The sequence below is a fragment of the Strigops habroptila genome, chromosome 8, assembly GCF_004027225.2.
Source record: "Strigops habroptila isolate Jane chromosome 8, bStrHab1.2.pri, whole genome shotgun sequence".
NCBI classification, from domain to species: Eukaryota; Metazoa; Chordata; class Aves; order Psittaciformes; family Psittacidae; genus Strigops; species Strigops habroptila.
Window position 1 is genome coordinate 41,532,578 of NC_044284.2, and position 281,953 is coordinate 41,814,530.

General features: G+C 48.4%; 5 protein-coding genes and 1 long non-coding RNA gene across 14 annotated transcripts in view; 5 read left to right on the forward strand and 1 right to left on the reverse strand.

The window, feature by feature from the left end:
- The first annotated feature begins 8,353 nt into the window (after positions 1-8,353).
- Positions 8,354-118,685, forward strand: XPR1 (xenotropic and polytropic retrovirus receptor 1). Its single transcript, XM_030495455.1, has 15 exons — positions 8,354-8,690; positions 15,971-16,022; positions 77,591-77,692; positions 83,328-83,551; positions 87,384-87,533; positions 87,944-88,027; positions 88,293-88,374; positions 91,909-92,096; positions 92,330-92,509; positions 96,377-96,542; positions 98,250-98,441; positions 110,204-110,370; positions 110,652-110,791; positions 111,595-111,816; positions 113,039-118,685. Exons 1-15 carry the CDS (start codon positions 8,622-8,624, stop codon positions 113,097-113,099), a joined length of 2,079 nt encoding a protein of 692 aa, XP_030351315.1. The 5' UTR covers positions 8,354-8,621; the 3' UTR covers positions 113,100-118,685.
- Positions 118,686-120,810: 2,125 nt separating this feature from the next.
- Positions 120,811-129,117, forward strand: KIAA1614 (KIAA1614 ortholog). 2 transcript variants are annotated; one of them, XM_030495457.1, is made up of 10 exons: positions 120,811-120,861; positions 121,544-122,173; positions 122,789-122,855; positions 124,079-124,228; positions 124,838-126,087; positions 126,162-126,288; positions 127,017-127,221; positions 127,706-127,818; positions 127,932-128,116; positions 128,474-129,117. In XM_030495457.1, exons 2-10 carry the CDS (start codon positions 121,549-121,551, stop codon positions 128,665-128,667), a joined length of 2,916 nt encoding a protein of 971 aa, XP_030351317.1. In that variant the 5' UTR covers positions 120,811-120,861; positions 121,544-121,548; the 3' UTR covers positions 128,668-129,117. The 2 variants fall into 2 exon arrangements, with proteins under 2 accessions (XP_030351317.1, XP_030351316.1); XM_030495456.1 differs by lacking the exon at positions 120,811-120,861 and adding an exon at positions 121,079-121,155 and having other exon boundaries at positions 126,981-127,221.
- Positions 129,118-130,079: 962 nt separating this feature from the next.
- STX6 (syntaxin 6) lies at positions 130,080-144,487 on the reverse strand. The gene is made up of 8 exons (XM_030495467.1): positions 144,391-144,487; positions 141,961-142,130; positions 141,266-141,360; positions 139,462-139,524; positions 137,180-137,302; positions 135,764-135,870; positions 134,037-134,131; positions 130,080-132,441 (listed from the first exon to the last, which is right to left on the reverse strand). The coding sequence occupies exons 1-8, from the start codon at positions 144,423-144,425 to the stop codon at positions 132,365-132,367; spliced, it is 765 nt and encodes a 254-aa protein (XP_030351327.1). The 5' UTR covers positions 144,426-144,487; the 3' UTR covers positions 130,080-132,364.
- A 9,794-nt stretch (positions 144,488-154,281) lies between these two features.
- Positions 154,282-155,825, forward strand: IER5 (immediate early response 5). The gene has a single exon (XM_030495468.1). The coding sequence runs from the start codon at positions 154,389-154,391 to the stop codon at positions 155,139-155,141; it is 753 nt and encodes a 250-aa protein (XP_030351328.1). The 5' UTR covers positions 154,282-154,388; the 3' UTR covers positions 155,142-155,825.
- A 572-nt stretch (positions 155,826-156,397) lies between these two features.
- On the forward strand, positions 156,398-158,454 carry LOC115611868. The gene is made up of 3 exons (XR_003992723.1): positions 156,398-157,325; positions 157,701-157,817; positions 158,284-158,454. It is a non-coding gene; the product is annotated as an uncharacterized LOC115611868 (long non-coding RNA).
- A 26,193-nt stretch (positions 158,455-184,647) lies between these two features.
- The window catches only part of CACNA1E (calcium voltage-gated channel subunit alpha1 E), a 141,546-nt gene continuing 44,240 nt past the window's right edge, over positions 184,648-281,953 (forward strand). For 5 of the 8 annotated variants that reach the window (XM_030495458.1, XM_030495463.1, XM_030495460.1 and 2 more), the window contains exons 1-19: positions 184,648-184,885; positions 209,307-209,757; positions 226,463-226,729; positions 235,013-235,118; positions 235,561-235,700; positions 246,263-246,366; positions 247,113-247,265; positions 247,558-247,739; positions 261,923-262,026; positions 276,546-276,661; positions 277,286-277,339; positions 277,714-277,848; positions 278,151-278,360; positions 279,631-279,743; positions 279,985-280,097; positions 280,220-280,351; positions 280,687-280,759; positions 281,126-281,243; positions 281,569-281,636. In XM_030495458.1, the coding sequence (XP_030351318.1) occupies positions 209,339-209,757; positions 226,463-226,729; positions 235,013-235,118; positions 235,561-235,700; positions 246,263-246,366; positions 247,113-247,265; positions 247,558-247,739; positions 261,923-262,026; positions 276,546-276,661; positions 277,286-277,339; positions 277,714-277,848; positions 278,151-278,360; positions 279,631-279,743; positions 279,985-280,097; positions 280,220-280,351; positions 280,687-280,759; positions 281,126-281,243; positions 281,569-281,636 (2,607 nt within the window). In that variant the 5' untranslated portion in view covers positions 184,648-184,885; positions 209,307-209,338. Of the gene's footprint in view, positions 184,886-185,132; positions 185,246-209,306; positions 209,758-225,668; positions 225,967-226,462; positions 226,730-235,012; positions 235,119-235,560; positions 235,701-246,262; positions 246,367-247,112; positions 247,266-247,557; positions 247,740-261,922; positions 262,027-276,545; positions 276,662-277,285; positions 277,340-277,713; positions 277,849-278,150; positions 278,361-279,630; positions 279,744-279,984; positions 280,098-280,219; positions 280,352-280,686; positions 280,760-281,125; positions 281,244-281,568; positions 281,637-281,953 lie in introns of those variants that run through there. The other 3 variants (XM_030495461.1, XM_030495459.1, XM_030495464.1) reach the window with 3 other exon arrangements.

Sequence of the window (281,953 nt, forward strand, 5' to 3'; positions counted from 1 at the left end):
TGTGATGGAAAAGAAATGCATAACCTCGCACGGAAGTGCATAAATCTCCCCTCTCCGCAGCATATCATTAAACCACTTAAGCACTGAGGGGAAAACTCCTCTTCCAGGTGCTGAATGCTGCTCCCCAAGCACGCCTGAAGCCTTGCTGGACTGATGTTAGCAACAGCATGGTTGCAACACAGCAGCTGGCCAGGGGTTCTAAGGTTTCAGCCAGAGCTGCGCAAATAGTGGCTCCATCCATGGACAGAGATAATTCACCACGAAGTCTTTATGGTTTGGGGCAGTCAGATGAAATTTTACATGGTATCTTCTTTAATAAATTCAAATGAAAACCAAGGAGATATTTCAATTTGGTTGACCTGGAGTGTTTTGCTTGGTGTGAAACAAACACAAAAAGCTTCATTTTTGTTTCATTTTACTCAGCCTCCTGCTTTATCCATCCTTTCCCACCTTTTTTCATGCATGTGCAAAAACCACAGAAGAGCCCTTACGTTTGAAACAAAACCTTAGGTGTTATTCCTTGACAACAGCAAAATAAAAAGTCGCTTCTTATTTCCCCCCCCCCCCCCCACCTAAGATAATTACAAAATTTAGCTCGCTTTTGGACGTTTCAGTTGCCCTGAAGCTGTGTAGAGAAGGCAGAGCCAAGGTGTTCAGCAGGAAAGCCTGGCTGAGGTTTGGCTGCTGCAGGGCTGCCACCTCCACCTCCACACTTTCCTGCCTTTTGCCAGCTCCCCCTTATCTCACATCTCTACATGGCAGCAGACAGTTCCATTCGTCACAGCCCTGTCACTGCAAGGCCACAGATGTACCTCATTTTTTTCTCCATCTCCCCCAGGCAAGGTCCTCTGCATCCCTCTGTTACCCAGCTCCCAAATTCCCCCGCAGCTCCCTGGCCACTGTGCCTAACGGCACCCTGGTGCCTACAAGCCTGGCATGCACCAAACATCTCACAGGCAGGAGATGTAGACTGTGGTGTTGGAAACAAGTGCCTGGCAGTGACCTGCCTGGGATGCTGCCCCCACCTGCAGCCCACCTTAGGGTTATCTGGGGCCACCAGCAGCATTTCTCCCCAGTGAGCACTTGGACCTGCTGTCTGTCCTTGCACAGCCCTGGCGCAATCCCCTGTCCTGCCCACAGAGGTGAGAACAGGCTGATGAGTTCAATGAGTTCTTACTGGGGAGCATCCTGCATCTCTTCCCAAATCCTCCTTACTGGGGGCCACTCCCCATCTTCCATTCCTCCCTGAAGCCCTCCCTGAGCACTGTCCATGGGTGACAAGATCCAGTGAAGAGGGGGTGCAGCTCCAGAAAAGCTGCCTCCGACCCTTTGCCTGCTCTGGCGCTGGCTCTGCTCTCCCCCGGCGAGGAGCAATCGAAGGGAGTGCCTGTAATTGCAGCTGTCAGCAGTAACAATCACGGCACTGCCGTTATAAATGGCTCCAGCCTGACTTTTACTTACAGATTTCCCTCATGTGATGCTACGAGTTGTGCAAGGAAAAAAGTGCACTGCAGAAAAGCAATTGCACCTTCCAGCTCTGTGGAAGGAAATTTATGGCTTGTTTTGGCCATAAAATAGAATAGGCAGGGCTCAGGCTGCAGGTCAGTGTGTCCTGACCAGGCAGGCTGGGGTGGTTTGGAAGAAAGGAACACCTGGCATCCCCTCCACATCGCCCCTCTGGTTCTGAGCCTGGGTGTCAGAGCCTCTCCCCTGCCTGCTCAGTGGTCCCTGTTAGCAAGGGAAGGGGTTTAGTCTAATTCCTGCCAGACATATAAAATTGCAACAACATCTGGAGCCAGAGAGGAACTGCAGGAGACAAGGATCTCAGGCTGTAGAGGGGACCCTTACGGAATCTGCTGGCATTGAACAGAGGCACTGAGAGATGCTGGGGTATCTCTGCTGCACGTGTGGTTTGCAGCACCGAAGCTAATTTCTATGATGAGGACAAGGCCAGGCTGTGACCGGTCCGTGGCTGCCATCATGGACCAGAGCCGCTGCTTTCCGAGCAGCTGTCCGGGAGCAGCCAGCACGAACCCAGCCGAGCCACTCCCCAGCCCACTGCCGGGCCAGGAACACAGCTGCTGTGCAGCCTCTTGCACTCTGCCTTGGTGGCACAAGCACCTTCAGGACACATTCCTACTTGCTTTAAGTGATTCTTTCCCATCTGACATCTGTCCTGAGGCTGCAGGGCCTGGAGCTGTGCGTTACGGCACCTAGAGACAGTCCACACTCAGCCCTGATGCGTGAGGGTATGACCTGGAGATGCATGATTCCTTCCAAGCCAAGCAAGACCCTCCATGGAGAAACAGCCTAACCTAGTACTGTCCCAGGAGATCACCAAATGGACTTGCTGTGGACAGGGTCTGCCCCCTGCAACGCACTGGGGTATCAGTAGGTGTTGACCACGAGGATGCTCGTGATGCAGGGCTCAAGTCAGGCAGGGTCAAACCAGGTTTGGCAGGAGCAGCTGTTGTTTTCCTAATGCGGCCCTCGCAAATAGGAAGCCTGTGGCCTTTTGTGCACTTTGATAAGGTTCAGAGGTTGTTAAAGAAAACACAAAGCTATGGCAGGATTTCCAAAAATTCCCAGAAAGTCCAGCTAGCTTTGAGATTTCTGCCATTACTATTACCACACACCTCAATCTCGCCCGCACTTAGCTTTTTGTTGACATGCTGGAAAAGGGACACAGGTTTAGGGCAGAGAGTCAGAAAGACACGTCCTCCAGCATGTGGTTACGCCAATGCATCGTGTCACACACGGTTATGGTCTACTCTTCCCAGTGGGGACTACTTGCCAAACATAAAGCATCTTCATATCAGCATTAAGGCACAACCCCAGCAATTGTCTATCTGCAGCCCATCGACCATGGGGGTGGCACAGAAAAAAGTGGTTCCTCCAGCCCTACCCCACAGCTCCGAATCCATCTGCCTCTGGAGCAGAGGGAGGGAAAGAGCAGCTTGCTGCAAGCTGCTGCCTGGGCAGCGGGAGGGAGGGACCTGGTCAAGTCATGCAAAGGGCATGGTGCCACTGCCAGTGCCACCCCACCGCTTTATTGTTCATGTGGCAGCTTGGTGCTTGCAGCATCGATACACCGAGATGTGCCCATACCTTGTGTTTAACTCTGCAACCTACCACGACTTCGGCATGATGGTGGCATTGGCTGTGCGAGCTGGCAGCAGGAACTCCAGGGGCACTTGTTTCTTGTCCCAGATCACCTCCCTTCCCACTGTTTAGCAGGGTGCTGCGCCCCTTCCTTCACTCCCCTCGCATGGTATATCCTTCTGGGAAGGGGCCAGCAGTCAGGATGGCAAATGGGGAGGTGAGAGTGTGTTTGAGGGAAGCGAGGTTGGGGTAGACAGGATGGGGACAGTCCCAAGGCCACCTGGCACTTTACCAGCCCCTGTCCACTGGAAAACATCCCAAAGGGATAAGGGTCCATCCTGACCCAGGTCATGGTGGGGCAATGCTACAGACATGCAGAGGTGCTGAGGGGATGGAAACTGCACGCCCCCAAGAGTGAGGCAGTCCTGGTGCCAGAGCAGGGGGGTCAGAGGCTCTTTCCAGGGTTCTCCTGGAAGCAGCCCAGGCAGCTCTGGGGCTTGGAGGAATCAGCTCTTGTTTCTTCTCTAATTTTAGACCTTTTCAGGGTGTTCAGTTTTCTTAACCACTGGTCAGCTGCTGTCTTCTCACACAAAGCAAGCGTGCATAAATTAAACCAGACACATATATATGTATTGGAAACAATCCAGGAGCAATCACTTACACGCCAGTGAAGGGCGTGAAACCCCCCATCTGCTCTTGGTTGTAAGACAGCGCAGCGAGTCCCGCCCGAGCCACCGCCAGAACTCTCCCCAGCACTCGTCCCTCTACTGTGCTGGGGAACACTGCACCCCTCACAGCGCAGGAGTGTGGCTGGAAGCAACCTGGCACAGGCATCTTGGCCTAAACTGTCTGGGCAGATGTGTTTTTCCTTGTTCCCCAGCCGGGTTTCCAGGAAGAACACCGCTGCAATCTCAAGCAAAGCAGAGGGGACGTGTGCAAGCAGCGAGGAGCTGCTGTCTGCTCGCAGCCATGCATACATCGGTCGTGAGTCAGCCTGGGAAAGGTCAGCCTGCTCAGGGGCACTGGGTGATGAGCAGAGGCATCCCTCCTACCCCCACGGGGCAGGCTCCCAGCAAAGGGGAGCTGCTGCTGCTTTGGCTTTTTGTTCTGTGTTTCTGCATCTCTTACGGCCAGGGGTACATTGTTGCACAACCTTGGGATTTTTAACATCAGGCACTGAGCAATGTATGGGCCAAATCCTGCCCCAAAAAGTGTACGGGAGGTGATACATAAGCCCAGTGGGGCATGGTTACTGCCCATAGACCAACATGCCCATGAGCTGGTGGATGGGGACAAGGCTGCCCCATTGCTGGGGCTGGCTGTTAGAGATGTTGAGTCCTAAATCCAGCTCTGTGACAGGCTCAAGTCCCAATGGATCAGATTCAGCCAGTGGGTAAACTGACCCATGTGCAGCCAAGGTGCTGGGAGGCACGTCCCCTCCTGGCAGGTCTAATCCTGGCTCCCACCAAAACGGGGATGAAAGCATCATCTTATCCCGCTTGGAAGAGCTGCGGGAAGTTGTGGCTGCTGGGACAGCTCTTGGAAGAGGCCGGATCAGTACGAACATCCCTGCTGCTGGAATCAGGCCCACCCAATGCATTATTATTGTCTGGAAACCACTGCTCCTCATGGCTTAAAAATCTGCTGCAGGCATCTTGCCTGGATGTATAGATGCCCTGACAATTCCCAGTAGATTGGGCTGTGCTACTCCTGGTCTGACCCTGTGCACTCACTGCCTCTGCCCTGGGGACTGAGACCCCCCCGGCTCCTGATGCTCATAATCACACCCTTGTCCTCCGCCAGTAGCGGGCGGGGAGGGAGAATATGTGAAAAATCAATAGCTCTAGCTCAGGCTGCCGGAGGATTTGTGCATTTTGCTCTGCTGTCTCTGGGAAATCTAATATATTGATTGCATTTCTCAAGACCGGTATTGATGAAGCAGATAATGGGAGGGTTCGGGGCTGGCCAGCAGATGCCCAGGGTGTCCAAAGCCCAGGGCTTGTGCTTTATTGATCCTGGCAGGCAGGGCAGCGTGTCTTATTGTGATTTACTAAATCCCCTCCTCATTTCACGTCAAGCTTGCCCCTGACCTGCTTTTACTTCTGTATTTATTTATTCTCTGCCTTCCTTTCCAAGTGGTGGCAGTGAAGCCCTTGGTCTTCCCTTGGGAGCAGGAATCACTGCCTGGGCAGAGCAGGGCAGGGCAGGGCAGGGCAGCGGAGGATGCAAAGAGCAGCCATTTCTCCGCACGGTGCTCCTGCCACCTCTGTGGAGCAGCTCTGGCTGGTGGCAGAGAGCAGCTTTGGTGTGCTGAGGTCCTGGGCACGCCTGGGCTCAGCATTATTTCTTCCGTTTTCAATGGGGAGGAGATGCATTCATCTTCCCAGCTTTCTCTGATGTTGACCCACGCAGTGGTCCAGGCTCAGCACATCCTGCTTTGCTCGTAGAGGGTTGTGCTGCTGAAGCATCCCCTGCCATGACAAACCGAGCCCCTACATATCCAGGCGTCTTAAAAGTCAGCTGCCTGGAGAGGAGGTGGGAGGAAAGGTGTAGGAATGGTTGTCTGTGGGTGTCCTGCATTGTCTCCTGCTATGGAAAACCCTCCTCTTCGTGATTTTATGAATGCCATTAAAGAAAATTTTCCCTCTGCAAGACTCTTTTTCTAAAGCCTCTTTTGAAGACTCCCTCTCCCCAGAAATGCAGGATCTTTAAAGTATAATTATATTAAAAAAACCCAAACCACCATGCTATTTATAAATTATTCTATACACTCTCAACAAAGCAAGTGCCAGACTTCACTGGCGGAAAGCCCACTCCTGACTTCTCCTTGCTCGGTTTAAAAATGCAAATAACACTGCTTCTTTTATTTATTCCTAGCTACAACAGCATGGGGGGAAATCACAATGCAAACTCTTTCCTGGAAAAGAGCGAGAGAGGAGAACGTGGCAGCCTGGTGCAAGCAAGGTATGGGGACTGGGATGCAGACCTGCAGCGCAGGGACCGGGATCCAGATCTGAAACCAGAATCAATTGGGGTCGGCATTCCTCTTCTGCTAGCATGTGTTGCATGCATTCCCCCTGTCTGCCCTCCAGCCTGGCCATGGGCAGATTGCAGCAGAGGCAGTGGTGGCCCTTTCTCTTTCATTTAAAGCTTCTCCTGCCCTCTCGTTCTTCCTCCCCCAGCCCCTGGATGTGCAGAGCTGAGAGTTTTGAAAGGTTTCAAGGGGTCAGAAAGCCCCAAGTCCCAGCAGAGCAGTGAAACACTGTCATGGTGCTAAGTGTGGTGTGAAAGCACGTCTGATAATGGGAGGCAGAGTTTTGTCAATCAGATATTTAAATGGAGCTCTTGCTAGAGAACATGGCAATGGTGAGTAAGAAGTCCAGCCTCTGCTCTGCCTCCCCTGCTATCATCTGTCTTTGTTTAATACCAGTAAATAGCATTTATTGGTATTAAATAAGTAAGTAGCATTTATTGGTGGGTAAAAAAATCTCTGAGACACAAAGGGAAGGGGGATCACTAGTTATTTTCAGTCCCTGAATTTGCAAGCTGTCATATCAGATGATACTCTCCTATCATGGTACATATTCCATGCAATGTATCCACCAAATAATAAAGACAATATTTATTTCTTAATCCGTTCTTCTCCCACATGCTGCACGTTATCTCTGGAAGCCTGACAACATTCAAAGCATTGAAGCTGCAAAGACCCTCCTCACGGCTGCTCCCGCTGAAGTCAGTGCCACTGATCGTGGCGGGAGCAGGCTCAGACCCTGAGCGATTTTATCTGGTACAAGCCTGTAAAGGTAATGCATTAAAAAGCTGGTGACCTGCTAAATGTAAGTCAAGCTGTGACATAGTGGTTGGCTCGTGCTGAGGTCAGTGTCGGGCAGGTTGCTGAGTGTGAAGTTTCAGATGAAGGGCACTAAAGCTCTATTCATTAAATGGTTTTCTGCAAACATAATTAAGAGATGGTATCAGTGAGCATCACTGCTGCATGTGCCGCTGTTGCTGCTGGGTAAATCTCAGCACAGGTAAGAGCCCTCACAAATCAGAAGACCCCGGGCCTGCGACAGGACCTTGATAAATCACCACAGCAAACGAGCTCTGCTCCTGCAGATGTCAGTAGGAGCAATGCTCCAGCGGTTGCGTGCAGTGGCGGGGAGTAATATTGCTGTTCCAAGGGGCTGGCAGCTGGAGCAAGATTTGCCCCGGTGTCGGTACAAGCAAAAGCTGAAAACTATCATGTGAAGTTGTGCTGGAGGTTGGGAGGCTTGAAGGAAAACCAAAATTAATCCCAAATGTAGCAAATGCACAAAGTCTGGGAATTGTGGAGGAGCAAGATTATGGACACTGGGATACCGGGCTGCAGCCCCACTCTGAGTGGCTCCAACCTGGTCTCTCATGCTATAACGCAGCGGATACTGAACCCTCCAGCCCCTGGGGTGTCTATATTTGAGGGCTGCTGTGCCCCCACATGGGTGGGCTTGCTCTTAGAGCTGCCCTGGCTTTCCCTGCTGTCCCTCGTCCAGCTGCGGCATTCATGGCACCCTATTGGTGAGTGTGATAGTGGTGAAGGGCAAAGGCTTTTGCAATCATGCAACTTTTGGAGAATCTTTTTTTCATTTCTCTTCCCCTCCTCCTTTTCCTTTGCACTGTCTTCTCTTTCTTCTCCTTTCCCCCAGCTTTCTGTGGCCTGCCAGCGCAATTTCTCTCCTGCCTCAATTCATATTCACCTTTCTTGCGTTTTCTCCTGCTCTTCTGCTCCATCTCCATCCTTGCTCTCTCCTTGGCTGATACCTCCCCATCTCTTCACCTCTTCCCCCCACGCACACCGTGCTACACTTCTCCCCACCTACATCTCCATAACTATCTCCATCCCTATCCCTATCCCCATCCCCATCCCCATCCCAGCCAGCCCCAAACAGTTCAGGATTCAAGCTGGGGCTGTCCCAGAGCTGCCATCACTTACGGAGGGGCTGGCCTGGAGATCTAGAGGGACGAAGGTGACACGTTCGGGACCAAACCGACCCCAAAACAGAGCAGAAACATTACACCGAAGCGGGGCGCCCTCCGCCGGGGGAGCCCCGGCGCCACCGCACCCCCCCATCCCTGGCGAGCAGGGGCGGAGCTAAGGCTCGGCCCCGCCCCCCCGCCGGGCCGCGCCCCGCCCCGCGCGGCGGTGGGCGGTGGCGGCGGTTGCCGTGGCGATGGCGCCTTGCCGGCGGTCGGTTGGCTGCTGGGCCGGCTGACGGCTGGGAGGTGGCGGCGGGGCGGCGGGACGGGGAAGATGGCGGCGGCGGCGGAGGAGGCGGCGGCGGTGGCGGCGGGGCGGCGCTGAGGAGGCCCGAGGCGGGCTGAGGAGTGGCGGGGCGGGCGGGCGGGGGCCCATGTGTGGCGGCGGCCCCCCCCCGCCCCCCACTACCGGCGGCGGCGGCGGCGGCGGCCCCTTCGGAGCCAGGCGCCGCTGAGGCGGCTCCGCGGGCACAGAGCGAGCGCGGCCCCTGCCCGGCGGCGGCAGGATGAAGTTCGCCGAGCACCTCGCAGCGCACATCACCCCTGAGTGGCGGAAGCAGTACATCCAGTATGAGGTAGGGCCGCGCCGCCGCCACCGCCTCGGCCCGCTCCCCTGTGCCGCTCGGCGGGGAGCGGCGCCGGCGGGGTGTGGATGTCCCCCGTGCCTCCTCGGAGCAGAGCGGTCGGTGCCCGGGAAGTGCCGCCCGAGCGGCATGGGTGTCCTCCAGCGCATAGCGGCTGCCGGCCGTGCGGCGGGGGTGCGAGGCAGCTCCCCTGCCCGGCAGCGGTGCCGGGCGGCCAGCAGCTTCCCGCCCGTGTGGTCGGCGGGAGGACGGTGCAGACACAACGTGTTTGTCCTCCGCGAGGAGAGGTTCCGGCTCTTGCCACCCCCAGAGCTCGGGACCGCTCGTAGGAAAAGCGCTGGGTGGCCGCTTAGTGAATTAATTGGTGCCGGTAACCTTTCGGTGTGGGGCGAAGGTCAGAAGGGATGGGGAGCCTCTGAGACCGCGGTCCGGGGCTGCGCAGCGCACGGGTCCCGGGCGTCTCCGACGGGCCCGGCCGCAGCCCTCGGCGCAGCCCCGCTGCCGGCAGCGCCGTTTTTCAGCACCACCGCCAGTTCTCCGCACCGGCAGGCAGAGGAGGGGTGACTTTGAGAGGCGGCCCAGCCTCCAACTGCGGTTCCAAGGGCGAGACCCAGGGGCGAGCTGGTGGGGCAGCACCCACCGCCTCTTAGCCGGAGGCCAAGCCTTCCTTTCCTCCAGGCGTTGCCCTGCGAAGGGCCACAGTCTAGTTTGGTAATGCCAACAGCTTACCTGAGGGACTCAAAACACGGCCGTAAACCTGGCATCGATTGCCTTATTGTTTTTAAAATAAGGCTAGTGAGGCTTTGCATCTTGCTATTTCAGGTACTTGATTTCAGGTGAACCGCGCGAATCGGGACATTTATGAACACTGTTTACACAAAGTTCTGCTGCATTAAGCATGAATTATTTGCAGAATTCAGCTTTTCAGTTTTTATTACGCCAACTTTCTAAAGGTCACACTGTTTCAGATTTATCATAATGGTGCTGGACTTCAGTTTAACTAGATGAAACTGAAGGTGATTATTTGCAGCAAAGCCATTTCCTATTTCAGCGTTAGCAGTAAAAGTGTTTGGTGCCAGTGATGTTGGTGTATTCCACAAGTAATAATTAAACCTAGACAACACAAAGCTGGTTATAGCAGAGCCATGATCAGCGGAACTTCTTGACTAATTGAGTCAGTCAAAACCGTGCAACATTTTTTATGATTTGAAGGCCTGTGTTTTCTCTCTAGGACTATAATAGCAATTGATTTCTGATATCCCTATTAATCTCTCTATGTTTGCAAGGAAAATCACATATATTTTATATGGCTTTGTTGTAATGCTGAACTTGAAAAGTTTATATCTGCTCTTTTGACTGGTTTTGTTTTCCTTTGTTTTCGTTTACCTGACTGCAAAGGAACGGATGTTTAATTTAAAACTGCAGCTGGATTTGACTTTAGAACAAAATTGCAATCTCTTTGAATTATGTGGAGAACTAGGTGACCAAATAATGCATCAGTCTTTGAGAGGGAGGAAAACCATTGTCTTGATAAAGTACCAGTTTAGCTCTGCATCATGTCTCCTATGCATTATCCGTGCAATAGTTGTTTTCTGTTCCTGGAAATGGAAAACTTGCCTATCTATCTAAGAGAAGGTTTGGTGGTGGGTTGGAGGTGAAGGAAAGGAGGAAATAGATGGGCAAAAGATTGGCTGCATGCTGACCAGGCAGGTGTAGAGGGGAGGGTAAAGGAAACCCAGTGAATTATGACACACTGATTAATGTGCAAAGAACTCGGCTGCTTATCGGTTACTGTTTTCATTTTAGGAGGTTAATTTTCAGATGTTTTAACTAGGGCAGTATCATGATGTCATTCTCCCTTCCCCCATCCCAATACAAAATAAAGGTAGATTTCAGTAAAAACTTCCTTCAAGTTGTTACTCTTTCTAGACTTCAGGTAATCTTCTTGAATAGATAGCTTAATGTAGAGTGAATTAAAATTTAAAACTCACCCTCCTTTTTAGTAATAAGTTTCAAAACTCTTTGTTTCCCTTGCTGCAGCTGACTGAATGTGAGTCAACCTCCTGCTCATGCATATTACAGTGATGGAATCGCTTGGCATTTATTATTCAGTAACTGGTGGTCGTGAGGGTGTGGTGTGTAGAAGGCCAGCGCTACCCTGGTTTACTTGTTGATTATGCTTGAGGCAAAAAGCGTACAGCCCTCCTTTGTCAAGAAAAATTCAGAGTTTTTGATTAGCAAACATAAAGCCAATAGCTATTTGCGTGCAGTATTGCTTACGGAATGTATCATAGTAAAAAAAAAAAACAAACCAACAGTATATTAAATAGCATTACAGTATTTTTTTTCATCTGGCAGTTTATATCTTTTCCTTCTTAATTAAGACAGTAACCAGGCACTGTTTCAGAGGGGGATCTTGCTGTGCAGGATTTTAACTCTGAAAAGATTATTCCTTTTTCCAGGGTCTTCCTATGTCAAGTTCAAGATGCTGGTGAAAGGACTAGAAGATGGCATAGAAATGGCTTTCTTTAAGTCATTCTGTATCATAAAGCTTATATGTAATCATCTAATTTTGGTGGTTATTTCCACTGGAGAGCAGGTAACTCAGGCAGTCAGGCAGCCCCAAACTGTAGTAAGACCCAGGTAACTTCTGAGATCCTCACCAAACTGCCTTTGGTTTGATGGGATGAGCAGTGTGGCTTCAAGGAGCTTTGCCTCCCGTAAACTGCTATTCTAGGAGTGGGGTGTAATGTGTTGCTGATAATATTGTGTTTTGAATACACAAAAACATAGTTTCACTTTCAGATGGTCTTTAACAATTTACAGTCCTTGAAGTTCTTACCATTAACATCATCTTTCCCTCCAACAATAGTCTAAGTATTATAACTGTGCTAGTAGGAGGTATGGAAGTTGCCTGAGCTCAGGGCAGACACTTGGTCAGTCAAAGTGCTCTAGGGAGAGAGAAACCTACTAATTTTCTTTAAAGTGGCAAAAAGGAGGCATATTTTGATAACTGTGGTTTAGATTCTTCTTTTCTTTCAGCAAAAGCTCAGCAGTGACCATTACTGTATGCCTGCTTTTTGAGAAAGAGCGCTTGGCTTGTGGAAAAGAGGAAAAATGGTGACATGCTATTCCTTTTCATTCAGCTTTTCACAAAGACATTTGCCATGACTGAGTCAATGTTAAGATGGAGCTTTACACAAATTTTGATTGACTTGATTTGACTTTCCATTCCAAATTTCCATTCTAAAGATTGCCTGAAAGCATGCAAATTGTATGTCACATTTACTACACAAACTCCATTCCCAACCAATGGTTTTTGAAACCTAAGTCAGTGCGAGTGATCAGGAGGGTTTTATATGAGGACTAGTGGCAATAACATAACACATGATCCCAATATAAAGGAGCATTTCTGCTGCTGAAGTACTGAGTGTCATTATCAGAGTACTCCCTGGGTGTGATTGAGTTTAAAACAATGTATTGACAAATGCTTAATTTGTGGAAATGCTTCTTAATTATGTTAAACACTAAATATGCCAGTTTTAAACAGCTTTGCTCCTAATTTCAATGGCTGTCATCCAAGAACTTCCTATTTGTTAAAAGTAATGCTTCAACTTTCTGTACTGGCTGCCTTGTCCGTGCAAAGACCGCAGTGGTTTTCGGGGTGCGTGCCAGGCCCGTGGGGTGCTGGCTGCCTCATACATGTACCTGGGCACTTGGCTCCCCCAACTGCTGCGTCTGCAGTGTGGAGTAGGCACGTTCTCACCGTGCAACTGGGCAGTGACGCGTGGATGTGCCCTGGCCTTGGCAGTAGTGAGAAGATTTGCTCACCTTGTTTTAGGGGATCTGGCAGCGTATCTTCTGTAAAGTCAGTAGCCTTTTCCTAGACAAATTATCGCTGCAGCATGCGTTACTTCTATGCACTTCTTGTCTTAAAACCTTAAGTTTAGGACCATTCATTTACTCTTCAGTTACTATGATGTAAAGATAACATACAAAACCAAACGAATTCCCATATTTGTGTGTCAGACAACAGAATTCTCTTTTTCACATAGTCAGTACCAAAAAAATTCAGGTAACTCTCAGATGAATTTCAACGGATGCTTTTTTGCCTAAGATCATGCTTTACTGCATTTAATATGCGTTTTTTTTGAGTTACTAGTCCTCTGTTTATCCACAAGCCATGTGCAGATTTCCTTTGCTCTTGTGTCCATCTCTGGACTGCTTTTCGGAGAAAGAGGAGAGCATTATTCCATCTGCTCAGACTTCTAAATGGAAGCGTACATCTGCACGTCTGGCTGATGGAAACTTGGTGGAGTTTTGCAGTTGCCAGATGGCAATTTTGTTTCAGTTAATCTGGCCTGAATTTACTTCTCTGGATGCAGAAGTCTGATGGTATTTTCAAAGAAAAAGTGCTTAATGCCTTTGAAATTGCATCATCTGGGAAAGACAGAGAATCAGAACACCAGTTATTACAGGTGCGAAGTCCATGGGAGAGATGGGTAAAAGGTATGAGCAGGTGACTTTCCTTCCCTTCTAAGGAGACTCCAGGTTTTAAGTACTTTTGCCTTTGGAGAAGAGAAACAGGTTACTAAGTTTCAGAAATAATTTCTGAGACGCAACCTCCATCAGGGAGTAGGAGGGGAAAATGAAACTGATAGCTGAGGTAGCCTGCTTGCCTTTAGAGTCTCTCTTCCAGAAACAGGCTTTCAGTTTTTGGGAGGTAGCCAGTTCTGCTTGTCAAACCCTGCTTCATGATAGGCAGTTCACACCCAGGCTTGCCACCTCCTGACACAAATCTGTTGTGCTATTTCACTATTTGTCCTTCTGGGTGTTAGCGGACGAGCTTAGAAGAGCACAAGCAGTTTGAAAGCTATTAATTTAAAATGTTTTGTTTGAGTGTTTTAAGGTTTTTGTCCTTAAATTTGTTCACCCTTAAGGTTTGACAGGTGCATTTTTAAGTGTGTTTTCTTTCAGCCTTTTTTTTGTTGTTGTTGTTCTCTGATACACATTTATGCAAGTTTACTGTGAGAGCAAAGTGTATCACAGCACAATTTAAAATAAAGGAATAATTCTTTTTGTCTGGTTTTAGGGCAGAAAGAGTAAATCTTAAACTTTTGAAGTTGACAGTGATGGATAACTTCTGGAAACAATAATTTCTAAAATTCTGTATCTAGAGGAATAAGTACTTTAGGTGTGAAGGAATACTGAACCTTTCAGGTTATTGGTTTACTCTCATAGGTCAGGTAAGCAGTAACAAAATCTGCTGTTCTGCAGCTGCCAGATTGTAATATATCAGTCTGCATGGGGAGAGGTCTGTGGCATGATGGACACCTTCAGCTTTCAAGATTGTTTAGTGCAGAACCCTCAGTGTTGTGATCCTTTTTCATTTATTTATTTTTAATGGCTGATAAAACCAGAGATAGGAATTACAGTGCGAGTTTACCTCTGTGTGGATTAAGGGATGGAGTTCTTAGTACTGTGACTTTCAATTTGCTGTCTCTTCAGGTTTGTTTATCCTATGTTTTGTGGTTGTGGTTCATGGAAAAAGTTACAGGTAGGCAAGGGTGACAAGTGGGATGACAAAGGGGGAAGGATATTTTGACCACTTGGTACATGGAGGCAGATCATGCGCTGCTGACCAGTGAGTCACGAGGGGGGAAAAAGGACTGAAGTGGCTAGTGTTCGAGAGGCAGTTTAGAACAGAACCAAGGGTGGAGGAGAGCAGTGCCACTGGAACGAGGATCATTTACCAGTGACTCAGTTGAGAAAACAATTATGCAAGTGACCTTTGTTGAGACCTCTGTGGACTCAGGAGTCAGACCTTTGAGAGATGTCTGAGCTGCTGGTGTAGCCTGCCACCTAGGATATCTTATGATAAGCAGACATGTCCTTTAGACCTTATATTTGCTTAACAGAATTGTAACCACCATGTTACAACAGTGCTGAGTTTTCAGCTGCTGAGCTTGTGGGGTTTTTTTGCCTTGAGGGTATTAAGGTATTTGCTGTTTAGGCTCTGATCTTTTGACCTGGGGCATGATGACACTGAAGATGGTAAATGCAGAGATGTAGGTTTATAGAAATATAGGGTATGTTGGGAAGCAGGCAGGAGAGAAACAAACTAAAAAGTCCTGAATGACTTCTGTTAGAGTTCTGTGGGCTCAGAAGTGAGGGAATAAAATCTAGTTTTTGCAGCAGCTGCATGTGAAGCACGCTCATGTTCAGTATGTGCATTAAGATGCCTGTCTTTATCAGATGATGCAGGGTGTGTGTAAACAAATAACTTTGCTATAGGAATGGGTCCTTCCTGGTGGCTTCTAATTCCAGAATTATGGTTAAAGTTACTTGTTCAGCCATTGATCTGAATTCAGTTTGATTCTTGTTTGCACTTGTGATGTGTGAGAGATCAAATCTTTAGTTTGTGACTGGAATAATAGCAGCATCTTAATAACTGTCTGAAAAGAGGCCTTCGGAAAAGGAGCTGTGAGTGATAAGGTTTCTGATGTGGTGCCTCACTCCGGGCTCTGGTAACTGGAGTGCTCAGTATTTAGCTGTAGGACCACCTTGCCTCCTACTCCTGCCGCCTGCACTGCTCATCTCTTACAACCAGCAATCTGAGTGTGGGTGAGCGGCTTGTTCTGTGGTCTCTGGGAGGCAGCTTACTGTGCCTCTAGGACCTGAAGACTTAGTTAATAATTCTGGCTGGTGTTAATGTTGTCCTTTAGTTTCCACCTCAAGAGAAGGCCATCACCCCTGGTTCCCTAATCACCTTTGTCATGTTATCTTCAGCTTTTAGAATGTATCTGTATTTCTGTACTTCTATATAACAGTGATAAGAAATCCCTGAGGCTGTTTTTCCTCCATTTGCCTTGACAATCTCCTTTGTGTCACGCAACAGTTTTTTGTTGTTGTTGTGTGTGGGTTTTTTGTGTGTGCGTGTTTTTTTTTAATGTGAAACCTTTAACATCCTATCAGTCAGGAAACGTTTTTCCAAGGGAAGATGTTGATACAGTTACAATAAATTTTATAGGTTAGTAGGGTATCAGGCTTTAGACAAAAGCAGTCAGTAAACGTGAACTTGTCTTTCTTTTCTTAACAAAAGAATGTGCGATAGCACTGGCATCATGTACCATAGCTTTCTGTGTAAGTCTGGCGGATAAAAAGGCTTTAATTGCATTTGTTCTCAAGCAGGCATATCAAAAGAATGTTATTTTTTTATTTGTTATTTTAAATACTAACTGTATTCCTTGTTCTTTGCCTCTCTCTTGCAGGCTTTGAAAGAGATGCTATATGCAGCTGTGGACCAGGCCCCTTCTATAGAAGGTAAGGAAATTGTAACAGAGAATCATGTTTTTCTTGGCATTGGGTGCTGGACACGTAGTCCTGCTACTTTTCTGTCCTCAGTTCTCCTAAACTGGTAAACTTAATATAGTGATGGGCAAATGCCTGGCCTTTCACAGCCTGCATGCTATTTTTATTTGCTAGAACTATTTGTCCTCTGTCATTAGGACAATAAATGTCTTTGTATAGTTCAGGACTTCAACAGCTGGATTCCTCCTGCTTATAAGGGCATTCACTGATGGAAGTACTTTCTTCTTCATTTGAGAATAGAGCTTTGTTTTCCTGTGACAGCTAGCCACTTCAGGAGATAATTGTGCTAGAGAGATACTGGTTCCTGGTTTGTTACTGGTGAATTCAACTGGAAGAGTCTCATCCTTTCATTCTGTGTCCTCCATGAATGCTGTGCTACCTCTTGTACGTAGACATGAGTATATTTTCTTGTATGCATGTGTTTATTGCCACTGAGTTCTCCAGATTGTTTTAGTAGAGCATTTGGTTTTAAGCTCACCACGTTTTGAATAGTTTGGTTAATTAAGTGAAGATCTGTGCAAAATTTCTCAATAGAGCCCTTTATCTTTCTTCTTCCTTTCATTGTCTTTGAAGTACTGAATAGTTTTTGCCTTTATGTTGCTTCACTCCCTACTTTCTTGCCTTTTGTGTGGTTTTCAAACTGTTTTTGTAACCTTCTTTTATTATTTTCACTTTGATAGTAGTGCAATGTTAATATTGGTAACCTCTTTGAATGCGTCTCTGGGCTTCTTTCTCGAATATTTATAGAGCAGAAGAACAACTGCTGCATCTAGTGTAGTCAGTTTGCTAACATCAATAATGATAGTCACTATTAATATTAACTTATTAACTACTTTGTGTTGATTAGAATTGGGAAATGAGGTATGACACTTATAATAATGTGGATTTTTTTTTTCTTAATTTAACTCTACCTGGTCTTTGATTAGAATTTTAAAACGAAAACTGCAGTAGTTAATAAACTAAATTGTGTGCGTGTGATGGATCAGTCTGTCCTTATACTTTCCAGAAGTGCAATCTTAGCTGAAAACTTCATTGAAGCTATGCTCAGATGAGTATAATCTTTAGGTTTAACCTGACACTTAGTTGCTCTCTTGATTCAGCCTGCTAATTTTGTTAAATTTATCAACCTTTTCTCCAAAGTGCAGGTCCTAGAACTAGATTTCTAAAGGTTATGGTCCAAACATAATCTAAAATATATGGGTTATCTTTGGAAATCTGAGGAAAACTTGCCAGAAATAAACTGGCAAAAGAGGAAAATCTTGCTTTATTTTTTGAGTTGCAAAGTTGCTTAAAAACCGCCCACAAACCTCCTTCTACAACAGCACAAACCCAGTTTTCTAGCTAAGAGGAACTAAAGTGTTTTGTGTAGGCCAAACTGACTATTAACAAGACACAAAGACAACTTACTAATTTTGTTGAAAATCCAGCATTAGTTTTCTGTTAGACTGGAGCACTTGCAAGACATTTCCTCCCCCCCCCCCCCCTTCTTTCTTCTATCCATCAGTTTATTATTGACAATGGGAGCAAATGGTGTCTGTGCTAATAAAGTTTTTTAGTCTAATGTCTGAATGTGACTTACTAAATTTTGCTTGTGATACCTAGAATTTCAAGGCAGGTTTTTTGTTGCTAGCCGTAGAATTCTGAAGTGTTATAACACAGCATTTTGATTTCTTTTTTCAGTGCTTGTGGTATACTGATGTTCTGTAATGTGCTGTGATGTCTGTGTGTAAATATATTTGGAAAATGAAGAAAAGGTGAAGAATAAAATGGTACAATATTAAAGTTATGCTCTTTTAAATGTGAAAAGAGTTTGAACTTGTGCTTCTACCTCTTTTGGTGGTTTCAAAACCTCAACAAAAGGAAAGTAATGACTTTACATAAGTAGAAAAATGTTCTATTCATTTTTGCAGGGATTTGGTCGCTTCCTCTGTACAGTAGAAGAATGAAGTAATCCAAATTGCTTTGAACCAATCATATTAAACACTGTCTTCCTTGACCACCTTTAAGTAGAGAGCAGCTATACTGATCCCTTCCCCTTTTGTTCATTAAGAGAATGTGAATATGTGCGTGGCAGTTGAATTATTTTTAGTTTGTTTTCAGTGTGCTGCTTGCCTCTCTTTCTCTCTGCTGAGAGTGAGTTTTGCTTTTCGGTCTCTGGGTCCCTCTCTGAAAATTGTGTGTTGCTTCGGATGGGGCCAGGCTATTTGAGCTGGAGTGGCTGAGCTGTCTATGGGCAGGTCTGAGCTGGTGGATTCTTCTGCCATTGCCTGTAGGAGTGCAGAGGTGACAGAGGGAAGACAGATGGCTTTCCATGAGCTGTAGCTTTAAGGAAGGCTTGTACTGGAAATGGAACAAGACCAGCTATTTCTCCATTGCTGTTGCTTACTTCCTTCTTCTTTAAGCCATTCTGTCCTTCTTCATAGAAACCTTAGGCCAGGGTTAGTGTGTGACTGCACATAAACTGTGCCCAAAACACAGCTCTAGTCCCTATCAGAGGAGATGGAGCAAGTTCCTTGAACTTTGTGGGGGATGCAGTAGCTATTGTCAGGGGTTGGCTGTTGGCCTGCATGTTTTCAGTTTAATATGGATTTTGCAATGGATACTTCTATGTCAATTTAAGCTTAGCATGGAAACTAGAGGAGTGTGCTACTGAAAACCAGTTTATGAGCCTAACGTAATCTCACTTTGGATTGGTCTAACTAACCCTGCTTTCTAGTTGATCACGGACATGCTGTAGACATGCACAGTTGATTTTGATTTACCTTACATGTATTGTAAAGCTGTTAATACATTGGACTGTGAAGAAAAGGGAGCTTTGTATACCAAATCCTAGTTCTTAATCTGCTCGGCTGGATGTTCAATTCAGGACTTGTGAATGAATTTCTTAGATTTCTGTTGCAGGCTACTTATTATGTCAGTTGGTAAAAATTGTATGCATACAGAAATGCTTTGTATTGCTTAGTAGTATGCTGGGAGCATTTTGGCAAGTCTTTAAATCAAAAGAAAATGCTACCCAATCAAGGCATGTTGTAAGTAGTAGGCAAGGCAGGTAGTAGGCGAACCATGCATCATTAATAGCTTTCACTGGATTTGTATTTAGGAATCTTGTTTTGTGGTTGGGATGTGGATAAACAAAGCTAACTTCAGAATGACTCTTAAACTCTGCAACTGATGGTGCTAGTGCTACTTTAGTGGATAAAGTGTTGCTGGGAAGAGGATCTTGGCTCTAAACTGTGCAATTTTTACTCTGCTCATTGTCTAGTTTTATGGTGACCCTTCTCATTGTGCTGCGTTGAATTATACCCATGTCTATCTGCTTTTTCCTGTTTTCAGGTAATAAATGTAGACTGAGATGTTAACCAAAAACCCTGTAGAGATCAATAAACAAAACCTGTCAAGGCTGTATGATAGGAGGAGATTGTTTATAGTTGTCCCCTGACACTGCCGCAAGGTGCTGTTGCTCCCTGTGTTTCATGAGAATTACACCAGACTGTATGCATGTCTGTCTTGGCAGTTGCTAGCTGTACACATAGATTTCTTTAATCTGTTCAAACATACAAAGTAGACAGACGGGGGGGTGGGGGGGTGGGGCAGAGAAGTGTGGAGAAATGTAATGGCGGTTTTTTGTATGCCAGTGTTATTCCTCCAAATGCTCATAATCTTTTTACTAGGCTTTCCTCTGGTGAAACTTGCACCATCTTTCCACCTGAGTAACATCTGTACCAAATTAGTGTTTAGTCTGTTAATTCAGTCCCATACACATCAGTGGAAAAAGTGTCAAATGATGCTTGATTCCCAGCTGTATGATGGGACTTGAATTTCTGAAGAATTCTTTGATGTGTGTTTGCTTTGTTAGCTGTTTGTTACGTGCTGCTTTGTGTGACTGGAGCAATCTGGATGAGCTGATGCTGCCATGATGGTATTCTAAGCTTCTGAGTCTTCATGGCATGGCAGTAAGACCTGCACGCAAGCATGTCAGGTCAGTGTGAGCAGGCGCTGTGCCTTGACCTGCCTTTAGGAAGAATTTGTGACAATTTAAACCCAGCAAGTGCAAGGTAGAATTTGCAGTATTGCAAAAGCATGAAATACTGACCTCACCATAAGCATGTTGATTTTTTCGCATTCCTTGTTGCTTCCTCTGCTTCCTGTCCCATTCGTCACCTAAGTAAAATGGGTTACTGGACCACTGTTGCTTGGAGTCCTCCCGATTATTCCACTTGGTGAGCAGATGTGTCGGTATCTCCCCAAGCTCCTTACGACGCGGCTCTTCTCAGCTACAATGGAGATGAAAGTGTGGCTGTAAATTATTCATTCTGATTATCTGCTTGAATGGGCAGGGTCCACTCTAAATATTATTTCCTAGAATTATTTGTCTTTCATATACTGAAATTTAACCTCCCTTTAATACTTGTGTAAACAAGTGCTGTTTCAATATCAGATGGTAGAAGAGTGTTCTGTTGTATCCTCTTATGATGGAGATTACTTATTCCACTTAACCCCAACCTTGAATTCCAGTGGCATTTTTTGAATGAGGATCACTGCTGGTTGAAGGGCTGTGTGGGGCTGGAATGGTGTGACAGTGTAGGAGTGAGAAGTACTGGTACTTTAAGGTAGAACTCAAGCCCCAAATGAATAGGTGACATTAAAATAACATTCGATTGGTAGGGGACAAGCTTCAGTGGTAATGGAGATCTACTGCTGGTACTTGTGAACGGGTGACCGTGTGGATTACTTGCGCTAGATTAGAAAAGCAAGAGGTGCAGTTTGGGACATAGTGAGAATGCCAGCACTAGTCTTGTGTGGTTATACCCGTGTTTCTGCTTTCATTTGCAATGCACTTACCATGTTAACTGACAGCTACAAATCTTCAGTTTGGATTTATTTCTGTTACTAAACAAATAAAATAGTATTATTTAGGGTGATAAGTAATCTTGGTGAGTAAGCGGGGTGTGGGAAATCACATTCTTTTTTTCCAAAGGAAGTTATGAGGCTGGCAATTTTTGTTTGTTATATGCAGACATGCTTTATAGGGTTGATCAAAGGCTTATGGTTTGTCTATATATATACAGATGTCCTCTTTTATTTCAAAAGAAACATTTATTTCCAATTGTATAAGCTTACTTTGTAGCAGGTTGAGGTTTTGTTTATATGGGAATGTATAAGGCTTAAGGGAGTCTTCAAGAGAACTGCTTCACATCAACTGCTGTGGAGCAGTCACAAGCAGATTAGTGCTTTGTCTTTATTTCTTTATGTTGTTGCACACCCATGAAAGACATGGGGATTATCAGCGTCCTTCTGAAGGGTGCGTGTGACTGGAGGCTGATGTCCTATACTGTAGATGCTGGTCCTTGATTCTGAGCAGATTGTAATTCAGCCTGGAGGCCTCAGTATCTACAACTAATCTGTAAACTTGGAAAAAAAAAAAAAAAATAAAAAAAAATCCCATGACAGTCCTCAGTTGGAGACCTGGTGCCAGGAATAAAGGTCAGGTTAGGTACAGAGCTAAAATGATTGAGAGTAACTTGTTCATAGTGCAGACAACTGGTCAATACAACTTTTGATTTTTATCACTGTTGCATAGACCATAAGTTCTTAAGTTGTGCCATAAGAGTACATTCAGAGCTGTCTTGGCAGCAGGGAGCAGCCCTTGCTACTGGCACTAGGGACTGGTGTGCTCAGGGTCCTGGACCGCATGCAGGTGCTGGTTCCTGTGGGCTGCAAGTTCATTTGTACTTTCGTACCTGGCTGAGAACCCTTTCAGTTCTTAGAAAACACTTGCTCCAGGAAGTCTGTGGGAGAGTGCCCTTGGTGCAGATGGGAGCTTCCCTGGGGCTCTCTGGGCTGGTGTGGGACCACACAGGGTAACAGAGAAAACAGAGAAGGTTGTGGTGGGAAGTAGTTTAGCAGGTTGATCATGTACATTACTATTTCTTTCTGAAGGAAGCTTGTCATTGCAGTTGGTGGAAACACTGGACTTCCTCACATTTGCCATTTGCCCCATGGCCAGATCCTGGACTGATGCATCATTTCATCCATGTGCACAAGCCAGAAAGCTCGTGTTGCTGCTGAGCAAGCCTTTTTTCCTTTTCCTCTGTCTTCTGAAGTGTTCTGGATGACTTCCTCAGCAGGTTAAAGAGCTTTGAGGCATTCACATTGGGTGAAGAACTTGAGTCCTAAGTGTACCAAAGAGTATAGGTTCAAGGCTTATGGATGGTCACTTAATTGTTTTGCAGTTTTGTTCTGTATCCCTTTTTTTTTTTTTTTTTTGTTAAGCATCCTTTGGTATTGTGTACTAAGAGCTGTTAAACCCAGGATAATCAAAGAGCTGTATGTATCTGTGGAGGTAATAGGGAAAGCTGAGTCTGGTAGCCAAGACTGGCCCATATGAAAGGGCTGCACCTAAAGGCAGTTTTCTTTTGCAAGTCTGCAAACTGCATATCAGCCCATCTGCAGAAGGGCTGTAGATGATTCCTTAATGATGTAGGTAGGGTAACAGCAACATCAGAAATGCTCAACTGTGCCTTTTTTCCCTTTTTCCTTCCTGCATTTGCTTTCCAGTAATTGAAAAATGGCAGTCTCTTATCTTTTTAGTGGTTAGAGGAATTAACAGTGCTTGTAATTTAACTGGTGTGTGTCAGGTTTCATGTTAGTGGTCAAAACTTGAGGGTTGAAAAGCAGAAAAAGATTCATAAAGCTGGGAGATTGACAGACAGCCGTGCTTTCAATGAAGCACTCCTGAGACAACAGTGAAACATCAAAAAGCATTTTAGCTGTATACATGAAGAAGCAGTGCACATATATATACAAAAGGCCAGTATTTATTGCTTTGTTTCAAAAAAAGACCACACTAGACATCTCAACAGCAAGATTTAGGGTGCGTGTAGGAGGCAGCCTCTGGGTTTTTAGTTATCCTTTGGAGCTGTATTTGAAATAGGTGATTTGAATTATTAGACAATTAAGATTTTGGATGAGACTATAGCTACTTGGTGAATAATGCAATATGAATTAAATTTGATTGGTTTCTCTCTCTCTTTAAAAATGCATGCTGTGGGCAAAGGAATGAGCAGAATATCCCTGGAAGGAAATCTGGTTCTTCTACATCACAGCTGCTAGCAAGATGCTTTAGAAAAATGGCCAACCTGCCAATACCCCATCCTGACATTCCTGTGTGATGCAATGGAGGAGTAAAGACTGTCCCTGGGCACCCTAGAGTGGTCCTTTCAGTTGTGCTACCTTAATCTGCTGTAAGGCCACACCATGCAGTGGTTGCCACAATAATGGACTCTGAACACGAGAAGATCTGTCTTTCATTCAGGAGTTTTAAAATCAGCAAGGATGTGGTAAGAAGTTAACCCATTTCTGGATGTGTTTCCTTTTCCTGATTACCAAAGTAAAAATGAAGGCTAGTTGTGCATTCACCTGTTGGCTTGGGGTTTTTTTACAGTGTTGCAGCTTGCAGCTTGCAGCTTGACCCCTTTTTAGTAAAAGTAGATAATGAATTAATTTAAAAATGTAATCATACTTTTTGTAAATACATAATCTTTAACGTTAGTTACAGTGTAAAACTGCAGAATTACAGCATCCTAGTTTTCAAAGCCACAGTTAAAAAAGGGGGTTAAAAATATATATTTTATTCCATTTATTATATGGCCATTTAGTTAATATATTTTAGATTGTTTTATACTACTTTTGAGTTTGGTAACCCTTTTCCCCTGAATTAGTACAGCCTAAATGTAAATGTCCAATCCTGTTGTTCTGTTTCCCTGAGAACTGAGAAGTGGTGTAGCTTCAAGAAAATTGCGGAAAGGGGTATATATAAAGGATATTTTACTAATGTGTCATATGACAAGAGTACCTAAAGCTCTTTAGTTGTAAGGCACTAGCACTTTGAGAGTTGTGTATGTTCAGCTAAAAATCACAAAGAAAAATGCAAGAAAGTACATAAATCTAATTTTAAAAATAGTTACTGCTCTGTCCAGGAAGGTGACTGGTATTGCAGCAGGCACAGAGTGCCTCTGGAATGGTGCAAAGCCTGCAGGCCACCACACCCCATTCTGTCTGCTTGTGGGCACTGGCTCTTGCATTGTGCACTCAGCAGCTCAACTTCCCCTCTGCAGAGGGGGGAAGCCTTGTTTATCTCCTAGGAGATGGGAAACCAATTTCTACTTCCTGATGAGAAGCTGACGGGCTATTTGACTTAAGAAGAGAGGCAGGCAGTGTGGTTGGTAAGAGGGGAATTGCATGCCATAACATACCAATATAAATGCAATTTATTTTGCATGTGCTGTATAGCTCCAAGCACATGTTTAGAGTGTGTGAGAATTCTTTGCGTGCTGAAATGTGAGCTCTAAATAGCAAAAAGAGGCAAATTTAGCATCCAGACTGTTTATAATCTTGGTTTTATTTTTACTGTAATTGCTTAGCATGCTTTTATAAATGCTCCTAATGTATTTGTGGGGCAAAGTGCAGAGAAGCTGAAAAGATCAGTGTGAGTGAGCTGTTAATTCAGGATTTGTCTTGTCCCACGGTTGCAGACTTGTCCTGACATGTGGCCAAGGCTGTTATTCTGGTAGTGCCTTTGGTGGTGTCCTCTCCCTGCACAGCTCTCCAGAACATTTCTGCAGAGCTCCTTGCTTCTGCTGAGATGGAGCAGTTCAGTATCATTGGGCCTGTTTAGTGGTCAGTCCTGTAATGCGTTAGCTATAGGGAAAAATGGGCATCATTGGTCTAAACCCCTATTCTTTGTTCTCATTTTTTCCTATTCTAGCTGGTTGATCACTTATAGGAGTTCAGTGTGAATGACTTTGTATTTTTAATGCTGTGTGTCAGGGCATCAGCAGCATTTACAGTGTGGTTGCTAACCTGTGAACCCAGGTATGCTTTTTAAAGGCAGCTCCTTTATGAGCATAGCTGTAGGTGAGAGTCACAGGCAGTGCAGTAAAATGGGGTAATAATGAGCAGGATTGGCTGATGTACTTACTTACAAGGTAAATTCTGTAAATAGGTTAATGGAATTTGGGTTGTACTTAAGTGTTTTGATATGACTTTGTCTTCTCTAATCAGAGGTAGCAATTAGAAAGCAAGGAAATAAATAATCTGAAAGCCTGATTAGGCATTCTGTGTTACTTCATAGTCTTTTGTATATGCCAAATGGTCCTTGAGCTCTGCTCAAGTCAAGTCAGTAAGACTTGTTTATGAAAACTTCATGTTTCACTGGGTAAGTCAGTAAAGTGTGGATTGTGAATGAAATTTTGAGCAGTTTGAGGCAGAAAGGTTAAAGCCAGGATGCTGAGCTTGTAGGGTTTGCCACACTTCATGAGGCCCATCTGCTGCAATGATCCTGACTGTAAGGTAACTGCTGGTTTTGGTGAGCACTTCAGGTCCTGCAAAAACACCCCATATCAGGTGTGAGTTTTAGCAATACATCAGCAATGGGGAGCCTGCCACAGCTTTGATGCTGTTCTCTTCAGCAGATGTCATCTTCATGATGAAGCCTCAGAAAGTGACAGACCAGGAGGGATAGTGAAGGGAAAAGGGAAGAGATTCATCTGTGTGCAACCAATCTGCCAGGAGTGGGTCAGGGCTTGGCCCCAAGCTGTTGGAGGGGCTGCGGTGCGCAGTAGAGCTTGCGAGGCTGCTTTTGGTTCCTGGCTTACGTTTCTGTGTACATGTGGACAATATTATTCCCCAGCTGGTGTCTTTGGCTCTGGTGTTAGCTGCACCCATATCTTCTTACAAAGGAAGATTATTTTGCTACTGCTTAAGTCTCTCAGGCTCTAAAGACACTGTCAGAAAAGCTTTCAAATCTACCCCTCCAGTTTTAAAAATCAAAATGCAGCTCAGCTGGAATTGATCTGTATCAATTTTCCATTCAGCTTCTTCTGCTTTCAGCCAGCTCCTATAGATTCAATTCCAGCTTTTGTTCTCAGCTGATTGGGCTGGGTTGATGTGGCCACATGCTAATGCAGTGTTCTAGATGGAGCAGATGTGCACCCGCTTGCTTTCCGGCTGAGGAGGAATTCGGTGTTGGAAGGTGCATGATCTGGGTTTGGACTTGCCTAAGCACAAATCCAAGTAATAAATTAGTCATCAGACACGGAATTCATTTCCCTGGGGTCACGGAGAAGGAGGCTGGTAAGCCCAGCTGTCAGTCAGGAATTGCTGATGCGGGAACTCTCACTAGCTGAGGAGGTTCTCCCCACCCTTGCTAATACAGTAAGGCTAGGTTGCCAAATCCTTTAGTTTGGTATTTCAGTAGCAACACAAGTGCTTTGCACTGTGTGTTTAAAGTCTTTGGTCTCTTTACCTAACTTAAATAAAAATGTTAACTGGCTGTTTTGAAACCAAAGGCAGCAGACCTTAATTGTAGCAACTCTGCAGTCGTCTACATGTGAGGCAATTTTACTGAATCCTATTTATGTGTTAAGCAGGGTATGCCTGAGGGGTTTGCCTTCTTCCATCCGTTTCAGGAGTGATTTCATGGTTATTGAGGTACATGGGTGATAATGGGATGAGTTTGGGAAGAGATTTTTCTGCTCTGCCACCACCTTATGACCTTGGCCACCATTCTGTTTGTTTTGGTTTTTTGCTCTCTTGTTAGTATTTAGCTGTAGCACATAGCTCAAAGTGGCTGGTCTCATGTATGATGATTATTTTCTGAGATGTTTGGAAACTTTACCTATCAAATAACGAAGATAAATTATGGCACTGTGTGCTGTTTTGTACACAAGTAGCTCAACACCTTGTTTGAGAATTTCACTCATGTGCAGTGTTTTACTCTTTAGAGTAAGTAGAAAAGGCTGGTGTCAGCATTCTTTTTCTGCCTTATGAATTTCCCTATCACAACTTCTACCTATGCTGATCCCTTGGAGAGTTGCTGTTATGGCTCCTAGCCAGCCTGTCAATTTTTTCTGTTACCTTTGCTGGACAAACACCATGGCAGTAGCAGATAAATGAGTGATTCTCTGGTGTAGCGAGGGAAAGTGGCATAAGAACCTCAAGATTATGGTTGATGCTGTGGGCTTTTGAATGATTTATTTATTTAAAAATACTGAATAACAGTGCTAAAGCTTTCCAAATACTAGCTTCTAGTTTGCCTGAACTTTCTGGTATTGGAAGGGCTTGATTTTTATCAACTCCTATACTGAATTGTTCTGGAAGTGCAAAAATTAAAGTATTGCAGGGGGATTTATTATGAATATTGCAAGAAGCTGGGATTAACATGAAACTGCACTTTATACTTGCATTCTTTTCTTTGAATATTTTGCAGTTACTGATAATGTTGCAGTTTGAAAACAGTCTTTTTGTCAAAGTGTAGTCTGGAGAATGGAAGCGTTCAGTTTCTGGTGCTGTAATCTTGTATAATCTCTATACCAATTACAGGAGATCCCACTAGAAATATTCTATATTGAAATAAAAAAGAATCTTCGTGTTAAATACCACAACTTCATTGTGTTCTCTTGCAAATAAATACCCACCAGATCTTACAGTCTTCACATGGTTCTGTTCTTGTGAGATTTTTTAAACAGAGAAGGTAAACCCCAAACCTTTCAGAGTCTTAACTGATGTCAGTACAGGTTTTCATTTTCTGGGAGTAACTTGTAACTGTAACCCAAAACTGTGGTTTGGGTTACCAATTATTTCAATTGGTTTTTTGCAGATGACAATTTTTGGCTGTAGCGGAATGGAGAAAACTGCCACTGCGAGTTCTCTTCCCATTCTTACATTTACTCTTTTTCCTGCCCTTTGGCTAGGCTAACCTGATATGCCTTGGACTGCTTAAGAACTGATGTTTTGTCATTCTCTGTTCTTCAATTTTAAGTTTATTTACACAAATTAACAAAAATGAGGAAGTACTTGAAGTGCTATGCTTATTTGTTTGTATTGTGTTGTTAATGGTCAGAGTTGGCAACTTCTCTGTTTAAAATGTTGGAGTCTTATTTGTGGATTCAGATTTGGTTTATGTTTTCGTTTGGTCACACTATTCTGTTTTTAATCTTTCAAGACCAACATTGATGATATTTTTTTTAATACTAAGTCCTGTTTCTGATCTTTTAAGTTAGAATTCTGTTCTGCTGTGTCGGAAGTGAGTGCAGCTGCTTTGCACTTGCAGCTTCTGGATTACTCAGCGCTTTCTGTTTTGCATAACATTGTGCTGATCTTTGTTGGACTTAATTTATCTAGATCTTCAGTTTTCCATGTTGGAGGGCAAGGAGATTATTTGAACTGAAAACAAAGGCTTATATGGCTATTTGAAACGTAAACAAAGCAGAGAGCATGCCATCAAAGAGTGTGTTTGCTGTTTTTTACCTGGTGCCTCTCTTGTACACCATGCTTGGTGGAATTATTTGTGGATGGAAAGTTCATAGTTCGGTTGCAAAGTCTGTGGCGGCTTCTGAGAAGAGGCGGTAAAGAGGAGACAGTGTTCGCTGTCTGGTTTCATATCTCTGTGGTGCACTGTGTCTTTCCACCAACCTTAAATTAATCTTCTGTGCTTTCCTTCAGTGTGTGGGAGAAAAATTATCTGTTCAGATCCTAATTAAAAGTGTCCAATTTAATAAGCGTTTTGTACATACATTTATTTACAAATATTCTTGATCTTCAAGGAATCCAGCTCGGTTACTTGCTGCTTGGTGCTCACTTTCAGGCTGCAAGATGACTGACTGCAGAATTTGATGGCTCTGTGCATCTGTCTGTTTAAAACAAGCAGTTTTGTAGCTGATCAAAGCAGGAGGATTATGCTGCTGCTGTGGAACTAAACTGGTGAGGTGGGAGAAATGGCAGCTCTGAAGCAGGCCTGCCTGAACTGACGGGCTCTTTGGTGCCAGCAGGATAATGTGAATAATTTGTTGTTGTTTGTTTTTTAGTTTAGGTTTAGTTTTTTTTGTGATGTTGATCATTCTGTTGGAATATTTATTCTTACATTTCAAAGCCTAAGCAACTAGGTTACTTTTAACAGAAAGCTGTACTGCAAATAGTTCCATATGCAGTGTAAAGTTTGTCTTTACCTAGCTGTAAGCAATATAGGGCATCCTCTATAGATGTGGCTTTTCAAACACTATTCTTATATAGAAAATAGGGATTTTGTTTTGCACACATGTATTCATACTCTGAATGTAAAAGCTGGAGAGTTATGTCTGTCTTATTAAACAATATATTTATCCCAGAAATGGAGAAGTATATGGAACTAGTGACATGTTACAGATTACATATACGAATTACAGTTGCCTTCTGTGCTACTGGTAGGCAGTTGGGTTCTGTCTTTTCTTCCCATATGTTTCTGGTTTTATAATTTACCAGATATTCTCATCTAAATGGTGCGTACTTGGGTAACTATATTCAAAGGCAGTCTTTTTCTTCCTCTCTAATAATGCTTTTTATTCATCCAAAGTGCACCTGGATGTGTAGTAAGAATTTGTTATCAGCCAATATAATCTTCTTAATGTAAAAAGAAATAGCTTATAGAGCAAGTAAACTTTTCACATGTTCTGCATTTAAGCATTTTAATTTCTGGTGTGTTTGTTTTACAGTTAATCTATGGATGTAAATTTAAAATTATTTGCAAAACCCTTATTTTCCTAAGTTGAATTGAAACTCACACAAGTCTTGAAGTTTCTGTGACCTGTTAATAATAAAATAAATAAATAATCAGCAAAAACTTTGACCTAGTGGTTTAGGAATTCAGTCTGTAGAAATGCTGGCTGTCTCTGTCCTAAAAGAAACAGTTGAAGAATTAAACCAGCTTCTGTTAGCCATGGCCTCTTCTTTGTGGATGGTGAGGTTCTTCTCTCTTCTCTTCCATTGTTAGTTTATTTCAAGTTAGAAAACCAGTAAAAAGTAGAAGACTTCCCTGTTGAGTCAAGAGTAGGAATACATCATGTCAACTAGAATCTGGTTCCAGTTACTGCTTCTGTTAAATTAGTTACATTCACAATGTACAAGTAGCATTTGTGATATCGGATCATTTTTAAAGGCAGATTCTGTTTAATAGCTTTCTCTTGTAATTGTGTTTTTATTACAGCTTTCTCCTTACTGCATAGCAAAGGATTTTATGACTGAAATAGGAGTTGGTGTCTCATTCTTTTGACAAGCTGATTTTGAGTCTGGCTGTGTCTTGCTTTTATAGACTACGATATTTCTTTTATATTTTTTGGGTAGCTAGTTTAGTGTCTGGTAGATGAAGATACGTGTATATTCCATAAAACTTTAGTGCAAGTGTTTGAACTTGGATTATCTGCAGCTGCTGAGGAGTAGAGAAGGAAGAGGAAGAACAAGAAAATTGTGGTTTGGTTTCTGGGCAAGGAGTGAGTTCCTGCAGAAGGCATGGTGCTTGGCAGGGGAAAAAACCAAGACTGATAGTGTTGAGCTCTTTCACTCCTTGTGTTCATTCAATCTTGTAAAACTGTTGGAATCATCACTCTCTTACAGAGAAAAATAAGATAATGTGAGTAAACTCAGAGCCTTTACTGTTCTCCAGTAAATTGTTTATATATGATATTGTTTTCCTTAGAATTGTTAAAATAGGTCTGCCTCTTAAATAACAGCCAGATTGCATCTCATTCCATGATCCATTGCTGTAGCTTTTTTTGGTGTCAAAATTTTCATATAATGAACATAGTTTTAAGCTTCCCTAGCAGTTGGTGCTGGCAGAGAGCAAGGACATGATAGTCTGCTTACTGCAGATAGCAAGAGGGAGTTTTGTCCTCCTGCTGCTTTGTGATCTGCATTGCAGGTTGCCCGTGGTGCGAGGCCTTTAGGTTTTACATCTCCCATTCTGCCATGGGTCCAATGGAATTTTAGATATTTCACTGTGTATTTGGATTTTAATTTTTTGTATTTAACCTGCTTAAGGTTCTACTTTACATATTTAAAGCACTTCCTCTTGGGGAGGGGTGGTGTTTTTTTGATTTGGACTCCATAGTTAGCTTTAATCAGCAGTGTGGCGTTAAGAACTTTACATGAGCACAAGCTTGAGGATTTAAAAAAATCTTTCTGGCTTCTCTCTGTTCTTGCCGTTTGTGTATGAAGGTCTCTTGGAGCTTGCTCTGATGATGCTGGTGCTTCATTTGAATATCTTGGAAGTGATTTCTTATAATAAGTAAATTTAACCTGTGGAATATAATATATTATAATTAATAATATAGATTTTTTACAATTAATAATATAGATTTTTTTTTTCTTCATTACTTCCTCATACCTAGTTGGAAATTAATGAAATCAGTAGAGGTTCCAAGACCCTTAAGGACTTGCAATGTTAAAATGAGTCATTAACTATTCTAATTATGTGACTTCTAGGGCATGGCTGAGTGCTACAGGGCAAATAGGTATAATGGCAGATACGTAATACCTGGCCTAAATGAAGGCTTCTCTTTAAATGCATCTGGGCAGCTGGTGTGACTGTTAAAAATTTTAGCAAAAAGAAAAAACAAAAGGCACAAAATATGATGATTGGCCAGATGATGATACATGGCCACGATATATGGGTGTTTTTATTTGACAGCTACTTATTTGAAGGGCTGAAAAACTTGCCACAGGGCTTTTTCCCAAGAGTTAATGGAGGATTTGGTTTGTTGATGCTCTGAGTACTCCTTTCTCTTATTAACAGCGACAGAGACAGTTTAAGAAACTTTTTTTTTTTTTTTTTTAATTTACAGCTCCAAAGGCCAAAATATTTTCTCTCTGAAGCAAGCAGATCTGTATTTTCCTGTGATTGATGTAGGCTGATATGGCTGGCTTTTGAAATTCAAACTGCAGGCAGCTTCTGACATATGTATTGCAGGTAGCTTCTCTGAGGTGGACTTGTAGATAAGGCTGTTGTGTAGGCCTCTTGCAACATTTAATGTCAGAAAGCTGAGCTAAGATGCATTAATTTTATTAATGAAAGGAAGTTCAAGCAATGATAAGAGGAGTGGTAATTTGTAAAAGTGTATTTTCAAGAGCAGTAGACCTGAGCCTTTCCATTTTAACTTTAGTTTCTGCACAGGATGGGTAAAATGTCATTAGCTGAAACCAAGAATAACAGAAGTTTAATTTCCTCACAGTAGAAGAGAAGCTCTTAATCTCATGAGACCCATAATGTCAGGAGCAGAGAAACTAGCTTCTTGGTAGAAGTTATATCTGATGGCTTGTCTTGATGGCAATCGTGCAAGAGTTAGGCAGCTCATTGCTATTTCCAAACAGCAGTGGAGTAAACTTCTGTTAGGTTCAGGTGGCAAATGGCTTTCAACTATGTTTTGTCACTGAGTGCTGAAAGGAAGGCGTGCTGGCACTTTAGAGTTTGTTTGGATTTGCTAAAATGGAAGTTTAGTACACATTATTAATTTGTTGTAGGTTCAAGCATGTCTTTTGAAAATGCTTTTGGAAGGTTTCCTTTTCGAGTCTGAGGAGAGAGAAGTTATTGATACATCTGTAAACTGAAAATAAACCTAAAATTGAACCCAAAAGTAACTTTGTTACTGTCTGGAAGTGATCTTTTGGAGCCTTGAATGGTACCTACCGGGAGTTAGAGAACTGGTCCCACTGGAACTAGTATGAAATTAGAGCTTTGCAATGCAAGTAAGATCTGAGGACTAAATGCTGCACCACCACCGCTCCCTCCATGCTAGTGGGTTATTTTTTGTTCCTTTGTTTTCTTTTTGCCACCCTGGAATAGAGAAGTCCCTGGTGACATTTCTCAAAACACAGAGTGCTCTTAAGAAAAATGCTCATGTTGGAGGCTGTAGGATTCTGCAGTATTGTTGCAGTTTAGTAACCACAGGGTACTTGAACAATACAGAGAGGTATGTAGAAGACAACTCACATTCCCCAGTTGTAGGCAAGAACTGTTTTTCTTGCATTTCTTTCAGAGAACCAGTCAGGCTCATTAAGATGATTAATTAATGCAGTTTTCTGCCATTAATCTTTCTGAACACCAATATATGTAGCATGCAGTAAAATCCATTAACATGCCGTGACCCTGTGCTAATTGTTAAACTCTGCTCTTTGAACAGCTTAGAACGGAGGTAGGTGCACATAGATTGCAGTGTGGTAAGAATGACTCCCTCACAAATGAAAAGATTTAACTTGATAAAAACAGGTAATAATGCTAGCTCTCACTCGTCAGTTGTTGAATGACTTGAGTATGTCATTAATGCTATTAAAAGTTATTAAATAGGAGTGAGAAGACATGATGTGGAAAGGGAGAAAATCAGTGCATCATCATCATGTAGAACTTTGGCCCTCTGTCAGGCTGATCCGTAGGAGAACTCATTTAAAACTTATTTAAACTATTCGGCTTACAGTTCACTGACTTGGTAAATGAAGATGAGGCTAAAATGAGCACGGACAAGTTTTCAGATAAACCATGGTTTTCACATGACTGTGATTGGAGTGACTCCAGTACAATGGAAGTAAGTGCCCAACTAGACTTGCTAACTTAAGGCAGTCTTTCAAAAACTAGTCAAAAGCCTAGTTATAACTATATACAAAGAAATTTTACATAACTTCTTTTTTACTGTTTTATGGTAGTAATGTGAATACCTGCTTGAAGTAAAAATATGATGTGCCTAAAAAGATAGACAGTACCTGAACTTCAGGAAGAATAAGACGAAAGGTTAAGATGACTATAGTGACTACAACATTGGGAGGCAATGCTCATCTCCAGAGTAATAGATAAAATCCATGCGGCTATGTTTAGAATACATTTCTGTCATGCTGTACTTGGGTCATGTTGCTGGACATCCATGAAGACAGAGATCTGCTCTTGCCATGGCAGGAAGCCTGACGCTGTGATACAATACTCTGAATCTCTGATGTTCCTTTGGATTCTTTTGGTCTCTAACTTTCAGGAAACTTTTTTGAAACTTCTTCAGACAGCTCCAGCTTCAATGGATATTGAATATTACTTGTCCGATGCAAGCTATCTGTTATCTGTTTTGGCAGACTTCAGTTAGTAGCATTCAAAGGAAAAAAAATGCTTCCCTCAGTGCTACAGTTTTTTGCTTTACCATCTTCAAACAACGTAATTTTGTGGTGTTCATCCACTTGCCCAACTTGCTTATCTGTGCAATCCAGGCTTGAGGATTCACTTGCAGACCTAGTATGTGGGGATTTGGAAGGGAGAGGTTGGGGGGCTGGAAGTAATGTTATCTCAATTATTGGTTACTTTTGCATTTCTTTCATTAATCTTAATTTATACTATAAAACTGTTTAAAACTATATTCAACTGGAAATTCATTTTTGTGCTATCATGAGTGATGGGCATTCTTATACTACTTGAATCTGGTTGGAAGACCGGTACTTGTTATGGTGATGTAGGCTATAAGCAGGTCTAATGGTTCTGTTCTTTGGATCTCTGCAACTGTGACTAGGTTTATTTAATAATAATTTAATAATCACAGTTATTACTGATTAAAAATTGAGTCTGATGGAGAGCAAGCTGATCTTCCCAGTGTTCTACCTGCTCGATACTGGTGAGTGTGTGCCAGCAATGAGGAGTTTCTTGTCTTATGACTGCACTTGCAGCCCAGGTGGGTTATTTGAAACTAATAATAAATGTTACCACTGAGAAGAGGATGTCAGGTCTTGTAACTTATGGTATTTTCATATTTCAGAGGAAACAATTGAGGCTTCTATTAGTGTTGTGGGCAGTTTTTGGCAAAAGCTCTCTGAAATACTTGGGTGGTGCTAAACTTCTGTTGAATGTTTGCAAACAACTTGAACTGCTTACTTGTCTTGTAACTTGAGAGGAAGGGGAAGAGTGGAGTAGATGGCAGCCTGAAAGGTTTTCTTGAAGTTAAAAAAATTATTTGGCTTCTGTAGAAGTGTTATTTGAAGAATGCATAGACTTCCCCAGTCTAGAAAAACGTGGTATTTTTCTCTGCTCTGCACAATTACAACTGAAGGGACTTTGTACTTTGAAACCATGGCTTGTATTAGCAACAGAGCATAGGAATCTCTGTAACTTTCTGAAAGTTTGGATCATGGATCATGTGAGAATTTTCTGTGATGAAACAGTAAAACTGGTAATTTTCTAGTAGCAATTGGACCACTTTTCACTGCAATGAACACCACTTCCAATGGGTTACCTGAAATTTTAGTAACATACTCTTATTGCTAGGTGGTTGTTGTGGTTTTTTGTGTGGGTTTTTTTTCTTTTTGTTTGGTTGGGTTTTTTTTGTTGTTTTTTTAATAGGTTACAGGGCAAAAAGAAATAAGAAAAAAAAATAACTCAAAAGCACTCTACACACTTTTTTGGTATCTTAATTCCAGCATTTAAACTTAGAATTGAGGTTATAGTAAGAACTCAATTTCTTTTTACATGTGGACCACATGTGCTACTGTGTACAAAATGAGTATGAAGCTAATTACCTTCAAATGAAGTACAGCACTGCTTTGGGTAAGGGTTTATTGCCTGCTTTCTTGGCAGTATGAGGTTCATGATTGAACTCTCTCTTCCTCAATTTTTGAGCATATGATCTGGTTTCAGTAGAAGGATGGAAGGCCTTAGTATTACCTAGTTCCTACATCTTTTCTGCAGAAAGAGGCTGTTGAGAGACTGGAGTTGGTTTCTTCATTGCTGATTAGCTGGGCCTGCATGAGAAAGCAGAAGTAATCTGTGGTAGTTCTGGAAGATGAGTTTGGTTTATTACATTGTGGTGCTGGAAGGAGGTTATAGATATCCATCAAGAACCTGCTTCTCTTACTGCTTTTTTTTCCTGTCTATGTAACAGCTTATTTACCACTCAATAATTGCATAAATATGGGGGTAAGATATGTTCTGTTTCCAGTTCCTTTGTGAATTTCTTGGTGGTTATTCACATATCCAGTAAACTTTCTGAACATCAGCAAGCTAATCCTACTGGAGATTAATTATCTCTGTGAAATGCTGTATAGTCAGAGAATGAATTTTTTTCTGAGATATTTGGGCTGCTCAAAGTTGCCAGCCATAAAATCAAAGAGAAATAGTTGGTCATAGGACTGGTGCAGGCAGATCCACAAGCTGTTTGTAGCCTCAGAGTTTGGGACTGATTATTTAGAGTAGTTTCAAACACAAGGAAATTTAAATCTAAATTTGATTCCTACATAAAATTAGATGTCTTTGGAAGTTGGAATGCGTTCTTATGACAACTTTCATCTTATTTTGGAGGAACATCTCATAAGGTCACTCCTCTTTCTGTTTTGAAACTCATACTGCCGCAACATCATAATTAAATGGGATGCATTTTCTAACTTTAACATGTATTATTTGATGGGGTTTTTTTGAGACATCAGGAACTGAAATAGCTTAACTTAGAATAGTAGGAGAAAAACAGATTGCTATTTATTAAAAAATATAAGGAATTAAACCAATACTTACTCCATTTTTATAGCTGGTAATTTGTTTCAAGTCCATGTCTGAACGATCAGCAGTATCTGTCTTACAGTTAAAGAAAGCTGCTGACATGATCTCCAGTTAATCACTGTGATCATTTGAGACTTGATAGCTGCTGAAATAATTAGAACATATGTTCTTTGTTACTACATCTGTAGTGATGAGTTTTTTGTGTGTATTGAATATTGCACAAGATACTAAAATTTCATAACATTTCATTTAATGTTGCTACTTACTACACAAGTCTTAAAAAAACCCCAACCAAAACCCAAAAAACAAACAAACAAACAAAAAACCTATTTCAGGAGCAAGCTGTTTCCTGAACTCTGGAGCTGACATTTCCCCCTCCCCCCAGCTATGTTTTTCAAGTTGCGATTTTGATGTCTGAGATCAGTACAAGCTCAGTTTGAAAGTTTTACTTTAGAAAAGCTTTCATGACAGAAACTGCCCTAAATAAGCTTCCAGCAAGTTTCATTCTCTTCCCTCTACCTACTGTTTCTTCTTATTTGGTGAAGCTGCTGATTGTGTCAGAGGCTTTGGGATGAGGGGTGAGAGAGGTAGCATGGGAAGGCAGATATGTAGAAATAACTCAAATGGTCATGCTTCCTGGGGAAAAAAACCGCCCATCTCATTTAGACTCTTAGACAGTTCTTTGTTCAGTATCCGCATACCAGCTTATCTTCAGATCTGTGTGCCTGCATGCTATGGTACATGTAACTTACTAATTGCCACATTGATTGATTTTTAACAGCTAAGATAGCTGAAACAGCTTGATTAGCAAGGAAATGGGTTGTTGAATTTGAGACTTGCTGAAGCGCTAAGCATTGATATGTCACCACCTGTAGATGCCTACTTTTCTGTAAAGAGATACCATGAGTGATATAAGGTGCATTTTGTGTCGGTGATGATCACCCAATTAGGATTTGCTTTGTCAAAATGACACATTATGTGGAAAAATATGCACAATTAGGATTTCCACCCCCCCCCGAAACATCCTGTTTTATTTCTTTACATAACAGATGATTCTGTAACATTTTTGCAAAGCATTTATTTTTCAGGTCTCACACAAATAACGTTTTAAACAATTGTAAACTTAATGAAATAGAGTTTGGAGCTGTTGATTTTCCTGTAGTAAAGAGGAGGTCTCTGAACTAGAGAATAAAGACATTTTGTGCGAGGCCTGTTGGCATCATCTGAAGTTTTCAGGCTTCCCCATTTATTTCTTCTTCAGGGTTTTCTTTGTTCTTGATTTTTTCATGTTCTAACCTTACAAATGCTCTCACAGAATGAAAAGTACCTGTGTTTTACAAGGCGAATTCTTTCTTTAAAGAGCTGGCACAGATGAGTGAGCATCACCCAGATTTGTCTCCTGCTTTCATGTACTTTCTGATGGGTCACTAGGGCCTGACCTCACTTATGCTGGCCACTTGTGCGTCTAAAAAACTAAATGAAGGCATCTGAGGCAGTAGCATGTTCTCCAGGGAACTTGCATGACTTGGAGGATGAAATAAGATTCAGGTATGAGGTTGTGTCTTTCTTTAAACACCACATCTAGGTGTAAAAGAGTTCTAGCAGTCAGGGTTTAAGAACAATTTACTTAGGAGAAAAGTGAAGAACAAAAAACTTCTAGAGGCCTTATTTAACCAGATTAGTTCAACATTTTGTAGACTTTTTCCCTTCTTTAGATGACTGGCTGTTAATTCTGGCGCAACTCCTTTGTGTAGTAACCCCCCAAGCCGCACCTGTATATTTGAGGCTGGTTGTGAATCTGCCGCAGATTATGGTGAGGAAACATTCCCACTTACTCAGACTTGCATATTCAAGGTAATGGCCATATCTGTTGTGTTTGATGTGCCAGGCAGTACAACATGACATAGAACAATAAAATGTGAGGTTCACTATGATGCAGATCTGTGATGAAAACTCAGATTATTTATTTTATTATTATTAAATTGGGTTGTACTATGCACAGAAACACAATATAAAATGGTTACTATGACAATACAGCATATTAAGAAAATTTATAGCTTTGTTTTTTATTTCCCAATCTTGCAGAGGTTTCTGTGAGACTGGAACACAGCATTTCTGAACCGAAGCTGTGAGACCAGATGCTGTCAGAAAGTTGCTGATGTGGAGCAGCCTTTCCTGGCTTTGTGAAGTTTTTGTTCTTACTGCCTGAGGATGTCTGACTGATGCTGAAAAATTCTATATAGAGTTTTATAATTGTTACCCCTTAAAAGCTGGTGACCTTCTATACATGTGTCAAGATACACACGCACTGCTCTTTTTTCTTATGAGCCCCTAGGGAGTGGGTTATCATGAATAGCAGTAAATGTAATATTCCAAGCAAGAACTGCTTCTTGGTCAGTATTTAGCTATTTGTTCTTGATATTCTCCTCATAATACTACTTTAGAGGTTTCTTAAATAGTGGTGAAATAGAAGTAGAAAAGGAGAACTAATTTTCCTTTAACTTGCAATGATGTTATGTGAGCTGAGCTACTTCAGAAAAATCTGTGTGCTTATTTCTGAGAAGCAGTTGGTAAAATTCCAGGCCAGTGCATTTGTTGCAAAGTTGTTTCTCTGGTGTGGCCTTTAACTTCTGAACATCCCTGGCCCTGTAATGTCATCTTGTCGCTGGTGCCAGCTTCAAAACTGTAACTGCCCAGTTTGTCCACCTAAAGTCTCCCACCTAGTAATTTTACTTCACTTAATTGGTAGAACAGAGTAAAAGTTCTCTATATTTGACTCCTATTTACTTTAATTATAGTAAATTTTGTCAGAAATAAAATACTGCTGTGCTTCATATTATGAAGCTTGCTTCATGTTCTTCTATGGATATAAGTCACTGTTCTCCATATCAGCTGTGAAGTTGAGTGAAGTCTTCTGAAGTCTGCACCTCTGTTAGAGGTTGCCTTGAGAATTGGCAGTGCAGCATGGTTTTCATCCACCAGATGTGACTGATTACATCATGTGTGAAAGCTTTTAGTGAGATTTGGTTATGAACAAATATCTTTTTGAGCCTACATCTATATACTTGAACCAAGCAGTGCTATTCTCGTAGTTTACCTTCTCTGTGTTTATCTTCTTTGTGTCTTAAACCATTGGTGTTTATGACATAGGAATTTCTTTAGCTCTTTAGGGAGTTCTTAACAGTTAAGTCAGCAGTGTTGTAGATATGCTGTGGACATAGGTTGATAGCCTTTGTAAAGGGCAGGGATTGGTCTTAAGTGCAGTTCCTTGAGGTTTCTTTGCTCACAGCTACAATCAGTTTGTTGCTATACTTGAGCGTGCTATGTACTTTTAATGGTTGATTCAGTAATGAATATCTTGTGCATTGTTGTTCTGGGGTAGTTTTGTATCATGCCAGGTCATTTTCAGAAGTACTAGTGTAGCAGACTAGGTAGGCACTTCTCCTCCAGAATACCATTACCCTGAGTTACTCTTTCATGTAGTAACTGGAGGCATAATATTCCCAAGTTCCACCTGTAAAATATGAGTGTGTAGCAGGTATAAGCATGCCTCTTATGATCCCCTAAACGTGACTAGCTCCAAGCAGGCTGTTTGTCTTACAAGCCCTCCAGTTTGACGCAGCTATTACTGCTACTGGCTTTGGCTAGTTATATAATTTTGTAATGCTGTTGTGGCTGGCTGGCTTACCTCCATAACCAAAATGAAGGTAAATTACAGCATTCAGCACAGAAATGGATCACAAGTTAACAGTGCTTGTGTTTATAATGCAGTCTGAAATTTATATTTGAGATGTCATGGTAATAGTGTGTCTTATTGTTCTAGCTTGTTTGTGCTTATCCTGTGATCTAAGGATACTGTAACACTGGTGTTTGGTACTGTACTAGAAGAAAAGTGAGGCAGGAGGCTTTTAAATAGAAAATATTTAATCATTAACTATTGGAGTGGAGGTGGATTGTGGCTCCAGTAGGAACTTGGTTGGTTCTTTTGCACATCATTACAGTGGTCATGGGTACAGCTTCCTTGGGAAGATAGCATTTTTTCATTTTATTTTTTTTTTTCTTTCCATGGTATGGTAGGAATAGCTGTGTCCTTGAAGCATATCATGACTGTGTATGTCTGTGGAAATGATTTCCCTAAAGCTTTTAAACCTTTGATTCAGCAACAAAAAAATGTAACTGTAAAAAAAGGAAGCCCTAGAGTTTGAGACTGGAGGGATGGAGAGGCAGACCAAACTAACGAGCAGGGATTTAGCTATAACAAGGCCCTGGCAGCAGCACACATTTTTCTTGCTGTCCTTCAGCTGTCCTTTGTGGACAGATGAGAGGGGCACAGCTTTTGGGTACGGGTGGAAAAGCAATGTCTCACTTCTTGTTTTCAACTATTTTCCCATGACTATTGAATCAAGTGCTGTTTAGCCTTGAGTCACTGAGCCTTATGCACTGTGGAATTTACTGAGGCAAATAGTTACAATGTGCTGCTGTTATAAATAACATTATCTCATTGTGGGTTATATGAAGCCGCATGGTATGAGGATTTGAAGGATGTGGGTGCAGGGAGACCCTTTAGAGTGTGAAGCATTTCAAAACTTTGTGTTTATTGCTCTAGCATAACAGTATGTGCAGTTACCCTTGCAGACTGCTGCCTGATGTACAGGGCTGATGGGTAGGTGATGAAGAGGTGACTTTGAGGATCTTAAATAATTTTGTCAAGGCTGAGATACTAGTATCTTGAGGTAAAAAGACTGTTTACTCTCTTTAAACCTCAAAATTGGGCAAGAAAGGTAAGGGAATATCCAGAAACTATGTTAAACTGTGACCTTTTGAAATAGACCTTCACCAGGCATTTCTTCATAAATATTTTTCAGTAAATTGTAAGATGAAGGGGGTTTGTGGTATGAAGCTCCTCAGAACTTTCATAGGGCATGAAAGAGGGTCCTCTAAGCTGGCTAATATTTTGTTGTTTGGTTTTGGTGGTGTGTGTGTTGTGGGTATTTATTTTTTTCTTTGAAACCAATTTTGGGGGCGTTATAATGGATGTCCATCATCCAAATATGTTCCCAGAAACACAAGATGAAATGGTACTGGAGAGGGAATCTGGTGCAGGTAAGTATCTGACTTGTCCTGAGAAAAAGCGTGCAGAGTTTTCCTACTTGCATTAAGACTTCTTCTATAATAAGAGCTTCTAGCTTCTCCTACCTCTGCACTGGCTGATATAATTCAAGCCAGAAATGCATATCCACACTTATGTCCAGAACTTCAGGCTCTCCTCTGTTCAGGATGCATCGGATTTGCTGTTTTTTCACAGCATGTGGGCAGAAAAAAAAGTGGCAAGTTCAGTGTTTTTGGGAAGCATCCTACATGTTGGCTCCAACTTCTCTGAGACTGCTGGTTATCCTGGACAAATGCATCTTTGTTCTACTTGGACAGGTTTGCTAGGATAGGGGAGAGAATGTTCTGAGGAACACAGCATGTATCTGTGGTGCTGTTCAAGCATCACAATAGCCTATCTTGGGGACTTTGTTTTTGAAACATCTTCCTGGTGATCTTCTTGGGAGCTGCGTCTCTTCAAACACCCTGAACTTTACACAAGGAGCCATTATTTGAAACTGTCACCTCAGGTCTCCTTTTGACCTGGAAAAGCTGTAAATACGTCGATACAGCTGTTACTGAAACCTTCTGTAAAAGCAGATGTGAAATGGATACCTACAAGATGCCTTCAACTCAGATGCAAATAAAGCTTATTTCTGGATCTCAATCTTTTGAATTGGCTTCAGAATACTGGAAGGGGTTGGGAATGGGGAATTCCCAACTAAGTGAGTAAGTTTCACTGGTAAGAGAAACAGAAAAAATACCTTAAGAAGCCAGCCTGCTGTATGCTAGCAAGCATGACTATTAATTATTTCAATGTGATTGTATTTTCCAAATATTGGCAAAAAAAAAAAAAAAGAAAAAAAAAGAAAAAAATCTGCTGGTGAAGACATAACCTTAGGAGTGGTTTTGAAGATGCTATGAATATTTAACCCGTTGCATTCTCTGGAAGAAAGTATGTGTTTGCATGCATGTATGTACTGATTCTGTATGTGCACTCGCAACTATTTGTATAAGTCATCTGATACTGTCAGAGGGCAGAAGTGTAGTTTGAGGATAAACTTGAAGAACAGGAAGACTGGGATTTGTCAGAAAGAGTTCTTTCTCAGTAAGGCTGCAAATGCAAGATACCTGGCATGAGAATTCAAGGGCCAGGAGAAGCCTTGGACTTGCATTCCTTAATGCTTTGTGGGTTATGCTTACTGGTAACTGGCTGACATTTGCAGAGTAGCTAGAGTAGGAGGTGTTTAAAGGAAATTAAATTGAACTAAACATGTTATTTCTGTCACTTCATAATTTTAATATTTTTCAGTTTAGAAGGTATGAACTCTGCATGCCTGTTCTTGAATCTTCCAGCTAGGTAGTAGGAAGCCAGATAGCGTTTGAGGGCCACAAGTGTTCCTTTTTCTTCTGTTGCTGTTTACAGAAGAGCGTGGCTGTATCTAACTGCTTTAACAACTAGAAACAATTAATGCCGGAAACTGAAGAGACTTGAACTCTGACTTCAGGTATTGTAAAAATTTGCAACTAATAATCTGAGAGAGGGGAAGAGGGAAATAACTTCTGTTTTGTTACGTACTGCGGTGTGAACCCTATGTAAGTGGGGGAGAAAGGACATCTAATAGAAGAGCAGAGAACCATTTATGATACTGGAGATAACTTTGAGAAGGGGGTTGGGGAGAGGTGGGAGTAGTTAATTGTATTGTCCTTTGCAGCCACTAATGTCTTTGAGGGACGCTGTCTTTTCACCTGAATACTTGCAGGAAAGTGATATGTTGGGACAACAATCTTGTTGGAGTTGACATCAAAGCCAGAATCTTTTTACCCTTAGAACATGTGCTAAGTGTTTGCATTTTCTCTTTTGCAGTAAGGAATTGAGTTAATGTCTTGGCTTTCTCACTTTACTTTTGGTTTTGCAAGAGCAATGTGAAAGCATTCACTATACTCTTCTTGTTGTCAATCCTTAAGGAAGAGGCGGTAGAAGTCTTAATGGCAGCTGGATTCCAGGCACAGGTAGATTTTGAGGATGACGTTTGTGTGGGTTGAAGTTGGAGTCTATTTTTCTTTTTTTGATGTGTCTTTTGTTATAGATTTGCTCTCATCTCCCTGGAAACCAAGGAATTAGAACAGCAGTCACAGAAGTAAGAGAGGAGGAGGTTTTAGGAAAAGGAAAAGCTTATTAGGGACTAGGATAGTTACCTGACCGCCTAGCTAATTTTCCTGAAAAGGAATATACTTTATTTACACTAACTACACATTAAATACAGAGCTTGCTGTTGCATTTTTTCATCTCTGAGATCATAATGGTAAAACTTTCTATTTTGAGCTTTACAGCTAGCTGATTGCAGTGTTCTGTGTTGCCTCCCACCTGTGTGAGAGTCTGCCGTGCCCTTGAATTCTCCTTGCTGTCTCAATACACTAGCAACACTTTACTGAAAGATCCAGGCTTATTGCGCTTAAGATGTGAAAACGTGTTTGGTGGAGACATTTAGTGTTGTGCTGTGTTGGTTATCCGAATACATATTTTTTTAATAACTCCTAATGTTGTTCTTCCTATATGCCAGATGAAGCTGTTTCAGAAAAAACAAGACCTCCACTTAGAAGTATAATGGTAGACTTGGGAGGATGCTACAGCTTTGTAAAGCATAAGTGCTTTGTATTGATGTGCTGAATGTTCAAGGTGTGTGTGCATGGGGAGTCTGTGAATAATTAACCAAATCTGTGTGTTTCATTTTCTTTTGATTAACTAAGCATGAGGATTCAAAGTGGGTTCAGCATTCTGTCTGCTTGCTTTATGTTGATTTACCGCTTTGATTATTAATCTTGTTAAGCTGAATTTTATGCAAGTTGTCTCTCGCATCCCCATGAAAGAACAAAATGTTGCTATAATAGCTACCCAACTGTTGAAATTAAGATCAAGAAATGATATCAACTTTCTTGCATATTATTTTCACAGTTTTGGCTGAAAATATGATGATTTATCAAGGACAGGATACTCAAATGACTGAACAAGACCTCTAGAAACTGACAGTACATGAGGAAGATGGATACCAAATAAATCCCTCCCGGTTTATTTATTTATTTATTTTCCTGGCAGCATTTTGGATTGAATGGTTGTGTGTCTCGTCTGTTTTGTCTTTTGTGTTGCATGTAGTGTTGTAGTGAAGTCTGGAAATGCACAGCTGTGGATATACCTGAGCTCTGATTAGGGGCTGGCCTTGATGCACAGTCCTTTACTTTATATCTGAAGCAGACACAGATGGTGGAAGGGCTGGAAAAGTGAAATCATGTGAAATCAAGGCTGCTAAAAAAAGATGGTATTTTTTTTATCAGACCACTTGTGTGCAGTTCTAATGTTGCTGCTCTTCCTCTCTTGCTTTTCTTCAAAAGGCTTTTAGCAAAGCTGGAAAAGGTGCAAAGTAGGACAGCAAAGATATGAATGAAGGTGTAGGATGGCTTCTGTGTGATTGTGTTCATTAGCACTATTCAGTCTTGAATAAGAGATCTGATAGAGGTTTATGTGATTAAAAGGATGAAAGATTTACTCTTTCTTCCAAAACAAGAACTAGGGGACATCAAGTGGAAGTAGCAGGTGCCAGATGCAAAGTGAAAGGAGGAATAACTAATTTCGTGTCACAGGTGTAGACTATGCTAGGAGTTTGTGAGCTCAAAAAAGATTCAACAAATTCCAGAGAAGACAAATATATTTAAGCTCCAAACCAAAGTTGGAAAGCCCCTTAACCACAGATAGCTATATCTGGAGAGGTTATTTAGAGGAAGCTTCATTTACACAGTTGTCTTTGCATTCTTCGCTGGATAGCCACTTTTGGATGGTGCTGGGGATGAGCTACTGAGCTCATCCTACCTTTTTGCCTACCTTGGTATGGCAGTTCTTGTAATATAGCTGGCAAAATGGGCAGAACTTTCATGAGCAAAAGTGCTTTGTTGAAGTTTTTCTTTTCTTACAACGTTATAATAGAATCATGAATGGCTTGGACTGGAAAGGACCTTAGAGATCATCTAGTTCCAATAGTTATAATAGATCTGTAAACATATCCACTCTGGATTTTTCAGTTAGACACACTGTTAAACAGAATTGCCTTGTTGCAGTGGAAAAGCAGAATTTTGTTAACCTTTGAGTTTCTCTCTGAAGCCATAATTTTCTTGGCTTTCTCAAGTCAAAGCATGATAGTTGTAAGAAATCTTTATGAATTACTGCAAAATGATTTATAGCAGTCTTTGTTGAGCCTTTAGTCCAATGTTTTGGTTACTTTGTTAGTGTGCTTATCACTGTATGAGAGCATGTATGAACTGTGAAATTTGCTTGTTATTAGTGTCCTGGCAATGCAAACCTCTGATGTCCCTTTTTGCATGTTAATTTATATGCAGTCTTCCTTTCACCCCTCAAAAAGGAGCTTTAACTGCATCTGTTTGTTCAAAACAAAACAAAAAAACCTGTGTAGTCAGATCACTTTTCAGAGTTACTGGAAGTTATTAATGAGAAGGGTGGTACTGTTACACCCCCTCTGCTTGCTTTAATTAAAGAGGAGCATGGTGGGGCAGGTGTCAGTCTCTGCTTCTGTGAATGGTGTGTTAATTCTACCCTGTCTTTTGGCAAAGCAACCAAATAGCATAAAGGCATAGGATTTGTCTGCAGACAATGAGGTTTACTCTGGGGTGGTTTGTGGTCTGCATTTAGTGTGCCTTCTGCAATCAGAAACAAGAAATCTCATCTTTTAAAAGGCATATGTTAAATACTGTAGAAACTCTCTGATAAAGGTCACCTGACATGGCAAGCTTTTCTACCTTATAGACATCTGAAATATGGCAGTCATTGTGAGATGTGGTGTCTCTGGGTTTTCTTTTTTTCTTCTTTCTTCTAGCCTGAAATGAAATTTCTTCAACAAAAATTTATTTTACGAAGTAATCTTTGTACTGGCAACTAACACAGGCAAAAAGGTTGCTCCAGAGTTAACAGCAGTCCATTTGTGTTTTGCCTCTGAATCCAGCTGTGAATTAGCAGGTGAAAAAGAATTCAGGGCTGGGCTGTCTTGGAAGTAGATGATGGTCAGCTGCAAGAAGTGGTAGTAAACACTGCATATTTAGCACCTTACTCCCTTGGTTTTGGATTGATCCAGATTGCATGTGTAAAGAACAAGGATAGTGTAATAAACCCTTATCCATGCTTTACAACAACTATTTAAGAAGATTATATATCTTTGTGTCATCTGTACAGAAAAAAGTACATCCAAGTGTTTTGTTTTTTCCTGATCTTTGTAAATGTTCAGAAATCAAATGTACCTGTTTCCTCAAATCAAAGTATTTTAGAGGTTGTTTAATAAGTGCTATAGGAAGTTCTCTGCTTCTGTAGAGTGGTGGTTTATTTTACTACAACGTCTGGTAAGTGAGATGTTGTCTATCACTTAAAGTAGCACAGTATACCCAACTGGTTCTCTAGTTCCTTTCCATCCCTGAAGCTAGTCATTCTGTATGTTGTCTTAGTGAAATGTTAAACACTGATGGGCTGCCGATAGTCTTTATCTGGTCTGAAAAGCTGTCTTTTAATACATTGGGCAAAATGTAGGTGACATGGCATGCCTGGCTTTAAATATTCAAAATATGCCCAAGCTTGTCCCTAGCAGCTATTATGGCTCTTTATTTTAATGATGTAAGCCTGGGTGCTTCTGGCTTTTCTAATCAGCTGCTTGTTAAAAAGCTGACTGCCACCAGGGTAGTAGCGGCTGGCTTCAGGGAGCATCTTTCTTGATGCTGACTTATATGAATTAGGTAGTTATAATTCAGTGGCGCCGACACAAAGAAATTAATGCGTGCTCATGTCTCCTGCCCAGCCCTTTGCAGCTGTTTGTCAGGTTGGAAGCTGCACTTGGTGAGGATGGTCTGTAGGGCTGCTGTGCACCTGTGTGTCAATTGGGATGTTGCCTTATCTGTTTAAAAGCTCATTAAAGTTGCATATCCCTTTCTTAATTCTTTCCTTGTCCTCCTCTGGCTAGCTGTCCAGGCTTTTGTGAACAAACAAGAATTGATCATACCAATTAGCTAGGCCCAGGGGAGATTTTGAAATGTATATTTTTCTTTGCTATTAGATAGCTCTTTGCTACTCCTAACAGTTTGTGCTTCCTTGCTTTGATGCATTTGTTCTTCCCTTTAACTGCTCTCAGTAGACTTGTTATTTAGGTAACATAGTTACCTAAATATGTAAACATGGTAGATAACATTGTTACCTAAAATATGTTACCTAAATAACATATGTTCTTTAGGTTACATAGTAGACGTCAATGTTTAGCTTGAAATTTCTAACTTAATATTAAACTGCTGGTATTTCCAGCTGCTGTTGAAGTGCTATTTGCCTTTTCCCCCCTGAATTGTACGCACCTGCATAAAAGATGAATTAAATGTCACTTGCTATGCTTCTGGAAGTTGAATGGTCCAAATAAAGACTTTGTATACCTCCAAGCTATTACAGGTTTTTAAAGGAGACAGGTTGGTTGAGCTGTTTCTTGGTTGTAACTTCCTTATCTTGAAACAAATCCAATAAAAAAGAAAAACATGATTTGGTTAAGAGGCAGTGGGAAACTGTGGTCTGAAATGTAAAGCTACGACTGTTCATGTGTGTCTTACCAAACACAATGCAAATGCATGCTACAGCACGTAGCTTTCCTTTCTTGAAAATATTTGTCTTTTTCCTACAGAAGCAGCATTTGGTGTCCTTTTCTGACCAATTTCCTCTTTCTTGACAAAAGTTCAGTAGTAACCTATGTTCTGAAGAAATGGAAACTTAACAGGAAGTGTGACTTGACAATTGAGAATCTCAACTGTTGTGATGGGTTTGTAGTATTGACTCAATATGGCTGTTCTAATAAAAATAAACACATCTCACCATGTGAACTGGATGCTCGCCTTGGAAAAGAGGATAGAAGAAATCAAAGCTTTGGTGTTTTAGTCTTTGTACTTTAAGTGTTTTGTACAGCACCTAAGCAGTGATCATAGAATCAGCATGGTTTGGGCTTGAAGGGGCTTTAGAGATCATCTACTTCCAAGCTTCTGCCACGGGCAGAGACACCTTCCATTAGACCATGTTGCTCAAAGCCCCATCCAACCTGGCCTTGAACACTGCCAGGGATGGGGTATCCGCAACTTCTCTGGGCAACCTGTGCCAGTGTCACACCACCAGTTTAACAGTAAAGAATTTCTTCCTAATATCTAAATGTACCCTCTTTCAACTTAAAGTCATTCCCGCTTGTCCTATCACTACTTGCTCTTATAAAAAAAGCCCCTCTCCAGCATTCTTGTAGGCCCCTTTTAGGTATTGGAAGGCTGCAATAAGGTCACCCCAGATCATTCTTTTCTCCAGGCTTAACAAGCCCAACTGTCAGCCTGTCTTCGTAGAGGTATTTCAGCCCTCCGACCATCTTCGTGGCCCTCTTCTGGAAGGATGTTATGTTGTTTGTTGTTGTTGTGATGTTGTTATGTATTCAAACAGTTTTCTCTCGTGAGTACCAGAGGTAAGCCTGTCTTTTCTTAGGCTAAGCTGAATTTTTCCTCTTAAGATTATTAAGTATTAAAGATCTTTCCCATATCTGGTGTTGGTAGAAGTCTCTACATGCTGTGTATTTAAGCATGTAGAGACATTTCATAGCAATACCTTTCTTAGATTAGTTTTGTTTTGGAAGAATACCAAACCTCCTTGGTATATTCCCAGTTTATACCTATGCCACCATGGTGTTCTGTTAGCTAGTTTGCAGAAGTATTATGTGTATTTGCAATGTGAGTTTGTGAATATCCAGGGCTTAATCCTTTCTACCTTGATGACTAGACCTTGTTTTACATGGTACATTTTTATAGCAAAATGCGAAGGTAAGGTGTTTCTGCTCTCTCTATGTAGAACTAATTCTGGAATGACCTCTGTATCTACTCATTTGGTGCTCTTTTTTTGGGTTGCATCTTTTTGATGTGAGAGCAGATATTTTAACTGGTGAACTTCTATCATTTAGGTCATGGCTTAGGTAGGTGGCTTGTCTAACTTAAATTTCCAGGGCACCCTGAGTCTTGTACTCTTTGTTTCATCCAAACACACAAATACAAGTGCAGCTGACAGGTTGGCCACGAAAAGACCCTGCCTGTGTTGCCCATGATTCATTCCAGAGTGACGCTGGATTCTGGAGAAAAGGTCTCTCCGTGCATGCAGACTCATGCCTCCTGCACCCTTCTCTGTATTAGGCAGGCTTCTTGCGTGCCAGCCCTAATTTGGAGATTAAAAGAGCAGCAATGCTTAGTAAGACTATCTCAGGTTTGAGTCAATGTGTTAAAGGCCAAACCAATGGTAGGGGAGGAGGTGGTGGTGACCTTGATGTTCCTAGGAGGACCTAACCCTTACCTTGCTCCTTGTAGGTAAGTGTTTTTTATTTTCTCTTTTTCACACTTCCCTCTCTCTTCACTCCAGATTAGTTCTAATTCTTTCTTCTATTTTGACTTCTAGCTGGAGTCATCTACTGTTCAAACATACACACGAATACCAAATTCAGTGTTTGTGTATGGGGTGTAATCTTTGATGTGAATATCACTTCCTGTGTTGCCACAGCATTAGGACTCTAAAAAGTACTCTGAAAGCATCAGAAGCATTCTCTGTAATATATTAAACCCATAATTTCCAGTATGCCTCGAACGCATACATTGTTCCAACACATGACATTGTGATAATAAGATGACAGCTTTAAAACGTAGTGCTTTGGCTAAGCCTTCTCTTTCCCATCTATCTTTTTGGTTGTAGGGGCTCTTGATGTTACAGCCTTCATATGGCACATGAATTCTTGGCAGAATTTCCTCTGCTTTCAGTCCAGACCTTTACTGCTGCTCTTCTCACGCATTAATGTGTTGGGGGGTTTATATTCAGTTTCTGTAGCCTTGTTGTCCCTTGTTAACCACAAGGGATAAATAGTTCTTGTTTTACAAATTCGCAAGACTCTAACATAATTCCTTCATCAATACTGCTTGGTTGTGTATCTTTTCTCCTTCAGTGATCTCTGGAGTTGTCTTCCTCACCATGAGTGAGGCCCTCAACTCTGTGTCTTTCTCCCCTTCTACCTCACCTTCAGGCAAATGGTTTTCCAGTTTTTTCCTGAAAAAGTGAAGTCTTCCTCATTGGCTGAAGACACAAAAATTAACTCCAGAAGAGCCTCAGTTTTGCTAGTAGTAATGTGGAGCATTTTCTCTGCGGTAGAGTGCAGTTGGAGATCACAAGGTGCCTGTGAGATAGAATCATAGAATCAATAAAGTGATAAAAGTGCCTGTCTTCTCTGTTAACTAATTTAATTGGCAGTTAGCTTTTCAGTTGTGATATTGCAGGCACCAGAAGAGTTGGGTGCACCTTCTTCTGCCGCCGAGGCCTCCAGCCCTCAGGATTGGTGCCACGTGCCTTGCTACCCTGCGGGTGGATGTGTGCAGTCTGGAAATGCGTCCATCAGAACTGTTCATTGTGGAAGGGTAACAAATGCATTAAAAAATGCCCAACATAAAGATTGCTTTGGGATTGGTAACTGTCAAGCAACTTGCAGAAGACTAATCAGATTTGGGACCAGTAAGTGTGGAACTGATTACAATGATTACAGTTTTTCTTAAGCTCTGAGGCCCTTTTGGTTTCACCTCTTTCCCCACAGGCTACAGATTTGTCATCAAACACGTTGCTGCTCAAACCTGCTTTTTGCAGGAACAAAAGTGAGATAGAACACTAGGTTTCCTCCCATTGCTGGCTTCCACCAATGACTTTGTAGCCTGTAAAAATCTTTCGTGTCCTCAGTGGTAGTTGGGTGGCCCCAATATAGAGTTGGCAGTGACTTTCCAATGAAATAAGCTTGTAATCCTGCTGAGGAGGCGACTTTGCCTACTGCTAAAATGTGGATTGACTTGCTGCTCTCAATTTTAGTTGGAAGTTGAGGGATTTTTTTTTTTTTTTTTTTTTTGAGATGCCCCTCACTGCTGGGTAGTACCACACTACAGGAGAGATGTACTCCTTTTTCCTCTCGATGGGGCTTGAGCTAGACTTTCAATTAATAAAACAGATTACTCCTAATCAAACTAGTTTTGTAACAGAAAAATGGGTTTGTATGCATTCAGGGATTTGCTCTTAACTGTGCTCCCTGGGCAGAGACAAGGTGTAATTTTAGGCTTTGAGAGGTGAACTTAGCCAGGATTGCCGTAGGTACTGTTTTAAGACTGAGTACTATAAACGTAGGATTAAGGATAATAATGTATTTCATGATCATTCATCTAGAGAATTACTTTAAAATATATGGGAAGGTTATTTCTGTAAATGAAAGCAATTAGATTGTGACTTTCTGCACGGCCTTGCAAATAGGCTGGCGAAGCCTTATCTCAGTACCACATGTGTTATTTCAGTGCCACAGCAAAGTTTTTCTGTCGTGGAGATCCACAAGCGGTTATAATTCAGGCTTGCCGGGAGCATGGTAAAGTACTCTGCCTTCAGCTCTGGCTAACACTGCCCACAAAGTGCCTTAATACTTGTCCCTACAAGAAACTACGCTTCCAGACAAGGGGTTTTTTTATTTGTTTCAAGTGTTGTGCTGGCTTTTTCGGATGTAGGTAAGCATTCTTAATCATTACACTGATTATGACTTAAAACCTTCAGCTTGGATTTCTGAGCTACAAGTTTGATCCTAAATGAACCAATTTTTCCTCCCCTATTTGAGTAAGACGCTTTGAAACTCAAGCGAATGCAGTTTAACTTCAGAAACAACAATGATATATTGTTCATGACTGCAGTGGTACTCCACGTCCTTTTTTGAGAAGCAGAATGGCATTTTTAAAGGTGTTTTGCTGCTTTTCTTTCTGCAGGTTCTACAGTATGTAGAGAAGATTGGGGAGGGCAGATTGGGGAAAAATTACATAGTTTTCCTTTCTGCTTTAATTATCTTTGAGCTTTGAGACTTCTCAAATGATACCTTTTTCCTTTCTTCTTCCATTTCATTACATTGAGAGAAGTCATAGAGATGAGGCATATCCTTTTTGGTTTTGTGTGTTTGTGTTTTTGTTTTTTGGTGTTTTTTTTTTTTAAACCTTGATGTCAAACCAGTTTCTTAACAGAATAAAACTAGAGTATCAAAGCTTATGTTAACAGACCATTGCATCTATAAAGTTTCTTTGGCATAACTAAAAAGCCAGTGAGTAATCTATCCGACCTCCAGGAATGCAGGAATGTTTGTTGTTTTTGTGTTTTGTTGGGTTTGGTATTTTTTTGTTGGGTGTTTTTTTTTTGGGTTTTTTTTTTTTTTTTTAATTTCGCTTTGAGATTTTGCGTGTGACACTTTCCATGATGAAAGATGCTCCTTGCAGCTTCGTAGAATAATGTAGGTGATATCTGTTTGGTCCAAGGCCATACTCAAAGCAGGTCCAATGAGATCACGTAGGCAAGGGCCTTGCCTAATATAGTTTTGATCATCTCCAACTATGGAGATGCCACCACCTCTCTGGACTCCATGGTCAGCACTTCACCATCATTGTGGTGAAAACATTTTCTCTAGTTGGATTTTCCCGTGTTGCAACTGTCCATGACTTCTCATCCTTCTACTGTGCAGCTCCAAGAAGAGTCAGACTGTTTTCTCTGTACCCTCTGATTACCTAGCTGCAGACAGCCATAAGGCTTTGCCATTCTTAATATTGAATAAACCCAGTCTTAGTTTTTCTCAGCTCAGCTATCTTGGATGTTTTTGTAAGAAATGCAGATGATCTAGAGGACTTCTGGCCTTTCAGCTGATTTCTTTCATTTTGAGGTGAAAGGAAATATTCACTGGAATAGTACCAATTGGAGAAAGACTGCTGAGTTGTTCTTGCATGTTCCAGATTACAAGTCTCAGCATCTTTCCTTTGCAGACGTCATATACCTTGTGTCAGACTTATTTGTAAACAAGTCCAACTCAAGAGGAACTCGCTGACCATCCAGACAGATGGTTTGTATCCAAAATGGTTGAGTATTGCCACTTGATTCAGTTGGAAATTTGGCTCTGCTTTAAGAAGAGGGTGTTCTTGGAAGTTCAGACAGATTTTTAAAGTCTTTTTTTAGACTTGTATGTTTTTGACTGTGTACTAATGTGTCTTTCAGAAGTAAAAGGGGGGTGCTGAACACCCAAAAATCTTCCCTTTTTATGTTCTCCTGACAGATGAAGTATGCTTACTTATCCGTTAGGGAAGTGGACAGATGCTGAAGTGACTCCCATTGCCAGTGTGTGCGTCACTGTTCGTGTGAGCTTAAGAAAACCCAAGTACATAAGGATGCATTGTCCAGTCTGATACACTTGCCATCAGAGAGCCCATTTGCATTGTAAGCACTGGAAGATGGAGCCACAGTTTCACCGTACAAAGCAACAGCAACATTGATTTCAGGAAAGGTTTTCCCTCTTTACTCTGCCCGAGTGAGGTTATTCCCACCACTGCGTTTTGGCACAGCAGTCCGTGCAGCTGTGTTGTGCACTGAAGCGAAGGATTGGATATGATTTAAAATATAAAAAAAAGGCAGTAGTTCTGTTTTTTAATTTTTCACTACAGGAGCAGGGGAGGAGGGGAAGGAGGAGTGCAAGAGTCGTCTCTGCCTGCTTGCCTCAAAGTTGCAGTTCCCTGCAAGTGGTAGGGCTGAAGTAACAAGGGCAGATGCTGGACTGCAAGCGGGGAGGGCTGGGGCAAAGACCTGGGGTGTAGAGGCAGGAAGGTCAAACTGGTGGTTTTACCATCTGCTTTGTAATGGTTGCTTTTTCAGAAATAACCAGTTCAGACAGCTGCCTACCTAGAGGTCCTTGCCAGTTGTGTTGTTAATTATATTTGTTTAAAGTTTATAATACAAGTTTGTTTGCAAACTAGGTGTGGGAGTTCTAGTATTTGCTTATGGCATTTTTTTGCAGCTCAGAGCACTGTGCTCTTTTTTTTTATTTTTTTTATATTTTTTTTTTCAGTTGAGCACCTGACCTTAAACAATACTGCTTTAAGAAAACAAAAACAAAACCCCAAGGCAAATCTTGTTAAATTTCATAATTGAATCAATTGAATGCAAGTGTTTCATCATTTTTACATTGAGGTACAACACTGCCATGGAAAAGACCTGCTCTGGCATAAATTCTTTCATAAATAAGTATTTCTGTCCCTGTGTCCATTTTCCTTCATTGTTTAATATTCAAGAAACTGGCATCACTTCCTAGGAGGTCCTGGTTTTCTTCAGACTGTCTTGCAGCATGCTTTGTTCTTGTTGCGAAAGCGTAATAATTGGCTAATCTTGCCATTATACTCCTATATTCTAATGTCCCTGTTTTTTACCATTTAATGTGCTTAGTAATGTCAACTTAGCTTTGAACCTATTAAAAGATTGCATTGCTTTGTTTTTAACCTTTTTTCCCCTCACTGTAATGTCAGTATATGCTCAGTATCCGCAATACTTTCTCATAGTCCTGGTATCTCTCACCTACTCCCTTCCTTTGAGGACTGGTCTAAACTATTCTCGGAGTTTTTATTAAAAAAATAAAAAAGCAAACAAAAAAAGTGTTTGTATGTGTATCTATCTGTAGTAATTTATTCTAAGTGGTCTTTTATTCCTTACACATTTTCTTGATTGGGATGTTAAGAGGATATTGAATGGCATTGAAAAGGTTATTTGGCTTATTTCAAAGTAAAATCTATTTAACTGAAGAAATTCCTGATTCCTATGGAACCCTCACTTTCGTATCTGTAATGACTACAGGTGTCAAAGATAGAGATGACTGGCTTAAGAACTTACCTTGAAACATGGATAACGAGACTGTTGTAGGTTTTTTCACTCAGTGTTCTGGCAGGAAAAAAAAGATCAGCACATAGTTACTGTAGATAAACTAGGCTTTTTAGTCATATCTGTAGATCTGGTTAGTCAATTTGGATAGCCAAACTGAACTGCAGTATCATCAGTCAGCTTCCTTCCCAGGTTTGAGAATGCATTGGATAAATGTTCCTGATAGCAGAGGAGGTTGTTGCTTCCATTTTTGAGGTGGTCTGGTATCCTATGATATGTAGCAAATCATGATTAGGATGTCACAGGGGATTTTTCACCTTTGCAGCCCTTTCCTGATCCCCATTTTCCTTTTCTCCTCTGTCGGTGCTATGCTTCCAGCTCACTGTGAAAGCTAACAGCTTCTCTTTCAGCTTTCTGCAGGAGGCTTAAAATGTGAAATTCAAAATCAAGTGAAGTTCTAGAGTTGGTACTGAGTGTTGTTTCTTTTCTTATTCCTGTAGGTTTAGATTTCTGCCATTAAGTATTTTACAGGATAAACAAACACTGGCCTCATCTGGTGTCCTTGGTTTTGTAAAGCATTTTGTAGAAATGACTCTTTGAAGAAAGAACAATTCTGCAATTAGTAGGATTGTGCTCAGTGTTAGAGGTTGAAAATCTTGCTGGCAAGGAAACTGGGTCTGTGCCAGAACATGCTTTTAAATATCTGTATTCTGGATCCTGTTTCCAAAGGCAATAATAAGAAAGCCCAACCCCTTTACTTGGCTGCTGGGAAGAAAGTGTGTGCTGGAAGGAATCCATCTTATCAGCTTGTGCCATTTTCCTTTGAAGAGGAGCTCTTTGTCCTTTGCCTTTCTGAGAGCCTTGTGCCTCCCTCTTACAAGCGATGTTTCTTGCCTATTGTGTCCTTCTTTGAGCTGCCTTGTTAGTGCACAGCTGAGGTGGCCTTTATGCAGGGGTGAGCCACCACCAATGCCTCCCTCCTCCTCTGGTACATGAGAGCACTTCTGCTCCTGTCTGCTCCCCATCCTCCCTTGTTCAACTTTCAGAGCCTCTGCATGGCTGCCTCATCTGCAGGGCTGGGTCATCTGCCTAATTGTGAACAGGTGTAGAAATTATGTCCCTGATTTTCCTTTGTCAACCCTGATTCTTACCAACGATCTTATGTGTGATCACCAAATAAAGAGCTGTGTCAATTTGTAGCTTCACCCCCATAGATGTTTATGGTACTTGTAAGTATGTCCAGCCATTAATAGTTTCTGAGAAACAGATGGACATAAAATGGCATCATGGGACTAGAATTTTATTAGTTATCATTGTTCTTGTGCTTCGGAAAATGCATTTAATTTGAGATAACTAATGAGAAAGTGGTAGGGGAGCCTTTCCAGTGGCAGCTTTGCTGCCTGACTCCTGCCTGCGGCTGTGCATATGCAATTTGCTAGGCATGTTTGCTTTAATATATCCATTAACATGAACTCCTCTTGGACAGAGCAAGCTGCTGACTGCCAGTCTGCTCTGTCTACTGCTGTCACTTTTTCAGATTTTGAGGAGCGTGAACCTGTGAGCCATTATGTCAGTAATAACCATAGCCCTCTTTTTGACTGCTTGCTCCTGGTGAGCAGCCAGTTTTTCTGCAGACTTGGAGAATAGAAACAACATGGGGGGATTAGCTAGGTTGCTTGCACTTGCAGGAGGCATTTTTTCTTGCCCTCCAGGACAAATGCAAGAATGTGTAGTTTGTACATGCTTATTTTCATCTGTACAGTAGCAATCCTTGCCATGTTTTAAAAACTGAGTCTGAGTTGCTATATATTGCAATATTGATGTCTTTCAGTGAAAGGTGCCGAAGAAAGCTGATCAAAGAAGAGCAAAGAGAATACACAAGCTTGGAGCATTTGAGTTTACTGACCTCACTACCTTGCCTCCAGCACTTAAAATTAAACTGTTCAGATGACAAAATTCCATCTTACTGAGACTGAGAACCAGTTTTGATGAGTGTAGTTTTAGCATGCTACATTTGTCATGTCTGCTACCTTCAGCCTTTACTGCAAAGATCATAATGTCATCTTCACCTAAGCCCTAGTTAAATCTCCAGATAAGTTTGGTTTTAGTGCTATTTACACATCCTGACCAGAAGAGCTCTATTTTTTGTGCCAGTGTCACTATTTCACATGGATTTCTGAGCAGGGAGCAAACAGATCAGCTCGTGTCCTTTCATACCTCTATTTGCCATATGATTTTTTCATTGTTACCAAGGCAACCCTTCTACGCACCCCCCAAGAGGCGAGGTCTCAATACAATGTAAGTTATTGTCTGAAGCAATTATTAGGCTATTATTAAAGCACCATTGAAATACGTCGGTATCCCGTAGGAATTTTAAACAAGTGGGAGCAGAGACAATAGCGAGCATTAGAGGATTGCGAGTTCATCGTGCTGCTGGTAACTTGGGGAGGATGCCTGTAGCCTTCCTAACAATGTCTCACAGAAAGTATGAGCAGCCTTCTCAAACTTGCAGAAGTCAGGACTTCCCAATGTGAAATAACATTGAAAGGTAAAAGAAGGGAAATAGCTAAATCAGTGCTCTTCAGCTGCGTGCTGCTCCTCAGATGGCAGCCGTGCTCACAGAACATCTCTACGTGCATTAAGAGCAGCCCACAGGGATGCACTGTAGCATCTAGAATGAGGTTTTTTTTAATGGAAACAGTAGTAAAATACTCCCAACCTATGTGGATGGGGGAGTGTTCTTTGTTAGAAGGTCTTCTGCATTTGCAATTCCTAATTGTGCATCCTGAGTTTTAGTGAATTAATCATCATCGGTGACAGGATGTGCGAGAACTGGGCAACAAGCAGGTAAAATAAGAGGACAATGACCCTTGAAATTATATATTTGATAGGTTACAGTGTACTGTTTGTTTTCCAAAAGAAAGCTCTTTTCCAGTTTCCCAACTGTGGGAATTGAGGAGATGTAGGACCAGGGCTTGCCTTGCAGTTTCCACTTATAGGATATGTTTCCTGCAGGTGCCACTGGGGTTGTATTCCTGATGCCACCACCACTCATGCAGCCCTAACAGTCCAGCTTTTTCCATACTGTCCTATATCCTGGGACTGAATTCCCTATCGCTTTTTTCTTGTTGATGCAGTCCTTCTGTTCAGCAACAGAAAAGCTGACAGGGTTTTATAGCACTATATCGATTTCATCCAGGAATTTCCTTCCAAGAACCTGCAGTGTTGTCATGGGTCAGACATGTCACCAGAGTGATTTGGCAATTCATTTCTGAAAGTTGCCAGAAGAGGACTGCAGCTTCCTGAGAACATCTTTGTTTTGGGCTGCGTGAATATTAAGATCAATTGTTGAGTGCAAATGGAGAATCCATTAAAAAAGGCAGGAGAGTTTTCAAGAACCTGATTTCTTGCTGTTGGAAAGTGAGAATGTTTCTGGTTCTTTAGAAACTAATTTCTCTAGAAGGATTATTTTAAACTCATGTGAAGATCCACCTCCATGATTTCACCTTCCTGACTCTTATGAAAGGTCTTTTCCTCCATCCCAGACTTATGGCAGAAGCAGAGAGTTTTGCATCATTCCTCAGCACTGTAATGTGTCATGATAAATATTTGGGAATGTGTCTGTATGTCTCTTATTTGTTATTTCTCATAGACTAGAGCACAGCATCATAAGGCTATAATGCTTAGCCTGATACATAACATACTTCTTGGTTCTCATTTATGGCTTTTCTGCTGTTTCCTTCTCACACAGATCTTGTGTTCCACAGATAGCAGCAGTGAGGGATTCCCAGCTAGTAGAGACCAAGTGCATCTGAATTCATCTGCTGCCAGCACCTGGCAGGTAAAGCCTGCAGTGGGGTTCAGGTTTATAGTTCTTGAGTCATTTCAGTGCTTGTCTCTGCCCTGCTTGCTGTTTTCCTGATCTCTGGTGAAATAAGTGATGTGAATTTTGTGAGCTCTCTGGTTATCCATAGGTTTGTGAATAACAGCAAAGAAAACAGATGCAAACACTTCTACTACAGCTGCTCAGAGTTTTCCTGTATTTTAGGGGTGTTGGAGGCAGCTCACTACTGTCTCCTTAATGAACCTTGTGGTGGTGTAGAAGTTGTTTCATTGAGACATTGTTAAAGACTTGTTAAAGGAAGTCAGATTTCCTAGTTGATGGCACTGGATTATCTATCAGCATATGTTTTTGTCAGCATTACAATTTCAGGCTCTGAAAATGATGTAACTATTTTACTATAATAAAATAATTACAATTTTTAGAGAGGAATCTAGGGCAGTAGCTGTGATTCATAAGAAATGCTTGTTTTGGCTAACATTTTACCACTCACAGCAAAAAGCAATTATTTAAAATTATAAAATTTCTTTTTTTCCAGCATTACAAACCTTTTCTTCAGTACTGGCAGCATTCCTAAATATGTATAGCTTGCCTGAATATACCATCACTTCTATGGAACATCGTTTAATTCTTGTCACATTTTTCTATTTGAAACCTTATATTGTGACTATTTTAAATACATGCACGTGGGCTGTTGCTGTTGAATCTTTGCTGTTAGTTTTTGTAAAGGTGACATGTATTTATACTGCATTTTCAGGGAAGGAGTTTATTTTCCATTTTTCAGTACTAATGGAGCTGATCATGAGGAAATACACTTAGTTTGTGGGCATCCAAAGAACAATTCACAGATTGTTTCTTTATGCTAGGTCATACATTAGTGAATCTTTGGGTTTGCTTTTGCATTTGTAAATTCAAATTATAGAAGTCTTTACAATAAGCTGCAAAGATACTTTGTCATAAAATGTCACTAGCTATAAATTTCCTAGATCTGGTCTTCTACAATAAACACAAAAGCAAATATATCCATTAGTTCAGCAGCAGCCACTCAGATAGATCTTTTCAAGCTTGTTCTTAAAAAGCAAGACTCATTTAATGATCAGTGACTTTTTGTATAGAGGCTGCCTGTGTGTAGTTGTATTTTGTGCCTTGTGGGTGTTCTCCTGCCCCTCAAAACAATCCCGTGTAATTGATAGTGTCAGCTGAGCTGTGTGCTCAATGGCTGCAGTGCCAGTGCTGCTCAAATGCTGCCAACAGAGGACTTGGCTTCTGGGTTAGGTTCGGCTTATCTCAATTTAAGGACAGGTAACTCTGCAGCCCTCCAAAAGGGAAAGCTGTTTTTTTCCCCTAATAAATTATTGCAGTTCCTTTTAAATAAAAGTACATTTTATTGTGTACCTTTTGTCTTCACTGCCTTTGATACCTTGTGTTCATGTGTTCTCCTGTAGTTGTGTGATACAAAGCCTGTAGGTCTCACGAATATCTTTGCTTTATGGCTGTTGCATATATTGGCACCAGATGGACCTTTCAGATGATATGGTGATTGTAGCAAATGCTCAGCTTGGTCCTGGCAACAAATTTGAAATGTTATTTAGACCCATTGTCTGTATAAAGACTTCAGTTTCATCCCAGAGAGTTTTTTCAGACTCGCTTCTGCTGTGTCCAGTGTTAAGTATATGTGACAGCCTGTAAGTGCTTCTCAGGTAAGCTCCAAAGTTAGACTCTACCCCCAGAATGGACTGTATGTGCTGCCTAAGTCTATCCATTACAGAAAACACACTGTCTTTGCCTTTGATGCAGGCTATTTCTTTTGTGTCAGCAGTTCCTCTTGTAGTAGTCTCAAAATTCGTGGTGACTTCTTTCTGCATCTGAGAGGTTAAGACACACACACATCAACAGATGCTTGGGTAAGTTTGCATCTCAGACCCAGGACAATCCTTTGGTCTTCAATGCAGTTCTTTTATTCAACTGAATTCGAGATTACAACAGTTGTGGACATTATCGCCCCTGGAGAGCAAAGATATGTCAAAGCTTTTGTTGGTGCAGCTATCAGTGTATTTTTGACAAAGAGTTGTTGGCATCCTTCTGGCAAACCCATCTTGTATTTCTACTGAATTCTTACTGTTTTGTCATCTGCATGCTACCTGCCATGTGGCACATTTCATGTACTTGTTTGGCAAAAGAAAGGAAAATACATCCATGTTCTGATTAAAAATAGTGCAGCCGTCTGTAAGATCACTTGTGTTGCGTTGTAGGATTGCTGTGATAACACTGTCTCTTGAGGCAGATTGATAGCTACAGAATTGCAGTTTCAGGGTGTGTGTGTGAATCAAGCGATAAAACAGAAAAGGAACCTGAAAATTAATTCATATGTTACATGTGAGTAACTATCTTTTGGATCACTTCTTGGTTAAAAGTTACTGTTATTTCAGGGATACGGCAAGAAGCTTCAAGCAAAGCTGAATTGACTCCAGTGAGTCGGAGGGGTGGCTGAGACCTGTCAGTCCTTGGCACGTTTAGCAGGAATAGAGGCCATGTTTCTAATTTGGGGTGATGGAGACCAAACCAGAAGCAAAGAGCTCGTCACTGGTAGGAACGAGTGCAGCATCAGCAGCTTGCCTTTGTATAGCCGCAGAGTGAAGGTGTACAAAGTAGTATTACTGTCACATGTACATTTTTCTGTATAGTCAAAGCCATGGTGTTTTAGTGTTGGCAAACTTTTAGGTTTTTCAGTTTGAGAAATTTCTTTGAGGTTAGTGGTGTACCTCTCTCCTTGAGGAAGGTCTGTGTCCATGGATATTGACATCTTGCTTGTGTGTCTGGCTTAAACTTTCACTTCATTCCATCTCGTCCCTCCAAACCCACACGTCTTTTCTTTCATGACTGTAATGAATTAATGATTTTATGTAAATCTGGTGTTTGATGGACTTAGGAGGTGTGCCTTGGGACTTGTTTAAGCTATCACATAGGAAATGCATCATCTGCTTCATGCTTTCTGCAATTGCAGTCAGTTTTATTTCTTTATTACTTCTCCCTATTTCTTTTTTTTTTTTTTTTCCCTTAAACCAGCTCTTTAAATGTTTAGACCATTTCCTGGGTTTAAGGTATTTTGTTCTTTTTTCCACCCTATCTCTGTGCCCCACCCCCCTTATTTTCCACCTTAAATGGGAAGAAAAAAAGTACCCATCCCTGCATTACATACCTGATTGCTATTCAGTTCCCAAGAGAGAGGCACTGAGAGCTAAATGCAAGGGCTGGAGGTCTAGGCTCTCTGGTTAGATTCACTGAATGTCACTAATTAGAGTAGAGTAGCCACTTACATATTTATTCATGTTTCAGAACAGTTGGTGAATCAATTGAGTGAATGAACTGGGGCAGCTTCAATGCTTGTGTGTGAATATACTTAAAAGAAACCTCCAAACCTATTTATATTGGTTCTCCATGGCTTGCTGATATAGACCAGCATGGCTGTAGCAAAACTTCATTTCCATGTGACTTTTGTGTGATGCTTTTTCCACTCCCTCTATCTTCTGCTGTCGAAGAGAGCTGATTGCAGCCTGTGAAATATTTCCCCCCAATAATATTTCTTTTCTGGTGAGAAGAAAATACTATTACCTTTAAGGCTGTCTTTACTCAAATTGTAGTTAATGGAGGAATTTGCCTAGAGCTTTAATTAAAATCCTTGCAGGAAATAAAATCAGGGCATGAAAAACTTGTGCTGATGCATTGCTGACAGATATAACAGCACAGAATAATCTTGCAGTGCATGGTAGATTTGTTTTAAATGGAGCAGATTGATTCCTCATAAGCACCTTGAAGTGTTGCCTTTCACCAAAATTCTCTCTGAATTTAGCTCCTAATTGATAATAGCTCATTTACGTTTTCGGAGCAGGATGGTGACAGCCTCCTGGTCTCCCCTCGCTGGGAGACTTGCATTCCATCTGCTCTGGCTGTTGATTAGCAGCATGCCAGCTACATGAGCAGTGTTTCTGGACGCTACGGTCATCTGTTGCGTTAAAATTTTTCTGTGAGGAAGCGACCACAAAGCTGAAAGCATGGGTAGGAGAGTCAGAATAATGACTTTGGGATTTGCTGTTGTTAGAAAGGGAGTGCCTCGTGGGCAGTTTGGCTTGAATGTGCATCATTGGGTCCAGATTTCTTGGAGCATAGCTGTCCTGGTTTCAGCTGGGATAGAGTTAATTTTTTTCTTAGTAGCTGGTTCAGTGCTGCGTTTTGGCTTTAGTCTGAGAATAATGTTGATAGCACACCGATGTTTTAGTAGTTGCTAAATAGTGCTTGCTATAAGTCAAGGACTTTTCAGTGAGGAGGTGCCCAAGAAACTGGGAGGGAGCAGAGCCAGGACAGATGACCCGAACTAGCCAAAGGGATATTCCATACCACAGCATGTCATGCTCAGGATAGAAACTGAGGAGAAGTTGTCCAGGAGCCACCGGTCACTGATGGGTTGGGCATCAGTCAGTGAGTGGTGAGCAACTGTATTGTACGTCACTTGTGTTTCTTGAGTTTTATTCCTCTCTCTTTTCCCTATTATTATTATGATAATATTTTACTCAATTTCAGTTATTAAAAAGAAACCCATGGGTTCTTCTCTCAACCCATGGGTTTTACCTTTTTTTACCAGGGCAGAGGGGAGGGCAAGTGAGTCCCTGATATCCTATGTGTAGTTCCCCACTCTCCCCAGTGTCTTTAAAAGCGAGTCCAGCCTTTCATCTAGAACAGCAACACAATAAAATGTTCTAATTTAATTGTTCGGGGGTTTTGTGTGGGATACTAAAGAGTAAAGCTGAGGTTTGTCATCCTAATCCTGTGTTGTAACTTGGCTACTTTGCCTGACTTATAACCTCTGTTGCAGAATGTTTCAGAGTGTGTCGACCTGGTATCACTTGAGAGTGTGCCAATTTGTCGGTAAATCAGGGAAGATATCCGCAGGTGATTTATTCTAGTTTATTGAAAATATTGTTGTTCTGTCCATTTGCAGAGCTGATACTGCAACTGGGACTTACTGCCACTTTTTGCCACTGCACGAATAGGGGTAAAATAGAATTAATTGTGGTGGCTCTGTAATGCATTCTTTGAAATGTAAATAAGAAGTGACTTAGGAAGTTTGGCCATTTGCTTTTTTCCCCTCAGCATACTTAAAATTTGTGTTTGGATGCAAAACCCTTCTGTTGGCAGTTACTTCTGCAGTTTGTGTATTCCCTTCCCACCAGGTTTTGTTCTGAAAGCAATAGAAATTACTGAATGGTTCCTTTTGCCTTTTTATTTACCAAGTGCCAGCAGTGCTGTGCATTGAGCTCGGGGGAAATGTGTGTGTGGGGGGGAAATCACATGCCTCTAAATCTTTCTTCTCATTTAGGGTGTAAAAATCCTTTTCAAAAGGATTCCCATTCCAGTCTGGCAGGGATGCTCCAAGAGGAGATACCCAGCCCTTGTGGTTTCTGGCTAGAGACTTGTGCTGTGCAAAAAGAAAAAGATTAGCTTGGAAGACAGACAAACAAACAAGTGCAATCCTGGTCTCCATTGCATTTTAATTTTAAACTAAAATTACCCCTTGAACACAGTAGCTCTGTTGAAGAGTTGAAGTGGGCATAGACTTTCAAATCAATCCCTTTGAAAGACATCTTCTCTCCCCTTGAAGGAAGGGCATTTGAACTATAGCTTATTCCTTCCATGTATTTAAATGATAGCAAAGCTTCCAATTGCAGAGTGGCATCTGAGAAATGCTACTTTTACTTGAATTGGTTTTAAACAAGCCCTTTAAGCGCACGATTGAGAACAAGGGAAGGCAACGGATGCTACTTGAAGGTGTGTTTAACAGAAAACAGCTCGAGACTTGTGGAGACCTGCACTGGAAAACTGCTTATCTTAAATTTACCACAGTGTCTCCAGGCATGCTTCAATACATATTTTTTAATGAGTAGCAGGGTGAGGCTCAGCTGCGTGGCTGTGCTCATGTGTGAGTGAGGAGGAGTATAATCTTGGGTAGGCTTTGTAATGTTGTGAGGATCTTACAACATCTGTCACTGTAATAATGTAAGAATTAAAACGGAAGAATTGCTGCCTTGAGTAGATAAGCAGCTACCTTAGTGTTCATTTACTGGTGTTTGAACTAGCCTTGTATCATTTAGAAAGAAAAATGTTTTAAATTGTTCAAAACATTTAAGAAGACACATGTAAACACTGATGAGAATTAAAAAGCTCTTATGTTTCCTGAACATGGTCTGACTGTAAAAGTCCCCTGGTAAAATCTTGAGCCCTTGCATCATTTCTCTGATACACCTTGGAAACATGTTTTTCTTCATCGGATAATTGCTCGCTTATTATCTTCTTGCTAACTGTTTGCTCTTACAAGTTGGTAAAATAAAAAAAGGAAAAATGAATTTGAGTAGTGTTCACTCCCTGGGGGAAATTAAGCCATTGATAGCGTGTTTAAAGTAGGCTTGTCTTTGTACTGTGCGTTCGGTGTCCTCCATATGGGGAGCCTGTAGTTGGTTCTGCATCATTTGTTTTGTCTTTCTGGTTGTTCTTACTATTAATTGAAGCCTCTCCCAAGACACAGTTCTGTTAATCTTCCTTTTGTCATTTCCCTCCTTCCCCCACCCCTGATATCCCCAACAAAAACCACCCCTGATAACCCCAACAAAAACGCTCTCCTTTGCCTGAGAAGAGATTTAAAAGTAGCATTGGTTTTTGGGTTTTGGATTAGGTTTTTTTAGTGTTGGTGGTCCATTTATTCACCTGTTTTTTACCACCAGTATTAATGTTTCTCTCTCTTTGCTTAACTTCCGATATTTTGTATGTGCTGTAATTGTTGTAAGGATGCACATAGTTTCCTGGAGTGATGGGTATAGGTCTGTTACCAGCTCCAATTATGCAAAATGTTTCCAATTAGCTGTAATACCCTTTTCTGCCTTCCCCAGACAAATGCAACCAAGCAGGGTCTCTCCTGGGATGCCAGTGTCCTGCACAGGGCAGGCTTTCCCCTTCTACATTCTGTCCTGTCCCAGGAATGTTAGGATCAGAAAGCATGCTCTGCTACCCCTTGTATTTTAAAAAAACTATAGTGCTCTTAGTTACACCATTTCCCTAAAGATTTGCAATATCACTGCTGACAACTTAAAGTAGCTTCATCTTGAGATTCTCACAATCTTATCAGTAGCAATGGAAGCAAATCATTGTCCTGGACTGCAAAGCTCTTTCTTGAGCTTACTGCCTTATTATGTAAAGTCATAAAGTGCTTTGTCCAGTACTAGTAACTGCTGAAGTGGGATGCTTTGTTAGATGGATTGTCAGCTGACTGTAAAATGGCAATTTCTCTGGTGCTGCACAAGGCAGAGAACAGTTGCCAAAAACTCAGCAAAATGTCCCTCTAAGCTTTGGGGTGGTTCTGAATCTGTGGTTACCACCATGTGCGGTGACAGAGGAGAACAAGGAGAAAGCAGACGAGTTTCCTGACAGAAACAGTCGTCGTAAGGAGGCTTTATTGGATAAGTCTGAAGCCCTGTGGATGTGGAATGTGTTTGCTTAGGTAATACAAAGAAGAGGCCTTCTGCCTGCTATGGAGAAGATTCCCCTTTTCAAAACAGTGCTGACTCTGGTTTACCAATATACACACTGAATTATCAGCAGCAGGATGAAATAACTCTGGGTTTAAATAGCTTGGTTCCTCAAAACAAATATTTTGAGGCCCTCTAAACACTACCTCTGTAGTTGGAGCTTGCTCTTTTCCCTGTTCTGCCTTAAACTGATTTTGCTGCTTGGTTGAGGCGTTATCTTGGCCCATTTTTCATGCTTCCACTGCTGTTTTCACAGCTGCCTGACAGAGCCCATCAGGGAACCAAGGAAGGTTGAGAATAACCTTTTCCAGCACATTGTTTTTTGGTTGCGCAGTGGTACCAGCGCAGCTGAGATTACCAGGGCTCTCAAATCAGTGCTTGAGTCCGAAGTGAGGTTTTGTAAAAACTAATTCGATGCCTCTACTTCTGTGTTACTTATCAATTCAGAAGAAGTGATATGGGTCCATTTTCTGCAGCTATTTAAGCACTCTGATAGGCAGGCAGCCTTTTTTTGGAGGCAGGCTGTTGGACTGCTGGGCTTGTTTTCACAGCATGCACACAGAAGCCTGAATGGGGCATGGTTTTAATGCTAAAAGATGGCATTTCCAAAAGCTCCTGCAGTGTGTATCCTGCTGGTGACTACCTGCAATCCTGACAAAGAGCAGAACTGCTTAGGTTATACAGGTCTCAGTTTGGGCAAGTGTGATAAGGGAGCACAGGTGGTCGGCTCGTCAGCTTGCATTTGTAGTGATGGCTTTATCACTGTGACAGTGTTGATAGTTTCTGGGGCTATTATTTCAGCATAAATTTTCTTGTAGGACTTGCTCATGCACAACCTGAAGAAGAAAGGAAAAGAAAGAAAAAAAGAATAAAATATATATATACATTGTAGAAGTTGGTATTTGATGGAGGGAGGGAGAAAGTGAGTGGGGGAGAGAGCACTGAAAGAAGATGACTTAAATTACCTTTCAAGATGATTCTGCCCTGCATTTATCTTGTTCTTCAGATGAGTGGGTGACAGGTTAAGTCTGTGGTTGTATGCGTGTATGAACCTTGTTCAACCGCTTCAGTTCTTTTCTGGGTAGAAGATTTTCTTTCTACTTTGTATATCAGTTGTTGTACCAAATGTTGTCTGCACCATGGGGGCTGTGGACAAAGGCAAATGCCCACAAGGGAACATATGGAAATTTGGACCTGTTGCCTAGCCAGTCATGTGCAGAGCATCTTTGGTACAGATAAGAACTGTGAGCACAGGTATCTTGGGAAGGCTCATTAGACCCAGCAGAAGACATCCCTGTAAAGACACATGTGCAGGGGATAGTGAGCAGCCATCCTGTCCAAGAGTACTTTGATCAAGGTGTTGCCTGTTTCAAAGGTCCCAGTACAGCTCCGTACCAAAATGTTGCTGCAGTCACTTGGTTAACACCACATTGCAGTGAATTTTTATGTTACTTTGTTTTCTTATTCCTTCTTTTAAGCATTTTACATTTTTAAACTAAAATAACTATTTTTGTTCCTATTCAAAATAGTTAAAAGTATTCTAAAATATCTCAAAGAGATTTTAACATTTGCACTGGAGTACACTGAACTAGCCAGTTTGTATCCAAGGTAGGGAAGGCTCTTCGCCGTGAATGCTGCCAGTTTGTAAAGAAGGGAAGACTAGAGGCACACGTGCAACTGGAGCGTTGGCAGGAGGTTAGGTGCTGTTGAGAAAAAGACCAAAGCTTGAACATGTTCAATCTGTTTAACTAATAATCAAGACATTTACTGTGTTCATATCAAGGGTATGGGCATGTGATTTCAACTCGAGTTGTGTTGGCTTTACCAACGTCTCCTTGTCAGCTGAGCTGTGGGGTAATGCTTTTAGTCATCTCTCATCACGAGATAGACATGCATCGAAGGGGGGTGATTTGATATTCCAGTTAAATCAGTCTAACGGGTAATTGCTGCCAGAGGGGTAATCTCCTCCTCACTGCCTCCTCCCTACCTGCAAAGAGCTCTTTCAGAGTACTAAACCACAAGAAACTAGTTTATTGATCAAACAGGTTTTAAATGCTTTTTAGTTCTAATGCTGAGTAGTTCTCTAAATACTGGATTAACTTTCTGAGCTGGTTCACTGTGGACTTGGATGAGCAGCAGTGCCAGAGCAAGGGAAGGGGCATCAGGTGTGTCTCTGAGAGAGGACATAAAGGGCAGCTGGAACTGCAGCTGAAATGCCTCATCTCTCCATCTTCATGTGATTTTTGTGGGAAGAAAAGACTTTATCTAATAGTATAAGGCTTATAAAGTTTTTATCACCACTCCTTTAACTGGCTGTAATTGCTCAGTTTTGTTTTAATTCCTATCTTGTGGTTTAGGTTATGTCAGGTGTTCTGAAGGTTTTTGTACAGTTTTAATGAGAAGGTAATTACTGTTGCTTAGTAAAATTCTGGAAATAAAACTATTAAAACTGGAGGCTCAATAAAAGGAGCATAAACAGTCATTTTATTTGAAGTTTTATCTCCTTACAGAAATCATTTTTTCTTGATTAAAATATTCACAAGGTTGAATGTCTGTCTTGATAAATATGAATTTAGAAGATTGGAAAGTTTCCTCTTATTTCTCTTTCCATGCCATGACGTATGACCTTCATTCAGGAGGTGGGGCAGGGAAAGAGTATTTTCGGGGTTTAGGGTGAGGGATCTCTACTGTATTCAGCACTGGAGCATTTCAGTTTCCTTTAATTGCCTCTTGCTGCTGTGTTTCCAGTCCCCATGGTAATTTCTTCCATCACCTTGGGGCTGGCCCAAATGCCCAGAGCTATATGACTGGGATGATCTTCCCCTCCCTTTCCTGGAGCTTACATATCTATTTGTTTAAATGCACTTGGCTTAAAAGGTCAGGAGTTCTAGCACTTGTACTAATGATCAGCAGAGGATTTTCTTAATTCATAGAATCATAGCATGGTTTAGGTTGGAAGGGACCTTACAGATCATGTAGTTCCAACTCCCCTGCCATGGGCAGGGACTGAGTTTTGCCAGGCTGAAGAGAAGTGTGGAGTGGGTGAATATAAGCAAAAAATGCAATTTAAACTCCAGGCACCTGATCTTAAATCAACAGTTCTGGTCTTGGTTTTCCATGTGTGCTTTTGTGACTTCTTTGGTTTTGAATGTTGACTTGGGTTAAAGACCAAGTTGGGCAGCTTAGGGAAGTATCCTTATTTCCATCCATGTGAATTAGTAGAAGGATTTCCCCCCCCCCCCCCCAAGTTTTTGTACCCACATAAAACATAGCTGTGCTTATTTCCTTGAGGTTCATTCAATGGATCTTAAAAGCATGAACAGATACTGGTAATTTTTTAGTTTGGTGGCCCCGTCATTGAGGAGGAGGAAAAGCTTTCAGATGCAACATTGCTCAGATTAAAGGCTAATGAAGATCTCTGCAGAAGGAATGGATGTCAGTGCTGAACTTGTCTCATGTAGCATCTGTCAGAGGTGTACAGGCTAGTTCAGACCTCTTGTCCATAAGAGGCTGGAGTATCTCAGTGTTACTTAACCTCAAATGTGTAAACTGTGATATAGGGGTTTTTTTGTGCAACCATAATTGCTGCTGTCTTGTCTCCTTTAAATGAAAGCCAGAACTCAAGGCAGAAGATCAGCAGCTTGAGGAATGCACAGGTGTGTTTAGTAACCAGGAATCCTTCCACTGTGATCCTGGTAATTCCACAACACTGCAGTATCTCTGTTTGCATTGCCACCTACTTGCCTAAACTGAGCATACATGACCATTATGTCTGAACAGGTCCTTGTATGCACTGACTGAGTAACTTAACACTGTTATTTGCCATTCTTTATCTTGAAGTCCGGTAATGGTCAATGTGAAATTTCATCTGGAGTCTTAGCTCTGGTTGACCATCTTTTCTTCACCCTTAAGTGCGTGGTAGTTTTTCTGGTCTAGCTTATTGGGAAACTTCTGCAAAAACACGTAGTGAATCTTTACTTTCCTTCTTGAAAGGGGTAAGAATCTAAAGGTTATTCTTAACCAGGGAAGGCAGGTATTTAGAGTGCTGTCACTGTACGATGTCTCCTGGCATCCAGGTCTGTCCTACTGTATTAACAATATTTTTTATGGTAGGTTTTAAAATGTGCATTTGTGCTACTGCTTCCCTTCGCTCGCGCCATCACAAGCTTATGCCTTGCTGTCCCTCAAATCTGAGGTACCACATAGCCTAGATTCTGTAATTCTACTAGGCATGTTGATTTTCCTAATGGTTCAGAAGCGAAACACTGTAAAAACGTTGAAGCATCATGGTCACATACATGGACAGAATGGAGGTATATTCCTAAAGCTGAGACAGCACTGGCAGATTCAGACAAATGGTGGTCAGTTATAGCAGCAGAACTGGGGACAGCTGGGATGTAAGCTTACAGAGCCTTGGGATCATCTCTGCTCCAAAGCTGTGTCAACCTAGTTGGGTTTTTTGCATTCCTTTTGCCTTCGGTCACTCCAGCTACTTGGAAAGTAGTTATTTAGATCCTCTTCCAGGTGCACTAGCCATGCTTTTTCGTGTCTGCTGAAGGGTTAGAATCTTTTTCCTCTGAAATAAGAGAATTTGGAAAAGGTCAGGTTTGAAGCATCGCTGCATAGATGGCATTGTGGAGCTCTTGTCACAGTAAATGCTTGTGTAGCTGCGCTTGTACCAGGAGAATCTGGTGGCATCACCACCACGCTCTCGCATTAGTGACTTCTCTGTAATAGCTGACAAAGTCTGGTGCTGCCACATTTGTGGGATGACTTCTTGGTCTAGGTACTTGCCTAAAGAAGTGAACCTGTAGAACAGCTGTGCAGCTACCCTGCAGACTACAAAACCTGGCACTTCAAGCTACAAAAGCTGATGGCCAGCCAGCTGGGCAACAGCTGTCTTCTCGCATCTGGCTACTGCACTGCCTGGTTTTTCTGTACCTGAAGTTCATACCAGGATGCTGTTATTCCTTTAGAATCTACGTTTATGGAGTCACAAATATAAATATTTTATAGTAGGCACTTGGTTGGATATCTAGCTCGTACACATGTTGTGGAGGTAGCTTTTTCTTTCCAGCTAAACAAACCATCTACAAGAATACTTCGTGAGATTTCAGTGATACAATCTAAAAATAAGGATGCAGATTTTTTACCAACCTGAAGATCATAATTTCTAAATGTATTTTGAAATAGATTCCATTCATTCTGGGTCAGTTGGTAAAAACAACAAAATGGGGAACCAAAACCTGAGAGGGCTTGTGTTGGTGACCTGCAGCAGTTCTTGCCTCCTCCTTCCCCTACCCACACATAAACACTGCATGTACAGGCAATACCAACCTCATTTGCTACCTGAGTGGTCATTTTTTATTACTAGATTTAGGGAAATAATTTAATAACCAAATCTAATCTGGTCTAAAGCAGTCGTTAAATGGAGAACTGACCAGCTCATCTGTGATGGTTTAGAAAAGTAGGTATAGCCTGCTATGAATTTTCTTTTTTTTTTAATATTAACTAGTGCATAAAGCTTCTTTCTTGCTGATCTTATTGTATTTTAATTTGAGGTCCACTTTTTGTTGGTGGAGTAAATTTCAAGAGAGATGCACACCATTACATGTGTATGTACGATTTGCAGCTCAGAAGTTAAGCTGGGAATAACATGAATGCAAATGTTCCTTATTTGCAAGCAGAGTTGGCTTCCTTCCTCTTCCTATAGCAAAAGTATGTCCTAGAAAAAAATTTCGGTATCTGTTCTTTAAGCACTTAAAAGTTTTCTCATACAGAATGTTATTTGCCACAAGATTGGACATGAAAACACGTGGTGAGTAATTAATTTATTGGAAGCTTTCAGTGAGTGATCCAATTTGCAGCTGACCCAAGTGTGGCTTTCTGTTGTGAGGAAGGGAGTTGCCTTGCAGAAGAACCTTTCCTTTGGAAAATACCCCCATAAACATGAGGCTGACACATTAGAGGTGTGAAGAGAATCTTCGTCCTTGCATTTGTGTACTACATAGTTTGATTTCTAGTTGTAAATTTTTTTCACTGTTCTGTGTAAAACATTGGGGAACTGTACAATCTTGGTGCTGTAGAGCTCTCAAGAGTATTAGAAAATTGTGATGGCTGAGTAGACGGACAGCCCATGGGGGTTTAGAGGCAGATACAAGTTTTCATTATAGTGACCTACTTTTTTAGAATTTTGACTGGTAATGAAAGCAGCCTTCCCCCTCACCCCCTGTGCCACTGAGCCTCCAAGTATAAGCAGTTACTGTCTTCATAGACCTGGGAACAAGAAAACTGTTTTTTTAAACCTCATTAATTTTTCAGAGCACAGTTTTAGGCCTATTTGAGTCCTGTGTACAGGGCTTTTAGTTAGCAAGGGGCCAAGGACGGTGTGGAAAATGTTAGAAGTTTAGCATATTCAAAACGGTTCAGATGTTAAACTTAAGATCACCTGTTCAGTATGATTTGATGTGTTTAATGCTAATGTTGAGTTTGACCTTTTTTTTAACTGAATAGATGGCAGAGTCCTGATAAATAAAATTGCCTCCTCTCTAGCTAAAGTGTTGAAATAATCTTATTCAGATAAAACAGAAGGTGATTCAGAGAACTAAACCTGTGCTGATTCGTAACAAAGCTAATTAATACTTTTTAATTAAATGCCCCTTAAAATTCAGCATGATAGACTGAAGGATGTTTTTAAATGAGTACTTTTAGAGGGCACAGCTCTAACAAAAAAACTTACTGTGTGTTTTCTTGCATGGAAGTAAGTAAAGGTGATCAGGATGCTAATCATTTGTTTATACACTAGAGCTGCAGGAAATGAGAAATTAAATGAACAGTTGACACGTGCACTGAGAAATGAGTGCTTGGGACAGTGTTGGAATTTAACTTGAATGTTAATTTTTCAACTTCAGGTTCTATTTAGGGTGTGCCAGTGTCTGAACTCTGCAAACTAGGAAGTGTGGTGACAGGGGAGTACATCCAGATCACTGCTGGTTTACCACTTGGCTTTGCAAGGAAAAGTAAGAGCCTTTCAGGATTACTGTGTTTTTCATTCACAGCTGGCAGTTGCATAGGAAGATGAGGTTGGGGAGCTGCGATTTTGATCAGACTATCTTCTTGTCAACCTTGTTCATGGCAACTTCGTGAAGCTTAGGGTAAATGGAGAATTAGGGCTATAGAGAAAGAACAAAAGGAAGGTTACCGCTGGCCCTTCTTGGCAGCAATAACTGGATGCCTTTTAAAAACAGCTTCTGTTGTCATGGAGCTTCTGAATCCAAGGCCGGTTTCTGGCACTGTGATTTTCTCATGGCAAAAAACGTTGTCCTGTCCTAGCCTTGGGGGGAAAATAAATAAATAAAGGCAGTAGCCTTGGCAGCACTTGTCTATTATTGCAGCTAAATGACTGAACTGCAGTGGGAATGGGACCAAAGGGAAAGCTTTTCTTCACAGAGAATCCTGATTTTTAAAGCTGGTATCCACCATGGTCTGCAAAATCTTTTGTAAGAAGGTATTTGACATTTGGAGAAGGATTTTGAATAGTTTGTGTAGAACTTGTTTTCCTCTGAGTCAGCGATGTTTTGAGGTTGAAATAGAGACCTGAATTCCTGAGCTCAAGGTTTTTGGAAGGTCTTCCAGTAGTGGTTAGTTTGTGTTTTAAAGCCCATTTTCCTTTTCCAAACTTCAGAGATAGCCAAACTGCTTAATACACTTGATTATCATTTCCTGAAGTGGTCAGTAATGTACAAAACGAGATATTTATTAACGTATTTGGCATTGATTATGTTAGTTTAACAGTATCTTAATTTGCTGAGCTTTTTTCTATCTTAAAAGGTGATATTTTGGCTGCATAGAAAATTCATGTTTGACTTTATGGGCAAAAAGTCTACTCCACTTCCTGATGAGATTTTTTTTTTTTTTCCTTTTAATTCTTGGATAGTTCCAGTGTCTGAAGTTTATAAAACCTTCTTGGTTTTACTTTTGCTTTGTAAATTTACTGAAACCTAGAAACAAGTGATGACAGAAGTGGTTTGGTGCTTCTGAAGCAGGAAAACGCTGCGTGCTTTTATTTCTACATGACTTATTTTTAAAGGCACGAAAGGCTGATTACCCCCTGTCAGAAAGCACGTATAGGTAAACTTTTCTGCTAGAAATGTGTAAACTCTTTGGGCTGAAGAATTTGCCCATCAGGTCCTTCCTTAAGTCAGCTCTGTTTTGATACTGCCTGGTCACTGTTACTTGAAAAGCTTCAGGCAGCTAGTGAATAAAATCTCTGCATATTAAGTATTGCATAGTAATTTCTGTTGCTTCACTGCCTGTGTTTTGTCTGCCTGTGCTTGTGGCTGTTGGGTCAAGGATTAGAGCTCTTGCAGGCAAGTTCAGATTGGCCTTTCAGGGTCCCAGGGTGGGATGTTGCAACTGCTGTGACTCTGCTGTTAGAAGTTACCAGCCCCAAAGCAAGAGTCATTTTCTGTCCTTCCGGTGTTCTAGGCTGCCCACAAAGAGGGATCTGTGTGGAAGCATTGGGCCGAGCAGGACCAGTTGAGGCACATGCATGTTCAGTTCTGCAAAGTCTACATCGGGCCAGTGACCTTGAACCAGGGTGCAATGACACCTCGAGGCTGCTCTGGCTTTTCTTCAGCAAAGAAGAGTTGGAGCTCTGTCATTTCAGGGTTTGTTTGCATAAGGGAGGGAGCCCTCGTCCTTGAGAGTAGCTGTGAATCTGCAAGTATAATCGTCAGATAATAAAGGGACCCCAGGAGGCAAAACTTGGAGTTTGGAACAGCCTTTGGAGCCCTTGCAAATTCTTTTCTACAAGCCCTTGGATAGTGGAGTTGTAAACACCCATCATCTGTGCAAGACTGGGATTTTTTTTCCCCTGTTTCATTCTTTAAAGCATAGTCAAACTCCAAAAGACAACCGACTTCTTCCAATGTTGCCCCTGCAGTCTTGTGTTGTATTATTCGCTCTTCTTACACAAACCCTTAAAAATGATACTAAAGTGTATGTAGGTTTATGGTGTTTAATATTGGAGCCACAAACATAAAACCCCAGAAAATTCTGAATACTAAAAGTTTGTATTTAAATATTCTCTTGATTAATACGCCTTTGAGGTGATTTTTACCTAAAAAATTAATGCTAAAAGTTTTCTTGGTTATGACAGTTTAGAGTGTTTATCTGCTAGTAAGTGAAACTTTTCTGTAGACACTCATCTTCTCAATTTAATAACATATATTTAAAAATCTATTTCTTAACATTATTAAAGCTATAATAAAATTTTATTTTTTCCTCTTTGTAATAACACTAACTTTTTCAGACTGTAAGACTGAAATTCAGGAACTGTAACTATGGGGTTATGAAAAGTGCTTTATTTCAGCATTAGGAACATTTGGGATAGAACAGTGCTAAAATTTGTAATTATAGTGTGTCGTCTTTAATTTTTTACTCATTAAACTAATTACTTAATTATTAGAAAATTCATTCTGTCTTTGAAATTCTGCACTTCTGGAGATGCAAAGTGACTGAATTGCTGCTTTAATATCAAATTTTTACTTTAATTATGGAATTGTAAATTGTACGTAGCTTTTCCAAGAGTTAAAACAGTCCCAGAGCAGCAGGGAGGGAGGAGTGTGGGTCTGATCATGATTGCTGTAATTTAGGCCTCTTCCTTTAAATTTTGCTTGTAAGAGAAAGTTTTTCTTCTCTGGGAAGGACGAAGATGCTTTTCACATAGTTTCCCGTATACTTGTCAGGCATATTTTAGTTTGCTGTGATGCTAAGTTTGTATTTGAAGGATTATAGTGATGAGAAGGTGGGAATAGTAGCTGACCAGTGAGTCCTCCTGGGAGGTCAGATGAAGCCTTTAGTTAAAAGCTTTGCACTTTCCTTCTAAGTGCTGTTTGCTAAGTTAGGATGAATACTTTTCATCACCAGCTTTGTTCTTCAAGAGCAAGACCAGTGCCTGTGGTAGGCTCAACTCCTGTATACGAGTCCCAGCACAAAGTACGCTGCAGTGGTGGGAATGCTGGAGAAACTTTGAGGGAAATGGCTGACAAGCTGGAAAGGGAATGACATGAACATGCAGCACTGATGGTACTTGGCTTTCTGCTACAGTACCTCTAGGGGAGGAAAAACAAACCACGTCATAAACCCTAATCTTTGTTAGAGAGGTTTGCTTTCACTGAAGTTAGTATTGGAGAACTTGCCAGTGCCCGAGACTGGAGAGCAAAACAACTTCTGGGTGGGTAAATGTAACTTAACCCTGACATATAGTGGTAACATGTTGAGAGTGGTTATGCTGCTACTTAATCTGCTTTTGTTTTGGTTGGAAGATCTTTCCCTGATTTGGCTCACCCTGTGGTTGGAGAAGCGGTGTGGGAGGGAGGAAGGGGACCACCCCTGCAGTGGCTGTGTAGCTTTGTTCTGGGTTGATGTGGCAGATGAGGGGTGGCTTCAGGATGCTGGAGACAGCAGAAGTGGGCAGGTGGGGATGGGGCATGGTCTTTCCTTTCCGCTGGTGTGCAGCTTTGCAGTGGGCGACTTTGTGGTGGTAGGTGAGATGCCTTTTAAAAAAGTTCCTGTAGATATAAAGAGCAGTCTTGATCCAGGATGGCTCTACAGGTGCAGTTGCACAAGCTGGATTAGGAATTGGAAATGAAGGATGTGAGATTTGCAGTAGCACTTGAAGGATCAAAAAAGGTGATGGGAACTTTGGTCAAGGTGCAGTTACTGCTTATGAGTTTTTACCTCTTAATCTTTGTACAATTCCTTTTACAGGCAAATACGAGTTCCCTCATAGCCCTTAGGGCCTGATTGTTCTCTATACAATGAAGAAGGTGGATTTACTCTGAAGAAATATTTCCATGGCAGCCACTTAGAAAGTTGTTCTTACCTTCTTTTGTTAAAACTTTTGTTTTATAGACACAGATGAGGACACAGTGAAAAGATGTTTTGCCACGTTTGAAGAGAAGTTCTTCCAAACCTGTGAGAAAGAACTTGCCAAAATCAACATTTTCTATTCAGGTAAGGTGCTTATTTCTGTATATTTGTGGAAAATACAGCAACACAAAAAGAGTCCAAAGCTCCCAGACTTTCTGAGTAACCACAGTGGTCATGCAGGTCTACCATCAGATAATTATAAGGCAGGTTTATATGGGAAACTGCTCTGGTTTAATCACAGATGTGAAGCTAAACAATGGTATTTGAATGGAGGGAGAATGAAGGGCAGGTGATTTCATTGGCCTGCAGAAGCATCCTGCTGAACTTCAAGAATGTGCTCCTGAACTCAACTGGTTAGGCATAGGGAACAGTTTCTCAGCTTATCCATGGTGACAGTTTTCTGTGCATGTTTTAGTTGTACTAAGCTCCTTAGCTGATATTACCTGAGCTTGTGCAGGAACAGCTATCATGGACTTGCCAATGTATCGTAACTTGACCATCCTGATGTGTCCAACAAGTTTTTAAATACTTTCACATAAACTCTTGCAACTTTCTGGAGTAGCTCAGCCAAGTAGCAGTTTGTAATTGGCTGTGTATAAATTCCTGTTTAGTAAATTGAGTAAAAATGCAATGGTGGGAAGAGTAGGGATTGCTAGGGGTCATATGTCAGAGTGCTATTGTTTGTTGTTTTCCTGGAGAAAGTTTGCTTTCCCATCCTGTGTTTTCTTTAGAATGGGATAATTGGAAATTCACCCTGTAATATTGCTACAAAAAGCTTAGTGTTAGTGTGATCCAGTTCCACCCACCATTACACTTCAGCTGGTTTTCAGCCTCTTCTGATAAGGTTTAAAATGGGTTTTCAACTAGAAAGCATTTAAATATGAAGACAGTGATGCATTGACTTCTGCTATACTTTCTCTTAACATGTTGATTTACTAACTTGATGCTATAAACAGGCTTTTGCAGCACAATATGGTACCCTTTTCTATTTCTGACTTTAATCTGGTAACAAAGACAGTTGAATTGTGCAAAATATTTTAATAACCATCAGGCGATGACTTTATTGCTAGCTATTTTATTGCTAGCAGAATCTGGGTTGTGAACATGAAAGTAGCTGAAAGCATAATAGATGCAATAACAGTGCATCTGCCAGCTTGCCTCTGTCTAGCTTCCATGTAGGGAAGTAAATCTCTTTTGGGCTGGCTGTGCTTGCTCTTCTGGCTCCCTGGAGCAGTGGTGTTTTGCGATAGCCAGAGTGGGTGTCAGGACAAAGGCAAGGGGTGTTTTGTAGGTGGAAATGATATGTTTTAGTAGGCCAGCTGGCTTTTATACTTTATAGGCATTTTGCTACATGTAATTCATACATACCTAACTCAGAACAATTGTTCTGCTTTGTTTCCCTGTGGGATCTTTTGTTTTTATCCCAGGTCTGAGGTAAGGCGTTTATGCTCAGAAACTTGTCTTTCTTCTCTAGTTATATCAGATCCTGTGTACTACGAGCTACACTCTGTGGAGGAAGTTCTGTCAATTTAGATGCACAATACAGATTATAATTTTCCCTAATGAGGACCTGCTAGCGCACGTGCACCCACAAATACATGTGCACCCATTCCAGCGTTGTTTAAAATTGCATTAATAATATAGGGTAGGGTCTTTTCCATCTTGCTGTCATTTCAAGAAGTTATGGGAGAGAATACATGTAATTTGAAAATCTTTTGTGATAAGATTAAAGTAAGTCTTTTATTTGCAGAAGTGACGTGACTTTAACAGTATGGAAACCCCTTATTAGGGTTATTAACGTTAAGCTACATCAAGAAATGTTCCATCAGTGGTTCCTTTTCTCAATCATGTCAAAAATTTGTCATGTCGGATCCTATTGTAACTCCAGGTCTGTGTTAGCTCGGATTATGACCTGATACATCCTGTTTGTTATAGGTTTATTATATGTTTTATTACACACTTGTCTTTACAACAATAAATATTGCCCATTTTCAAGAAAGCTAAGCTTTCTGTCGATCCTTGCTTAATTTTATTGTCATCTTGTTGATCCCTGCACTGAGGGATCCTCAGTGGAGATTGCCACAGCATGGACAACCCCGTCCTCTGAGGATGGGCTGCTCCTGGACCCCAGCTTCTCCCTGGTGTACTCAGGGTCAGAGTACCTGCTGCATAATTCCACATAATAATGTGCTCAGGTTGTCGGCTCTTGTCAAACATAGTCTTAATTCGCCAGACCATTATTCCAGCGCAGTAGGAAGGAAAACAGCCATTAACTAAATCTGATTTGATAAACAATTTGTGATTATTTGGACTACGCTCAAGAAAATCTATACTCAGTTGAAAGAAAAAAAACAGCAGTAAAATTTGCAGATGTTTCCAGTAGAGGAATGCCTGTTCAAGTGCTGAAGTTTCATTTGTGGCCAGTTTTGGTTTGTGTTTGGGATTTTCTAGAGGGGAGGTTTGTTATATTTTAAATTAGTATCATCAGGCTCTGCTTGGGCTACAGTGTAGCTTGTAATATTTTTGTGGTTCGTTTAGGAGATGGTTTTGTAATTTGTAGGCTTTAACTTGGTAAGCAAAATATCTACATCATATGTACAAGTAGGAAAAGGAAGGAGTGCTAAAAGAGCCTGCCTAGAATGCCCAGACCCCTGAGGTGGGTAGCTGCAAGGAGGTATGGGCTGTTGGGTTACTTCCTCTCCGGTGAAACCGGAGGTTTTGATCACAACCATAGCCATGTGAACTGGAACTTGAGGAGAATTTTTACTAGCTCCTTGGTGTGATAGTTTTTTTTTCATGATCCTTATGTGTGAACTTTTCTTTACATTTGGAAAATGGAGTCAAAACAAGTTGGAATTTGATATAGCTGAGGTGGTAGCTCTTTAGATGGTGGTCTTTTAGTAAGGATCTAGAAGCATTTTCGGGGCAAACCTGCTTCTTTATTGCAAGTACTTTCGTTGAAGTCTGCCTCTGTTGGTTTCAGATTTCTCCTTAGTCTTTGCTGTGAGGTTACATTTGAGCTGAGGACTTGGTGGGCATCATGTCATGTAAAATGCTGCCACACAAGAGTGTTTCCAGTTTCCAAGTGTATGCTGCTTTTTTCTAACTAGTTGGAGTAGCACATTTTTATTTTTTTTTAAAGTCACTTTTGGGAGTGCTAGATTAGTGGTGAATGACTTCTCAATTATTTTGGAGGATGTTGCAAACTGAGAAATTAATTTGTACTCTGTTTTGCTGTTTTCCTAAGCAATTCCATAGGAATTCTTAAAAGAACAGCAGCACACATTTTGTCTTATTTTGCTTCTGCAATGAATCTCCATGATAAAATCATACCTTAACTAGATGAAGTTATTTGTGGACTGTATAACTGGAATCTGTGTGAGAGAGGGCGGGAGGGAGAAGAAGGTGGCAGGACTGCCATTTCTCGGGAGTGAGTCAGTTGCCTTTAAAGCCTCACTCTCAGAGGACTGTGGCCCTCCCCTACAGGTGTGAGAGGGCTTTATAGAAGACAGCACATGACTCTTCAGCAGTGTATAATTAAGAAGAATGTTTGTATTTGGAGATGATGCTTTTTTAATGGACGTTGCTTTGCCAAGAGGAAAATTGCAGCAGCAGTTTTGTAACTATTTCAAAGCATTGTCTTTTCTATAAATATTGTTTTGTTAGGCTTTTAGTTGGGTTTTTTTTTCTGGACATAGGAAAAATGGAGCATACTTTCAATTCAGAGATGTGATTTAAACTCTTGCATATTTAATACTTTGATCCAAAGAAATCTCAGTGTATCACAGACAGTTTAATATGGTGTTTTGAATATAGTGAACTTGTGAGTTTTATTTATATGAAGGCTTTTAATTCTAACAGCTGCTCTAATAGGTATCCATTACTTCTTCCCGAGAGAGTTCCCAAAGTGTGGAAAGATTATTGTTTTTGCAGTCTGACCTTGTGTGTGTTAAATATTATGTAATTGTAGGCTGTGGGCAGACAATTCTCACTGTGGGCTGCATTGCCTCTCTTCAGTGGAGTCCTTGAAGCTGTAGAAGTTACCAGGGAGAAGTTATCCTTTCCTGTCTTTTTAAAACATCTTACTTTATTAAAGCTTATAATCAAGAAAATTAGAGAGTTTCAGGTTCTTCCATACTTGATTTTTGTATATTGATTCCAGTTTTCTGTTTGGAAAGGCATTCTCCTGGAAAATACCTTATGCAGAGCACTGTATAATTATTTACAGATTGGTTTTGCTCTTAAAATTAGACAGAATTGAATAAGACTGAGGAAAAGGTCAGAATTCCTCCCAGAAGAGTAAATGTTACTTTGGGGGAGGGGCGGCAGCAGCTGGAAGTTACTGTTGTTACATAAGATGCTAATGAAAAGGAATTAGATTGACAGCCAGGAGACTGTGGGGCAGAGCTTTGGGTGGTGGAGGGACTGTGGGGCTCCATGGTTTCTGTTGTGGTGGTGTGTCCTGGCAGGTGGAGGTGGCTCCAGCTCCCAGCCTCTGCTCCAACACTGTGAACCTGATTGGTGCCTTCCTGGCCAACGCCAGTACCCATGGTCCACGATGGGGCTTATCAGCAGAGATGCCAAAGCTGTGACTAAAGCCACAGGGGAGGGAAAAAGCCTGGAAGGAACTAGTTTTACAGAACAAAGAGAAAGATAATGGTGTCAGTTATGCTGGTTTTGGCATTAAAAAGATTTTTATTTAGCCAAAAAGAGTATTTTTTTCTGAAAGTACATAAAGCAGCATGTTTAAAGGAACACCTTTTTCATACTTGAGATGAGAGGCTGACTTCTTCTGAATACATATCAAAATGATATTTAAATTCAGGTTGGCTGTTCCTTTAATCAGTAAATAATGAGGCGATGCTTCTAACCTGCATGAGCCTAAACTGAGGAAAAGAGGGGTAAATTATTACAGCAGATCATGTACAGCAGCTAGTAGTGTTGTAACTCCTGATCAAAGCAGAATCTGTGTTTGTCTGTTACTGGGAGCTTGGCAGAAGGGTAGCGTTGCTCTCTGAGCAGTGAAATTCAGCATCGCATTTGAAGTGTGGTTTGTTTTCTTTGGGGTTTTTTTTCTCCTTGGATTTCCTTACTGTCATCTAACAAGATAGTAAACACATAGTTAGTAGTGGGTGCACAGATACGAAAAGTGCTTTGCTTACTAAACTGTCAAGTTTCATAATATTGTCTAACATTTGTTTTTTTCTCATGCTTTTTGTGCATTTGCTTTATTTGAGAAAGGCGAGCAGCTTTGCTTTCTGCGCAAAGTAGACATGCGGTCACTGCTTTGCTATTTGGATGAGACCCTATCTGCCTGGCTGCCTCCAACTGTGGCTCTGCCAGTGTGGGGAGGCCTAACCCTGCATCACTGTGCTGGTTTATAGCCCCTAGATACAGGCAGCAGCTGCACAGGTTGGCCTTCTTCCATACCATACAGGTATGCGTATGGTCCTGGAATGAGCATCCTCTAGAAATCAGATCTTGGGTAGAAGTCGAGAGGTCTGAGTTCATGTCTTTAACTAAAAGGAGCTTCATAGAAGAGAAATACACAGAGTTGTGGAATTTAATGCTTAGCAGAGGAAGGCCATGCTGTAGGTTATTCAATGCAGTGCTTTTTACCTATAGGCACGTTATTTGAGGAAAAGTTATAGTGCTTTTTACGGGCTTGGTAGGCAAGTTGCTATCCTCTCATCTGACTTTTTCCTTTCCTTGCTAACAGAAAAGCTTGCAGAAGCTCAGCGCAGGTTTACTACTCTTCGGACTGAGTTACAATCAACTTTGGATGCACAGAAAGAAGCCAGTGGGGTTTCCACACTGCAGCGGCGCAGAAAGCCAGTCTTCCACCTGTCCCATGAAGAGCGAGTCCAGCATAGGAATATCAAAGATCTGAAATTGGCCTTCAGCGAGCTCTACCTCAGCCTCATCTTACTGCAGAACTATCAGGTACCTGCAAAAAGATGTGGGTTTACAGAGCCCTGTGTGTAAATGACTGTGCTTTGTGTATCCTTCAGTTGCCACGTTCAAACTGTTATTTTAATTTCTTCCTAAATTTTGGGGTCCCTAAACATTTAAGAAAAGACAGATGCCTAGCAGCTAGCAGTGTATGTCTTGTTGCTTTTTGTTGAGCTAGAATTGCTAAGCTGACCGGCAGAAGGACCTTCCTTCATCTTCCTTTTCTGGGCTGGCTGACCCCAAGACCCTTTGCCCAGGCATGGCCAGAACATGAAGTTATATCAGTACCTCCTCCTTCTGTAATGTGTTGTTCTGTTCAGGGCTGGAGCTGGCACACTGGAGAAGAAAAAAGCTTTTATCTAATATTTGTAATGAAACTTGAAATGCTAACATACTGTTTTCTCTTGGCGTTACCATGGTAGTGACTGTGACCTTGCTATATCAGAATTTCTTGTTAAAACATTCATTTAAAAAAAAAATGTTTTCAATTCTGTAGGATACAGGCTCATTTGCCTTGAAGTATGAGAAAACCAAATCTTTACTTGTTCTAGGATTTCTGTCATGAAAGGACATGGTAAATATTGCAGATGTTGATATTGTTCCCAAAATCTTGAAGCAAAAACCTGAAACTGTTATGATCTTTTTTGTGGGGCCAGCTCTTTTGGTGTTAAATACTCTGAAATGCTTTTACATGTCTTACCGTGAGGGTTTTTAGCTTGTTAAATGAGAATGTTTGAGTTTAAATTTAGAACATCTGTATTTAGATCTTAACCAGCATTGTACTGGAGACTTTTACTGAACAAAATTAATTGTTAGGAATACTACTTGTAGTATGGACAAAACTTATTCTTTCAAAATTCTGAGTCTTTGTACTGTTCCTAAAGTGATGTTATGTCTTTGAGTACATGTCTGGAAACTATTTATGAGTTTCTTAATAAAGCCCTCTAACTATTAGAGGTAATTTCTGGTTCGAAATCCTGGGAAAGGCAGAGTATTTGTAGTTTTTCAGGAATGGAGTGAAGCAGTATTACCTGCTGTGATTTCTTCAAATTATTTTTTTTTGGTTAAAAAAAAAGCTCTTACTCTTTGTTACAAAATTCACTTCTGAGGCTTGATGAAGAATTTAAATAGGGGTGACATAGGTAATTAATTTGGAAAATCTTTTCCTACTATTCATCAGTGAAGAAAGGCATGTTGCACACCTATATTTTTGCTACCAAGAGTCCATTGTACATATAGAAAATGTTGATGTAAACCCCATCTGGATTTGATAGCTTTCATAGTTTCCAAAAGGAGCAGAGCTTCTTTCTAAAACGTATCGAGAATGAGAAAAATTAGTTCAAATTGGTCTTGAAGTTTAGGACAGTGAATACAAGTACTAAACCGGATATAAAACCAAATCCCAGAATACTACTCTTAATCACTTTTGAGCTTAGAGTGTAAGAACTAGGAATATTCAAGCTCTTGCAGTTTTGGAGAGTAAAAACAGTAACCTGGTGGGAAGATGACATAGCCGAGGCCTTCATGTAGGTGGTAAAGGGAAGTCAACAGCGGCATTATAAATATCAAGCTATGGCTTTTATGAAATGCTGAAGTCTTGAGATGGGTTACCAGGAACAGAAAACCCACTTGAAGCAAATTTCAGTCTGTTAAACTGAAGCAAGGGCAAAAGCAGCATGCATTCATTTCTAAGGTACACAAACCAAATATCAAGTGGAACCATAACTTGTCTCCAGGGCAGCTGATATTTAACTTACCAATGATTAAACTTCTGATAAAATTGATTTATTAGTAACAGTAATATATCATTCTAGAGTGTGTAGATATATAAATAGATCTATTTATTTGAACTACTATGTTTCAGAATAAACAAATCTTAATTATTAAATACATAGTATTTACTTATACTGTATATAATATAGGACATTAATCAGGCAAATAATGGATGCTGAATCAGTCTTATTAAACTGCTGTGTGTTTGTCATGCTGATGCATTTCCTTATACATTTGTATATGAGCAGAGATTTTTGAGTCCACTGATTCTACTTGATCTTGCATTATATTATTGCATAAGTTGTACTCCTTGGGTTTTTTTTTTTTCATCTTTAATGACATGATATACCATTAGTTGATTCACTTCAATGGATTCAATTAGTATCCAGCAGAAATGGAAGTCAGGCTTGGAAAAAGCCCCTTGCCAAACAAAAGCGTCACGAATAGCAAAACATCTGACTGTGTAAATGATGTTTGACTGTTCCATCACTGTATGTTCCTTGTCGGAATTACCACTGTAACCACTAGTATTTTTATTGCGTGCTTTGGGCTTGCAGAATTTTTGTAGCCAGAGGATGAAGTGCTGCTGGAGAGGTTCTACGATGTCTGGTGTAACCATGCCCGGACCAGCCAAGGCACACTAGAGTTAGGCTGGGATTGCACACATGGCAGATAAAGTGATGTTAGTTGAGGCTACAGAAAAATCTCTGACCAAAATCATCATTTTGTTGCATTTTTTAATTTCAAGATTCTGAAATGGTCATCTCCCTGGGTGGAATGCTGGCTTTTCCAATAGAAAATAATTAGTCTCTTGTCTGCATTAATGCAGATTGTTAATTCATCGGCTTCCTGCTCCTGTCTCCCTAGCCTCATTTCCCCACCTATATGGTAGGGGTCTGGTATTAAATCACTCAGCATAATTAGATTGAAAATATTTCAGTGAGTAGTTGGCGCCTCTCCCTAGGGCATGGGATTTTGCTGTTTTCTCTCTTTTTCTTTCCAAGCTCCTCTCTAAGAAATTTTTTTTTTTTTTTTTAGCAGTGAATCTTGCCATGATCTGTCTGTGTTCCTACCATTTCTTGACTGAAACATTGAGTCTTTTGAGTGGTGTTTTCTGCACAATGAAATGCAGGATTTCGGATACATCTTGTCACAGCAATTGCCTGCAGTGTGATGAGCTTTGCCTATCTTAGTTACTGTGCATTTGAAGAGTATTGGGTTAGGTATCATGCATAACTTGAAAATCAACAATTAATTCTTGTTTTAATGCACTTCTACATGCTAGGGAGTTGCATCTACCACATTTGCAAGTCTAAAATAGTTTTGCAGTCACTGTGCAACATACTCTGTAGAAAAGGATGGTGCTGTGTGGATGTACATGTCTGGATTTAATTTGCAGCATTTACAAATTTTGTACAAGGATTTCCCTTCTATAATGTGGAGAACTGGATTTGAAATCAACATAGAGTTTGAAGAAAATAGAAGTTAGTAGTTTAGCCTTTTCAGAAGGATTGGTAATGACTGTATTATTTGGGACAAACCTGGTCTTTCTGCAGCTTTATATGTTTGTTAAGAGCTCATTACATCCCCTGCTAATCCAGACACCAGCTGCCACGTTGCAGTACCTGGGACATATGCAGTAAGGTATACCCAGAGAGATGGAGCATGTCTTGAAATAACTTTGTGCATGCAATTTTTCAGCAAAGGTTATTTGTCTTCAGGGAGGTTTCACCAGGATTATCATCACTTCCTGCATTAAGGAGGAAAGTGGGAGTAATTTGGCTTTTCAGGAAACATGAGGTTTAGGTAGTTTCCTGCAAATTAGCTATATGTTTTTATGTCCCCGAGTCCCACATTTTTTCTGTTATTTGCAAGGGATATGTGTGACTTCTAACACAGTGATAAATCAGAAACTTCCTGATGATAGATGCAATAATTTGGTGGGTTTTGTTAACTATTCCTTTTTTTCTAGCAGTGGAAATATAACCATTTAACTTTTTTGGGAACTGACTGAGGTTAAAAGTCAGTAACTCTTTTCACTTGTCTGCAGAACCTGAACTTCACCGGCTTCCGCAAGATCTTGAAGAAGCATGACAAGAACTTGGAGACGGCGCGGGGAGCAGAATGGCGGGTGGCTGAGGTGGAGGTGGCACCTTTCTACACTTGCAAGAAGATCAACCAGCTTATCTCCGAAACAGAGGTAAAGATGCTAGTCTGGGCACTGTTCCTCTTTTTAACTAGAAAACAGTGTTTTCTTTTTCACTACTGATTCCTATAATGTTTTGCCCTCTCTATAGCTTGTATTTGCCACCAAGACAGCTATTAATTGATTTTGAAATGCCACTGATTTCTGGCACTGCTTACATAATTTGGGTATGTTCTGTTCAGCTGGTAGCTTTTCACTCTGAAAAGCCAGTGCAGTGTTAGCTTGTATTGTGTAACTTCATGCAGCATGATGAGCTTTTCTTATCTTTGTTAACGTGTACTAGGAGAGTATTGGGCCAGGGCTCAAATGTAACTTGGAAACCAACCATTGTTTTTGGGTTTAATTCAGTACCATGTGCTTATCATTAGAATGAGCTTCTGTGATGTATGTCTTCATCTCCTTAGGAAGTGGTGACCAATGAGTTAGAAGATGGGGACAGACAGAAGGCTATGAAACGTTTGCGTGTTCCACCCTTAGGAGCAGCTCAGGTGAGAGATTGAGCTATTTAACAAAGATGCTTCTCCAACTTGTCAAGGTGCCAAATTAGATTCAACATCTGAACAAAATAGTGAAAATAATTGATGTGAGCATGGTCCGCAAATTGTGAGTAATTGTCACGTAATCTGCTTTAGTTTGGAAGATTTGGAAATAGCTTACTTACTATTCCTAATTTTAAATTTATTCTGCAAATTAATCTGACTTTGCTGATAACCTGTTTACCCCACCTTAATTCCACCATTGCTTTGTTCACAGCCTGTACCAGCCTGGACTACATTCAGGGTTGGATTGTTCTGTGGGTTGTTCGTTGCACTGAACGTCACTGTCATACTTTCAGGTGGGTATCCTCGACTGGACTGCTGCCTGCCATACCTTGGTTTGGACATGTTTTCATCACTTAACAGGAGCCTGGATCTGAACTGGGTTGGTCAGGATGTTCTGGTTTGGATCAGTCTGACTAGGATCACACTGTTGTGAAGTATTAGTTCTGCTCAGTAACAGGTTGTGGTTTTCTCATGTTGTATATGCGGATTTTGGACTTTGAATATATTATGGTTTGTTCTCCTGGTTTCCTCCCTATTCTTGGAATGATGTTCTGGAGGTGGAACATTCATCTACAAAGACAGATTTCTTTTATGGTTGTGTGAACACATAGACCTCACTCACCTTGAGACAGGTGCTCCTAGAACCAAATTTTTTCATGATACTAACTCCCTACAGAGAGTGAGACCAGACATAGAGCCATGTAAGCACCATGCCACTTGGGGCATTTTCATGTAGAAATTTCAGGGATTTCAATGCCTGGTGCCTATTAATGGAATTAATATAATTTTTCTTGTTGGCAGATTTTGGCAAGATTGTTTAACAGCTACAATAAATTATTATGTATCTCAGGCATTGGTTTTATTCTGCTTTGTGCCTTCTGAGTTTGAACTCTGATTAGAGTAAAAGCCATGTTAGTACTGTAGATCCAGACACGGTGTTTAATCACAAGTGGCTTTACTAATTGTGTGTGTGATTTCAGGAGTGTTGTAACTTGCTTAAACAGTACAAAGGAAAAGGCTTAACAAATCAACGTGCGAGCTCTTGCATTAGGGAAAGCCCATGTCTGTGGTTTTGACTTAAAAGAAATTTTTAATCAGATGTTTCTGTGATTGAATCCAATCATCTCTTGGGATAAAATGTCTCTGTTGAGAAGCCGTTTGCAGTGCTTCTCATTTGGTCTTCCAATGGTAGAGGCAGAAGCTTAACCTGTCTGTGTGAAGGGTCTGTTTAATGTGTAGAAGTTGCTCTTCATTCATTGTATCTTTTTTTTCTATTGCTTGCATGTTTGATCTCTGTGTGAGATGCAAATATGGTTGAAGCCAGTTGTGTTTGCTTTATCTCTCAGTAAGTGACACAGTTGTGAGAAGGAATTCATAAAAATGATTATACCTCCAAAGCAGATGTTACTAACTTATTGTGAATAATAGGTTTATTTGTTATCAGCAGACATGATCTGATATCTGTACATTACTTCAGATATTGGGCAAAACCTGCATTCTAACTGCAAAGTGGTTTGTGGTTTTGGTTTGGTTTTTTTATTTGATAATGACTCTGCTAACCTCTCCGCTAAATTTGAAAATTATGATTTGATTGACTAAAATGGGATTTTAGTGTTGTATGCGTAGAATCTGTGAAACAGCATAGAACTTCTACTGGGAAACCACTTCTTTATTACCTGATTTTACAAGTAGAACAGCAACATTTTAGAGAGACGAGTTCATAATACCTTGGGGTCTGTTAGAGGCTGCAAATGTTACACGTGGATCCCAGGAAAGTGTCATCCTAAAGAGTATGAATTTTGAGGCATCCCTGTTTCTGTACTAGCTTTCCTAGGTGCCAAGCCAGTATGTAATTGAAAGTTCATGGAAATGGGCATATGTTTTATTAACCAGAAACCTGGAAGATTTCATGCAAAATCTCAAAGACTCTTGCTGCAGCAGTGCCCTGTCTCTTGTTTGAGAATTAGATTGCTATGCCATTAGTCTTGTAACCAGGGACATCTTCCTCTCTGAACACCTTGTTCAGCTTGCATTTGCTGAAGGAATGAGTTGATCAAGTGTCATGTACCTGCTGTGATTCTAGGAGGAGGTTTCGCTTATCTTTGGTTGAAGTGGATATGTATGGAAAATCTCTCTGTCTTGGGGCTATAGTATGGAGGAGCCCTGGACTGGGTCACACCAGTTTGAGACCACATGCACCTTTGCTGGTCACTTCCCTGCAAGTTGGTCTTTGGGGGTCTTCAGTCAAACTGCTTGGCAGTAGTGAAGAAAATGGTTCAGTTAGGACACATGAAAAGGGAATCAAATCTAGCCATTACACTACGGAAACTAAATTAGATAGGGTCTTAGTATCAGAAGAGAGAATATACAGAAATACTCTTAACTTCTTTATGTTAGTATCTGAACTTCTTTATGTTAGTATCTGAGCTGCTTATATTGTTCAGTATCTGCTTTTTCTCCAGAATCAGCTGCTGTCCAACCTGCAATTATGGTCCTGAGTCTGGAAATAAGATTAGCGGGCATTAGATATGGAAGTCATATGCTATACTGTCATGAACTGTGTTTGCCTCAGGATAAACCTTTGTCTGGGTGTTCTGTCTTGAACAGCACACAGCATATCTGTCCTATTCTGTCTGGTCATGTCTTATTCAATATTTTTGGGGCTACCTTGTCCTGTTTGAAAGCACGTCCTTTGGTTTTCAGATCAAAATTTGAAATGCTGCTTTTGCAATTCCATATTTAAGACTCATTTCTTTCAGCTTCCTCAGGATGTCTGTCATTTCTGTTCAAAATTTGACTCCCTTTTCCCTGAATCCAATAGTCTCTAAGTTATAAATTTAAAGTAACAGGTTTTGAGTCATTGTTCCTTGGACAATTTTCCTTCATAATTTTATCTAGAATAAAGTACAGATGCTGAACACATGAAACTTCTTATGGATATGTTTTATCTGAAGAAAAAGTATGAAAAACTCGGGGTTGTAATTTAGACAGGAACGTTTGTGGAAATAAATTCTCAGCATCAATTCTGCAAAACTGCATTTTTATATATTTTTTTTTTTCCCCCCTCTTAAAAAGCACATGGGTGAGAAACACTCAATGAAACTGAGGATTCAAATAACCATACTTTATTTGTGCTTTTCTCATGAAACCCATATTGGGCAACCAGGAGATAGCATTTTGCAAAGAGGCTTATGCTAGAGAAAGCTCCTGCTATATAAGGCTGCTTGTTGTTTGAAATGAAGTGAATTTGTTTCTAAACCCCTGAAGACTGAACAAAGGAAGCAACAGGCTTTCCACTATTGCTGCCTTATGTTGGGTTTTCTCTTTGGGTGTGGCTGGATATTATATTGCTAGTTATGAATATGTATTACATTACAGTTGTATTGAGTTCAGTGATTAGGCACAGTTTAGCATTGTTTTAAATGCTGTAAATGGTGCTGCTTGGTTTTCTGGGGAGCTGAAGTATTTGTGTATCTGTCTGTTGGGATTTCATCTTCATTAAACCGGAACATTTACGTGCTTATAGTCACGATTTATGCTAGTGATGTCCTACGTGCCTGTAGTATGACACAGGGGACTTACGATGCTGCTAATGACCTGACTACACCAGCTGGAGAGTGAATTTTCCCCAGAACACTCCTAAATGCTCTGATGGGCTGGGTAAAAACTCCTCTTCTTGCTGGAATATGCAGGTGCCTATGAGTGCACCCTGTTTTCATGGGGTACAGCTGAGCATCTGAGGATGAGTATAAAGCAGTAGAGCGCAGCTTTGCGTTGTGACATGACTTGTGCTATTGCTAAGGTCTTTCCATTTTTGTCTTTTCCAGGTGTGGCTTTTATAGATGGACCAAATGTGTGGCCACTGGTGAGAATCTATCGAGGTGGCTTTCTCCTGATAGAATTCCTCTTTCTCCTGGGTATCAACACATATGGCTGGAGACAGGCTGGAGTGAATCATGTCCTCATCTTTGAACTCAATCCCCGCAGCAACTTGTCCCATCAACATCTCTTTGAGGTAAACAGAATAGTTTGTAGGAGTGGTTGAGCTGTGTGGCGTATCAGGAGGATAAATCCTGCATCGTTTCCTGGCAAGGAGTTCTAATGCAATTAGAAGAGGAAGTTGCTGAAGTCTTATTAGATTACAGGATTGAGCACTGCTCTCCCTTTTCTTATAATGAGAATTCATTGAAGGTTTCAAAGCTATATTTTCATAAAGTATCTATGTGGTTTTTTTCTATCTTTCTGTAGATTGCTGGTTTCCTGGGCGTTTTGTGGTGCCTGAGCCTGCTGGCATGTATATATGGTAAATTCACCTACATCCCTATGCAGGTGAATCCACTCATCTTGTATGGCTTCATGTTGCTTTTTCTCATCAACCCTACCAAAACCTTATATTACAAGTCCCGTTTTTGGCTGCTCAAACTATTGGTAAGTCTCAAACCTGAAATAAGCATTTTTTTAAAAATGCTGTAGCTGAGCAGTGGCAGTTCAGTATATACAAATGTTACTAATCTTCAGGAAAGAGGGATGCTTATACCACTGTGTGTTCATAGAGCAGACCTGATAAGGTATTGACTGCACATCACTGTTGAGCATGGGTTTACAGAATCAACTTCGGCTTGTACCAGCCTATCATTATCTTAGTATTGCAGGTAGCTACTTGCTAATCTTCCTGTATACAGCTGTGTGCATACTTTTGCACATATAGAATCACTCTGATATATTGCTTTTTTGTTCCTAAATGTAGTGAAGCAGTTTGATTAAGGTTACAGTGCCGTAAGGCAAGGTTGCATGGATGCTTCCCAGCCCAAAATGGGTGAGTGGCAAGATTGAGAGGATTCACTGATGAGTGGGAATGTTTGCAAAGGTTACTGCTTATAAAATTATGTTCATGGGTGGGCTTTTTTTCAGCAAATCTGTTTGTGGTCTTAAACTATTTTAGACCCAGCTCCCATTTTTCAGGTAAGATAAATCTGGTAAATTGCATGTAAATGTGCGTGCTACTTCAGTGTTCTATTTATAGGTGGGAGCTCCAAAAGAATAGTTTTCAAACTTGTATGGCTCATCAGTTTCTTCCCAAATGGCTGATTCACATGTTCAAGCCCACCCTATATGCCCTTTTAAATTGACTTTAATCAAGTTGGTTCCCTTGATACCTTATTCTTGCTGCAACTGCTCAGAGAGCATTGGTCATAAGAGGGTTTGGCAGGCTGATGTTATTCGTAGAATCATTTTAATGCCAATTAAAACAATTAACTTTATCTGGAACATGACAATGATGAAACATAGAATCATGCTTCAAGCATGTGTGTGCAGGTGTACACACAGCTACTTAACCTCTGTGTGCTTACCTCTGTTATTTGATTTACTAGCTTACTACTATTTCCGTTTTTCTTTTTTGCCTTCCAGCATTCAGCCACCTCTCATAGATGTACCTTTAGTCCCAAGCCTCATTAGTCTTACTGCTGTCCCTTGGTGCTAGGGGAAGCAGTGGAAGTGCTTTAACCATGTGAGCAATATCTGTGCTAATTTACCTTAATATCCTAACAGGGTAAGATTCTCAGTCCTCACAGAGCTCTTAGGCAGTTTCCAGTACCTGCTGTAGCCCAGCTATCTCTAGACCATGCTGCAGTCTGTGATAGAGGCACACCTTTGAGTGTGCAGAGGCCAATTCATCCCAAGGTCTGCTGGGGAAAAATGCTTCATCAAAATGCAAGATCACCTTAATGGTGGAAAATGACACAGTACTTCTGACTGTGTGTTATGCAGAAAGGGAAGAAAGAGGCCAGACAAACCACATAAAGAGTAGCTGTTAGGCTTTTCTAATTTTTATTGTGTGTAATTGGCTGGCTGGGTATATTTTATTGCTCTGTGCAGTTGCCAGCAGCTATCTGGGTGAAAGAAGGTTTAAATAGTGCAATTCCTAGAACTGTGCGGTTCACACAAATTTTGGTTAGCATTTTTGTTCACATCCTTAATATGTTTAATTTCCAGCCATAACGAAATATGACATATCGGGTGTAGCAGAGCATTACTGGCACCTTCACTTTTTCTAGAACCAACCAGGAGCATACGTTAGTGTGTTGTAGCATTTCCTGATGGATCTGGGGGGCTTACTTCATCCACCTGTGATCATCAACAGCTGCTTGTTGGTACTTATGAGTGGGATCTCTTGATAATCCCTGAGGGACTGCAAGTTATATCTGAATTGGTCTTCCTCTGGAAAAAAAAAGTTTAATTCCCACACCAGGCTCTTCTTTCTCGCCTACGTACTTAGGTGAGTGTTCCTTTGCTGCCAGATGAGAAGCCCATGAGTGCGCTTGTGTAGGCTGAGGAGAGCAGCTCACCAGGAAGAATCGGATTCAAGTACAGGGGATGGCACAGCGTCTGTGTGCCCACGCTCTCTGCAGGGAACCAAAATGGCAAAACAACTGCAGGGAGCCTGTCTGAGAGAGGTGAAAATCTAGGAAGTGTTTAGCTCCAGCTCAAATATCTACCGTTTCAGCACTTACTAAAACCACAGCACTGGGAAGTCTGCTCAGACTGTGGAACTGTTGATATATAATTCGAACCGATTACTTGAAACTGAAGTTCAACTCCAGCTTTTTGATGACTTTATTCTTGCGGCCCATCTTCTCTGGAGGATGCTGCAGACACTTCTCAGCTGGGAATTGAGGAGTTGCCTGTGGTATCTGCCAGCAGGCAGTGCCCTCCGCTGCCATCACCCTCTGGTAGCTGGGCTGCAACTCCAGCTGTGCCTGGGCAGCGCATGGCAGCAGCCAGAAAACCCAGTGCCTGATGCGCAGGGTTAGGAGGGTTCAAATGGCAGCTCAGGTTCTTAAGGATAGTTCACTGAGCTGCCAGTGCCTTATCTAGGTCATGGACATATCTGCTGACTCCTTGTCTGCTGTAGCCTTTAGGTGGAAAGCTTGTACTGTCTTAAGTTTTATGCTGTCATCTGGCAGTGCCTAAGTGTGTCTCTGTAAATTAAATAACAACATGGATTTTATTAATTTCTTTGTTTTCTTGTTTCATTTGGTTTAGTCAGTCTTTGTTTATAATAAAAAAAAGGTCAGATGAAACAGGTAAAGATAGTATCAGGGAGTGTTGGTAAAATGGAGGAAGGACCTTTTGAAAAGAAAGGCTGGCGTGGCTTCTCTGACCTCTGCAGAAGCTGTTCTGCAGCTGGACTGCTTTGAGGACAGACATCCCTAGTGGCTGGCCCTCTTTGAGCCTTTGTAATAGGTTCCGTCCTTCAGCACGGTGCTTTCTGGGTCAAGATCCATATCTGCTTTATGCCACTAAGTCTTAATCCCCTATTTGGCTTTGAAATTTAGGACCAGAGCCTTAAATTGGCATTAAAAGCCAATGGGAATGTGTCAGTCCTTTCCCTGTAAGGTTTCTGTAACTGTGTACCCTTTAGGTTAATAAGGAGAGCAATATAAAAGATCAGTGTTAGCCTGTGCTTTCATTAGTTTAAAGGTTCATAAATCTCTGAACTACTGGATGGTTCTGGTGCTGTCTCTTTGAGAAATTGGCCGTTAGTAACTATAACTAACTGGGTAGAGAGAGTTGTAATCAAAGGTAATGGACCATGAAAACTGTCTGGTTTGAAAGTAGCAAAACTGCTGCTAAGGCTTAGAGGGAAAGTGGACTGGGATTGAGGGGGAGTCTAATTGACAGTCAATAGGATTTCCTCTGCCCTTTCTTTAACTCTTTCCCTGCTAGAGGCTTGGGCAGCTCCAGCAGTAACAATCTTTGCTTTTTCAACTTCTAACACCAAAGAACAACTAATGTGTTAAGTAAACCGAAGCATGATCAAAGTAATGCCCATGCTGAAGGCCTATAACTGAAATATTAAGAGTGAGGGAGAAGGTATGTGTGAAAGATGTCAATAGACACTACGTAAATGCCTGAAAGAAAGCACTGATCAAAATGAGAAGCAACAGAAGAAATGGAGATTGGAAGTTTCTGGGAAAGAGCTTGGTTGGAGGAGACTAGGCTCTTCTGCCACTGAGGTGGGGGGGAAAAAAACAACCCCAAAAAAACCCAAACCCAAAACAATAACAACAGACACCAAAAAAAAAAGTGAGTGGGACATGAATGGTTGCATGCAGAGGGAGGTACTAAAAGTGAGGAGAGAGCTGTCTTTTTTTTGTCAGTAGGAGCAAAAGGTCAGCAATAAATCTTCAAGCCTTTCTGCGATTCCCATATTTGTTCAATGCCATGATGTCCTACCACTGCATTTAGATGTATTTGACACTGTTATGAATTATTCCTTTTTCTTCCTGGCAGTTTCGAGTGTTCACTGCTCCCTTCCACAAGGTAGGCTTCGCAGATTTCTGGCTGGCTGATCAGCTCAACAGCCTGGTCGTAATACTCATGGATCTGGAATACATGATCTGCTTCTACAGCTTTGAGGTTCAGTGGGAGGACAATGCTGGACTTCTGGCAAATACAGGTAGAGTAATGCTGATGACCCATGCAAATGCAGTCAAAATGACCTGGAAAACACTGTCAAGGCAGATTCATAATTATCTATCTGTTTGAAGAGGGCTACCAAAGACATAGAGAACTAAAATAATTCATGTTTCTTGTAAACACAACATTGGAGAGATTCTCCCCTTTCTTTCTTCCATCCAGAGAAATTGAATTTCACATCAGTGTTCATTTCCTAATCCAGTCATTTGGCCTCACATGTATATTCATCGAAGAATTTAGATGCAGCACTTCTTGATTGGAAGGAGAAATCCATTTTCCTGGCATTGCTGTTTTCTTACATAGTAGTTTAACCATGTATTTGCTTTTAGCCTGTTCCTGTTGCTCAGTATCAAAATGAGTTGCATGAGCTTATTAACCACAATTTTCTGTCCTGTAGCCTGCTTCTTACAGGCTCCATCAAAGTACCCTAAAGCAAGAGAGGATGGAGAAACTTCCTTGTTATTGTCACCCCTTATTCAATTAGAGTTGATGCTGTGATGCCAGGGTTGTGCATGCTCTGCCTCTTCTTTCTAGCCAGAAGAACCACAGAGTTGGCATATGAATTTTGACTTTGGCCTTCCCAGTGGCAAAATAGTACCTGTCTCCTCCTGGATCAGGCTGTTGTCTTTTCATTTTAAGCAGTGACTGCTGGCAAATTGTGTTGTCTGATGGTTTTGACACTTGCTGAAAGAATTTGCAGTATGCTTCAATAAGCATCAGTGTTCACTTTGTTCTTCAAATCTGCCTGATCTTTCTCTTCCCTTGAAGACAGCGTTGCAAGTAACTAAATATTTATTTATTAAAAATAAATAAATAGGGCAACTGAGTGGATATCAACTTGTCATCTTCCAATCGAAATAGTGGAATGATAGCACAGTGCTTTGGGATAAATATCAGCCAATAACTTGTCTTCATTATTCTGAATAAGAAGCAAATGTTTGTTAGTGGGGTGTTTGGTTTAGATGTGCTGAGCAAGACAGCATAAGAATATTGCATGCTTGGGGTTCCAGGCAAAGCAGGGTTTTTCCTGGTCATTTCCTCAATAAAAGGAAGGCTTTCAAACATCAGGGGTGTAACACAGTGTCACATTGGTGTAGTTGCCTTTCACCTCAGTTGTTGCAATCAGGGCTATGCCCTGGCTTTGCTTGTAAAAAAAAAAAAATAAAAAAAAATGGGGCAGCAAAAACACATATTGGAATATCTTTTGTCCTATTACAATATACAAGAAAAATGGGTCAAGGACATCTGAGGCAAAGTAGCCTTTTTGAGCTGTCCCGCAGAGTTTGGAAATCCTCTCCCATTTATGCACAAAAATTCAGTGTCGAAGGCCTTTTGTAATTCCATTCTTAATTTGATTATTCAAAGTACTGCCAACAGCACAAAATAAACTTAAAAATAAATTATTTCTGATCTTGTTGCATGTTAGTTATACTGGCAGCAGTGAAGGAGTTAGATGATGGTCTGTCTAGATGTGCTTATTGATGTCATGTCATCTGGATACCTCTGAGATAGAATAAGGAGCTTTAGGATGCTTACTGGTGATGAGGAGCTTCTCACTGTTCTGGATGTGCGTGTGTCTAAGTATGAGACATGCTCTCATGTCAAGTGATAACACTCTTACAGAAAGGAAGACAATAGGAGTTCTTAAATTTATTAACTCTTTGTCCCTGAAACTTTTTTCTTGCAGATAATCAGATTTGTTACAGCTACTCCTACGGAGTGAGAGCGGTTGTCCAGTGCATCCCTGCTTGGTTGCGATTCATCCAGTGCCTGCGCCGTTACCGTGATAACAAACGGGCCTTTCATCTGGTTAATGCTGGAAAATATTCCACCACCTTCTTTGTGGTGACATTTGCAGCCCTCTACAGCACTCACAAAGGTATTGGTGATTTTGGAAACTTCTTTGTAAATGATGGCATTTGTGTTTTACATGAGAGAAGCTCAGAATTTGTCATCCCACTGAAGCATGAACTTTTGTCTTTTGGCACCTGTGAAACATCTCAGTGGAAAGGCGAAGGCCTGCCTAGCTTGCAAAGAGTAATTTAAAATCTTCTTTTAGGTATTTTTCACATACCTGGTCTGCTTAGAACTGCATTTCTGGAGTGTGAGAGAATTTTGAGGTTTCTCTCTCAAAAGGAGAAAATGGAAATACCTGTTAGTTTTTGCTGTCAAGAGAGGTTGAATGGGAGATGTATACGGAAAGAGATAACATAGGAAATACTTCTCCCTTAGTATTCATGAATAGCTAACCTGGATCGTGTAAATAAAGCTGGTACATCATTCCTGAATGTCAAGAAATGTACACAGTGCCAGGAAATGCCCTCTCTGGATTTTCCGGTGTGTTTTTATCCATGCTTTTTTCTGCAGCTGTTAGGGAGTTGTTTCCAATCCATTTAACTGCAGATTGAGCTCTGATCCCTGAAGTTCCCCATCTCCCTGGAAACGACAATTACTCAATTCTACTCTTGTTCTGAAGGAAAAAGCTTTTAGTTTCTGCACATAAGGCAGTCACCCTGCCTTTCATTGTTCTGAAGTCCTAAAAGCTGTATTCTTTTATTTGAAAATATATGCCTTCTATATCTCTAGAAATTAGCAGCTGCACACGCTCATGACCAATTACTTATCCTGAACTATGATTGTGGCAGAGCAGGAAAAAGTGTTCAAGGCATGCTGTTTTTTTGATGAGTGGCGGGGTTATTAGAAACCTTCCTGTGGCCAAGAAATGGCTATTTTGACCTAGCTGGGCCTGACAATAACGTTTGTCAAGCCTTGTATTTTAATGGCAGAGAAGTGCATTAGTGCAAGCTGGCTGAAGGCTGGAAGTTGGGTGCTCTGTATCTGGAGGTACACGCAAACCTGGTGTGGGAGCATCAGTTGTGGATGCAGTGCCTAGCCCCTCTGTGCATCTCTTCCCCACTGCTGTGTTCCTGGAGCTTGTTCCCATTTTAACTTGTTTGCTCAGTGACATTCCGCAGCTCTTCAGTTCCAGCCCTGCAGTCCAGTTAGTCACCACTGCCAAACCCCAAGATGAGACAAATACAGATTGCCTGGCTATAGTCACTGCTTATATGTTTTTATATACAGTGCCTGCTTTGGGGAGGCTGACTAATGCTTCTGCTTCCCGGGGGTGGACACTCTGGCAGAGCCTTCTGTGAGAAGGTTAGGGTAGGTTTGGAACCAAGAGGAAAGCCAGCATCTGTCAAAATGTCCTGTTGAGGAGTCTGACCTCTTTCTGCTCCCTATGAGGTTTGCATCTATGCTGGTATCTCTGATCCTTGTTCTCATTGCTGCCATACATAACTGTTGTCTGCTCTTCAAGTCTGGCAGGGAGTGGGTTGTAATGAGGTGTTTATGAGGTAGGCACAGGGCTTGTTCCAGTTGCTGAGAGTTGTTTGTGACTCCCAGCTTTTGCCTGTCTAGTTTTGTTAGTGGGAGTCAATAGCACATAGTTGTTGGTATCATACAAAAGAAAAAAAAAAGGGAAGCTTCATGGCCTTTCGAAGTTACACATTAGCACAGATTTTGTCAATGTCACTGTGCCCGGGCTTGTAGCAATGTTTCAGAGAGCTGCTAAAGACCTTGCTGTGTCCTTTCAGCTCTGCAGGCCTATTCCCATCCTTCCATAAATGTACTTTCTAATACTCTGTACCGCTTAAGAATCCAGTTTAATCTGTGCTCTACGTAGCTCCCCAGTTCTTATTGAACTTGGAATCAGATGGTTTATCATCAAGTTGTTATGATGTTACTGTTGAAAATAGATGCATTGCTCGCCCACACCTTCTCTGTGTCTGCCTAAGGATAGCAGAGAGAAATACCAATCCCTTACCTACAGAACATCTGTTGGGGGCTAGCTGCTTGCTCTCAAGAAAGCAAGCACTTCCCAAAACAAACGTCAGTTGGTAAAGATCCTTGCTCCTTAAACCTGCTCTAAATTGCAGTAAGCAATGAACCCATTGATTGGCTGTGGTAACAAAAGTTTTATTTCAACTGTCTTTAGTGCCTGTGTTTGCAAGCCTGTGACTTATACCTCTGGAATGGCAGCTTTGGCTGCCAGGGCAAGAGGGTAATTGGCAGGCTTTTCTTGGGAGGTCAGGTAATGTACACCAGCGCCTGTTCTCTACTTGGGAGTCCTGGGGACATCTCAGCCCTCTGAAAAGGCTTGTCCTCCTCCCTGGATTTGAACATTGAAAAACTTACATCTGGTCTGTAAGTTTTAGTTTGTGTCTGCCAGCTGTGTGAAAATGAATTATGTGGGTAGGAGGGTTTGTTGGCATCAAAAGCCAGCTAATTCATATAGAGTGCACTTACAGCGTTCTTGTGCTTTGTTTTCGTATGCTTGCTGGAAAACAACCTGAACTAAACAAATGTACAAATGCCACCTTATTATGTTACAGTGATGTATGGTGGTTCTAGCCATATGTGGTACTCCCTTCTCCAAACCTCCTGTAGTGAAGTTTCCCCCCCAGTAACACAGTGTGCTATGGGCTCTTGATGAGTATCTCTGTTTCACCAAAATATCACTGTTTAATAATTCATATTGCTCAGGCAGTGCATAATTCTCATTCTTTCTTCCCTCAGAGAAGGCATTTCTTTACTTTTCTTCCTTTATTTAGATGCAGAATTCAATTTTCTCAGCTAATTGCAGTGGGGATGTTAGACTGGTAAGACATCGAAGTAAATTCTGTTAGGTTTTCACTCCCAAACAGCAATATTGTTGTCCTGGGACTAGACTAGTTTTACAGAGTTAACTCCAAGCTATTATCTCGATACTCAGATATCATTTGAATTAGTGAAGCTGAAGTGAGCGTAGCTACCCCATAACAGAAGACCAGAGCAGGCAGCAGTCGTGTGGACAAGTGTCAACTCCAGCTGCCCACTTCAGCACTGCTCAGAAGCACCACCACGTTTCAGGGATGACAGCAGCAACCCAAGGGCAACTGTTGCTGAGCTCCCAAAGGAAGAATTCTGAGTATTTTTATATTGCTCAAAGGAATGAGAAGCAAAGGCCGTGTTCTGTAAATATAGTCCTGCGGGGGGTGTGTTTGCACAGGCAAATGAGGCATATCTGTAACTCTAAGCTACCTAGCAACTGGAGCGCGTGCTGCCGGTCCCTGCCCGCTCGCAGCACGGCCGAGCATTAGCCTCTGCCTCGGCTCTTTCTTACCCTTGCTTTGCACTAAGGAGTTCAGCGCTGGCATTAACTTCCCTGGCAGTACTGAGTAGCTTTCCCAAGAGCTAGCCAACAGAATATTACATTGCCTTATTTAAGCCCTATGGAAACCTACGTAGTGCTGGGGAAATGGTTACGCCTGAGTCTGCAGCAGAATATTTACCCCAAGTGCAGTGCTATTTTGACACACAACTCCGTTTTTGCAGTGTTTTCACTCTGCCAAAAGCAGATGTGCTTTCTGTGACAAATGCACCAGTATAACTGCTTCCACTTCAGGCCAGCTTATCCTGTCATTCCACAGGGATCCCCTCTTGTATAAAGTGTGCTTGCATTTAAAGTGGTACACTGACATACCTAGAATAGCCAGCCTTGGTTTCGTTCCTCACTCAGATCTGGTTCAGGATTTGTGGGAAAGGATTGTTATATTAGGTGTTCAGCTCTTAAGAGAAACAGTGTAACTGGAGTTGTGTTGTACTACTCTAAGAGTGATGATCACTTTTTAAGCTTTATGCATGATTTATGCTACAACTTTATTCTTTATAAAATGAGACAAATCTTGGTTTTGTTATTGTCTGCCAATTTTCTCTTACCTTGATGCCTTTTGCTCAGTGGTGTCATCAGAAATATCTGGCTCATAGAATACAGATTTGGCTTCTATGCTTGAAGAACTGAGCTTCTTCCACCATTTTCTGGTTTTGTGGGATTTGCTGTTTCAGTGTGAGCATTTGTGTGTTTACCTTGGTTTTTTTTCAGGAATGCATTACTGAGCTAAAGCACAAGTAGTAGATTCAAATTGGCTATGTAGGAGTTTTTAAGTTTTCGTTGTCAGCTTCATTTACACACCTTATTCAATGAAGTACTTGTGGTCTGGGTAGTATCCAGCTATTTATTATCCTCTGAATTATACCAAAGTTTTAATCCACATGGCCTGGAAACTCGAGTGAGCATCAATTCTTCCATGTTGCTCCCATACCCTTTCCAGGTATTCCATGTAAGACTGCTGAACACTGGCTGTCATCAGCTTGGAAGTGCTGTGGAGAGCCTTAGATTTGTCTAAGAGAATGTAACTGCCATGCACTTTCTCATTAAATAGCCCAGGAAATTGATAGTAATTAAAAATACAGAAGTTAACTAAATAGGTCTGTCTCTAAAGAGTAGTGCTTCTGTGTCCTCATCATTGCTTCAGAAACAGGCCTCTCTGATGAAGTGATGTGTAATTTGTTTTGTTTAAAGCCAGTGTAAGAGAAAACTGTGAAACTCCTTGCTTTGCCGCAGAATAGATATGTGAACTAAGATAGGAGTCATCCTTCGATTAATGGGCTTTTGCAGGAAGGTGCTGGACCATCCCTTACTAACAGGAGGTTCGGCCAGGTCTGACCAGATGAGGATGAATGGGAAATGTGCTGCTGCTTGAAAATACAGTGGAAGATTCCCAGGTCTTGTAACTTCTGCCCATTCCTCATTAATCACGATGGCTTCAGTTGTTACCAGTGGTGATACTGGCTGGCATAGCCAACTTCATGCTGGAACAGATCACTGGTTCTCCTGTGTTGAGGAGGGGCATGACTTCCAGATGAAGGATGGTGATGCACAGCAGGAAGGGGGAGAGGATGGTGGTAACAGCAAACTGTAGGTGATTGTACCTTAGCTCTGCTGGCTGAACTACTGGATAGTGGGTTGTGTCACTGAGCCCTTGTTGCTACCATATTAGTAACTGCAGGGTGCAACCCCTGTGAAGTGAATTTGCTGGTAGGTGGAATAATAATTAACTGTGATCCTAAATGGTTACAGCAGGAGAGGAGAACAAGTTGATATGAGAACTGGGACTAAAATGACTTTTATACAAATCGGACATCATTGCAACAGCTTATAGTACCTCAACTGAGAAATATCATTTCATTTCTAGGGAATGGGGTGTGGGGGAAGGCAAAATAACTGGACATACAGAATTCAAGTAGATTTTTTTTTTTTTTAAAGTACAAAATTTAAAAGGAAAACAAAAACTTCATTCGCAAAAGAATGAAGCAAGTAGCATTTCTGAGATCCTGTTCAATAGCTTATCCCTTGTGTGTTGGTACAAGATCTCCCATCTCTCCACCTCTTTCTCGGTGCTGGAAGAGCTGTCAGCACTGTGGCAAGCAACTAATTTGATTTAGGTGTCACAAGAGCTTTATGGAGTGCTCAGATTGACCTTTTGAAGTAAAACAAACTTTGTAATGGGATTAACTGGCTTTTTTCTTAATACTTGCATTTTTTGCACAGCTTGCCTTAGCACAGCGTACTGGCAATTCCATCAGGATGATTATTTGGAGCCAAAACGTGCAGTGTCTGTCACATTGCTGTGAGCTACGATGAATTTTTGCCTGAAACCCTGTCATCCCGTGCCCAGGAGGCCTTCAGTAATGAGTTGTGTTCATTAGCCAGTCTTTCTGATCCTTTCCATCAGAGCAGCAGTAGTGTCATTTAGTGAAGAATTGGAGGCATTGCCATGGGCAAACATCTCCATCCTGGCCTCTGACCTCCTCCCAGCTTTGACATGGGTCTCTGCGGCACCCTGAGCAAGCCCTGCTTCTCCACGCGAGCTTGTTAGCTCCTCTAATTGCTTAGACACCCATCCCAGCGATGGTGCTTCAGGGTGGAGCCAGGAAGGGTGAGGAGCACCCGAGCAGGGCTGCGGCAGGACCACCATGGCGGAGGTCCCGGCAGGAGCTTCCTCGCTGGCAGCCTGGGGTAAGTGAGTGGGGAAGGCGAGAGGAGACGGCAGCCTGTGCTTGGCGGGGAGCCTGGGAAGGGGTGTTAGATTTCGGGAACTGACACCACACCCTGAACGTCAGCACAAATGAGGCATGAAATCCCACCGGGAAATCTTCCCGTGCTTTGTAGTTCTGCAAATGTCAAGCGGGACATTCCTGGTGCCGGCAGCCGCGCCGTGGGGGAGAGGCAACCTCGGCACCCTGCTGCTGCATGATTCATGCGTTTGCTTCTCAAGATTGCAGCTGAGAGATGGATTTTAATAGCTGGGATTTGGAAAGTGGACTAATAGTACTGTTTGTATCGTTTAATACACTTTTGTATTAAAGATGGCTGGAGAAGCAGGAACACTAATGAATAAGGTGTTAAGTAAAAAGGGTAGCACTTAAGAGGGGGAAGCCTGACTTTTTTTTTTTTTTTAATGGAATATTTTTAAAAAAGCAACTGACTGTATCACAAGCAATTTTCCTGTCAAACGTGTGCGGGTCCGGAGTTCTCTGGTGCTGCAGAAATCTAGGAGATGTGATCATCTGACAGTATTTTTAATTTTGCTCTTTTTTTCATTGCTGTTATATTTTGAAGGAATCTGCTTTTGGATCTCAAGCACTATAGATGTCCCAATCCCTAGATTGCCTAAAGAAGGCCCTGGTTACCATGCTGTTTATTTCTGATTGTGAATCCAGATATTCTTATTAGTGAGACTGCTGGCAAATGCTTAGATTGGAAACTCTATCCTTCTCAAGGTAGCAATTAAACATCCCCCAAAGAACACTATAATGCTAGAGAAGCCACCAGAAGAAGATTCATATCAAATCTGTCATGACTGATATGCTTCCTTCTGTTTGCAGTTAAATCACATTCTTTTGTTTGTGAGATACAAGCAATTAGATTGCTGTGATGTCTCGAAATTAGACACAGTTGTATCATCCTATAAACCCAATGCAAACCTGCGGAGTATTTTTAGTCAAAACATGATTTGGGGATTTCCCTGCTCTACAAATGTAAAATCTAACTAGAAGAAGAAATGAGATTTTGCCTCCTGACAGTTCTTCACTCTGCTGAATCTTGATACTCCGCTTTAAATTGTGCCTGGAGGCTAAAGCAGAGGTTTGCAGAATCTAATGGGAAGGTTGTTCATACAAAATGGTTGGTATTTGACAAAACCCATCAGCATGCGATGGCGAGTCTTCCATGTGCTCCTCCAGGTTATTTGCCTTTTTACTGCATCAGGTTCACTGTCATGTCATGGCTCTGCTATTGATCAGTATTAAGTAATGGTATGTGCTGGCTGGGCAGAAAGGCAACGCTGCTGCTATTCCCTCATTAAGATGTATAATTACTGATGGAGTGGTAATACTGCGCTTCAAGCAGCAAGGTGTTAGACAAATGCTTTGGGATGTCATTCTGATGACAGTTCTTATATAGATAAGTCACTTCTGGCTGTCACCCCTCTCCCATTGTGTGCTATGGTGGAGTTAATGGGCACACGTCATCTCCAGGCTAACTGGGTGACAAAGTGTATGCTCAGAACTCTAGTGTCTGTTCTTGGCTAGCCTACTGTAAATATATGTATTCTTGTTTTGGTTCTGTTTAAATCTGTGATTGAAAGGCTGATCATCAAAGGACACTGAATTTGGTGTGCCTTGACCAAGAGGTTTTTAATTGACGCTGGAGGCAGAACTGCTCTGGCTTGATGTGTTTTTTCTGTTGTAGTAGGGCTTACCTGACTGTGTTTCCTGATAACCTCATGCTTCCTACAGCTTTTATCACAGCTTTCACCATCCGCAGAAACCACGCACCAGGACTGCTTATCAAGGGCCATTGTGCTCTTATCCAGATCTTCAATAACACATGGCATTGATTTTTGCTGTGTTGAATACTATATAGTGTTTACATTCCACAGAATAATTCGGCAGGGTGAACAGATAGTATTCTTTGGAAGAAAAGTCAGTATTAACTGCATTCAGGATAGCATTTGCTGTCTGCCGTTGATGGAAAGCAACCTTTCTCTTGCCTGTGTTTAGAAGGGGCTATAATTTCTGTGGAGTAGTATTCTCTCAGAACACTAGTCAGATACTGTGTCCCCTGGGGCTGGTTTTGGGATCCAAGATATTGTCTATCAGCAATTTTTGCAGGCGGTAAATTCTGCTGCTGCAAGTGCCTCTGGCTGTTTTCTGGCACTGTGGCCATTCACAGCTTCAGTTCAGAGGGGAAAGCCTTACATAATTTATCTAGTTGACCTTCTGGAGCAATTTGTAGGTGTATTTGTGCAGTGTATCTAGTGGAATTGCCTTTAATAGGGTAAACTGAGGATGCTAATGGAAATTCTGTGGTGAATTCTGTGGTATGCTGCCTCCCATCAACTTTGCAGCAAGTGGAGATGGCAGGTCACTGTGAGCTTGAATAGCCTCCGACGCAGCTGAACACCTCCAGGTTGCAGACATGGTAATGCGAACATGTACTGAAATCTGCCCATTGGCAGGGAGGGTGAAGCTGCACCCACAGCTTTACATGCAGAGGTTTTGTGCTGGTGGTGTTTTGTCCTGCACATGCTGTTTTGAGTAACTAGCTTAGGAAGTTGCTAGATGGCAGTGCCCTTTGGAGCATCGAGTAGAAAGGTCCTTCATGCACCTCGTGCTAGGTGGACTGGCTGTTATGCTGCTGAAGGATTGCTGCAGTCCCTGGGATGTTGAAGAGTTGATCTTTTTCCCCTCTTGGAGAGGTTGAGATCTATCACATGTCCAGAGTGCTTCCCTCATACTGAGACTATCCCTCTCCAATGATTTTTGGTGGTTTCTAGCACATCATTAAACACGGGATGAAACAATTCCTGCTTAAATAGACCTTGACATTATCAAACATATGCACAGCTATGAATTGCTCCTGAAAAATTGGGAGGTCAGGAGTAGATGGAGCCTCTGGGCAGAATATGAATGCCTTGATTTTCTAGCCCCTTGAGCAGCAGTGAAGAGGGCCACTAGGACCAGCCAGTGGAGACTGAGATATAATTGCTTGCCTAGAGCAGTAACATATTTCTGTACACCAGCTGAATACCAATGAGGACAGAAGGAAGGAAGGTATCAAACAGAATTGCAGGCAGGAGGAACAGGAGGATAAGTGATTAAAGGAAGGGACTCAAAGGCCAAGGCTGAAGACAATAGGCTTGTTCTGATTAGAGCATTTTACCAGGGAGTGATTTGGCTTTTTAATGATCTTTTTTTCAGGAGATGAATGAATTGCAGAACGGTTGGTGAGAAAGCGAGCAGGAGCAAGGGGCAAGCAGCGTGACCCCAGGTGCCACTGAAAAGACTGCTGCAAAGGGGCAGGGAAAGGGAGTTGACACCAGGATAACCTAACTAGAAGCAAGCATGTCCTTCTGAGTTTGATGAGGTTAATGCCGCAGGATTTCTTATTTGGGCCTTTTTCATCCCAGTACTCCTCCTTTCCATAATCGCACACAATAACCTTTAGGGCAGTTTAGGTTGAAGAAGCATGAACCTTTGAAATCACCTTCCTATGTAATTGCCAACTTAGGATACAATTGTGATAGCCTCTTACATAGTTTGAGATGATAGTCAGGGCCAGACAGACCTCTCCGTGACCAGAGAACTCCAAAAGAGTGCCCAGTAATGCCACTTCGCTGTTCTTCAGCCCAGTGCCTGTGGGGCATGGCTCATGCCAGGGATGTGGCCAAAGGCATGGCAGTGGATGGTACTGTCTGCGCTGCCTTCTGCATGTCTGCCCCATGAAGATGTTGAGTAAGACTCAATTTATCTGAATTTGGAAAAAACCCCACCCCAAACAACATGACCTAACCTTAAAGCCTAAGCTTCTGATAGAAAACATGCAGCCTCACAGGGTAGTTAAGTTACAGCTCTTAACCCATTAATAGCCTCTGAATTGTCATTTAGGATCTGGTAGAGGGAACTAAACATGGAGACCTAATGAGCTAGAAATAATGTTGGAAAGAACAGGCTTAGTGTCTCTGAGTCACTGAATGTCAGCATCTGCCTTTTCCTGAAATAATGTGGTGGAGGCTTTGGAGGGGCTGATGGGGGAGAAGGAAATCTTGCAGAGGGAAATCTGATTGCTGAGCCTCTGTCCTGCTTTTTTGTGGGCAGATGCACTTTAAAAATGGATGGGAGAGGTGGTTTCAAAGCAGCAGCATTAAGGTACCTGGGCATCAGAGCCTCATATTCTGCAGAACTTGCATGCCTGCTCCCGGTTGACGTCATGGCTCTGCAGCGGCAGTGGTGGGTGATGCGATGCTAGACCTGTCACTGGGTAAAGCTGAGCCGTGGGGGGATTTGAGGTACTGCTCAGAGGCTTCCGATCCTGCACAAAAGCAGGGAAGCTACTCAATCCTGAGAGCTGCAGCAGATCCTGTGTCCTTTTCCTCTGTGATGTGAAGCTTCAGTGCAGACAGGCTTTGCTGCATAAGTGACTTTAATAGGTTTGCTTTAGGGGGTATGTTTTGAAAGGAGAATGAGCATGTGTATTTGACCTATATCCTGCACATCATGTCCAGAAAGCCTGAAAGGCGTAATGGGAGGAATGTACTCTTTACACGATGCTTCTCATTTTCACCTCCATTAATTTTATTGGATTGCCGCATTACATTTATATTGTAATTGTTAGAAACAAAAAGGGAAGGAGAGGGCAAATTACCTTGTTGTTCCCTCTGTGATCAGCTTCGGGGATTGTGTTGCTATAAAGCCACATATATAGAAAACACTGCTGTCAATTAGTATGGCATCAGGTTTGGACTGAAAATGTTACAGCTTTTTTGTACTAGAAGTGTTATTGGCTTTGTTAGAAAGAATCAGTGAATGAGCAATTGCAGTGGCTGCACAGAAAGGAGAAAAGACTCCTGATAGCAGCGAGATGCAAAGTGTCTCAGCCTTGCAGAGCATTATAATGTGGTTTAATTTTATGAACTTTGACCCATATTTGCTAATTAAAAACAAACGGAATTATCAGATCTGTTTGTTTTTACCCAGCCAGCTGATACAGGGAAATGTAGCTGAATTGAGCAGTGTAGCCTTTTCGGGGGGGAATGGGAGACACCTTAGTTGCAAATACATACCGCAGGTGAGCAGACGTTGGGCCCATAAACCTGGGTTTCACAAAGAGGAGTTCTATATGAGTATTTAAAACTCCATACAGGGATTTCTTCAGGATTTATACGTATACGTTAATATATTGCCACCTTCTTGCTTATTTTCCCCTGCCACCACAACCTCTGAAATGGCTGGTGGGAATTCCTGTACTGCCCATCCTTTTTCAGGCTCTTGGTGCACTAATTCACAGTTGTTTATGCAAACCAAAACATTTTCTTACGAAACCCTCCTAACTGAGCACTGCCTCATTGCTTTTTCCTTTGTACAAGCCCATCCGTTGCGAAATACGGCCCTGAGCTTCCACCTGCTGTTCAGAGTCAGAATGGCAAGTCTGCCACGAGTTTCAAGAAAATGAAAATATTAGGGCAAATTTCAATCCCAAGTGCAAAATGTTGAATGAGATGAAAGTAGAATGTAAGTGGCAATATCAGGCTGGTCCTGGTAAGGCTTTTGGTTTGATTCAGACTAGCTAGCCTGATTTTCCCAGGACTTGAATAAAAAGGGTGTTATTTCCACTGATCAAATCAGTCAATTTGTAGCTGTTTTAAGAAGCAACCTGCTTTAAGTTGTATAGAATTATACTGTTCTTCTCTTTTCCAGCTAAAAACCACAGTGACACCCAAGTGTTCTTCTACCTGTGGATTATCTTCTATTTCATCAGCTCTTGCTATACCCTAATTTGGGACCTGAAGATGGACTGGGGTCTCTTTGACAAAAATGCTGGTGAAAATACCTTTCTTCGAGAAGGAATTGTCTACCCACAAAAAGTACGTATACTGCCTGCTTTTACATTGGGAAAGGCTTTTAATATTTTAATAAAACTTACCAAATGTAGAGCATGTTGCACTTAGCCACTGGTGCTTCTGAATGCTATGAACTGGGGGTTTCTAGCAGTAGAATTCTTTTGTTTCAGGGGAATTGTTTCATACTGTAAACTTTTCTAATTGTTGACCGGCAAGTTCTGTATCTTCCCAAAGGCCTGAAGCGGTCTATCTTGTATGCAGAACATTTACAATGCACTGTCCTGTTTGTCTGTCTTGTTCTTCAGGCATACTACTACTGTGCCATTGTAGAAGACGTGATCCTGCGTTTTGCGTGGACCATCCAGATATCCCTCACTTCCATGCAAATCTTTCCATACGCTGGGGATATCATTTCTACTGTATTTGCCCCACTTGAGGTATTCCGGTAAGGCTGCCTGACTGAATAGTTCATTTCTCTTTTACATTTGTATTATTTGTATAATAACATCAGCATGGTGGAAAATGCCGTGGACATGGAAGGTACTGGTCCTTGAAATGGAAGACTAGGTCTAACAGGAATGTTTAATCCAGAAGAGTGAAGAAAACTATAGGGCTCTGTTGCAATGTGGTGTGGGTCCTTCATACTGCATTTGCAGTTTCTTCTGAACTTAGACCTAACCTTGAAGTTTGTTGGGGTTTTTTTGGTGGTGGGGGTTTTTTTTGCTAGATTTCTGCTTAAAATGACCTGGTTGAAATTTCCAGTTGAAATTTCACTTGATTGTCAAGTTCACAATTTTAAAATCTCTGCTGCTTTTCCAAACATAAATTTGGATTCTGCATCATCGATCTGGATCTTGCAAGGTTCCAGGGCCCTTTACATACTTGTACTCTAGCTGGAATCCCACCCCACAGCTTCCTGACAGGAGCAAGAAAACTTGAAGCTGAATCTCATTTACCTAGTTGGTGGAGGTTGTCTTTAGCTTGTAACACCTGTTGCCTCATGCTGTCCAGACAAGGGCTGTCATCATTAGGACAGTGAATGAGCCTGTCAGATCTGCTGTTCTCTAGAGAGGTGGCAAGATGTTGTAGCAGGTGCTGCTGTTTTGCTGTACTCCCAGTGTGTTCCCAGAAGCACTTTGATCAGTGAGAAGAGTAAGTGGTATCCAGGTGCATGCACCAGTGCTTCACCAAACAAGAGCAATGTAAAAATGGAACCAAATTGGTAATTTTCCCTTTTTCTCCATCCAGGCGGTTTGTGTGGAACTTCTTCCGCCTGGAGAACGAGCACTTGAACAACTGTGGTGAGTTCCGTGCTGTGAGGGACATCTCCGTGGCACCGCTCAATGCCGATGACCTGACACTCTTGGATCAGATGATGGACCAGGAAGATGGTGTACGAAATCGCCGCAAGAACAAACAGTGGAAGCGCAGCCAGAGCGTGTCCTTGCGCAGGCCTCGTCTTGCTTCACAGTATGTTTTGCCTCTCCTCCAGTGCAGCAAACCAAATCATGCGTTGGGGCTGTTGTTAATGCATGGGGGCCATTTATGGACTGGGTAATCATGTGAAGATCTCTGCCAAAATAGTCATTCAAAGGGAGGACAGGTCCAATTAGTAAACAATTGTGCCTCTGCCTGGGGGTTGATCCATCCTTTGCATCATCTTGGAGTTCTGGTAAACCACTGGAAAAGGAAGTTTCCTTTACAACACTTTCCTTCTGCAGAAATAGCCTGTAGCAGTTGCCAGAGGTTATAAATGCAAACCTTGAAGAGAGATTGTCTTCAACTGGCCATTTCCAGGCTTCAGACCATCCCAGAATTTCAGATATCATTAAGGTTTCATATGTGAGATCTCAGACTCCTTTCTCTCTCAAATCTGAACCCATGTATTTTTTTTCTTTCCACCCATCATTCTTGCACCCCAGCCCCTGAACCTGTTGACTGCATACCTTCACTGCAGTGCCTATGTTCTGAGCATCACAGGATGCTCTGGTGTCCAGGTATCACTTCTGCCCCAGCAGCATAGCTGCAGAGGCCTGCCCTTTGGCCAGGGGGCAAACTTGGGCTCCCCAGGAACGCTGAAGCAGGGCTTGTCAGGAGTGTTGTGCAATCCCTGCAGCACATCCCCCTGTTGCATCACTGCGTGGGAGGGGTGGATGGAAGGAAAAGGAGGCCATGGCTGTCACGCAGAGTGCCCTGGCCTGAGCCACAGCCCCTGGGCCATGCTTGTCTTATGTCCATGTTGGCTCAGAGTACATGGATGTGACCAGTACCAACTGCTAGAGACTGAAGAACTTTATGCAGAGGGGATGTGGGCCTGCTGTGACAGTGGTTGTGGCGTTCTGTGGGAGAGGTGGGTGCAATGCCGCAGTGGTTCCAGCTGCCTGTGGGTGCAGCCCAGCAGAGGGCATTGTCTGTGTGCACAAGGCAGCCAGTGGGGTGGTGTGAGCAGTGCCGCGGGAGGAGGATGCTGGGGGGCGAATAGATGGGGCGTATTTATAAGGCTCTGCTATTCCCAGGGAGAGTGGGAGAGTGTGAAACAGTTCCGGTTGTCTGCTTATTCCCTCTCTGTGTAAGAAAGACAACAACAGCCCCCCTATCCCTCCCCAAGTGCACTGTGGTTTTACTGTCTGCATACAGTAATGGGAATTACTTCTTTGCAGTGAGTGTTTTCTGTTTTTCTGTTTTTTTCCAGATCCAAGGCTTCTGACACTAAGGTATTGATAGAGGACCTAGCAAATGAAGTGAACACATGAGATGGCCACGGTCTCTTATTCTGCATCCGTTGTTTTCTCATTCTGTTCCCCTCTTCCCCAAGTAACCCAATCTCTGGTACAGTTCCAACTGAAAATAGGAGAAAACACTGAACATGTTTTCCGAGCTCTTCCAAACCAGATCCTATGGACTCCAACAAGCTCACTGTGTTTCATTTCTTTTCTTCTGGGTTAATTTTAATGTTCTATTTTAAAAAAATAAAATATTTTACTTTGTTTTGCCAATAAAGAGGACAGTTCAGGAAAGAAGGATTGTTTACAGTCTCAACAAGGACATACAAACCTATCTGGATAACGAAGCATCATAGGGACTCCCTCATGGGACAGTGCCGAGAGCACACTCGGTTTCTGCTTGGCCCGGTTTTGACTGGTTGAAACCGGACTTAAGTTTTTAAATCTGATTTTGTTTGTTTGTTTTGGGTTTTTTCCTTCATATCCAGCGCTGAGGCACTGGCTGCACTTGCAGGGAAAGTGCACTTAGAGCAGTATCTTCATTCATGAAGCTACTTTTTAATTTGATGTAACTTTTCTTATAATTTTTTGGAAATATGATGTATCTGTTGCATATAGTTTTCACATTATTTATGAAACTTAACAACCATATGAGAGTGATTTTGAGTCCTGTGCAATGAAGGTTGTAATGGTAAAACAAAGCTGGGAATATAGATGTAGATCTCCAGGGCTGTGGAGTTATGCCCTGCAAATACCCCTCTCGTGAGAAAACTTTCACCTGTGTTTTACCTTTTCTCTCTCTCTTTCTTTTCAATTTTATTTTATTTTAAACCAAAGTTTCTCTTTCTGATTTTTTTTAGTTGCTGCTACCGCTTCTGGGCATGTCTTGTGCATACTCAATGCCAACTTTCCATGCAGCTGTGTGAAAGTAGTGCAGATGATCCTAAGGCCCTTTTGAAAGGAGAGTTGGGTCCTACCAACAGTGCAAAAAAGCTAGGTCAACAAAGGCTTCAGAACTTCATTCTTCAGATCAAAAAGTATTTTTCGAAGCCTTAATAATCCTTAAATGGCACAAGGGCATCCCATACCGAGCAGGGGGCTCTTCTGGTGTTCTCCTGCAGCCCAGGGCACCAAAGCGGGACAAGGCAAGGAGGTGATGGTGGGCTGGGAGAGCTTAGCAGGCTGGGGTTCAGGAGTGCTGGGGTGTTAGAGAGCTGCTGCAGAGCATGGAAAGGACTGTGTTGTGCCCCCCTGATGGGGAAGGTGAAATTGAAAACAGCTCTCCTTGTGGTTTCTGATTTGGCAAAAAGCCTCCATTGGGCGCTAGCCTTGTATGCTGCCCTGTGGCTTGGCTGTTACTTGTGCTCCTTGCCTTGTCTCACTAGAGCCCCACTGTCCTTCCCCTAGCACAATGTGCGCTCCCTGCCCTCTCGCAGCAGTACTCGTGGTGGAGCTGGAGCTGAGCCTCACAGGCAGGACTGCTGGTGCTGGGTTGGGTTGACATGCCTGAGGTCCCCAGGACTGCTGCCCTCCCCTCAGCCTGGCTCACAGCTAGGACCGCAAGGCAGGGGTGAAACTCTTGAATTAGGATCCTCACACTGATATCTGTCTGGTGACTCTAGTCACCCCCCAGTTTGGGCAATGGAATTTTAGGAATCTCTGCTCAGTTGCTGTTTGGTGGTTTGTTTTTTGATTAGCTAACAGCATGGTTTCTCACACGACTGGTACGTTGCATTTTTTCAGTTTGCCTGCTGTGCCTCTTACCCAGAGGAACTGAAGAAGGAAACTTAGCTCTCTTCATTTAATTGGAAATAGATTGTTCGAATTCATTGGTGATGAACCTGTGGCCCATGCCAGGCGAAGGGCAACACTGCAAGCCTGTACCTACCTACACTTCTGTGATGTGCTCTCAGCTTACAGAGAAGCTGTGAGGGACCTGCTGGGAGATGCCAACCACTGCTCTGTCAGTGGTTGGGTGGTGGCATAGCTGGCGTCTGTTGTGGTGCTCCTCCTCGCATCTCCTGCCACGTCGGTCTGCACTGGCAGGAGGGCAGCTGGACTAGCCAGGGTTGTGCTGTTCCACCTTTCTGTGCCCAGGAGCCTGTTTTCCTGTATTTAACTCCCTTAGGTCTGTTGTTCATACTTAAACAGAGGGTTCCTGTTCATATGGAAGTGGAGTCTGAGATATAAGGCCCTTAAAATATTTCCGTTCCCTAGTTTGCATTGCAGCAGTTGTTGCCATGTCCAAACCTTTGATAGGTGTTTCCAGCGAGGGTGGTGGGAGATGAGTGAAGCTGTACCTACCCAGGGGAGTTCTAGAGGAGGGCAGCTGCCCCAGGAGAACAATCCAAAATAAGCCAGTGGCATTACTTAAGCACGTGGTTCTTTGTAAACAGAAACAGTTTTATTGGCAATTCTTCCTTTCAGAGGGAAGGAAAAATACAGAGAGAGATTTTGAAGTGATGCCAATCCGCTGGGAGCACTCTGCCTTCCTCAGCTGGGCTGGGAGGAGCAGGCATGGCTGGGTGGCCTGTGTCCTGCCTGCCTGCTGCTGCATTGTCCCACCGCCTGCTTCCCAACCTGGCAGGGAGGGTCAGGTTGCAAGTAACTAAACTCTTATTCTGTAGCTTACCCAAATCTTTATGGGAAACAAGAATTCTGTCTGCCTGTTCTGTTCCCTGCTCTGCTCCTTCCCTTCCCTTTTTCTCTGTCTTTGCTGGCAGGAGAAATCAGAAAAAAAGGGGAGGTGACATGCTACAGCTAGCAAACATTATGTCCTGAAATAAAACATTGTCCCTTTTGGCAGTGAAGATGTTCTCTCAGGGGAGAGTGGCCTGAATTCCCAGAGGCATGGCTTGTAAAGGCTCCCAGGGCCCTGGCGCTGGATCTGCCTGTTCCCTCCCTCCCAGAGTTTTCTAAGAAATCAGGCGTGCAGATTCCTCCTGAGGGCGAGCGCTAAAGCCAGGATGGCTCCAAGTCTACGAGAACATCTGGCCAATAAAGGGAGACCTAATGAAGCAGAGCAGATGGTGAGAGAAAATAGCCCCATCGATCCTTGTGATCAGCCTGTGCGAGGGCGGCAGGGACAGTCCGGGGTGGCTTCGCTTTGTGATCTGGCTTTGCTAATGGGTGCTTGGAAACACTCCTGGAGGGAGAGCAGCAGGGTGACAATCTAGAATTATGGAGAGCACAGTTCAAAGGAGCTGTTTTGGGGGGTTTTATCCAACCCTTTAGTTGCTGGGATATAGCTGGATGGAAATTGGAAGCTGAGCCAGATCTGTGCTCTGGCCGCTGCGAAGCAATGCTGGCTTTCGGGTGTTGATTTCCCTCTCTTTGTGGATTCAGTGCAAAGGTTGCCAGAGGTAGTGGTTGTGTGTGGCTCTGGCAATGATGTGGAAGCTGCTTTGGTCTGGCTGTGAAACCCTTGCAGATGGTCCCATCTAAAAGGAAGAGATGTCACAGTGTGGCCGCTGACATTTGGAGATTCCCTTTGGACTTAGGTCTCCATGCTCATTCCCTGCTGCTTTCCATTCTTCCTGCTCTTCCAGGGATTTTGGGGTTGCAGGAGGGTAGGATTTTCAGCATCCAGAGTTTATTTGCTGGCTGGAGTTCCCTGCATGGCTTTGGGAGTGTGTCACTAGAAACGCCAGGTCCCCCTGTTTGGGGAAGGCTATGCCGTGTGCTGTGGGTGCACACTCCTGGAGGGGCAGTGGGGCAGGCTTGGGCTTTATGGACCTGGCAAGCAGGAGCAGGAGTTGCTCCATCAGTGGGAACTCATGCTGTCCTACCACATTATAAAAGAAACACATTTGCAGTGCTCATGGCTGCAGCCTGTACGATTCAAATAAGCTCCTACCTCTCAAATTCAGGCGCATTCCCAAAGTCAGCTGTTGCTCATCCTATGCCTTTCCCAGCCCTGCTCCTGGCCCTCCTTGTTCTGTCCGTGTCTTTGCTTTTTGTTTGAAGTCAATGATACGCAGGGTGTGAAGGGGCGACTGCCAGCAGCCTTCAGCATGAACATCTTTGGGGAGGGAAAAGTCTTTTGTGGAGCAGAGTTGGATCTTGCTGCTCTTACTTCCCTAATAATTAACTTGTGCTGCTTGTTCTGCCTCCTCGACGGTGCTCAGCCACTGCGGCCATGAGGGAGGCAGGGAGGGAAAGCACGGGCCTGGCTCAGGAGATAACGATCCCTGGGGATTTTACTGTGGATCTTCCAAGGAGCAAGGGAGATAGTGCAAAGCCTTTGAGTTTTGTCTGTGTTTTGAACAGCCGAGTGAATTTGGCCTCATCCTGCAAGGATGCTGCTGCATGCTGCTTGCCATGACTCAGTGTGTGCCCCAGGCTTTGGGGGGGTTTGTGGCCCTGATGTTGGACCCTGGAATGGGGCATGGCTTGGCTCCCATTGGGAACACAACAGCCACTTTGCTCGCACATTACATCCTGGCCCTATTTCCTCCCTCCTCTCCTCTACTGTTCTGCTTTGCACTCACAGGGGGAAGATGATCATCTGCCTTAAGCATATTTTTTTTAACTTACATTTTTATTCCAGAAGGTGATCTGATTGTTTTGTCTCCTTGGAAAAGAGGGGCTGGGGCTCCTGGGGGAAGAGTGGAAAAATCCCTACAGTAACTCTGCAGCAGTCACAGCTGGGCTCAGTGGCTGTCACCTCATCAAACCTTGCCTCCTTTACATGACACCATCACACCTTGGGACAAGCTGTCAACATGCCACCACTATGGGGTTAAACTGATGTATCAGCATCCCTCGGGGGCCTCAGTCTCTTCTGCAGCATCCTGGCTGCAAGACAAATGCAGGTTTTGCAAGGGAGGAGAGAAAAGGAATGGTAATATTGGGTGCACCCAGATGCTGATGCTCAAGCCCTTTTCTCAGTTGGAGTTGGAGGCTGCTCTGGCCCTGGCACAACTGTGCCACAGTGGGCAAGAAGCGCCAACCCTGACTGGGGAGGTGCCCCATGGCCTGACAGTCCCCCAAGCTCTAGAAACCAAATTGTAAACTCTTTGCTCCAGAGGAGAAATTGGGCAGCCTGGTAGAACTTGTGATGACCTCTCTGTCCCATAGGTCCTCCTGGTGAAGGATCGGCGTTTGGAAGGGGCCTGGGGTGGAAATGGTGAAGTTCCCCCCTGGTCCCGCTGCCACCTTCCTCTCCCCCTCCCCTCTGTGTTGGTCAAAATGATCTTTCTATGAAGCCCTGTAGATGTCAAAAGTAATTATGGAGTGTGATTAGTCCTCTGTGGGTGCTTTCTTTCTTTCCTCCTCCCTTCTCTTTTGCTATCCCCTTCTCCACTCTTCTTTTTTGGCTAAGTGGAAAAGGTGAGGACAAAGAATTGCTGCTTGCTTGGACTCCTGATGTATCTGTGACTGCGCTATTAGCTGTCTCCTCTTTCCTCCCCAAATGGATATAATTTTTGAAGTGTGGAATACCCTTCTTGATAAGTAGGTTTTAAAAAAAAATTAATGCACAATGTGATACTGTTTCATAGTTTCTAGGTGGTTGTATAAAGCAAAGTTACTGTGATTGTGTTTTTCAAAGGAAAAAGTGATTGGTTACGAAATCTGTCCTTTTTTCATTATTACAAGCTCTTTGTTTTCCAATGATCTGGTGGCTTTTTTGTCCCTGGTCTCTGTGTGTTTCTTCTCATGTCCCACGCCTGGTGCTGCATTCACTCACAAAGCGTTTGCTTCCACCACTCTGTAAAGATGCTGCTTTTGCACCCTTGGGAGCTATGGGCTGTTGCTGGTGGCTGGAGGAGGGGGACTTCTGTGTCCTGGGAGGAGGGGAGGTGCCTGGAGGAGGGAGATGTTGGAAGGGGGTTGGAGGTGGGCAGGAAGTGTTCAAAGGAAAGTGCTCAGGGCTCAAACCCAACACATCAGGGGATGATGTTGGAGGAAACCTGCCCAGACTGTGCTGTACCAGCTAAAGGCTCTTGGTCCTCCTGAGAGCCTTCGGTTGCCTCTCTCCAGCTTGCTTCTGGTCTAAGGTGTTGTCCTGCCCGCACAGTGGGTGACCAGAGGCTGAGCAGCCCAACTCCGGGTTGTCTGGGGTCTGTGCTTTCATTTTGCTCTCTTAAATCTCTTCATCATCTCTTGCAATCAATCTTCCTGCAGAAGAGAGCCCAGCTCCTTGAAATCACTCTAAGCCTGTTGCTGCTCATGCCAGCCGCTTCCTGGGGCTTAATCCTGGCCGCAGTCCCCTGCCTGCGCTGCCTGGCTGGTGGCAGGAGCCCGGCTGCCCTTGCTTTGGCACTTCACCGGTGGTTTGTTCCCAGCCTGATGGGGACAACATCTCCCAGGTGTGTTTCACCTCCCCAGCCCAGGCAGGGGAGCTGGGATCCGTCTCTGGCACAGAGGTAAGCATGGGTCCTGGCATTGCAGGGGAGGTTGGGCCTCAGGGTGGGGGTACAGCGTGAGGAGGGTCTCTCTGCTCTGGACTCTTCCACCCAAACCTGCCAGCAGTCCTCTCCTTCCTGGGAGCAGCTGGGGGAAGGTGCTCGGTCTGTCCCCTGTGGAGCAAGGAGTCATCCCTGCTGCTGGTCAGCCCCGGTGCGAGGAAGCATGGCCAGCCCCTGCGGGGAACCCCCTGGGCTCAGTTTTGGCTGTGATGGGGGCCCTGGGACCACTGTGGTGGTGGTGGATGCTTTAAGAAGATAAAAATTATTTCTGGCTGCTCATGCTGGCGGGAGCCAAGTGTGGCCGGAGCCAGGAGGATTAAAACAATTTCATAATCCTTGTGATTTCCTTTTGATCGGGATTATGAAACCAATCACGAATATCAAAAGCCGCAGCTTAAAGCGGCAGCCGATGCGGGGCCAGGACGCCCATGGCCCCCGCAGCACCCCTCCTGCCCCCCCGGTGACGGCAGCCCCAGCACCTCCAGGTAAGTAATGCTCACCCAGGACCCTCATCCTGTGGGATGAGCTCTCTGGGGTCTCGGGGGAGGCAGGCAGGGGGTTTTGGTGCATGGGGAGTGGGTAGCTCTGCAGGGTGCACATTGCACGCTGGGTTTAGGGGTGATGATACGTGGAGGGACCAAGCTTGGCTCTCATCATCCTCCCGCCTGAAGGTACCTGGTTGGCCCTGGCTTGCCGTGGGGTCCAGGCAGGATTTGGCCTCTGGGAAAGCAGGAAAATTTAGCACATCTGCAAATGTGTGTGTGATGCTCACAGGAGGGTGCCTAAAGCACAGCTGGAGGCTGTTAGAGAAATCATCCCCCCCTGCGGGACCTCCCTCCCCACCCTTTTTGCATCTCCAGCACCCCCGGGTGAGGTGCCCCCCCGGCAGGCCCAGGCAGCTGGCCTGGCTTCACTCCCTGCTCGCCTCCCAAACCCGCAGCCCAGACAAAGGACATTCCAGAGCTGGCCAAGGCAGCCGCGCTTCCTCCGTCCCGCCACGGGGCGTTGGGTTCCCCCTCCCGCGGGGTCCGCTCCGTCTCCCCACGCTGCACATCCCACGACGGCGCTGCCCTTCGGGACCACCCGCCGGCGGCGTGGGGACACGCTACGGGCTGAGTGCCCTGGCGTGGGGGCCGCGCTTCGGGGGCGCGCTTCGAGGGAGGAGGAGGCGGCCCGGTCGGGAGGCAGGGCCAGGCGCGGCCCCGCAGCCCAGCCAAGCGGCTGAGCGCGGCTCAGGGAAGGGGCCGCGATTTGCTGGTTTGCCTTTTTTTTTTTCTCCCCCTTTTTTTTTTTCCTTCTTAATTTTTTCCCCTCCCCTGCTTCCTTCCCTTCTTCCGCCTTCTTCTCCCGCTTCCCAGCCCTCTCCCGATGCTGCTCCGGGGGTAAGAACAGCCCTCGCCTCCCACCCGCAGCCCCATCCCACCGCTGCTCTGCCCCGGAGCAGCAGGGGGCTGTGGTGAGCCAGGGGGCAATGGGGCCTGGGTGGGTGTCCTGGGGATACTTCTGCAGCTCCTGCCACGAGGGAGGCTCCTCCAGGGGCACCAGCGGGGACGGGATGCTCCCAGTGGGGCGCAGGGGGACAGCAGCAACTGGGTGCCACCGGGACCATGAGGCCGGTGCAGGATGAGTGATACGTGTGACCCTGGGGGGCTGGTCTCTGTCTGGTGGCACCTTTGGTGAGTTGCAGCCGTGAGGGATTTCTGTTCTGGGGAGGTTTGGGGCCCTGATTTGACTCAGAAAGTGCCAGTTCCCTGCAGGGCATCTTGCTGAGTGCCCCAGGGCACCAAAACAGCCCGGGTAGACACAGGCACTCCCTCTTCAGGGAACCACGGCTCCCCCACTCCCCGGTTCCAGAGCGATGCTGGTACACTGTCAGTGCTTTGGGAGGGCGGGTTTGGCCTATAGTGCTGTGCCACAGTGGCATAGCATACATTTGTCCCCTGGGCACAGGCATCACTATGTCTGCTGTCCCCAGAGCCTCAGACAGGCAGGAGTGATGCCCTTGGGAGGAGGGTTGTGAGGGCTGCGCATGGGCTCACCCCTCCCATGATGTTCTCCCCACAGGACACATGGAGGGGGGCTCTCCTGCTGAGTTGCGGCGGGCGCCGCGGCCTCCCAAACAGCACAGCCAGAGCAGCAGCCGAACCTCTGCCCTGTTGGAGCACCCCGAGGCCTCCCGCAGCCCCTACGCCATCCTGGAGAGCAAGGTGAAGGCGCTGAAGGAGAAGCGGGGGAGTGGCCGGCCAGGGACCCCCACAGCCACCGCTGAGCGCCCCTCACCCAAGAAGCCCCGTCCCCGGCGGGGGAAGCTGGGAGCAGATGTGGCAGCAGTGGAACCACGGGCTCAGCTCCGCACCTACCTGACGGACGGGCTGCTGGACGGCAGGGAGCCTGTGAATGACAGCACCCCGGCACCCCGCACTGGCACGCCGGGGCTCTGGCGGGTGCCAGCACCTTGGGGAGATGTGCTGGGAGGAACTAAGCTCCCCCAGGATGAGAGCAGTGGGGCCCAGGGCTCTGCCTCTCCCCACGAGAGACATCCCCCAGAAGAAGAGGCACGAACCCCACTGCGGGACCGAGAGGGTCCTTCTGTGTCCCCCACCGCGGCCAAGGGCTGGGAGAGGCTGTCGCTGGCCGAGCGTGTGGAGAGGAACCGGCGGCTGCTGCAGGAGGTGCTGGCCCTCGCTGCCCCTGGTCTGTATTCTCTGCAGGTGGCGACTGTCTCGGTAGAGCCAGGGGGAGCAGGAAGGAAAAGCTATGGGGTGAAGCAGAGCCCTTGGTGCTGTCCTCCAGCATCCCATGCTGTGGGCACAGCTCTGCACTGGTTCACACCCCAGAGATGCCACATCCCCTATGGATACTGTGTCCCCCTCACAGGCAGCTGTGGGAGATGCTCACAAACAACATGGCATGCTTCTTCACAGGGATGCTCTGGGTGCTGCTGGTCCCCTTTAGCATCTTGGTGAGGAATTTCACTGCTAAAAGCAACAGCAAGAAATCCACTTTCTGGGGCACTTGAGGTCTGCAGGCAGCATTTTCCCTTTGCAAGCTGCCACCGGCAAAGGGAATTAACTTGTCCTTAGAAAACAGCTGTCCTAATAACACTGGGCACACCCTATGCTGGGTGCTGTCACCCCACATCCTGCTCCTCTGGGGTCTCTCCAGAGCCAAGCAGCCAGGGTAGCCCCCAAAAGGGTGTTTGTTAGGATGGGCTGAGTGGTGGGGCTGGGGATATGGGCATGTTATCGAGGGGGGCCGGGGGGGCTGCAGTCCAGCCAAGCTGATGCCTTTCCCTGTCCTGCATTTCAGAGGTGCCGGCGAATGATGATGGGGACTGGGACTTGGGAGTCTCGCTGCAGGACATCGAGGGCTGCAGGTAGGTCAGTCCCAGTGTGGCAGAGCTGGACATTTCCCTCTTTCCCCCTTGCTAGTCTTCTATTTTAAATGCACCCTGTGAAGTAGCGCTGAGGCTTGGCAGGGCTCTGGGGAAGGGTTGGGGCAGCACCTGGAGTGGCAGCCGGCCGGGGGAGTATGGACAGGCTCCAGCGATGCAAGTGGGGCAGGAGGGTCAGGTTAAGCCGGGTATCTATGTGGTGGCTGGGCACAAGGGTTCCCTGCCAGGACCCCAGGGTGGGAAGGGAGCTGGGGAAGAGAATGGGACAGAAACTTGCTCCAGGTGCTTAAGAGGATCCAGGCGGCAGGCATGTGTAATCTTGTTGGACTAATGATAAACCTTAGAGGTATGGACTAAAAATACATAGCTGGAACAGGCAGGTGAGCTGGGCAGCAGGGTGGGCTGGGGAGCAGCGCTGTGGGCTCAGGGGCTGCATGGAGGAAAGCGAGCAAACGGGGAAGACGCCCCCGTTTTATGGTTACTGGTTCTGCTCCATTCCAGTGGTTGGGGTTGATCGGTGGTGGCCGGGTGCAAGGCAGAGCGGGGGGTGCTGCTCTCCCCGTGAAAAGGGGAACCGTGGGGGGAAGCTTGGCCCCCCATGGTGCTGCACAGGAGGTTTTCCTGGGGGCTGGTGTACTCCCACCCTCCTGCTGCAAAGAGGTTAAGGCCAGGCTCCACGAAGCAACTGCCTGAGCTGATTATTTTCATCAGGGGGATTAGGGCCATGGCCAATGGGGAAGGCAGCACTGGAGCAGGGCTGTATCCTCCCGTAGCTGGTGAATCCCTGGCAGGGCCAGGGGGTGCAAGGGAAACCCCCTGCAAGGAAGGGAAGGCAGCAAAGCATCTGGGTGAGGTCATCCCAAACCTACCTCAGTTCGCATTGCAGGATTTACACCAGCCGGGCTTGGAGGCAGTGCCTGCCTCAGTTTCCCCATCCACATCTGGGATGCTCATGGTGCACAGTGCTGCCTTGGCTGAGCCTCTCTCCAAAGCATCACCGGTGCGGGGTGCGACTCCCTTCCTCCTGCCTGGCACCAGGGGCTACAGGGGCTCCTGCCCGGCTGTCAACCAGCACAGCAGCCAGCCCGCACATGAATGGAGGCCAGGCCCTGCTTTCCTGGTCGGAGCAGCCGCATCATCACTGTTAAACCAGGTCTAATCCCTGTTATTTTTTCCTAATCCCGCTGCCCGCTGCGGGGCCGCAGGGCCTTTGTCCCCGGGCAGGAGCTCGAGCTGAGCCCGCGGCACGAGCAGGCCAAGCAGCTGCTGCAGCGCGCCCGCATGAAGGCTCGGACAAACCCCCTGCGTGCCAGCCACGACATTCTCCTCCTCTCCGCTGCCATCCCACACCACAGGTCAGTGCCAGCCCCGCACCCTGCCCCTCCCGCTGCACCATGGTGCTCATCTGGATTTGATGCACGTGCAGAGCCAGGGTCTGACCTGCTGCATGTGTGTGTGCAGCCTCCTACCCTTGTGTGAACAGCTCTCTGCTCGCAGGAGCATCCTCCTGTAAAGTGTTTGTGGCATAATGTTTGGGGGGTGTTTAACCGTGTGTGTTGATAATGTGGAGGCATTAAGGGTGTGCTGCTGGCTGGCTGGGAGGACCGGTTTCCCAGCTGATGGGGAGCTCAGTGCTGGAAGGCTGTGCCAGAGCCGTGTGTGCCGGGTCATGTGCAGTTCGGTGTTCCTGGACTGATTAACCATGCACTTCAGTGCAGGGGAGAGGTGATAGAGGTCGAGCTATGGCAGCAGCATGTTGCCACAGCCTCTCAGGAATTCAGCTTCAGGCAGCCCGGGCAGAGGGCTGGAGAGGAGCAGGGTTGTACATTGGAAAGGAGCATCAGGTGGATTGTCCTCCTCGCCCCATCTTCTGCCCTGGCTTTTTCCCCTCCTGCCCTACTTCCCCGAAGGAGCTGGGCAGCCCTTGCAGCTCATCTGTGTCCATCTGTCTGTTCCCATGTCAGGGAGCCCAGTGGGAGGCCGAGCGCTGCCCTGCGGGACGGCGGGAGCCTGAGCGACTCGTCGAGCGGGGAGTCGAGCTGCGGGCAGCCACGGCGGCCGCGGGGACCCTCCCCGTCCCGTGTGCGCTTCGAGGACGAGTCGGCCCGTGACGCCGAGGTGCGGTACCTGGAGCGGCTGCAGCTGCGGCACCGGCGGGCGCTGGGCTCGGCGCTCTCCTCAGCAGAGCCGGCTGGCAGCAGGCAGCCAGGAGGCGGGTCCAGACAGCCCAAAGGCTGGAGTGGTGACCTCGCAGCTGGGGGCAAGTGCAACACTTGCAGCTCCTTCATCGGTGCTGCCACCAGCCACGCCACGGACATGCCAACAGCCACTGACAAGGCCGAAAGCAGCACTGCAGCACAAGGAAGCATCCCAGGGGATAGCAGGGGGCCGAACACTGCCCAGCCGGAGCCCAAAACCAGGGCTCTGGGTCCCCGGGGGTCCCCAGTGTGGATCCTCCCTTCCCGGCAGCGCATCCACACAGAGAAGATCAAGGAGACCTATATCGGGGATGTCACTTACATCGATGAGGTGGACTCGGCTCTGGAGAGCACGGACACCTCTGACGGCTGCCGGACGGACAGCGAGGAGGCAGGACCCCGCAGCCCCCACCTGCGGGGGCACCAGGGACCCCAGGCTCACGGGCACAGGGCCCCCTGTGCCACCCCACAGCCGGAGGCGAGGGCTGAGAAGGGGACATGTGCGGCCAGTGGTGGCCCCTGCGCAGGGGATGGTTCTTCAGGTGGTGCCACAAGCCAGACAGGGGCTGTTTGCCCCCTGCTGCTAGGGAGAGCCAGCAGCCAGGAGGATGGGGACCCCCACCGGCATCTGGGGAGCAGCAAGCGGGCAGGAAACACCGGTCATACCCCGCAGCAGCCCAGCGAGCCCCTGGACCCCTCGTCGCACCCAGGGGCCGGCACCCCTGTGCCAGGCACGCACGTCCCCGCTCCCCCTCACACGAAAAAGGCCTGGTCCCAGGTGCCTTGCAGGAAAGCCCTCTTCTCCGGTGGCCTCCGCCGAGCGTTGAGCCAAGGAGCCCGGGGCCCAGAGCCTGATGCTGGGAGCACTGCGCCCTCCCAGCCTGGGAACATGGTGGGGCCAGGGGAGCGTCGGGGTCCCTGCAGCCCCAGGTGGCTCCCGGGGAACCCCCTCCGTGCCTTGTCCACCAACAACTGCAACAACACCCATGGGCAGGACCCCCTGGGGACAAGCAGAGGTAAGAGACCCATGCACGGGGCCTGGGGGGGTCTCTGATGAAGCGGGGATGTGATTGTCTTGCTGTGCTTGCAGGGGCACCGTCACATCCAACTGCCAGCCCCATCACCCCTGTGCCCCAGGAGGCTTCGCATTCCCTTGGGGAAGCAGTCGGGAAGCTTGCAGTGCAGCAACAATGCCCAGGCAGGAGTGCAGCACACGGGTGAGTGAGAGCGAGGGGCTGCTCACAGCCTGCACCGTGCGGTGGGTGCTGCATCCCTGAGCACCCCACCTTGGCACAGCAGGATGCTCCCAGGCCGAGCTCCCAAAGGCTTCCTGGTGGGACTCTACCTCTCAGCACTAAAAACCTCCCAGAAACCACAACATGAGGTGGCAATTTTGCATGTGTGTTCAAATGGGTTTGGGGGAGCTGTGTTTCACCCTGCATCTGGTTCCGCTGGGGGTGTTGCAGCAGATGTGACTTGTGGGTGAATGTGGGCAACCTTGGAGGTGTTTAGCTCAGTGCCAGGTTCTTCCTTTTTGGGGAAAATCGGTTGCTAAACGCTGCCAGCCCCGGGGCTGCCTTGGGGCTCACCAAACACAATCCTGCTGTACTCAGCCTGGCAGTAGGATTTGGAGGTGGCACTGGGTCCTTCAAGCTGCTTGGCAGGATGCTTTTCCTTCAGGCAGAGATCAGGGGAGTTAATGGTGTTAAACCTCTGAACTTACGGGAAAGGTGTTAGGCAGCCCTTCAAGTCTTTTTGGCTTGTGAACCCTTCCCTCGTGCAAGCTGAGTTACTGATGCAGCGAGGTGATAGCACCCCGATCTCACCATGGTGCAGCTCTCAAGGCTGCGATGGTGAGTGCAGGATGTGCCCCCAGCCACAAGGCAGCTGCTGGCCCTGCTCCCCCCAGGTACAGGATGGATGACGGTCATCCCTCTCCATCCAGGGAGCCGGGGCAGCCAGTGAGCCGCAAGGGCAGCAGCGCTTCTGCGTTGGGGCTGAAGAAGCTCCTGTGCAGCCTGAGCCAGAGCACGAAGCAGCGCCTGGGCCGCTTCCGCTGCTACAGCATGGAGCAGCTCCCAGCCCCTGGCGGCACCTCCCTGGATGGGTCCAGCATGAAGAAGTCGCCCTCCCTGCAGTCCCTGCAGCTGGTGAGCTTGAAACATCAGCCCATGCCAGCGGTGTCTGCAGGGAGCCAAGGGTCCCACAGGAGGAGAGGTGCTGGGCTGGGCTGAAGCATTGCTGAGCCATAGCTTTATGGGCCCAGAGGGGCAATGGTGTGTGTGTGTGTCGTGGCATGGTCCATCCCAGACTTGATGGGTTTGAAAAGCCTGGAGTCAAATGGGGAATGGAAGGGGGAAGAAGGGAGCAAGGGGGTTTGAAAAGCAGCTTTAGGAAGGGGAGATGGCGTAATTTGGTTTGGGGTCATGGCAGCAGATGCCTCCTCAAGAAACATCAGAGGGTTGTCCTGGCCTGTGGAGGGGGACTCTGGCTTCTCTCTCCTCACCAGTGGTTGCCAGGGGGGAAGGTGTAAGATGTCCCATTGCCCCCCGCTCCCTTTGCATGTGAGTGCATGATGGGCTGCAGTGCTGCACAGCTTTTGTTGTCCCATCTCAACCGGGTACTTTTCTCCAGGTGTCACCCTTCCATCAGCCCCAAAAAGCTGCCTCTGTCCAGAGCCTGCACCAGCTCCTGGGCAAGGCACCCCGCGCCAGCGCCTACCTCCTGCCCCAGACCACGGCTGACAGGTAGGATGGGACCCGGCACATCCCCTGGGAGGCTGTTTTGGGATGCTCAGCCACGTACAGCAGCTCAGTGCAGCCAGGGGCCCCTGCTCACCTCATCTCCCCTCTCCCTGCAGGAAGGGAGGTTCGGGGCCACGGCGCTCACTGAGTGTGGAGGACATTGGGGCGCCCAGCCGGCTGCATGCGGTGGGGCGTGTGGTGGAGGTCTTCCCTGATGGTACCAGCCAGCTGGAGCTGCAGCGACCCCCCCATGGCGCCTTCGGGTTCTATGTCACCTCTGGGCATGGCCGGCCTGACAAAGGTACGATGGGGTCATCACAAAGCTTCCCTCAAACCTTAAGGGAGGCCCAGCATGGCCCCTCCACAGTGGCTCTTGTCCCTCCACAGGACCAAGCTTGCGGATGGGTAGAAGGGGCTGCTGCATCCCTGCTGAGCCCCAAAGGGGTAATGGTGGATGGGGGGATGCTGCCACATGTGTGGTTTTGGCCACACACAGTCCCACATGTCCATCAGCCCTTGGCTTGGCACACACAGCCTGTCCCAAAGGCCGTTTACAGTGTTTGTTACTGTGCAGCTCCTGGGCACCCCCACGGGACTGAGCTCCAGCCATCGGGTGCAGGGTAGGGGGTCACTCATCCCATCCCATCCCTCTCCACAGGTGTCTATGTGCAGGAGATGGTGGATGCTGGCACAGCCAAGCTGTACGCGGGGCTCCTGGGTGTGGGGGACGAGATCCTGCAGGTCAATGGGGCGGCCGTTTCGGGGCTGGGGCTGGCCCGCATCCGTGAGCTGCTCCTCCAGGCGGACACTCTGTCGCTCCGTGTGCTCAGGCACCGCCCGGCACCACGGTAGCCCCAGCACAGCTCCTGGGAAGCCCGGTGGGATGAGGATGATGTCCCACTGATGTCCTGAGATGCTGCAGGCTGGCACAGTGTGGACCAAGCTGCCCTGCAGCACCAGGACCTGCCCTACTCCGGTGCAACGCTTGGCTCCCCACTGTGGTGGATGCCTCCTCCCCGGGAGACAAAGTGGGACCAAGGACCTCCCAGACAGTGTCCAGCATCTCGAGGAGCTGCCCCAAGAGTGGGGACAGAACACCCCAGCCCCACCACCAAGCCGGGTAGGTCTGTCCTGCTGGGCATCGGGGTGGCCAGAATGGGAATGCCCCATCTCTGTGACCCCAGAAGATGCAGGGCTCCCTGCCAGTGCTGGAAACCTGTGCCCATGGGCTTGGTGGGTTTCTTTTAAATTATTTCACACTGCTAAAAAAAATAAAATATGTACATATATGTACCAATGAAACAGGGTACCCTTGGCTTGCAGGTGGCATGGAGGGGCTGGGGTGATGCTTACTGGTGTGGGCTGGCCAGGGGGGCCAGGACATACCTCAGCGCCAGGATTGTGGGGCTGTTGATGGGTGCAGGAGCCAGAGACAGGTCTGGGTGCTGGGGAGTGTGTGCGTACCTTCACATGAGGCTGACACACACCCACCCCTCCTGGGACCACTGTAACTAAAGTGGGATTTACTGTGTAAACCCAGGGCTCCGAACATGTCCTGGCATGCCACACAGCCCTGGGACAGAGCGAGCTGGGATGCTGTCGTCTAAGGCCAGGAGGAGTGATTGGGCCTACGGGTCCGTGTAGTCTGTGGGGTGGGGAAATGGTGATGGGGTGAGAGGGGCTCCCTGGGTTAATGCTCCCCAGAGACCTGTGCTGGGGGGAGGAGGGGGTTCCCCCCACTGCTACCCCCAGGCACCTTGTGTTTTGGGAGGAGATCTTGTGCCTCCTGACTCTGTGGAGGTGCTGGAGGGCCCTGAGCAGGCAGCCGGGGGGATCAGCCACCTGCAGTGCTCCTTGAAGAGCAGAGCAAAGCCCCTCTTCCCTGCCCTGGTGAGCAGCACTGTAGGCTGGGAGCAGCATGGGGTGACAGGGCTGTTCTCCTTTTCCTGTGCACACTGCTGGGACAGCAGTGGCGACATGCCTGCAAGTATTCATAGCTAACTAGGGGGGTCTGCGCTCCTGCTGCTGGTTTGGGTTTTGTTTTTTCCCAGCCACAGCAGGGAAAACTCGCACTGTGGCACCAGGGTGGCTGCGCAGGGACAGGCCTCTGCAGCAGGCACCAGGGCCAGCAAGTGGAGGAAGCAGCAATGGCTGCCCTCTGCATGCTGACGCCCCACATCTGGGCAGCATCTGCCAGCAGCTACCTGGTGCCATGAGACCCCCCCCCTCCAGCTTGTTCCTGAGCAAGGGCCACCGCAAGAAGGAACAGTCATCTCTGCTGCTGCCCAGTGTGGCACAGCAGCAGCAATGAGTTTATTTAGTGTTAAAGGGAGCAGCACCAACAACAGAAAAAGCCAATGTACACAGAAAAGGGACTGAAGGCTGTTTGGTGGCTCACGGTAATGGCAGTAGCTGGGCCATCCTCCAGTAGTGTGCTAGTTTAAAGAAGGAGCAGTCCTGCATGGAGTGCCATTTGCTCCTGGAGGATGCACAACTATGCTGAAAACAACATGGGAATCAGCAGTGTGCAAAGACCGGCTAACAGCGATCCCCACTCCCTGGTCAGACTCACGCTCCTGGGAACCTGCTCTTGGACAGGTATTAAGCCCAAGGAGCCGTGCAGACACTGTGATAGACAGCCTGGGAAAGGAGCCACTGCATATTTCTTGTGGTGACACCAAAAGAAATGAGGTGCTCTGCAAGGACAAAGAGCAACTGCTGAAACCATTAGTGCGGGCTGGTGCCCAGGGCATGTGTGCGTTGCTGAGGAGAGCACCTGACCAGGTGTGTGCTAGGGCAGCTCCATCTCACATACTCCCTACCCCAGCCTGGTGCCTGGCTGCAGAAGGCACGGTGCTGCTGGCTGTCAGCACCCAGCGCCTGTGGCGGGCAGGATGGTCACACAGCCGCTGGAAGGGAGCCACAAACCTGGTGGGGAGGAGTGTTCAGTCCAGGCTAAGCCTTCTGGTGGTGAGCTTACTGCTACGGGAGGATGATCTTCAGGGGTAGGTTGCAATTTCAGAAGTATTAGCATCAGCACCAATTAGCTTCCTCCCCCAGCCCCATCTGAGAGCCAGATGAGAGGTAAGCCAGCCTGGCCTGAGTCTTTTGGTGTTTGCAACTTAAATATGGGAGCAGACTTTACTAAGAAATCGCTTTTGCTTTTCTGAGGAGTCACCCCATATCCTGCAATTGGCATTAGCAACATGAACCCCCCAGCTGCGTTTCTCCCCTGTGATACTGCCAGGGTGAGCTTTATTCACCACATTTTGGTATCAACCACCTGGCTAATTCTTAATTCACGGTACAAGGGAGACAAGTAGGCTATCCAACACTGCTGAGACAACTCGAGCGACAAACAACTCAAAGGTAACAGGACTGGGAAGTAATACAGAAATGTGACCTAGCTTTGAATCTCCTGCCTTTTAGTTGCTCACAATGGAGGTGTCAAAAAAATAGCAGTTGGGAAAATTAAGACATCATATTTACAAGTTCATATGCACTTAAAGTACATAATTGAGCCTCATTCCTCTGATAATGTGTGTTGTGCACCTGCAGAGACAAGGTGGCTTGAACGGTCATGAAAAAAATCTTTAAAGTTTTTTTTTCCTTAAAAAAAATAAGTTATTTTAGACCTGACAAATCACTTGCCAAAGGGAAGCAGCTGTTAAACAGAAGCAGTTACTCAGTTATACAAGGGCAAAGAAAGCATCAGTCAATGAGCTTCAGAGGCTCGTATAACGAAGGAGGCAATTTTAAAAGCTTTAAGAAACTCACTCTCCGGCTAACTGTTGTTTGCCAGCTTTCAGCGTGCAGCAACCCAAGTTTAAAGCTCTGGGGTTTCTAATCGCGCCCAGCCAGCCGATGGCAGGACAGGACAGGACATGATACCCTACGGCTCACCTGCGTGCAAGCTTCTGCCAAGCAGTGGTGGATGTGAGCTCTGCTGCAGACTCGCTGCGGTACCTCGGCGGTAGGTCGGCAGCACGGAGCCAGCCCACAGGAGGAAGGCAGCGTGGGGCACGGGGAGTTCAGCCGGGGCTCCCCTCCCTCTTCAGGGCTGCATGGACTTCCATGCCACCATTCCTCCCAGTAATGCCTTTGGCTGGCAAGCACCGCAGGCTGGCGATGCAGTTTGTAATGCTCAGTGAATTAATTCCTCCCCCTGTCCTGTCCTCCCCAAGGCTCGCTGCTCTGTGTCTGCATCCGACCACAGGTGGCTCAGGACCAATGCGACCAGCTCCTACCTGCACAGGGTGGAAGCACAGAGGTCAAGTCCCTCTCCAGCCGCCTGGGTCCAGACCTGGAGCTCAGGTGCAGATTGCACTGCACTGGAGGAGGGAGCAGCTCTAGTCCTGCACCCCCTCTCCCCAGAGCCCGGTGAAACACCAGCAGAGCCGAACCGCGGTCCTCAGAGGAGAACGGTGAGAGCCGGGTGTGGGTTTTCTTGCTGGGATCTCTGTGTGTGGACGGAAATGGTGAGAGTTTCATTTCCCTGTGACACCAGGGCGAGGGGGCAGGGACGGGGCATCCGAAGAAGTTTAGTCCATCACACGACGAAAAACAGGATGAGCACCACCAGCAAGATAACGAAGAGGATGATAATTGCACACCACTGCCGTCGATCTGGAAGGAGAAGGACGTGTTAGTCTTCCTGCTTTAACAGGGAAGGAAAACTGGGGGAGAGCTTTTCTTTGCTGTACTGCTAGGAGCCCAGTTTAAGTTTAAAGAAGCCTGAAAAAGCCAAAGCAGCAGCTCCTTTTACCATGGGGCAATGGTGTTTCTCCTCCAGATACGTCCGTGGGAATTTTGAGGCTTCTGCCCAGCCAAGTTCAAACAGATTTGATAAGCTGGTTCAAAAGCAATCAAGAAGAATAAGCAGAGAGCTGCTGTGTGTTGCTGCTCATTCGTGGAATAACTTGTCTGTTGGAGGAACAAGAAGGGGTTCTGCGAAAGCTGCCCAAAAGACCTCTGCCAGGAAGAGCCTATGGCAGTTCCCTGGAGGAGAGTGCCAGGAATGAGGTTTTTCCTTGACATCTTTACACCTTGCTGGCCTTGTGCATGCTCTGCAGAAGCTCAATGCTGCACTGCCTCCAAGAGCTACTCTGTCTGCGGCCACGTCTGCATGGCAGAGAGAAAGCCCCTGTGGTCCAGCAGTGGGGACAGGGCTGCTGGCACGCCCCAACTTCAGGGCACAGCAGGGAGGAGCCCTCCTGGTCAGTCCCAGCATGTATGATGCCAGGGATAGCAGAAATGCTCATTCACAACTCTCAGAAACACTCTGCAATGCCAAAGCATTTTTCCCAGAGGAAAGGGGAGATACGCAAGGTTTGCCAGCGGTCAGGCTGTCACTGGGCTTACTGGTTATCCAAAGTGCACTGTCAGCACTCCAAATGGTCTCTGTAGGGCTGTATTTGCACAGCCTCATAAATCCCCTGTCCAGCCTAATCCTGCAGAGCAGGAACACTTCTCCTCCTGACTCACTGCTGCTCCTCGTGCTACCCCAGCACCCATGGGAGAGGGGTGATGGAGGAGGCGGCCACGGGCGCAGCGCCAGCACTCGGAGCAGTGAGCTGGCGGCAGGGGACTTCCCGGCAGGCACGCCGGGCTTCCTGTTTGCTCTGCCCGCGGCGCACTGCCAGCCCACCGGCTTCAGGCACAGCCTTATAAGGACTTTTCTTGTGGGTTCAGCCTCCCCCGGTGCAGAAGTCGCCTCTTTCCTCCACCAGCTGAGAGATCTATCTGACTGACAACAGGCCTGCAGCCGGCGGGCGCCAGCAGCCTGAGGGCAGGTGGGATTTGGGAAGGGGATTGCTGCAGGCGTTTGGTGCGGGGGAAGCCACACACAGTGGTGAGTGTTTTATGGCACCTTGAAAGCTTTTGTTCCACAGGCAGCCCGGGAAACTGCAGCAGAGCAGGAGGCTGCAGAGCTTCCCCTCCAACCATCTAGAGGGGATTTTCCCACTGCAGCGGTAGCAGCATAAATAGAAAGGCATCTGTAAATAAAACAAAGGCAAAGGACAGGCTGCAGAGCAGTGTCTGGGCAGGAGCAGCTGCAGGGCTTGGAAGTCTTCCCCCTATTGCAAGCAGTGAGAGCTGCTCCCTCCCCTCTGCTCAGCTCTGGGATGGCTGTCAGTGGGTGGGAGCACACAGCATCCCACAAAAGATCTGAGAGCTTGTCTCTCCCTTCCCAGGACTGGATCCCACTTCCCAGGACCTACCACTTGTCATGTGAGACACTTTGGCGAGCTTCTTCATGACGTTATCAAGCCGCGACTGAGTAGTGTCTAACTCGTGGGAGAAGTCATCCAGCATCCTAGGGACAGAGAAGCAGGGCATTCGTCAGCAAGTGGCACATCCCATTGGGATTTCTCAGCGTGCTTATACACTGACCAAAACTCTTGATGTGATCAGTGCACCACGCGTTGGCAGAGAAAATGAACGTGGGCTGGTCTCCTGAAAGTATCCAAAAGGGGGGAAAAAACTTGCTGAAGCAGCCGCGCTGCTGCTGAGTGGGAAGTCATTTGGAACTCTTGTCAGATTGGTCGCCCCTGCATGTTCACATCTGAGCTATATGCACTCCTGCAAGGTGAGGAGCGGGGTTTTCCCTCCTTTTAAGAGGAAAGTCTCATTTATAATCTGTGATTAGCAGAGACCAGTTAGATAGATCTAGGTACAGCTTGGACTTGAAATCTCTTTTCTTGTTCAGGGCTTGTAGTTAAAGCAAAAATCTTGTTCCAGTCGTGTATCAAGCAGGAATGAAATTTGCAATTGCTTTTCAGGTGCTTTCTAAGCTCTGCATGGAAGTTACCCCTCTACTTCTTCCATACAAAGCCTGTAACGAATCTGAAAGCCTTCCTGAAGCTGTGCTTTGTCAATGCCAAGCACCTATTTGAAGAGAAATGAGCACATCCACAATCAAGATACCAATCCAATTGTCTCCAGCCAGCAGGACTGTAAAGCTTAATACATTTAAAAGGACAGCTTCCTTCAATTGGAGTTCTACAGCACTTGTTAATCCTTCATTCAGTGGGGAAAGAGTCGTAAAAAAACTCACTGCAGTAGTTATCTGCCACTGTCTAGCAAGCACTGATGGCTTATGCGGTGATCTGGAAGCACACACACGACACTGATCTGCTTCCTGAGAGCAGAAGACTCTCATGCTGCAAGGCTTCATACAGTAGGTGGGTTTAAAGTTCCTCCTTTCCATCAAACAAGACATCCCTTCACAAGGGGCATAGCCTTCCAGACTGCTATCAGCCAAACAAAGAGGGTTTTCAGGCATGAACCCTTCAAGCCTCTCTGGAAGTGGCAGCTGTTAGCCTGCATAACTGGAAACTTCATGCACTTGTTTGCAAAGGACAGGAACTGGGAAAAAAAAAATCTAATTTATATGTAAATGATGGATGCAAATTACTCTGTGAGTTACCCTTTAACCTTTTTCGTGGGTGAGGGATATTTTTAGCTTTAACTATGAATAGCAGCTCTGTGCTGCATGTTTCAGAGTGGCAAGGCAGAGCTGAAAGCTCCTGGGTCAAGCAGTTACCCAGGGGCAGCAAAAAAAACTGTGGAGTGGTAAAGTGCCCAGTATCCCCATTACACAGCACCTCCCTCCCTCATCTTTTCAGCACTGCTAGCTGCCTAAAGCCAAGAAGCTAACTGTGTGTCTCAGGGGGAGTATGGAGAAAGGAGAGAGAAGGAAAAGTAAACTGGCAGCTAAGCCTGCCCTAGGTGCAGACTTTCAGATGAACAAGGCTGCAGCTGGATCCTTGCAGGCTGCAGTAACAAATGCTTTCCATTGCCTAAAATCAAAGGCCAGCTAGGAGAGGCTGCCTAAGGGACTAGTAAATTCAAGGCCCTAACAGGGGCAGAGATATGTGTGTGAGGACCTCCAGCTGTGTTGCAGCCAGCCTCATACTGGGTTTTTGGTGCTGCATCTAACACTTACACTGCTTGCTCCTCCAGCTCCCCACCAATGCGCTGGGACATGTTCTTCAGCACTCCAATGCTGCCAGAGACCAGCTCCAACTGCTCATCTTGCTGCTCCACAATCAGCTGGGGCCAAAGAGAAAGGAAACAGGCAATTACAGGTCTGCTACGTCCTGCAGTGGGGTCAGAGCCAACTGATCTGCTGCACACTCGCTGCTCAGCCAACATCAGCTGCAGAGCCTGGGTACAGACCTAAGCCACAAGGAATGAGGACCACATTCCTAAGAAATGCTGGAGAAGTGACAGCCACAGGAAAGCCTCCCCGGCATGGCATCCCCATGGCACAGCAGGCTGCAGCCTCCTGACACCCCTGCAAATCCAGCCTCAGCTCACCTATGCCCCCTCCCTTCCCTGCTGCACCCACCACTAAAGAGACTCTTGAAAGCCACAGGGACTCGTCACCAAAACCTCCGCAAGCCCCCCTGCCCCCAAGCCCATGGCAGGTATGGGAAATGCTCATGGCAGGTATGGGAAATGCAGCCTGGAACATGCTGCAGGTAACAAGGGGTTAATGTGAGTAGAAGGCTTTTGCAGCTTCTACAGCTAAAAATAGCAAGCCTGGCTCTGAATGTGCCAAAGGAATAGGTCTGCTGATGTTTTAAGTCACTATCAGGGCACAGTCACACTGAGGATTAGATTTACCCTAGTTACCTATTTCTGAATCTATTTATCTTCCCAGAGTCACTAGGTAAAATTCAACTGAGAGCTGGGGCGGCGGCGTGGCTCAGGAGCTTTAACAGAGTTTGCCACCCCGGAGAAGTGCCTGTTTAAAGGCCTGTATTTGGGTGGGCTGCTGTACACTGCCTGGGCACTTCTCCAGGCAAACTCCCCCGGTGGCGGGAAGTCCCTCACCAGGGGTTCTTGCAAAGCCCTCACACAGGCTTTCTCACGAATCTCATGTTGACAAAGGCAGGAAAAGGAAACAGGCACGTGCTCCTGCTCCCAGCCTGTTCTGATGAAGATGCACACAAACAACAGCAAACATCAGCTCATTTTTTAATCAGGGGAAGTTGCGTAAGAGAAATGGGCTCTTTGCTTTCTGCAGTATTTCTACTGTTCCAAGGATTTCAGCAATCCTTGTAGTGCTAAAGCTTAGTGTGCTACATCTTCCAGATCATGCTGATTGCCTTCTGTACAGAGCAGGAGACCCAAGCCTCAGGGGTTAAAAACTCTGCACCAAGATGCATCCAAAGCTTTTCTGTACAAGAAATGCATGCACATGTATATGCTGCAAGCAAAGAGGAGGGCTGTCAGGCTCCTGGATTCAGACCAGTCAAGGACTTAATTTTTTTGGCTCTCTCAGCCTACACCTCATCCCCCCAGCACCCATTTGGCAAGCAAAGCTATTTAGTCTGTGTGGTGCCAGCTGCCTTACCTGTTGTTGAGCTTGCTGCTCCTCAATGAAGTGTGAATTTGCTAATTGCAGGTCCCGGTCCAGACGGCTGTATTTGTCAGGTCCAGTGCTCCAACTCTGACTCCCACTTTCTCCCAGGAGTGCCTGAACAGATGCAGAGAGCCCTTAGCAACATCTTTGTGTCTGCTCACAGCCTGTCCACAGGGTGTAGTGGGAAGGCAGGCAGGGCAGTATTTCTGTATACATGCATACAGCATCATTTTCCTCCTGCTCTATTGCTACTCAGCTAGAGTGCTATCACAACTAGAACAACACAATGCCAAAATGCCAGCCTGGGAAGTCTCTGCAGCCTGATTACTGCAGATATGCCTCTCCAGCAGCAGGAGAACTGGAACAGGATTGAGAGACAGTGCATGCAGGAGGTTTGCACAGTACAAAGGACTAGCAAAGGTCTGCTCAAGAGACAGCACTGTGTGCTAGGACACGTAAGCTGCGAAGTATCCAGATATATTGTGTTAACAGATGTATAGCTCAAATGAACACTGTGCTACAGTGACAGGGGCATAAGAGGGTCTGGATAAAGTACTTAACCAGTTGAGCTGACAGTAAAATAGTGCAATACATAACCACAGCTGTGTTGTATGCTCATGTTCTTTGATTCAGGCTACCTGTGCCTGGAGGGATGCAGCTTTCCAGCCGAGTCTGGTCCCTGGAAGGGATGTAACATAAGCAGCAGATGCTGGAGAATGAATGTGGCCCACAGGTGAGGTGCTACACCCTGTATCACTACAATGGGTTAGGGAGCTCTGCCCATCAGCATGAAGGCAAGGCCAACTTGTAATGACACAGTCTTACAGCTTCTGGTTGTGGACAGGAAGAGGCGACCAAGTATTTGTGAAGAACAGCAAGACGTGACTAGGCTGCTCTGGCAGGCTAGAAACAAGACTGTCTTGTGGTTCATCTGCCTTACAAGGTTCAAGAGGGGTAAGGAAAGCTGATGGACCAACTCTGCAGGAAGCCAATAGGACATCTGGCTTTGCCCCAAGACACTGAACAAGCTCCTGGTTCTCTCCGGTTCGTGGCAAGCGCAGCTATCACTTATTTAACATGGTGCACCAGTTACTGCAGCTTCAACAGAAGAGCATGTTTGCCATCCTTAGCCTGTGAGGGTCAGGTTGCCAGCAGCCAGTCTCTCAGACACAGAGGCATGCTGAAGAGGGGCTGCAGCGCAGCTCAGCACAGGCTTCGTGGTCTGTAGGGAAGGCAAGGAGCTGGGGAAGGGGGAGGAAGACGGCAAGGGGAAGTCAGTTTTCCTGACCAGATGTCGCCACACGAGCTGGGCCATATGGTCTCCTGCAGCTAGCAGGAACTTTGCGCAAAGGAAGGCAGCCAAATGCAGACACAGCTACAGACTTGTTTGAGCAAGAGTGTAAAGGACTTTGCTTCTTCAAGTGTTTACCAAGCATATCTACTAACCCTGTAACAAGCTCAAGTATCAGCTCTGTCCTTCAGTACCTTGTTGCAGTTTGTAATTATTGCCACAAGATAAGTTACTTGTACGAAGTGTGCACCAGCTTTTACTGAGGCAGCTCTGGAAATCAGTTCTGAGATCTCCTTACAGCCTCCCCGCCAGCCAGGAAGGAGCACAAGCTGCATCTATTTCTATTCCTTAGATTACATGTGCAGACAACCTGAGAATCCTTGAGCTTCTTCCATCTTATTACATGGCTAACTATTACGACAGACAGCTGTGTGAAAGAATATTGCAGCATCTTGGCTCCTAAATACAACAGAGCACAGGATTACATTCGCTGACTGGATTCTGAGTCTGTACCCTAGAGGAGAGAGATTCCCCTTTCCACGGGATGATGCAACATTGGCAGTTGTACACAAACAGATCTGAAGACAGAGACAGATGGTGAGTGCTGACCTTCTGCTTTGAGAGACAGGCTTGGAAGAGGGTGGCAGCAACATGCCTGCAAGACCAACTCACTCAGGTCAGCAAAACAGACATGGTTCAAACACATAGCTTTGCTGCAGCATGCAAACCCCTTCCCAGAACAAACGTTTTTAAGGGGATGAACTACAGACAGGACATATATTGTAATTACAGCTCGTATGCAGTTTTTTTTCAATGCTATACATTCTACCTTACGATGTGGAGCCTCAGAGTAAGTGAAAATGGAAGTTTCACCTAACACATACCTTAAGAGAAAAGCTGCTAGAGCTGATAAATCCTCCTCATTCCTTAAAGTACCAAACAGCCACAGCGTTCATTTAACTTGCCTGTTTCTGGTTCTCACCTGCCTGTTTCTTCTTTCAGCCACTGCTTGCATGGAGGAGTTTGACATCTGATCCTTCATTTCCTGTTGGTTCAACAAAAGATGTAGTATGTGAGCATTGGATTTGAGGTGACAGGCAGTTTCACAGTGGTACAGGGCTGTCTACATCCAGCAAGGCTACTTTATGAGCAGTGAGGGAAGGGAGATTTTCTTTGAAAATGTAAAAATTTGAAGAATCTGGAAGGATACTGCAGAAAGCTTCATTGCAGTTCATCATTTTACTAATACTAGAATCAAGAGCAATGAGATATTTTGAAAATACTCCTTTTTACTACTCTTTTTGCTCCACTACAGCCAGAAACATTTTGATCTGTATAATATTAAACTAATGTTCCCATTGATAGACTGTAAGGAAGAATCATGTTCTTCAAAGTTCTGGAAGCCTGTAACCCCCTGCACTTTATTCCCAGTTGCATCTGGGTTTATATTGCATAGGACAAGAGAGATTTCCTGTCCTGTGGCAATCCTCTCCGACTATGCCTATGTTTTCTCTTCTATCAGTTCAGTTTTGCTGCTGAGTTCCTGGAGAAGATCACTAGCCACAGAAGGCTCCCCATCACAACACTCTAGTTTTTATAGGGTAGATTAGTAAGTAGTCAATATGATCTAGCAGAGGTTGATCCACCAGCAGAATTCTGATGTCACCAGGACATTTAGGTATGTTTTACTGTTCAGAGGTAATACTTCACTTAAGAGCACTGGATCCCACTCAGTTACTTCACCAGCTGCTGTACACCATGAATTCCCCGTGGAAACTGGAAGTCAGCTGCACAATGCCACTAATGAATCTCATTTAACAATAAGAGACACTGCTCCAAAACCCATTAGCAAGCAGTTTTCAGCCAGAAAAAAAAGAGGACCATAGTGTGGGCTTGCCTAATCCTGCCTGTTTGGGAGTGCTCTACTCTGAGGGCAAGGCAGCCAACACATGCCTGCTACATGGGGCGGTGTGGTTTAGGGATCAGTTCCCAGGCAGCAAGCCTTAGGAACCGCATCCAGATCACAGGGCTGCAGGTAGGGTAACAAGCTTTCCACCAGCCACAGCAATGCGTTTTGTGAAATAGGAACATCAGAGTCATGAGGGGCAGCAGAAACTAAGCTATGCTTAGTGTAGCTATTAATAGGAAGAAAACTTCCTAACTAGCAGCTTGTTACCAGGCAGTGATGCTTTTGGGAAGATGTTGCTTCTCTATTTGTTACCGCCAAGTTGTTAAAATCTTCCTTTTGCTTCTGAAGTGTGAACTTAAACTAAAAAACCAGATCTTTCTTGAGTTAAAAATAAATCTAGTGGTTGTTTGGGCTATTTTGTAGAGATAGGAAGTTGAAGTCACCACGTCAGTAATGCTAGGCTTTAACCATCTGTCAGTGTTCAAAGTGGACTCTGTTTTGAAGACTAGTGCTACAAAAGCACAGGACAGTTGCAATTTCCTTCAACTCTGAAGGGAGGCTCCAGCCTCTCCTGCATCACAGCAGGGTCTTTATTCTTCCTCTCCAGTTACTAGAGGTTCCCAGGCTTGCTGTTGTAAGAGAGGTGTGAAGACTTAAAAGAGGCAGCAGCAGCAAAGGAGGGTATGCCCCAAACCCATATGGGCGAGCACAAGGGGAAGAGAAGGAAGCCTGAGAGAGAACAGGTATCAGGTTTATTCTCTGCTCTTCAGTATGAAAATGGCCACAAGCGTGCCTGTATCTAACCACCTAATCACTCCCCCCACCTTCCCCATGCTACCTCCTCCTCATGCTCCCACCCCAAGGCCACGTTCCTTACCCTGACCACCTGCCGCGTGCTCGTAATGAAGGCTTTCCTGATACCCAGCTCCGTGGCATCAAGGTTGAATTTCCGTGGGTTTGCCTCAACAATGCGTAGGCAGCGAGTCAAGGAGTCCCCATTAGCTGTCCTGGGTATGCACACAGACACACAAACCCTGACAGTGGCTCAGTGGAGGGCCTATCAAGCAGCCACTGTGCCGTGCCTTTTCCCAAAATTGTATTTGCAAAGTATGAAACACTGGAGGAAAAAACAGGCATGGCAGGAATGTACTGTGCAGTACATGCACCAGTGTGAGGTTTCTCTCCTACGTTTTTTTGGTTCTCTGATGCTGCACAGTGCTTTCAGGAGTGTATAGATGAACACAAGGGAAAAGGAGTATTTCTGGAAGCCAGCCTAGAGTATGACTGACTACACAGAAATCCAAATTCATACAACACAATAGGCTTTCTAGAACAAAGCCTTAAAATATACCTTGTCAAAAGGAAAATGAAAAGGCAAAAGGAAAATCCTTTTGCTGCAGACGTTTGCCTTAATTTCTCATTTGCAGTTTGAGAAAAACCAACGTAAATGCAAAATTCAAACCCAAACAGTCCTTTCTGCAAAAAGCAACTACTGGCAAGCACTGGCACTCAGCTATTTAGTACAACCCACGAACCACATCCCGCATCTCCAAAGGATCACAGAAAGGATATTAATTGTTTCATCCAAGTCTTCCAGGTCCCACTCGATGCTCCGCAGGTTGTTCCTGAGCTCATTAGTGGTCCAGTCGATTTCTTCTCTTGTAGCGATGGAAGGATCTTGCAAGAGCTCTGTCCACCTCTGGAAAAGCCCCTGGGCAGTGTTCACAGCTTTCTGCACCTCCCTGCAGCCAAGGTGATTAAAGAGAAGCAAAGGGATCACCATCAGTTGCTCTGCAGCAGTCACACCAGGACAGCCCCATGCCCAGCTGTGCAGGGAAGCACAGCTTTCTCCCAAACAATTTTTAGCTTATTTTGTGAAGTAAGGACTTGCCCTACCTACTGGACAATCCCACCTCTTGTTGCAGCACCATCTTACATGTCAGCTACTAATGAAGGGATGCATTTCTTTAGAAGAGGTTTCTGTCGAGTGTCACACAGGCAAGCCAGGACACTGAACAAGGCTGCTCTTTGGCAATTAATTCCTCTCATTCCTCTCAACAGCTTTCCTCTGAAGACTCCTGATTACCTATGTAAGATCCCCTAGGGTACACAAAATTACAGGAACTGTCCCCACAGCACAGCCAGGCAGACTATTGAGTGCAGCACTGTTTATTTTAATTCAGCATTTTAAAAATACGCAGCTCTACTACGCTAGTTTAGGGAACAGAAGTCTTTTCTGCTGCTCTAAGCTTTTTGGAGATGAGTGTGTTCACAGCTTTGCTGACAGCACTGAACGCTGTTTTGACGGTTTGGGGCAAATGGGTCTGTAAAAGTTTGGGTCACGGTCCATCAGTGTGGTTATCTGTATTTACAAACTCTGCAGTCCTGAGCGTGAACTGCTCCCCCATATTGACAGGAAGGGAGACAGACAAGACCAGACTTTGCTGGAGTGAAAAGTGGCCACCACAAGCTCAAGAGCTTACACACAGCATCTACATAAGGTACTGCTGTTTATCCTCAGTGAAGGAAAGCAGGTTATCAGTGGGGGAAGCCCAGGAAAGATGACCTGAGACTGCACCCTGCAGCTCTCTACATTACACCATGGCCTGAAGTACGCAACTTTGCTAAGCTGCAATCTCTTGGCACCTTGATGGTATCCCTTTTCTTCTCGTAGGCCTACAGCTCCAAGTCTGCCACATCTAGTGCCCCAAAGTAAGCAGCCCACACTGAGGATTTGCCAAGCTTTGTTCCCTCCACTACTTGCTAGAAGAAGTTTTGGGGTAATTTTTTTTGTTTGGGTTTGTTTTCTTTCATTTGAGCATACCTGGGGAGGCACCCACAACAGGAATTCAAAGTAGAGCTGGATGTCCTCCGATGGCAGGCGTTAGAAACACCAGGAAAGTAAACTAAATGCAACGCTGGTGGCTCCACCACCACCAGCCCCTTCGACCTGCTGGGTAATAATTAACGCTGGGAGCAGCAGCACACCCCTCTCCCCTCCCAGCCCTTCCCCGCATGGCGCGGGAACCTCTCTGAGAAGTTTGACAGGATGTTTGCTCCCCACCCATGGTGACCTGTATTTTTTCCCCTTTGCACCAGATCAACCTGGCAGAGGGATTCACTTTCCCTGGCTGCACCAGCATCCCTTCCCACACCTCTTATGCTCATGGCTTTCCCCACCACTCCCCTGTGAGCACCTCTGCTGCTCCTGAGCACTGTTTTACTGCGACATGGGGTAGAAGGCCCACCTGCAGCAGAAGCTGAAGGTGGCCCCAAGGCAGCTACAGAGACTAAGGTGGGTTCACCCTATTAATTTCCTCCTGCCTTGACCACCTTTGGTTTGTGTTTGCTTGTGTTCAGGCTCTTCCCTGCTTGCTTTGTCTCACGGCCACTGTCCATCCTGCAGTTTGTTTCACAACTTGGTCCCTGCTCCTCTCCATCCTTCCACCCCGACACCGCAGCCCTGGTCTTTGGGGGATGCCATCCACAACCAGCCCACCTTGCTCTGCCTGCTGCAGGGCAACATTTCCCACGCCTCCGCCACCTCCCTCCGACAGCGGGGACATCCGGGCACGCTGTTCCCAAGCTGGCCCTCCGCGCCGGGACCGCACCTGCAGCCACGGCCGCGCTGCACCTCCCGCTTTACGCCGGGGTGCATCTACAGAGCTCGGGCTTCGCTGGCCGGGAGAGAGGGGAGCGCTTCTCGCGGCGAGGCCCGGGCGCGGCCCGGCACCTGCCCGGCACAGCGCCTCGTTCCGGTGCCTTCCGCGCCCGGCCGTCGACGCCGAGCAACCCAGCGGGGCCGGGGCCGAGCCCGGGGCCGCCCCAGCCGCAAAGGGGGGTGTCGGGAGCGCCATTTTCCCCCGCCCCGGCCGCCGCTCAGCCCCCACTCCCCGGGCCTGCCCCGCTGTGGGGCGGCCGTGCCTAGCCCCGGACGCTCCCGGCGCCCTGCCCGTGCCGGGGTGTCCCCGGGGGGGTGGGGGAGGGGGTGTCTCTGCTCACCCCTTCACCACGAAGAAGGGGTCCTCCATCGACATGGCGCTGCCGCCGCCGCGCGCCCCGGCCGCCGCGACACGCCCCCGCCGTCCCGACACGCCCCTTCGCCGCGGCGCGCCTGCGCGCGGGGCCGGGAGCGGGGCCGGCTCGGGCGGTGACGTCGGCTCGCCGCGTCAGTCGGGCGGCGCTGCGGGGGGAGCGGGGTCTGTGGCGCCGGGGGTGTCACGGCTCCTCTCGAGGGCTCTTAGAGCCCTGCGGTGATTGGGGCACAGCGTCCCTCTCGCCCCTTTGCCGACGCGTCTGCTCCGTGCTGGCTTCTGGGCAATGAGGAGGCACGTCCTGAGCGGGGCTGGGGCGGCCGCCCTGCCCCGGCCGCTGGGCCGTGGTCCTGGCAGGGTGTTTTCCCACCCCCCGAGGGAGGAAGAAGGAGAGCGCGACAGCCAGTCTGCTCTGCTCCGGCTAGCTTTCCTGCCGCGGGAGCCAACCGGCACCACTTCCTTCCTCCTCCCTTCTGCGGGCGAGAACAGCCTTTTGCCTCTTGGCTTTTGTCCATCTCAGGGTGAGGACCTCCTGTTCCCTCGTTCCCCCCTCTTAAATCTCTGGGCTCCCTAGTAGCCTCTCAGCTGCGAGCACAGATAGCCTCGCCTTAGGAAAGCTGGCAGGAGAGGAATGGTGCTTGGGCAGCGTCAGGGGATGTTCCCATATACACACAGCAGAGCTTCCTCTGTGCAGCACTCTGCGTGTGGAATGCCCCGTGTTACTCCTATGGGACAGGCAGGCAAGATGGTCAGTTTTGCAGAGGCTTGGCCAGGAGCAATCACTCGAACCTTTGGCCTCTTGACCAGAGCGCGTGTCCCTGCCTGCGCTCTCTGAATGTGGCTGTGGTCCAGCACCCCTAGCAAAGGCAGTGCCAGTTCACTGAGGGAAAAGGTACAAGAGATGCCTCCTCAGCGTGTGAACTGGATACCTCAATTTTGCAATCACAGCAGCTTTACTCATGAGTGTGGGGTGGGAAGGCTGCAGCACATGTAAAACCAGTTTCTGTAGTTTGTGGGGTGAGAAAGCTGCCTCCTGCTCCGGCCAGCCCCATACCTAGGAAACTGCAGCTTGCCAAGTGTGGTGCAACAGGCAGGAGACAAGCTTTAGGGCTCGTGTTTGCCGGCCCTTCCTTGCTGTGCCTTGGATGGCTTGTTTCCCATGCTGGGGTCCCTGCGAAATGCGCTGTGCTGAGCGTGGAGGGTTCCCTCCAGGAAAAAACAGAGTGCCAAGGAGTCACTGGGACCCAAAGACCTTGTTCTCCCCAAAACCTCCTGGTGATTTCCACTGTGCTTCACACTCTTCAGAGCTCCCACCTTCTCCATGGCTGCTGTTCACGCTATCCTGCAGCCCTGGTCTCCTGCTTCAGCAGCTTTGGGCTTCTTGCTGGGATACAGGAGGAAAGCCAGTGTGTTTGCGAGCAGGGGAAGGAGAGCTTGGGTTGAGTTGGAGCTGTGCAGCAGTTCTGCTTTCCTCCTGCCAACAATATCCCAGCAGAGGCCTGATATTTACCAGGTACTTATGCTGGCTCTGCTTCAGGTGCTGCTCTCCTCTGCAGGGACAGTGTTTTAAGGCTGCGTGGAGACCTCATAGCAGCCTTCCAGTATCTGAAGGGGGCCTACAAGGATGCTGGGGAGGGACTCTTCATTAGGGACTGTAGTGAAGGGACAAAGGAGAATGAGTTCAAACTTAAACAGGGGAAGTTTAGGTTAGATATAAGGAAGAAGTTCTTTACTGTGAGGGTGGTGAGGCACTGGAATGGGTTGCCCAAGGAAGCTGTGAACGCTCCATCCCTGGCAGTGTTCAAGGCCAGGCTGGATGGAGTCTTGGGTGACATGGTTTAGTGCAATGTGTCCCTGCCCACGGCAGGGGGGTTGGAACTAGATGATCTTAAGGTCCTTTCCAACCCTAACTATTCTATGATTCTGTGATTCCTGATGCACTGTGCCTTAACAACTTGCACATTGCAAATGAGCTCAGAAGTGGTGGGTTGTTCCACAAAGCACAGAACACCATAACTCGCCTGTCCCTCAGCGGGGACACCGCTCTGAAGCAGCTCAGCAAATGTTGTAGCTTTGTTTGCATTCAGAGCCTCCATGGAATTTGGTCATAGTAGTTATAGGGTGCTTAGAGATGTGTATTCTGAACAGCCCACCAAAGACTGTGAGGGTTAGGTTTGTTCAAACACTTATGGAAGTCTTTCAGAGGCAATTTGCAGTGCTCCTCTTTTGGTGTGTTGAGACTGCGTAGTTCAGCTTCCTCCTGCCAAGCATCCCCTGAAACCTTTGCTGTGCTGGGAATGAAAAAGGGAAAAGCTCCCATTGTATCTCAGAGTTACTAGCTCGGAATTTCAGAAATCCTTTAATAAATTCTATGAACACTTTGTTCACTTAATTGAAAATGGAGATTTTTATGCATTTGTGAAAAAGCGTGAAGCTTTGCAGACCTGTTGAGGGCTGAAAATAAGGAGGTGCTACTGAAGCATAGAGAAGTTGCAAACTTTCCAGGAATAACACGGACAGCCTTTTCTTTGATGCTGGAAATTAATGTACATGATGCAGTCAATGATTTAGATTCAACCACACTGCTGTGGACTTTTAGAATGGAGGCATTTTGCCATATCTTGTGAGAAGCTCTGATTTTTGTTTTGGAAGTGGTGGGAAGTGTTCTGGTAGCTTTCTGGCATGCTCGGCTAACCGATTCCTCTCTGGGAGAGGAGTGCTCAGTGCATGGCACACAGCTGCAGAACTGGTCAGGAAAGATCTGATTAAACACTTCTGTGCTGAAAAGCGCCAACTCATCAAAATCCCAACTGTCTGCAGGGAAGAACTGAGGCTTTTATCAGGAAAAATTTTGCGGCATGTGTGTACACGCACAGGGGTGTGTGTGTGTGATCCCATACTAGCCCAGTACAAAGAACATGCATCTGGCGGGAAGAGATGGCTTTTCCTGTCGAGGAAAAGCTGGATTGATTTGAATTTGGATTTGTAAAAGTATAGGGGATTTCTTTTTTCCTCCAGAAAAGGTTTTACAGCTAAAGGAAGAAGTAATAAAGCTAATGGGTTTCAGATGCTTCAGTGTTTCTCTTCCTCGTTTGCATTTTTAGTGAAAGTTGCTGAAGATTTTCTATGGTTGTTGTAGGAGGAGAGATAAGGCATTGATAACTTGATAAAAAACACTAGTTTGTGGCTAAATATTCAGTGTTGTGGTGGGCGGTAAGGGTTTCCATCAAATCCTACCCACTTGTGGCCCCTCTGGGTTTGTAAAAAGGTTTCCTGAGCCTCATTTTTACGAATCGGTTGGGACTTCACCATGAAGCACCAAGGGCACAGGCAACACGAGGCCTCAGCCATGTGACAGCATGATGACCTGACAGCGGCAGCTCCGAGGTGTTAAAAGAAAAAGATGCTGAGAGGTGGCTGCTCCTTGCCAAGAAGGTGGCTTGGATGCTGGGTGCTCCTGGTTACTTGCTGGAGCCAATGGAGCAGGTTTCCTTGGACTTGCAGTTGCCTGGGAAGGAGTGAAGCCTGACCAAAGCTTCTCCTGTAGCTGTGGCTTTCCTGCTCTCGCTGTCTGTTGCTGTCTCTTGTGGGCTCTCATTGACTACTGAGAGCTGGTTTCATGCCATAGCCGTAGCCTTGGGTAGGTTCATATCAGTGCAAGGCCTGTGTGCACCAGAGGCTGCAATCCCTGACTGGGCAACCAGCAGAATTGTCAAAGATAGATACAATCAAGTATGGAATAAACGAGCAAATGCAAGGTGATAATTCATGGTAGGATGCGGGATGACTATTCAGAATAGTGGTTTTGTTTTGAAAAAAATTTATTTCTCTCTTTGGAGTGCATGAGCAATCAATTATTTAAAGAAGATGAAAATGGGAAATGAAATTGAGCAAAGGCGGCATTACTTTCAGCGGGGTGAACCTGTGGGACTGCCTGCCACAGGATGCCAGGGGTGCTGAGAGCTCACCTGGATCCAAAAAGAGTTTAAATTACATGAGTAGTGAGGTGCTGAATTGCCAAAGTCCTCGTTACTTTTTTAAGTGGGTGAAATCAGAAGGAACTTTTCTCTGGCAGCCTTTCCCCATAACCTTCTTTGTTATCCCTGTTTCCATGGATGACCCCAGTAGGGCTCCAGGCTCTGTCATGTTGTCAGCCTCACAAACCAGGTGAAGGATGAGGTGTCTAAAGGACAGTCCGTATGAGAGGGAAGGGGCACAGACCAGAGGGAAGTCAACACTTGCTGGTGGCATTTTTTTTTGCAGTTTCCCTTGATGGTGGGAGGAGGGATTTGACACAGAGAGGATCTGCTCTGCCCTTGGTGCCCTCCTCCGTGGTTGTTACTCTTAGGACTCAAGGTTGCCTCCTGGCATGCCTTTGGACTTTGAATAAAGACTGCGTGTGGTGTGGTTTGCTGGCAAGACCCAAGGACCTTGGTCCCCCTTTTCGTTAGCAGGGAGCAGAGTAGGCAGCCTCTCCTAGGATAACAGCTCCATGGCTCCAGAGCATCATTGTGCAGCCTCCCCATCATGCCTAAGCGGAAACAGTTGCACAGAGGACACATCTGCGCTCTGGGATGTGCAGAGGGCTGCAGTTGTCATTTGCCTGCTGGCTAAAAGGAAGGTGACATTGAGATACAGGGAGAGGAAAAAATAATTAGGCTGAGAGTCCTTTGGGCAGGAGATCTACCCCGCAGTTTGCCCAATTGTGACTTTGGTTGGCTCTGTGGAGTTTGCATGATTAATTTGAGATGTTTAACCCCATGCTGGGCTGCAGGTGAACGCCACCAAGGCTGCCTTCTTCTGTAGCAAAGAGTTTGCTGGGGAGCCAATCACTCCAGTGAAAAGCACAGGCTTTGCTGGAGTGTCTGCTGGGCTGCATCCCAGGGCTGTCCTGCTTCTTTTTCCCCTGGACACAAGGCAGCCTCTGTCTTTGGAAATGGCACAGGACCCATTGCAGGCATATCAGAGAAGGGAAAAAAATACAGGAAGGTGGACTACAATAGAAGGGTTGTCTGATAGGAAACCCTGGACAAATAAATGCATTTTTTCCCCAGGAAACCCAAACCGGTTCCATAAAACACTGAAAGATGTGGGGCCACATTTTTCCAGGGGAAATGGCTGCCTGAAGAAGCTGATAGCTAGGAGTGGGATTCCGCCCCGACCCCCTTTGTGTTTGGAAAGGCTGCTGGAGGAGTAGCAGGATTTCTGATGGGCAGGGGTCCAGGTCACGAGTCTCCAGGAGAGGAGGGAAATCCCAAGGCTCAGAGTAAGGGGAGGGAAATTTTAATTCATTTGTGCAGGGGCAACAGGGGGAACCCCAGGTCATCAGTAGAAAAAAACTGCACAAGGGAGCCCTGCCTGCCTGGGCTATCTACGCCATCATTGCTGCTCACGGGAAAGGGGTTTTTAACCCTGGAAAACCCCTTTGCGTTCTAATATGTGGCTATACTTTCAGGGGTGGGTGTCTCGGCCCTCTCAAGAGGAGGGAGAGAGCTGCTTCCTCTGCTTTGGTTTTAGGTTTGTATTGATTTGTTTGTGTTTGTTTCACTTGCACATTGTTTTTGGTTTTCATTTGGCAGTGATTAGTCGTTAGCACTCTTGACTGTTTTGGGATGTTTCCCAGCTCTTCTGACCTTATCGCCGAGCTTGGATAAACCAGAGCAGTTGGGAACTGGGGAATTAGTTACTGATACCGGATTGTGGCAGGTCCAGACCACATCCATGTGAATCATTGATTTTTCTGAGGGGAAAAAAACCCCAAACAACCCCAGAGAAGCCTCCTTCTCATCCTGAGCCCTGTGTAGGTCCGTCACAATTGAGGTGTTTGTTATTCCCATCTAGAAATGAACTTGGACTGCAGATGAATCACGTTTGGAAATGATCCTCCCTGTGCTGTTTTGCTTCGATCAGCAATCTCTTGGGATGTGCCTGGATCTCCCTGGGGCTTTGGCTGTCCTGGAGCTCTGTTCTTCCTGCAAGGCAACTGATGGTGTGAAGGCTTTTTGCCCAGCCCCACTGGTGGAGAGGAAGGTTTGGCTTCTTTGTTCCCATCTTCTTCCTAGGAAGGCTCTAGCTCATGAATCCTGGTCCGAATCAAAGAGAGAGGGGACAGTGCACTGCATTGGTGGTGAGACAGCCAAGAGAAGTGATGGATGACTTCAGTCTGTGCTTTGAGGAGACCCTAACTTCACTTTATGTCCTACCCAGAGGGTTCTCCACCTCTTTGCTGCAGCTGGCTTTTCCCCGGGGCCTGGGCTGCACATTTGGTGACAGCGAGGATCTGGCGGGGGCGTGGGGACGGGGACAGGCGCCGCGGTTGAAACAGGACCTTGCTAACCACATCCTCAGCCGCACCGCCGCAGGTCTTGTGGCTGTGCTGGGTGCCAGATGGCCGTGCTGGTGCGGCCCCAGCCACGACACTGCTGCGTGGGCTGCAGCTGGGGGGCGCGGAAGGACCTGGCCGGGGTTTTGCTGCCATAGCAGGGGATGCAGGCGGGATGCAGGCAGCCGCCACACAGCCCCACGCTGCGCCCAGCCAAGATGCAACCGCGTGAATCCCAGACGAGCTTCCCGGCGCCAGCCTCCTCTGCCCACTGTGGAAGGCGAATTTAAACACCTCCAAAAATCCCGATGGTGTGCGCAGCCCTCTGCAATTATTATTTGTGCCACAAGCTGCTTCCTGCCCCGAGCTGCTTTTATCTTGCATTGTTTTCCTCTCCAGGTGGGGCTGCAGGCTCCCCACTGCTCGGCCTCCGGGGCTGCCTCCGCCACTGGCTCGCGGGCCACACTGCCGGCTGCAGCTTGCTGCCGGAGAGGCCACCTTTGTCTGCCAGCCCGTCCGCCCTCCTCCTCCTGCCAGAGCTATTTCTGGGAGCAGCAGCTGAGCCCGAGGATTGTTAATTGTTCGTCAACCCCCTTCCAGCCCAGTTAGATCACATGCGGAGATTAGAGCACCTCGTCACACCCTTTCCTCCGCCTCCTTCTCCTTCATCCCTCCCTGAACCAAAGGGATGGAGGGCAATGGCCCTTCTGCAGGCAGATGGGAAGACACGAGGCGTGTGCGACCGTCCGGGATGCCAGCCCCACCGAGGTGACGGCTCCCACGCTGTGCCCAGCCGTGGGTATCACGGAGATGCTGAGCCATGAGTGTCACGGAGCTGCCCTGCGCAGGGGACAACCGCAGTAGGGTCACCCAGCAGCAGGGACCGGCTCCGGGCGCAGGCAGGAGCCCAGGGCAGGCAGGCAGACAGACAACAAAGCCACCCCAGGCGCTGACCTCAGGAGCTGCCATGTGACTCTGCCTCAAACTTACTAAAGCATGACATCAGCCTGGGAGGGAAAGGCAGGGCTGCCACCAAAATACTGCTTGGCTTAAACGGGCTGCCTGTGCGCACTGCCTGCACTGCTGCCGGTCCTCCCCTGCTTTCCTCTTGTATGCCACCCCCCACCCCGGGAAAGCAAACTACTGCCCCATCTCTTTGTGAAGGGCATAAAGTGCAGGCAGGGGCAGGGCTTTGGTGTTCCGGGGATAACACATGTCGATGGTTGTGCCTGACAGCAGGCACAGTGTTGGTGGGTGAAACTGGTGGTACTGGGTACTAGCTCTGCCACCTGACCGCATGTGTCTCTATTCCTCCCTGCCACTCTCAAAGGCTGCTGTCTGAGCACGCACAGGGATGAAAGACCACTCGGAACCCATTCCTACTGTGCTTATCCCTAGCCAGGGCAGGGGGGAGGCTGCTGGCCCACCTGCTTCTAGGCAGGTTAGGTAGCCAAAACACAGCAACTGGAGAGGAATAGTGCCTCATGCCATCGGGGTGAGGCGGTGAGAGGCAGAACAGGTCGGTCCGCTCGGATCCAGGCATCTTCACTCAGCAAAGCTCCAGCATTGTGTCTCCTCTGCCTGCATTTGGCTTTTTTCAGCCGGTGGGGTGCTTTGCACCACTGCTCTTCACCCACATCCAAGTCAGGAATATACGCAGCTGAGGTGTATCAAACTCGGCTTTATCCTTCTAAACCGTGGTTATTTCTGCTGAGGATGCAGGTGCCCTGATCCTGCAAGCAGCAGTGCCAGAGCAACACGCCAGGTGATGGACAAGCCGTTTTGCAGGGGCGCAACTGAATGCTGTGCCATGGAGTGAGGGGGGGCACTGGTGGCAGGCAGATATGCTGGCTGAGGGCCAGGAGGTGTGACTGCAGTCCCAAACATCCAAGCCCAGACCTGCCCTGGCTGGTTAGACTGACCTGAGGGCTTAGGCCAGGGTGTTGCCGGCCCTCCGAGGCGCAGGAGCAGGTTCAACGGGTCTAGAAACCCTTGGTTCCCACCACTGGGACTCGCGTCCCTCCAGCCTCCCACGCTGGGTGTGGGGGGGACAGCCCTGCTCCCTGTGTCCGGGAGAGGCTTGCCCTGGTGCTGGCAAGGGACAGCTGAGGCTGCCTGCTTTGGCCAGTGTTTTGACTGTGCAGTTGAGCATGCTTCAGTCTAATTGTTTAGGATAGAGTGTGGCACTTTTGTGCAAGAGGAGGTGGACATTTTGAGATGTCAGCCCCCAGGTAGACATGTGGTCGTGTTCAACATCCAAAGAGTGGCACTTGAGGTTTTCCAGCTGTGCTTGAGCAGAAGGAAAACTTTCGTTTGGTCCAAGTGTGGGGGGATTCTGAGGGAAACACTCTTGCTATCTCAACTATGTCTTGATGTGGCTAAATCTCAACCTGTTTTTTGTTACCACTATGACCAGCCACCCTCTTGTCCTTCCAGCAAGCCAGGACATGGTGGCAGGTCCTGCCAGTAAGACATCATCGCAAGCTGCAGCTCTTCTTCTTGGGGGCCTGTGGCCAAATCTGTTGGAAACAAAGGGATGGAAGCAAGTTGGCATGTGTCAGCTGGGAATGGAAACTGATGCTGTAGGGCAGCACACTGAACGTCCTTAATTTTGGGCCCTTGCACTTCTTGCCTCCTTTCAGATGGTGGTTGCTCCTTCGTGGAAGAAGGAGAGTCCCCACTCCAAGCCCTGAAACACCCCCTGAGCTTTCTTGAAGGCTGCCCTGGTGCATGGAGCTGTGTCTGGGGTGTGGGTTGTCTCCTGCAGCCCACAGCCACCAGCCTGGCCCTGACACTGTGTTTCACAGCTATGACAGAGCAAGGTTTCAGTTCCCAAAGAGCTGCTGCAGACCCCATCACCCCTGGAGATGCTGGTGGCATGTTGTCCTCCTCCATTCTCCCTTGCAGCCCTACCTGATCCCGTTGTGGATCTTCATCTTTTATCCTGGGGTCTCTCTGAGCTTTGCTGCCAGGCCCCTGGGGCAGATCTCTGCCTGGCAGCAGGGCAGGCATGGCTTTCTGCTCCATGTCGGGGCAGATTTTCCTTGAAGTACTCAAAGCTGCACTTCCCCCTCTAGCCAACTCTTTCTCTAACACGACAAGACGTCAGATACCGGTACTGGAATTGAGGGAAACATTCCTAACCTGCACAAACCGAGTTGCTCTTGGTTTGGTTTGTTGTTTCCCCCTCCCCTCCCGAAATGTTTCAATTATTTCGTCCAGAATCTCCACTGCTGCCTGTCGGTGTGATCTCGGCAATGCGGGGTGCAGAGAAGCTGGGGCGCTGCCGAGCGCCGGGTGCTGCCGCAGCGCTGCCCGCTGTCCCTCGGCCTCCGTCGGCGGGAGGGGACCACCACGAGCCGCGTGCCGGCGTTGCCGCTTTAAGAGCCATCTCCGCGGGGCGAGCGTTCGAACCCGCTCCCCTGCGTCGCCATTGGCCGGCGCGGGCGCGCGGGGGCCAGCCGGCGGTTGGAGCGGCCGGCGGGGCGCCCTGATTGGCCGGGGCGAGGGCGGTATAAATGGTGGCCGGGCGCGTGGGCTCTCCTCAGTCGGTGGTGCGAAGGAACGGCGTGCAGACCAGGGCTGTGGACGGTGGCGGAAGGTGAGGCGCGGCTTCTCGGCGGCCCCATCGCCCCCCGTCCGCCATGGAGTTCAAGCTGGAGGCGCACCGCATCGTCAGCATCTCGCTCGGCAAGATCTACAGCGCGCGGGGCCAGCGCGGCGGCCTCAAGCTCCACAAGAACCTCCTGGTGTCGCTGGTACTGCGCAGCGCCCGGCAAGTCTACCTGAGCGAGCCGGGCTGCCCGCCCGAGCCGCCCCCCGCCGCCTGCGGGCCCCCCGAGGACGAGCCGCCGCCCTGCACCACTGCCTGGGCGGCCGGCGAGGCGCCGCCGCCGCAGGACGAAGCGGGTCGGGGCGGACCGCGGCTGCCCGGGGCGGACTGTGAGGGCCCCCGGCCGCGGCGCTGTTGCTGCGGCTGCAGCTGCTGTTGCGCGGCGGCGGGCGGCGAGGCGAACCGCGCGGACTGCGCCGCCGCCGCTGAGGCCGCGGCCCCCCCGCCGCCCCACTGCCCCCGGAAGCGGAGCGCCGGCGAGCGGGGCCAGGCGGGCTCCCCGGTGAAGAAACCCCGCCGCGAGGTGGAGGAGGAGCCGCCGCCGGGCGAGCAGGAGGACATGGAGACGGGCAACGTGGCCAGCCTCATCAGCATCTTCGGCTCCAGCTTCTCAGGACTGCTCAGTAAGGAGCCCAAGGGCCGGCGGCGGGCGCCCCTTGACGGCGGCGAGGCGACGGTGGCCACGACGCCAACCGACGCGGCGGCCGAGCCGGGACAGATCTGCTGCGACGAGCCGGTGCTGCGGACCCTCAACCCCTGGAGCACGGCCATCGTGGCCTTTTGACGCGCGGGCCGCAGAGACTGGCCCTCCGCCGTGGGGAGGGGAACCCTGTTGGACGGACGGGCGGCCGGACCGAGAGGTGACACCCCCCCCGCCCTCCTCCCGCACCCACAGCCTGGCGGAGGAGGGCGGGCAGCGCCGCGGGATTCCGGCGCTGGCGAGTCCCGGCGCCTTGCCCGGGCGCACGGGAAGGACCGCGGGGCAGGGGCGGCAGCAGCAGCACTTCCGCGCCGGCAAGCTGCGTCCCGTCTGCCGGCACCCGCCCTGGAAGCGCCCCCGGCCCTGCCCTCCCGGAATTCCCCTTCCCCGCCGGGCCGCCGCCCTCCCCGGCGCCCGGGGGAGGTTCTGCCGCTGCCGCTGACACTGGGGGCGCTCCCACCGGGGATAGTATTTTAAGCTTGGAAAGTATTAAGTTTATTAAATAAAGTCTCTATTTTGGGAAGGTTTAGGTCAGAACTATTACATGGTGCTTTTTAAAAGTGTTTATTCAGAGAAACGAAGTTTACAGACGCTCTGACGGCAAGTCCTTGAGCCTGTTTGTTAAGCTTGGTAGCTCCTGGTCTTTGTTGTATAAAGGCTTGGGGCTCCCGTAGGGATTTTGTACAGTGTTCTCCTTCAGTGATGTATCTTGTTTTGTATAAAATGTAATTCTACGTGTACAACACGTATTAAATATTTTCAACTGTATAAGCTTGGTCTTCGTGTATGCCCCTGCTCGGCTCGGGGGGAGGAGGCCACCGGGAGCCTGGCAGGCAGCAGCCAGGGTGTGGTTGCTGCATGTCTGTGGCTGGATCCACCCTGCCTCGCCAGAGGCTCGGGGTGGGTTGGAGTCCAGCTCCTTCGGGAGTCCGGGAAGAAAGTGAACTTTTGTCAGGGTGACTGGAGTTCTTCCCAGGATCTTCAACGTGCTCCCCCTGCTTCTCCGGCTGCAGCTTCTTCCCGGGGCTGGGGCTGCCGTGGCATTTGAGCTCTTGCTCAGAAAGTACCTAATGTGCAGAGTCACTCTCTGTGGGTGGAAGGCGGTTGCTAAATCCCGGCAGAGCAGCTGCCTGCAGCCTGGCCTCGCGCTGCGGAGTGGCTGGGGGCTGGACTCCTGCTTTGCGTGCCCGGAGGTCCGCGCTGGGGGCGTGTGAGTGGATCCTCTGGACATGGGCTTCGCTCCCGGCCCCCTCCTGCTCTGCCAGAAGTGTTTTCAGTGCCTCCTCCTCGGTGTTAACTTGTGGAACAGTTAAAGTGATGAGTATCAGAGCTGCCTTTTTTTTTTTTTCTTTATCAGTAAACTGGGTTAAAGTTCTGCTCTTAGGGGTGGGGAGAAAAGGTCGGCCTCTGCTTCACAGTGACTGTGGAGTGCCCCAAGGCCTTTTAATTAGGTCTGAACTGTGGGGGATTTTTTTTTCCTCTGCTTCTTGCTGGGAGATTCACTAGAGGCTTTTCTGCTCCTAATTAACTTTTCAACTGAGGATTGTATCTCTTGTGAGTCAAGGAAGATGTTTGTGTGCTGTGAAATGCAGCCTGGGATATGGCTGAACCTTAGGGAGCTGGCTTGGGCAGGAACAGTGTAGAAGATGAGCGATGACCAATGTGAAGTTCCTTGCTCTCCGCTTTCTCTGGTGTGGCTGACACAGATGTGTCAGGAGGCAACATGGTCCCTATGGGGGGCCCTGGAGTTACGGGCTGGGGGCTTTACATGCTGTGAGAACTGGAGGGGTGAGGCTTGGCCCTCTCAAAGTGCTAGGAAGGCAGCAAGGGGAAGACTTGAGGTTGGGAAGAAGCTGCCTGGTCTGGAGCAACTTAGAGGGATCTCTGTTAGTATTTGTGCAAGTTGGTAGCTCCCTAATCTTACATAAAAGCGAAAGTCCCACCATCTTAATTTTCTTGATAATTGCACTTAATGGTGACAGACAACTTTAGTTTGGTAGACAACACCAAGGAAATTGCATGTGATGAGGCATTTCTTTCCATGTGATGACCTTTGGGAGGTGACAGGAAGAGTCTGTCCCTGTTTCATTTGTGCAGGTGCTCTCCAGGAGAGCCCTGGAGTTCAGCAGCATGGCTGTGGGACAGGAGATGAAGTCACCTCCTGGACCTTTCTGGGAGGAGGAGGAAGTTTGCTACAGAGGACTTTCCCCCCACCTCTCCTGCTCTCTTGCAGGACATCGTGCTGGAGGGCACAGGTTGCTCTTGCAGGTCAGAAGCTGGGCTGGGGGGGTGGAAACGGCCTCCTGCTCCCATATAAACATGACTTCCTTCCCAAGATAGGGGAGGGGGAGCTTCAGTCCCACTCCTTGTTCCCCAACAGCATCTCTGTGGAAGTGAATGGTTTTGCCCAGGGCTTGCAGTCAGCTCCTGAGTGCTGGAATGGGGTGGGGGCAGTCCTGCTTTTGGCTGTCAGGGAGTTGATCGGGAGCATCTTGGCAAACCTCAAGGCTTCCAGAGCATCCATCTGCTTTTCAAGCATCTGGTCTGGTCGGTTCACATAGCTCTGGTGTCCCTGTGCAGACAAGACCCAGCCTCCTCTTTGGCACACATCACCAGCAGTGCTCTATCTGTTTTATCTTCCAGAGAGGAGTTGTGCAACAGCATAATTGCTGTTGGCCTCTGAAAATACAGCAAAGACGACTCAGAGGTGCCAGCGCAGCTCCCTCTGGTTTGTGTGACCTCTCCATGGAGCTATCTGAGGTTAGCAAGTTCTTGCTTACTGGCTGATGACCACAGTGCCATGTCCCTAAAAGGCCTGTTCCAGCTCCATTGGCTGCCGAGCCACCTCTGCTGTGCCAATGCAGAGATGTTGCTTGCTCCCGTGGCTGTGTTTTTCTAACATGTGGGGTTGCCTCCTTGGGATGTGTGTGTCCTCAGTGAGCCACAGGAAAAAATAACCAAGGCACGATAGCTGCCAGTGAGCTTGGGCTTGTCATAGAGGAGTCTGTGCTCCACTGGAGGATGAGTCTCAAATCAAAAAAGACATGTAATGATGATCCTGTGTTACATTTGGTATCAACTTTTCTGCTCTTTGTTTTGTTTCATCCTTCCTCAGTGTCTTGGTTTTTTATTCCTATAATCGCTTTTACCTAAGTGGGATTTTTTTCCTTAATTCACCTGTTCTGTCATGTTGCTTTCATCCCTGGTCTTTTCCTTCTGCCTTTAGATTGCTGCAGAGGTGAAGGTGATGGGATGGGACCAGACAGCTGAGCAAGGAAGGAGGAATGATCTCGAGGAGAGGCTAATGCCCCAAACCTGCTGTGTGGGCCAACACTGACGGAGGGAAGAGAAGTGCATAAATAAACCAGATAAAAATAAAAACTTCCATCACTTGGAAGAGAGGGTGACTCCTATGGAAACTACCTCACGGGGTCGAGGAGGATATGACTTAATGGCAAGATGGCAGCATCCTCACCTTCCTATAATAGCAATGAGCTGTTGGAAGCGCTCGCCCAGGCAGCTGCTCTTCCCCAGCTCAGGTCAGGTCCTCTGAGAGCCTGGCAGAGGAGGGGAGCTGGGAAGATCCCTTAGTGCAGCTGGAGGGTGGGATAGATGCCGGTGGAGGGGCAGAGAGAGCCGGGAGCGCGGTGTCCAGGCTGCCTGGGCAGTGCTCAGGGAGGAGGGTCAGCGGCAGCCTCTCACTTTTCTCCTGCTGTAGTCGGCAAGGAGCGACTGTAGCGTGGATGAGCATCAGCTCTCATCAGGCATACCTTCTGGAGAGAGGGAATGGTTTAAAACCGGCTCTTGCCAATAAGGGAGTGTTAATGGTGTGAATCGCCTCGGCCTTTAAAGGTACGGCCGGCTGTACATGTGGGCGCCAGCCAGCGGAAGCCCGCGGGGCTGGGAGGCGATGGGCAGCGAGGGGTCGGGGCTCGCAGGAGGCTCCGGATTTCACTCCGGATGCTCTTGCTCCCTCCTGGCCTGATGTGACCCAGTGTTACCGCCCGTCTCTCCTCTCCTGGGGCAGGGGAAGGGGAGGAAGGCCCCGCACACTCATTGCTGCAGCATCCTGTGTCAGCGCTCAGGAATCCGGAGAGCTGCTGGGAGGGAGGGAGGGAGGAGGAAAGGAGGGAGGCCAGCGCTGCGGGGCTGCGCCTGCCGGGGCCTCTCCCGCCGGGGAGCTGGGGGCACCGGAGCACCCCTGGGGGCGCATGCTTTGCCAAGGGCTAAACCCCAGAGCAGAGGTTTTCTGGGGGAGGGAGAGGTGCAGAAGCACTGTGTCACAGTACTTCTTGCTTAAATGATGGCTCAGAAGGCTGATGAGGCACGTCTGGATCCCTGCCCGCCCTCACGCTGCTGCAGGGCTTGCATCTGTCTCCAATGTACTGTGCTTGCCACGATGCTCTGCCAATATATATTTAGGGTGGGTGGAGGGAGCCCCTTCCCCGGTCCCCTGCGGGCTGGGGAGCATTTGCAGGGGAGCGAAGGCTTGTCGCCGCTCTCCCTGGGCAGGGTGCTCCCATCGTGGGGGGAGGTGAGCAGGGGCAGAGGGAAGGTGCCGAAGCTTGCTGGCAGGGCTGAGCCTGCTGGCCAGGCTCAAAAAAACCCCCGGGGTTTCTTCCAAGGAGCATCCAAGCACTTTTGCCAGGCTGAAGCAGGGCAGAGAGAGGGGTTAGCACTGAGAGGGGATGGCTGGCGGTGGGAGAAGCTGGCTGGAAGGTGTCTGGAGCTGCGTTGGCACAGAGGGACCCCAATGGCTATTCCAGGCCAGAACAGATCCTGGAGGCAGGGTCAGGGCCAGGCGAGTGCCGGGACATGGTGACAAACACTAACAACTCTGTTCTTCTGGTCTTATGGTTGTGATTTCTGCTCCTGACGTGCAAACCCTGCAGGGCCCCCCCCTCCCCTCCTTCTCCCCAGCTGGGCAAGAGCTGGCCTGGCTGCGGTAATGAAATGCAGAGCTGCTTGGGGGAGCAGGGGGAGAAAAAAGGCTCTGTTTGAGGTTTTGTGCCTCCGGTTTACTCTGGCCCACTCTCCCACTGGAGTGATTTATTGGTGATGGAGCCTGGGGAGAGGGGGAGGGAAGGGTTTAGAGCTGCAGGAAAATAGTCATCATGTATTTCCCGAGCACTCACTCAAGGTAGAGGGGAAAACCAGATGAGGGGAAGGTAAACTGCCTGGGCAGGGGCCATCGAGCATCATTTGCTGGAGCTGAGCTCTCCTGACCTTGTCCTGGGTGCTCAGAGATGGCATTGAGCGTTTTGCCCACCAAAGGACTGGCTTTGTGGTTGATGCACTCTCCTGCCATCCCAGTTTCCCTGCTGGGCAGGCAATAGGGTGCTGAGACCTGTCTGCAGGCAGCTGCTCCATGACTGACCCGCTCTTCTGGCCCAGCTCAGCCTTCAGGGCTTGCTTCTCCGGTGAAGGTGAGGGGTGCGATTCATCTTTTCTCCCTTTCCTGCAATCATGGCCAAGGAAGAAGCCAGCCAGGCCTTTCCCAGGCCGGTGGAGAAGTGGAGGTACCGGCTGCTGCTGATCTGCTTTTGGGTACCTATGTGGAGCTGCTGTGCTGCTGGAGGCACTGCGAGGCTGCAGATGCATTTGCTGCCTGCAGCTACCTCAGCTCAGCCTTTCCCTTAAGCCAAGCTTTAGGCTCTGCTGTGTTGTTCTCACACTGCCAGCAGTGAGCTCCCCTCCTGCGTGGGATCCTCTGGTGTGCTATGGCTTTTGAAGGGTGACCTCCAGCTTGGGAGAAGCAGGCAGGGCTGCTTGTTGTTCATGCTCACTGCTCTGGTTGGGAACATGTGTGGTTTCCTAGGGGGAAGGTCTCTTCCTCCTCCTCCTTGCCTCTGCTGACAGCGTCTGACCTCAGCTGTCATCCCTGGTGGTGCAGGGGATTAATCTGAGCCTCGGGACAGGTTGAGGCATGTCCAAGGCGGAGGAGAGCTTCATGCGTACAGACACAGAGGAAGGAACAAAAACAATTCCCAGGGAAATATTTTCCTGCTGCTTTTCCTGGCAGCAAGCAGAGTGGGAGGAAAAGACCTCGTTATAAATTGTTTGCAGGAGACTGAAGCCCCGGATCTGCTTTCCCTTGGCCTCCAGCACCCCATGAAGCTCAGACCCACATGTGGAAAACCACAGAGTGCTTGCCCCCCAGCCTGCTGCTCAGCATCCCTGGGGTTCTGCTCAGCCAAGGCATCTCCTCCACCACCCGCTGCCTGCCATGCTCCAGGGTCCACGAAGCCAACTCAGAGCATTTACAAAGCCAGGAGAACCTCGCCACCCTGGAGCAGCAAGGCATGGTCTGCTGGTGGACTCTGCCCTTTGCCTGCTCTGGCCTCGGCTGCCCTCCTCCTGCTGCTGTTTGCTTTGGCAAGCCCCGGGCTTCACCCTGCCAGCAGAGCTCTGCAGCCCTGGGTCAGGCGGAGTGGGATGGAAGCCGGAGGTGCGGGGCAGAGAGGGAGCCTGTGGGGAAATGAGAACAGGGAGGGAAATGGAGAAGTAGATGGCTGGCTGGGCGGATGGGGCACGCCGGCCCTGCCGTGAAGGGCAGGAAAGACACAGCTTGCTCGGAAGTCTGGAGGGTGGGCTGGGAAAGGCAGGAAAGGGGAGTGAGGGCTGGAAGGAGGGGTGCAGGGGTGGGAGCCCCAGTACCACACCAGGTTTGGGCTGTGGGAGTCCCATGGGTGCCTGCTCTCCTTGCCCCTAGGCTGGGAGTCTGCATGCTGTGGTGCCCTGCTCCCTTCCTGAAGCAAACAGCTGGATGTGAGCAGCGTGGCCCAGGCAGCAGCAGCCTCCCCTCACACTGTCCCTCGTGGAGCTGGAGTCCCAGCCAGAGCATGGCTGGAGCATCACTAGAAAAGAGGGGGAGAAAAGCAGCTGTTTTGGAAGCAGCAGGCAAAGAAATCCCTGCTGGCCTCATCCCAGTCAGTTTCCAGGTTTACTCCTGCAAACCCAGGCATGGAGCAGCACAGGCAGGTGGGCTTTGCCAGTGCATGTGGTCCTCCATCCCAGCTCCCTCCATCCCTTGCAATGCTGGGGGTGGTAGGAACAAGAGGCGATGGAAGCACCGAGCTGGGAGCCAGGGGAGGAGGCAGGTTTCTGCCGTGGTGCGGTGCTGGGATACCAAGCATCCCTGCCTTGCCGTGGCTGGGCGGAGGGGGCCACTGGAGCAGTGCAGGGTTATGTCTCCATGGCAATGGGGCTGCTATTTTTCAAGGCGGGAGGAATTTATGTGTTTTCTCATGCGATACCAGCCCAGGGCAGCAGCATCAACAAGCAGGCACAGTCCTGCAGGGATGGTGGACATGGAGGGGCAATGGGCCATCCTCACCCGTTTGGGGTGAGGGTGAGATTCCCAGGGCTAAGCACGTTGGCAGCCCTCAGGGCAAGGGTGCAGGGCAGGCAGGGGAGGGCAGAGCCTACTCCAGCAGCTCGCTGTTGCCCATTTACAGCCCTCTTTGCTCCAGGGCGGAATATTTGACCCCTTGGGCCTTTGGCATGGTGCAGAGACTGGGAGGAGTCGCATCCGGAGGAAGGCACAGCTCCTGTGGGAAGGCAGGAGGGACGGCAGGACGGACAGGGAGGGAACTGGGGTTTTTCTTCCCTGTGGCGTGGTGCAGCTGCCTGGGGAACATTGCAAAACACTCACTGGTGTTGTCAAGCTGGGATTTACCCTGTGTGGGGCTGGTGGGGCCATGCTCCCCTTTCCAGCTCTGGTGCTCAGTGAGGGCTCGTGGTAGTGCCCATCGGCAAATAGCCTGTGCCACTTCCTTAATTATTGTGGGTGAGAGTGGCTGTGGCTTTTGTGTTAATGGAAAGCAAATGTCAGAGGGATGTTAACACTGGCTGGCAGGAGGCAGCTGGGTAAAATCCCCGCTGGATATTCACAGCTTTGTTCTTCCATCCTTTCTTGGAGCATCGCTCTGTCTCTAAAGGGTAGTGCTGGTTACCCCTTTGCAGGGTGAATTTCTCTCAATCTTATCCTTCCTGAGATTTTTCCAGGGAGAACTGATGAATTTTGTGTTAAAGAACCACTTTGTAGGGAGGTGGCCAGGGCCACACACGCCTACTGCTTGACCTTGTCCTCCTTCGGCCCGGGCAATGCCCCATGTGCTGGACTCACCGCAGTTCCCTCCCTGGAAAGGGCAATGGAGCAAGCAGTTGCCTTCAGCTCAGGACGGTGTGACGTGATGTCCCTGGTCGGTGGCCAGGCAGGGAGGACCTGGCTGCCCTGCATTTAGAGTGGTGGCACGAGGCTGACTGGTGCTGGGAGAGCACCAGGAGATGTTTTCCTGAGGGGAGTCATGTCTGAGCAGGAGGGAGAGCTGTTAAAAATAAACAGGGTGACAATGGCAGGAGGAAAGAGCCATCCCTCGAGTTCCCACAGTCCTCCCTGGGGAAGGGGGGGTGGCTCTAAGCCGGCATGTGCTGCCTGGTGTGCCGAGCATGGAGCCGGGCTCTGATCCCAACTCTGTGTGGCAGAAAGGTTGGTCCTGTGCCGGGGCACCCCAGTGCCATGCACCCCTGTGTTTTGTCATGCCCCACACTGGGACACAGCCGTTCCCTTCTTCTGGACAGTGTTGGTGGAGAGCACTGGGTAGGCAGAGGATGGACAAATCTGAGTGCAGTCTATCCTGTATAGCAGGCACATGCTGCCAGTGACAAGGTGTCAGGTGGTGGAGAGGTTTGGATGCCCCCTTGCCACCACTACCAGATTGGAGGCTGGTGGCAGGACAGCTCGACTCCCTGGGAGATCTGTGCTGGGAGCCAGCACTGTTTTGTGCCTGTGGCAGCATGATCTTTGGTCACTGGAGATATGGAGGTCCCAGTGCCATGGACAGAGCGAGCTGTCTATCCATAGCTGTCCATCCATAGCTGTCCTACCCTTGCAGAGCTTTCCAGGTGGGGAGAAGCTCCTGAGCACCAGGAGGAGGTGGGGAGTGGGGCTGTGCACTCAGCTGTGGCTCACTCCAGCACTCTTTTTGGAGGAAGCAGCTGGTGCACAAAAGCAGCCGTTGTGTCCCCCTGCGGCTCCTGCCTGCCCGGCTGTGTGTCGCTTCTTGTTAGATCAGGGGCCTAGGAGGCTGGGAGTGACCTTGAGAGATGGTGTGCTGCTCTCGCCCTCAAGTGAGCCTGGAGATCGCCTGGCAAGGGACAGGCCAGGCTTTACCTTCGTGGGGGTCAAACCCCATGAGATTAAGGGGCTGCTGTATCCCAAACCCCACTGCTTTGAGGTCATTGATAGTCAGGGACCTGCTTCTGGGAGGTCTCCAGTTGAGGTGGTGCTACCCAAAACCAGCCACATCAGTGCGTCTGTTCAGACAAGGGGGTTTTGTGTCTGTAAGGGCTGTCGAGAAGACATATTTAGCGCTGGCCAGGTGAGGTGTGGTGTGCTTCTGTCTTTTACCAGAGCTGGTGGCCTGCAACTTGTTCCTACAAGTACCTACACCATGATTCATGTCTCCTGCTAAAGACCAGCATGAGCATGCATGGAAATCAGGGTGAATACTTTTGGTCATGCCAGGGGCAGGAGATTCATCTTCCGCTCTCCTGCTCCTCCTCTGCCATGTGAGTTCCCACGGTGGCAGTCCAAAGGCGCTTATCTCTGGGGATGTGCGCATGGGAACAAGGGCACTGCCCCATCTGTCATCATATGTGCTTCAAAGCCTTGGCTCTGGTGGGAGGAATTACAGGTGGCAGCCCTGTGTCTCCCAAAACGTGGTGGCCAGGTCATTTCACAAGCAGGTGCATTAGTGCTGAAGGCTGCATCCATGCTTTGGGGACAGGTTTGGTGCCAGAATACCCTGGGAAAGTTGGGCTCAGCCCCCTAAGATGCAGCTCACCTGGGAAAGAGAGGCTTCAGGAAGAAAAAAAGGTGGCTGTTTCCAATGCTGTCTCTAACATATGAGTATCGCCTTTGTGTGTAATCCTTGGTGACTGCATCCCACTGCTGCCTGCTAAGCCGTCAATGAGAAGATGTGGGGAAAAGACACGACCTAACTGGAAGCAGGTTGTAAACGGAGCTTCTCTTACTTCGTTTCCTTGTACAGCAAAGCCCTCTTGTGGAGGTCGGCAGTAGCTTGCTAGAGAAAAGCTGGCTACTGCTATGTGCTGCTTCTTCCCAGGGAGATCCAGTCCTCTCCCTGGGACACTGTCCCCTGGAGTTCCACGGGCAGTTATTAACGGGGCTGTCCCACGGCCCCAGCATGAAAGTACATGGGACAGACCTGAATGTACCATCGCACCTTGAAGTTCCTGTCTGCACGTCAGCTTTGCATGTCTGTGTTTTGTCTCGTGGGGATTCTCGGGTTTTTCCAGGGAGCTGCTGAGCCTGCTCTCCTGGCTCTGTAGGAGATGCTTGGCACTTGTTGGAGTGGTCCGGTCCCTCAGTGTGTGCCTCTAGAAAATGGGAATGGTTGTAACTTTGACTTTCTTTATGGGCCACTGCTTTTAAGGACACCACAAGACACCCCCAGTCTGTAGCATCTGTCACTGGGATCTGTAACACTGGGATGCTGGGATGGGACAGCATGTGTTTGCTCGGGGGCTGGTGCTGGCTGGGTCTGCTCCAGACCCCATGCACATTGCTACAGCCTTGGCATGGATAATTCCCTGGGACTGACAGCAGATAGTGTCAATCTCTGCAGGTTGGCTTTTAGCAAGTGCTTTCTTCACGGCTCCCCTTTTGTGAGGGGCCAGGGCAGCAGAAAAGAGCCTGCATAGTCGTGGGGTGGCCTGACAGAAAAAAGATTCGGAGATGAAGCCAAGCAAAGGTATTTCATAAACACTAGCAAAACCCTAACCTTGCTGGTGCAGACGTGCTTGCTGGGAGAAGGGAAGACAGCAGGATGAGTACCTGCTTTGCAGCAACCACCCCTGCCTTCCTACAGGCAGGAATGCCAATGGCAATTACTTTCCTGTGGAGGCGCAAGGCTCTTTAAGAGGGTGGCCACAGTGCAGGGACAGAGGTGACTTTATGTCAGGGCCCCTGTCCTGTCGTCTGGCCCTTATTTACTGAAGTGTATCTTGGTTCACCTGGGAGCATCGCAGTTAACAGTGGCATGTGTCTCCTGGGCTGCCCACAGCAGGTGTGAGCAATGCCCCATCACTCAGCATCTCTGCTCCTTCAGCCAGCCTGGGTCACTGCTTGGAAGAAAGTTGTTTTCCCCAATGCATACACCCTGTTTGGCTCTTTAAATCTAGCAGAGACGAGCCACTGCTTCACCTGCAAAGCTGGCTAGCTGATGTCAGGATCCTACATGGCCTCACTTGGGTTTTCCACCCACACCCTATGCTAAAGGCTGTATTTCAGCTCAACCCAGGGCTCTTAATTCTTTGCTGGGTTGTTCTGGGTGTTGTGAGCTATCCTGCTCATGTGAGGTTTGCCCTTGATCCTGCCTGCAGCCTGGTGCTTGAAGGCAGGGAGCATGGTCAGACCAAAACAGCATCTACTGCCCTGCTTACAGCTGAGGACAAGGAGGTCAGGTAAGGTTTGATCCTGCAAAGCATAGGGTATGGGACTGGTGGGTTTTGTGCTGAGCCCTGAGGGTCTTTTCCCAAGTGCTGTGCTGCTGGAGCTGTGGTCCTGTAGCTGCTGTAGCGTATGGTACTGTAGGTACTGTAGCAGTGTCCTTTGCCTGGCTATATGTAGTATTTAAGAGCCTGGAACAGCAAACAACTAGCTCTAAGGGATTATTTACATTTATTTTGAGGCACTATTTAGTGGTCACCGTGTACATATTGCTCTTTTATGAGCCCCCAAGTCCCAGTTTAATTCCAGTCCCAGTAATTGCATCCTACTGCCATCAAGTGCCCCCCTCTGCCATGGCCCTCCCTTTCCTGTCCTCCAGTTCCCAGTGAAGGGGGTACTTTGTACCCAGGACCCCCTTAGCTGCTGCTGAAAGCAGCTGAGTGCCCTTCCACCCCAGTCCTGGCTCTTGTATGGTGGTGGGTGAGGGTCCCCCTTGTGTTTTGGGGGCACCAGTACCTTGTGACTACTAAACGCCATTGAATCCCCAGAAGCTGTGCTTTTTCTTCGTACTGCCCAAACACTCAATTCTTTTTGCCCTGACTGAGTTTAATTCCCCACGTTGGGTATGTTTAAGTAATTTTCTTGCATGTCTAGTTAAACAAAAATTGTTATGCTGGTTGCATTTAAATTGTACAGTTGCCGCCTCCTTGCCTGGGGGCTGATGGCAGGCTGTGTAAATATTTAGTGTTTCTGCTCAAGTGACATCAGCCTTTTGGTTTCTCCAGCCCACCTTCTCTGCTTGTGCTTTGCATGCCGTGGCCTTGAATGGGGGTGTCAGCAGGGGCTTGTTCCTCAGTCTTAGGGGGCTGACTTGCACCCTGTTAGGGGTGATGGGTAAAACACCACTTGTGCATCTGGATGAAGATTGAGAGTGTATGCCTGTGTGTGAGGAGCAAAGCAATCCGCAGTCTTACTGCAACAGTGATCAAGAGAAGGCAGCTGCTGGGTAAGACTCTGGTGGCCTGGTGAGGCTGATTTCTGGTGGGCTGTGGGGGGCGCAGGGCTGTCCGTGGGCTTGTCTCCATGCAGCATCCCCTGTACCCACTCAGGCGGTTTTGCTGGAAGCCGGGGGGTCCCGTGGCAGCGCTGGCTCCTGGGTGCGCTCTGCCTGGCGGTGGCCCCTCGCCCCGCGGATCTGGGTGTGCATCCTCTGTGGCCAAACCGGCAGATGGGGCTCCTGCCCACGGTGAGCTGCTCGGGAGGCGGCTGGAGAGCTGGGCATCCCCGGGCGGGCAGTGCTGGCGGTGACCCAGGGATGCTTGCTCGCCCCAGTCCCTTGTAAAGGATTTTTGGTCCATTGCACAGGCGTTCATTTTCTTTTCCATCCTAATTATCTCGCAGCAGCTGAACTCAGTGTTTCCTCGAGGCTTTCCTTGCAATGCGCAGCCTGGCCACATGCTTGGTCACTTGAGGTGAAGGAATCCTCGACCTTTGCTCAACTTCATCTCCCATTGCCTGGCCCAAACCCTGCCCCTGAGCTGCTCCTAGCCATGCAGTGGGGAGGATCTGGGGCAAGGGGCCTGGTGGGCCCTTTCCCTCTTTTGGGGGTCCTTGTGGTGGAGTTGCACTGTGTAGGATTTATGCAGTGAACTGTTGGGTCTCAGTACCATTGGGTGGGTGTCTCCAGCCATGGCAGTGTCATTGGCCCTTTCTCCTAGGCTGGAGGCTGAGCTCTGGGGGGGACTAGGTTAGAGGAGAGGCACACTGCTCCGTTAGCTCCCAGGCAGGCTCTGCTCTGCCAGTGCCTGGAGCAAGAGTTTGCTGTCTCTTTGGCATCCTCTCCTTGACCTCTTTAAACTAGAAGTGGTCTGCATCCAAGGCACTTGTGATGGACCAGTGCAAAGTTGCTCCGTGAAGACTTTAGGTTGGGAGGACTCTGTGACTGAATGCTCACACCCATGAAGTCCTCTCTGCAGCTGCTGTGCCTGAGCATCCTTGTGCCGCTTTCCTGCTTGTGGCCATATGGGATGTCCCACCAGCAGCAGCTATATTCTTACCTGCTATAAATGTATCCAAAGCCGTCTCCTGGCACTGTACTCTCAGACCTTTGCAATTCCAGAAGCCTGGTTGATGCAGGGTTTCCCTGCTCCCCTCCCCTGCTGGACCCTGGTACCCTCCCACCCTCGCCAGCTGTCCCTCTGGCTCGCATCTGTGAGCACCCAGACGCAGCATTCATTTTAATTGTTCAGCAACATCTCCTCCTTTGATCGATAAATTACCTTCTGCCATTTCCAAAGTAATAAAATAAAAACCTCGTGGGTGTAGAATGAGTTGATTGAAATTAATGACTTTCTCATTGTCTTGCTCGAGCTGTAAAACAGCCTCTTCCAGCTGCTGTTACTCCTGGCTCCTTGCTGCTCATGTCCTGTTCTGCAGTTCCTTGGGGAGATCTCTGCTCCAAGGGACTCAGTGTCTTGAGGAACAACTTAGGGCATGTGTGTTGGAGGCATGGGAACACCAGAGAGCTGGATGGTGGTAGTTGGCATCATTAGCTGCTGTGCTGTCTGGAGAGAGCTGCTGAGCTCAGTTATCCTCTTGGAGGGGGATCAGGAGTGCTATATGCCCCATCTTAAACACCGCTTGTTGGCAGGTGGAGCATGCTAGGGACAGGTCTCCTTGCCAGGTCCTCTTGCCCCTGGGCCATGCTGCTGGAGCTTTCTCCTGTCATCAGCTTACCTGTTGAGTGCTTTCTGAGGTGGGGAAGAGGAGGTCGGGGGGTAACTGAGGCTCCTTTGCTATAAAATCACCAGTGACCCAGAGAGGGTGTGTGAGAATTACTTGATTTTGGACTCTCAGATCTAAGGGGCTACAGCTGGAAGCAGCAGTGTCCAGATACACAAGCTGTGTGGAGTGGTGGTAAGCAGGGGGACTCCTGGCTGCAGTGTGCTGTGGATGCTTAAAATAAAATAAAACTGAGCTCAATGTGTGGTGAAAAAGTCTGGAAAGAAAAGACCATGGAGGGCTATTTAATAAAAGTGGCCCCCTACCGAACCTGGGAGAACGTTCTGGGGAAGCATCACATGTTTGCCCTGGTCTCATCTACCTCTCTAAGCCAGCTGGCTGTAGCAGGAGGTGAGGTGGTGGCTTAGATTTGGTCCGCACAGCTCAGCTGCCCTTCTGGGTCTGAGGATGTCAGGCCTCCTGCTTTCTGCCCATGCTGCTGGCATTGATTTTGGGCTTGACAGGAGTTTGTTCTCTGCCACAAGGTTTGCAGTCTCTGAGAGCTGAGAGGTCATCAGAGGTGATGGCATCGCCCTGCGTGGAGCTGAGGAGGCTGTGGACTGCCTTGCTGATTCTGCAAGTAAGCAGCAACTCCTCCTTTTCATTAGCTAGATGCAGGTTAAAGGTTCGTGGTGATGACATCGCATGTGATTAGGCATATTAGAGGAGGTTTATGCCTTTCTGAAGCATAGGGGATGGGATGCAGAGAGGGATGGGCTCTTGGGAGGCAGTGGGTCTTTAACCCATCTGGTTTTCCTCCTGAAAAATTCTCCTTACTGGCAGTGATTGCAGTGGATTTGAGCAGTCATTTTCCCCAGCTACCTAGGGATGACAGGCGCTGCTTTGCATGGCAAACTTAAGGACTCTCTCCAAATATACCTGAGGGGATCTGCTTCCCTTATCCTGGCAGTGCTCGGTGTCTGAGCTGCAGCAGGCTGCTTGTGGAGCTCTTCCAGAATGCTGAATTGTGGCAGGTTTGGGGTTTGCCTGGTGATCCCCCTGCAAATAAAGGGTGGCTGAGAGAGGCTGAGCAGATTCACAGACTCCCAAATGTGGGTCTGAGGGAAGAGGACCTGTGCAATACATCTGACTGCTCTTAATCTCCTGTTAATTGTCCTCTGAGGTGGCCAGTGTGGTACTGTATGGTGGGAACATAAACCAGCAGCAGTAGGTTTTAGCCAGGAAAGGCACCCCTCCCCTCTTACCCAGCCCGGTGAAGAAAGCTTGCACTAAGCAGTTTTCCTTCTTCCCTTTGTGCTCCTTGGCCGTAAGTGAGCAGGAAGCAGGTTGCTCCATGAGGGTGATCTCGGGTACTTTTTTTCTGATTATTGCTTTCTTTGAGGCATGGATATTCATAGATCCTGCCCAAGTACTTTCCAGGGCAGCATCCCAGCCCACCAGTCCTCTGGAGAGCAGCCCTGTGCTAGGCATGGTGTCTGGCAGTGAGGGAAACTGCATGTGCACATGCTGGAACATTGGTGTTGGACTGGGAATGCTGTGCACTGGGAGTAGGCTGCTCTCCTGGGAGGCACTGGCTGTTTTAAGATGTAGACCTCCTGCTTGCATGTATGATAAAGTCTACTTGCACTGTGGGGTGGTGAAAATGGCCTCAAAATCAGCATAGTGTAAAGAAAGGTGGAAATAAAGAGCAAAGCTTTCCTTGTCCCAGAGTCGTCTTATATGCTGTCGATGGACATTGCCGGGCTTAGAGGGACCCAGGTCCAAGGCTTGTCCCTCATGTGGTACGTGGGCCATCCCTGCTCTCAGGGTGGCTCATGACATTCGGTGCAGTTACTGGAGCACAGAAGAGTTGCTGCATCTCCTTGGTTTCCCTCTGTTCTGATAAAGCAGCAACCAGCCCATGCTCTTGGCAAGGATGCCTGAGTCCCTGGGCAGCAGCTTGCTGGCAGACACTCCTGTGGAAAGCCATGGGTGAAGACCACCCTAGGGGATGTTTTTGCCATCCCCAGCCAACATGGATGCTCTTCATTATGCATGCCACTCTTTTGTTTGCAGCTCCCTTGCATCCTTGCTCTCAATTAGCTGTGTGGTGATGAGTCCCACAGGTTAATTGCATATTGTATCTAAAAAACAAGAGAGAAGATCTGTCTATTGTTCTAAATTCATTGTGCTTTGGTACGAATTCAGGGCTGTTGTTGTCATTGGCTTTTGTTGCAATGGAGACAGCACAACCACTCTGAGCTCCCTACCTCTCATCTGAGTATTGCTCACTCCTGAGTCCCTGATCTTTTCAGTCTCACCATGGCTGCGAGCTCTGCAGTCTCTTGTCCTGATGCCTTGGTCTGTTGCTCCCTGTCCCTGTGAAGCTGGGACAAGTGCTGTGCCAGTCCTACCTAAAGCTGAGGCTTCCCCAAGCACTAGTTGAGCCGTCCTGGAGCTGATCCCACGCCAGCATCTCCCAGCCAGCAGCTTGCAGAACCCAGCACTGTGCTTTGCTGCATGCTGCTCCAGGGACCTCTGCAGCCCCTTTGGTGATGACACTGAGGCATCCTCCATCTTCTCTCCAAGCAGCTGCAATACATGTAGTGCCCAGCAATGTGTGTGTGTGAATCAGTTACTGCCTTGGCTAGAGGACTTTGGTCCTCTGTCAACAAGAGATGTCACCTGCCCTTACACTGCTCACATGCCTGGTGTGGTCTCTGTGGTCCCAGCTACAGCCTGTTCCTCTGATTCCCTTACAACCACAGCTCTGGGCTCTTGACACCATCAGATGCTAGGCAGGTCCCTTGGTGATGAGTTTTGGGTGTGCTGATTGTCACTTACTCCTATTTTGTATTGGATATCCTCATTAGTTTCTGATGGATGAATTCAGTTTATGGCTTAGGAGGCTGATGATTTCGTTTTCTTAACCTCTTAAGAGAATTTTGGGCTGAAGCATTTGACAAATTCAGATAAATTGCAATGTTCTGTCTCTTTCTTGGAATTCTTTCTATAAACTTACCTGCATCTTGAGGGAACAGTTGAAATGCAGAACACTGTCTGGTATATGTCTTGTGGGTTCTCCTCAGGACTTGTAAAATCCTACTTTTATGATTAAATCTGCTTTTATTGCTGTAATGAAACTGTCTGTTCTGTGGTTACTTGGGCCATTCTTAAAGATGGAGGTGATGCCTGCTATGGCATAATCTTCTGGTACCGTGGTGTGAACCCCCTTTGTAACTGAGAAGTTAGGCTTTTTTTGACATAGCTATCTATGGATCAGGGCAAAAAAATATTTTGCTTGGCACCTGAGGCGCAGGAAGCCTGCAGACTGCCTCATGATGGGCATGGGAGGAGCTGGGGGAGCATGTGTTTAGGGGAGATGGATGGAAATTCAAGTTGCATCAATTTAGTCTTCCTTGAGCTGACAAAACAGTTTTCTCCATTAGGAAATTGCAGCGCTTCAACACTCAGCTGTCGTGGTTGGCAAATAAAAGGTGATTATTCAGTATGGAAACTCTGAGTTGCATTTTGGAGTGCTCCCAGAGTTGAAAACCTTGCATTCAAGGTTTCTCAGATGCATTGAAGTGACCTGAAATGTTGGACCTGAGCAAGCGCAACCCAGAGCTGCATCTTTCCCAGCAGCAGTTGGTGTGAGGGAGGTTTATCTGGTGGTTCAACCCTGATCTCTGCCTGGATGATGCTGTGGCACAGAAATGCAGCTCATTTGCTGTCACAAACCTTTAGTGCCCTTGTAGGTTTGCACTAAAGTCCCCCAAGCAGGTAACAAATAATGGCCCTGGGGGTACCTAAGACAGTATCTGCTATTGAGATGAGGAAGGGTCTGTCTCTCCTGGGCTCCTGCATGCTTGGAGTGGACTTGGTCGCTAATAACCCAAAAGGGCTTTGCAACCTTGGTGCTTCATGTTGCCACCAGAGCCCGGCTTAGGGCTTTTGCAAGCTCTGCCTTGGCAGAAGAGCCAGAAAGGACAGCCCAGGGATTCCAAAGCAGGAGGAAAAGATGGTGTCAAAGCCTTCCCCCAATGTGCTACATCTCTAGTCTGTGGGCAGAGGGTTTTAATGGAATTTTAGGTGGTGATGGCTGCATCCATCTGCATTTCAGCTATAGCAAGATGTGCTATCACTGTCTGTGCCTGCCAGGCTTTCTGTTGCTTCGGGGTGTCCCTCTTGGCTCATTTCTCTGGCAGCATCTCCTTGCAGGGAGTAATTAGCTCTATGCTGGAGCAGTCGATGCTGCAGGCGAGGTAAATGCGGGGGAGCCAGGGCAGGGGACCGTGATGCTGCCATGTGCCATCGGGGTGGGGGGATGAGACCCCTGTGGGAACTGGCTGAGCTAATCCTCTCTGCTGGTCATAATTGCAGGCTGGTCTGGCAGGAGACCCTGCGGGCAGGATTGCTCCTGGGGCAGAGCAGATAGCAGGAAAGCCTCAGCTTTTTCTGCAAATGAGCCTCCTTGGGCTCTAAAGAAGTTGTTCTTTGCAGTGCTGGCAATGCCCTGGTTGCCAGGCTGGGGGTGAGCTCGTGGGGGAAATGGCCTTTTTTGGCATGAAAGATTGTTCTGAAAGCAATGGGCTTTTGGTGCCCTTGGAAGCTCATGGCAGCAGAGTGGCTGTGCCGAGCTGCATACAGGGAGGGCTGCGATGTGCTGAGAGGCCTTGGAGTACCCGTGCACCCATCCTCTGGGAACAGGGCACTCGAAGGCTGCGTATAGAGCAAGGGCTTACATCAAAGAGATGGAGAGAGCCAGCCCCAGGCTGCAGCAGGAGAGGGAGGGTGAGGGCTTGGTCGGGGCTGTAGCTGCCTCATGAGAGCTAGAGGGGCTCTGGCTCCTGCTAAAGCCATCCAGGGGGTTTGCTTTGCCATGTGATGGAGGGATGGTCTCAGGAGCACTGGCACTGCTCTGTGGCTGTCAGGTGAAAATGAGAAGAGAAAATGTACCCCCCTTGGTGTTCATTGCAGAGTGAGGAGGAAAAGGAAATGATTGTTCTCCTTGGGCTTTTTCTGGAGGGATAAGAGAAACAACAGGAGCAGGAAAATCCAGGAGAGGGAGTGATTCATATGTTTAATTCACCCTGCAGTTCCTATTACCACTTTTTATTTGCGCTACATGGCATCATTCAGAGGCTCCAGCTGAGATCAGTGCCGGACATGAGTGGCTGTTGCTTAGCCTGGGGTGGGAGGTGCAGTGAGGAGGGTGATGAGCATCCTTCGTCTGCAGGAAAACCAAATCATGGAGTGGGCAAACACCTCCACTGGCTTCATTGAGCTTTCCTTCCTATTTCTTCCAAGAAATGAATAGTGAAGAGAAGAGGAGAGGCGATTCCCCAGGGCACATGACATAAACTGCATTGGTATAAATTGCTCTCCATGTCTGGATGTTTCTGCTACATTTGGGGCTATCTTCAGCTCTTTCCATCACATCTGTTGGGCCCATGACAAACACGTGGATCATCTGCTGCCCTAAACCTCAAAGGTTTGTATTTCAAAGCTCTAGCAGTTGTAGTGCAGGTCCTTCAGGCTGGCTAGCAGGGAGCTTGCTGGGCAGCTGCACCTCAGCTACATAACTGCAGGCTTCAGAGCAAGAGAATGATATGCTCTTCATAAGGCCAGTATCAGGCACTGGGGGAAAAGCATAGAGCTTAAAAAAACCCAAACAACCTTCAAGGCAATGCCTTGTGGGGCAAGCATTCGTTTAACCATCTGCTGTCTGTGCTGAGCTAGTTTCCCACTGAGCAGAGCTGGCAAGAAATGAAAGGCATTTGTCTCCTGCAGACAGTAAGCTATGCCCTTCTGTGGCAACAGGCTGGAGATGGGTTGTGCTAGGGTTTGAGGGTAGAAATCTTCCCAAGTGGAGCTGAAGCCCTGGGGATGCCCTCGCATGGGGCGGCTCTAATGCTTTGGTTGCAGGGTTGTTTGGGTTTTTTTAGTGTAGAAAACAGTATCTTCTTTTAAAGGAGCTTGTAACTGCCTCCTACATACCCCTTTTGCGCTAAGCCTGGGTTGCTGTGTGTCCCTCTGCAAAGCTGGGGCTAGCCAGCAAAACCCCAGAGTGCTTCAGTGCACACAGGTAACATGCTGTCACTCAAAAGCAAAACTTGTTACAGGCTCTAACACGTCCCCAGAGGCAGGTAGGAGAAATGTGTGCGATTTACAAGGTAACAATTTTGTTTCTGGTCTGTAGAATGAAAAAGAATGGTATTACTGAGATTGCTGGTGGCAATGAGACCTGCTGTCCCTGAAGATAGAGATCTAGTGCTCATTGCTGAGCCCTGCATCTTATGGATCCACCTTGGAGAATAGCCAGAGAGAAGGTGGTCCAGGCTCCTGCATCTCGAGGAGGAGCAAATGCAACCCAGCACCAGTGCGGTTTGAGGGGTGGACCCTCCACATGGACACAGAAAAACCTTCAATGGGATCCAGTGGACCATGATTTATCTTGCTTAGCAGACATTGTTCTAATTAGCATCAGCATTGGATAGCCCATCCTATAACAAGGATCTAATTTGCAACTATCTGGGCTGGGATTAAGTGGATGATCTGCCTTGGATACAGGGACCGATGGGATCACTGGGTGGCTGTTGCTCTCACCAGCCGGTGCTGCTTGCGTACCGTCAGCCCTGTGTGTGTACGTGCTTGTCTAGCCAGGGTTCTTGAACAGTTTCCCAGCAACAGTTTCCTCAGCTCCCTTCTGCCTTCAGCTCAAACTGCCCAAATGTGAGCTGCAAGGGCAGGTATGGGGAGAGAAACAGGCAGCGAAGCAAACTGGCTGAATCTTCTGAAATCCTGGGATTGAAAGCTGAAGCTTCTCACTGCCTTCCTCAGAGCAAAGCCATCAGCTCTTCTTTTTTGTGACAGCTCTCTGAATCTGATAAATGTTTTCTGCTGTTTCCTTGGCTTCTCCCTCCACATCCTCTTGTCACCTATGGGAGTACTGTTTCCATACGAGGTGGTGCAGGCAGCCCTGGACACCTCCCCTAAGGTAGAAACCCAAGGGAAATATGGAAATATGGAGAAGCTTTCTGATGTCCTGCCCTGGTGAGGTGGGTTGGTGTGAGTCCAGCAGATCTTGCACCCCAGGTGCTGAAGAGGCAGAAAGGGAGGCAAGAGCAGAGAGACCCAGCTAGGCTTAGCTCTTGTTCATGGCTCAATCCAGGTCTGAATTTCTACATTTTAGAAGTAGTACAGTAACTCCTGCTCTCCGTCAGCTGGGTAACAGGCTGTGCTCAAAGCTGACACCTGTAGGGACCCATTGTTTCTGGTTTTTTCCCTGCCCTCTTAAAAACCTTCATTCTTCCTGTAGTCTGGAGACTCCAAGGCACATCCAGTTTTAAATCTGGACTTTGTCACACCAGACTTGTCCTAGAGTAGGGTGTATATGTTAGCCCTGCCTGGAGGGGAGTTCTGTGCCCATGCACAAGATTGGCCATAGCCCAGGCCCACCTGTCTGTCCATGGCTGGAAGCAGCATACTCTTCCACTCTGCCATGCCTGTCATTACTTAATGATGTAGGTAATCATTAGGGTTATGTACTTCCACCTAGGTACCTTGTGCCCTGCTGATACCCATGGTGCAGCCTGGGGTTGGAGCAGCAGGCTTTCCACCTCATCTAGGAAGTCACACTTGGCCCTGGGTGGCCTGATAGCACATTCCAGGATCCTGCTGGTCACTGGGAAATGCTTGGGACCTGGCCTGGCATACTGGCCACTAGCTGAGGAAAGCTCTGGTGCCTTTCTATGTGTTGTTACAGCTGCAGGCTGATGCCTTTTCTCAGTGGTTGTCAGCTTTCCCTGGATTTAGCTGAGCAGTCTGGATATGAAGTTCCTCAAAGCCCCCTGGAAATCTCATTTCTACTGACACGCGTACTGAGAGAACTGTATTAAACCTGATAAGAGCTAGCTCAGAGATTCCAGCTTTCATAAATACCGTAGCCGACAGCCGCTTCTGTAATGCTTTAACACCCATTTTAAATAGCTCCCACAAGGAGAAGGATAAGAGCAACATATAATAGCTGTGGTTTAGGATATGTGCTGGTTTAAGGTGAGCAGCTTGGGGTTTAGGTGGAAGCACTGGGAGTAACAGCTATAGCTCTGCAGGCAGTTCTGGGAGTGCTGCCTGCTTAGGCTGCTGCAGATCCTCACCCATCACTCCCCTCCCCGCTCCTATCTGCCTGGTGACCGAACCCACCCCCTGCTCCAGCACCTGGTCCCCTGGGCAGTGCTGTGTGCCTATGACAGAGGCAGCATGCAGGATTTGTGTGTTTATGGAGCCTGAGTCTGGACTGCCTGAAGTTGGGGTCCTTGGGGCTAAAATACGAACTTCCCTCTGCGTAGGTGTGGGAACATAGTGGAGGCTTTGCAAGATACCTATCTTGTAGAGTGTGAGTGTGCATCCACAAAAGCCCTGACTGTCCCACCAGGAATGTAATGGGGAGAGAAAAAGTCTGTTTGGTGTAGAGAAGAGACTGCTCAGTGACTGGAGTTGAGATAAGCTTCATCAAGAGGAGAGAGATGCCAAAAAAGCTACTCACCATTATAAGCCTTTTCCCTGTTGCTCGTACACATCTCTGCCTCCTGCAGCGAGAAGCCCTCCCTGCCTGCCTGCTGGCAGGAGGATCCCATTTGGATCTGTTTAGACATCATTTCACTAATATTGTTGTTTATCATGTGTTGGAGCTGTGCCTAACAGCCTGAGCAGCCCCGGGGGGTGCCAGCTGCCTGGTGTGGTGCATGCCTCTGTGCTCCCTGGGCAGCATCAGCCCTCATGAAAGCATCACTGGGGCTCCCTGGGGAGAGTTGTCACCTGCTCTTGGCTTTGCTCAGAGCATCTTTAGCTTCCTTGGTGTCTTCACATAAAGCTGGGGCAGGCTGGTAATGTGGGTGTTTTCTAAGAACCTGGCACAATGAGTGTGTAGTCACCCCCACTGCAGTGTTAAGGTCACCTTGCAGTAATGTGGCCTCAAATCCATGGGCAGTGATGGGGGCCAGAGCCTGCTGGGTGAGCCATTGTCTCTCAGAAAATCCCTTGGTTAAAGGTTTGGAAAATAAAATCCAGTTTGTTTCTGGATGTCAAAGCAAATGGAAAGGACGCTGCATGCTAAATGTCATCAAAGCAGGTGAATTAGGCTCGAGTAGCAGTATGTGATGAAGAGGACAGGAGACCAAAATGCTGCTGCTGTGTAACCTGGACCCATTTCTGTGCAGTACTCAGGGTGGGGAAGCAGTGGCATGGAGAGGAATAGAGACTGCTTTGGAAAAACCACCAAGCCATGGCTGAAACACACCTGGGTGAGGCCTGGGGCTGGGGAGGAGCAGCAAGCGGGTATTAAGGGACTTTGCTTCTGCTTTTATTTATTCTGGAATAACACGCCCTGTTCTGGTCTGCAATCAGGGGGATGCTGAGAAGTTAGCTTGGAGCAAATTCAAAAGCATGATTAAAGGTTTATTGAGAAAAATGCTGCACAGCTGGAGACCTGGTATATTTGGACCTCCACGGGAGGGTAACTTGATCTCTGGCTCTTAAAAGCTTGTAGCAATCTTAGGGTGAGGATTTGCCCATCCTGCCCAAGCATGAGGAAGATGGTGTGCTTTTTGGAGGAGATGGGAAGATGCCACCCAGATGATGGACCTGTGGGTGATGCTGCTGGGCTGCCCACCCAGGGACTCTGGTTCTGGTCTCTCTCCAAACCCTCCTGATCAGCTGCAGCTTTCAGACACAGAACAGGGGTGGATCTGGGGAGGTACCTCAGCTGGGGTGTTGCTGTAGGCATGAGCTATGGGAACAGGTGAGGAGGTAACTGGGCAGTGCAGCAGGAGCATCCTTGGTCTGGTCCAGCAATGACACCCCAGGGCGCTTGTTTAGGTTGTGTTTCCCCATGTGTGGACCAAAGAGCTTTGCAAACACAGGCTATTGCAAGGAGCTAATTGACTTTCCATCATATTCTCCGGTCTCTTTGTGAGTGAAATGACTAAAACGCAGCCGCAGGCTTCCCAGTAAACAATGAGCAGTTGGTTTCACATGGCTCCCTGTCAAAAATCCCAAACTGGAAAGGCAGGAAAACAAACAATCAGATCAGAAAGAAATGGGTTTTTGGCACCGATTCCCGCCATGTTGACTGGGCTGTGAGACAGTCCCTGTGAAATGGCTTAGATTTTAGTGAAACAGCTCAGACACAAATAAGGGGCTGGGAGAAATGGATTAAAATTGTGTGTTTAAGCCCAGGTGTCTGCAGTTGGAGAGGAGCATGGCAAAGGTATGGGTCCCTGCGTGCTTTCCAGATGGCAGATTTTAAATACAAGAGGCATAGTTATACCCTGGGTACTGAAGCAGAACAAGTGCCAGGAAAATATATACTTCAGCTAAAAGGTGGGAGTTTGGAAATCAAGAGCAGCACTTGTTTTGTAACAGAAATATAAACTATTTGTTTGAGGTGGAGCAGCAGGCAGGGTAAAGGTGTCTCCTCTGTGGGCTCAGCTTTCCCAGTGACAGGTCAGGACTGCCACCTCTCTGGTCATTTAACTCAATTGACAAAAATTGGCCAGAGCATCCAGGGGGAATTTGTTCATACCATTTCCTGCAGTTTGCAATAGCCAATGTTTCTTGATCATCCCATTCAGGCTGCAGCTTCCCTGCAATTCAGCTAGCCAGAAGAGTGGTCCCAAAGGGGAGAGGTCCATACTTTTGTCTGCCTCCCACTCCACTGTGTTATTTTTCTTTTTCTTTTGCAGCACAGTCTTCGAAATTTCTGCTAGTGAAAAGTTTTTTCCGGGGAGGACTGTCTGGTTTTAGAAAGTTCCTACTCTGGGAAAGTTTAGTCTCACTTTACATAAACACCCTAAGATTTAGGCCATTTTTCTTCTTTCAGTCCTTGTTACAGTGCTCACATTATTGCAAGAGAGTACATATCATTAAATATGTTTCAAGTTTCACAGTCTTTCCTGTTGTTGAACAGAAGTGTGTAATTTGGCATATGCAGGTCCTTGGGAACAAACCTTAATGGGGTATCGGTGCAGCATTGGGGAGTGTGTGGCACTTACTGGAATGTACTTTTGTTCCCACCCTGAGGCAGTTTCACGGGTTTCTGAGAGCTTACCAGCCGTGGGAGTCACAGCAAACCTTACCCAGTTTCTCTTCCTCATGGCAATTGCAACTTCTTTTCTCCAGGAGAGCAACACTTGCTCCCCATGAAGGTCCATGGCTTTCTGGTGGGTGTCTCCAGCTCTCACGTCTCAATGGGGCCAGCAGACAATTTGGCAGTTCACATACGTGCACTTCCAGCAGCTGTCCTCTGCTGGGTTGGAGGCTTTGCTAAATGCATGTGGCTCCTTTGTTTCTAAAGATGCTTTCAGGTGGCCTGTGCTTCATGTCCTCTTGTCTCTTTAGCTCTGTTTAAAATACACACATGTCTATTTAGTAGAAAAATACACAAATCAACTTGAAAGCGATGAGCATGAAACTCAAGAAATGAGGCACATGTCCAACAAAACAAGGAGCTGCACTTTCTGACTCACACTAGCCAACTTTACAGATACTGATGACCCAGAGGGAGTGCAGGGTGGATGATGTCCTCATACTGCAGCTCACCTGGGAATGGATGTGGTACTTGCACAGTAGCCCCTGATGTGCTGTGGGTCCTAAGCACAGGAGACGGACAGATGCTGGGCAAAACCTGGATGTTTTTTCACCGCAGCACAGCCCTGAGCCTGTGTCAGGGACAGCAGGCTGAGATGCTCTATTTCCTGCAACACCGTGGACATTGCAGAAGGCAGAGGCAGAATTAACCTGGATTGGGGGCATAGTGCAGGGCTGGGCAAGAGGTGGTCTGCATCACTCACAAAAAAAGTTGCTGCTCCCCTTATGCTTGGCAGAAACCAGTGCTAAAAACCCATGGCAGGAGTATACCTTGCAAGGGATCCTTTCCCTTGTCTCAAAATGGGAGCTGCTTTATCAGCCCACCTCATCAGCGTTGACCTGCTCTCAAATCCCAGCAGCTCCCCAGCATCTATCCTGAAGCTTAAATAATCTTTGCTATTGAGGTTGGTGGCTTTTTTTTTTTTTTCTGTTTTCCCCTAGTGTCTAAACTACAATTTACAACCCATTACTTCTTGTCCTGTTCCCTGGGGGGATGCAGTGCAATTTATTCCTGCACCCTTTGTAGCAACCTTTTACATAATTGAAGACTGCTATCATGTCTCTTCTGCTTTCTGATTTCCAGGCTAGACAAATACAGTTCTTTTGGGGCTTCTTCCCCCCCCCCCCCCCCCCCCGGTTGTGTTTTGCTGCCGTTTGTATGCTTGCTTTACTGCCCTCTGAACTGTCTCCAATTAGTTCACACCCGAAGGGTTTGTGGCTCTACGTGCAGGAAGGAGGGGGAGAAAAGCTAGTTGGGCTTTTGTGCTGCATGGAAAGAAAGCAATATCAAAAAGCTAGAGGTCCTTGGCGTTACTCTTCACAGTGCTGCTATACAGGAATAATTGGTTAGCAAGTGAGCACTGAACATAGATCAAGTCCAGGTAGTGTCTGCAAATGAAACGGTGCTGGATTTGAGCTTAGGTGTCTCTGGGTGCTCTAACAAAGCTTGGGGTTGAGCAAAGTCGGATGCCCCTGAATGTACAAGATGCTTGTTTCTGTCTAGCTGGGCTTTGCAGTTCTGCGTATTTTTGGTTCCCTTTCCAGCCCGTGCTTTGGGTCCCAAACCTGCTCGCCGGGTGCTTGCCTTGCTTTGCCTTTGCACGCTTGCGCGGCTGAGGGAGGCTCCTGCGAGCGGGCGCCGCTGCCCCTGCTGCTCGCTCCCCCGAGATGACAGCAGCTCGGGACTGGGCTGTCGGCACTGCTCCCGATGCCGTCTCTCCATGTTTCATTCCTGTCTAGCTGGGTGGTGGGAGGAGACGCGCGGCTTTGTCTCCGTGCCGATCAGCATTGTCTTTTCTTTTGGGATGAGGAAGCTGATCTGCATTCGTGTCTAATTGTCTGAGGAGCTGCAAAATTATTCACTTAACGAGCTCTCGGGGAGAGCCTTGCTTCTCCTCCCCCTCCGGGGGGAGCTGGGAGCAGCCTTGCCTTGTCACTTGCCTGGGAAGGCAGAAGGGCTGTGCGGAGCCGTGGGGATGGGGAAAGGGAGATGGGCTATGAATGGTGAACCCCCAGAGCTCAATTACCCCCAGCTCTCACCACGAGCAGGTAACCATGGAGACATCTGAATCCAAGGCATTACCAGTCCCCAAGTAACAGCATATATATATTTAAATAAAGTCCCTGGGCTTGTCACAGAGAAAGCCATCTTGGTGTGTTCAGGCTGGCTGCCATGCTGGGAGTTGCAGGGAGGCCTGAGTTGCAGGGAGGCCGTGCAGGACAGGATCTGGGGGTACCATGTATGCGGGGCTGTGTGTGAGAGGGTGTCAAAACCTTTTCTCTGGGAGGCCAGAGGAATGCGTAGGGTGTGTTTACCTATCCCTACCAGTGCCAGCTCCTAGCAACATGGGAGAAATGGTGAGGAATGGGGTTGCTGATGTGTGTGGGCCCTCTGGCAGTGCTTTTTGCCTTCTGCACATGCCAGGATGGCCTTGCTTAGGCTGGATTTGCCAGTTTGGTGTGCAGTGTCCTGGCAGTTGGTTGAGGAATTTCTATGCATCCCAAAGAGAATGGGTATTTGCAGGTTTTTCTCTGTGCCTTTTCCCCAAGGTGCTGGCAGAAGTGTGTTGGGGCAGGAGCATGCTCATCGAGCATGTGAATGAATGGGAGTGCTGGAAGAGACGTTTAAATGAAGCACTCCTCTCCAGGATTTTCTTCCCTTAGCTTCATTCAGATTTAGGGATAAAGGTTTTAAAGAGACAGCACTCATGCTGGGTGGCACAGGCTGGTATCCCTGTGGGGGGGTGGCTGGGTGCCTTGTTCTACTGCTTCCCTAGCCCCTGAGGTGCAGGTGTGCTACTGCAGAGCCATGCAATGCCCTGGTAAAGCAAAAGTAACATAACCTGTCCCAAACATCTGGTGCCCTGGCTCTCTGGGGTGACGTGCACCATGATGCCAGCCATGGCTGCCCCATGCGGGTGAGATGTGTGCTGGGCCAGGAGTTGTATGCCATGTGGCAGCACATGCTGGGGGATTCGGTACAAGCACAAGGACAGGGGCAGCTTCAGGACAGTGTTAGCAACACTACTGGTCCAGCCCTGGAAGCTTCTGAAGTCTGGAATGCTCCTGGGCAATGCCAAGCAGCACTGGTTTGCTGGGATGCTTTGCAGTGTGGTGGAAGGAAAGTGAGGAGCCGGAGGGGCATTGTGGTGTGGGGGCATCCTGCCCACCCAAACAGCTCCCTGGCCAAGGCTCCAGTGAGCTGTCTCTCAGAGAAGGCAGCAATGAAAAGCTTTTGGGGACTCCTGTGCAAACCATCTGGGCTTGTCTGAGCCATGCTATGCTAGGGCTTCTCCCTGCACATGCTAAGGGTGAATATGAAGAGCTGTGTGCTGCCTTAGTCCAGTGATACTGCCAAGGGGCTGCTGTCACTACTGTGACAGTGTCGTAGGTCTCCTTGACTAAAATACAGAGAGTCTGTGTCACCTGTAGCTTTGCTACCCTGCACCTTCAGGTCCAGTTGTCCATGGGTGCTGCCTAGGGTGCCTGGAAAAGCAAAATGGAGCCCAGGCAGAAGCAGTGGGCATGCACCTCTGCAAAATGGGCTGCAAACATGATTTAAGAGTTGAATGTAACTCCTTCCTGTCAGCAGCCCTCAGATGCTGTGGGGTAAATATCTGGCTGATCTGGAGCTCCATATGCCCCCATGTCCCTCACCCCTCCAACTGCCCTTGCTTTTGCTGCTGACTAAGAGGAGGTCTCATACAGAGAAGGGCAGAGAGTGCAGTGTGGTATTTCACTTGGATATGTAGTGGCTGGAAAACTCATGCCGCCTTTGTGTGGGAAGAGCTGTGGAGGTCACTATGCCCTGGACCAAGGTGTGTGGAGAAAGGGGGAGACCTGGGCTGCAAAAGAGGGTTTGGGGAGCACCAACACTGCCTGGTCGGGCAATGTGGGGTCCTTTGACAGCAGTTCATAGTCCCCGCGTGGGTCTGAGCTGGTAAAATCAAACCTGCTGAAGCAGCCGGGGTGCGGGTTTCTGGGTGCTGCTACTGCGCGGGTGCCTGATCCCGGGGTGGCTGAGCTGTGCTGGTGGGCAGAGAGATGGTGGTGGGCCAGCTGTGCTGGTGCACCCGTCCTTATGCCCAGTGCCTGTGCAAGGGGGGGTGTGCCCGGACAGTTCCTGCTCTGTTTTGGTGGAGCTCGGCTGCTTCCTCCTTTGTTATCCTCTGTCTGCCCCCTCTGGTGTATGTGCGAGTTCCCTTTCACCGATTGTCAGAAATTTCTCTTCCACTGTGTGGGCAGGAGACAGATTTTAACTGTCTCTATTTTCTTCCCCTCTTTTTTTTTTTTTTTTTTTAACCCCCCCCCCCCCTTCCCTCCCTGTTCCTCTTGTCTCTCCCTCCCTCCTTTCCTTCCCCTCCCTCCTTTTCTCCCTCCCTCCCCCCGGCTTTTTTTCTCCCTTCCTATAACAAATAATGTCTCTGGAATAATATCCCGACCTCGCCCAGTTCTCCTGCAGGAGCCATGCCTCTATTTCCAGGTAAGCTGTGCCCAGGGCTGGCTGCTGCCGGGGATGGTGGCCCTGGGGAGATCCCGCTCGCCCTCCCAAAGTAGAGCAACGCTGTCGCCGTTGGGGACATCGCGTCTCCCCCGCTCGCTGCTACCTGTTGGAGACAGCCGGGAGACGGCAGTCCCCGCCAGTTGAGACTGTCTCCATCCCCCTCCTTCTCCTCCTCGCTTTGAGCGATTCGGTCTCGGTGGACACCTCCTCCCCTCCCTTCTCGGCGGCTTTTGTCTCACCCCGGCCGCCGGGGATGCGCTGAGCTCCGGGCGCACGTTGCGCCGCCGCGTCGGGGAAGGAGGACGGGAGGAAGGAGCCGGCGGCAGCCAGGGGAGAGAGGTGGGTTGAGGCCCCGGGGGGCTGCGGGGCCGGGGGGCTCTCCTCCTCGCACGGGAGGATGGAGCTGCGCTTTGGGAGGGCATCCCAAGTTTGAAGCTCGACTCCCCGTTTCGCTCCTTCCGGAGGGTTTCTCGGCGGCTGCGGCTCGGCCGTGCCCGGGAAAGCAGCTCTGCGCTCGCAAAGTTTTTATTAAGGTAGCCTCGGAGCGGCGGGTGCCTCGGCGCTCCGCTTAAGGTGGCTCTTCGCCGGCCACGGAAGGGGGCCGGGGGCAGCTGTCGGGGTCCCGGGCGGCAGCGGCCGTGCTGCGGCTCCGGGCCAGGCTCGGCTGGTGGGGCTGGGGGGTCCCGCTGCCCCGGGAAGCAGTGGGGTATGTGTGTGTGTCAGTGGCGGGGGCTGCCCTGCCTCATGCCCCGGGTGGGGTGGGCGAGGCTGAGGTGGAGTGTAAGCCCCTTCTCTTCCCCTGCCTTGGCCACCTGGGAGCTCTGAGCGCCTTGGAGAGCCCTTGCTCGGGGTAGGGGCAGTGGTGGTGGCTGGCCTTGGGCTTGTCCAGCATCAGTCCTCCTCTGCTTGCCCAAGGCCTCCCAGACGTGCAGGATTTCCTCTCTTCCCTGGGAGTGTGCAGGCTGCATGGGTGTCCCCAGCAGCCTCCCCTGCCTGCCCTGGGCATCCAGCGGTTTGTGTGGTTTCTCTGCGCCCAGTCCCCATTTTGTGGGGGTCTGGGTGCCGCTTCTAAGTTTGGTCCCTGCCTGGCTGTTGCTGGTGGCAGTGGTGAATGCATGGTCCCCAAAATCACGCTTGCTTGTGTTGTTCCTGTAGCTCTCCTGCCTGTTCTTGCATTGAAGAGTATGTGTTTTGGTGCTTGTGGTTCCTGCTGGCCTTCTGCATGGTCAGGGTAACTCTCACCCACAATCCTGAACAGACAAGTGCTACTTGTTCCCTGGACCACCCTCGCTTCCTTTATGGGCTGCATTCCCCTGGGTGGGTGATCTCATCCCCCTCTTCATGCTGACATGAGGCCAGGCTCGGTCCATGCTGCAGATGGGGAGGTCTGGGCTCAGTATGCCGTGGGATGTGGTGACACTCTCAGATGGTCCGTATCCATGGCCGAGGCTGTTTGGCAGATGAGACACAACGTTATGGAAGGTGCTGTCAGTGAGATGAGACACACGATTGCAGCCTCGGCTGCTTCTGCTGGCAATTTTGGCAAAGACTGGGACATAGCTACCATCCGTTGAGTAATTCGAGACTGAGTACCATCCAAATGGGAGTGTCTTTTGAAGGGGTTCTCTTCAGCTCCCTCTCCTCAAAGTGTCTGCACAGTATTGCTGGCACATGGAAGCAGCAGGATGCCAGGGAATTGAAAACTGGGGTCCTTCTAGTTAGCAGCCGTGGGGGTCTCTGCAACGCAGCCCTCCATCAGTGTGGCACAGGCAGCATGGCAGAGCCACAGGGCAGGTCTCGGCACTGGTGCTGTCCTGGATGTGTGTCTATAGGTTTGGAAGGTAGAGAAGATGGCTGTGGCAGCAGGCTGTCCCCAGGCACTAAGCTCCCCTCTCATCTCTGCTTCTGCCCGGCTGACTTTCCTTGCTTCTCGTTGGTCCTGGAGTACCTGGAAAGTTTGTTCATGGCAGTTTGGGATGCATTTGCATCCCTTGAGCACCTGGGGGTTTCTTCCTCCTCTGCCGTCACATAGGCAAGAGTATACCTTTCTCCAGTAAAAGGCCAAATGAGAGCATGGCCTGCCCTGTTGCACCTTGGCACCTATTTTGGATGAGTGACAGGTTGATGCTGAGATGTGTTTTCCTCAGGCTCACCCATGCTGCTGCTGATCTAAGCACGCACATGTGATCTCCTAGCTGGTGGTGCCTTTGCCTCCGTGCAAACAGGACTTTCCCATGGCCGTGTGAGGCTGCAGCCCCCTGCGCCCCATCCCTGGTGTGGTTGAGTCAGTGCACCCACCCACTGCACCCAGTGCCTGAGTCAGGCTTTTCATACACTGGTATGAATCACTCACAGCCACACTGATGACTTTAGTGACAGCTGAAAAGAGAAAATGATCCCCTCCCCACTAGTGCTGTCAACTGGTCTCCTTGCCCACAGTGACCCAAGAAAACTTCTCTGAGTGGCACTCTTGTGATGGCAGATAGAGTTTCTGCTAACTTTCTGCATTCTGTGGTTGGGTTGATCCATGGATGCAACCGAGGATGCTCATGGCTGAAATGGGTGAACACTGGGTTGGGATGGCGCAGCCTGGAGGACTGCTCCTCTGCCTTGGTGCTAAGAGGGCTTGCTTGCTAGATTGGAGTGAGTCTAGCAGTGTGCTGAGCCATCCCTTGGCTCTTCCCTTAGGGCAGGGTGCATTTTGGGACAGTTTTCCTAAGGCTGCTCCACTTTCCACCTCAGTCTCTCTGGGGATCACATGTGGAGATCTGGATCCCCAGCCAGGCAGCCTGCTCTTTCCTCTCCCCCAGCCTGCTGGGGTGCAGCGGGACCATCTGAACCCCAGTGTGAGCAGCTGGTGATGAGTAAAAGAACTGTCAGGAAAAAAGCCAGTTCCCCCCCCATGGTTTTGGCTGCTCCTCTCCCTAGTGCTGCTGGCTGGCAGATGGTCTCGACCAGCAGCTCAGCTGGTGGCCGGGATGCTCTTTGCTCCCCTGCCAGAGGCTGGGGCTATGTCTCCACTGGCCCCCCTGGGGCCAGAGGTGACTGTTTTAGCACAGGAAAGATGCTTGTTAATTAACCTTCCCAGGGGTCCCTATCAGTTGCTTTCCTGGCTCTGCTGGAGAGAGCATGAGGCTGGTGGCACTGCCTTCTGCCAGCCTGGGCAGGGGACTGGGGCAATCGCACATCCCTCACCACCACATACAGGCTCACTAGGAATTAGAGGAGCACCCCTGTGTGCCCACTCAAGCAGTGCAACTGCAGAGTGGGGGGCGATACTAAATGAAACCAGTGCCTTGCACCTCTGCAGAGCTTCAGGGAAGGCACAGACGAGAAGCACATCACACAGGCTTCCTGGGTGCCTTCCAGGTCCCAGCCCGCCCCTCGGCCATCTCCCACAAGTTTTAGATGCTGCTCTGCTTTATTGCTGCCTGTTGCTTTTGCAAAAGCTCTTCCTGCACCTCCCTCTCTCCCAGCGCCGGCTCCCCTCCAACATGTCCCCTCCTTCCTTCCTGCTCCCTGCGGCTGAAATGAAGTGCTGGAGTATTTCAGGGATGTCAAAACATACCATTAGTCACAGCCATGAGGCCTCGTGCCCAGGGAGAGGCTGCTGAGCTCTCTGTCAGGCTGAGAACTGAACAGGACGGGAGCTGGGGGGTCAGAAGCAAAGGCTTGGTGCAGCTCAGTGAAGGCTTTGGGATTCCTTCCTTTCTGGTGTCTCTGGCATCATCCTGACTTCTTTCTGAGCAGTGGGTTGGATCAGAGGTTCCCTGGCATCAATCAGTCCACAATTCCCCTGAGACGTTGAGATGTGGCATCTGCAAAACGAGGGGCTAGGTTCCCCCCTCCCCCTACTTTGTTGGGGATTCTCCCCAAAAATACTATGCCAAAGTCAAGGGGATCTTCCAACTGTGTCCAGCTCCTATGTTAATTATTGGCTCACAAGAGATGTTTTCTTCCAGAGAGATGTTACGTTTAGCACTTTCCATGTTGGGTTATGTGCCCTCTACCTCAGAGGCCATCTCTAGTGGATTTAAATCAAACATTGGGTTTCCCAGGCAGTTGTTTAAACAAGGCAACACAGGCACCAAAACACCCGCTCCCTGTGGAGGCGCAGAGTCCTGCTGCACTGCTCACCATCCATAAGCATCTGTGCTTCCCAGTCTGGCTCAGGTTTGCTGTTCTATTTCTTTGGTACCAAAATACTCTTATTTCCTTTCATTTAACAAGCAAGGAATATAGGATCCTGTTAAAAACACATGGAGCATTTGATATAAAGCACCTGTCTGATGGCACAGGCAAGATGCTAGAGATGCCGGAGCCTGATTTCCACTCCCTGCAGCGCTGCTCCCCTGTCCTCTCACTTAGCCAAGCAGCAGAAAGCTCAGCATTGCCAAGCTCTCTGTGGAAGAGGTTGAGTTTCACCTCCTCCTGCAATTCTCTGAATACTGCTGCCTATAAATAAGCACCAAACCAGCCGGAAAGGTGCCTTAGAGCATGGAGGTGTTGGCAGGGCCTGGGTGACGATGAACTTTACCCCTGTGAGCAGATCCCCAGAGAGGGACGATTAAGCTGTGGCTAATATTTTTATGAAGCTTTCTGGTTCAGCAAAGTGTTTGCATTTCCCCTGCCTTTTTTTCCAAGCTGCAGGAAGAAGGTGGGCTTTAAACCCCTGTTACTCTGGGTGCCCTCCAACTGGGACCAGTGTTGAGTGCTTTTAGGAAACTGATCCATGCTGGGCAGCTTGTTTGATGTTGACCCATCCTTGAGGCATCCTGTGTGACTTCTAGGGATGAGTGCTGGAGGATGAAGGCTTTGTGGAACCTGCCACTGTTAGCAAAGAGCTCTGGAGAATGCTTTCTGCAGGCAGTGAGCCTGCTCCCCAAGCCCCTGTGCCACTGCTGTGGGGTGTGAGTCTTCCTGGGAGTGAGGGTTCATGCAGTGGTGGGATCATGTGGGCACAGCTCCAGAGAGAAACCCCGGCTCTGGTCTGCGACTGGGAAACAGATCCAGTCCCAGTGGCCTCTCCAGCCCTGCAGCATGTGCTCTGGAAAGCTGGCATGCATTCACTGAGGCTTTCCAATCACGGCCAGGAAATAAGACCCAGTTTACAATTAATTAAAGTGGGTCCTTCAAGGAAAGGAACACCTCTTCTGCATGTTTCTGTGACCTGGATAAGCCCTGTGGTGGGCCAGGGTGGCTACTTCCAAGTTGGCTGTGTGGTGAGTTTTAATTGACATCTCATGCGCTGACTGTGCCTGAGAAAATCAGGCTGTAGCTAATGGGAGTTGCTCAAGATGGTGGCTAATTAGCATGATTAACTGAGGAACAGTTTGGGTGACTCTTCCTCTTGCTCTGTGCTCTGCCAATCACCCCAGCCCCTGGGGGGTTGCTGCAGCCCTGCAGGATCGCACCCTGCTTACCTGGGGGCTTGGGGAGGAGGGTGGGAGATAGTGCACAGCCCTGTGGCAGTGGCATGGTCTGTCTGGCCATCACTGCTCCTCTGCTTTCTGTATAAATAGGGTTTTTCCTCTCTGGAGGCAGCTGGTGAGGTGGCATTGGTGCTGTGAGCATGGCTGGAGCTGGGACCCCTGTTGCGGGGCAATACAGGGTGAGAAACTCCATCTTAAAAGCATGAATTGAGACATGAGGGACATGCTGGGAAATGGGGTCCAGCTCTTGAGTTTTCTCCATCCCATCCTCCTCTGCAGGATTTTTCCCTCTCGTTGGGTCCCCCCTTCATTTCTGCCACATCAGACAATGGCTTTGGCTGTTTGATCAGCAGCTTACTAAGCAACCTTAAAAAAATCTGTTTACAAAACACATGTCCGCTGATGCTAAGTGAGTCTGGTTCTGTGGGCTGCTGCTTGCCGGCTCTGCTCAAAATGTGTCACTTGCACCGATGGTTATTTTTAGAGCCGAGGTTTGCAAAATGCAAAGGCTGGGCAGGTTTCTCCAGGGTGCCAGATTCCTGGGAGGAGGAAGGGCGGTGATCTCTCGTTCTGTGCCGGTGCGTAGCAGCTGTTGCTTTCACCAGTGTCCTCTTGGCGAGATGATGCTCACGTGGCTTTCCCCATCTACATGGGGATTTATAAATTCTTTGTGTATTTTTCCCGGTCCTCGTTGCTTTGTGCTCAGCAATGTTCTTGCCTCCCTACTCCATCTTCTGTGGCTGGTGCTTCCCTGGAGGCTGTTCCAGGCTCCCAATCTCTCTGCTGTGGCCAGCTGCAGTGCAGCCCTGCCTGTCCTGCCGGCCCCTTTCCTTGCCTGCACCTCTTGTGTTTCTGCTCCAGCAGTGAAGGACCTTTCCTGCTGCTGCGCACTCTGCAGTGGTGTGAGCTCAGGCTGTGCCAGGGTGAATGTTTGGGTGCAAAAAGCCACAGAGGCAGCAGGAAGAGGTTGGAGGAGATGGGGAGCACAGCACAGCTTTTCTGCTCACTCTGGCAGCCAGGCTGTCTCTCCAACGTCAATGTTGGGACGGAAAGGCAGGAGGAATGGGTTGGGTGTCGGCTCTGCTCCCTCCCCAGCCACTCTGGGCTGGATGGCTGCAGTGACCCCATGGTGGTCCCGGCAGGAAAGCATTGCTTTGTCCACGTTCATCTTCATACCTGTCTGTGCATCTCCTCTACCCCCTTCCAACCTGCTTCTGATCCAGGCTGGAAAGCCATTGGTCTTGCACTCTGTAGCCTACCCGCAGCCTACCAATTGGCATTTCCTCAACCCTCTCCTGCTCTCTTTCTTGGCTCATTGCAGCTGAGTATTGAGCTGTGGGGGTCACTTCCCCTTCCAGCCTGTCCTGTCCCACAGTTATCACCCCAGCCTGTCCCAGGTACATCCCCTCCATAGCTCCTGGGGTGGGAGCTGGTGTGGGGAGCAGGGCTAGGCTGAGCACACCCCTAAGCTCCTCTTTGGCATCAGAAGTGCTACTGGGTCTTGAGCACTTCATGATCAGAGGGCAGTGTCATGGGGAATGAGGGATGCTCTTGAACGCCTTCTCATGTGTTGGGGTGGTGCTGAGCAAAGAAAGGAGGAAACCAGCTTCTCATGGTGCAGCTTGGTGGCCTGGGGAGTCCACGCGCATCCTGTGCATTGCAGTGCAGTCTGGCAGCCATGCAACGGTTTTCCCCGTCCTTGGAGACAGCACTTTGATTGGATTTTAAATGCTTCTGTGGAGTGAAGCTAGCTTGCACCAGGCAAATTCATGAGAACAAGAAAAAGGGGTGAGGAGAGGGTAGAGGCTTTGAAAAAACCTGAATTAATGTTGCCTGTTGGAATAGGAAGTTGCAGGTTTGAAGGCTTTGGGTTTGAAAGCCATCTTTTAAATCTGGTGGTGTTTTTCTTCGGGTGGATGTGATATAAAAAGCAAAATTGAAACAAAGTGTGGCGTCTGTGGTGGAGTAGACAGTTTCCACCATCTACAAATGACTTCCCCTCCCTTTCTTCCCCCCCCCCTTTCCTTTCTTTTGGGACTTTTTTCTCCCAGCAACTTCTGTCTGGAGCTGACACTTCCTTTGCTTAGCAGGTGTCTCCTGCCTTGGTTCCCCAACTGCACCCTGGGCTGGCAGCGCTCACATGTCTTACGAAAGGTCTGAGAGGGAGAATTTATTGCTCTGCTGCAGGATTTTACCCTTCTGCCAATGAGATATGGCAATGCACAAATATTAGCTTTAGTCCTTGCTCTTGTATAGGATCTTTAGAGAGGTGCTGCTGCTCTTCCAGCACTGCGTGGCTGGACGTGGAGCCAGGCAGCAGGGATGATGCAGCTTGCTCTGCCTGCTTTCTTTTCTGCTGCCTATTTCCAGCCAACTGCCAAAACTTACTCAGTTGTTCTCATGTCTCACTCAACTTACTTGTGACTGTCGTGACTTTGTTTCAGTCACTTTATCTGTTTTGCTCATGCAGAAAGCTGTTAGTGTTGCTGGGAGAGTTTATTAGTCTTGAAGCTGTCACCTGTTTCCTACTTGTTATTCCTGGTAGTTAATTTTCTTGCTGCTCCTTGAGAGCTGGAGCTTATTTTCCCCATGATACCTTCCAGAGGAATGCGGCTTTCCAGCCTCTGCCCTGGAGAGGGCTGCTGGGGTGATGGAGAGGGCTTTGGTGTGCTTGGGGATGGGGCTGCGGTTCAGAAATGGGCTCAGACCTACTGCTATCCACTGTTGGGATTTTTGGGTGACTTGAGCTTGCTTGGAGCAAAAGCTGCAATCTGAATTAATGTTTTAATTATCTTGGCCTCTTCCCCAAAGGTTGTTCTGCTTATTTTTAATTTTGAAAAGCTTTCATATGTGATCTCATTCCTTTCCCGCTTCCATCGTCTATACAGTTCAGCTTGCCCCAGGAAGCAAGACGAAGGCAAGGATGCTTTCTCTGGCATGAAACATGACCTGCTACTGGGGGCTGTGGAACAGCTTCTGGAAAGCAGGCAGGCGGGCAGCTGGGGCACCGATACTACCAGGGCTCCTGCTGCAGCCTCTGTGTGCCAAACCAGGCGAGTTTCTTGGCCCAGGCTTTCTGAAGAGGCATTGGGTAATGAGATGGGAACTCCTGCATAGTGGATCTCCTAAAGCAGCTTCTCCCAGGGGTGCAGGTGATGGAGAAGAGCATGATGCATTGACTCCAGCATCTTGAAGGTGTCACCAGCTACTTTGGTAAAGGTGGACCTTTGTATGCGCTAGAGCTGTAACTGTAAGGGCTGTGGGTGCTGCTGGGGTGCTCTGTGCCCCAGGGAATGGCATGCAGGATGCAGAGGATGAGGAGAATTCCCAGGGTGGCTGAACACCATCACTTTTGCACTGAAGTGAGGAGTGTGGTCAGTTCTTAGCAGTGCTATGCCCTTCTTTACAGGAGGGCATATGGACAGGTGAGGGGGCTCTGGGTCACTGCTGTTTGTTTCTCCGTGTCTGGAAGCAGTGCCAGCACAGGAGAGCTGGGGTGAGGTGATGATAAGAAAGGGTGAAGCTGCTCTGTTGGATCAAACATGTATTTTGTTAATAAAAGGCTTATGCTGTGATTGAGGTGCCCTGCAGCAGGAGCAGTGTCGAGCCAAAATGAGGATTTAAATGCTTTTAAAAGAAAAAAAAATATCAAGTTAGACAGGTATGAGCAAGCAACTTACAGTTGCTCTTATTCATCAGTTCCCTTAATAATGTGTGCTTTTTTTTTTTTTTTAATATATATATATATATATTAGAAGAGACCAGACATGGAAAATAAGTGAAACATGGAGCTGCAGAGCAAGTACTGAGGCTTGACAGTTCTCTGTTTCAGGTGATATTGGATTCTTGCTATTAGAAAACACGAGTACCCTGCACCAGGAACTGATCACCCCATCTTATCCTCCTGTGGCACATCAATTTTAATGTTGCTTTATGGGGTTGCATTGAGAAATGCTTACATCTGCCCAAGCTGCTATGCTGTGGTGGTCTAACTGCCACTGGGAGTGGGAAGGACCCCTGGTTCAGAAGCACAAATGGAGGTCTTATTCATATGGCGATACTTGGCGTGTAAAATGAGGATCGAGGGAGATCTTTGAGTCTTGACCTTCCCATCTCCTGCCTCAATGCGGGGCTCCTCTAACAGGCTGGACTGGGTGGACATAGTCAACAGAAATAGCTGCTGCCCGTGTGATGCTGGCACCTTCGTGCACGTCCTGCATTGCTGCCGTTAAATCACCCAGGCTGCCGGTGGCTATTGCTGTGCATCACTGGGAGGAGAAGACAAATAACCCTCCTCAGGCTGTGCGTGGTTCCCAGCACAATATATAAAATCTGTCTCGAGGAATGTTTAATGTGTTTCCAAAGGGCTGGGGGTATGGGTGGCTTGAAAAGGTCTCCTTATGTGCTGGTTGTGTTAGATGTGTTTGCTTGGATTTTAGCCCCTCTGCTTTTTGAGGTCTCTAGTTTTGTAGATTCAAGGGTTGAATGCTGCAGGCTCTGGATTGCTGTACCCTGCTGTTTCCTCCAGCCAAGGAGATGCAAACATTGCATTGGGATATGGAAACACGTAAAAATTTTAATTTGTGATCTAAAAAATGAGCTGAAAAACATTAGCACTTCTTGTATTCATGTTTTCAGATCTGTTTCTGTTTTCTGAAGCTTTGGGACCAAAGAGGAACAGGAGGGAGAACTGAATGGGACTTCTGGTCTGATCCTGTTTTGCCTGGGGAGCAGTTTATTCTGGTGGCCTCTCAGTGATGCGTGGTGTGGTTGAGGATGCTCTTGCTTCCATTGCATCTTGATGCCAAACAATTGTACTTCTTCCCATCTTTTCTCCAAACTAATGATTTTTCCACATTGTGCTTGTTTTCTGGACTCCTTTTAGGATATCGGCACCTTCCTTGGAGTGTGGTGTGTATGTTGATTTCCCCCTCACCTCTTGGAGGCCTCAGTGGCTGGGGTTGCTTTGGGGATTGTCAGACACAGCTGCTCATCTAGTGCTGAGCTGAACTTTCCCTCGTATCCTGCCTCTAGGCCCCAGGGTTTTCAGAAATAACCAAAGCATCATTAGATTTGCAGGATCCCTCAGGCACGCTGCAGTAGATTGGCATGGCAGCCTGGGGAGACCTGAGGGCTGAGTTTTGGTTGGAGCATCCTTCCAATGGGGCTGGACTAGCTGGGATGCTGCAGCCTGGGAGGAGCAGGGTGGTGGGTGCACCATGATGCTCTCCCAGCCTGGGATGGTGCATGCTGGCAGGGTGGGTGAGACGCGTGGAGAACCCTGTGAGGAAGAGGGAGTAGAGCTTGTTCCAGCCAAAATGCTGTGGCTTGGCAGCCCACTCGTGCCTGCCTGTGCTGCTGGGGGCTGTCTCCCTCCCTGGTGCAGGACAGGGTGTTAGTCACACACCGCTGGCATTAGTCACGTTGGGAAGTGTGCCGGGGCCATGGTGATGACGCTCGTGCAAGCTGCTAGAGTTGTAGGTAGAACCTATTTTTAACAAGGATTGTTTTGGACCCAGAGGAGGTTATCAGCCGTGGTGTGACAGGGGCTGCAGGGTCCCAGCACACCATGATGGTTGGGTTAACCATGGCAGGTGCTGCAGGAGACATGGGTGGGTGCAGCCCAAGGTGAGCACCCATGAGCTTACCCTTCCTGCTTGGTGTGACAGGGCTGTGCCATTGCTTTGAGGCTGGCTGGGGTGAGGAGCTTGCTGCCTGAGGCTTTCCTGGAGAGAAAACTTACAGCTGAGTTAGAGCCAGCTTGTGGATGCTGAGGAGCACCAGTATCTCTGTACAGGTTTGGCTGGTGGATTGAGCCCCTTATTCACTGCCATGCAATGCTGTGAGCGGGCACTTGGCACAGGAGCAGGTGTGAGCCCCGCGCATCCCTGCACAGCACCCTGGGGGATGCAGTGGTTCCCAGGGTGGAACACAGCAACAAGGATGGGTGAAATCAGGCCACGTTCTATTGGGTTTAGAGTGTGAGCATTTGTGCTTCCTGCCACTCCTAGGTAAGTGCCTTTAGGTGGCAGCCTGGTGGCTGCCCTCTTGCCACTCTCTTCAGGCAGTGTGGGGCCAGCCCATGTTCCCCTGCCCTGCTTCGGACCCAAGGGCAAAGGTGCAGGGTTTATGTCTTAAATAACAAGCTGCTGAAGTGGATGCTGAATACGAAAGCAGCAGCAAGAGGCCATAGCAAGTGTTGTGCTTTTGAAAGGAGACACAATAGAAATCTCCTATGGAAGGTCTTTTTTTGTTTCTCCCCCCCCCCCCCCCCAACCGCCTTGACTTAATAATTTGGCGTTTGCAGTGCAGGGAGTTTCTGGGAGATGGTGTGAGGCTGCTTCTACTATGGGGTGTTTTGGTGGGTGTTTTTTTTTTTTTCCTTGCTACAGTAGCTTTAGGAATTTATCATCACTTCTCTGGTTTTGGGCTTTCCCCCCAGCATATGGAAGTAGCCAACTTGGAATAAATGTGATTCGTTAGCCGTTTCAAGCAGGCTGTATGTACATGGTGCTCCATGGCTCACAGCAGACTGGGGTTTTTATAAACATTCTGTGTTGGCCTCACATTAAAGCTCCTGTGGGCTGCAGAGAGCACCTGAGCCTCTTTAGAGGATGCATTGCTTGGTGTGTAGCATCCTTCGTCAAAACCTACATGGGGGGCTAGGATATGCAGTGGGTATGCATCTGTAGCATTGCTTCCTGGGCTCCAGGTGTGCTAGGCCACATCTGGACCAAACAGCACACTATAGCCATGTACTTAGTGCTGCACTCCTCATCCAGATTGCCCACTCTGACTTTCAAATTGGATGGGAAAGCCTGCAGGCAAAAGGAGTTTCACCCATTGATGTTGGCTTGGCTCCTGGCTGTTTGCCAGGGTGGCATGAGAGATCCTCAGCTCTTGGCAGTGGGGTGAATATCTGGGCTTACTCTTGGACCTGCACCAGGGTACGGGTGATTAAACCCTTCAGCTGGAGATCCAGCGTGGATGGAAAGAAACTGTGAGAAGTTTCCACAGAGGGGTAACTTGGCTGTGTTGAGTCTTGTGTCTAGAAATCCCTCAGTGGCTGCATGTGACCTGCAGCCAGCCTTGCCTCGCTGATATCGTGGGGATGCTGGCTGCTTGTAAAGTTTTCTGTGGACAGCTTTGTGCACATGCTGATGTTATCAAGCAAATGTCTTTGTGCACTTGCTGGTATTATCAAGCTTTGCTGCTGAATTTCTCAGGCCAGGTTTTCTGTGCTAAATAAAAATGAATGTGATGGAAATGAGCCACAAGTGTGCTTGGGGAGGGGTGTGGGTGTGAATGGGTGCTCCATCGGTCTGACTTGCAGTCAGTGTTGGGTGACACAGGGTGTCTTGGGAGGCACAGGAAGGGTGAATACTGGGATCACCGCAGATGCATATCCCTAGTGAGTGGCTTGTCTTGCACGGAGCAAAATGTGGTCTGTGTGTACGAGGCTGGTGACAGATGGGGAGATGTCCTGAGGGTGTAAGGGATGTGCCTGAGAGGTGGCTCATATGTGAAGTGTCTGCTCTGGTCTGTACTTCGCTGGTGAAGGGGGCGGCCCATGTGTAGAAGTAGTTCTGGCTTGAGGGTGCTCAGTGCTGGACACGCAGCCTCCTTCTTCCTCCGTGCCTTGTGTGTAGCATGGTGGGGTTTTAATACAGCCCCAGTCAGACCAACAGGCACTGGAGGAAGGCTGGAGCCCTCACAAGCGGTTCTGTTGGTGGCTAACACATAAACAAGGGTTAAACCAAGAAAAGCACCTGTTTTAAACCCTAAATGTTGTATGGGAGTCATGCATCAGCTCCAGCCTGGGAAGGGCAGATGTGTCAGTGTGGTACCCTGCTGGGAGGGATGAATTTTGGGTGCCACTTGGAAGAAGGGAGGTGCAGGGCTGGAGGCCATGAAGGATAGTTTCTTGGATTGCCCCAGCTTGTTGGAACATCTTACCGCTGCTCTGAAGCCTGCCAGCAGATGGTGGATGCCTGGCATGGGAAATTCAGTGGCGTTAAACTATTTAGGAAGGAGGGAGTGGGCAAGAGGAGAGAGGGGGAGTGACACTGCCAGAAATAGCATTGCCCATTTCTGAGTCGCCGAGGTTCTAAAAGCAAATGGTCCCTGCTGGTGTCCAGCGTGAGCATGCATGGGGAGTGATGGTGAGGGGGGACAGTGCCAAGCTACATGGCAGTGCTGGACAGCCGTGCCGTGCTGGAGGAGAAACTCCCGGGCGGCTGCGTGCTGAGTGACATACGCTGGCAGTCTCGCGCTGCCAGTCCTCAGCCATCCTTGAGATGTCTATAGAAATTACAGATGGCAGTTTTCTAGTGTAAAAAATGTTGCGTGCCGCCTGCGGAAGAGCCTTGTCTGCCTTCCTGGAGGCAGAGAACTATGGATGGGGGGCACCGATTAGCAGCCGCTCGCACGCTATCGCAACATGATTGCTGATGTTTGCAAATATGGTAAAGTCCAAGCTCCAAGCACACATGCTGCTGTAAAAGGGCCAATTTGAGGATAGAATTATGAGCTTATTCAGCTGTCGGGCATTGTTTCAGTAGAGAGAGATGGGACTGACAAGTGAAGCAGTTAGTTTGGGTCAGAGCAAAGCTCCTTCTAGCTCTGTGCCTGGTCTGGCTGCTCAGTGAGCAATGCGGAGGATTCTAGGCTGGCCTGGCGTGCATCTTCAAATATAAGGAATGGTGTAAGAAGTTGGCTGTACATCGTTCTTTCCGTGCTGGATCTTCCCAGGCTCTGGCTATTGGCAGCACAGAGCTTGGAGATTGCAGCTAGGCTGTTATTCCTGGGTTTACCTGCCATCCTCTCCTCCATGAATTAGTCTCATCCTTATTTTGAGCTCATTTGCAGTGTGTTTAAGGTCCCACAAAGCAGCTATCTGGCAGGAAGGTTGCTTTGGTATAAATTATTCTGAGTAACATACTTCAGAGGGATGAACTAGCAGCGATGAAATAATTCCACAAATAAAGAGGGGAAGAAGGGGAGGCAATAGCAGTATTAACAGCTCAATGCCAGCAATTGTAGCAAACTGATAAAAGAAGGGAAAGCAGAGCTGGATGAGCTCTCCTTGAAAGAAGAAACGTTTTAAGGAGGAGAGGGAGCCCGATGATGAGGTGGTGGCTTTGGTCCAAAGGGAGGTGCTGAATTGCTGGTGCTAACAAAGCAAGGCAGACAGTGGGTGCTAAGCACCACTGTTGCTGGGGTTTGGGGAGGGAATTGGCACCAGGACTGGGGGGCAAAGCCGCACTGCTGGAGGGAAAGGAGGCCACTGATGGTGGCTGGGGTCCAGCTGGGTGTATCTGAAAGAGCAGCACCTAAAACTGCTGTACCCTGTGCCTGTCCTCTTGCCCAGATGGTTTCCAGAAGTGCTAACCTTTCACTTGGCACCTTAGCAAAACAGCTGGGCTTGTGCCCAGGCTGGCTTGGCACACAGTGCTCAGTGGGGCCTTTAGGAGCTGGAAGGAAACACCCAGACTTTCCCAAGGAATTTGGTGGTGTTCCCTAAGGAAGAGAGGGACCCCTAGGACCAGGCACATGTAAATTGGTGGTGAGGACTGGGTGCTTGCTGAGTCCTTAGTATTAGTCCTGGTTGAAAAAGCAGGATTGCTGAAATGGTCTTTTTAGCTCCCCATAAACATTTGTTTGTTTTCCTCTCATCTCCCATATTGTAGAAGACTGATGGGAAACTGGGCTCAGGGGATCAGCTCTGTGTATGTGTGTGTGTCAGCTTGGAGTGGCTAAGGATGGTGTGGACAGGTGAGGGTGAGGATGGACAGGGGCTGGTCCAGGCTTTTACCACTGAGCAGCCACATGTCAGACATGCTCTCCTACCCAGAAGGAAGCAGGTTGGGGGTCCTCAAGGCCTGATTTCTGCTTCTTTTATGTTGACAGACAAGAAATTTTTTTTTATTGTCTGTTTATCCTGACCCAGCTTAAGCCAGGATGAGGTAAAATGCACATCCGCTTGGTTCTCCACAATGTGCAAAGTAAACAGGGTTATAGAAGCCATGAGCGAAGGAGCAAAAAGAAAACCTGCCTTTCCTCCTTTGGGGTCAAATCATGAGGGTCTTGCTCTGTTTATCCAGTGATTTGGGGCTCTACCTTGCCCTTGTACTTCAGGCTGGAGCTGGTGGTGAGGACCTTGCAGTGGAGGATGCATGGCAGGGTTTCTCCTGCAAGCCTTCAGCACAGCAGGACAGACTTATTCTATATTCCCTTCCCTTCTTCACTGTGCAATTTGTGCAAGAGACTGTCTTTTTTTTCCTTTTTTTTTTCCCCCACAAACAATAAGACCTTTTCAGTGCATCTTTGTACATAATGAGAATAAAGTCAAAGAAGAATAAATCCTGCCGTCGCTCATCTTTAAAGCATCCCTTTGTTTTAACCTCTCAGGGGTGCTGTGACTCCTTGTGCCAGGAATCTGATGTTTGCATGATCATATAATTGCCTTTGCAGGTCTATTAAGTAATGACACACATTGTGGTTTGTGAGTCACCTTAGCAAAGGCACCGTTGGAAATGAGAACTTCTCCCTGGCTTTGCCAGGTTAAACAAGATTTTTGTTGTTATTTTTAAGTTTCCTGGCTGGAGGGAAGAAGGGCAGTCTGAAGGAGCTGCTGCCGAGTCCAGTGCGGGGTGAAATGCAAGGAGGAAGCCCAAAAGGCTAGCCTGGGAGATGAGCATGAAATGTAGTTGGAGCCATGTGTGTGTCCTTCTTGCCCCAGTACAGCAGGCAGTTCCTGGCTAAGCCATTTTTGGAGAAGCCGTAAGCTGTAGCATGAAGCCAGAATCAGGGTGTGTGCTGGCAATGCCTGGGATGCATCGGGTGCCATTCAGACCCACAACCACCCTCTGGGAAGCCCAGACCGAGCAGCTCCCAGGATCAATGTCTATCTTGGGATCACATGTGTTCAGCCTTCCTCAACACTGAGGAACAAACCTTTCCTGGGGTAGTGCTCAGGAGGCCTGGATGCTTCAGGTCGCCCCATTTTTCCTTCTATATTTACATCTAATCCTCTTTGCAGCCATGGTTCCAAGCTGACCTGCACTTCTGATCTCCTACATCAAAAGCAATACCTTGTTCTCAGTCTCTTCCTGTGTGCTGCCTCATTTCAGGTGCTCTGGATCAAGGAGCAAGGGCTGGCTATCTTCTGCCAGCAGTGTTTCCCAGAGACCAGTCTATTTATTTTTAAAATCATTTTCTTTCTCTGTTGCACAGCAACTCTAACACACCCTGGCTGGTGCTGGCAGCTCCTGCTCCTCTCTATACATTGGCAATTCTTGCAGCTGCTGAGACTGATAGGGAACGATGGTGAACCCTGATGTCGCTTGGGGTCAGTTGTCCTCTTTGAAACAAGCTAGCTCAGGCTGAGTTACAGGGCTCAGTAGCACAGCTTCCCACAGCTCTGGGTGCTGGAGCAGCTGGGGTGCGATGTGCAGAGCCAGATCTGCTGCTGCGTGCTAATTAAAGCATAAATTCAGGCTGTCCTTGGGGATGGTGGTGCTTGACCTGTGACTACCTGCATGTGCTGCTTGTGGCTCACCAGCTATCCAGAGAATGGTGGGCTGGGATGGGGAGGCGCTCCTCTCCCCATGCCTGTGGCTGGGTGAGGGGACAGTTCCATACATGTACTTTAAGTTGGCGTTGTCTGTCTGTCTATCCTGCATTGCAGGAACGATAGGTAGCCCAGGAGGATCAGTGTGCCTTTCAGAGGAAAACCTCCTTGTGGTGGGAGCCAGAGGGAGGAGGGCAGCATGGCCCTCTAAGCGTGGCTGCTTGCGCTCTTGTGCAGGAGCAGAGTTATATTCCTGGAGGGTGGCCCAGTAATTGCAGCTGGAAATTATCTTAAGAAGTCTTGTCTCTGCCCTTCTTTGGAAAGCAAACTCTTAAGGGCATGCTCTCTGGCTACATGTATGTATAGCTTCAAGTACTTCTTGTTTCTAGATGCTGCTGTTATGCAGATCGTGGCTTGCTTTCCTGTCCCCAATTGTTCCTATTACCAGGTTTGGTTCCGTGCTGTTTGCAGAGCAGCAGTGCTGTGCTAGGTGAGCCCAAGCCCAGCAATTGCCCACCGAGGTGGTACCTCTCTCCTTGGCCCTGCTGGGTGGAAGGGAAGGAAACGCTGTGCAAGGAAGGGAAATGCTGAGCTGTGTCAGGCGTCGTCCCACATTCGCCATGTCTGCCCACAGCCAGTATCATGCATACCCTCAGATCTGCCTGTGTGCATTTCCTCTGCTCTCTGGGGAGCTGGGATGATGGTGTGGGTAAGCGCTGGTGTGGGGCTGGTATTGAGGGTGGCATGTTGCAGGCATAGGGGGTGTGAGATGAGGGGTACCTTGCGTTGAGATCCAGAAACATCTGCCTGTCTGGTACTGAGGGGCATAGGAAGAGGTGAAGGGATGAGACTGTCTCAAAGGTGGTGCTGGAAGAAATTTGGGCATTGGGTTGTTTGTCAGGATGGGCATTCCCAGTCACCTGGACACCTTGCTGTCCATGCCTGGTCCCACTCTATCAGTGAAATGCCAGCCAGCCAGAGCCCTATCTCTCACTGCTACCCCAGCAGCATTTTGCCTGCCCCTGACCTTGCCCTGAAAGCATCCTCGAGGCTGGGCTCACTGCCTGCAGCCAGCCCCAGGGCCAGGGTCCTGCTGCCCTGGCTGTCTCTGGCTCTCCTGCCTCTCTGCTGGAGATGGAGGGCTGATTTCTTTGATGTACATTTATATAAATAATAGTGGGGTTGTTTAACAGTTGCTCTTAAAGGAGAGATGAGATAATTTCATGTTTTGATATTCTTAAAGCTGATTCCCCTGGGAGCGGGGCTCTGCAGGAGGGCTCCTGCACCTGGGGCTGTGCTATCCCACTGCTGGCACAGGCAGAGCCCTCACACCCACCATGTGCTCTCTGGCCTGTGAGATGCCTCCTAATTGGGATGGGATCTGAGTGGCAGCCTGGCCCCATCCAGGCTCAGTGTGGCTTTTCCTGGGAAGCAGAAGCAGTGCTCAGCCCTGGGAAGCTTGCTTGCTGCTGGAGCATCACCCTAGTGTGAAATCCCTGGTGTGGCAGAACAAAAGCTGTTTCCCAGGCAAAAGGTTGTCTAGTGTCTAGAGCTGAAGCATCTCCTGGGCCTTAAACAGCCCTTGGGTATTTGGAGCTGTGCTCTTTTCTCCATCTGATCTTTGCAGTAGTTCCAGGGGTCTTTGTTGTAGTGTCTTGATGCTGTAAAGGCCCAAAGAATAGTTTATTACATGTGAATGAGAGATGACGAATGTTTTCTGAGAAATAAGCCAAGTGGCCCTTCTTCGACTGCGCCATGACTGCCCCCCACACACTGGCAGGCGTGTGCAATGCTGCCTTCCCGCAGCTCTCCTGTACTGGAATGTCTGACCTAACCCTTCCACCTGCACTTGTTGCTGAGTGTAGGAATAGCTCTGTGCAAGGAGCCTTTGCCTGTAAATGTCTCTTTTATTTTCTTTCTTTCCCACCTTGCTTAAGTCTCTCCATTACTGGCAGTGTACAAAGCTACCAAGCATGGGATGCAGCACTGGCTTTTGCTGGGTATTAAGCACATACTGGGGCTGCTGGGAGCAGCTCTTCCCAGGAAAGCTGCAGCAAACCTGACAGTGGCAGGGGCCATGGGAGAGGGTTTAATCCAACAAACTTTTCCCCAGTAACAAATGACTCGATTAAAAATAGCTCACCCTCACTAGCTGGCTTCCACAGCCACTATGCCGTGCAGACCCAGCCACTGCATTTGGTGCAAGATGGAGGAGCTGGAGGACTAGGGGGATCCAGAGCTGGTTTGAGCAGTGCTCACCCACCACAGCATCCATGCTGCTGTGAGGGGAAGTGCACGTGATGGGAGAGGAAAAGGCCACGAGGATGAATCAGTCACTTTTGCAGCCCATCTGCCTCTGTTTGGAGGGGCCCCACGCTGAATTTCTTGCTGGCACTCTGAGGTTTAGTGCTCTGCTTAGCTGCACTGCATGAGCTCTCCTTCTACCCTTGAGCAGGGACTAATAATTAGCAGCTTGGGGTAAGCACAGCTCAGCAGAGAGAGGCAGATGGCATTTGATTGTCCTGAAAATCAAGTGCCTTCTGTGGCCTGGGAAGAGGCAAATTAGCAAGCCGGAGGGAAGGAGTGGCAAGGGACAGATTTGAAGCACCCCTATGCCCCTGCATGGAGTGGGGCTGAGATGTCCGAGCATTGAGTTCCTAAGGAGATCAGCCAAACTTAGGGAAGAGACATCCCCTATGGGCTGGTGAAGCATAGAAATGCCGCCTGACTCGGGTCATCCCCAGGATGCTTGGGGGCAGCATCCTAGATGCTCTCCTATATATACACATCTTCCAGAGGGGTTTGCTCTTGTCCCTGTTGTGCTCTCTCCTTGCTCATTCAGGAGAGAGGAGGGACACTTGCTCACAAGGGGAAGCAGCAGCATCAGAGCAGCTTCTTGCTCTCATGCTGCTGTTGAAATCATCCCCCAAATCCCCAGGGAAGGCTGCTGGGCTGATGGACCGTGGTCGGAGGACTCTGACAGTTTTGCTGCTTGTTGCCTTCACCACAGCCAGGGTTTGTCCATCCTGGCCTGAGGCCTTGTGTCCTCTCCAGGAAGGGGTTTCTGCCTCCCTGCTCAACTTACGGCAGTGCTGGAGCTCAGCACTGAGGTGCTTGACCCTTGTGCTTCCAGGGGAAGACCAGTCCCCACAAGCCAGCACAGCATTAAGCCTTTCTGCTTTATCTCTGGGGGTTTTGGTGAGGGTTATTCAGGTAATGGAAGAAAAGAGCTCACCCAGCGCCTTAAGTGCTCAGTGTAGTTATTATGGTAATACATAGTTACTTGGCTAAAGACTTGATTGCTGCTATTGTAACACAAGCACATACACAGAGAAGACCCCTAAAAGGAATTTCCTCTTTTTGCTGCTGGGAACCTGCTTCTCACTGCAGCTCTTTATTAGTTAATCAGCTACTAGAAGTTAAAAATGAAGTATGGTGTGGGAGTCCAGGGTCTCCTGCCTGCAGAGGCTGTGTGCCTTGGCTGTGGCATGTGGTTTGGGTTGAGATAATGGGGTTGAGTCACTTGTCAGTGTGCGGTTGTCTGTTGAGGATGCTGCAGAGGACCTGTGCATGTCTCCTCTTCCATCACTTGTCCTCTGGTGCAGACGTCTTGAAAAGGCTGTTCTCAGTGGTTTGTGGGCTGGGATGCTGCTCTGGGTTGTGTCCCATTTCAGCCCATGTTGCCAAGGGGCAAGAGATGCTTGCTGCACTGTTTGACTGTGATAAGCCCCGTGTGGGAGGAGATGGATGGATGCTGGGTGCAATCTTTCTAATGAGATCCCCATTAGACAGCGTGAGCTCTGGCTGTGCATTGGCACAGCTGGTTTTTCTGTGTCCTCAGATGTGCCTCGGGTTCTGCTGGAAGCTGTGTGCTGCTCCCAGCCACCATGCAGGTGAAAGCACAAGTGCCAATGCTTTCGCAGCTAAATATCCACTCTCTAATTCAGTTTGGCTGCTCACAGTGCCCTGTGGCCATGGTTTCATCTGGATGACTTCTCTGCTGCAGGAGCAAACAGTAAATTTCCTGACTCTTATTACTTTTGGACTGAAATTTGGGAGATAAGAGCCTCTAGAAACTTCATTTTCTGGTTTTGAGAGCCTGCTGTGTGTCACAACAGCAGTTGTTTCTCAGCTCTCCTGTATCAAATTCAAAGTGTAACATTGCTCTTCAGTAACGTCCTCTGCTCCTGCAGCAGTTGGGTGACTGTGGGGTAGGGGGGACTGCCCAGAGCCCTGTGTGGGTCTGTGCCATGTTCTTACCACATCCTGGTCATGCAACCAGGGATACAGACAGTGAGCATCAGCCAGAGTCACCTGTGGGAAACCTCGGGGAGGTGTGTGGTGCGTCGGGCAGGTGGATATGCTGTTTTCTCTTTGCTTTTTTTAATTATTGTCATTAACGAGCCATGGAGACATCTTTTGCCTAGCTTTTAACAGGGAGCTGTGTGGCAACCCGGGTTTATGCCCATGCAAAGGCTGATCTGCAGCTGGAAGGGTTCTTGGGCAACAATATGCACCTGAGTTGTATGTTACTAAGCAAACCCGGGATGGAGATAGGTCTGCTGGCTGGCTGTGTGGTCCCAGCTCTGGTCTTGACCCATTCCTGGCACATATCGAGTTGTGGGTTTCCACTGATGGGATCAGAAAATAACTCCATGTTTTCAAAACCAGCCATATGTTGGCTTGCTGTAGGTTTTTCCCCCTTGCAGGAGGCAGGGCTGGCAATTAAACAGCAGAAACCAAATTACATGAACAAACATGATGTTTTTCCCAGTAATTCAGATTTTGTGTAAAAATGTAGTATGTTTGTTTTCAGTGTAAGGGGGAGGCCAAAGGCTAGAAGATGGGCAGATGCCCTGATGTCAGATGTTTTGTACATGGTGCATTGCATCCTGCGAGCACCCTCGTTAGCACATAGCCTCATCAGCTTTCCTTAACAAAATGTTCTGGCATCCTCCCGTCTCTGCTTGTCACTTCTCTGGAGGGAATGTAGCTTGTTCGTTGGCAGCGTAAGCCTTGTTTGCTTAGGTGGAAGCAGAGCTAATTATTTCTCTTTATTTCCTCAGACTTTCTTGGTGTTTCATTTAAGGGCTCTGCTTGAGCTTTTTCATTTGCCTCCAAGCCTGGGAGCCACTGGTGTCCCTGGAGCAAGCCTGGTGGGAGATACATTGGCAGGCATCAGAAAAGCCACTGTCCGCGTGGATGCTGGAGCTACTCTTGGGATGTGTCCTTATTTGCTCTGAGCTAATAGTCCTCGGGGTTATGCTGTGGCTGAAACCCAGAGCTCTTGTGCTTGGTATACAAGAAAGCCTCCAGTCCTCCCCAAGGAAATGCTCAGAGAAGAAACAGGGCTGCAGAATGGCTGTTAAAAAAAAACCAAACACAACAAACCAAACCCCAACCAACCAAAAAAAAACCAGCCAAACACCCAAAATCCAAACCCACCACCACAAAAAAACCCCAAAATGCAAAACCAAAAAGTGACCCCAAACCCCGAAGAAAACCTGGTGTGGCTGAATGAGGAGTTAAACTTTAGCAGGGGAGCATTGAAAATGAGCAAAGCAACATGAACAGGAAAGGCAGAAGTTGGAAAAATGATAGATTATGAAGGTACGCAGAACTGACTTGAAAAAGTAATTAATGCTCTTAAAAAAAAAAACCAACAAAAACAACCTCACATGGGTAAGCAAAGTAGTGAAGAATCTCTTTACAGCTTTGAGTGGGAGCAGCCAAACTTTTGTCAATGTGCTAATTAACTTGCTGAGGCTCTTAATGGCAGCTGCCTTTTTCTTTCTGGAGACCTTGCCAAGGGGTGAGTATCCCTTGGGCAGGTGAGTAACCTGCCCAATCCCAAGTGGGGGTTGAGCAGGTTTAAATTCAGGGGCAACTTTAGACACTTCATATTTGTCGTGCAGCAGCACAGACTCGAAGGAGGTGGGATGCTTCCCTGGCTGGACTGTGCCCCTCTTCCGCTGTGGCACGGGGATATCAGGCTTATTTTGGCTTACATGCTCTGTTTTGTCCCTTCAGTTACTCTTGATTTTTATTTTTTTCCTTTATGTAATTTACTTTTACTCCTGGTGCGGAGATTTCCCAGCCTTCCTCCTGACTGCCATTCTTATCTCCCTGTTTGTTCTGGAGGAGGAGATCAGGTGTCTCCAAATACCCTGTGAAGGGGTTAAGATGACTGATACGCTCAATTTGTTGCATTATTGCCATATCTCAGGGGGGGTTAAACCCTCTCTCCCTTGCTCGGTTGTTTCCTCCTGTGTCAGGGATGTGGTTAGGAAAGGCATGACAGCCCTCGTGTGAAGCACCTGCTGCCTTGCTCTTTTCTCTCATCCCCTCTTTCACCTCCATCGTAGGTAAGCACTGGGAGAGGAATTTGAGGGACTGCTGGAGTGAAGCCCTTCCCGTAGCAATAACATGCTGAATGGCACCTCTCTAACATTAGAATAAAGCATTTCACCACAACAAGGCTTTGGATGTATTCTCAGATACAAGCATCTCATGTCGGTAGAGCACCATCTATTTTGCTTAGCCAAGGAGCGTTGCTCTGAGTGGTGCTGCTGGCAGCGTTCCTGTGCCTTTTGCCTCCCATGTGAAGCTCCTGAGTCAAAGCCACACTGATATTTCCACACCCAGCCTCCTCTGCCAGGCTGCCTGGCCGTCATCACACCAGCGTGGAGTTGGACAGGGGACGTGGACGCTCCAGACAGGGATGCTCCGAAGCTGTGCTCCCCGGGAGGCAGCGTGCGACGGCACTGCACCGTCTGCTGGCACGCGTGCCCCTTGCATGGCCCCTGCCCGCTCAGGCAGCCGAGAGTCGGCAGCACTGGATTCCTGGTGGATGCATGGCTGCCTGCTGGGATGGATGGAAAGAGCCCTGCTCTGTGTTACAGGTTGTGTTCGCAGCAGGGCTGTGCCACGCCAGTCCCTTTAATCCCTCCCAGCCCCTCACAAAAGCAATAAAAACCCAGCAGAGAAGAAACCCAAGCAAACAAAAGCAGCACAAGGGTGATTTGACCCAGGTCTGCCGAGTCTTCTCTTTTCCCATCTGTGAGACAGCATGGGAGCTCATCACATTGTGGTCCGGCTGCAGGGAGTTGTGCTGCTTCAGGGTCCCCAGGGAGGACAGGCTGCAGCGTCAGAGAGCTGCAGGTTGAAGAGCTGCAGGAGTGCCCAGTTTGGGAAGCAGGAGGAAAGCAGTAAGGCAGGAAGTCCTGCACCATGCCCTAGTCTTGGGGGGTCCAGTGTTGTGTGCCCTGTGCCTGGTTTGAAAGCCCAACAAACCCAGAATAAATGAGACTTTCAGTCGATGTAGGAGGAAGGGAGGGAATTGGGGGCAAATGGAGCAAAGCCCTGAGCTTTCCTTCTCTATCTTGTGCCCCTCCAGAGTGATGAGCTACAACAGCAACAGCACCAAAGATGCTTGGATTTGGCACGTGCTCCGTCAGCACCCCAGCACCGGGCAGGGGGGCTGAGCTGGACGCTGCCTCCCCCCGCTACATCCTGGCCCTGCCCAAGGAGGAGACGTGGCGCAAGCACCGGCTCGGCCTGATGCAAACCACCCAGTCTTGCAACCTGCTGGAGCCTGAGAGCCTGGCCGAGGCCCTCGTCTCGCGTGCCGCCAGCTTTGATGCCCTCTATGAGCCCCGGCCCCGGGATGCCGATGCCGGCACAGAGACTGGCAGCACCTTCGACCTGGGGCTCGGCCAGTATGTCCCTGTGAGCCCGGATGTTATCAAGCGCCGGCGGGGTGGGCTGATTGAGCAGAGGGACATTATCAAGGCGCACGAGGCGCACAAGATGCAGAGCACACCGCAGGCACGGAGGAAGGAATGGGAGTAAGTACTGGAGAGCCCCCAGCCCAGGTGGGCAGCTGGGGGGAGCGGGACCATTGTCTGTTCTCTATGGGGCTGGTGGGGGGATTGGGGAATGTGATGTCAGCATCACCCCTGTGGAGCAGCCAACCCAGCAGTGCTCGATCTGGCACTCCCAAGCTGGGCTGCTTGTCCCCATTGCCTTTGTTATCCAGGGAGGATTTTTAAAGGCAAGGAACAACTTGAAACACAGAGAATGAGTTTTTTTAATTTCGGGGTTTTGTTTGGTTGGTTTTTTTCCACCACCCTGTCAAACCTCTTCTGGCTCCTTTCCTCTCCCTGTACTCTTAAAACATGGGATGTGTAGTCCTGCCTCTAGTGCTGGGACCTCATGCAGCACCCGTCCTGCCCTGGGGCTCGACACATCACACAGGTCCTGCATGGATTGGGCTGGTCTGAACCAACTGCACCATGGTGTTTTTCTGATAGGTTGATTTTGTGGAATGTGTGTGAGAGATGGAGAGAGAGAGTGGCATGCTGTGTATGGGAGGTGAGTGTTTATCAGCTGAAGTGGTTGGATATGCCTCTCTTGGCTCTGAGCTGGAGGGTGGGATCTGATGGGAACAGTGCAAAAAGGGCCTGACTGGGTGAGGGGTTTCACTAAATTGTGCATGGGTTAGTGGGATGTAGAGGAAACTTGGAAGTCCTAAAGATAGTTTCCCTTGGCTGCAGTGGAACTTTTGGATGTGTTTGGGGTCATTGCCTTTTGTGTTTACTGTGGCTTCAGCCCTGCTGCAAGTGGATTTGTATTTAATCCTAAGAAGTGGCCAAGTCCCCCTGGATCGGAGCAAGCTGGAGACACTAATGAACTTACAAAAATAGAAGTACTTGGTAAGGCTCAAACCCACTCGTTTTACTTATTAATTTCCTTTAATTAACTTCCTTCCATAGTTTGCCTTGGTGATGTGAGAAAAACCAGCTCCAAGTCATCCAATGTGGATGTCCCATCCCTGGAAGTGTTCAAGACCCGTGCTCAAGTGTTTGAGCACTCTGGTCTAATGGAAGGTGTCCCTGCCCATGGCAGGAGGTTTGGAACTAGATGATCTTAAAGGTCCTTTCCAACCTAAACCATTCTGTGATTCTGTGAAGCCCTGGATTATTCTCCCTTGCCCGACATTCATGGTGCAACTAAGGCTGCAGCCACGTGCATCAATCCTGCGTTTAAATTACAAGGTTCCCCCCCTTGTGTCTATTCAGCAGAATTGCCTGGGATAAGCTGCTGCAGCACATCCTGCTCCAGTATCACTGGTCCAGAGCAGCTCCCTGCCTTGGGCACTTTATTTTGGGAATACACAGTGTATTATAAAATACCTGAAGGAGGTGGCAACCCGTGTATTTATTAGATGTGGCATGCTGCTTTGGTGAGATCCGGGTCAGTGTTCCATTTGTTTGAAGCTGGTAGGATTTCTTTGGGATTCTTTGCATGATAAAACTGCTTGTTGTAACACTGAGGCTGCTCCTGCCTTTTTTTTGGAAGGCAGCCCATCAGCAAAGCAGGCTTTCCCCGGCCCTTTCAGCTCAGTGCTGATCCCTTTGTGCCCAGGGAACCTCCTGGCTGGTGACTCAGGGAGCCCTGCACTGGGGAAATAAATTGACATATGGGCTCGGCAAGTGCTCTGTGCCTTGTTATCTTTCGCGACCCACCAGGGATGCCAGATGAATAAATCATGGCCGGGCAGGAAGCAGAGGGATGGCCTCATTAATTGTCAGCTGGCGGAGCGAGTTCCTAGAATGGCTGCTCGCTAATTAACTGCCTGGATGACTACAGCTCTATTTTGTGGCAGGGAGATGAAGCCAGAGCCCTTCCTGCTCATACTGTGTGGGATGTGCCCCTTTTGCCACCCTCAGCTGCTCCATCTAGCAGTAACTCAAACACAAAGCCTAATATTTCTGTCTCTAACGCAGCAGGAATATGCAGATGGCCATGCTGGCTGCTGCTATCCCAACCTGTTTAATCAGGTGTTTCCCTAGGCTGGTAGGGTCCAATCTTTGCATTTCCCAGTTCCTGGATGCCTGGTTTGGGCATTTCAGCCCACCCTACAATAGTTTTGCGGGTGTGCATAGCAAGTCATGTCTAAGGAAAGTGTCCCTGAGATTGGGATGAGCTGCTCACCCTTTACCTGCCCAAGCTCATCACTGTTGGGGTCTGGACATGGGGGTCTCTCCTTGCAGATGCACAAGCCCACAGCATTGTTGCCATGATGCAGGAGGTAGAGGTGCTGGTGCTTTGAAGGAGCCCCCCGGTGCTGGGGAGAAGCCAGGTGCTGGCATACATGGCAGCTCTTGGGCTTTGCAGATCTTGTGTCTCTGAGGACCAAAGAGCCCCACTGCCTGTAACTGCCAGGTCCCTTTCTGGGGAGCTGGCAGTCTTGGCACAGCAGGCTGAGCCCCAGAGCGCTGGACCTGTGCGTCTCCAAGAGTTAGGTGCCCTAATACCCCATCAGCCTGCAAAACCCACGTGCTAAGGCTCCTGCTGTAACAGCAGGCTCATAAAACAGTGATGTTTCCCCGAAAACTGGGCCAAAGACTAGGCCAGTGTGCAGAGCCAGTAACCCTGGTACCATGGATGCTCTCTGGGACTAGTTGGATAACATGTAGGGGAGAAAAAAAGCAAATTAATTTCCATATCTATAATTTTATTAGTAATAATTTAATTTCTCTGTGATTTAATTTTTGGAAGGGCCCATTTCATATGGTGTCAATCACCTTAGGGGCTTTTGCCCTCGAGATCTGGCTCTGTACCTCTTGGTGAGCAGTGACAATAGTATTTTCCCATGCCCCAGTGTGGTGGTGGACTTTAAATGGAATATGGGGAACTTGTAAAATGGGTTTTCTGCTTGGCTTTGAGCTGTGGCAGGAGACCTTGAGGAATGGCCGCTTGTCTGTGGGGTCAGGACAGCCCCACAATAACTGATGACTTTTTTGTTGTTGGATTTTTTTATGTTGTGTATATTTTTTTTAATTTTTTTTTTTCCTTGCTGCCAAAACTTGATGAGTTACACCAAGGTGGTTCAGAGAGGTCTGCATCTCCTTTGGAAGGCTTCCGGGGAGTTTTTGTTAAACATGGTGCTCTGAGTGGTGTCTATCTTGCAGGATTGAACTGCTGCATAATAGACCTCTGCTCCCCTGGAGTAGTTTTGTCTTTGTGGATGCAGCATTCCTGGTGTGCAGCCAGAGTTTTACGTGCAGCTGCTCTTGTTCTGGGTTGGAATGGGGGAAGAAAAGCAAATGCTTTTTCTTACTCACCAGCGTTAGCATCAGCAGGTCTGACCCTTACCTAGCCTCCATCTCTGCTGCCTTTAGCCAGTGAAAAAAGAACACAAGTGAAATGTGCTTTCTCCTTAATACAATGGAATAAGAAGGGGGAAGAGGGGGAAATGCTCCTTTCCCTGGTCTTTGTTTTTTGAGGAAACTGAGACAGGGAGCAGAAAGGACTATCTGCTAAGTGCATGTGAGGCAGTGGCTCTGTGGGAGGCTTCACTTTATGGTGAAGGGTCATGTACCAGCACACATTGTTCTTGACTAAAGAACTTAAGCCCAAAGCAGACACTAAAACCTGGTTTCCAGAGTCCTGGCCTGATGGCCCTCCATCCCAGGGTTCGCACACTAGGGTCAGTGGTGGAAGTCTATGGAGATATCTGCAGCACTTCAAGGCTTGGTGTGCTGTTGCAGCATGGAGTGGTCATGGTTGAACCACTGATGTCTTTGCCACATATGCGTGGCAGCATCATTTGGACTACATCAGGCTGAGAGAGAGCTCAAAAGAAAAGCTCCTTGTCAAAAGAAGCAAACAGGGAACCTCCTGTGGCTTCTCCAAGCTGAGCAGCTGCTTCCTTAGCTGATGGTGGGGATAGGCAGAGCCACCCAGGGAACATCCCAGAAAAGCCTCAAGCTGAGTTTGAGCAGACAGGACCCAAACTTGCCTTGCTTAAAACCATGTGTGCATGGATATTTGTTGAGCTTAGCTTGTGCAATCTGGGAATGCCAGCTGTGCCTTCATTTTGGAGTATCTACAGCAAGGACGCATGGAAAATCCGAATTCCCAAATGTTGGACATGGATTGAGGGAGCATAGGAGACCAGACAGAAAGTAGCTGGATCTTGGTGTGGTGTGGAGGTGGGATGCTGTCATTCAGTGTTGGAGTACCTGAGTAATGGGTGGCAGGTTTCAGCGTTCTGTGGGAAGCGATGCACTCTGCCCACAGCACAGGGCAGTGCTCCTGAAGGATAGGGTCATTAAAAGCGATCTCCTGTCTTGTAGTGTCTTAAAGTTAATGGCTTTGATGCTAGGATTTTGCTAGGGCTCCCTTGAATGGTGTGATCCGCAGCAAGATCCCTGTAACCCATCTGGGAGCCTGTGGTCCATGGAGCAGCAGGACAAGAGAGCTTTCTGGTGCTTGCTCAGATCTGGGGGATCCTTTTTTGGCTGGAGCGTAACACCACCGCAGCTTTACGTTGGTGCTGCTTTATTGGAAGAAGTAAGAGAACAGAAGAAACTGAAAATGCACAAGGTGTTGCTAACAGATCTCTGGCTTTTTATGACTTGGCAGTGGTTATGTGCACACTCTGAATCCCAGATTACAAATGAAGCTGGCTTTTTAAAAATAATTTTTATTTTCCTTGGTGCTGAATGAGGCAAAGGGCCCCTTTGGTGTGTGCTGGGCTCCCAGCTCCATCGCTGCTTCCCAGCATATTCCCCCAGTGCATCTGAGTTTAATTGGCCGCGGTAATGGAGAGGGCAGGAGCACACATAGGGTGGCACTGCCTCTTGCCCCTCATGCTGGCGAGGCTGCCTGGGAAATGCCCCTAGGCTGGGGCTGCTTTGACAGCAGCAGCCCTGGCTGGACCAGTACCCATCACACTGGCCTTCCTCAGGTCTGCAGGGAAGGGACAAGCCCCGAGGTGGCTCTGAGTTGCTGTCACTGATGTCGGTAGCTCTGCAGCACAGTTTTGGGAGAGGTGTTGGGTTAGTGGGTATTGCTACCATGCTGTAAGCAGCAGCCCTGCTCCCCACCCTGTGCAGCAGCTCCTGTCCACCCAAGTGGACTCCATGGGGGCTGCTCCATGCTATCCTGCCACAGTGTGGGGCTGGAGGAGGGCACTGGCTCGTTGCTGCAGCATTTGCTGAGAGGGACCTGTGAAACAACAGCCCTTGCTCCTCTGGGGGTGCTGCTGGGGAAGGGAGCAGGTGCCTTGTCACCCCTGCGTGATCTCAGCTCTGGCACTAGTATCCAGTGCTTGTTACCCCTCCTCATGACTTCGTCCCTGACCCTGTCCTGGGAGGCTGATGACTTTCTTCCTCCAGCACCTCTGCAGTATTGGTCACTGTCAGAGGCAGCTTATTCACATCATTCCCTGCTGTGGGCTTCCATCCAGACATCTGCTGCCATGTGCCCAGGAGCTGGACAGGAAGGTCAGGGCAGCTGGAAGGAGCTGCAGTGGCCCTGCAAAGCCACTGAGATGTCTGTGACAAGTGAAGCCAGGGACCCCATACCTGGGAGCATCCTTCATGGAGATACACCCATGTCTCCTATGCAAGTCCTCTGCAAACCAGGGCAAACCAGTTAATGTCTCTGAGAGCCTAATGAGTGTGTCTCAGTTAAGATGACTTTCCCTGCTTATGTTTTACCCTACAAGAATAGCAAGGCAGGTGGTAGAAGGGGCCTTGAATTTGCTAAACCTGGAGCATTGAAATACGGGTTTTATTATGCTAACTTGGCCTCGAGCATCTCTCCCAGAGGAATCTGCGCTGGACCGACCTCCCTGTGCTCTCTCCTCTTCCCTTCAGTGCAGACCAAGGTTTGGATGCGTGGGGAGGAGATTGTTTTTCTGACCCAGGATGAACTTGAGTTCCACTAAATATCCTGGCAACAGCATGAAAATAGCAGCATCTTTCCCTGAATTTCCTCGAAGCCTGGGTTTCTGGCACACCCTGGATGAATTTGCTTTCTGAATTAATGCAGGTGACTTTGCAAAGCCTCCCAAGAGCTGCTGGGAGGGTGGGCAATTATGATCAGTCCCAGGCTTCCCACACAGCTGAGGCCACTCTTCTGGGGAGCTGCGCTCTTTCGGAGCTGGTTGCTGAATATGCAGGACAAGGTGGTTCCAAGCAGATGCCTCTGCCTGGGAGCTGCTGCCCTATATTTTGTCACTGAATCCTGGCATACCTTATTCCTGCTTTCCTCATTGGAGTCTCAGCTGTGGGTGTCAGGAAGCTTTGTTAACACATCTTGGCTGTGTTGAAGCCGTGCACTGTGCTGGGGCTGGTTGTGCTTCCCAGGAACCAGCCTTCAAGAGAGAGCTTGGCCTGGGGGTTGGCCATGGCTCGGAAACCCTGAATTGCTGGGAGGTGGTGAGGTTGGAAAGAACCTCAAGCAGAGTCACCGAAAGCAGCTGCCCAGGACCGTGTCCAGAGGGTATTTAATTATCTCCAAGAATGGAAATGCCACAACCGCTCTGGGCAGCCTGTCCCAAATACTTGGTTCCTCTTGCAGTCAAAAACTTTATTCCTATGTATATCTTAGGGTTTCTTTTATTGCAGTTTGTGCCCATTGCCTCTGGTCCAATCACTGGATGCCACAGAGAAGAGTCTGGCTCTGCCTTTACTCCCTACTGTCAGGTATTCATATACACTGATAAGATCTGCTCTGAGCCTTTTCCAACCAGGCTGAGCAGCAGCAGTTCTCCCAGCATCTTTGTAGGGCAAATGCTCTACTCTTTTAGTCACCTTTGCTGGAGTTGCTCCAGTGAGTGCACGTCTCTCTGCAGGGCTTTGTCTGCCAAGCTGCCTTCCAGCCAGCATGTACTGGGTTGTTCTTCCCCAAGTGCAGGACTTGGCCTTTCCCACAAAGCTGAACTTCATACTGTTCCTTTGCCTGTTTCTCCAGGTTGCTGAAGTCCCTCTGGATGGCAGCACAATCCTCTGCTTTATCAGTCCCAGTTTTATCTCCTCACATGGCGAGGGTGATTCAGTGCAGCATGCACGCCATGAAACTTCTGGTATTCAATATTCATTTGCACCCTTGTCCCTTCTCTCTCTGGGAATAATCCACCCTATTCCCCTCTCCCAGGCAGCCCCCAGCTGTCCCTATGTAATTCTGGTGGGGAGGCTGTCTGCTGGCCAGGAGATGTTTGTGGGAGAGGTGCTATCCAGCCTCTCAACTATATGTGGTTCATGTTACTTTCTATTAATTGTTTCTAAGGTGTAGTACACCCACTCCCTTGTATTATTTGTATTTAAGAGATGACGGGGTAAGAAGATAATTCAGAGTGGAAGGGACCTCAGAAGGTATTTAGTCCAATCAGACTATAACTTATTTTTCATTTAACTTGATGTTTAACATCTTAAAACATAGATGATGTCTCATTTTGCACGCCCAAAATGGCATTTTCTTCATTTCAGACCACAGAGTCTTCAAACTTGGGAAAGGTTTTTTGAAAGTTTGGTGAAAACCTAGCTGTGAGGATTAGTGCACAACCTATCCCCAGAGAGACTTACTTCTTGCAGACTTACTTGTACCATGGAAATGGCACTTCCACCTAACTGCACAAATGAACGCAGTGACAGGGAAATTTCTTCTGTGTGTGTGGGGCATGATCTCAGTTCAGCTGCTTTGAAGGGTTACAGGCTTTTCTGCACTTGCCAGTTGGTCCCTCCTAGTTCAAAAGGTGTTTGCTGTGTTTGTGCATGACAAACATTAATCCCTGGCTTGGGCTGCTTATGCTACTTGAGAGCTGGAAAAAAAAAAAAAAATCCATATGAAAAGTCCTCTGAAGCTTTATTAAAGCACCTTTCAGTGTGGCTTTTAATTTCCTTTGAAACATCAAGAGATCTTTCTTCGAAAAGCATAGGGGAGAGATGCATTTCTTGTCTCCGCTTACCTTTTGCATGCTCAATGGGGAAGTCCACTCTGATCCTTCAGCGCAGGGGTCACCCATATATGTTGCTGTTTCATTGCTTGGCTGGTTTTGGGCTGTGTCTGGGTTTGGGCTGTGTCTATGTACACCAGCAAGGCTCTCACTCTTTAACTGTGGAAAATGTGCTTGTGCTTATCCCCAGCTGTGGGGGACTATGGTGTTGAAGGAGATCAGCATGACATTGTCCTTCCAAAAACACACCTGAAAGTGCTGGTGTTGCGCCTCATCTTTCATGGATGATGCTAACCAGTTGTGTGAGGGTTTTTTGTGGGAAGCTTGGGGCACACCACTGTGGTGGATGATGCTGTAATGAAACACGTGTTGTCTTTGCAAGCTCTGATAATAAACCATGAGTCCTTTATTTTTGTCATCAGAGGAGCTTCACAGGGGTGATTTTTTCCCCACTGCAGCTCATGAGACAGTAAACCAGTAGGTAACATGCTGAAACTGTCTTCTCTGTGCATTTGCTCAAGTGGAAATAAGCCAAAAAATTCTTCAATGAACTTTTTCCCATTGAAGAATCGCACAAGACATGCTTATCTGAGCTTTCCCGGGGATGGGCGAGGGTGTTTGCCTTCACAGAGGATGTTGAGCTGATGACTGCCTGTCGCCGCAGCAAGGAGGATAGTTTTTCACACCTCCCAGCACTAAGCAGCTTTTGGAGAGAGGTTTTGCTCTTTGGCCTTTTCTCTTTCACAGGTTTGAAAGATGGAAGCAGCATCTCCTTCCTGGCTGTGTGCCAGGGATGGGGTTTCTCTGGCTGTCTTGAGCATCAGCTGCTCAGTGCCAGTTCAGAATTGCAGGAAAAATTTTACAACAGCTCCATCTTCTCCTGGCTCTTGTCCTGACAATTTAATTTTATTGAAGCTACCCTGTTTGCTAGCAGGTTGCTTCTGAGAAAGCTGAGCCTGTGAGTTTGGCTTCATTAGATTGGGTATGGACTTGGTGGGTTTCTAGTCCAGCTTTCTTTTTATTGCAGGGAGTATTTGCAGCTCAAAGGCAAGGGGCTCCTCCATCATCCTGCTCACTGGTACCATGGTTGTGTTTGTCTGACTTGAGTCTTGAAGGGCAGTCAGAGAATCAGAGAAAACACAAGATAGTCATTGGGCGTGGACCTACCTTTTGTGGGGGTGAAGAAAAGATCTAAAGGAGGAAAATCTCCTGCTGGCTTTGGCAGGAGCTAACACTGCTGCGCCTGTGAGGTCAGAAGGGTGCTGGTGGAGAAAAGTGAGGGATTTCTTTTGCTTTGGGTAGTGCAGAGGTTGAAAAATGCTTTTAAAAATCCCTCTCCAACCCTTTGGCAGGACAAAATAAAGCTTTACCCTGTCAAATGTCTATGGCTGGCCCTGAGCATGTCTTTTCTGAGCTCAGTCTCCTTGTTCCCATGCATGTATAAGGCTTGGCAGCTTGGTGTTTGGCTGTGGCAGGATCTGTCCCTCCGAGCCCTGCACTTGCAGGGCTTTGGTGGCAAGAAAGGGAATATCCCCCTGGGCCTGTGCTTCTGCCTTCCTCCCTCTTCTTTGGTCTCCTCTTATCCTTGCTGCCCAGCCATAATCTTTTTGACAGGGTCATTCTCAGGTATCCCTACTTCTCCCCACTGGATCCTCTTAGATAAGCCTCTCTGGAAGTGCAGTGCCTAGAGCTGGACCCATCCGAGATGGGAGAGGATGGAGAGGTGTTATGTCACCTGTTGCCAGCTCGGTTAGTGTGGGGCTGGGTTGCTCCATGGCTCAGCTGAGGGGAGGCATTGTGCAGAGGGATTTGGGAGTTGGAAGCAGGGATGGAAATTTGCTTTAATCTGATGGAAAAGCAGGGGCAGGCAGATAACTGTTCTCTGGGAGGTGGGATTGCTGCGCGCCTGCCTGGAGCAGCTGGGATGTGGCTGCGAATGCTAATTAGAGCCCGACTTGCAAGGCTAAATAAGGCAGCAGGGCACTCCAGGCAATTTATTAATGGGTGATTATTTCAGGCCTCTTCAGCTGAGCCATAAAGCCTCCCAGCCTAAGGCAAAGTGAGTTAGCCCAAGGAGCACTGCAGTCGTCACCCCACCAGCGTGGGGTGATTTGGTAGGAAATAGGAGAGTAGGCTTCCCTCCTGCATGGCATCACTGCAAGCCAGCACTGGGGCAAAGTGATGCTGTCCCTTGTCTGCAGTGGTTTAAGGATGGTTGCTGACAGCCCTACCTCTGCCTGAGCTGTCAGCAAACCCTTTGGGTATTTTTGTGTGGTGTATGCAGCTGCAAAAGTGGCTGTTGGTTTGGGTTTGGACTTTTTGGAGAGTACAAAGACCTGAGCAGCCTGTGTGGAGATGGGTAGGTGCTGGCACTGAGCTTTATGGTGGCAGAGTGAGACCAAGCATCAAAACCAGGTCCTGTGAATTTTGCAGGGCTAGATGCACAACCCTCCTGTGCCCCCATAAATGCACAGAACTAGAGGTTTCTTGGCTGTCTTTTACACCTCTCCCAGCTCTTTCGTCCTGTGATCATTTGGTTGCTAAATCCCCCTTTGATTCAAGATACATCATCCTTCTGTTTTATCAGTAGCTCTAGTGTATGAGCTGCTCCAGTCCCACAGCAATGCAGTGTGGGGAAATACCCAACTTCAAGGCTCTGTGGTGCATATGGGCACTTCTGGTGGCTTCAGGAGGGTACATGAGGAGTTTATCTTGGGGAGCTTGTGACCCCAGGGCACTGTGGGTGGTGGTGCCCCAGGTCTCAGGCCAGGTCTTGGGCCACCCAAGCAGGACTGGGCTGCGGTGCCAGCATCTTGGCATGCCTAGCCTGTGCCAAAGAGCGCTCAGGGAGAGCACAAGAAGCAGATTATATACACACCTGATCCCTGTTCTGACATCCCGCCTGACTTGTGGAGACACCTTGAGTGTGTTTCTCCTTTGCTTGTGCAGATGGATGTCACAACAGATCAGCCACTGGAAAGCATCTGCATGAAAGCAGCGAGGGGAGGAGGAAAAAGGATGGAGGCTCACAGGTTTTCCTCCAGGCTCTGCCTGGAGCTCCCTGAAAAAAACATGGCTAATGCATGCAGTCAGCTCTGGCATCTCACCCCTAGAGAAGCTGGGGACTGGTGGGCCCTGCTGGGGTGTCGTGGGACATTGCGGGTTTGGGAACCTTGAGTGGAACCTTCTGGGAACCACACTTGTGTGTGTGGCATTTTGCTTGGCAGCTGAGAACTGGCAGGCATTTTAAAAAATGGGGCCAAGGATGCTCTGGGCTGCATTATTTTAGGCAAACACTTGAAGAGAGGTTAGGAAAAGAGATCTCCTGGGGTGGGAATGCAAGTCATGCTGTGTCTTGTGTCTGGGGAAGGAGCTGTGGGGGAGAAGGCTGAGTGGGAGCTGCTATGGCACTACTTCTGCGCTGCCGTCACCTGTGTTCCTGCTTGCGAGAGGTTGCTGGGGGGAGATATAGTGACCAAAATCCACATTTCCAGAGGGTTATTCCTCCAGCCCAGGGAAGAGAGCTTTAGAGAGTTGTTGTCGCATTGATTTTAAAGATGCCAAGACATTGATTTTAAAGATGTTAGACTTATGGGTCTTGGTAATTAAAATAAGCAGTGGTTTTGCCATGTTTTATGGCAGTATGTAGCAAATTACACTTTCAGCTTAAAGCAGTTTCAAGTTTTGCTGTCACCGCTGCTGTGTGACACCTGGTGTGGCTGCTTCAGCAAAATGACCAGGAGGAGTTCGGTGGAGCAGTGGCAGTTGCTTAAATCTGGATGCAAAGTTTATAAGTTGGTGTGGAATTTGCTGGCTTTTGCTAGTCTTCCAGCCATCTAATTTCTCAGTGAATAAATTATAGTGCTGACCCTGAGAAGTCAGCACTCTGGGTCTGTGGTGGGAATGTGCCCGGGCAGTTTTGCAATAAGATGCTGCTCGTCTCTGTTAGTGCTGGGAAGGCATGTCCTGGTGAGGCAGGCACCTCGTGAGGAGCACTGTGAGTCGGGCAAGGTTGTCATCAAAAACAGTGAGCAGATGGCAGAGAGGAAACACTTGCCCTGGCTTGGGCAAGAGAGTTGCCCTGCTGCAAGGCAGTAGAGAGTCTCTGCAGCACAGCCAGGGCTGTTTTGCCCGGCCTGGGGCTTTGTTGGCAGTAGAGATGCCAACAGGGCTGTTGTGGCTGCCTACGCCACAACTGCTAACACCTGCACAGATGAACATCAGGCAGAAATTGGTGTGGTGCCTCCCTCCAGAGATGCTACCCCGGAGCTGCTTGGATCTTCTTCACCTGCATCTCGGGTGTCCATGGGCGAGCTGCACCAGCCTGGGGTTCTGCCACGCTGCTACAGAGGTGCTTGGCTTGGCAGGGCTTCCCCTTTGCAAATGAGGAAAACATCTCTTCCTAATCAAGCAGGTAATGAATTTGTTCCTGGAAAAAAAACCCAAAACTTCCATTCCTGCATGGTTATAAACATGCTTCTGAGTCACAGCTATCCAGTCCCAATTTGAAATTTGGCCAGAGCACTGTAGATAATTCTCATTTGATTCTATTTTTTTTTTTTCCTCTCGGCATAGCTAAAGCCTTATTTAAAAAATAAAAATCAAATCAGGATGCCAAAAGCAACTTTCCAAGATGAATGCAGCCTATCTGAGCTCCTGGGACTATCAGTCATGGAAGGAGAGCCTGTCTCCCCTCTCCAGGCGCTGCCTGGGCTGCATCAGGGATGCTATCCCTGAGATGAGAAGCAGCCTCTGGCTTACCGAACAACCCTGGGGCTCGGCAAAGGCTGCTTTTAACAATATTGCCAGTTCTTTGGGTGCATAGCTGGGAGGTTTTGGGTTGCCTGGGCTGAGCCAAAGGCTGCTCCAGTGGCAGAAGCGCTGTGCGAAGGGATGCAATAGCTGCCGAGGGGGTGGGTGGAGTGGAGACGCCTTTGTACCTGCCTCAGAGCCCCGCGCGGGTAGGACAGGCAAAGAAGGGGCTCGGCTCCCCGCGACCGCAGGCGGGGAAGCGAAGCCGAACGCCGTGCCCGCGGCCGGGGACTGCGGGGAAGGGCGGCGGCGGCCGCTAGATGGCGGTGCCGGAGCGGCGGCCGCCCGGGCGCGTCCCCGCGGCGGAGGTGCGGGGGACTTGGGCTGTGTCGCGGTGGTGTCCCGTGTCGCGGTGATGCCCGGCCGCGCGGGGGTAACCGCACGGCTGGGAGCGGGGACAAAAAAAAACCGGCAAGGAGGAGGCTCGAATGGCAATACCAGTGCGAGGAAGAGAGGGAGTCTGTCGCTGTAAAACCCAGTGCATCCCAAGTGCCTTCCTGTGCCGACACCCACTGTTGCCCTGTCTTCTTGGATTTCCTTCATTCACATTAAAAAACCAAACCCAAAACCAAACAACCCCACATAGCTGGCATTGAATCTCTGTGCCATGTTGAATCATGTGGGCATCAGCTACGCTTCTCCCTGACTCACCGATCCCAGTGTGCTGGGGTGAGGGTCAAGACGAGAACAGCAATAAACATCCTGGGAAACCGAGCCTGCATCTCTTGGCATAGCTGGGGGCTTTTTTTTTTTTTTTCTCTTTAAATCTTCTCTTAAGGAGCTGCTTTCATAAATATCTCATCCTTTAGCACTGTCTGAACATGAGAGAGGCTCCCAGCGGGGTCATCTTGGGTTCTGCTCTGCAGCAGCAAATATAGAATAGAGCTGGGAGTGAATCCCTGGCTGCAGGGGATAGCCCGCTGCCCCAGCAGAAGTGTCCAGGTAAGGTGTGCATCCCTGCTTCGAGGGGGCAGGAGGAACGCTGCCTTCCTCCCCCTTGGCCCTTTGCAGGAGCAGTGAGGCAGGCGTGGTGTCTCTGAGATGGGCAGGGGATGCAGTGGGAACACTGGGTCCAGCCTTCCCAACAGTCCTTGGCCTCTGGGTACCAGCCAGAGCCTGAGCATTTAGGCTGGGTGTGGAGGCTTGCTTGCAGGTTCAGCGGGATAGGAGAGGCCTGTGAGGACAGAGGGGAGCTGAGACAGGAGCTCTGCAGGGCTGAGGATCTGCTTCTGGCAATTGGCCCAGCCTTGGTCTTAATTAACAATGGCTAAAAGGGTTGAAAGATGGGAAGAGTGGCATTGCTCCTGGTGCTGTGCTGGTGGTGGAGAGGAGGAGGCAAAAGGGATGAGCCACAAATCATAATTGATTCATTTAGGGCAGTGTCTTGCCTGGAATGAATCAAAGGGGCTTTAATTAGTTGGTAGCTGGTGTGGCCTACTCACTGCCTGTTGTTAGTGGAAGCCCAGTGCCTCTCTGGCTTTCTGGCTTGCTCAGGGGCCAGCCAGTGGCCTGGGAAGCATTTTGGGAGGAATCTGCCCACCCCTGCTCCACTTTGTGCTGCAGTGTGGTGGTGACGGAAGTGGGGCAGTTGCTAAGCCCCCCCACTTACACCCACCTCAGTTATAAGGCTACTCAGAGGAGTAGAGTCAAGTAGGAATGCAAGTAGATGGGCATCGTGGTGAGCTTGTGGGCTTTGGTGTCTGGCTGAGGTTGGGGGAAACGATCCCACAACCTTTTTTCCAAACACTCCCTGTTATCTTGCTGAGGAGGCCCTGATCCTCCTCCTTACTCACCCAACCAACCCAAGGGCTTCTGCAATGCACCTTTGAGAGCCTGGGCTAAAAAGTGAGCTCTGTGGCCATTTGGTCACATAGTGCCTGCAGGGTGGGGAAGTCTGTGGTGAGGTGCTGCCAGGCTGCACTGGTAGAGTAGCCCTCACCCAAATGAGTTAATGATTTATGTGATTAAGGGCTTGATTGTTGTAAAATTTCCTATTTTTCTTTTACATATATATATATATTTTTTTTTTTTTTTTTTTTTTTTGAGCTGCCCCAAGTGTTCCAGATAGGAGATAGGGCTGCAGTGGTTATGTTTGCAGAGCTAGTGGTGGGGCGGGTAGAGGAAGAGCATCACAGGGATGCAAGGGGTCTTGTGATGCTGGTTGGAGCTGCAGGTGCCCTTCCTGCAGGAAGGGCAGGTAGTAAGTGTCCAAGGCCATGGGGAGCCCTTCAGATGAGGAGTTGAATGGGAGGGGTTGGGGAATTCTGTGTGTGAGCAGCTTGCAGCTTGTGCTAAGCAGCAAAGCTAGTGCCCTGCTCTTTGGATAGGGAGGACATTGGGAACATCCCTGGGGAGCCACAAGTCCCCTGTATATGCTAGGAGGGCAGGGCATGTTCCCCAAAGGTGGGTTGGCAGGCAGCTGCCACACGAGGCCACAGTCCAGCCCAGGGGACTCTGAGCATCCCTGGGTGACCTTGGCACCTGCATGGCCACAGACTGGAGGGTGCAGCACCAGCAGTGTCCCCAGTCCTCTGCCCATGGTGGGCTGGGGCAGCAGGGTCAGAGCCTGGACTGGCCCTGTGGCTGGGCCAGTTGTCCCCACCTTCCCCACTGTGGCTGCTGCTGCAGGGTCACATCCAGATCGGGTTGTTTACACCTCTCCAATGAGTTGCCGCTTCTTCTGGCCAACATCAAGTGTCAAAAAGAAAATACGGAGGCGGGGGGTGCTAAGGAGGCTGATCTGTATGCGAGTGAGCAGGAGGGCTCTCCCCAGGCACCCCTGGCATTGGGGCGGCTCCCGAAGTTTCCCAGGGAGGGGGGATGGTGCATGTGGCCAGAGAGATGCTCAGCGCAGGCTGATATGGAGTGAGCCTCTTGCCTCCCCTGCAGGCAGGGTGGGGGCAGAGTCCCCCTTTGCCCCCCCTTCGACCCCTCAATTTAGCCACTCACCTAGGAGCACCCATGTGCTGGGAAGCCCTCTGCAGCCAGGGGGGAGGTGTGTGTGTGGGGTGCATCTTCCAGGGTGGGGGCTCCCCTATTGCCTTTGTTCCCTTCAGACCCTCCCCTCGCCTCTGATGTTCCTTTGCGGCAGCTCCCGTGCTTGCCAAAAGAATGCACCGGATGGAGCGAGGGAGCGAGCCGGGCGGGTGTGCGTGTGTGCGCGCTTGTGTGCGCGTGTGTTGCCACTGACTTCATTAAAGCGAGCTGTCCCCGAGCTGCAGAGGCGCGGCAGCCTCCAATTCCGTGCTCCGGCTCCTGCGGGAAGCCGGCGTCGCCTTGCTCGCTTCTGCCCTGGCAGCGAGGGGCTGAGCATCCCTGCCAGCGCCGGCGCCTGCCCGGGGGGGGCTCTGCCCGCTGCCTCGGGGAGCCAGCGGACGGGTGGCCGGGCTCCCGCAGGCTGCTGAAGATGGAGTCGGGAGGAGGGAGTTGGACACTTGGCTCCAACTAGGCTGGACCACGCTGCAACCTGTTTCCCCGGCCTCCACCGCGCTGGGTGCTGTACCAAATTGCGTCTTCCTCTGAGCCGGGGCGGATGGATGGACTTGGATCTCAGCCCTTTCCCTGCCTGATCTCAGCCGTCAGGCAGCCCCCGGGCTCGCCTTGCTGGGAGGGGGAGGTTAAAGGGGGCTGGTTGAGGCTTGCAGGCAGAGCTGTGGGAAGGATGTGGCTGGGTTTAACCCCTTGCTTCGTGGCGGAAGGTGCTTAGGGAGCGAGCCGTTGCGGCCTCAGCCGAGCACGCCGGCCGGCCCCTGCCTCCCCGCCGCCCGCGTGGCCGCTGCGGGGTCCGGAGGCGCCGGACCGGGGCGTACGCGGCCGCCTCTCCCTTTACACGCGTGTCCCCAGAGGGATGCAAGAGAGACGGGGCTGAGCATCACCCGGAGAGGAGGAGGGGGCTGTGGTTGGGACTGCGCCCGCAACCCCCCTCCCTCTTCTTCCCCCCCTGCCGCCTCGGTGGTGCTGCTTTGGCTCACCTGTGTGTTTTCTTCCAGGATGGCTTGCTTTGGGGAGGCGGTGGCTGGCAGGCTGGGCTCCGGAGATGGGGGCTCCGACCAGAACCGGAGCCGGCAAGGACCTCCTGCCCCTGCAGGAGGGTCCCCAGGAGGCTTCAAGCAAACCAAAGCGCAGAGAGCCCGGACTATGGCTCTGTACAACCCCATCCCTGTCCGGCAGAACTGCTTCACTGTCAACAGATCACTCTTCCTCTTTGGGGAAGAGAACATAGTCAGGAAATATGCCAAGAAGCTCATCGACTGGCCATATCCTTTCTGCACCCCCTGCGAGCCCCCCCTTGCTCCCCGGATTTGCCTCAGTGGCTGCCCAGGACACGTGTGTGGCACTAGCGGGCAGGTAAGCACCTGGTTCTGCTCTCCTGCGGCGTGTGGAGAGGGGTGCCCCGTCCCCCAGGGATGCTTTCCTTGCCCTGTTGCTGCTTTCCCTCCTGTGCTCTTCTTGGCACCTGGTGGAGAGCTGAGCCCCTTCTCCCTCGGGAGGAGCCCCCCAGCCTCTCCTCAGGCTTGGATTTGGAAGCTCTCCATGCTGGCAAGGAGGGGTGCTCCAATCCCGGTTTAACCCTGCATGCTTTAGGACGTTCTATGCATGTGTGGCTGGGGGAGGGGTTGTGGCCTTTCCCTCTGTGCCTCGATGTCTTCCTGGAGCTCTACCACCTTACCCTGCCTGGAGCCACCCATCCCATCGGGGATGGACCCTGGGAGCCCATGAATCTACAGTTCCTGCTGGGTGGTGGCTTTGTCCCCTCCTGCACCTGCCTGTGTGTGTTGTCTTTGCTGCTGATCGTACCTGCCAGGGGTACAGCCATTCTCACCCTGCAGCCCCCGGCCCCCCATGGTGGCTCTGGAAACTGGTTGCCCCTTCCCTGCGGCAGAGGGGAACATGCTGAAAACCTCTGGCTGTGACCTACAGCCCCTTGGGGGGTGGCACAGGGGGCGGTGGATTATCCTAGAGACCCTCCCTTCTAGGCCTGGGTGGAGGGTGCAGATCCCCCCTTTTCTTCCCCCGCACCTCCATCCTTTCATACACCCCCGCGCGTGTTTCTCTCCTCCCACCCTCCCTGCGGGTGCCTCTGGTCACCCTGGCGAGCGCCCAGCACCACAGCACGCAGTTCCCTATCAGCGCTATGCTCAGGGCCCTGCTGCGCCCTAAGACCCCTCCTGGGCTTTGCCCCTGTGGAGGAGCCAAGCTTAAAAACTTCAGTGTGGCTGTGCTTTGGCTTTAGGACCCTCCCTGTGCCGTTTTCTGCAGTGGTGATTACATGCAGCTCTTGCCGCTGCCGCTTTCTCTCCCTGTAACTTGTTGGTTAACTTGCTGGCTCCTCCGACGGGTATAGGAGAGCTTGCCCTGGTGCCAAGCAGCAACGCTTTGGTCTGGTGCAACAGGTACCTTTGGGAAACCATCTGGTGATGCACAGGGATGCAGGAGAGGTCACCCGCCCTGCTGAGCATCACTGGGGAAGTAGTCCCTTTGCAGCTCTGACATGTCAGGTTGAGCCTCTGCCAGGCATGAGCTGGTCCTGGCTGGAAAGCCACAAAGCTCCAGCTTGGAAAGGTGACCTGGAGGTGAAGGGGCAGCTTGAGGGGGCTGAATTCCCCATTGTATCCCTAAATTTGCCCCTGCTGGCAGCACCCACTGGGCGTGCGGCTGCAGGAGCATTGGTGTGGTGGTGAGGATGCGGACACAGCAGCTCAGCTCGGAGCCTTGCAGGGCAGCGGCCAGGCTGGCCTGCCTGCTTTTCCAGAACATGCCAAATTATTCATGTGCTTTTTCAGCACGGTGTGGGAGGGCCCTCGCCCCTTCGGCTTTCATTCGAAGCATGAAGGAGCTGGGGTGCTGCCACTGGCCCAGCACTCTCCGCGTAGGCCGGGGTCCCGTGCTGGCATGATGTCTCATCTCTAGGCAGCTGCTGTCTCCTAGAGACTAGAGCTTTACCACCGCGCGGTAAAACCTCCCCAGCATTATTCTTTCCTAGAATTTGCAATGCATGAGGGAGATGGGCTCATTTTATATTTTTTTCCAGAAGTAGGTGACATATGCCTGTGTGAGCACTGAGAATGGGTGTGCTCTAGGCGCGGGAGCTGAGCTTCCCTGGCAGTCCCCCGCCTGGCTGCCATCTCTTTCTAAGAAACTCATCCACCCCAGAGCTCCTCTGCACCACTTGAGCTCATAAGGACTTGGGGATGGACAAGCTTTTTTGGTAATGAGTTTGGTGAGGTTGGCCAGGTATGTTGTTCCCATCCTTGTAGTTGTAGGCTGGCACACGTAGCTGGTGCATTTTGGTAGGGTTAGAGAAAATGTGTGAGCATCTCAGCTGCCTGGCCCGGAGCCCATGGCACCGCTCCTGAGTGAGGGTGGTTTGGAGAGGCAAGCATTGGATCTTGGCCACAGTCAACGAGAGCTGCTGGCCTTAGAAGGGAGATGAGCTGGTCCTGGCACTGCAGGTCAGAGTGGGCACGGTACCGAGGACAGCCAAGGGGGCTGGGGTGGAGAACGGGAAGGAGTGGAGGCTCTTCTTCATCCAGCTCCAGTTGACTAGGTAATAGGGCTAAAAATAACTGGTGATTCAGGCCTGTATATCTGCTGGGTAACTGTATAATTATAACCAGCAGCCTCTGCAGTTCGGCTTCCCAGTGTAAATAGGGATGATGCATGGAAGGGAAGGAGGAGAAATACGAGCAACTGGGACTGGGATGCAGCTCTGTGGGGAGGCGAGTCTTTGCTGAGTTCCTTGCTGGAAAGTTCAATGCGTTACCTCCACTGGAGCTGCTCTTTTTACTGGTCCTGCCCAAAACATGAAGCAGCTGCCATTCTGGCTGTAGGAACATCAACTTCTCTTCTTCAGGAACATAGCCTCATCCTGCCTGTTCTCCTCCCACTGAATGCCAGGCCTTTAGCCCTGATTTCATTTGTTTGGCTGCCTGGAAAGCTGCAATTCAGTTAGCACATGAGATGGGCTGCAGCTCATCTATATTGCTCCGTTCTTCATCTGCTTAATCACATTTGACCTGGATAAAATCCCTCTCCTGCCCCAGATAGGCCAGATGACACTGTGTGGCTCTGGTTATGTCCCCAAGGACAGTTTCCAGCTGCAGGCGCACAATGGCTACTCTACCTGTCCCCCTGGTTTGGCAGGGGAGAGGGATGTCCACCAGTCCTCTGGGGACCTTGCTGTTCCCTAAAGTGAGGGCTTTCTCCTTCCCAATCCCTATGAATACCCAGTCTTGTGTTGGCCTGGCCAAGAGGAGCTGGGGTGTCTGCAAAGCTCTAGTGTGCATTCCCAGTCCAACACACGTGGGGATGTTGCTCCGTGGGATGCACACCCATTTGTCCCTGACCTGTTCTTCTCATGATGACTTCCATTTTGACCTAGGCATCTCTGGTGCTGCGAGGGCGCTGCCGCTCAGGGACCCTGCCAGTGTTATGCCCCACCTGGGCAAGCATCTTCTGCCCTTTGCTTTTGCCCAGCTAAGATTTTGGCTGGTCTCACCTACCTGCTGGAAGAGCTGCACCATATTGTGCTATCCTTGGGCAGCTCCCTCCTTGCGATACCCAAGAACGTCTCTTTTTTTCGTCTAAGGCTGTTTTCTGTGTCCTTCATTCATCAGATGTTAATTTATTTTATTTTTTTGGGGAGGGGCGAGTAGGTGTAATGGCAGGTCCGTCTTTTTGACAGCCGGGGAGAGTGAGGCTGCCTGTCAGATGGTGAATTTAAACAGAGGCAGCTGTTGTCATGGTGACGCCAAGTTGCATCCTGTTGCTGTGGCAACCAAAGTTAAAAAACTGATGTTAAGGCAGGAAAATCACATGATGTAGTTCTTTTTTGTTCAAAAAAAAAAAAAAAGAGAGAGGAGAGAGATTTGATTTTGAGTTTTAAGTGTAGGGTGAGGTGGGGGAGAAGGAGATATTTTTCCGTGGAGCTATTTGCACGTGGCAGGCAGGCATCCTGCATCCCTACGGGAACGGCACCAGTGTAGGCAGCTCTGCTCTGACCGGGTTCTGTATGGCACTGCCTTTGGTTTGGCCCCTGATGGACATCAGCCCCCCACATTTTGGAGTTATAAGCAGCAACATCTATCGCTGCAGACAGTCACTAGCCGGAGCATGGCCATGCAGTAAGATTTAGGCAGACTGAGCATCTTGCCTGGGTGCTCCCTCCAAGCTGTGCAGAGACACAAGCACAACCTCAAGCCTGAGTTTTGCTGTGTATAATGGGCTTTATCTGCTGGGGAAAGATCCCTCGTGTCCTCAGGGAGATGTTGCAGGGCTAGGGAACCCCAGGGTTAAATTAGGACTGCTCATGGTCTTTGCCCCATTTGTCATTTTGGGCTCCTCTTGGAAAGGAGGTGCTCATCTTGCAGGGGTCTGGAGCTCAGAGAAAGGGGTTCGCGGCTTTCTAGGGATAGGAATCTTGAAGAGGTGGGTCTTTCTTCCTGCCAGGCCACATCTGTGTGGGGCAGGCATCAGTGGTGGGGTTGGGACCAACAAGATGAAGTGCACAGATGTAGGAACTGAAGCTCCTTCTCACTGTCACCTGGGGAGCAGGGAAAGCCCCTCAGTGCAACAGGTCCTGTCCGCCTGACGAACAGTGGGAAATGGAAACTTAAGTTTCTAGTAGATGTTGGAGCTGGGCTGGGTGATGCAGGCAGCACAAGGGGTTAAATTGTTCCTGCCCTTCTCCCTGGCCCTCTGAGGTGGGCTTCCCCAAGAGCATGGGAGATGCCCATGTGGTCTCACTCCTCTGGCTCTTCTGCACCTTCCCCACCTGCCTGCCCAGGATGAGGCAGAAGGCATGTTCACTGAAGTGGAGAGATGGAGGGGGCTCTCTGCAGGTCCTGGCCCATGTCTGCATCCAGGGAGGGATTTATTTTGCACCCAGCCTCTTGGGGAGGTTGCGTCAATGTGCCATCAACACCATAAATCTATCTTCAGGGCCTAGAGCTGGGCACACTCCCTGTGTTAGCAATATAGATGTTCTGGCTGGCCTGCTTGTGGCTCCCAGTTCGGGACAGAGATGAAGAAGGAGAGGGTCATTGCTGGAAGCAATGATCCACCAGTAGCTGGACATCTCACTGCCAGCTCCTGCCAGACACTCCAAAGAGCTCCAGCTCCAGTCATGGGGTTATCTGCAGTGCCTGCTCCAGTGGGCTTGGGGCTGGGGGGAGGTCCACATGGCCTGGGGGCACCTTCCCCACCTCAAACGCACTGGGAGGGAAGCGTGGAGCTGCAGGTGTGGCATGCACTGGGATTGGCCGAGTTGCTAGGGAAACAAGTCAACGGTGCAGGGGAGAGAGTGTTGGGTAAAGGAGATAAATCAATAAGAAAACCTATTTTTATCGGCTCCCTAATGATCCTCCAGGAGAAGCCAGACGAAGGAGGAGGAGAAGACTGGAGGGAGATGGGCTTTCATTACCGGGCTCGGAGGGAGGAGAGTGCTACTCTGTGTTTCAGGTGGCTGGAAGGTTGTGTAGTTAGACCTATAACGAGAGAGGAAACAAAGGAGTGACAGAGCATTGTCCAGTGGGCTCCAGGCCCAAGCTGGGAGGGTGCTTGCTAGGCAGAAGTGAAATGTGTAGATAAAATTTCTGCCAGTTCAGCCAGATGTTCCTGCTGTCCCTTGGGGAGGGTTTTCTTACCCTTGGCCTTGCAAAACTTGGCACAGCTGGAGCTACTGGGGTTTGTTTCCACGGGGTTGATGCCTTGCAGCTCTTTCCCAGCTCCAGATGTGATAACCCAAGCTCTGGTCCTTGGAAAACTGGGCTACCGGGGTTTGGAGAGTCACTTTTGGCTGTGACCTGATGCTTAGGTCGCTGCTTAGGCAGCAATTACGTGTTTCCCTTAGACTTGATATCTGCCAAACCATGTACTGCATGCTCACTGGAGGTGGAGCGGGGATGTGGTCTCATGCTGGGGCTGTGACAGATGTGCACTGCCCAGGTACTGACAAGCCAGATGTTAGAACCAGCAAGGAAATATGGTTGGTCCATTAGAGGTGGTCCCGAGCCCCTCAGCAACTGCCAAGCAGGGTTCTCCCACTGCTGGCTTTGGAGAAATTGTTTTTTTCCCACCTGGGTGTTTTCCCCTTGGGACTAGCAGCTGCAGGAGGGAGGAGGCAGTAGTAGATGCCCAGCGTGGTGGGGAGGAGCACAGGATGTTCGGTGGGTAGATGCCCTGGGGCCCACAGACGGACTTGCTGTGCAGTTCCCACACTTCCCATCTAGGCAAATGTGCCTGGCGCCTGGGGAGCTAGCTGCATCGCCCCACTAACATGCCATTTTCTTTTGAGCCTGTGCTAATTGCTTGCAGACTTTCAGGAAAATGAAACAAAAAAACCCCAGATAGGCCAGTGGCTTGGGGCCAAGCGCCGCAGTCTGCATATCAGCTGAAGTGTGTGGCGAGAGGTGGGAAGCAGGGAAAGTAAGTGGCTTTTGCAGGAGTTGTGCAATGAAATCCTCACTTGTATAAAGAGGTCTGAGCCGGCATCAGTGAGCTTCGCAGCAGTCTCTCTTTTGGTTTGCCTCTAACTTATCAACCATTAATTTCACTGAGTGGCCTTTTAAATGCCTTGGCTGAATCCTTCCTGGCTCTTCCTCCTACCAAGCTAAATAAATCCCAGCTCCTGCAGGCTCTCCTTGGCTGCCCCTCCTGGACAGCCCTCTGGGGACCTGCTCTGATGCCCAGCTCCACTTCCATCTTGCCCATGTGCCACAGGGTAAACTGGGTCACTGCTGCTGGTGTTGCTGCCACCAGGGTCACTTCATGGTTTACAGTTTCCCACACTCATGGCCAGCACTGGGGTGTCTTCTCTTGCACATGGGCTAAGGGCTGCTAGTTTAAAGCATCTTACTGTGGTCAGTGGCTTCAGTGGACAAAAAGCAAGGTTGCAAAAGAGAAAATTATCCCTTTTCCCTGGGGCGATGGCACGGGCATTTGGTACCTCCTGGCCTGAGAGGTGCGAACCTGAAGCTGATGGGTCTGGAGAAGCCCAGTGTGGTGGGAAAGAGCTCAGCTAGGGTGCTGCTCCCTGTGCCAGCTTGGGATGCTGGGAGCGTGGGTGATTTCTTTATAAGCAAATCCATCCCTGATGGGATCACATCCCATTTCCACAGACATGAGACTTGGGATGGTGGCAGTCCCATCCTAGGGTGGCTGCTGATGCCAGTGGTGACAGTAATATAGCTCAGTTTTTTTGGCATGGAGGGAGTGGAAAAGGGGTGTGCTGCCTGTTGATGAATCTCACCTCATTTTGTTACTGAGAACAATACGGCTTTTATTGCAAAGATGTGGTAAAGATGGATGGGAAGTCAGAAAGATGTGGCCGTTCTGTTACTTGGAATTGCTTTGGTTTTAGGGCTTGGCGGTGGGCCAGGTAGGAGGAGGGAGCTGCATGCCCCCACCTTGCTCCTGGCAGATCCTGTGAATCAAAAGGCAGGAGGGAGCTGAGTTTGGGATGCTTTCCTGGGCATAAGCCTGCCCTTTACTCTGCCTCCCCTTCCCACTCGCTCAGGTCCTCAGATGTCAACTCTCAGAGAAGGGTGTGCAAACCCTAGACATGGCTGTAGGATTTAGGATGCTCGTAAGGGTCCAGACAGATCCTGATGATAAGGTGCTGCTACTCCTTGCAGTCTTGTGAAGTATGGCTGAGTTGAGATGTCTTCTTGGGGAGTTTCCATGCTGCCTGAATTGAAGCTCATACCCAGGCACCATCAGTGTCTTGAGTTGTGAATGCTCAGCCTGGTGCTCTGCAGCTCCCAGCACTGCCTGGTCTCACCCTGCAGTGTGCTTGGCAAGAGACTCTTGGTTCCCAGGGCAAGACCACCTTGCCAAGGCCGGGCACGGAGTGGGCTGGTCCAGGTCAGATCCACAGGACCTGCTAGGGAAGCTCTGTCCTCCTTGGGCTGTGCCCACAAGGATGCTTTAGAACCAGAGCTGCTGATAGTCTGTGACTTGCCCTCCTCCCCTTCCCCAAAGCCCCATCTCCTGCTGCTTTGTGGTGGAATAGAGAAGGCTGGCAACAAGACCATGGCATGGAGGGACACGCTGGCCATGGCCACCACCATGCCATGCCAGGGAGAACTTCCCTGACACTGCCAGGGACCATGCCAAACCCTTTTCAAGATGAAACCCTGTCTGGTCAGAGCCTGGCTGTTCACCTTCATACTTGTGTCCATCTTCTGGACTCTAACCACGAACTGCATCTCTCTCCCAAGAATGTTTGCAGTCCCCACAAAGCTTAATGTCCCATGAACTTGAGAAGGAGGTGATAAGGCTCAGCAAGTAAGGGTCAGTGAGGAAGGTCTTAGGGGGTCTCAGTCCTCTTGTCACCCCTCTCACTTCCAAACAGCATCAAGGTGGGCTTCACCCTCCTGGCTGGGAGCAGTAGGAGGCAAAAGCTAGGCTGTATGTATGCGTGTTCCTGTGGGGAAAGGGCTGGTAGTGTCTAATGAGCAGGTGAAATGAAGGGTGGGCAGGGGTGGGCTGGTGGGCTGGGGACATCATCTACCTCTTCTTTGCTCCTTAACTCGCTCCACTCCCTTTGAGTACATGATCCTGGCGACCATCATTGCCAACTGCATTGTGCTAGCCCTTGAGCAGCACCTCCCTGAGGATGACAAGACACCCATGTCACGGAGATTAGTAAGTACCTGTATCTGTCCCTCTCCACCCTGCATCAAGGGGGTATGGCGGGTGAGCAGGGTCATCAACCCAGGGGAGCGAGCCTGTTCTACTAGCCAATTTCTTGTGGTTTCGGGGTGATAGGGTAGGAGGTTTCCTCTGGGACCAGCTCCTCTAGTGTTCCTGGGGCTGCTGTCACTCCTCCATGGAAAGTATTCAGGAAGGTTTAAGCATCTTAAAAAGTGGGATAGGGAAGGGCGACTGGGCAACTTGGGTGGGTCATAGTCACCCTCTTTTTATTTCCAAGGTTGATGCTGGATGAGAAAAGGCTGAGTAAGCTCCCAGAGGAGAGGATGGGGCTGGGGAAGGTGGGATGGGACATGAGCTGGGTAAATGTGAAATGACTGGTGCTGTGTCTGCCCTGTCTCCATCTCTCACCATGTCACTGGTTCCCCTCTGGCAGGAGAAGACGGAGCCCTACTTCATTGGTATTTTCTGCTTCGAGGCTGGGATTAAGATCGTGGCTCTGGGGTTCGTTTTCCACAAGGGCTCGTACCTGCGCAATGGCTGGAATGTCATGGACTTCATCGTGGTCCTCAGCGGGTGAGTCACGGGTGCAGGGCCATTGGTGGGATTGGGAAGCTGGGTGTTGGGGCTTGTCCTTGTGGGGACGCAAGCTCCAGAATGTGGTTCAAGGCCCTGGTTTGCTGCTGTTGTTGTTTCTTCATCCCGAAGAGGGAGGGGAGGATGGTTCGCTGTGCTGGAGGCTCCTGTGTTGGCTTTGCTGTGGGCAGTTGATAGAGAGACATGGTTCCCCATCAGATGAGGAGGGCTGGCTCTGAGGGCATCATGTCTAGCTTTCCTCAGCTGGTGGCCTGGCATCTGTCACCCTTCCGGGCATGGGACAAGGTGAGGACAAGGTAGGAGCATGGCCTGATGAGCAGCTGGATGTATCTGGGAGAGGTTTTGGTCAAACCTTATGTGGGGAGGGAGAAAATCTCTTCTCCTCTTGCCTTCCCAAGCACTTTCCAGCCTTGGCCTGGTGCTGGGGGTTTGGGAATGACGTCTGGGTGAGGACATGTTCCCAGGTGACGCTCACTCAGTGTCCCAGTGTGCAGCAGTGACGCTGGGGGTGGTAGCACACAGAGCTTCACAGGTGCTGGTTGTGTCAGTGGTGGTGTCATTGCCAGGGACGTGGCCCAGATTTGAGTCCTGCTTGCGGTATGATGGGCTGTGCTCGTGACACAGAAACAAGCAGAGGCATTTGGGCTTGAGTTAGGCAACAGTGGTATTTGTCTTGAGGAGAAGCCCTCCAGGGTGACTCCCTTGGGCCCCTTGCAGTGTGGAGGGGGCAGGTGGGTGCCTGCAGCCACCTAGGGATCCTGGGAAGGAGTGCCTGGAGAGTGGCTGTTTCTTTTTGCATGCAAATGATCACCTTCAGAGGAGCTAGTTTGCTGCATACAGATGGTGCCTGTGGATCTCTGAGCACTTCATGGGCTCTGGGAGGTGCAGAGCAGCTGCAGGGATTTCTGGGAAACTGAGGCATAGGAGCCAGACAAGATACCTGGGTTCTCTCCCAAGTGCCAAGTTTGCTGCACAGTCCTTGGTTTCTAGGGTGGTAGCACCATGTGAGACATGACACCCGTCTGGGTGTTTGGAGAAGGAAGGGGGATGCTTAGCCTCGTGTTGCAGAGGATGTGGTGATGGGTGCTGCTTGTCCGTGGTGGAGAGGTGCAGGTTGGGACTGTGCTTGACAGTAGGCTTGAGGAGAACATGACCAAGAACATTTTGACTTCCTTGGTCCAATGAGGACCTGGATGGCCTTGCTGGGGAGTGAGACCATGTCTGCTTGTGAAGGCAGGATGCCTCGGTGTGCTGGTGGTGGGGCGATGCTTCTCAGTGGGTAGCAAACTGGCTGCCTATGGGTGGTGCAGCTATCACACAAGATGTAGCTGGCTCTTCTGCATCTGCAGAGTGACTGTCAGGGGAGGACTCCTGAGGGCCAGGCAGGTTTGCTGCTTTGCTGCTGTGGGGAGAGCAACCACACACAGCTCCTGGGTTGGGCAAAGGTGGTCAAATCTCTGGGAACAGCATGGGGCATGTCACCCTGGTTAGCAACAAAAGGGGATGTTCTGGCCTCACTGTGTACCTGCAGTGCTGGGCTGGGTGTGAGGAAAGTGGTTGGGTGGTTGGGAAATGCCCATTGGCCGTCTCCTGGTCTGGGCGTCATTTGGAGCCTGGGCCAAGGGGAAGCACTGGGCTGCTACAGACCTCTCCCTGCCCTCCCCACAGCTCTGGGCGAGCTGACTGTAACTGAGCTGGTGCTGAGTCAGCGTTCAGCAATTACTCACTCGCGAAAGCCTCGCCAGCTCCTTTCAGTGCTGTGCCGTGCCGGGCCCTGTGCCAGGGAATCAATTGTCCATGAAGGTCTGTTAGCACCGTGCCAGCTGCCCTGCCGGGAGGTGCCCAGGTCCCCCTGATACTGCCAGTTGCAGGGGGCAGCCCTCTGGGGTCTGTTTCGCTGCTATCACCCCCTTCACATCCTAATGTTTTGCCAGCAGGATGAAACCCTCTCCAAGAAATGCCCAGTTACCTGCTGGCTTTGCCCCAGCAGTGCCGGTGCCTGCTGGTATGGGCTCACTGGCCTTTTGGAGCAAATTTTGTTGTATGATGGGCAAAGTAGGCAACCCACAAGTTTTCACCCTGGTCCAGTTTTGGGGAGTTTGGGGTCATTGGGGGATCAGCTGTATGAGGTGATGGGCTCCTCTGGGCTGTTCAGCTGTTGCTTTTGTTGTGCGGTGCTGACAAAGCTGCTGTTCTTCAGTGCCATGATTGTGCCTCCCTTGCAAGAAACTCCTGTCTGTTTGATCTGCTGAATTATTGGCAAATTTCTTCAGCAAATAATCCTTGGCTGGCAAATGGCTTGCAAACAGCTTGTGGGAGAGGATTTGCGTTTGGTGGTTCATGCTGTGTCGGTTGTGTAAGGCAGGCGGTGAAGTCTGCACGGGGGACGTGTGTGGGCAACCAGTGGGTTCAGGATCATCTTTGTGGACTAAAACTTTATGTTTGATTAATATGGAAATGTCTGGACAGGGACTATCAAGCTTGGGAGAATTAAGTGATTGGGATCTTGTTGTGACTTAGCAAGAGGCAGTGGCTGTGGAGGGGATGTTGTTAGCATCTGTATAGTGTACGGGGGTGTGTATATATATATATATGTACAGCGTAGTGCTCACCTTGGGATGTGCTGACCAGTTAGGGATGCTAATGCATCCCATGATGATGGACCAGAGGATATCCATGTGAGCAGGACCCACCCACCATAGGATCCATCCTTAATGGACCCAGAGGGACTCAGCATCATGCTTGCTGGGCCTTGTCCCTCCAAGAGTGACAGAGGGTATTATTTTTCCTTTCTGCACTTATTTTTTGTCACATGTCTGATGTGAGAGGTGCTTAATGCAGGCAGCGTCGTGGCCCCAGACACTGCGTTGGGGCTTCCACGAGCAGTGGGATATCCTGGCATGTAAATTAGCCAAATGAGGGGTTACTGCTGTGAGCAGGTTCTTGGGACCCTCTGCAGGAATAGATGGCACTGACTTGGGTTCAATGGGTGTTTGCTTCTTGTGTCAATAAACCCAGATTTTTGCATCTCAGTGGAAATCAACGCCCACCTAAAACTCCCTGATGCTAAAGCTTCCACTGGGGAACTAATAGTCACATTTGTAAACCTGCTCTGTTTATAACCTGTGGTTTCCAAATCATCATCGCTGCCTGAAAAAAACAGCCTGTTCTCCCCAGCTAAAAATATTTTTATTCAAAAACATGCATAAAATACCTTTACTCTTTTTGAGGCAGAGTCAGGGAGGGCAATGTCTGTTTTCCCTGGGGCCTGGGGATGCTTGCCTTGCCCATGCGTGAACCAGAGCTTGGCCAGGTGCTGAAGCTGGACTCATGACCTGCTCAATGCAGCATGTCTTGGACCAAAAAGGGGAAAACTGCTCAGAAATAGTTAGATAGGGCGGTGGGAGCTTGGAAACCTCCTAACTGGTGGTCCTAAGAGGGTGAAGTTGAAGGAGCTTCAGCCATCAGCAGCTAAAGCATCAATCAGCTCCCTGCTCCCCAGGTGCCGTTAGTGTAATGAACAGAGAAGGAGGACCCTACAGCAGCCTGCCTTGTCCTACACCATATTTGAAGGTGCTCATGGAAAAAGAAGGGTTAAACTGCCTCTGCAAGTATCCAGGTGGGTGTGTGCTTCACACACTCCAATGCCTGAGCATCATAGCACCAAGTTCGCTTTTTTATAGCAGTTGCAGCGGTAATACAATAATACATTATGTGAGAGGTGAAGGGGTGGGGGAACACTCTCACAATGGGAAAAAATCAAAATGTAGATCAAAAGGCCCTTGTGAAGTTGTGCTGCTCAGAAGTCAGGGAAGCAGCCACTGTAAAACCAGGATAAATACACCAGGGTCACTAAAAGGAAGAGCTGGCATCAGGGTTTTTTGGAGGGTTTAATAATAGCTGCTACACCTGAATGCCTTTTGTGAAGCCCTTGGGCACTGTGGTTTTCATTAAGGGATTTTGTGGGGTGGAGCGTGGCCAAGGGAAGGCAGGAATGAGTGATCACAGCTGGTGCCTGCTGTGCCCTTAGCAAATGCAGAGCCGACTGGATGGGTACCAGCCTGTGCCAGCAGAGGAAAGCCTGGCTCTCCGAGTCCGGACAGCTGGCTTGAAAACCTACAAATGCAAGTGGCAGTCATGAGCCCAGCCTCTCTGTCTGACCTCCCAGTGATATCCTGCGCATATCTGTGCCCTCATTTTCTGCTGTGGCTGGGGTGAAGCAGGAGAGAGCGGTTCCTAGGAGGCTGCTTCCCTCCATGCTGCAGGGTTGCAACGTGAACATGGGCACAGGAGGGCAGTTTGGCTTGTTTGTTGTGGTGCTGCCTGGATTTTTAGATGACTGTCCTGGAAAGTGCCTTGATGCCCTTTTTGCAATTCCCCTGAGCTCCCCTATGGCAGAGACAAAGATGATTTGCCCTCTGGTAGTTAGAGCACCTCATGCAGCCCAAGTTCTGTGTGTCTTAGGTGGTGGTCTTTTTATCTTGGTGGTTCAGAGGTGGAGCAGGGCTCCTTGAACAGGCGCTGGCATCAGCACTGTGCAGGAATATTCATATGCTGCATCCCCTTGTGGTTTGGGGTGCTGGCCCACAGCAGTGTGCCTGGCACCCCATGCATGTGCAAGAGCACATACATGTACATGTGCACACCTGGGCTTGGAACAGGCTCTTCTCCCAGTGCTGACATGTATTTTCCTAATCAAGGGAGTACAGTGCCCCTCCAGGCAAGGAAGCCTGCGGGAGTGGATATGAGGCTTGGAGAACAAGCATTAAATAGGAGCACAAGTGAAGCATCCTGACATGATTATTCTGCTGGAGCCTGTACTGTTACAAGGAGTGTTGTCCAATAAGATAAACCAGTAAAGAGACAACCCAACTCTAAAAGTGGAGCAATGCTTCAATCACACCCAAAAACTTTTTTCCTCTTCTTTTCCTTTCACAAATGGTGCTGGTTTCCAACCTGATGTCTGCCCCATCTCCCACCTCCTTCCCAGCTCTTTCCTTCCAGGACAATTAGTAAAATGTTTGGTCTTTCGTTAGGATGAATAATTAATTCCCCAGCTTTGTGAATGATTCATGTGCCATATGTCACGGTGATGGGATGTGCCTGACATTGGCACCTTGAACAAAGGGCAGCGCTGCTTCCCCAGCCCAGTGAGGAGATGGGGTGGGCGATGAGGGGAAAGGCTTTACCGTGCTGAGAATGGGTGGAGGGGATGACATGGGGAGACCCCTGGGCAGGCAGATCCATGGCTCTGGCTTTGGGGAGACAGGCATCCTGCCTTGCCCCGGCACAGGATCCAGCTTGGTGCTGCTCATGTGCTTGGCCCTGTCCTTCCCAGCTCCTCTTCCTCAGAGGTTGGTTTCCTGCAGCCATTCGTTGTGCTGTGGAGTAAGTCAGCCCCCTCCACAGGCTGCTGGTCCCTGGGGGCATTGCCTCCCCTCCCAGGCACCCCTCTGCCCCGTGCGGTCCCCAGAGGCTCCTTCTACACCCCAACATCCTTTCTACAGAGCTCCCGAGCTGGGGTGAAGCCCTTGGCCTCCCATGGGGGCAAAGCATTGGGCCAAACTGCAAAGTCCCTGTGCACCATTACTTTGCGCTGCCATAGATCTTGCTTCAGGAGAGGAGTTAAAAAGTGGGGTATAAGTCTGGTTCGAGTGAAGAGGAAAGGGGTTATTTTCCACCACATCCTCATGTGGGGAGGAGGTGTCACCTAGGCTTGGGTGGGTATCCCTGGGGTCTCACACTTCTCCTTTGGCATGAGTTCAGACAGGTCCTGCTGTGGTACACAGTTGCCAGCACTATGTTTCTCTTGCGGGGCCAGCTCTCCAGCCTCGTGGCAATGACTTTAGGTTTCCACCAGGTCCCGTATATGCAAATGCAGTTTCACCAGCATCTCTCCCTGCCAAATCCTGCATCTGCTGAGAGGTGTCACAGGGGCCAGAGACAGGACGGAGGTGTGGGGTTTGGCCAGCTCACAGGGTGCAGAGGGGATGCTCCTTCATGCACCAAATCCTGAGGGCTTCTCCAGGAAGAGGTAGCCTTGGGGGGTCATTTCGTACCCCAGATCAAAGGCTGGTGAAGGCAGTTTTTGTCATTCACCCTCATCACACCTTGCAGGGAGTCATCGATGCTCCATTCAGGGCTCTTGAAGCTGCCAGGAAGGACAGGATCATCAGCTTTGCAGCAGTGCAATCCACTTGTGTCATGGCCCCGAAACCTAGAAATCGCAAGCAAAGATGATGGAGGCTTTGAGGTTGCTCTGAACTCTGCCGAGGGCAGAACTTAGACCTGGTGTCCCTGTCCCTTGGCATCCCCAAAGCAGGACTGCTTCATTCTGCTTGGGTATCCTCAGGGTGGATGTCCCAGTCCCACAGGCCCTGCCTTGGGCAGGGTTTGGACCCTTAAGCTTAGAGTATATCCTGCTACTCATGATGCTGTCTGTAGAGAGGAAGGGGTTGATTCACCAGCAGAAAAGGGCAGGAATGGGGTAAATTCATCAGGTAACTTACTTTCCATCAGCCGTTTGACCAGTGTATTAATTATGAAGTAGTCTCCGTCGTAAAGTCAGGTGGCAGTGCAAGCCTTCAGGGGCCTTTCCACTTAATTATAAATATTAATTTGCACGTCAGCCAGCCAGCCAGCACCCTCCCTGCCCCAGATTTTGAGCTGAGATTAGTCTGTCTCAGCCGATCTCCCCCTCCCTCCACCCAGCACACCCCGCAGCTGCCCTTTGCTGGGACAGCTTGTCTGCATGTGCCTCTGCAGCAGCCCCTGATGGAAATGGTCAAGGGATGCAATCAAGGGTTGGTCTGATTATTTGGGGGTTCAGCCTTTTCTTGTGGTCTCTGGTGTGAAGTCCTTTGCAGCGTGCCCTGAGCTGTGTGTGTTGCCCCTAAGAGTTGAGGCTTCAGAGTTGCTGGTGCCGCTCTTGATGGGAAGATGGTGATTGGAGGGGGTGCAATGCACAGCCCCGGCACAGGCAGCAGAGGCACAGCGGGTGCTGTAGTGTGTGATAGTGCCCAAATTTGGTGCTGGCTCTGTGCTAGTAAAAGAGCTTTGTGTAGGCAGGGTCTTTGAGCATAGCTCATGGTTTACTCTGCTAAGTCCCATAGAGCAGAGAGTAATTTTAAATGTGATTTATCCCATTTTCTTTTCCTCCCCTGGGAAGAGAAATCCATAGGTGCAGGTCTTCAGCTGGAGGCGAGGGTGTGTGCTCTGCTCAGCTGCTGCAAGCTGGAGCAGTGCCTGAGGGCTGAGCAATGCAGCCAGCCCAAAGCCTGCAGGTGCGGTTGGCCCAGTGGGAGCTCACTCCAGAACTTCTAAATAAATAAAATAGTCATCCTGGTTGCAAACACAAAGCGTTGCATTCCCCCTCCCCCCCCAGCATGTTTTTGTCTGCCAGTGGTTGCTCACTATTCAGTTATACTTTTGGGGATTTGCATATATTTCCCATCCTGCCTCCTCTCTCATTTGCATTCTTCCAATAGCTCCTCTTTTCTCCACCTGAAGTGTCTCTTCCCCCTTTCCTCTGAAGAAGTAAAACTAACCCCTTTGCCTGGGTGACCTATAAAAACGCCTTCACTTTTTTCTCCTTCTTTTTTCTCTAGTACATATGATGAAAAGCATGAGATCATTGCGATTTTTATAGCCCAATCTGGCAGCTTTTTCAAATAACTTGGATGGTGAGATGTAATTTTAGTTTGGGTCCTTGCCTAAAAATAAAGAATAATTATTAGCACATCAGACGTAGATATTGTAAATGATCGAAAAGGGTTTCAATTGTTCTACAGATACCGGAGCTTCTGCCCTGTGTCAGCAAAAGGTCTGTCACAGCCCAAGTCTCACCTCTGTGCTGTGCATCCAGAGGAGCTGCAAGAAGCCTTAAGATATGTCAATAAATAAATCAGAAATGGGTCATGCTGGGTGATGTGGGTGGCATTCTGAAAAAAATCACAAAACCAAACAACAAACAACCCCCTCCCAAAAGCATGCTTATAGGGTTAATAAGCGATTAACAGGTGAGATGCTGAAGACCAAAGCAGGAGGGTGTGGTTTGAGAGTTGTATTTATTATTAGCTGCTCAGTCCCTGAGATGCCTTGGGTATCTGGGATGGATGGGTTTGCCGGGAGCAGCTCCAGGAAGGTGTGCTCCCAGTGCATCCACCTTCACCGGGAGCTGGGGTTGTGCCTGCAAAAGGGTGCGCAGGCACCTGTTGCATAGTGGGGAGTCATTGGTCAGAAGACACATCTGCAGTGTAACCACCTCACTCTGGTGATCTGTCCAAACCTGCTTCTGAAAGAGCTCATGATGTCCCTTGTCCCCCAGCAAGGACAAGGAGCATGTCACCTTGCCACAGAGGAATCCCATTCTTAGCAGCTAATTTAGAGCGCTGGGAAGTAGTGCCCTGAAATCGCCTGAACCTTGCCTGGAGGCTCAGCGCGACAGCTCCCGAGCCCTTCAAACAAATCTGGGTTAGCGGAGGACTTTGCAGCCAGGGCACTCTGCTCCCCTCTGCAGTGCTGGACCAGTAGTGCCTCAGGTGATGGTTCTGCCCTGGGGAGGAGATGTGTCATAGGGCTGGGAGCTGTGAGGGCTCCACCTCTATCACTCCTCCTGGCTGTGTAGCACTATGGCTCGTGCTGCTCTGCGGTGGTAGGAGAGAGCTGTCAATCCTGCTCTGCTGCCACGAGCCTTCTAGCTGGGCTTGTATTGGCGAGCCCTTGGAAGAAGGGTTGGAGCCTGCATCCAGCCCAGGAGTATCCCTGGCCTGGAGATGCTCAGTCCTGGACGGAGTCAGTGCACAGGCTGCAGGCACCTTTTTCCTGCCGCTTTGGGAGGCTGGTTGGAGCCCAGGTGTTGGAATATGTGAAGCAAAAGCTAAAGGAGGGTCTCGGGGTCTCCAGCACAGTGTTGGGTGCTGTGTGTCCTTTACGCTGGCATTTTGGGGAGCGCTGGGTTACCCTGCTCTCACTGGCAGGTTGTGTGAAAGAGATGAAAGCACCTGCGCTCTCTCCCACGTGCTGCGGAGTGGCCGTGCTTTATCAAACTTATTGATTTTGATCTTACAACCAATTTAACAATGCAGCTCTCCCCAGCCTTTGGGAGCTCCTGACTTAATTAAGTCCCTTTTCTGCTCTCCCATCAACCCCGTGGGTAGTGGAGGCTGGTCACGGGCTGGGACATGGAGGAAAGGGAAAGTGCTATCCAGGGTACAAGATCCTGTATATATCAGGTTAAGCAGCCTGGTACATGGGGCCTTGTGGGCGATGCTGGAGTGATGCATCCCAGCTGCTGCTGGGGCTGGAATTTCCAGCTGACCCGTTGCGCTGGGGCAGGGAGGAAGAGGAGGCTAGGAAAAGGAGTTGAAACAACGTGGTTTGCTGATGTGAGAGCATTTCTCCTGCCAGGGTATCCTAGGAAACCCAGCCGCCTTTCTGGAGGTGCAGGTTAGTACCTGCCGTACCTCAGGGAGAGGGGGAGAGAAAGTGCTAATTGCTCAGCGCGCCAGAGAGCTGCTCTGGCCTGTAATTAGATGAATTAGTGGAACAATGACCCAATTTCCCTCAGTTTTTAGATTATTGCAAACAACCCTGAGGTTGCTGCCTCCTTCTGTCCTGCTCTCCTCCCCATCCCCTCCTCTCCCATCCCCTACTCCCCTACTGCAGCCCTCCCTGCTCCTCCTTGGCCAGCAGCTGGGGACCGAGCCCAGATGGGAGAGGAGGCCATGAGTTCTGGCACTGCTGACTGTGCTCCTGCAGCTCTGCCCAAGCTGCAGTGTCTCCACCCCTCCAGCAAGTTCAGGGGCTCTGAGTATTTCCACTGCTGGACTTGGTGTGCACCAGCTTGCGTCTGCCCCAATTTGTTTTCCAGAGATGGTCTTGAAAAAACTCTTGTATGTTAAAAGAAAACCTCTGGAGTCCTTCCTGTGCCTGCCGATTGCTTTCCAAGGTCATCAGACTTTCATTACTATAGATTTTTGAATGCGTGTGAGGTTTTCATCTTCTCAGCAATCCCAGAGGTGGAACTCTAAGGAAGCTCCATGTATGGAAAATGCCAGAGCAGCTGACGGATGAGGGTGCTGCCAGGGGAGCATGGGTGACCATCAGGGGAGCAACCCCCATCTCTGGGGTACCACCTGCCTGGGGTGGAGGTTAAATCCATGCAGCTGTGATGAGCTTGCCACTGGCAGTGTTGAAACCCCAGAGTATGATTTCATGGCATGGGTGATGGCCAGCACTGTGGTTTAGAGCTGTCCCCAGCCATCCTGGTATGTGGGGGGTATTGAAAGGGAGCTGCCAGGGCTAGGTGGCCCCTGAGTGGCTTTGGCTGTCCATAGTGTCCCATGAGCTTTGGTGCCGGCATCAAACAGGGCTCACTGGCATGTGGGCTTTGGGAGGCATTGAATCTCTGCACGTGCCCAGGAATATGGTCTTCCTTATGGCTTCCCCCAGCCTAGTGTGAGAACATGGCTCTTGGCACCACCAGAGTGGCCAAGGCCTTTGCCCAGGCTAACTCTTTTTCTCTCCCTGTCTGCCTGCAGCATCCTCGCCACTGCTGGGACGCACTTCAACACCCATGTGGACCTGCGGACGCTGCGGGCCGTGCGCGTGCTCAGACCTCTGAAGCTTGTCTCAGGCATTCCCAGTAAGTTGGATGCTCCTGGTCCTCCTCCTGGGGTGCCCACATCCATTCCTGATGTCCTTCAGCATGAGAAGGGTCCTCGTGCCACCTCAGAGATGTAGGGTGAAATCAGGGAACAGCAGAAGAAACCTCCCCATGTAGTGGGAACTCTAGCATGGCAGCATTTGGTGTCCCCGGGTGGCATTTCCCCCTGCCCAGCCTACTCTGTGCTGGCACAAGGCTGAGCTCAGCAGCTCGCCGGGCCTTCCAGCAGCTCTGCTTCCCCGGCCAGAAGGCAGTGGGTGGATCCTTTCAGGACTGAGGTTTATTCAGGGGAGATTTTGGGTTTTTTGCAAGATTTCATCTGCTGGCACAGGGATAAATAAAGAAACTAGGCTGCTGCCGGCACCGGTCCTCCCGTCCTTCCTGCCTTGGGCACTGGCAAGGCAGTGTGCTGGATCCATGCCATGGGACAATAAGGGAGGCAGAGCTGCAAGGGCCAGGTCCCACCAAGTCCAGAGCAGGGACCAGATCCAGAAACCAGCCATCCTGGAGCCTTGTTCTGCAGCCTGGCCCTCCCCGCTCCCCTGGCATGGTGCTTTCCTCCGTGGTCCTCCATCCTCCAGGCTATGCTGGCCTCTTTGCCTCTGTCATATGACTGTCCATCCTCTCTGCTTGCTGTTCTTCTCTTGCCAGAGGTGGTATGGACGTGTCTCAGGCAGGGGGTTTGCATGACCATGCTGAGATGTGCCCTTTCTTTCCCCTTCCAGGCCTGCAGATTGTGCTGAAATCCATCATGAAGGCCATGGTGCCTCTCCTCCAGATCGGCTTGCTGCTCTTTTTTGCTATCCTCATGTTTGCCATCATCGGCCTGGAGTTCTACAGTGGGAAGCTGCACCGAGCCTGCTACACAAACAATTCAGGTGGGGAGAAGGGCTCTGCACTCACTTTACATCCCATGGGTGAAAAACAGCTGGGATGAATGCATGTTGCTACCATGGGAAGCCCAAGGCCGAGACGATCCTTTGTTTCACGTGCACTAGGCATGTTCAGGTTGTCCCACTTTCTTATGGGAGCACTTTGTGTGCAGCCAGGGCTAGTCTCAGCAGTCCCCTGTGCTGCCCCAAACCCGTCTGTGTTCAGGCTCTTCTCCTCGCCTGTCCCCTGCTTCTCTCTTACTTCTGCCTCCTTTGGCTCTCTGCTGTGTGCTTGCAGGTGAACTAGAGGAGTTGGATCCCCCCCATCCATGCGGGGTGCAGGGTTGCCCCCCAGGCTATGAATGCCGGGAGTGGATTGGTCCCAATGACGGGATCACGCAGTTCGACAACATCCTCTTTGCTGTGTTGACCGTCTTCCAGTGCATCACCATGGAAGGGTGGACCACAGTCCTGTACAATGTGAGTAGTGCTACTTGGGTGTTTCTCTGGGCAGTCGGTTATAGGGATGGGGAGCTGGAGATGGTATTTCTATGTACTGGAAACCTGTAAGATCCTGAGTTCCCTTTGTGATGGGGATGAGGTTGGTCCTTCCCATTTGGGCAGGAGATGGGGGATAGAGAGGTGTGTGTTACATGTCTCTGGGCAAAGGGAGCAATAAGAGTTTGGCTTCCATCTCTGGATTGGTTGTACAACCCATTGCAAGAGTGAAACCTTGTGGACATGGGCTGCAGCAAGCCTCCTGCTTGAGGACTGTCCCTGCGAAGGTATCTTTCCTTCCCTCCTCCTCCTCCTGTGCTCCCCAGGGCAGCTCCTGGGGATGTGATTTCTGGGCACTGCACATCTGCTCTCCCTGCAGACTAGGCGGTGGATGTGCCTGCATTCCTGGTTGCCTTGGGAAGCACTGGAACTGGGCTTGGGCACCCTCCCTGGGGCAGAGGCAGTGTTTCGGTATCTGACAGGGAGCTGAGATCTTTGGTATTCATGCTGCAAACGTGTCAGTGCTGAAGGGGATGACTGGGCTAGGTTTCTGTGGTTTGCAGCTGCTTGAAGTTGCCAATGCCCAATCCATTGGGGTGCCCAGGGAGCAACTTCAGGGCAAAGCTGGAAGCAGGAAAAAAGCTACAGGCGATTACAAAGTGCAATATCATTGTGGGTGACTGGCCGTATACAAATGTTTTAGTTTATGGGCTAGAAGCAACCATGCCAGTTCTGTTCCCAGCCTAGTTTCGGCATCAATTTTGGCATCATTGCACCAGGAATGTTTTTATACCCTGGTTCCCATAATGCCTGGAGATTTGCAGAGTGGCATTGCTCTGCAGGAGGCAAATTGGATGTCTTGTGGCGGGGAAACATGGTTTGATAGTTACTTTGTCATCAGCAGAAAGGCTGGCTTTTCACCCCAGGCGAAGGCACTGCACCGCCAGTGTTGGGGTCCCCCTCCTGCTCAGTCAATCGCAGTATCTTTCTGGGGGTACAAGGTGGCGCGTGCAGGCAGATAGATTGCAAAACCTAGACTGGGGTAGAAAGGGAAGAGTTCATGGCAAGGATTTGACCTTACCAAGAGGATTTGGTTTTACTCTTCCTAAAGGAGATGATGGTGTCAGGATCTTGCTGCTTCTGCAGTGGAATTAGGCAGGATTGAACCACCTGGATGTTCAGGATGATAAAAGACCATTTTTTGGCTGCTTCGGGTGTATCAATGGGATTAGAGACTTAACTACAGCACCTATTGCCCAGGCATAACTGATTATAGCATGAAAGGGGATTTCTACTGCCTGGCATTTTGTTCCTCTGCTCTTAGCATGCTGGGCAGCTGCTGCCCACTCACACTGCCCTACAGCAACCCGTGCATGCCCAGCACTGCCTGCAGCTGATGCCACCAACCTGCTCTGCACCTTGTTTCTTGTGTTAATGACTGTCTGCAAAAGCCAGGGGCCACTTCCATCAGTGCTCTCCATGTCGCCTCCTCCTCATCCTTTGGCGCCTGAAGCAATTAGCAGCAGCACTCTCTGTGCTAGAGTCCCAGTTGAGGTGTGCGAGGAGCCTGTGAGCTACATGGACAGGCAATTTAGGGTGCGAATGACCTTGAGGGTTTGTACTGGGAGTTCCTGAGGAAGTCTGGTGACCTTCCATTTGGGATGTCCTTACCGGGAAAGCTGAAGCCACTCCATTCGGTGTCTGGGATTTGCTGATTCACCATCTGGATCTTATTGGAGGGTAGACATGGGAGATGTTGCTGGCAGCACTGAAAACCGTGCTCTGCAAGACCTACCCTACAGGATCCCCTGTTTACCACCACAACTGCTAAATTGGGGACTCTCTAGGACATTTGGGGGGGCCCACAGCCCTGCATCCAAATAACCTTCCCAGTACCATTTGCACTCTCAGGCAAACATGCTCCGTCATGGCCAGGACCATAAAGTGCCTCCTTTTCCCGCTCCTCTGTAAAGAACCAGCTATTACTTACCTGTAATGGAAAGGATAAGGGACCTTCCTTGGTTTTTAATTGCATAAGGATTGGGTCCTTGGTATAATAAAATGCTGCTGATTCACTCTGGGAGGCAGCGAGAGACAGACACTGTTCCCAGCACTGTTGGGTTGTGCCTCCTGCCCTCCATGGGGACACAAGCTGTCTTGCCTCTGGGTTGCAAAGGCTGCTTGGAGGCAGCAAAATGGGCTTTTGCCTTTTTTTTTTTTAATAGAGCAATGAGGGATACGCATGGGGGATGTGGTGCCTGGGGGATGCAGGTATGGAAAGCCACTGGGATGCTCTGCTGTCACCTTCATTGCTTGGAGCAGCAAACCAGAGCAGGCTTCTGCTACTAGCCAGCATGGACCTTGCCCAGCACATGCCCCAGGTTTGGGGGGATCAGTGTGGGACTCTGCTTTCCCACTGGATTAAAGTGATGGGAGGCAGCATCCTTGCAAGGTTAACACCACACAGGAGAGTGAGATAGCAGGAAAACCACTTTAGCAGGCTCTCAAAGAAATTGCTTACCATAGTATTCCCCTGTGTTACTGTATCGTGATTTTAAGATCCATTTTTCCACAATTTTACCAGATCTAGAAGCATGGCTCCTGGAATTTGTAGATAGCATCACAAAAAGCTAATTGGCCCCATGTACCTTTCCACGTGTGTTATTTCATGGATGTGCTTGCCTTCAGCCTTGTTTTCATCAGCCTTGCCTGCTGTATTGCTAGGTAGAAATCGCACTATAGGTAAAAAAAAAGAGAAAAAGCCTCAAATTGTGGGGTTTTATGGCTTTTCCATCTCCCATCCCTGGGAGCCTGAAGGACTAATTTCTTTTGGAGGGGGGGTTCAGCTTTGTGGTTCCTCTGACTATCTCTGTGGTCCAAAACAGAGTCTTAAGGAGTATTTTGCTCTTCTTATACTGGAGCAGATGCCCCTTCCCTGGGCTGGCTTGAGACCAAACCTGATTTCTACAGGGACCAGAGGGAAATACAATGCTGGCACAGAGGCTCATTGTCCTACTTCTTCACCTCTGTAGGCATGCCAGTACGGGGCAGGGTCTGGATGGCAGTTTTGTCCTTAAGCAGTGATGCTGGGATCTTTGGGGGAGGGGGGAAGGACTGGTGGGGGGCTGCCGGTGTGTGCCATGGGGCTGGCTGGACACAGCACAGACACTCGGTGGTGCTGGTGGCTTCCAGTGCTCAGCCTGGCTCCCCTGGTCCCAGAGAACAAACAGGAGAGGAGTTTGAAATCATTATTTCCTTGGAAATGCCGACTTGAGGGGCTGTATTTATTCACTGAGATTGTTTATTTGCTTTCCCATTTGGAAGCGCTCAGCCGCTGTGGTTGCAGGTAGTGAGGAGGAGATTAGCTTGCTGGAGCTGCCATTCTCCAGTTCCCCCCACGCTACCAGGAACTGACATGGGAAGAAAAACACCGGTGGCCTGCATGTGCTGGGGCTGTGGGCTGGCCTGGAGGGCTCTGCAGGGAGAGGGCTCAGCCCTGCCTGTCCTGGCCGGGTCCCTTGCTGGAGCACTGCTCTGTGCTCTCTGGAGCTGGGCATGAGCCACACAGCACAGGTACTACAACCCCCAGTTGGGAATTAGTGTGAGGTTAGTGCGGGACAAATAACACCAAAAGTGCATGGCAAAAGCTGCTGTTTATAGCTGCGGGTGCAACGTGAGTGCAGACAGATGCCTGCAGGGGAGCCAGGGCTGCCTGCTTGTCCTGCCAGCATTGCTCGCAGGGCCTGAGGCTGCTGTGAGGCACAAGCAGTTGCAGCTCTGAGCAGTTGCAAAGGGCCATGGGTGCAAGCATGGACACATCGTGGCCGTGGTCCTGGGCACCCTTCACTCACACCAGGAGAGGCTCCGAGTGCTTCATTGGACCAGCGTAGCTGGTGCAGAGAACCAGAGCCTGCTGTTGGGGAAAGCCTGTTTCCCTGCATGGATCTTGCCATCAGATTGAATTCCTGTTGATCCTAATGTTGTGGCTCCAGTAAATTCTGAGAGTTGGAGCAGCCTGCAGACAGGCAGAAGCGCCTGCATGGCAATGATAACCAAGCTGCAGCTGGGCCAGGCAAAAAGCTGGCTTGACTTTGGACAGGACCATGGCTATTAGCAACAATGGGTAAACATTTGCCTCCTAAGCGCACACATTAAAGGAGCACTGGAAGAGCATCCATGCTGCTAATTAAAAATGCATGGCAAGGCCTAACGGGAGCTAGCTGACCACAGATGCCTGCTATAAACCCAAAAGGCCTCTTGTGGTACAAGGGATTGGGACTATAGGGAAGCAGGAGGGCAGAAAGGTACAGGGAGCCTTAGGAAATGCCAGGGCTGAGTGCTGGGAGCCTTCTGGGAGCTTTTGCAGCAGGCGAGAGTGTTTGCTGAGGGAAGGGGAATCAAATCCTTGGCAGCGTCCAAAATACCTTCTAAAACGCAGTGGTTGTGGGCAGATCTGTGTGCCGTAGCTTTAGGGGAGGTGGGGTGTGCAGGACTTGCAGCCCTGTGCAAAGCTTAACAGCCGCCTGCAAGCAGCCAGGCGGTTGCAAACATGCTGGTTAGGTGCGAAGCACAAGCTGTGCATGCAGAGCCCGGCAGCAGAGGCTCTGCAAGAGCCTCTGTGGAATGCGAGCTGCTGCAAGGAGTGGGGTTTGCAGCAAGTGTGACTCAACCACCACCTGCGGCCAGCCCGAGGTGCTGCGGCCAGGAGGGTACATGGGGAGGGCAGCCTGCAGGAGTGCCGGTGCCTGGTGCTACCCTGGTGTATGGGAACCTCTCTAAACGTGGGGTGCAAAAGGACCGAGAAGAATCTCACCACGTGCAGAGGTCGGGGATTCACGGGCTGGGTGTTCAAAAGATGGCTCGGACTGGTTGTGACCATGAAGCACCAAACCTGAAATCTTCTTCTGGATCCTGATTTTCAGGGGTGGTGAAACAGCCATCCTTTTTGAAATGGGGACTGTTCAGGTAGCCCCGATTCGGGGCGCTGGGAAAGGGAGGTGTGTTAAATCACTGGCTGTGATGGAGTATGGATATGGGTGCAAGGCTTGGCTGTCCTGCTCCCTGCCAGCTCCCCAGCTGCAGTAGTCAAGTGGCCTTGGAGAGGCTCAGAGGAGGAATCTGTTGCAAAGCAGTTAATTTTCACAGTGTGTGTATGTACAAAATTGCTCATTGTTCATTGGCATAAATTCCCAGGGTGTTATGGTTGTCCCTTGGGATGCTCAGCACTCAGCTGCTCTCCCTGAAGCACCTACATGTGAACGGTGTGAGCAGGACCTGAGCATTATGCAGGTCTGGATGGGTTTCACCTCTTGCCTTTTGGAGAGCGAGGGCAGTGCCTGGCTTTATGTGGGGCAGACAGGGACCAGAGAGATTAATAACTTGACCAGAGAGGAATTTGCTTCTTTTGAGGTTTCCTCAGACTTGAGATGAGCTGGGAAACCTCCCTGAGCCTCAGTGCTTCCAGGTGCTGCTGCAGCTCCTCTGGACATTGGTTCCTGTCCCCTGGGGTCCCTGGTCCCAGGGCAAGAGCTGCAGCAGTGCCAGCCATGTGCTGAGGGTTGTAGGGACCCCCAGGGAAAGCTGGCAGTGCAGAGGTCCCCCCAAAACAGCACCTGCCCTGGCACCACGGTGATGAGCAGAACACCGGAGGAGCTCAGTGCAGCAGTGGTCTCACACCTGGTGGCTAAGCCTGCTGTGCTGCTCCTTTGGGCACTGTGGGGGGTGAAGCTGCGAGTGTGATGGGTAACAGTGGCTCCCAGCAAGGAGCAGTGCTGGGTGGAGATGATCTCTGGGAAGAGGAGGAGGAAGGAGAGAGGCTGAAGAGCAGAGGAGATGGGAGGGATGATGAAAGAGGGAAACCACTTGGCTTTTTAGCCCTCAGCACCCTGGGATGATGCCAGGCTCTCAAGCTGGAACGCTTGCAAAGGGGAAAGGAGTCCCTTCTTGTGTGTTTTAAATTAAAACGCAACACACACAAAATATCCTGTTGGGGAGGTATGAAAATTTAATCAACACCCAGTGCTCTTAGCAGCTCAGTAGCAAGCACAGATCTTAATGCCTCTGCAGCTATTCCTGGCGGCTCAAAGCAGGCTGTGCTCTGTGCCTGGCGTGGGACAGGGCAGCCAAAAAGTCTCCAGCACTTCTGGCACCTCAGGACAGAGCCCCTTCCTCCTTCTTCCTCTGAAACATTAAATGCTGAGTGTTTTAGATGTGACTAAGTTAGCGAGGACTTCAGAGAGAAGACTTCAAATTCCAGCCTGAAGATTTAAAACCTTCCTGACTATGAAATGAGCTGGTTTTCCCCAAATGGCTCATGTTGGTGCCCAAGCTGGCAGCTCGTGTGCTGCCAGCCATGGGTGCTGGAGCCCATCCCTGACAGGCACGAGTGCGGCAGCCAGTTTGCGTTACCCTCTTCTCCCTTTGGAAGGAATGGCTCTTTCTCTGCACTCAGCAAAGCCAGACCCTTGCCAGCTTGCCAAATGTTTCAGCCTTTTCTTTTTTTTTTTCTTCCCTTTTCCCTCTGTGTGTGTGTGTGTGCTGAAATGACACAGCAAGAAACAAACTGTGTCTGCTGGATCCCCAGCTCTGCAGGCATGTTCTATCAAAAGCTCCCTGCCCACCCCCTGCTTGCTCCTAGGCCATGTGCTGGCAGCAGTTGGGGAGCCGAGAGGCTGTCGAAGGCATTAATGCTTTGGCCCTGATGCTCCAGCACTGCCCGGCAACTCCAGGCTTAAGTAGGGGAGGTGGCAGGGGGTCTCAGTTAAGCCCAGGACCTGTAATTTCATTAGCCGGTTTGGTGCTGGAAATTGTGCCGGCAAGGCTTTGCAAAGCTGTTTCCACGCCTCTGTTGGTGCACGTACTGCTGTGCATCAGAGCTGGATTGTGGGGGGATTGGGGTCAGTTGGGGTCCTTGAGCGAGGTTGAGCATGGGTCTCATGCCCCAAGTATTGCAGCTGGAGCTGGGAATGTTCCTTTATCAAGAAAACATATCATGGGGCCCGAGCTGCCGCTCTGGGCTTGCAGTGTACTCAAAACAAAGCAGCGATCCAGCCGGCAATCACCAGCCCTCACTGAAAAACAACCCCAAGGCTGATCCCATGAAAACCATGCCCTGCTGCAGCATGCAGGCTTTGGGTCCAGCTGGGCATGGACTGAGCCCGATGCTGAAGGTCTTGCGCTAGGAACACCAGCGCTGCCTTAGCCAAGCACTGGGTCTAATGAAGGCTGAGGAACTTTGCAAATACTCCATCAGGAGAAGTTCATCCTGCCTGCGGGGCAGTTAGAGGGTGCCCACATCTGGGGCTGGAAGGCTCAGTAGGAGTCTGGGCAAGGAGAAGGTGCGAGTTCGGGAGCAGAGGTGGAGGCAGCTGAGAGGTCACAGTGGGGATGACTTGAGGGGAGAAGAGGAGGAGGAGGCACGCATGGGGACTGGTTCTGTGAATCAGTGCTGGGGCAATTTCTCAGTGGATCAGAGGAGAACTGAACAAACATTGGTCTCCACCTATTTCACATGCTTTGAAAAGACTTGATGTTAGTAACTCTTCTAGCAATGCATTTTTTGCATTCCATTTAGAAAGCAGAAAATTGCAGTATTTTGGGTTTTTTCCTGTTTCCCCCTCTCTTTCCCTCCCCCCACATGCAGAGACACAAGCATGCCCATGTGCTGAGGGCTTTGCTGAGCTTCCTGCATCCCTCAGCTGAGACACCTGCCTGCTGTCTGCTCCTGCCCCCCAGGAGCACCATGGGCCAGCAAAAGGCAGTGCTGCAGGCACAGCCTCGGGCAGGAGGTGCCCACCCTGCATGGAGACCGCAATAGGTGGCTGTGTCAGGATGTGTCCTGCAGTGGGCCAGCCCTGACCCTGCAAAGGAAATGTACCAATTTCCTCATTAACCTGATTTGAAAAAGCAAAGCATTTTCATTCAGATGTTGTCCAGTGCTGGGGTCGCTGATGGATACCAGGCAGGTCTTGCAGGGAGTGAAGCATGGCCCTGCATGCAGGAGATTAAATTACTGCTATTAAAGGGAAGAAACAGATCTGTTACTGTGCTGGGGAGAGCAGCAGTAGGTGTCAGGGTCTTGAGGGAACTGGTTAGGCTAGGGAATCTGCTGTAAGGTATTTTTTTAATTATCTGTTTTCCCCTTTTTGCTGGGGTATGGAGATCTTGTGGCTGTTCCTGCTGGACTGCGTTTCTCAGCTGGATGCAGCTGTGGTTTGGAGGGAGGAGCAGGTCAGGGGCTGCGGAGGTGATGCTGGGGGGATGCCATCCGATGTGGCAGGGGCACAATGAGTGTCACCACCAGGCAAAGAGTTGCCAAGCCAAGGATTTCACATACAAATCATGGAAGTTGTGGATATTTTGTGTCTGCTGTCCCAGCAGGACTGCTCTGTCCTCACACTGGGTAGTAAGCCCTTGGGAAGCGCTGGGGAAGGCAGGCACAGTGCCCAGGGCAAAGCCATCAGAGATAGCGGCTTTCCCCTTCATCCCCACACCCTTTTGCTAGGATTGCAGCCGGGGGGAGCAGACAGACCTCACCTGCCCAGCCGTGAGGGTTGGGCAGGTGGGTTTGGTCACCCCGTCCCTGCCCATTAAAGTTTCCCTGCAATGCAGGCAAAGCCACGGTCCCTGTGGGAGCTCTCCATGCGGTAGGAGATCCCTGGCAGAGGACAGTGATGAGAGCAGGATGGGGCCACCTGTGCTGCTGGAGGTCCTGTGGATTCTGCACCCCAAGCACGTTGCAGCCAGTTGGTTGCGGTAATGAATGTTTATTACCCCAACCTAATTATGTGCTGTTTAGTATGTGCCCTTGCTGTTAGCCAAACTGGACATGGAGGTCTCCAGGACACATCTCCTGCTGGGAAGGGGCAGAAAGCTCCCCTCCTCTCCAGGGAAAGCCTAAAGTGGGAACCCAGGCCTGTTACTAGGCACTAGAGTATCAACAAGGGTGGATCTCTGTGTGAATGTAGTCCAGTAGCCGCCTGGGTCCTGCTGCTCCCTAAATGACTTGGGTGCCCACAGCCTCGGTCCCCTGACCCCCTTCCCAAGCTGGTGGGCAATGAGTGGCCATTAAAGGCACCCTGCACAAGCAGAATATGCTGTTTATTTTTAGCTAGGAGAGACTGAATTTGTGCCGGTTTTGATTCCCTCCCCGCCCCTTCCCCTATAGCAAAGAAATCCTAAAGTTTCCCATGCAAACGCAGCCCGAGGGAGGGTACGTGTGGGCTGCGAGCTTGTGCTTTGCATTCGACTTGGGTATATATTTAGATTTCTTTAGATTTCTTTAGATTTCTGGCCCCCCGAGTGAGACCTGCTTCTGCAGCTCCCTGTGCCTTTTCCCGCCCTTTGGAAAAAAAAACAATCCCAACAATAAATCCACAAGAGCTGACGAAAGAATAACCCTGTGCTGGAGGTTGAGAAATGGGAGCTGGTGGGGGCTCCTTCACCAGGTGGGGGCCCACCGTGACAGCTCTGTTACCCCATGAGGGTCCAGCTCCCACGGCTTGGTGGTGTCATTTATAGACTTGGAGGCTTTGCCAGCTGCAGGATGCATTGTGTCCAGGATGTGGCTGTGGTGGTTCAGCTCTGGCTGGGAGTCTCCACCAGAGCTTTGACATGAGAAGCACCCTTGGGTGTGTAGTCCCTTGGCTCTTTAGTCTTCACCAGCAACCTCACTTTAGTTGTGTTTGTGTCTCGGGTATGCCTGGAAGCAGTAGCAAATGTGTTTCTTGGTCTGGTGGCCATGGGAGAGTTCAGGTGGTGATGGTTTAGGCTGGTGGGATGCATAAGGAAAAAGTGGTTGTCTTAAAGGGAAGGGAAGAAGCAGCAAAACTAGGTGTCAGGTAGCTCCTGTTTCCCAAAGCGCTTGGGTGAATGGCAGGACCTAGTCTGCTGCACTGGGCGTCCAGGGCAGGAGCCAGGAATTTTTTCATTGAAGGAGTTATGGTGTCTGTGTAATTTGGGGATTAACCCCCTGTGTCTACCCTGACTTCTGCATATGATGACCTCCTAGTACCTTCAGCAAAGGGGAATAAAACCTATGGGAAGGCACAGTGGACCAAGGTTATGAACCACTGCCTGCAAGGGATATTAGGAAAAAGTGATGCTCCAGAGGGATGGGGAAAAAGGGCTGTTCAGTCAAGACAACTACATCTTGGTGCTAGAGAAGCTGGGAAATGCTATGGGAGCCACCAAAAGTTATGTTGACCCAGACCTCATGAAGGATGCTCGAAGCAGCAGTGAGCGGTTCCCTACCTCTGCAGATGGAAGCAAGGCATGGTGAAGCATGGCTGGGGAGATTTGGGCATGGCTTTTGGTCAACACAAAGACGGAGGCAACAAAAGGCTGGATAGTGGGAACAAGGACATGGCCACGAGTGCAGCCGATGGGGAAGCCAAGCACTGAGACCCCATTGGCCTGGTGCTCAGGATTGCTTCCCCCTCCCCATGTTCGGAGGGAGCTGGCACATGAAATGGCAGGTCTGGTAACAAGTATTTTTAACAACTCCATCAAGTTGGGGGAGGCACCATCTGACTGGAGAATAGTGAATGCGATGCCTATATTTAAAAGCGGGGGGAGGAGGGGAAAAAAAGTAAGGCAGGCAGGAATAGGACTGTAAGCCTGACCTCGATTACATGCCATTTTGGAACAGATTTGGAAGGCAAAAGAGGAAAATGAGTCACGGGTTTGCCAAAGGTAGGTCACTCCGGGCTAACCTGGCATCAGAGTCCTGGAAACATGTAGAGCTGCTCTTTGTAGTAAAACTTTTGCTATGGGAAAGTGTTAACGAAGAAGAGCTCTGTGAGGCTGGCGGGGAAGTGCGCAGCATCGGGACGGCACTGTGTGGTGTTGAGGGGATGTGGTGACTGGTAGTGACCGGTGGGGCTCCTCGGGGATGAGCCACTGGCTTTCCGCGATGGCTTCCTGGCACTTCAGGTACGGAGGCTGCCACCCTGGGCTGAAGGAGATTGAGAGCTGGAGGAAGAGATGTGGGATGCAGTGTGAAATGGAAAGCCATGTGCTTGTTGTGGAACAGCGAAGATATCTCTTCAGACCCCAGGTCTCTCTCATGGCAAGTAGCAGTGTGAAGGAGGATGGAATGAGCAAGTGACCACAGGCCAGCAGTGCTGGGAGGAAGAGGGAGATTTGCAGGCACGATGGCAAACTCTCATTAGCATCATGCAGGGATGGAGTGGGACCCATCAGAATTGCTCCCTTGGTTCTCCTGTGTCCAGGGAAAATGAACTGAGCCTGGACTGTAGGAAGAAAGGGACTACTAGTTAAAATAGGGAGGGAGAGCCAATCACGCAAGAGAGAACTGGACGTACCTTGCTTTGGCTAACAAAGTAGAGGCTGGGGATAGCCATGAATGCTGTCTATAAACACATCAGAATGGGAAATAGGAAGGAGAATTGCAATTTCAGCCAAAGGCCAATGCTGGCAAAAGAACGAGTGGTATATAAAATAACCACAAATAAATTTAGGCTGAAAATTGGAGCAGCCATTAGAGCATCTGTATGAGGAGCCTTCCAGTGGGAATAGTGAGTTTTTAAGGTACAGTTGACAAAATCTGGGGGAGATTGCATGATGCGTGAGGGGGAGCATGGTGTGTGTCAGAGCATTGGGGTTGAGAAGACACATGGCCAGGAATGGTGGCTCCTTTGGTTCCCTGGGCAGACATGCTTCAGCTTTGGAAGTGGAGAGATGAGAATGCATCCACTTATTTGTGTATGTATGCACACATGTGTGCTCTTTTGTGTGCTGATGCCCTGCTGCACTGGATGCTTTGTGGTCATGCTCTCTGCCGCAGGCTAGAGAAGCAGTGGAAGACAGCCTGTGAAATGCCAAGCCCCTCGCATTTCTCAAACAAGCCCTCTTGTCCCTCCCTGGCAGGGACCTCTGCAGCCTGGGAGTGACAAAGGTACTGGAGCAACTCTTCCAGCTCCATGGGGAATAAAAAATTTTGGCAGTCAGAGCAGGCAAGCAGGTACCAAATGATGGGCTGGAGCCACCGCATCCTGGCTGGGCTCACTAGCTCTTGGTTTTGTAGGGAGAGTTGGGATGTGCCATGGGAAATTTTGTCTTGGGGCTGGGGGATGCTAGCAAAGCTGGCACCAAGCAGGGGTACCTGTGTGGCTGCTTGAGGCAGTACTGTTCCTGGGGCTGCTGGCTTTGGCATGTGTGGCTGGCACCATCCCTAAGCTCACTGTGGCCAGTGGTGTGTCCTTGGGTATGCGGGGGTCTATGTGGGGTACTCAACTCCCCATCCCCTCCCCTGCCCCAGCAGTGCACCTCCTGGCTGATAACCCTGGGGTAATTGCCCTCTGGTCCATCACCTCGTCCCTGTCTCCCCCTCCATCTCCTGCCAAGCACTGCTGGAGAGGAGGCCAAAGGAGGAATGGTGATGGACCAGCCCTGAGGAAGATGTCTTGTTCACCTATAGGAAAGGAGTTCATCTGTCTTGCATCCCCTGTACCAAGGACCTTGGGGAAAGCCTGTGTTTTTTTGGCAGGAGCCAGTTTCAAAAGCAAGCAATCCTAACATGGGTGTCAGGTACACAATGGCGTCTTGGCACGGAGCTGAAGCCCAGCCAAAGCTTATGGGTGCACAATCCTTGATGACTATTGCCATGGCAAATGGTGCTGTTACAGCAGAGCATGGTGGCCTGGGTGTCTCTGGAGGGTGGTGAAGAGTGTTTCCCATGCACCTTTCCCACCTCTGCTGTGGCCCTGAGGAAAGGGGCTGGTAGTGAACTGGGGCTCTTGAAAGCACAGGACTTTGAGAAGATGGTTTCCCCGGTGCTGGAGGGGGAGAGTGGTGAGTCTTTCCAGATGCCTTCCTCAACCCCAAACCCCTTATTGCTGCTGTGTGCCAGGCACTCCTTGGCACAGGAGCCTCTGCCCACAGCATCTTTCTACTGGTGCTGTGGTCAGTGCCTGCAGCAGGACATGCTGGCATCACCCTTCCTGTGTTGGGCTTAGTGCCAGGGTGGTGGGGACACCTGGCTGAGGCTCCCACTGGTGCCTTGGTCACCAGAGGAAGACTCCAGCATGGTAGTTTTCTCTCGCCCTCAGAGATATGCTTCTCCCCTTGCAGAGCCTCGTCTCAGCTCCTGCACTGGCCGACCAGGAGATGTGGTGCCAATGACTCAGACGAAGATGAGGGCTTAATTAGCACGGGGAGAGGGGGGAAGAGAGAGAAAAGAGAGTCTTTCATTGCAACAAGATTGATACCACCTCCCCCAGACAGTCACGTTCTGCCGCATCACCCTCCAGCCCGGCGTCATGTGCACTGTGCCTGACACCGGAGGACAAATGGGGCCTGGGAAGTGGCTGCAAGGTACAGAGGGGCACTGCTTTATTAAAAGCCTCAGTGAATAAATGTCTGGAGGTACTGAGCAGGGCTTGCCAGCAGCCTTTTTAGCTGACGGACTTTGCCCTGCAGTTAGAGCTCTGCTCTCAGCCCTCGGGGTGGGGATAATGTACCTGGGGCAGGAGGGTGTCTGCAAGCTGTTGGAGATGATGCCATGAGCAAAGCACCCATTCGAAGGTGTGGGGCTTGTCCACACCAGCCCGTTTCCCACCGTGCATAGAAAGACAAGTATCAGCTGCAGCTTCTTTAGCTGCCAGCTTCCCTGACCCTGAGGCACCTTATAAATCTTTCCATCTTAACCCGTGCTTGCTCAGCAGGCACTGCTGCTATGGGGCTGCTTTGCGATGTCTCAGTGCGCTGCGCAGGGAAGCACTGAATCAAGCTGCTGGGAGGCATGCTCAGGATGGCTCCCATACCCTCAGCACCACGATTTCGGGCCGCTACACCTCTGACTATACTGCTGTCTACAGCCCCTGCATCCCTGCAGGGATGGTAGGAGAAGGCAGAGGAGAGTGGTTCTTCCCTGTGAGAGCTGGAGATTGTGGATGAGAGTGTGGCTGGGGCAGGATGCCGAGGGGCATCGGGGCACTGCTGGTCAGGATCTCCCTGCAGGCATGCCTCCACAGGCAGTGCCTGGTGCCCATCAAGGCTTGGCAGGCATGGCCACATCACCCTGAGGAGCCTAGTTTGGTCACCCTGGAGTGAGAATCGCCACCATGCTGCATCTAACACACCCTCACCCTGCCCCAGGTGCTGGTGTTGAAGATAACATCACATGTTTTTTCTTTCCCCTCCAGACCAACGATGCCTTAGGAGCCACCTGGAACTGGCTGTACTTCATTCCCCTCATCATCATTGGGTCCTTCTTTGTCCTGAACCTTGTCCTGGGAGTGCTGTCGGGGTAAGTGAGATGCCATCCTTCTCCTCTGGGCCATGCTTGTTGCATGTCTCTCAGCCCCAAGGTTGGCCCTGGTACTGCCATGCTCCCCAGGACCCCAGTAACTGGTTCCCCTGTCCCTTCCACACCTGCCTGCCCCACAGCAACAGATTGCTCCTTGGCTCTGGTTAGCAACTTTTTTCCCCAGGGGACCCAGGAAAGGGGTAGCCTTGAAGATGCTTTTTTGTTGTTTCACCTTGTTGAAGAGTTCGTGGGTTTGGTCACCTGCAAGAAATGGCCAGTGTTGATCTTCTGGCTGCTTGGAACCTGCTGGCGGGGAGAGACATGATGGGGTCTTATGGAAATGTGTTTGAGTTCAGGATATGTTTGTAGTGGGGTGCATATTTGCTGGCTGATGGACTGCGGTGGACATGGGTTGGGATGGGTTTGGGGCAGTTGTGGGAGCAATGCAGGGCACCTCCACGCTGTGCAAGCCCTGGCTGCAAGATTATGCCTGGCATGGTGGGGGATGCCCGTTGATGAGGGTAGGGGTGCCTGAGTTGCACATGGACGAGCCAGGGATGTAGGGACAGCACAGCTGTCCCTGTTGTGCTCTTCCTAGGGGAGAGGAGGTTTTAATCTAAGCCATTAAGATGGGTTTGGAGAGCAACAGGCTTCTGTCTCCATGACAATGAACTGTGGTTGCATCAGCACATCCTCAACTGGTGGCGGGGGTTGGTGCATGGGGAGAGCATGCCCTCTCCTGCACTGGGAGGGGGATGTGGCTCCTCTGCTCTTGCTGCAGGTGACAGTGGGGACTCCATGCCCAGCAGCAGGTCATTTTGTCCCTAATTGCCCATTGTGAAAAAAAAACCCAAAACAAAACATAACCCCCCCCCAAACACTATAGCACTGGTTTGGCCAGCTGGAAAGTCCTTTGATGCAGGGATCAGTGTGGAGACTGGCCCTGGTCTTCTCCCTCACTATCTGAAGTGTCCCCATGAGTTCAGATGTGCCGGTAGTGGTGGTTTCAGGAGTGCTTTGCTGTGCTTCAGGGTCTGTTGATGAGTTGAATTTCCTCAGCTCTCAATCTAGGCTCTGACTGAGTCCAGGGGCTTTGGGGACAGGCTGCAGGAGGGGATTCACACTGCCTTGCAGGGAGGGATGTCTTATGGAGGATGAAGGTGTCCAAGCGGTGTTAGGTGGCTTTTGCATTTCTTATGCCACCTCCAGCTTGGGGATTTGAGCAAAGCCCAACTGGGTGTCAGTGTCAAGAAGGAGCTTTCCTACAAAAGCCCAGAGAGGAGAAGTTAGAAAGCTTGTGGCTAGTCTGGTTGATGCAGTGTTGAATCATGCCAATGTAATGTGTTGCGTGGACACCGAGGCTTTTGGTGTTGGTGTAATGCTGAGAGCAGCCTGGGGACACAGCAAGGGAGTAGTACTCTGGCCTGCAAGCCAGCCACTGGCAGGAGGACCACAGGGTGGCTGGTGGGATGACTGGTGCGTGCCCTGGTCCATGCTTGGTGCTTACCCACTCTGGGGCTGCGCAAGGCAGCTGTTCCTGCACCCGCTGAATTGGACACAGTTGTCTAGGGCTCTTCCCAGGCACCGGCTGGCATTTCGACTGTTTGTTTACTGCTAATAGGGTTTGTATTGGGGAAGGATGCAAGTGGGTGGGTGGCCTAATTGGCAATGGAGATACTCTCGTGGCGTGCCAAATATCTAGGGAAAAGCGCGACTGCTCAGCTCCCTGGAGGGCTGAGCAAGGTGAGTGGAGACAGCAAACTGGGCTCTGCCACCCAATGGCAGAGCCACCATGTGTGCCCTTCTGCTTGGCCACGGTCACAGACGTCCTCTGTGTCTCAGTGGATGCAGTCCCTCGGCAGTGGTGAAGCATCCTTTTGCCAAAGCTGCTGCCGGAGCTGCAGGGGGCTATGACGTAAGGTGAGAGAAGGTACTTCTGCACACAATGTATGTCCTTGAGGGCAATAAAAAGGACTTAGTTCCTTGCTTTGCTTGCTTAATTTTTATCGTTTTTACATCTTGCAATCCTCTTGTGCTGGAAGAGAGCACTTGGCTCTACTGTGGGAGGGGAAGTGTGACCTTTCCATCCCCCCGCCTCTGAGCTGGATGAGCAGGCAGGGTCTGGCTGCATCCTCTTGCATGCCCTGCGGTTGGGCTGAGCTGGGAGGAGAAGGTCACTTTGGGGATGAGCTCCATGGAAACATCTCCATGCAAAGGACACTTTTCTTCAGCATTCCAGCACTGCTTTGAGGGAAGACAGGCAGCCATGCCCAGCTGAAATTAAGGTCACTCTGTTAACTTGGGACACAGCAGTGAGTGGTGAGCCGTGGTAGCCTGCTTGCAGAAACCTGGATCCACATTGCTCGCAAACTGCACCATCTGCACTGGCAAATAACGAGGTCTGCTCAGGATTTCCAGCCTTCTTCTCGAAGTTCACACTCAGGAGCTGCTGCAGAGCTGCCTCTCTGCCCTCACTTTGTCTCGGCAGTGTTCTTTGGGGGGAAACAATCAAACACCCAAGGCAGGTCTTGAATGCAAAGAGGCTGCAGGAGGACATTTGTATGTTTAACTTGCCACCAGCAGAAGTTTGCCGGAGCCCAGATTTAGCAATCTTCTGGTTGCGATGCGCATCTCTCCCAACAGTCAGTTCCCCAACTGTTAAGCTGAGGCATGACCTCCGTGATGTAAACAGCCTGGATCCATCTGCTCCTAAGCACAAAGTATGTGGGAGAGGAAAAGAAATTATTTCCATCATACTGAGGCTCCTCGATTTTTCTCTCTAAATACTAACGCGCACACATGCACTGGAATTGCATGCAACACTCTTAAGAGGAGATAGAGTCGCTCCAGGCAGGGGCTTGGAGAGCCAGTTCTTCTGGGGCTTTGGCATTTATTACTATGTCTATTAACTTTCCCCTTCTATGGGTGCAATTACAGATCAATTAATTCTAACTGAAAGCAGGAAAGGAAAAAAAACATGGCCCTGTTCCTCTTTGAGAGCAGGTAGGAAGCCCAAGGAGATGTGACTGCTCAGCTTTGAAAGCTACGCAGGCTACTGAAATAATCCTGGCAGAAGAGAGTCAGTGGGAGCAAGCGAGGATGGAGCATCAGCTGAAATGCCTTGTTTTCTGCCATGTGGCAGCCAGTGGATGCTGGAGCTTAGGAAGTTGCTGAGACTCATATTGAGTGTTGCCTGCTGCTGTGCTGTGGCCTGAGGTTGATGTCACCCAGCACCCGCTGCGGTGTGGCAGGGTTTACCTGCAAATCTACATTTCTTCCTTGGGAGAGCCACTGTAGTGCAGAGAGAGAATCACACGCTGCAGGAGGAGCAGGAGGGATGGATAGGACCTCCTCCTGCCCTGGTTGATGGCCTATTGCAGGCAGTGCACTACAGTCTGGCTCTGAATCAGGGGGGTGCAGAAGTTGCACATGCCCCATGCAAGAGATCTGCAAAGGTCTGCTCTCCCTTCTTTGTGAATTTTTGTAATTTTTATTTTTCTCTCACCTGGTTCTCATGTAAAACAATTTGGATCTGTGTGTTTGGGCTGCACGAGCAGCAGAGACCCAGTGAGAGCTGTGCTGCCCTGTCCCTGCTGCCTGTGGCATGCATGGTGCTGCACTGGCAGTAATGCCATCCCAGTAATGACCACAGCTCACCACTTGTCCTGTCCTAGCCACTGCAGAGGTCCTGCCTTCTTTGCCCCTGATGGCAACAAAATGGCTTGTGTCTAGCTTGTTGCTCAAGCAAGAAGATGAAAGAGTGAAGATAAAAAATAAGCCATGCTTGGAGGTATAACGTTAAGGACTCACGTGGAGTTTCTGAAACTAGACAGGCTGTGTTTTGACTCTTTTCCACCTCCCTTTCCCCAGCCCCTGCAGAGAAAATCTGGTTTGGAATTGCTCTCCTCCATTCATTGTAGCATCTGTCCTCCCATTGAGGGCTGGTAGACTTCTTTTCCCTATCCAGTCTCATACTTCAGCCCCTTTCCAGGCTGACAAATCTGCTATAATCACTGGCATTCATGGTCCACAGCAATAGCTGTGTGATTGCAGAGTCAAAGGGGATGCTGCCCAACCTAGGAAGGCTGGGTCCTTGGGTCTGCAAGGAGAAGACCTTTGGAAGCTGATGGCAGAGAAAGATGTTGAGCATGATGGCAAGAAAAGTAAAATCCATCTGCATTGTACCAAACAAGAGAGTAATTTAAATCCTCCTAATTGCTTCTACTCATCCTAGTGATGTTAAATCTTTTCTCCTTTTAAGACTTTTCTGCCCCCCACCCCCAGCTCTTGCTCTAAGCCTTTGAAAGAAATGTCTAATGTTATAATTAAAGGATCAATTTGGCAAGATTTCTTTGTCTTAAGATCTTCTTTCTTTCAGGTTGGGTTAGTGCTGTGTTCCCAGTCTCTGGAGAGCTTTCTCCAGCTCCTTCAGGAGGCTTCTGTACAATCTCTGAAATATTTTCACTTCACTGAATTTGGATTTTTTTCCCATCCAATTTTGAGGCATAACAAATGGTGAATAAAATTAAGTTTTACAGCAATTAATAATAAGGGCATTGAAGATACAGATGTACATTTTCAATGGAGGCAGGGTTTGGTTTTTTTTGCTGGCTCTCTGCAAAACCTGGGCCCTGTGTATTTGAGCTGGATTGGGTGGTTTGAAGCCAAAAACACTGGAAAGCCAATTAATGTCTCGGAGGTAGGTGGTTTGTGAAGGGGAAATCAGGCAGACATGTTGCCACAATGCAGAAAGGCTCGCGGGGAGATCATGAGTTGGCAGCAAGATGCCAACATGCCTGAAAAATATTGTGTTGAAAGCATGAAAGCTTGGAAACATCTTTTTTTTTTTCTTTAATGGTTGTTGCATCTCAGAGAGTAGCTCAGATGAGATGTAAAGTGTCTGTGTCCATTGTGTGTTTGGGGATCCACTAGTTGGAGCTGCTTTTGAATGGATATGTGGGTATAACGAGGAGGGGGACCATGATACCTCCTGCCAAGTCCCCCAGCACCATCATGGGATGCACATTGGCTGGATCATGTTTGGTGAGAAATGGCCACGCTTGTCACTTTGTTCTGGGGAAGCTTTTGTATCATCAGCGTGGTGTTTGAACATGAGCGAAGCAAAGGAGCCTTTGAGATCTTCTGTATTCAGCAGCCAGGTGGGCATCCATTCAATGAGCACTTCTCTGCCTTGCTCTGCTGTACCACCTTTCTGTGGAGGGCCTCCAGGCCCTTTGCAAACAAGCTGCCTGACAAGAGATGCGTCTGGTGTGCTGTATCCTCTGGTGTTACAGGTAACAACTCCTTTTACAGCCAGCTGGACAGGAAAAAAAAAAAATCCAAACCAAAATGATGACTTGATGACTTTCCCCTTTGATTTCTCTTTGCAAATTATTTACCAGTGTGTCTCAGTTGCTTCAGATTTGCTCTTATTTATGCCTTCTTGCAAATCTGCTCTGTGGACTGCCTATTGTCTGTGGGTGAAAAGGCTTGATTTTGATCCTCTCAACAGAGCACTTGACAGATAGTCCTTGCTTACAGATTGCTTTCGGAGTTGTTTGTTTCATATTGTCTCATAATTTCTGTTCTCCTGGTCCCTGACAGCAATTGTGTGGCCATGGTTGCAGCTCTTTGACTTGGCAGATGGGTTTGGAGATGCCCAGTTCCTCCATGACCAGCTTCATCCTTACAAGGGGTAATGGGCACTCCTGTTGGGTGAAGTAGACAGGATGCCCCAAATGAATCACATAGTGTTATCAGTTCTTTGTACTGTTTGTTTGTTTTGCAGTGGTGAAGTGACATATCTGGCAGTTGCATCGTGGGTTTCACATTTGATGGTTGGTTCTGAATTCATTGTATTTGTCTGTTGAAGGCGTCAATTAGAGTGCTTGGAAGTTCCTGGGAAGTTAATGTGATGAAATGTTGGAAATTGGTGATTTTTTTTCCATGCTGTAACTCACTTGCAGTACTGGCCATGCACCTTTCATCTGCAGATCACTGTCACTTGCAAAGGGGGACTATAAAACTGTTCTCTGCTTACGGAGGATAGAAACTGGAGCATAGGAGGGAAGGGGACAAGTGACATTTTTCCAGTGCTACATGAGCCAGTGGGAGTGATTGCGAACAAAGCCCGGGGCTCTTCAAGCAGTGAAGCTCTGCTGCTCATACCAGCCCTGTCTGATAAGAGCAAAATAAAATCCAGAGCTTCCATCTCTGCTTCTTACTGCTGGGGCTACCAGACCCTCTGCCACCTTTCTGTAGCTTTCTTGCAGATAGCTTGACCATGTTATTGCTGCATTTGGTGCAACATTGCAAACAACAGACTTCTTTGAGCAATGGGGGCAGAGATGCGAACCTCGGTATTGTTACCCTTGGAAAAATGTTGAAACCGAGACTCTACAACTGCAATGTTGGTGGCTTCCTTCTCCTGCTGATATTTGTTGTCTTTGTCATTTTTTTTTTTTCTCTACCTCGAAACAATAAGCTCTCCAAACTCTTGGCTGCTCTGCACCAAGAGTTCCACAAGTGTTGTGGAAAAGCTGTCTTTTTTTTTTTTTTAAGGCCATAGCAAGGTTGAGCTGAACACAAAGCAAGCAACCATGAGTTCTTTTCTCACTTTGATCATGGAGTACTTCTTGGATGCATGCATGAAGTATGTGGAGAGGGGCTGATCCCACCCTGAAATGGAGAGGCTGGACTGGACACTTGCATCTCTGCTCGGATTCATTGGTGAGGGGCAGACTTTGCATCAAGGTACAGCTGATGCCCAACTGGGTTCCCAAGCAACGGGTGAACCTGCTCTTGGATGAATGAGAGCCTGTTGACTGAAGCTAAGAAACAGGAATTACTGAAGAGGGGAGGTATTTAAAGTCCTTGCTGTTCAGTGGACAGGGTTCCCCATCAGCAGATGCAAAGTATGAGTTCTCTTGTGTTTCTCACTGCTTTGAGTAATTTCAGTGTCTCCGTTGCTGCTTTGGCTCTCCATCAAATAGCAATTAATTGAATTCTTGAACTTCATGTTCAGGGCTGCCCAAAGCCTGGACCCGAGAGATCCTATAACACAGGTAGCCAGTAGTGACCATGTCCCTGCTGCTTTGGGCCCTGTGTGGAGCCACAACGGCCCATATATTTTTGAGGGGCCAGTTTATAAAAAGAGCTCTTTAGTGCTGGGAGTCTTGACATTTCTTCTGGTAGCTCCTCATCTTGAGATGTTCTGTCCTCTCCCCACTCGTGGAGACAGTTTCTGATTTGGGCTGCCTTCTCCCTGTGTCTTCATGTTGTCATTGCCTGTCCTTTTTGCCTCTATTTTTGTTCACTTCTCCTCTTAGTGTGGGGTGTTAACGCAAACCAGCATGATGAGGTCTTTCTGAATTTTTCGTGCTGCTAAGTAGCAAACCTGTCTAATACAAGCCCCTTTAGGACCTGGTGGAAGTGACAGACATCAGCAAGTACTTATAATAAAATCTGATTTAAATCAGTCTTAGAATTGTAGAATACTAAATTTGAAGGGACATAAGTTTCATTTGGTGCAACTTTTCTTTGCAAAAGCATGACCTAGACAAGATGGCTCAGCATGCTGTCCAGCTAAATCTTAAAACTGCCCAGTGTTCGGGAATCCACCACCTCCCTGGGGAGATTATTCCAATGGCTGATTGTTCTTATTGTGAAAAATTTTCCTTGTGTCCAGTTGGAATCTCTCATTACTCCTTGTCTTTTCCATGTGACTCCTTGTAAAAAGGGAGTCTCTGTGTTCTTTGTATCTACCCTTTAAATACTGGAACACGGTGATAAGGTCTACCCTAAGCTGCCTTTTCTCAATGCTGAACAAACTCAGCGTCGTGGTTTAACCTCAGCTGGCAACCAGGTACCACGCAGCCACTCACTCCCTCTGCCTTGGTGGGATGGTGACGAGAATCAGAAAAAGGTAAACCCAATGGGTTGAGATAAGAACAGTTTAATAATTGAAATAAATAATAATAATAATAATCATAATCATAGGAAATAAAAAGAGAGAGAGAATAAAACCCAATAAACACAAGTGACGCACAGTACAGTTGCTCACCACCTGCTCACCAAAGCCCATCCTGACCTGAGCAGTGATCGATGGCTCCCAGACAACTCCCCCCCAGTTTCTATACTGGGCATGGTGTGCCGTGGTATGGAATACCCCTTTGGCTAGTTTGGGTCAGGTGTCCTGTCTCTGCTTCTTCCTGACTTCCTGTGCCCCTCCTCACTGGCAGAGCATGAGAGACTGAAAAGTCCTTGATCAGGGTAAGCACTACTTAGCAACAACTAGAACATCGGTGTGTTATCATATCAACATTGTTCTCAGACTAAAGCCAAAACAAAGCACTGTACCAGCTACTAGGAGGAAAATTAACTCTATCCCAGCTGAAACCAGGACATACAGTTCTCTTAGCCTTTCGTCATACAGTTCTTTGATCATCTTTGTGGCACTTCTCTGGACCCTCTCCAGCCTGTCCACATCTTTTTTGTATAGCAGGGACCAAAACTGAACACAGTATTCTAGATATGACCTGACAAGCACTGAGTAGAGTGCGATTATGACTTCTTTATCTCTGCTGGTGATGCCTTTGTTGGTGCAAACTCTATTGGCTTTCTTTGCCGTAGCAGCACACTGTTCACTCATATTGAGCTTGCTGTACACCAGGACCCCCAGGTCCCTTTATGCAGAGCTGCTCCCCAGCCAGGTAGATCCCAGCCTGTGCTGCACCCTTGGATTATGTTTTCCCAGGTGCAAGACCTTACACTTGTCCTTGTAACTTTGTAAGATTCTTGTTAGCCCACTCTTCTAGCCTATCCAGGTCATCCTGCAGGGTGGCTCTCCCTTCCGAAGTGTCCACTGCCCCACTCAGTTTGCTATCATGAACAAATTTCATCAGGGTACACTTGATCCCATCATCCAGATCACTTATGAAGATATTAAACAGTGTTGGGCTTACTGTCGATCCCTGGGAGACCCCACTTGCAACAGATCACCAGTCTGAAAAAGAGCTATTCATCACCACCTGCTGGGTGTGGCTGGTCAGCCAGTTCCCCATCCACCGTATAGACTATAATGTGTCAGTTCCTCAAGGAGGAGGCTGTGGGAAACCATATTAAAAGCCTTGGAAAAATCCAGGTAGACAGTCACAAGCTTTCTCTAAGGTAGAAGGTAACCATCAGCATTTGCCCCTGGGACAGTGATGTAATGGGCTGATACTTCCCAGCTCCTTCCTGGTTTACAATTTAATGTCACCAACCGCTCGTCAGCTTTTCATTCCCCAACTTGTGTGTCTGCCACTGCTCTATAAATGTGCTCTCTTCAACATCATCAGCTGTATGCTCTGCTTCTTGCTGCAGCTTTGTCACAACGTGGCAAGCATGTAACTTTTGCCAAAGTACACCCGGGATGATCAAAGCTGCTGCTAAAAGGGAATACAGGAAATAGGATGTTTGTGTTTTCCTTTTCTTGTATTCTTTCTTTTCACCAGTTAGTGCTTCATGAGAAGACTTTCTCGAGACAATCCAGCTTCATTAAGGAATCATAAAATCATAGAATGGCTTGGAAGGGACCTTTAAAGGTCACCTGCTCCAACCCCTCTGCCATGAGCAGGGACATCTTCAGTTAGATGAGGTTGCTCAGAGCCCTATCCATCCTGACCTTGAATCTTCTCTGACTTCTTCTGGCAATTCAAGTGAACTTAAATCAAGTATTTACCCATACCCAAAAACTTGTTGCCTCCTTGAAAGCAGACCTAAGAAGCACATCTTCCCTCTGCAGAGATTTTTGTACCTTTCAGACACCCTGCTCTAGCCTTTGCTATTGGTTCAGTACAATAATCCTGGTCTGCAGTGCCAGTTCTGCTCTGCTTGCTTGCCATCGTCTGTTTAAGTTGAAACACCAGGTTACAGACTGCACAGTTAGTTCAACACTCTTACTTTAGCTCCTTTACACCTCTTGGGTAAATACCATCTGATCCCCCTGGTTTGCACCTGTCTCATCTGTGTTTTCCAAACCGTCTGTTGTCAATTCTGTCCCATAACCTTCTCTGACATCCTCCTGGAGTCGACGGTGTTTTTTCCTCCAATTGTGATGCTCAAACCTGAAGCAGAGCCATGAGCTGAGACCTTGTGAGTGCCAAAGAGAGCAGCAGTATTACCTGATGTCTTCAGATGGTGTTCCTTGTTATACATTCCATTACACGTGTGTTTTCACAACAGCATGGTACTTCTGCCTCATCCTCAGCATCCTTTTCCTACACCATCCTTTCTGCTGCCTTGTGTTGTTTTAAGACCCGCTTGATCACTGGTTTGTTGGAGGCATCTTTAATGATGGTAAAAGGTGACAAATTGATAGGTTTGAAGTTGGTTGGCTTGTTATTTCAAAGCACTGAAGCCACAATATTGTTGTGACCAGTCCTATATATCTGCTCTGGGCTCAAAGACACTCCAAAAAGGAGAAGAGTGGTTTGCAGTACCTGTGATTTATATATATAATTTTTTTTTTTCGTAACTGTTTTTTGGTTGTTGGTTTTCTTGTAGCTGGGTGTTTTGGTTTGGATTTGGTCCTCAAAAAAGGGGGAGCTGTTTTCAAGCTGAATGCTTCCACATGGGTTCTTCTCCCACTAAAACCAGACCTAGGCTCTCCAGTTCTTCAGAGTTGCAACAGTGTAGTGAAAGGATCACTGCCCTGGTGTGAGCGAGGGTGTGGGGTCCTGGGGAGGAAGGTGTGGTATCCCCCAAGGTCTCTTGCTGGGAGCAGAGACACTCTCAGGCCATGTGAGGGGAATGCCAAGGCTGTAGAGGCAGAGGAGGAGTGAACCATCTGTGCTTCAATTGCCCTGGCAGGCTGGGCGCAGCATGTGGATGGATGGTGCCCTTGCGTGCAGGAGGACAGATGGCATGCTGCTCCCCAGCTCCCACCGCGACCTTCAGTGCTTGCCTCCATCACACACTGCATGCCTTTGGCTTTATGAGGCCGGATAGAGAAGGACTGAAATGACACAGGGTCGGCACAATTGTTGCTTAGCTGCCATGGGTGGATGTTTTCAAGCTGGAAGCATCAGGATTTGGGGCCAGGAGACCCAGGTGGACAAGCAGAGCTGTTGCAGTAGAGACAGTGCTATCCCTCCTTGCAGCTATCCCCTAATGGGGCAGCACAGCCCTGGGCTCTTTGCAGGGAAAAACAGGGCCATCCCTGGTGATGCAGTGCAAACACACTGGGCAACAGAGCCCTTCAATGGGAGGCAGGCACCTGACTCTCTCAGTGATGTGATGCTGCCCTGCCTGTGACTTGGAGCCTTCCCAAGCAGCTGTCAGTCACCATTGCTGGCCCTGTTCTCGCTCACATACAGTATTATCTCTACCCGCTGCTGCAAATTGGCTCTGAGCAATCCTTGATCTGTCAGCATCGCCTACCCACTCTCAGATGTCACCAGCCCCCGCTGCTGCCCTGCTTGGTAACGTGTCTCTCTGAAATGTAATAATTCATTAAGTTGAGATTAACTTTCCCCCCCTCCCCTCCCCTCTCTGCCACCCCTTCTTCTTTCTAATGGACAAAAGCAATTAAGCTCCATTAGGGATCAAGCATGTGGGAAGTGTCTCCCTCAGAGACGCTGCCACAGCTGCACAGACCTTGTCCCTGGATGTGTGTGGCACCAGCTTCTTACAAATTAGGGCCCCATGAGCAAATGGTTGGGTAGGGGAAAATGTTTGATGAGTGGAGTGCTGGAAAAGATGCTCTGCACCATCCTCTGGGAAGAAGTGATTTGAGGCTCAGCTGATCCTTCTGGCTGGGTTTTATTGTGGATGCATGTTGATGGCTTCTCTTACCATGCAGGAAAAGGAGACACTAGCCTTGGCAGAGGAGGAGCTGGAAGACAGAAGAATGGGCAAGCAAGAGGTGGCAGAGAGGGGTCAGATTCTCAGCTGGTGTAAATCAGGGGAAGCTTTCCAGGTGCTTCCAGTTGCCAAATATGCCGTACGAAGACAGGCTGAGAGAGTTGGGGCTGTTCAGCCTGGAGAAGAGAAGGCTGCGTGGTGACCTCATAGCAGCCTTCCAGTATCTGAAGGGGGTCTATAAGGATGCTGGGGAAGGACTCTTCCTTAGGGACTGTAGTGGTAGGACAAGGGGTAATGGGTTCAAGCTTAGACAGGGGAAGTTTAGATTAGATATAAGGAAGAAGTTCTTTACAGTGAGGGTGGTGAAGCACTGGAATGGGTTGCCCAGGGAGGTTGTGGATGCTCCATCCCTGGTGATGTTCAAGGCCAGGTTGGACAGAGCCTTGGACCACATGGTTTAGTGCAAGGTGTCCCTGCCCATGGCAGGGGGGTTGGAACTAGATGATCTTAAGGTCCTTTCCAACCCTTACTATTCTATGATTCTATGATTCTGTATCTGCAGGGCCTGGCTGGCAAAAGTTCTGCCAAGGTGCTGGGTGGCAGGGGGTTATGGCCTGTGGGGCAGAGGTTCAGCATATGGGAGCACCAGTGGACCAAACCAGAGGGAGAGGGGCAACTTCCCCACTAACTCTGGCTGCAAATGGCATCTTCTCATTTCTTGACATTCCAGATTTGTAAACAAAGGCTGGTGAGCAGTGATGGCACAGCCAAAATGGTCCTGTCTTTCCTCCAGCTAATGGAAGGTCGTTTTTTTGCATGGCATATCCAAAACTGAGAGTGCGTTTCACTGTTGGCTGTGGGAGGTCCTTCCTTCTCCCACATCTCCTCCCGCCCTCCTTCCCTCCACTTAGGCTGCTTTTCTCTTCCTTGTCTTTTGTTCTCTCCCCCTTCCCTGCCCTAGGAAGAAAGTCTCATTTCAGTCTGAAAGGCAGCAATGGAGGGGGAGAGTCATTTGATGCTTAATGCCAGAGCGGCAGGAAACTTCACCTTCCTGGGGTGGAATTAAAAATGCTTGAATTGTCTGGGGATCTTAAACAAGAGATGCAGGGAACATTCAGGGCTTTTCACACAAACACACATACACACACATGCAGAAGCCCACACAGCATTAAGGGTGTAATAGCTCAGCTGGGGTAATGCACTTGAACTCCCTCTGCAGCAGACAGACCAATTTTTTCAGTTCTTTTGAATATTTCTTTTTTTTTTTTTTTTTTTTTTAGGCTGGAGATTGCTGCTAGTCTCCAGGGAGAGAGACATTTGTCTTGCAAAGAGAATGGTGCCATTTGTTCTCTGCAATCACTCTTCCCTCTGAGCACCCTGGAACCGGGAGGGGGCTGAGGGCACAGGCTGTGTTCCTCTGTGCTCCTGGAGCTTCTGTAGCTGCTGGGGCTTGAGATGGAAGTGGGAGCTGCAGCCAGCATATTGCATCCCCTGGTGTTGTTGCAAGGAAGGGTGTGCTGGGGGGATGCCTGGTGTGAGAGATACTTTCTGTGTGCAAATGTGATCATCAATACAGGTGCAACTTGCAAGTCAAGATGCCCAGGGTACACGGTGTGTGCAAGCGTGGCTGTGGGACCTCCTAGAAGCAGGTTCAGTTGTGTCGTCTTACATATGACCCACCTTACACCCATGGTGTGGGTGGGAGGTTGCCTACATTGCCACTCCTGTGTTTCCTGCTCTGTATTTCAGTTTCTCTGTGTGTGATGGCCTTTGCATGCATGCTTAGGGCTCTGTTTGCTGCTTCATACAGGGTGGATGAAAAATCTGCCAGGGTCTTCTACATATGGCCACAGGTGTGTGTAAAACAGAAAGTGGACCATGCTTACCAGCGTGGTCTTGTGTTTTAACTACATGTGAGAAGATGTATATAGCCCTAGCTACATATAGGGTGTCTTTGCACAGCTCTGGACTGAGCTACAGGTGAAATCATATGTCTTAGATACTGTTTATGTGTGTGCGCTTAGGGGTACATGTGAGCACCTGGATGCTAGCACATCTGTGCACCACATGTGTTAGAGGCTGCATGAGCAGAGGGCGCAGCACTAGCTCTGGCCAGTGTTGATCAGCGTTTGATATGCCCTTGCCTGCACAGAGCCCTTGCAGTGCTGCCTGCACTCCTGCCTACTGCAGAGCTGTGTCCTTCTCTGGACTGGTCATTACATCTGGACAGTTCGTGTGAGACACTGAAGTCCAGAGAAGGACAACAGGGATGTCTCAAGTCTTGGGAAAGTACTTCAGGGAGAAGCTGGAAAGAAAAAGGATTCAGAGGAGGAGGTAAAGGTGGCGGATAGGACCTGCCCTCTTCCACCCCTTTGCTGCCTATCCACAGTGCCTGGTTTTTATTCCTGAAGGGGGACATGCACAAGCTGAGTTGGTTCTGGAGGCAGGTGGCACTGGGAGCACTCTCCCTGAACAGCAGTGGCTCCCAGCTGGGGCATGCAGGGCTGTGACCAAAGCAGGGGGTTTGCTCACAGGCATCCACGCCTTTCCTCCTGCAAAGAAGCCTCTCCACCTCTCTGGTCGTTCACCCATCCCCTGGCCATGCTTTGGCTGGGGATGGCTGTACATATCCCCAGCCCCAACTCCTCTCACCACCTCCTTCTGCCCTTTCCCAGGGAGTTTGCCAAAGAGCGTGAAAGAGTGGAGAACCGCCGAGCCTTCATGAAGCTACGGCGCCAGCAGCAGATTGAGCGGGAACTCAATGGCTACCGGGCCTGGATAGATAAAGCGGGTAAAGGCTGCTGGGCCAGGGGAGGTCCCTGCGGTATGGTGGGCACCACATGCTGCTGGTTATGGGTGGTGGGGGTGGGAAGGGATCCCCGAACATCATCCAGTGCAACCCCAGGCTTGCACAGGTGCTCACATGTTGACATTGTCTTCATGGGTGAGCGCAGTCCCAGATGGTGTGAAGGTCCAGCCAGGCTGCAAGCAAGGACATCACCAACATGAAACCTCATGTTTTGTGGCATGAAACTTGTATTTTGAACATGAGATGTATACATCTCCAGGGGAGGCTGTGAGCGTCATGGCTGTGAGCTTTGCTCTGCGATGGTTTCTTTTCACTTGATATTTGCTGGAGTTCCCTGCAGTGGTGGGCAGTGGGAAAGTAGAGCAGTGAAGAGTGACTGTGGTTTTCCAGCTATACCTGCTCTGGGAGCAGTCTGGAGGGGATGCACTCACCAGGGCCCGCTTCAGGGTTCCTGGACCTGGGCAAGGGCTGGGGGTGGTGGAGCTTTCCAGACTTCCTGCTGACAACCCATCCAGGCATGACAGCCCGTGTAAGTAAGGCAGTAAGTCTGATGTGTTCAGCTGATGGTATCTTGTCTCCTGATGCTGAACTGTGTGTTTTGCATAGAGGAAGTCATGCTGGCTGAAGAAAACAAAAATTCTGGGACCTCAGCCTTGGAAGGTAAGACAAGCAATGCTCTTCCTAAAAATCTCACTACCCTTCCTTCTACCTGCCTGTAGCTGGAGGTTGAAACCCTTCAGCTGTGATGGGAGGTCTGGGGATACCCCAGTGGGATCTTCAGCCCAGGAGAGGAGTGTGGGGGGGTGAATCGATGGCATAACCCCTGAGACAATGTCGAGGCCAGGAGGTGTCTGGTTCCATGAAAGAGAGAGCTCTGGACTAGGGTCACCTGAGTATCTCTGCCTTACTACCAGACCTGAGATAGCTAAGTACTAATCACCATGTCCTGATCCAATGAGTTGGCTACCAACAGAGTAGGTGGCCACATAGTTGGGCCACTATGGCTCTAGCACCCATTCCTCTTCCCTTCCTAGTGCTCAGGCGAGCGACCATCAAAAGGAACCGGACAGATGCCATGAACCGTGACTCGAGTGATGAACACTGTGTTGATATCTCCTCTGTAGGCGAGCGGAGACTGGCACAAAGAAGACCTCTTCATCCAACCTTGGGTCAGTAAAGTTTGCAGCTTGCTTCCCCAAAACTTCTGCCAGCTTAGTGAGTTGCCAGAATCATACCCATCATGTGGAGACTATCATAGATCAGCCACCTCTGCTAGTTTGGCAGCAAAGGGAGCAAACCACCTGCTGCCCCCTGTGCCACATAAAAACTGCCTGGATAATGTGTGTCCCATAAAAGCAGTGTCTGTGAGCCATCTGTCCTGTCTCATGTTGCAGGGAAGGCTGAGGCACTGAACTCCTCCCCTCACCTTGACTGGGGCACCCAACTCCTTGTCCCCACTCTTTTCCCTTAGGTAACCCCTTGAGTCATTCTGGCCTCAAAGGCGCCAGAGTGGACGGTGCCTCCTACTTACGGCACAAGGAGCGACTCCTGCGCATCTCTGTTCGCCACATGGTGAAATCCCAGGTCTTCTACTGGATCGTCTTGAGCCTGGTGGCTCTCAACACTGCCTGCGTGGCCATCGTCCATCACAACCAGCCAGCCTGGCTCACCCACTTCCTCTGTGAGTCCCTGGGCTTTGTGTACGTGTGAGAGCCGCTTCTTGCACCAGGGCATGTGGGGATGAATCCCACCAGAGACATGCTGGTGTCGAGCTGGGTGGGGAATAACCCGAACTACATTTGTTCACTGTTGATAACAAAGGACCACATACAGTGATTTAATTCAGCTTTGCCCTTGGCTTCGTGGCCGCTGATTGTTGTCTCAGCCCTGTGAACAAACATGAAGGAGTTGTACTGAGCGTATGCTCTTCAGGTCTGGTGTGTTTGTCAAGAGAGAGAAACAGACCTGAGTTGGGTTTATCCTAAAATTGTGAACAGTGGTGATGGAAAGCTTGCTGGAAATACATCTATGAATGCCCACAAGCAACTGCTGAAAAGGTGTAAATCTGCAGGGATGGGACTGGTTGTGGGAGAACCCCTGGTTAAAGATTGGTGCAAGCATGGCATGGAGATCCCAAGCTTGAAAGCAGTTACTGGAGCATCCCCCAGCCCGCTGTGGGCTATGGTACAAGGTCAGGTCTCGGAGGCCGTACACCCATGTCTATTCTAGCGTGGTGCTAACTGCAGTGCGGTGTGGTCAACCCCACAGCAGCCATGTGTTACCCCTGAGCTGCTGCAGTAGGGACAATGCTGCTTTCTCAGCCATATTATTCTTACTCACCTTGAAATTGTCCCTGTCAAGCAGTGGGCCTGCCCAGATCTGCATTAGCATGCTCAAGCCTGCCGGGATCCCAGCACGCCACAGTGTGGTATGGCAGCTGGTCATGGTGAGAAGCATCTTTTGGACAAGGTGGAGAGCCAGACTCTTGCCTGGTAACATTCATGAAATAGCTGGAGAAGCTTTTCACTGGCTCTTGGCTGTTTGGCTCAGTTTCCCTGGCCGTGTTCCAGTTGTGCAATGATTTAAATCAGGTTGCTAATATTCCCCTACAATGTCATGTGGTTAATATCTTTGCAGATGCCACAACCACTGTCTATAATGCTAAAGAGCTGCTCTGCTCCATGCTGGCTATCTCTGTTCTTCTCCTACCCCTTGTACACTAGTGCATCTACCCTGAATGATTAACTTGTGGGGCTGATGCTCTGTTATATACAGTTTAGCTCCTCACAGACAAGCTTGCCTCATCCCAGACCCTTAGAGCTTGGGGAAGAGCATGGTCCTTGATTTGTCCCATCTCTGTGGTGTACTATATGGGCCACTGGTGGATGTGTGCAGGATGCTCCACGCAGCTCCGTGCCCCAGGGGTAGCGTGTTTGGGTTTTCTCTTTCAGACTATGCAGAGTTCCTGTTTCTTGGTCTCTTCCTCCTGGAGATGTCATTAAAGATGTATGGGATGGGGCCACGCCTTTACTTCCATTCTTCCTTCAATTGCTTTGACTGTGGGGTAGGTGTCCCCAGAGATGCTGTGGGTGTGTGGGGAGATGTTTGGAAGGCATCTGCAGTGCAAAGCACTAAGGGGGAGAAGAATGGGGTGGCCCTTGCAGTGGGCAGGGAGCCCTTTTTACCAGGACAGCATGCCTGTGCCAGCTGTTGGGCAGGGTAGTGGGTGCCTCATCTTCAGGCATGTGAAGATTTCCTGCAACAGCCTGTCCTGAGCCTGTCTTTGACTCATGTCTGGATTTTAGGTCACAGTGGGAAGCATCTTCGAAGTGGTTTGGGCTATCTTCAGACCAGGAACCTCTTTTGGGATCAGTGTCTTGCGAGCCCTTCGTCTCCTGCGAATATTTAAAATAACCAAGTATGTACTGACTGTCTATGCCTGTCATCCTTCATCTCAGACTGTGGCTGCAGCCCAGATCCAGTTGCTCCTGCTCTCCTGTTGGCATCACTGCAAGTGCTCCAGCAATATCTGTTTTCTAGGTATTGGGCATCCCTGAGGAATTTGGTGGTCTCACTGATGAGCTCCATGAAGTCTATTATCAGCCTCCTTTTCCTCCTCTTCCTCTTCATTGTAGTCTTTGCCTTGCTGGGAATGCAGCTGTTTGGAGGCAGGTAGGTCATTTCACATCTTGGGAAAAGGAATTGTTTGGTGTTAAACCAAGCAACGACACCCTCTTAGATGCCAGGAAGATTGTAGCCTTTCCTCTCAGTCTGCTGCTAACAGTGCTACTTCTCCCATACAAGGTCCCCTGCTCAATGGGTGCCTTTGGGCTGTGTGGGTCCTTCTGGCCAGTAGACCTTTCAGGTTCTGGCACCAAATGCCCAGGAGACCTTCTTTAAAGTGGGGAAAGGTCCTCCTAAGCACAAGAGAGCTGACAGAACAGCATTCAGAGGTTTGATATCCTTGTTACTCCAACCTGTTTATGTCTTCCCAATTTCACTTCCAGGTTTAACTTCATCGATGGGACACCATCAGCCAACTTCGACACTTTCCCTGCGGCCATCATGACAGTTTTCCAGGTAGGAGCTGAGCTGCAAAGGCGCACACCAAAGGAACTTGGGACCACTGGTTTGCTCCCTCCTGGTTGGAAGGGGTTCTTTAAACCAAACAAGTTCCCCTCCATCAGCTGTTAGGATATAACTCACTTCCTCCCGCTCTCCTCCTGTATAACTAAATGGATGGAAAGAGATGGAAACTCTTCTGAGGAGACCTAAATCCTCAGCAGTGTCCAACATCATCTTCCTCAAGTGCTGCAGCTGCAGAACTCGGTTATCCACTGCACAGGGCCTTTGTACTTGGCTCCTGCATGTTGGTGGGATAGATCAAGGGGACTGTCCAGGTGACGGGAAGGTGTGGGTGACAGCTGCTGGTTTGCTTTCCTGCAGATACTGACAGGTGAGGACTGGAACGAGGTGATGTACAATGGCATCCGCTCCCAGGGAGGTGTTCGCTCAGGCATGTGGTCGTCCATCTATTTCATCGTCCTCACCTTGTTTGGAAACTGTATCCACCTGGCTGCTGTGCTTTTAGTGGAGACAACCCCGTCTCATCACCCTCTCTGGGGGCACCCCCTTCCCCACCTGCTGCTCCTTCCTCCTTTCCCAATTGAGGGAGACATATCATATGTGCAGCAGCCCTGTATATCCCAAATGCAGAGAAGGGGCTGTCTGGAGGTGCACTGAGGGCTATATATATGCGATGGGTGAGGAGTTTGTCCTTTTGGCTGCTCCTCACCAGCTGGTGAGGAGCCATCAGGGCCACCCTCATTTGGTGGCTGCAGACACACACGTCCTTAACACATGGCTTGTGCATCCTTAGCTGCTCGCAGATACTCTGCTGAACGTGTTCTTGGCCATTGCGGTGGACAACCTGGCCAATGCTCAGGAGCTCACCAAGGTACGTTCTTGTTGATCCTTTTATTTCTCGTGTGCAGAAAGTGAAGCAGGAAAGGCATCAGGAGCAGTGCCTGTGACTGTCCTTATTCTAGAGCCAGGGCCACCAAGTCCCTTAGCTCAGCCTACCTTGAAAAGAGGTCGGGTCAAATTGGGAATGGAGGCTCTTTCTCCAGGAAGGTACTTAGGGTGCTCCCCTGAAACACAAACCCATATTACTGGGCAAAGCCATTTAGACTTTGATTTAGGAAAGTGCTTAAACCTTCTAATCTCTCCAGGAACACCCACATTTCCCATCAAGTGTGGCTTAGCTATTTCTCC

Coding starts and splice junctions, on each gene's coding strand:
- XPR1 (XM_030495455.1), top strand. CDS start 8,622: ATGAAGTTCGCCGAGCACCTCGCAGCGCACATCACCCCTGAGTGGCGG. Junction 8,691..15,970: donor AGCAGTACATCCAGTATGAG/GTAGGGCCGCGC, acceptor TCTCTCTTGCAG/GCTTTGAAAGAGATGCTATA. Junction 92,510..96,376: donor TTTGGCTGCTCAAACTATTG/GTAAGTCTCAAA, acceptor TCTTCCTGGCAG/TTTCGAGTGTTCACTGCTCC.
- KIAA1614 (XM_030495456.1), top strand. CDS start 121,549: ATGGAGGGGGGCTCTCCTGCTGAGTTGCGGCGGGCGCCGCGGCCTCCC. Junction 124,229..124,837: donor GCTGCCATCCCACACCACAG/GTCAGTGCCAGC, acceptor TTCCCATGTCAG/GGAGCCCAGTGGGAGGCCGA. Junction 126,289..126,980: donor GGCAGGAGTGCAGCACACGG/GTGAGTGAGAGC, acceptor TGCTCCCCCCAG/GTACAGGATGGATGACGGTC.
- STX6 (XM_030495467.1), bottom strand. CDS start 144,425: ATGTCGATGGAGGACCCCTTCTTCGTGGTGAAGGG. Junction 139,525..141,265: donor GCACGCGGCAGGTGGTCAGG/GTAAGGAACGTG, acceptor TTGAACCAACAG/GAAATGAAGGATCAGATGTC. Junction 137,303..139,461: donor CTGAAAGAAGAAACAGGCAG/GTGAGAACCAGA, acceptor GCATCTGTTCAG/GCACTCCTGGGAGAAAGTGG.
- IER5 (XM_030495468.1), top strand. CDS start 154,389: ATGGAGTTCAAGCTGGAGGCGCACCGCATCGTCAGCATCTCGCTCGGC.